Here is a 287,608-nt window from a genome sequence, read left to right on the forward strand (position 1 = left end):
GATTCTACTGTGTGTATTTACAAGAGATGTACATTACATAAACAATGCAGGTAAGTTAGAAGCAAAATGATAGAAAGATATATCGTGCACATACAAATTATAAGGTAGTGGAATAAAATATAAGAGGTGCACTTGGGTATTTAGCTAAGTCATGGAGCATTGGTCTAGCAAACACAAGGCACCAGAAGACAAAAGTAAGACAATACAAAAGATAATCCAAGAGGTACAACAGTATTCATCACGATAGAAAGTAGAACTAAAGAAAGAGTCAAAGAAATGCTATGAAAATTTTCCTAGATTTGAAGGACATATACCTGCAGATTTAAAAAGCCCATCAGTGCCCAATAAAATCCCCTTCAGAATACCAGTGATAGAGCATACCAAAAATGCTGAGAGATTAAAAATCTATAGGCACAAATTCTATGGTATGCATGACATCAGGCTTTTCAATCAAATCTTTAAAAAGCAACATTTTTTTCCAAAGCCAAAGAAAAAATGAGTATTAATCTAGTAGTTTACTCAGTTCAGCTACCATCCAAGTGTGACACAATCTAGATATCTAGCTATGCAACACCTTGAAAAATTCGCTTTCCTATTCCAAAAGCTATTGATGGATATGCATCACCTGGCAAGAGAGGAAAGCAGAGTTGTTAGAGAAGCGGGGGCTGTGACTCTGCCGAGGGGAAGGAAAGTCTTAGGCTGGTGGAAATAGACGTGTCCTGAGGCTCTGGCAGAGCATCAAGCCTACAGCATATTCAATGTAGGAGGTGACAGAGCAAACCGGGATGTCTCCAGGGGAGAAAATCGGATACATTTACATAGGAAAAACATTGGGTGAGGAGGCTCTCCCAGCTCCCTTTGCAGTTAAGAATGAGCCAGTAATACAGTGCTGGCCAATGAGACGTAAGCTGCATTCTACTGAGTAGAAATGGTAGAAAGATGATTGTTTACCAATGAAAAACAATGTCAAAGACTGGCTGACAGTCACATTATGGTCCTGCCTCCTTCCTCCTGCCTAGAATGAGAATGTGGAACCTGAAGGACATGGAGGAGACATACTGAGCCCATCAGAGAAAAGGCCACACACTAAGGATTGTGCAACCCCACCTTCCATCTACCCCCATACTCCAAGCTAGGATCAGTATGCAGCACCTGCATATCAACTAGTTCCCTATGTTCACCTGATTTCATTACATCTAAGCCATGTCCAACCTCTGGGCCCAACCCAATGCACACATCTTCTCTCCTGCCCCAACCTGCTCTGTCCATCTCCGACACAGAACAAAAGAAGTTCACATGCCCAGATCTCCTTGCAAAAATACAGACAACATGAAGAATTAAGGCAATATCTCCCCCCCTAAAAAATCCACTAGTCTTATAGAAATGTCTGGCAATAAGAATTACCTAGATGAACCCCAAGACACAGAATTTAAAAGAGTAATCATAAACTTAGTCCAAAAATTCAAGGAGTTTAAAGAAGACAGAAAGAAACAACTCAATGGACTTAAAGAGAATAAACACCTGATGATGCCCAGGAAAACACAAACCTAAGGCTGATGGAAACAATCCAGGATTCGAAAACGGAGTTCAATAAAGACGTAGAAATATTGAAGAAAGCTCAAGCTTCAAAAAAGATGGAATTGAAAAACCCAACTACCTAGCTAGAACACCCTAAGGAAAGCCTTATGGGTAGAATGAACAAGCAGAAGATAGAACATTAGGACTTAGAGATAAAGTAGAGGATTGAGATGAAATAAGCAAAGAATTTGAAAAAGATTTAACACAAGAAAGGAACACACAGGAAATGTGGGACACCATGAAAGGATCAAACTTTTAAATTATAGGCATAAATGAGGAAGGATTCCTAATCAATGACATAGATATTCAACAAAATCATAGAAGAAAACTTTCCCAAACCAAGGAAAGACATTCACATGCTGATAAAAGGAACACATAGAACCCCAACTAGACCAGGCCAAGAAAGAAACGGCCCATAGCATATCATAATTAAAACACTAAGTATACAGAACAAAGAGATGTGTCTCCTAGGTGATGCCAAATCTACTCAAACTGACAATTAAGATTAATTATCACAGATGATAAAACTGTCCTCTGCTTCATTATAGCTAGAACTAAACATCTGATTGACTGAATTTTGCACATCTGAAATATATTTTTAGTTCATATATGTCTTATTTAGGGTTTCTATTGCTGTGAAGAGACCATGACCATGGCAACTCTTATACAGGAAAAATATATAATTGGAGTAGCTTACATTTTGAGATGTTTAGTCCATTATCATCAGGCAGACATGGTGCTGGAGCTGGAGTTGAGGGTCCCACATCTTGACTTGCAAGTAACAGGAAGTGGTCTGTGTCATTGGGTGTAGCTTGAACATAGGAGACCTCAAAGACCACCCTCACAGTAACATACTTCCTCCAACAAAGCCACACCCACTCCAACAAGGCCACATCTACTCCAACAAGGCCACACCTACACCAACAAGGCCACACCTTCTAATAGTACCACTCCCTATGGAGGCCATTCTTTTTTTCAAACAACTACAATATATAACAGGATTTATTTCAATACTCCAAAGAGGACAATTCTTATACCATTATTGATTCTACACCTATGCCTGCCCATAGTTTGTGATGATACGAGGGAGAAGTGAGGGGTTTTTAAACAGAGTAGATATGTAAACATGGCATAATTGCTAGTAAGGTTGAATTTTCACTCTAAAATGAAGCTAAAAGTGTTTTATCCGTAGATTAATCCAGAACAGATTGCCATTCCCACCTTGAATGGGTGCCCAGAGACATCAAACATTAGCTCAAAAAAAAAAAAAATGGTTTCCAACTGAGGAAGAGAGAGAAGACAGTCAGAATAGACACACATTATGGTAAGTGTTTTCTGCAGTAATCCCAACACTTAGCCGAGTGAAACAATTCATTAAGCCCCAAAAGCTTCGATAGATAATTAAAAACAATGTTGAAGAGAAAAAATAATTGATGCAGACTCTAATAAGTGCAATGGATGGAAACCGCAACTGGGTGCTCTGGGGAAATGGCTGCCAGGAAAGCGCCTGCTGCACAGGTGCGAGGACCCGAGCTCCGTCTGCAGCACCCGTGTTAAAAGCAGGCACTGCAGGACACACCTGCAACTCCAGGGCTGGAGATGTGCTGGCCCCCAGTCCAGCTGACCTGGTGAGCTCCGGTTTCAGGGAGAGACTGTCTCAAAGAATAAGGTGAAGAACAGTTGAGGGAGACACCCAGTGTCATCCTGCAGCCTTCACATGCGTCTGAACACTGGGACACACACCTGCTTGCACGTGAGCATGCACACACATGCACATACACCTGTGCTTGCATGTGAACATATACACACACCTACTTGCATGTGAGCATGCACACACATGATCATATACCTGCTTGCATGTGAGCATGCACACACGCGCATATGTCTGCTTGCATGTGAGCATGCACACACACAAAGAAAAGAAACAGAAACAGCAGCTGGGCCCCATTTCTGCAGTTGCAGAGTCTGATGCGGCTCCTCTCTGACCTGGAATGTTATCAATCCTCTCCTTGTCTCACACAGATTTTGCTTTTGTTTTCTCAGGTATTGATCATCTCTCAGCATAGGAAAAGCTGAGTCAAACTAAGTTGCATGTGATCTTTGGCAGAGTCCCCTCTGAATACAAGGGGACTGGAAGTATGCCCTACCAGACAACTGCTTCTGCCCTGCCAAGCTGCTGGCACAAAAAAAAAAAAAAAAAACCAGACGGGGTGTCTGAGAAGAAGAGAGGTGGAGTTTAGATGTGGACTGTCCCCCAAAAGCTCTATGCTGAAGGCTTGGCTGCTGTTGGGGGGTGTGGAACCTGCAGGAGACACAGACTAGTGAGAGGAAGCTGGGTCACTGGAGGCGTGCCCTCGAAGGGATTGAGTCCCCCTGCTCTTCGAAGCCATGAAGGAGCAAACTGCCCACCACACGCACCCTGTGATGATGTTCAGCCTGACCACGTGTCCAGAAACGATGGCTCCGAAAGACCCACAGATTGAGATCTCAGAAACCCTGAGCCAAGGAAATCCCTCCTTCTTCCTTCCGTTGTTTATCTCCCGGGTTTTGTCACAGTGATGGAAGCGGATTAACACAGAGGATGTGTGAAGGGTGGGCTCCTCGGAAGAGGGAGCTCGTCCCTCACACATGCCTGCTGCCTGACGTCCTAGAGAGCATCCTCAATGAGCATCGGCTCCTCTAGGCCTCAGGCAGAAGCTCTTTTCTGTGACAGGAATCTCTTCCTTCCAACACCCGCGCCTAGCTCGTTCCTCCTGGCTGTCCCCTGCTCTTCCTTCAGACTTCACCCTAAGCATCTTTCTGAAGAGACTTCCTTCCACCAATGTGAGGCTCAACCTCCACTGTCACAGAACGGCCCAGCAGTTAGAGCACTTGCTGCTCTTGCAGAGGGCACAGGTTTGGGGTGGCTCACAACCACCTGTAACTCCAGCTCCAGGGCATCTGACACTCTCTTCTGGCCTTCATGGGCACCAAACACACACATGGTGTGCATACATACATGGAAGCAAATATACATAATGTTTTTTACGTTTAAAAGGAACCTGAGCTTCCTGAATACAATAAACATCCTAAGCAAACCCCACATGCTTTGAATGTATAATATTCTGGGTTATAAACTCCATGGTTCCAGAAGCCATGCCAGATAGCTAAAGGACATAACCTTGAAACACAGATGATGCACAATGATCCAGAGTTGAGCTGTTAACCATAGAGGTGACATGCACGTACAGGTCTATGTGGACTGTGCTGCATATTCAAAGTAAGGAAAAGTGGGGAGACTGTGAGCATGAGGTCTTCAGAGAGGGATTTTTGCAATGTAACGTTTTATATTGACCCCCCCTACACACACACACACACACACACACACACACACACACACACACACACATGCACGAAGCTCCTTATGTAACTGATGAAGAGGACACAGGACAGAGAGGACAGCAGTGCAGAGCAAACTGTGCTCATCTGCAGCTGGCACAGAGCTGAAAACTGAAAAAAAGTCTTTGAATCCTGGCTGTTGTCCAGTTTGGCCTGGCCCCCAGAGGGCTCATCTTCTCTGCTTACTACTTCCTGTTCCTCTTAGTGAGAATGAAGAGACAGTGGAGCGTAGGGCGGCCAAAGCTCTCCTTTGTTTACGTAGAGAGGGCAAAAGTAGATGGTTTTTCTTCAAGTGTGAGGACTAGACACAAGAGCAACCCTGCTGCTTCGAGAGAAGATACTTTCAGCATAGGTAAGAGGAAGGAGGCTGGGAGGAAGTTATACATTAGGTTTGATAGTTTGAAGAAAACTTGAAGGGGCAGGGGAGGGATAACAGAAAGAAAGGAGAGAAAGAAAGGAGAGAGAGAAAGACAGACAAAACTTTTCTCTTCAATGTATGTGTAATATTACCTGAGGACACATTTTATATAAATATAAAACTTTATATAATGTGTGCACATATAAAATATATGTAATGCTTATGTGTGTGATATGCATTATCCAGAGAGATATAAGTATGTGTGTGTGCAGTAGACAACATTAAAGCAGATACATAAACATGTTACTAATTTATGAGCCTCCAAGAAGAGTACGGATGAGTACATCTTTAAGTAGTCCTGGAATTTTGGGTCAGAAACATCATCATGAAAAACAAAGGCAAAATTTGCACTTCTAAGATTCCATACTTGTCTATCACTTCCTTTCCTTACTACAGTTCACAGGAATTCATGCTGGAAGGATGGACCCCCTTCTCCCTGGCTACCTTCCATATATGGTTCAGCTGAGGCTTCAGAGGTAGTACAAACACACACACACACACACACACACACACACACACACACACACACACACACTCACACACACACACACGCATCAAGGGAGTCAGAGGGCAGAGCAGAGACTGGCATGACTAAAGGCCATGGCTCTGGAGCTGCTTAACCAAAGCAGGATTTTGAGAATCGTTCTGAAGACCTTCATCTGCACCTAAGTTTCAGAAATGATCTACACAAGTGGCCGAAGTTTGGACCACGTAAAGCCCCACCCCCACCCCAGTCCTTTGAATTGTCAATTAGTCTGAGTCCTGCGGCATGAGGTGTAGAAGGTCCATGGGTTGATTTTCAGATGCTCTTTCTCCTCACATTTTTGAAGCTAGCACATCACTTGGTGTTTTTGCTCTCTTTGTTTTCTTTTCTGAATCCAGAAAGAGCTGTGTTCCGGTGTCTGCCAGGCAAAGTTGCTAAAGGCAGCATTCCCGGAAGCTCACTGTTCCAGATGATCCCAGACCTCACATGACCCGACCACCACATGTCTGGAAATGTTTTGTCTTTACAGGATGTGATCCCTCCTAACAGAAAACTCACTGCCAGCCCCCTGCCTCAGAAACTGCTGTTGTGAGCAACCAGCCTGAGTAAAATCAGGTAAGGCAGCTTTGTCCAGGTCACGTGCCAAAATGAGGTGGACAGCAGGTGTACCCAAGGGAGGTGTGAGCCCCACCAAACACAGGAACTTCAAGCACATGCCACACTCAGCTTAGCTGAAACATTGAGAACAGGAATGGAAGGACAGTGACTCTTTTCCGATAAGACATTGGTTGCAGGTGGTGCATTTTGTTTCATTAGCTAGTTCAGCTTATCTGGATTGGATTATGGGACAACTCTTGGGGACCATGGTGCGTGTGGGTTAGATGAAGGAAACTGATTCTCAGTATGTGCTTCAGACATGTGTAGGAATAGGATAATATGCTTTTAGACAGATATTAAGTGATGACAGGTCTATGGTAAAGACATTTGTAATGTAAAGTAGGGTTTGGTGGCACATGCCTGTAATCTCAGCTGTCAGGAAGCTGAGGTAGGAGAATCAGGAGTTTGAGGCTACATAACTTGACCATGTCTTTAAAAAAGTGTTTTTAATCCATAATGACTTAAAAATAATTACAGAGACAAAATCTATACCTACAAGGACAATCAAAACAATAATAACCATTTATTGGGCTTGGCACATATGACAGATATGTCCAGAAACCCAATAGTATGGTGGAATAGGTGTGATGGTTTCTCAACTGTCAACTTGATAAGATGTAGAATCACCTGGGATATGAGCCTATCTAGGCATGCCTGCGAAGAATTATCTTGATTAGATTGAGATAGGAAGCCCTACCCACTGTGGGTGGAACCGTCCCTGGGCTGGGATCCCAGATCATATGAGGAGAGGTGTCTTAGTCGGGGTTTCTGTTGCTGTGAAAAGACACCATGACCATGGCAACTCTTATAAAGGAAAACATTTAATGGAGGTGACTTACAGTTTGGAGGTTCAGTCCATTGTCATCATGGCAGGAAGCAAGGCAGCATGCAGGCAGACGTGGTGCTGGAGAAGAAGCTGAGAGTTCTTACACCTTGCACAGGCAATAGGAAGTGGTCTGAGACACTGGGTGTGGCTTGAGCATAGAAGACCTCAAAGCCCGCCTCCACAGTGACACACTTCCTCCAACAAGGCCACACCTACTCCAACAAAGTCACACTTCCTTCTTGGGGGCCATTTTCTTTCAACCCACCAGAAGGGGAAAGTGAACCAATCACAAGCATTCGTCTCATTCTTCCTGGCTTAGACTGTCATGTGACCAGCTGCTCCATGCTCCTGTGGCCTTAACCTCCCTGCCATGATGGACGGTGCCCAGGAACTGAGAGCTGAAGTAAAGTCTTCCTTCCTAGATTGCTTCTGTAAGGGTGTCTTATCAGAGCAACAGGAAGGTAACTGAAACCACTGGGTAGACCTCACCTGAGAATGCTCTTACTGTTGGGGAAGAGCTTGGGTTGAGAACAGGTCTTATGTAGCCCTGCTGGCCTTGAACTCAGTATGTACCTGAGGATGACCTTGAACTCCTGATCCTCCTGCCTCTACCTGCTGAGCGCTGGCCTTACAGCTGTGTACCACCATGCTCAGTTTTTACGTGGTGCTAGGCCTCGAACCCCGAGCTTTATCCGTGCTACCAACTGAGCTACATTCCCAAGCATTCCTTAAATTACCCTTAACTTTGTGTCCTAAATGGGTCTCATCAGTGTCTAACTGGTCACCCTCCACCCAGTTAGGCTGAGCCTCACTGTATTGCCTTGCCTCCCAGAGCAAACCAGTTTAGCTCACTGCTTCTTGGAGAGGAGCTTAGGCCTGGCAAGCATGACAAGATTCTCACGTGTATCTTCCCTCCCCCCTCTCCTCCCCTCCCTTCCCACCTCCACTTGTACTTTAACTCCATCTTTTCAAACTAGATGGGGCATCCAGGAAGTAGCTGCTTCCCTTTTTATTCCACAGTCGACAGGTCTCCTAGCAACCCTGGCTATTCACAGTCTGGGAGGTGGATGTGTCGAGGGAGTCTGGGAGGCAGAGGTGAGAATGTGAGGAAAGCTCTTTCCTCCCAGACCCCGAAGTACAGAATTGCTACTTCACAGTAATTAATATTACAGAAGAAGGCATTGGCTCTCCCTGCCATATCGTGTGCTCAACCCTCAGGGTAGGTAATAAATGATTTGCTAAGGAGGGCAGGGCTGTACTTCCCTGGCAGAAGCAGAGATTTCTATTTGGAAGATACTGAATGATACTGCATCTGGCTTGCCTTAGGCGCTCATGAAAAGAACAGTGAAGTTAAACGTGATTTGGGGGTGGACTTCACAAGATCAGCTAAATCAACACGCAGTTCTCAAAATATGTATTGAATTGTCCTTTGTTGATAATATAATTTTAAGGCCAGAACATATCTTAGGATCAGGTTGTTCAGGTACTATGGTTTTAAGCTGGTCAGTAGAGGCCTGGAGCTGTAAGATGGCTTACTTTGTTGCTTTCTAATAAGAGAAACTCAGAGTGAGGACTTGAATGCTGTTCCCTAAATTCAGGGCAACACTTCAAACTACCCAGTACTGCCCATATAGATGAGCCATACTGGCACACCACTCAAGGGATGAACTGCAAACAGCTTGGAGTTTTAGAGTAAAACCTGTGTTACAGACAAGTGCAGAAGCAACTGAATCATGTGTCCGTGCCCTGGGCCTCACTGGTACCACGTCTTTCCTGGCTGAGTGAAGACTCACTGCCAGTTTCAAAGGTTCAGTCCCTTATCATTACGGCAGGGAGCACGGCGGTGTGCAGGCAGACATGGTGCTGGAGGAGTAGCTGAGAATTCTACATCTTGCAGGCAACAGGAAGCTGACTTGAGACACTGGGCGGTGTCCTGAGCATAGGAAACCTCAAAGCCCAGCCCCACAGTGGCACGCTTCCTCCAACAAGTCCATATCTCCTAATAGTGCCACTCCCTATGGGATTATGGCGGCCAATTACATCCAAACTACCACAACATGAAGGTGGAAGAGAGGCTGAGGAGAGAAAGGGGACCAGCTGGTTGGGAACAAGAGACACAGCACATCCACTCAATTTCAGAGCTATTTCTGGAAAGTTCTAACAATCTGTAGAATTACAGTAAAATTCTTCATCATGAATGACAAACATCCAAGTCAAATTATCTTTGAAGAAAAAAAAAAAGGAACGGAAAAGCCTGTTTTTAGGTGGCATAACAGGGCAACACCAAGAGTGTGAGAGGTGCTGCAGGCGCCAGGGCGGAAGGGCTGGAACTGGGGCTCTGTCCCCTGCCTGGATCGTCTCTCTGGGTCTCTGCAGAGCTCTCTTAACTACCCTTTAAACAAGACTCCTCTGCTGGGCATGCTGGCACACACCTGTAATCCCAGTCCTTGGGAGATGGAGGCAGGAGGATTAGGAGTTTCAAGACTCTGGGGAGGCCTCTCATAGACCCACCTGAAATTCATACCCTCCCCTGAATCATCCCTCTGTCAGGGAGGAATGGGGGAGCTATGGCTAGCCTACACTGCCCCCGGCCCATGCCTCTGCAAGTGGCGGGGAGGGGGATGGTTACTGGCAGAGGGGTGACAGGAAGCCAGCACTGGTGAAAAGGGCAATAGCCATCACTGTCTGCTACATCTCATTTTCTAAAAGAACTGAGGTCCAGCACAACCTCCATCACCACATGCTTCTCCTCCCTCCAGCTCACATGCTCACATATGGACCATTAATAAATAAACTTAGATTAAAAACAAAAAAACGTTAGCAGCCCAGGGAATTCTGGATGAGTTAATCGGCCTGATCACACATGAGCCATATCCAGATAACCTGTAGGACCCCCGTCCCCCCAGGCCTGGAAACAGGATAAGTGTGCTACATGTAGAATCCCGAGGAGGGGGGAAGCCACTGACTAAGTCCACAGCCTTAGGAAAAGCTTTTCCCGTTTCCACTCTGTTCCTTGGTTTATCAGATGGGAGAAGTCTGCCCTAGGTCCGTAAAACCCATCTGACCCTACAATCCTACATCGAGGTGCCACAGAGAATGTCACTGCCCCCTCTAGTGGTTCAACTAAATTAGGAAAAGAACCCAGAGAGTCTGAGTTCTGCCTGGAGAGAAAACTCTCTAAAGACTCCCGCCGTTCTGGGCAGGGGAAGGCAGGTGGAAGACACCACTGCTTTATCAGCCAAAGTCCCGGAGAAGCGGGGGTGGGGGGATTCTGCTGCATGCACAAGCAGCCAGCACCCTGACCTCTATGCACCAAGACACTGTGTCCATACAGTAGGTGATAGAAATACACAGTGATAGCAACCTTTCAAAAGAGTTGTACTCAGGAGCAAAAATGTACCAGCCGCTTGCCACGATGTGAACAACTGTAGCCAGTAGAGGGTGAAAGGAAAGGAAAGATCAGTCTCACAAATGCTATTAATCAAACTTCTTTCGTTCCTGAAATGTTTATTGAGCACATACCATGGCGGACTGGAGAGCAGCACCAAAGGGGGATTATCTGTAGTTCTAGATCTCTTGGGCCTCATTGGCTACTACAGATGGTATAAATTAGGGAACGGACATTGCCATGAAGTAGAGACCTGAGGTGTTCTCTGAACTACCATAGAAACAGTGAAAGCACACCTTGACAATGTCAAGGAAACAATCCTTGAGGAAGTGATCCTTTCACTGATGTTGTGTGGGACTTTCCTGGGGAGACACAGCACAGACGTCTCTTCCCCCTGGTTAGGGAACCATTGACAGGTCAAAAGAGCGATTCTAGCAAAAGCAAAGTTGATGCGCCATGACTTCACCCGGGATTATTCTTGGGAGTTTTGGTGAATGGTTACTTAATGGCTGCATTCCTAAAAAGACTACCCAGCTGGTGACAATGCATGACAGCTGTATTCTGGAGCTCTCTGCCAACCTGCCAATGGCTGGACAGCTTGGTGCACCTCCTGCAGGCAACTCTGCCTCCTCCTCAGCAATTATTGATTGCTATCATCTCGGGGAGGGGCCCTGGAAACCTCGTAATCTTCACTCTCCAGGATTTGTGAGGTGAGCTTGCTTCCTGAGTCTCGTGGCTCCCTCCTCCCTCCAGCAGGAAATGTTTCAATATGGAGGAACTTGACAGCCGAATTACCTGAATACTGGGAGGAACCAGTTCAGTCATGGACTAGGTCAGAAACAGAGCAAAGGATATGCAAGTTATGATACTTATTTTAGGTTTTTAAAAGACGTTATATAAGACCTGGGGATGCACAGAGGAATAAGACGATATTGCCTCACAGTGATCTGTGGAGGACAAAGGAGAGGGCTTGGGGCCTATCATAGCTGTAGTCCGAGAAGGATGTGGTTGCAAATCAAGTGTAGTTATGATGTTGACGGATGTATGCAGAATATAACAGACAAAGTATGCCTTACTAGCCACCACACCTTAGGGAGTTAACCCTTTCTGGATATAGGATTGACAGCGTGTGCTCTTGTGGATAAGGCAGCCTGTGTCTAGACCAGAGCTTATTAAACTTTTAGTTCTCGCCGCAACCCCCCTTTGTCTAAAAAAAAAATGTATGCATGATCCTAGTCTGCAGATGCATAAAACGGGCATACTAACCAAACATCTACTGATAATAACTCATAAAGAGGTTCATTTGGAACTACTAAAAAGTTATCCAACTGGTCAAAATGCAGAGAATAAGTGTGGGGTGCTCAGCACCCCCAACACCTAAGGCTCAAGGAAGATTGTGGAAGAGGAGATAAAAAGACTGTAAAGACAGAGGGCCAACATGTCTGCTGTGAAATGGTGTCTTCTAGACACAGCAGGGATGCCGTCCCCATGAATCTTGATAGTACAATCACTTAAACAAGACCTGCCCTTAAACAACAGCAGTCAACATGCCATGAAGATTGAGAAAGTCCCACAAGGCCCTATGCCTAGATGAACAGCTCCAGGTAGTCAAGTCAATAGGTGTGGAAAGATGGGAAATCAGTTTTCTTTATGTCTGAACCTCCTGAGGTTTTCCAATCCTAAGTGGTCAGCCCTGAACACATATGCATAATAGCAATACTTAGTGGGCTCAGTAGGTTGTATGCATGTGCATGTGTGTGTAACATGAATAATTATAAAAAAACAAGTCATAAACATGAGAGAGAGTTGAGGTGGAGGCAGGAGGAGGTAGAGAGGCAGGGCAGAAATAATATACATACAGTACTCAGGTAATAAATTCTCAAAAACAATAAAAATAACTTCGAAACAACTCTTTGATGGACATGTAATTTTACCATTTATTAAAGATGAAGGCAAATTTGCATACTAATGAGATGAATGTAGGTTTGTTTATTTTCACCGGAAGTAGAACAAGGCTATGGACTCTCAAAGCCCTCCCCCAGGTGGACTCCTCCAGCAAGACTACATTTCCCCATAACCTTCCCAAACAGCACCACTAACTGCCAGGTGTTCAAATGCCTTCTCATTAAACCACCACATAGGGTTTCTCACTAGCCTACAACTCTTCAGGCAGGCTAGGCTGGCTGGCCAAGGGGCCTAGGGATCTGCCTATCTCTGCCTAAAAAGTTTGGTATGGTAACATGTATTATTATTATTATTATTATTGGTTTTTAGAGATAGGGTTTCTCTGCTTAGCTCTGGCTGTCCTGAAACTTTCTCTGTAGACCAGGCTGGCCTTGAACTCGAAGATCTGCCTGCCTCTGCCTCCTAAGTGCTGGGGTTAAAGGCATGCACTGTGATACCTTGCCCAAAGAGCATTTTGAAGGTATGGCTAATGAATGAATGATCTGTGACTGATGCTTCAACAAAATTGAAATAAATGAATGAATAGGTAAGACAATCAGTAAATTAATGAATGAATTGTCGATTCTTGGGACTTTCCTACTTTAGGTCTTTTAAGATCAAGAGCCTTCTAGAAAACATTACTATAGAGCTGGTGGCCCTTAGAAGGTGACCTTCTGCTCTGGAGGGACATTTAGTAATGTTTAGAGATGCATTTGGTCTTCACAACTGGCCTGAGTGCCATTAACATTTACAGAGTAACGTACCGGAAAGAAGAGCATTATTGGTGTGTGTGTGCGCGCATACACACACACACACACACACACACACACACACACACACACACACACAGAATCCCAAAAGTCATGGCTAATAATGAAATAAAATTACAATGAGTTAAAAGCATTCATTTGAAGACATTTCAGGATATATAGTGAGAGACTACAACTTCATTGAAATAGCCGTGATTCTCTTAATGAGTGTCTGAATGCATCTTAATAAATTTCAGGGGAGAAGAGTCCTAATTAGTAAAATGAACTCACATTTAGGGTGTGATTGGTAGCTATCTTTGCCTTTAAATGTCTTACACTGTGAATACGTTCATTTATTAAAACTTCTCAAAGTTCCCTTTTCCTATTTATTAGTGACTTTTGCTAAATCTCTTATCTATGGATCCATGGTCAATACTAAATACATTAAACTGAAATTTAGAAAACATTCAAAGAATTTCACTTACTAAGATATTAATGTGCATTCACCAGGACTCCATTTAGTACTGAAATATTTATTAATACATTAATGAATTATTAATTCCTTTATTTTATTCATTACTTAACATCTCAGCACTTTTGAATTTTAATTTCTTTGAAAAAAAATCCAAATAGATTTTGCCAGTTTATGGAGCTTACTATGATAACCTACAAAAAATATTGTTAATCTACAAAAAAAAATTGTTCTCCAAAGGGAAAGTACATTTCAGAGAATTTGGCTTAGCTAGGCCGCCTAAGCTCTACTAAGCCTACATATGCCAGGTAAACAGAAAGTGTATAATTAGTGCGCAAAGATGAAGTGGGACAGAAGGCACAGAACAGACAAATTAAACAGTATGCTAAAGGGTGGCAGCAACTGCTATGGTGTGGTTCAGTTAGTTACCAGCAGGAAACATTAAGATTGTTCTGATTTCAAAAAGTGAAGTGTGGATGGTTCCTCTCTGCACATAAAAGCCATATTCATTTTGTGTTATCATCATGATAGTAACTTTAAACATTAACCGTTGTTATGCTTAGAATACCTGGGCACTGATTCTTTGAGTGCCACAGCTCAGTTTTTCCCTTTCAATGTAGCAGGTACATTCATGGCTATTGTGTGCTAAGAACAAGGCTCAGTGAGAGGACCAGGAATTAAATTCTGTTCAGAACAGGATCAGTTTCACATTAAAATGAATGTCAGGGACAGGTAAAAACTATTGAAGACACAGATGAAAGCTATGTATTAAGAAAATACATAAAGCCAGGAGTGCTGGTATACACCTCATGGCTCCTGGGAAGGGGCTGAAGACAACACATATTTGAGGTCATGCTTCAAAGACCCACTTCCTCCAACTAGGCCACACCTCCCATTATTTCCACCACCACCCCCAACAGACCATTAAGTTATTAATCCATCAGTGGATTAAGCTGTGTATGGTGTCACAGAGCCCTCAGGACCCAATCACCTCCCAAAGGCCAACCTCTGGAAACTGCTGTGTTGGCGACATTTAAGATACAAATCATAGCAACTACTGAAAACACAGTGTTGTGATTTAAGCTTAAACTCCTGAGCCAGTAATAGATTACATCTGGGATGCCCTACCGCTCCCATGTTGAAAGCCTGGCCCCCAGTTGAAAGTAGCACCTGAAGGTAGTGGAAACTGTAAGAAATGGGACCTGAATATAGGGAGTAGGACGTGACATGGGGTGGGACTTGGAAGGCTGTGATTTGTCCCTTGGCATTGTACCCCAACCTCCCCCCCCCCCCCCCCCCCCGCCCCCGTCACTCCTCTCGCTGCTCCCACCATGTGGGTGCCGGGGATTCAGTTCAGGTCGTCAGTTGGAAGCATCTCTACTCACCAAGTCATCTCACCAGCACCTGGATTTTTTTTTTCAATTAACTCTTGCCTGAAATGTTTAAGGTGTTGGTTGCTTTTATGAAGAAAACTGTATTCCACATTGACCTCAAACTCAATATGTAGCCGAGGATGGCCTTGAACTTCTCTGATCCTCTTGGCTCCAACTCCAGAGTGCTGAGATGATAGGCATGTTCTGTTTTGTTTTGGTTTTTCGAGACAGGGTTTCTCTGTGTAGCTCTGGCTGTCATAAAACTTGATTTGTAGACTAGGCTGGCCTGGAACTCAGAGATTCACCTGCCTCTGCCTCCCAGGGTGCTGGGATTAAAGGGATGTGCCACCACCTCCTGGAGACAGGTATGTTCTAACCATGCCGGCTTTATGCGATTCCAAGGGTTGAGCTCAGGGTTTCATACATTCTAGGAAAGCACTGAACCAACTAGACTACAGCCTCAGGCCTGAAAAACAGCTAAGATTAAGAGTATTCTCTGCAGAGAAACCCTGTCTTGAAATACCTCCCCCCCCCAAAAAAAAAGAGTATTCTCTGTCTCACTGTCCCCCACCCCCAGTGTGTGTGTGTGTGTGTGTGTGTGTGTGTGTGTGTGTGTGTGTGTGTGTGTGTGTGTGTGTGCTGGGAATGAATCATGTGGTTAGTCATAAGGTCCTGATGCCTAGTGGCTTGGTTTGGTTTTTTTTTTTTTTGTTGTTTTTTTTTTTTGGTTTTTCGAGACAGGGTTTCTCTGTGTAGTTTTGCGCCTTTCCTGGGACTCACTTGGTAGTCCAGGCTGGCCTCGAACTCACAGAGATCCGCCTGGCTCTGCCTCCCGAGTGCTGGGATTAAAGGCGTGCGCCACCACCGCCCGGCTTTGGTTTGGTTTTAATGGGTAAAATGAATGAACTTCACAGAAGCAAACAGGTCATCACCCCTGCCCTTGAGAACATCACCATCTAGTGGAGAGACAGAAATACAGACAAACCTAAAAGAGAAGTTGTTACATTTTGAAAGACTCATAGATTTTAAAGCTATAAAGAGCCAAACTGACTCATTTTGCCTGGGGAATCAGGCTTTTCAAAAGGTGATAATATTTGAGCCCACTTTTGAAAGATTTATAGATATTTTGAGTGGAAAAAAAAAAACAAAGACCTAACAGATGGTCAGAAATTACTTCAGAAAGTTCCCGCTCCTGTGCTGGTCTGCAAATTTGATGGTTTAAATCTGCCAGGGGCATGTTCGGTTTGGGCACAAGAAAGATGGGAGAATGAGGCCGGGAATGTAGTAGTTCGGTAGTCGGTAGTCAAAGGTTTTAAATGCAAAGTCGCTTTGCGCTGGTGTCTCCTGGCAGGACAGTTGTCATTGACTCCGTCCATCGGAAAGAGACTGAGTCAAGAAAGACAAAATCACCTGCTTGCTGGGTGTCCGCCAGTGTAAGGAGAAATTAGGAGGCCGCGGTGGGGACTCCTGGAAGAACACATTGAGGGCAACATCCTCAGCTTTAGGATCAACTGAACTGTGAAAGTCTTAGCAAGGAGGAATAGAAGTAAAATTCCACACCAATGTTGATCACGTGCAGATCGGAGAGCCCAAGGCAGAGTACAGTACCACCCGCCCCCGACCTGCAAAATCTGGTCCCGTCCTGCAGTCAAGATGTGAAAAGTGGCTTTAATGAAGAAAGTGGGAAAAAATATAAAAGGAGACACTTCTCACAAGCTGAACAATCTTAATTAGTCCTGGATTTCTGGAGGAAATGAGGCCACCATTCTGGGCTCGCCCCGCCCACAGCATCACACTTGACATTCTAGAAATAGCTGCTTCTCCGTTCACCAACACAAGTTGCTGCTGTCCCTCTGGCTTTAGGTCATGATGTGCCCTCTGTCCCCTTCTGTCTCATAAGCCACCTAAGATCAGCTTAAAAGACTAAGCTCATTTTTTTTAAGCTGACAAAAATTTCCTGCCCTGCTAGGTGACCTTGTTTTTTATTATTTTATTTTATTTTTGTTAGTTTATTTTGTTTTGCTTTGACAGGATTTTGCTGTAATTTAGCCCTGGATAGCTTGGAACTCGCTCTGTAGACCAGGCTAGCCCAGAACTCACAGAGGTCCGCTTGACTCTGCCCAATGAATGCAGGGGTTAAGGGTGTGCACCACCATGCCCAGCTTTTTTAAAACAATGTTTCTAAATATTTATTTTATTTTAATTATGTGTGTTTGTGTGGGGGTATGTCCATGTGAGTTTGGGTGCCCAGAAAATACCCTAAATAGCCAAAGCAATTTTGAGCAAAAAGAATAATACTGAAGAGATTGCTATTCCTGACTGTTGCAGGAATCCTAATTGGTCTTATAAAAACCCGGAGCCAGATATCAGGGTGACAGTGGAAAGATCAGAGAAGCAGAGCAAGCCACAGCCATCACCTCTTACCTCACCAACTCCTCAGCCTGAAAGAACCTGAGTTCCTGTCTCCTCCTGCCTTATATTCCTTTCATTGCCCAGCCATATCACTTCCTGTCTTAACCTTCCTCGTGGTGGGATCAAAGGTGTGTGATCCCAAGTGCTGGAATAAAAGGTGTGTGCCTCCACTGCCTGGCTCTGTTTCTCTTTTAGACTGGAGTAATCTCATGTAGCCCAGTGTGGCCTTGAACTCACAGAAATCCAGACGGATCTCTGCCTCTGCCTCCTGAGTGCTAGGATTAAAGGTGTGTGCCACCACTGCCTGACCTCTAATCTAATCTAGTGGTTTCTTCTGTCCTCTCATCCTCAGGGAAATTTTATTTGTTCAAAATATCATCACACCTGACTTCAAGATTATTAGAGAGCTAAAGTAATCAAATTAGCGTGGAACTGGCACAGATGTGTAGACCAATAGAATTAAATAGAAGACCAAAGCATGAGTATCCATAATTATAGCTGTCCGATCGATATTTGACAGAGTCAAAAAACATGCTGAACAAAAGACAGCATCTTCAACAAATGGTGCTTGGGAAATGGATGCCCACCCTCAGAAGAATGAAATTAGACCCGTATCTATCACCCTGAACAAAAATTAGATCCAAGTGGATCGGATCAAAGGCCTCAATCTGAAACCTGAAACCCTAAAACTACTAGAAGAAAACATGGGCAGTACCTACAGGACATATGTGTAGGGAGGACTTCCTGAACGGGATTCCACTTGCCAAGGAATTAAGGCCAACAATTGATAACTGGGATCTCATAAAACTAAAAAGTTTCTTTACAGCCAAGGAAACAACCAAGTGAGGAAGAACCCCACAGAATGGGAGAGAGTACTTGCCAGATACACATCTGACAGAGGATTGATATCTAGAATATACACAGAATTTAAAAAAAAAAAAAAAAGGTCTAGGAAGCAAATAACCCAATTGAAAAATGGCTTAAGAAGATCTAAATAGAGTTCTCCATAGAAGAAATAAAAAGCGAAGAAATACCTCAGAAAGTGTTCATCATCCCTAGCAGGTAGGGAGGTGTAAATTAAAACAACTGTGATATTTTCTCTCACCCCAGTCAGAATGGCTAAGATCTATAAAACAACAGGCTACAAATGCCGGTGAATCTGTGAAGAAAGAAGAACTTTCATTTGATGTTTCAGGAATGCAAGTTGGTGCAGCCTCTGTGGAAATCAGTATGGAGCATCCTCACAAAACTAAACGCTGAATCTATCACATGACCCAGCTATACCATTCCTTAGCATATGCCCAAATGACTGGGCATCCTAGTCCACAGATACTCGCTCAGCAACGTTCACTGCTGCCCTGTTCACAATAGCCAGGGAATGGCAACAACCTAAATGTTCTTCCACAGATAATGAGAATGTGGCACAAATACATGTGTCATGCTCAGCTGAGCCTTCACCCACAAACCACAATGCAATTTTTTTTTGTTGGGTTTTTGTTTTGTTTTGGTTTGGTTTTTTTGGGACTTGAAGTAGTCCCCATGTTCAAGTACAACCCCTTCCTGAATTTTCTCCTTCTTCTATCTTGCTCTTTATTTCTCATTGTGAAAATTGTTAGTTAGAACAATTCATCCAGCTACCAAACACTGAGAAAATTCTTTTAATTCACAGAATCTTTTATAGATCTAGTTTGGTCCAGCCAAAAATAAGGAAACAAGAAATACTTGGCTACCTGGTACTTGTTTTCATGTTCCAATGAAACCAAATTACTTAAAACATTGAAAACGTCCAAGTAATTCACCCCACCTTTTCTGAATTATACTAGAGAACCAGAGAATATTCATGTAATAAAATTCTTTTGTTTAGCTGAGATTTATGGAAAAAAATTCTCTTTATTTAGGTCCTATCATGTCAAGATTAGATTCAGTCACGGCAACAGGAAATTCCAAATAATAGAGGCTGAAACATGTGGAGATCTATTTTGTCACCTGTAAGAAATCCAGATGTGGTCATCCAAGCATGGGACGACAGCTCTGCCATACAGGAGAGATTCAATTTCTTGTATTAATGATTCACCCTGGTTCAAGCTGCTTCACGTTGTTTAAATTATCTTTCATCCATGCTCCTGTGAGCAGCTCACTGGGACACACACACACACACACACACACACACACACACACTGGAAGAGGGACTACTTGGGAAAAGGAAGGTGATCAGCTGAGGTGGGAAGGAAATAAGAGAGGGTAATGGGGATCCGTATGATCAAAATACATTATACACACACGTGTTAAAACTCTTCCTTAGTGTAATACATTATTATATATAATTAATATATTCTAACAGACACATGAAAGGAGGCTGAAGTTGTAGCTGGTGTCAGATTCTAGGTCGGAAGCAGGAAAGGTAAAGGAGAGACCAGCTTTCCTGAGCTGTTTCTTCTGGAGACCCCTGCCAGCTTCCTGGAGGAGACCCCTGCCAGCTTCCTGGAGACCCCTGCCAGCTTCCTGGAGACCCCTGCCAGCTTCCTGGAGACCTCTACCAGCAGCCTAACAGCTCTGGGCTCCATCTCATTGGCCAGAACTTAGTCACATGGCTGCACACAATCAACGGAAGTTGGGAAATGGGTTTGTTTTCAAATGTAGGACCATACTTACCTCGGTAATATAAAGTTTATCTTGATTAAAAGTAAAGTTAAAAATAAGGAGCTGGGGTGAATGGGTGGGTACTAATCATCCATCCCACAAATGTCAGCTCTTGTTGCTTGGGAAGTCCCAAATGCACTGGTGTAAAAAAAGGATAGGACCTAATACACCTAAAAAAAATTAAGTTTTTTTTTAATTTTATTTTATGTGTATGGATGTTTTGCCTACATGCGTATCACCTTATGTACAATATCCACAGAGACCAGAAGAGGGCATCAGAACTTCTAGAACTGGAGGTACAGATTGTTGTGAGTCACCAAGTGGGTGCTGGGAATAGAACTGAGGTCCTTTGCAAGAGCAACTAGTGCTCTTATCTGCTGAACTATCTTTCCAGCAATTTTTGTTTTATTTTTACGCGTGTGTGTGTGTGTGTGTGTGTGTGTGTGTGTGTATGTTAATTGTGCGTGTGCATATAACAGTGCCTGAGGAGACCAGAAGAGGACCTCAGATCCCCTGGAACTGCATTATATGGAGAGGTGAGCTGCCCCAGCACACAGAAGAGAAACAGATTATATATAATTTGTATTTTAAGGTTCTGGATAGGTGGGAATCAAATTGATATTACCACCCCACCACCACCTCTTTTCCACTATTCTATAAAACAAGCCTAGCAAGCTCTTCATCCAAGACACCCAAGTATTCTAGTTTGCTTTCTGCTACTGTGACAAACTTGGGGACAACTTGTGACAACTTGGGGAGGAAAGGGCTTATTTCATTTTACAGATTGTCGTCTGGTGTTTTATATCTGTGGCACAGCAGCTGCACCTGATCCTATCGCTGCCTCACATGCTGCTGCTGCCTCCTCCTTGCTGCGGAGACTGCAGCCGGTGGGGGGGGGGGGGGGGGGGGGGGGGGGGGGGGGGGGGCGGCTTCATGTCTGCCACCTCCATATAGGGAGGCAAATGTTGTTTTAACTAAGCATCTTTCTATTTTACCAATAAAGACTCAGGAGCCATCCCTCAGACGCTGGGGTGAAAACCTACTAGCTCAGAGAGGTAGAGAAAGCAGCCGGATGAACTTCCTCCACTGCCATCATCTTAGAAAAAGACTTTTCTGATCCGGTCTGAAACAAACAAACAAACAAACAAACAAACAAAACCTCCAACCGGATGTCCCTCCCTTCTGCTTCCTGTGCCTCTCTTTCTCTGACCTCCCAGCTTCCCCTCACTCTCTTTGGTTACTTCCAGGAAACTGGTTGCTTCCTCCATCTCTTGACCTATGGTTGGTTTTATTTAAATAATGCAATTTTGGGGTTCACAGTATAATCAAATACCCCGCAACAACAATCCATCATTGAGAGGAAGCCAAGTTAAGAACTTGGAATTGAGGCAAAAACTGAAGGAGAAACCAGGGGAAAATGATGCTTCCTGGTCTGCTTCCTCTGGCTTGCCCAGCTAAGTTACCTTCGAAGCCCAGTTCCACCTGCCAAGGGATGTGGTACCACCCACAGTGGTCTGGACCCTTGGACATCAATTAGCAACCAAGAAAATGCTCCACAGACATGCCCACAGGCCAATCTGTCAGGGGCCATTCGTCAGTTGAGAGTCCCTCTCTCTAGAGATGACAAGTTGACAACCAAGCTTGGCCACCACAGGAAGGCACCCACCACACTCTGCTTCTCATCAGAGTTATTGGTGTCCATCTGTTTTCAGAAAGGGAGTGGCAGAGCTTGTTTTTCTTCCCTGGGATCACAGCTGCACTTACAGGGTAATATGCCATCCACGGATGTTAGCAGAATCAAAAGAAGTTGTTGAGAATCCTTGCTTCTGTTCACAGTCTTCAAAAATGTCCCTCAGCAAAGACAGGAGGTAAGGCTTCTGTCGCTTTCTTTTACCTCGGGATGCCCAGAGTCCCCGTGTCCATCATGCTTCTTGCTGAGCCACCTTTGGTGGTTGGAATTAAAATGTCCCAATAGCTGGGCGGTGGTGGTGCATGCCTTTAATCCCAGCACTTGGGAGGCAGAGCCAGGCGGGTCTCTGTGAGTTCGAGGCCAGCCTGGTCTACAGAGCGAGATCCAGGACAGGCACCAAAACTACACGGAGAAACCCTGACTTGAAAAACAAAACAAAACAAAAAAAAAATGTCCCCGATAGTCTGTGGTATTCGAACACTTACTCTCCAGCTGGTGGTGCTGTTTGGGGAGGTGATGGAACATTTAGGAGGCAAAGCCTAGCTGGAAGAAGTTTGTCACTGAGAGTGAGCTTTGAGGATTTACAGCCTCACCCCACTTCTTCACTTTCTACTTCACATTTATGGTTGAAGATGCGGTCTCTTGACTTCCTACTCTGTCTGCCTGTTGCCATGCCTCCCCCCCATCATTGTGGACTCTCCCTTAAATTGCTCCTGGTCATGGTGTTTTATCACGGCAACAGAAGAGTGAGGAATACGGCCAACTGTCCTCTTGCTGGGGTAGCTGTGGGGCAGCTTTGACTCCCTGGTCTCTTCTCTAAACCTACACATTTCTGGGATTGACCCAAGATCTCAGCCCCTTGATTTTACAGATCAAGAAAATAAGTCCCCTGGTGCTGGAGAGATGGAACAGTGATTAAGAGTACTTCCTGCTCTTGTGGACAAGGGTTCAGTTCCAGCTCCCATAAGGTGGCTAACAACCACCTGTAACTTCTGTTCCAGGAGATCTGATGCCTTCTTCTGGCCTCCCTGAGCATCACATGCATATATAGAGCACTTACATGCATGTAGGCAAAACCCTCATACACATAGAACTAAACAGAGAAAGGAAGAAAAGAGGGCCCAGAAAGGTGTTGAGTATTGCCTTGTTCATAAAACCAACTAAGCACAGAAGACAGACAGACCCCGGGTCTCCTCGCTCCAAGTCCATTGCTCTTCTAACTCGCTTTGCTTCAAATCCTGCAGCTTGAGCCCTTTGTCCTCAGGCTGCCACCAAGGATTGGTAAAGACCTGCTGTTAACCAGCTTCATTAGCCCTCTCTGTCCTAACTACAGCCATTGGTGCTGTGACTCCTGGTGACAGACATTGGAGAAGGGTTACAGCAGTCCCTGCCACCAGCCTGTTGTGAAGTCAGTCACAGAACTGTTTGTTGTTGTTTGTTTTTCTGCCTCTCAGTCTCAGACCCGGTCTGTGTAAGACCTGCCCATTTCCCACAGTGCACTTTCTTGACACTGTGTGGTTAGTGGCATTCTTTGACAACAGTCCAGTCCATGTCCCGTCTCCCCACCCCACCTCCCGGCACTCCACAGAAAGCATGGCAGCAGAATGGCAAGCAGGAAAGCGCTCAGCGCCCGAGCCTGTTGTAATTCCTGTGAAGGGTTTCTGAAGTTCCTCAAAACGGTCATGAATGGAGCTTTTCAACAGCACTTGGAAAGGAGTCAGAGAACTTCACTCTGAGACGGAGCCAACGAGGTAATGAAATTCAGTGAGTGCCACAGAGGAGCTATATGAATGCCTCTGGACAGGACAGAAGCCAGCCAGCTGGAGCAGCCAAGCGCAGCTACTTCCACAAAATGCATTTGCCCGAAGAACCTGAATGCTTTTCAAACCATGGCATTGTACTTTTCCATGAAGTGTCATATGTTCTGCATTCTTAGTAAAGCTACAGATCCAAATTTAAATTATATTTTAGTTTGGCATAGCTTATTTTTTGTTTTTTGGTTTTTTTTTGGGGGGGGGAACCTTATCAGAACTGGATTATTATCAGAACGTCTAATGAGTGGGGTTCTGAGGAAGCAAGGCAGGCTTTCAAAAAGAACGATTTATTTTTATTCTGTGTGTATGAGTGTTTTATCCAAATGTATGCATGCATACCACATACATGTGTGGTCCCCAAAGAGCTCAGCGGAGGGTGTGGGGGGCCCCCTAGAACTGGAGTTACAGAGGGTTGTAAGCCACCACAGGGGTGCTGGCAATCCAACCCAAGTCCTCTGCAAGAGCATCAAGTACTCTTAACTGCTCAGCCACCTCTTTGGCACAACATTCTTTCAAAAGATGATCCCTGATAGGACGACTGTGGCAGACAACGGCCTTTCCTACCGTTTGTGATTATAGAATTGTAGGTCCCTGATGCTGGAAATGACCTTATAGTGCACCTACTTAACATGTATCTTAGAAGGGAAAAACTAATGTCTGTAGCCTGATAATATAGAAATTGTCTTATTTTGTAAAAGCGGTTCCAGTTCAGGAGCAGGAGTCAAGAGTAAGAACCAGGACACTCGGTTACAACCGCATCATGTTGGGACTGAGTGTGTAGAGTAGGACTGACGGACACCAACGCTCCATGCCCTCTCCGTGTCTTAAAATGATTCCTGTAATACTGTCTGCCTCATAAGAAGTGGATCGCACCTAGGTTTCCTTTGGGAAATGAGTGGCTACAGGCCTTAGTGCTAACACGCAAATAATAACCTCTCTTCTTTTATACACCTTAGAAAATAACTTAAGTGGGTTTCCAGATCCTTCTCAGAGCAATTTCTTTACTTCAAAAACTAGGATAAGACATACTTTCTAAAACAGGCATGGTATAGTGCACACATGTAATCGCAGAGATTGGACATTGAGGAAAACTGAAGGTTTGAGGCTAACCTGGACTACATAGCTAGAACATATCTCAGACAAAAAAACAACAACAACAACAACAACAACAAAAAAACAAGACTCTTTGAAGATGCACTTGTGGCCATCCAGTTAGGTAACACATGGAAAAGTACTTTTAAATCCACGTGAAAGAATCGGGTTGGTCTATTTAATTTATATGTACACATTTCAGCAAGTGTGCATTAAGGAATCAACTCTGGTGGATCCCATGCTAGAGACCTGGTATATAAGGGGTTAAACGGATCCCAGTCCTCCAGGAATCTATAAGGATGGCGCTTTTCTAGTCCAAAACTCAAAGGAAAAGTAACCAGGCCAGCCTCACCCTGTTATGTTCTGTCGTGGCGTTTTCTACTTCTTTCCCGCCTAGCACTGTCTCAATTTTAGTTAGCTGAGCAATTGTTTCACTTGGTCTGGGTCAGTCACTAGCTTCTTAGTTCCGTGGGAACATGTCCTTTTTTTCCCCCTGAAGCTCAGCGCCTAGAGTGTGTAGCTGACACAGAAAACACTAACAAATATTTGTTGAGCATTTGAATGAACTAATAAAAAATCATCTAATACAGTGCAGCTCATATTAATACATTAGGCTTTCGCAGTACCGTGGCAATCTATAGCAGTATTTAATACGAGCCCTTATGGAGCTGCTTTCCAGAGCCTTGTTATTGAGACATAGTCTTACACTGCCCCCGAGTTAGTGGCTTGAACCCCCCGGAAATCCACCTGCCTCAGCCTGCTGAGCACACGAAGGAGGATTACAGGCATGAGCGAGGAAGACTTTTTTTTTGGTACAAGTGTATACTGCATGCTGAGGATAGCCTTCCATATTAAAAGAAAATCACGAAATTCTCCAGACACCTATACACGGGTAACCTGCCAAAACTCAGCTTAAACTCCTTATCTGTGAACTATCTAGGTCGTGTCCGCAAAAGCACAACAAGATTGCTTGGGTGACTCAAAGGCCCACGCAGAGTCCAATTAGATCACCTCTGGAGGAAGGCCAGATTGACAGGCTGGCGCAAGGCGGGGACCTAACCAGTCGCCACGTCGGACTCTCAGCGGCACGACAGACAGCGAGTCACACGTCCCAAACCGTACCTTCCCTCCGTGCCGGGGACTCGTCCCGCGCCTGCGCGGCTCCGGAGCGGCTTGCGCCTGCGCAGCACCCAGGCCCGCCTCTCGGCGCGCGCTGACAGCTTCCGGCCTGGCGTCCCCGCCCCCCGGGTGGCTGAAGCTTTCGGGGCTCCGTGCTGTCAGCCGCGGGGTAGAGTGGGCCGGGCGTGGCTAGGGAACGAGGTCCCCGCGAGCGGGGTCCCTACAGCCATGGCCTGCTCCATCGTCCAGTTCTGCTCCTTCCAGGACCTGCAGTCCGCGCGCGACTTCCTGTTCCCTCAGCTGCGGGAGGAGACCCCCGGCGCCCTGAGGAGGGACCCGAGTAAGTGTCCGGCGGGCGACCGGGACACGGCTGAGAGCCTCCCCTCGGCGTCTCCTCAGCCGTCTGCGTCTAGCGCCCTGTCGCCTGTCCGTCACCCCCTCCCCACCCCCTCCTTCCCAGTTCCAGCTTCATGCCTTCTTCTTCCTCTGCGCACCACCTGCTCCGGGAGCGCATCCTCCGCCCCAGTCCCTGCCAGATCCCAGCCCTCCACCCTGTGCTTGTCCCCAACTTCCACCCTTCTCCATCCCTGGGACTGTGGTCTTTGCTCCACCCCTTCCCAAAGTGTTTAGCAAACCCACCCTCTCGGTTCTCCCATCTCCTGTCTGTCATTCATATTTACGGAATAAATGGCTGATTGGCAAGTGAGGGGCTTTTAAGGTGGTGGGTCAACTCCCAAATAAGAAAAGTAGCCACTTAGGAAGTGAAGGAGAGTCCACGGTAGGAACTAAAATTACAGCGACATGGCCAAGAAAAGTTAATTGGCGTTTATTGAGGACAGAAGCCTTCTGCCTATTATTACCATCAAACACTTCAGCGCAATAAACCCCAGGGCTGGGTTATTAGAGGCTGTGTATTTCTTTAGGATTTGTTATATGTTCCTTCGTTTCTCCTTTTGAAAGAGTATGTCTTGTGCTCCTTTCTTGTTTTTTGATATGAAACACATTTTGCTTTGTAGCATAGTGTTGTTACTCTGTGCTATAGCAGAATGGTAATATAAAACCCAGTAATAACAACAGTAAAAAACAAACCAAAACTCTCCCTTTCAGAAATTAGAAGCTATCACAGGACACTAGGAAGGTTCAGCCTCATGTTCAAGGCCAGCTTGGGTCTGTCTGAAGAATAATGTTTGAAATATATCAAATTAGGAATGAATAGTCTGTACCAATCATTGGTGCTACATGCCACTTAAGGTTGGTAGTTTCTGTCCTGTAGGACCTATGACTCACTGGTAACATCTGCCTGTATGTCTGCACCTGAGTGAGGGTGTCAGACCCCCTGGAGCTGGGATTACATGTGCGTGTAAGCCACCTGAAGTGGGTGCTGGGAACCAAACTCAGATTCTCTGGGAGAGCAGAAAGTGCCTTTAACCCCTGGGCCATCTCTCCAGCCCCTATGAGGCACTTCTTTAAAGTAATGATGTGTAGGTCTCCCTGTGAAGTAGAAGATAGAAGAGTGAGAGAAAGCATGGGAAGAGGAAGCAGGTCTATCTGAACAGCTCTGGTGTTTAAAGAACCCCCAAAAGCTGAATGACTGGAGAGGAGGGTGTGAGAGATGAGGCTATAATACCAGCAAAGGCGCTCCATCAGAGGAGTGAAGTTGTCAAATTTGCATTTGATCCCATTTACAGAACTTGTTGAAGACCTGTAGTGTACTGTGGAGGAGAGTCAGGAAGCAGGGAATTGATTGAGAAGCAGAGAGAGGAACATAAGGTGATGGAAATCTTTCAGAAGCGGAGAAGAGGATTTGATGAAGGTAAAGGGTGGCCGACAGAGGCCAGGTAGGACTAAGAAAGTGCCCAGTGGCTTGGGGAAGATGGATATGGCTGGAACCTTTGCATTGTTTCAGTGGCATAGTGGCCAGAAGTATGTCTGTAAGGTGTTGGAGGAATTGGAAAATGGATAGTGAAGTTAGTCATTTTAGGGAGCTTAGCTGTAAAGGACAATAGATTTGGAGTGAGAAACAGGGAATGTAGAGCAGAGAAGCACATCTCTGTCCCACTGCCACTGTCCTGGTCCAGACCACCGTCTCAGCCTGGGCCATGGCACTGGTCTGCTAACAGACTTCCTTCCTGCTTCCACTCTTGGCTTCTTCTAATTAGTTTCAACAATAGTCCTAGTAAGCTTCAAAGATCTAATTTAAATAACATTTTCCTTCTTATAATCCACAATGTTTTTTTTTTTTTTTTAATCGTACTTTAACTTAAAATCAGTCATTCTGGGCCGGTGAGAAGGCTCAGCAGGTAAAGGTGCTGTCATCACAGTCGTAATAGTTTACTGGTGTCTAGGGATACATATTTATAAATGACAGCATTTCAGTACATGTATGAGTGTGTCACCATCAGCCTGGGATGACTGGCATACCCATCACCTCGGGTGTTTATCATTTCTTCCTGTTGGGAACAGTTAAAATCCTCTCTACTAGTAACATACAACTAGTAATGTCACCTGTGCTGTGCGTTAGAACATTAATCATTCCTGTCTGTTCACACCTCCTCTGTATCATTAACTGTCCTTTCTCCATAACCCGTAACCATTGTCACATCCTCATCAGCCTCTCTCCAAGCCCTCTGCCACCGTTCTCACATCTTTACCAGCCTCTGCCAACCACTCTTCTAGCCTGTCTGTCTTTATGAAATAAATGGTGTTGTTGTTTGTTTTAGCACAGGGTCTAGCTGGCTTGGAGCTCTCCCAGGCTGGCTTTAAACTCACGATCTGCCTCAGCCCCCCCCCCCCCCATGCTGAGACTGTAGACACGAACCACTATGACTGCTTAAACTTTTTAACTTCCACATTATGAGCAAAAAAATATGGTATTTGTATTTGTGTGTCAGACTTAATTCGTTTAACATTATTTCCTTGCTGTTTCATCTGTATTTTTGTAAATGAGGGAAGTTCATTTTTAATGGCCAAATAACATTCCTTTATGTATATTACATTTTCTTCACTAATCTGTCAGTAGATCTCCAGGCTTAATTCCGTATCTTGGCTATTTAGACCAGTGCTACAATCAACACAGGAGTGTATTTCTTCAACATGCCGATTTCCTCTGTCCTATATCCTGTAATGGAAATATAGGCTTATATCAACTCTGTTTCTAGAGTTGTAAGGAATTCTGTGCTGTCTTCTCTGATAGCTAGACTAATTTGTACTAATTTAATTTATATTCTCACCAAGAATGTTTCTCCACATCCTTGCTGGTCTCTTGTTCTTGCTGTTGCTGTTTCATAATAACTCTTCTAGTTGTGGTTGTGACTTTTTGACAGTTAATGCTGTGAGCAGTTTTTCTTACATCTCCTGGACATTTTGTCTGTTCGTGTCCTTGTTTCATTGGATGATTGTCACCATCATGTTGCTGTTGAGTTGCTTGCGTTTTGTGCAGTCTGTGGGTTGCCATCGTTCTGGTATTTCTTGCATTTTGTGCAGTCTGTGGGTTGCCATCGTTTGTTCTGGTATTTCTTGCATTTTGTGCAGTCTGTGGGTTGCCATCGTTCTGGTATTTCTTGCGTTTTGTGCAGTCTGTGGGTTGCCATCGTTCGTTCTGGTATTTCTTAGCTGTTACCCTTGGATTGGTTTTTGCTTTTGTTGCCAGCACTTTTGAGCCTACCCTCAGATATCTTTACTCACAACAGTGTTCTGAAGTGTTTCTATGTTTTCTTCTAGCAGCTTCATAGTTTTAACTCTTATACTCATGTCTGATCTATTTTCTATTGGATTTTTGTATATGGCTGTTATATAGGGCTGTTTTATAAAAGCTCATCATATATTATCCTTATATTTTGTACATATTTATACTCATTTGTCTTTAACTTTATTAATGGGAAAGGATTTAGGTTTTAAGATTTTTTTATTTTATTTATCTGTTCTTTGAGAACATCATACACATATAAATATATTTTTATCTCATCCACCTCCCAACCAACTTCTCCCAGATCTCCCCATGTCCCTCTCCCAACTTCAAGTCCTTTTTTTTTCTTTCTTTATAACCCATTGAGTCCAATTAGAACTGCCCATATGCACATAAGTGTAGGACCATCCACTGGATCATGGGTAACTCAGGAAGTGCACCCCAAAGGAACTGATTTTTCCTCCACCAGCAGCTAACTGCCAGTAGCTCTCGCTGGCGGTGAAATCCTGTGAGCCTCTTCCTCATCCAGGCTGCAATGTTGCTGACTTGATCTTATACAGGTCTTGTGGAGGCAGCCACACTTGCTACTTGCTTTTGTTTTGGACTCCTTTCTGTTCCAGTTCCATTGATGTATTTATTGATTGTTGTCTGTTTTAATGCATCGTAGATCGTCTCTGCCAAGTTACTCATCTCTGAAGAATGTCATAGGGATAGTCTTACACATTTCTCTCCCAGTTGAGCTTTAGAATTTATTAAGTTTTAAAGGCCAAATTCACTTTGGGATTTTTGATTAGCGTATATTGCTTATGTTCACTTGGGGAGGGTTGGCATTTCCCCAACTAGGAATTCTTCTTTGAGGCTAAATTAAATGAGTATAATTGGCAGAAATTCTGTATATTAAAGACATACAGTATGAAATTTGATACATGATTTACATGTAAAAATGATTATTACAATCAACTCAGCACACCTGCCACCTCACGTACTAGTTTTGGAGGGTATGGAGGGCAGAGCGCTTTCTATTTATTTTTAGCAACTTTCAAGAGTACAGTGCAATATATACCTAAGCTGGATGTTGTCCTTATTTCAGAAATGCTAACTATGAAGCAAAGAACAATGACAAACAGGCTTGTATATATTTTCCTTTACTATGCATCTAAACTGTTACAGGTTCTCAGTGATATTGTTAAAATGTTCAGCCTTTCTTTATGTGCACTTGAAGCAATAACCCCACAACTATGATGCAAGATTTGGCTAGTGTTCAGAGGACTTATTTTAAATATAAAGAATGAGTTGCACAAGGAAAGTAGTTGAACATTAGAAAAGTTGAGGGAAGATGAAGAACTGGAGTCTGTAGAATATGTGGAGAATAGTTTCATTAATTTTTATGCCTTTGTCACATTTCATACTGGCACATGCTCCTCAGCCTTGTTAGTTTGGGTTCCTTCTTCTGTGCCTTGTGTGTGGAGCTGCAGATAAGAATCTTCGAAGACTCTACCAGAAAACTCTTAGAGCTGATAGACACTGAGCAAAGGTCTCAAGATACAAAATTAATATTTAAAAAAAAATAGCTTTCCTTTATAACATACTGAGAAGGAAACAGCTCTATTCACACTAGCCTCAAAACAACAACAAACCTAACCAGTGAACAGAGTGACCTCTGTGGGGAAACCTGAAAACACGAAAGAAAGAAATTGAGGAAGACACTGGTAAGTGGGAAGACCTCCATGCTCATGGATTGTGAAAATGGCCATCTTAACAAAAGAACCTGCAGATTCATTGCAGCCCTGATCACAGTTCCAGCACCATTCTTTGCAGAAATAAGAAACAAAAATTGTAATTCATATGGAAGCACACAGCATCCTGGCTAGCTGAAGCATCCCTGAATAAAAGAATGATGGAAGTGTTACCATTCTTGATTTAAAATTATTACAGGATCATAGTAATAAAAGAAGCATTGTACTGACACATAAATAAACACATAGATCAGTATAGAATGGGATTTAAAATTATTACAGGATCATAGTAGTAAAAGCAGCATGTACTGTCACAGAAATAAACACCTAGATTAATAGAATGGGATAGGTATGAGTAACTTTCAGTTACCTGATTTTTGACAAAGATGCCAAAAAGTGTACACTGGAGAAAACACATATCCATCATGTGATATTGGGGAAACTGGATGCCTACGTGTAGAAGAATGAAACTCAATCCTTAATTACCACCCTAACTCAAAATGGATCAGCAGCCTCAACATAAGACCCAAAACTCTGAAACTTTTAGGAGAAAAGGTAGAGTGCCCTACAAAGTATGTGCAGAGACAAGCACTTTCTAAATAGGATTCTATTTGCTCAGGAAATAAGGCCAATAATTGGCAAATTGGACCTCACAAAATTAAAATTTTCTATTCAACAAAAGTAACTGAAATTGTCAATAAAGAAGCAGCCTACAGAACAGGAAAAAAGTCTTCGCTAGCTGTACATCTCACAGAATATTAATATCTAGGCTATACAGAGAACTCAGGAAAATAAATACCATGAAACATAGAAAGGATCTGAGCAGAGTCCTCAAAAGAAGTAATGGCTAATAAACAGCTAAAAAGTGTTCATTATCATTAGCCCTCAGGGAAATTAAAATGCAAACTACTTTGAGAGATCCTCTCATTATAGTCAGAATGGCTATTATCAAGACAACAAATGTTTGTGAGGGTGTGGAGAAAGAGGGGCCTCTGTTCACTGTTGGTGACAGTAGGTGTAATTGGTGCAGCCACTATGGAAATCAGTGTGAAGGGTTCTCAAAAAACTAACACTGGAACTATCATATGACCCAGCAATACAACTCCTCGGCATTTATTTGAAAGGACTGTATAACCATGGCGTGTGTGCACATCTGTTTTCCTGGATGCTCTGTTCACAATAGGTAAAACATAGAATCAGCCTTGATGCCCACCACCTGGTAAGTGGGTAATGGAAATGTGGAATTTTCATTCAGCACAAAGAAAAATGAAATTAAGAATGGAAAATACACTGAGTAAAATAAGACATGCCCAGAAAGACAAATGCCTCCCTCTCATATGTGGATCCTAGCTTTGAAGTTTTAGCTTTCTGTATTTAAGATGGAGTGATAACTGTAGAGGCCAGGAAACAAGAAAGAAATGGAGAGGTGCAGGGCCCTTTTTGAGGGAGATAATAAAACACATATGAAAGTGAAGGGAGGAAACTAGGGATGAAAGGTTTAGATAGAATTAACTGTAAGTTCTTTTAATATATGAGATATATTATTTGCCTTTAGTGCTGACCCATTTGAAAACTAAAGTAAATAGAAAGCACAATGGTTCTTATATATGACTACCTCTTTCATGATAACCTTTTAGTAAGGGGCTCCCATAGCCAACTGCCTGACCGCTGGGGAATCTATTTGAATCTGCTCCTCTTCCTTGATCTATGTGTTGGTATTCACCATTCCTGTTCCTCCGGGCTTCTCATAAAGCCACGGGAGATTGGTGTTGGATGATAGCCCATATGCACCTTGTAGATTTTATTTAGATTATGGTTTTGCCCAAATGGGTGTGCTTTAATAAAAACCAAAATATTTCATGATTAATGTGGGAACAGGCACCTCATTGAGCAAACTGAAAGATGTAGTCACTACCATTAATGGGGGAACTGCTAAAACCTAGATGAGGATTAGGGAGTAGCCCAATGAAAACTGATAAATCGAATAAGAAGGAAGATTAATACTATTTCATTTAGAGATTTAATTTTAAGGAAAATATGGCTCAGTAAATGAAGTTAATGTTTCTTCTGCGTCCCAGAATCTAACCTTGCTTATAAATTCACATTTCAGCTACTATTTGATTTCTATTTTGCTAGTTTGGGAAGCATAATTTTCTATTAAAAAAAAAATATGTTCTGGCTTACATATCAAACTCAATGGGCTTTTAAGTTACAACCCCCCCCCCCCCCTTTAAGTGATTTCTGTGCAAGAGTATATAAAAAAATTTTGCCGGGTGGTGGTGGCGCACACCTTTAATCCCAGCACTCGGGAGGCAGAGCATCTTCAACCATAAATGTGAAGCAGAAAGTGAAGAAGTGGGGTGAGGCTGTAAATCCTCAAAGCTCACTCTCAGTGACAAACTTCTTTCAGCTAGGCTTTACCTCCTAAATGTTCCATCACCTCCCCAAACAGCACCACCAGCTGGAGAGTAAGTGTTCGAATACCACAGACTATCGGGGACATTTTTGTTTGTTTGTTTGTTTTGTTTGTTTGTTTGTTTTTCGAGTCAGGGTTTCTCCGTGTAGTTTTGGTGCCTGTCCTGGATCTTGCTCTGTAGACCAGGCTGGCCTCGAACTCACAGAGATCCGCCTGGCTCTGCCTCCCGAGTGCTGGGATTAAAGGCATGCGCCACTGCCTCCTGGACCATAAAATGTTTTTAATAATAAAATTAATGTATAAAATACTGCTGTATAGCGTCATAAATATATTAATTCATAGAAACAAAAGGAGACTGGAGCATATGAAGTTTCCTTATGCCTGTAGATCATCTGTTCATCTTAATAGAAATAAGCCTAAAGATTTCATAGGGTTTTGGGAAAAAGGAGCATGCTTTTTTTTTTTTTTTGTGAACTTTAGATGATTCTTATCTGAGCCCAGGAAATGTGCTATGCTTTATTTCTGCTATATGATAGTTTTAATTCTGTCATTTCTAATTCGTTATCTGAATGTGTGTTCTTTATGATATGGGGGAGGTAATTTGTTTGAGAATGGGAGGCAGCGTTAGAATTCTATAATGAATAAGGACCTTAGAGATATACTCTGTTTTAATAATGTTGGTTTGAAAGAAATTAATTCAGCTGTTGAACACAGGATGCCATCCTTATTTTAGATTACTGAAATGTTTATCTCCCATTTTGCACGTCCTTAGAAATGGAAAAAGTCTAAGAGTTCTGAGGCACAGAACATTAAAAGCTTCTTTATTCTTTGTAATTGACTTTGTCCTGCCTGATGGTGCCTGCCTTCTCTGAGCTGAAAGGACCCACTGAAGGCTTTTGAACCCTGTGAATAAGTTGCAAATCATAGGTTCTAGAAGTTTTTTCTTATAAAAGTAATACATAAAGATGAAAATGAATTTGCTTTTGTATTAAGATCTTAGACTATAAAAATTAAATTTCCCCTCTTCTAACATTTATTTTTTCAGTTTCTCATTCAATTTTTGTTCTTGGCACACTCATACAAATAACTGTCAAATTAATTGTCCACTTACGGAATTCAATTTCCTTTCTAGCTTCAGGTCCTTGTTAAATGGAAAAAAATGTGCTCTCCATTTAGAGGTACAGACTATTGAAAAGTAAGTTAGGATAATGTATTTGGGGAATGAAAGAAAGCAGAAGGCCTTTGTTAGCAGACTGATTCATTCATTGGCAATAACCCTAAATAAGGCATTTGTGTTGGGGGAGGATGTTTTCTCTGTGGTTTGAAGTTTCCTTTATCAAGTCAGAGAACAGTATTTTAGAGTGGTGTAACATGCTCAGGGGAGAACATTCTTTCTAGGAGAGAATTGTTGTATCTGAGAGTCATTGGTTTTATTCTTTGAGGCAAAATGTTTAACCAGGTAAGGGTGAGAACAGGAATAATGGTCCTGGAGCCCGGTGTGGTGGTGCTTGCCTGCCTTCCTGGTACTTTTTCTGATTCTAGACCATTCAGAGTAGTGAATAGTGATTGCTGTTAAAATAGTAGGCTCAAAGGTCAGGTTAGCAGTCCGTCAGGTTAGCATCAGTCAGTCAGGTTAGTAGTCAGCCTGTCAGGTTAGCAATCAGTCAGTTAGGTTAGCAATCAGTCAGGTTAGCATCAGTCAATCAGGTTAGCAGTTAGTCAGGTTAGCAGTCAGTCAGTCAGGTTAGCGGTTAGTCAGGTTAACAGTCAGTCAGGTTAACATTCAGTCAGGTTAGCAGTCAGTCAGGTTAGCTGTCAGGCAGGTTAGCAGTCAGGTTAGCAGTCAGTCAGGCTAGCAGTCAGTCAGGCTAGCAGTCAGTCAGGTTAGCAGTCAGGTTAGCAGTCAGGTTAGCAGTCAGTCAGGTTAGCAGTCAGGTTAGCAGTCAGTCAGGTTAGCAGTCAGGTTAGCAGTCAGTCAGGTTAGCAGTCAGGTTAGCAGTCAGGTTAGCAGTCAGGCAGGTTAGCTGTCAGGCAGGTTAGCAGTCAGTCAGGTTAGCAGTCAGGTTAGCAGTCAGTCAGGTTAGCAGTCAGGTTAGCAGTCAGGTTAGCAGTCAGGCAGGTTAGCAGTCAGGTTAGCAGTCAGTCAGGTTAGCAGTCAGTCAGGCTAGCAGGTTAGCAGTCAGTCAGGTTAGCAGTCAGTCAGGTTAGCAGTCAGTCAGGTTAGCAGTCAGGTTAGCAGTCAGGTTAGCAGTCAGGCAGGTTAGCAGTCAGGTTAGCAGTCAGTCAGGCTAGCAGTCAGGCAGGTTAGCAGTCAGGTTAGCAGTCAGTCAGGTTAGCAGTCAGTCAGGTTAGCAGTCAGGTTAGCAGTCAGGTTAGCAGTCAGGTTAGCAGTCAGTCAGGCTAGCAGTCAGGTTAGCAGTCAGTCAGGTTAGCAGTCAGGTTAGCAGTCAGTCAGGTTAGCAGTCAGGTTAGCAGTCAGGTTAGCAGTCAGGTTAGCAGTCAGTGCAGATGTCACTTTCATCTCTCTTACTTAGAACCTCTTGCTCTTCTTTATTTCTCTCTATGCCATGGAAGTTGGTAGGAGATCAGCTTCTTTTATTTAAAGAAAAGTTATGATTTAAGATGCAGTGTGAAACAAATGAAGGGTAATTTTAATAACTTAAATACACAAAATATTTTAAGCTCAAATTCACCCCTTAATGAAAAACCTCGATAACCTGTGAATTTTAAGGAAATTTTTATTTAGACTATGAGAGAATAAAATTTAAAGGAAATTCATGCCTCAGAACAGATGTGGGAGGCTGGGTGTGGAGGCTCATGCCTTTCATCATAGTACTTGGGAGACAGAAGCAGGAAGGTTGTGAGTTCGAGGCCAGCATTGGCTACATAATGAATTCAAGGCTTCCTAGACTGCATGAGACCCTGTCTCAACACACACACATTCTCTCTCTCTCTCTCTCTCTCTCTCTCTCTCTCTCTCTCTCTCTCCCTCCCTCCCTCCCTCCCTCCCTCCCTCCCTCCCTCCCTCCTTTCACACATGGGGAAGTGGAGGGGGACAGACAGACAAAGACAAGGGTAGGGATTGAGGAATAGAAACAAAGATTAAAGAGTCCAAACAAAGTGCACATATCTTGTATATCCTAGAATGCTATACAAAGTGCACATATCTTGTATATCCTAGAATGCTATATTGTCATTAGGTTAAGCAAGGCAGGTGGGAAAAAGTCCACTGATGCGTGCACCTTTGGGATATTTCCTTATAGAAATGTCCTGATATAATGACTTCTTTAGGGGCAGTGTCTGGGTATGAATCATGATATGGCAGTAACAAGGTTTCAGAAGTGTTCCATTGTAATATTTAGATGTTTCCAGTAGTGCTTGCTATTATTAATCTGCCTTTATATATTTATTCACTGTTGATAAAATATTTGAGCAATAACAGGTTCTTTTCTTCTTCAGAGTGGGATGCTGTTGGGAACTCAGTGACCTTTATGATTCTTTTTTCCTAGCACTCTCAAGAAGACTGTTACAGTGAGTGAGTGAGCAAACTGACTTTGTATTGGCTCCTCAGGGTCTTTTGTTAGTAGCGAGGCATGTCCTGTTTTTAATTGTTGAAGTAGATGTTGTCTGTGCAGGTAGATGTGAAATGTAAAGGTTCTTCAGTCCATAGCCAGCATGTGCTTTCAACTTGATTGCTAAGGATGTTTCTGCTCCTAAGGAAATCTGCCACTTACACTTGAATTCAACCAGGAATACCACATTTTCCTGTTATTCCTCAATAAAACTAAAGCTAGGAATCAGTACTTTTAAGTTGCTTTGCCTCACTAAATGAAACAGATTTTATTAATGTTACAGTGTTTCATGGAAAATTTGTTGTTTTGATCCTAGATATAAAATCTGCAAGCAGACTTCCCAAAGGATTAATATGAACCCTAAAGAACTCACCTCTGGCAAGATAACAATATAGTTAGCATATGGTTAACATGATAGGGTAGCAAAGGCAGAGTGTGGATGAGAATGCTGTGTTTGCAGGTTGGTTATTGTTCAGTGACTAGTCGCAGTCCTCAGTGCCTTACACAACTATCACAGTTCTCTGAGGCAGATGCAATTATTAGCTCCACCTTGCTAAAGAGGAAGGTGAGGCAGCAAGGGATTAATTAAACTGCCCAAGCTCCTGTAACTCTCCAAGGCAAAATCTCGAATCCACCACAGGCAGCCTGATAATACATCGTTCCTTACTCCAGACTTGCCCTGTCTTGCGCCGTAGTCATTGGCCACATGTACTAGTGCGCATTGGAATGTGGTTTTTCTCTATAGTAATTGGTAATACAGTAAACAGATTAATCCTATTTCCTCATGAGTACATGCACTTTATAAGACCTCAGGTTTTACAGAAATGTTCCATCTTAACATAAAATTATATAGTTTAATGTTAAACACATTGCTTTGCTTACCTATAACCCTGATCAATGATCAATCTGTAAAGAAACACTACTAACGGTATAGATGGCAGTTTTTAAAAATGTGGGTCTTGGGGATTGCTCAGGTTCTCATACTTGTCAATGAACACTACCCACCAAGCTGTCTCCTCAATCCCCTTTAATCTATCTGTAGTCTAATGACTTTGAGAAAATATTCCCATGATAGCAGGAGCTACCCAACTAATTCTTCTTTTCCTTCAGTTGAAAACAGTTTTCTAGGCAGACATTGAAAAGTGAGTAAACCTTTATTGAATCAAATAATGTATTTCTCAGAGCCTTTCTCTTGGGGCATGTTTTGAATTGAGGCATGAAGAGATACTGGGTCTCTGTAGGAGCAGGAAATCCAAATAACTACTGTCTTCCGCCTGATTGTATGAGTCATTTGTGAATTGAGTCAGGCTCTTTTTATACTAATATAAAGGAAAACTAAAATCCTTTTTATAGTGTTGTGGGTTCAACAGAGATTATGTGCTTGAACTAAGGCCTTTGGAAACTTTCTTCTGTATCTAGTGTCAAGCATGGAAAAGATGCTACTTACTTACTTACTTACTTACTTACTGAATGAATGAATGAATGAATGAATGAATGAATGAATGAATGGCTTCCTAAAGGGCTTTTATTCTGCAAGGTTGTTTTGATGTTCTGGTAATTTGATATTTACATAATTTTATAGTAGTTTTAAATGTGAACCGTGGACTTAAATTTCTTGCTTAAGAGACAATGCATATTCTAAGATTGTTTGTTTTGTATTTTTCAGTTTTTTTGAGATAGAATTTCTCTGTGTAACCCTGACTGTCCTGGAACTCACTCTCTAGACCAGGCTGGCCTTGAACTCAGAGATCTGCCTACCTTTTCCTCCCCAGTGCTAGGATTAAAGGCATGTGCCATCACCGCCTGGCTTCTAAAAGGATTAATAGGTTGGCTAAGTTGCCTCAATCAACCCACAGTGAGATAGTTTGTTTTGGTGATATAGTAAAATGAAGAGAGTGTTTAATGAATTATATTGCCAAAAAAGCAAAGTTTAATTGTCCAAAGGAGTTTTAAGACATTGTCTCATTGTGTAGCCCTGGCTGGCCAGGAACTCACTATGTAGATCAAACTGTCTTCAAACTCACAGAGATCTACTCGCCTTGCCTTTAGAGTGCTGGTATTTAAAGGTTTGTATCACCACTCCTTGTAGCTTTTTTTTTTTTTTTTTTTTAATTCTTTTGGCTCTTTGTGGGGCCTGCCACCCAGCTCCCAAATAAATACACAGAGACTTACTCTTTCTTATGAATGCCTGGCCTTAGCTTGGCTTGTTTCTAGCCAGCTTTTCTTAACTTAAATTATCCATCCCATCTACCTTTTGCCTCTGAGCTTTTTTTGTTTGTTTGTTTGGTTGGTTGGTTGTTGGTTGGTTTGTTGGTTGGTTTGTTTTTCGAGACAGGGTTTCTCTGTGTAGCTTTGGCGCCTTTCCTGGAACTCACTCTGTAGCCCAGGCTGACCTTGAACTCAGAGATCCGCCTGCCTGTCTCCTGTGTGCTGGGATTAAAAGTGAGTACCACCACCACCCTGCACCTCTGGACTTTTATCTTTCCCTATTCTTCGTGCTTTTCTTTCCTTCTTACTCGCTGGCTTGCTGTGTAGTCGGGTGGCTGGCTCTGCTGTCTTCCTCCCCTTCTCCTTTAACAATGTCTCTCTTGTCTTTGTCCCTGAGCCACATGGAAGGAAGTTAGCCTGAGTCTCAAGGACTTGAGTTGTGCAATGATGGCAGAATTGAACTAGGTTGCCGCTCACTTCTGTGACCTAGGCTGAGCTATTTAAACTGTTGATGAATCTGTTTTCTCATGTAACATTACATTGTAAAGGAACCTTGTGATGTTTCAGTGAGTTGCTGTGCATGCAGCACTCAGGCATATAGAGTCATCACCAGTGTTCTGTGCCTTGAGGCTTTTGCCTTATGTTCATGTTTTTCCAGTTAATTTGAAAAGTTTCTAGCTACCTTGTAAAGACACTCTTTTGACCATGTATGGTGTCATGTATCTGTAATCCTAGTCCCTTGGGAGGCCGAGGCAGGAGGACCATCAGTTTAAGGTCAGCCAGGACTCTGTAGCAAGACCTTGTCTCAAAAATAAATAGGGGCTAAAGAGATGGCTCAGCTGTTAAGAGCACTTGCTGGTCTTCAGAGGATCCATATTCAGTTTCTAGTACCCATGTTCGGTGGCTTAAAAAAACACCTGTAACTCTAGCTCCAACCTTCTTCTGGTCCCCATGGTTACTCACACACATATGCATATTCATTCACACAGATACTTACATGCACATGTACTCACACCAATAAAAATAAATAAAAATAAAACCAAAATCTTGATAAATAATGATGGTGACTATTTGCAGAGCATGTGTATATATGCATTTGTATACCTATGAAATATCTCTTTCTCTTGTCCAAGGTACTGTAGTAATTACAGCACTCATGTGTGCTGTAGTTAAGTGTCCGTCCACATCCTGCATAAGATCCTAGATTCTTTTAGGTGTTACACTTTTCTTAGTTCCTACTACAAGGTTTGGTACATGGTGTTTAACAGAGCAATTGTTAATTGACTTAATTGACTTGTATCTGGAAATCTGTAGATCATGTGATTTTAATCAAAGCGTGGTGCTATTTTAGGACTTAATATATGCCTAGCAGTGTATTTGGAATTTTAGGAAGTAATTATTTGGCATTTAAGTGCTGAAGATTAGACTGTTGTTATTACACGCTAATTGAGCAGTGATTCCAAGTGCCAGACTGTAACCCCTTAAATAATCTGTCTTTGTTTCAGCAACCTTTAAAGCTGAGCGTGTAAGTGAATGTTCTCATTGCTTCTTTCCCTCATTAGTCATCAAGGTCCTGTTCATCTTTCGTGCTGACTTCCGCTCAGGGTTTAAAAGCTGATTGCTTAAATATATTTAACTTCTACCATGGTTATATTTGATGGCTAAATCATGATGGCTGGCAGTGAGAACTTACATATCACATGCAGAGACCCTGAGTGTGCTGTCTGGTTCAGTTCTTACACAGCCCCACAATTCAGAGAACTCTTCGAGAAAACTAAAGCGTACAGGGGAGGTAATTTCCTTCCTCAGAGGCAGGAAGTGCTGCATCCGGGATTTGAACAAGCATTAGGTATTTCATAAATAAAAAACTGATAGAATTAAAGTGAAACATCTGCAGCCTGAGTCTTACTGAAACTTCATTGGTGGTCTAACTTCATTTGGGGTGATGGAGCATCTCATTCTTGTCTCTGGTTGCTGAGAGATGATAATTTTATTGCTTTAAGTAAATTCTAAGCAAATTACATAAAATCAACATGAGTGATGCAAGGGATGGTGCTTTCTAAACTTACCTGAGGTTTTTAATTCCTTGTTGTTTATTTTAGTGAATATATTTTAATCTAAGAAGATTGTCTCAATGTAAGAAACAAGAGTAAAAAAAAAAGGGAGGAATAGGAGGCTTCTCGTTTCAGAATTCAGGTTGTTTCCATGGATACCTTATCTTATCAAGAAACAACAATTCACTTTGAAAACATCTGTGTGAAATTTTAGGTGTGTTTGTTGCTGTATCTTTATCTTCTTTAAGTAACAAATATTTGTTAAAGTTTGTGTGCGTGTAGTTTTTGAGACAGGGTCTAGGGTGGCCTAGACTGTCCTCAAACTTGGCTGTGTAGTCAAGGCTGGCCTTGAATTTTTGAACTTGATGCCTCTACTTCCCAAGAGCTGTAATTACAGGCATGTGTCAACCATGCCCAGGTTTTGTTTTGTTTTTTAACTTTATTTTATGTGCATTGGTGTGAAGGTGTTGGATCCCCTAGAACTGGAATTACAGACAATTGTGAGCTGCCATGTGGGTGCTGGGAATTGAACCCCGGTCCTCTGGAAGAACAGCCAGTGTTCTTAACCGCTGAGCCATCTCTCCAGCCCCACTCAGATTAATCTTTAAACTCACCTTTACATTTAATTCAAATGTGGATCTCCTCAATGTCCAATATTTTAAGATTTGAATAACTTGTACAGTTTTATTAGACATAGATTCGGAAGTTAAGTAGGTTATGTTTCTTGGTTCTTATCATCTATGACCAAATCCTGAGGTAGCACAGCTTACAATCACATTCTTCTTTACCATTAACATCATATAGTGATTGCTTCTGCTTGGGTGTGATGACACACATCTATGATCAGTGCTCAGGAGGCAGAGGCAGGGATTATCTCTGTGAGTTCACAGCCAGCCTGGTCTACATAACAAGTTCCAGGATAGCCAGAGCTACATAGTGAGACCCTGTCTCAAAATCAACAACAAAAACCAACCAAACGAAAAAACAAATTGTTTCTGTTATGTTTAGAGAAAAATGTTTTAAAATATGTTAATAAGCCTTTTAATTTTATGTGTTCTCTCTCTCTTCCTCCCTCTAGGCAAATTATCAAACTGGGAAGATGATAGTTGGGGAGCATGGGAAGAAACAGAAGCCCAAGAACCTGTAAGTCTTTATAATTGCATGGTCTCGTTTTGATTTTGTGTGTGGAAGGGGTCTGTGTGGTGGTCAGAGGACAACTGTGGAGCCGCTTCTCTCCTTTCCCCTTTAATGGGTTCCAGGAATTGAACTCAGATCCCCAGGCTTACATAATAAGTGCCTTTACCCACTGAGCTGGTGCCTGACATGGTTTTTGATAATGACATCTTTTGTAATAATAATGGCATATTTCAGTATTAGGTTGACATTTTGAAAAAAATCTTTGTCATAAACGGTTGTATGTTTAGTTTGTAGTAACTAACTAGATACCTGCTTTTAAGGAACTTAATTTCTACAATAAATGGCATTGTAGTCTATGCTACAAGGACCTGAGACTTTGTAATTCATGATGAAGTATCATTGGCTGTGGTCCTGGGGGGCCAGTTCAAATCCAAGATGAAGGGCTTAGCATCTGACAGTGCCCTTTTTGCTGCCTCATAGCATGGCAAAAGATGAAGGAGAGACAAAAGAAAAGGGTGTGTGTGTGTGTGTGTGTGTGTGTGTAGAATCCAAACTTCCCCGCCCCCTCAGAACAGACCCACTCCTGTTATAACAAACCCATCCCATGATGGCAGCATTAATTTGCTCACTCTGCCTTTCTGACTTCACTTCTTATTGGTTCTCAACTCCTCCTTTTACATGGGGTTAAGTGTCTGACATGGCGCAGGGGACTCGGTAGAACCATAGCGGTGGGCTAGATAGAGAACGTTCATTGCTTTGGGAGTGTTTCCTCTTCTAAGTTATTCTAGATGCTTTCTAAATATTCTAGAATATTTGTTGTGCCTGTCATATTCTAGCTGCTGACACTATATCAATGACCAAAGTAGACAAGTTCCTGTGCATCTTACCATGTTTCACCCGTGAGTTGTGGATGATCTAACTTAAACTGGTTTAAACCGAGGGAGCCTTCATCACTTCACATGGAAGGCCATCCAGAGTTAGGGTGGCTCCTGGGTCATTTGACCCAGTCACTGAGCTCTGTATGTCATCAGTCTCTTCACGTCTGGCTGGCTGGCTTGTTTCTGTCACAGGCAATGGGTGGTGTTATTTGTGACCAGAGGGAGGAAGAGACTTGGACTGTCACCTGCTGTTCTGGGGAAACAGCTTTTCTTAAAAGCTACTTACAGCTTTGCCACATCATTTCTTAGCCAGAACCAGGCCGTATGACACCTAGAAATAGCTTGTTTCTGTAATCACTGACTTTTATGTGTGTGGAGAGACTTCTCTTCCAGTCTGTGATTTGGGTAATTTCTCATTTTATACCATGATTTTGGTATTTTTATTTTTCTCTCCTTTTCCCTTGGTTATTCTACCTAAATTTTTTTTTAGCTTTTGTTCTAGTAGTTAGTTTCCAAACTTGAGTTTCAGTAACCAGTGTTTTTTTTCTGTTTTATTGTCTTTAGTTATATCTTTAATTCTCTTTACTTGGAGTTTGTTTTCTAGCTTCTTAAAATGTCACTATAGATTACTTATTTTAAATCTATTTTCTCTTGTAATATAAATCTACATATTTACCTGTGCACTAAGGTTTTTATGTGTGTTTTCAACTTCATTTAGTTTAAAATGTTTTCTAATTTCTTTTGGTTTCCTTTTTGATTTGTTAGAAGTGTGTTACTTAATTGCAAATGTAATAGTCTCCCCTTGAGGAGGGAGACTTTTCCTAAGACCTCCTATGGGCCTGAAACATTGAGGACAGCTGTGAACCCTACCTGTACTATTTATCCAACATGTCCATACTTTAAAAAAAGTTTAATTCATAAGTTAGATGCAGTAAGATATTAACAATAATAACCAATAATTAAAGTGGGAACATTTTAACAATATGCTGTAATAAAATTGCAAGCATCATTACCTTTACATTTGGGGGCCAGTATTAATTAATTAAAATAAGAGTTACATGAACATATGCTCTATGATGTTCAGACTGTTGCTTTAACAACCAAAATGACTACAAGAGACTAATGGGTGAGTAGCAATGTGCTGGACAAAGGCAGAGTTCACAGCTTCAGTACTCCAGGGCCTGGTGGAGTGGGACATTGTGTGGTTTCATTACATAAGTCAGAACAGCACACAATTTACAACCTGCAATGGTTCATTCCTGGAGTTTTCCACTTAGCCCTTGGACCATGACTTGCTTTGGATAACTCAAATCACAGAAGTAGAACTGCAGATAAGGAAGGCTGTTACTGGGAATTTACCAGATTTCTTTGTTGATTATTTCTGATTTCACCTTGATGTTATCAGAGAGCTTCTGTTACGTGCTTCCAAACAGTGTAAATCTATGGGGCCTACTTTATGGCTTCATACACGGTGTGTTCTGTTAGATGTTCATCTCTGTTGACAGGGAAGGGTTCTCTGCATTCAGTTAGGTTGGTCTGTTCCTGTCTCTCTGTTCTTCTGGATTTCTCTTCTTTCTGCTAGTGAGAGAAGGGAGTGGAAACGTCTGTGTGTTCTGGTGGACTTGCTCAGAAGGGAGTGGAAACGTCCGTGTGTTCTGGTGGACTTGCCTCTTCCCGTGAGCACTGTCAGTGTTGCTTCAGGCACTGAGCGGTCCTCCTGTGGACTGTGTCTCCATTTATGCCTGTCTGCCTCCTGGGCTGCTCCTGCTCTGAAGTGTGTCAGTGTCCCCGGTGATGTGTACTAATGTCTGCCCTCTCTACTTCTTACACAGGCATTGCTTTCCCATGGCCTGTCTCTTTCCCTCCTTTTCCATTTTAACCGACTTCTGGTTTTGAAGCTAAATTGTGTTTTTAATAGGTAGCTGGATATTGCTTTTTTAATCAACCTGATACTTTCGACATTCATTAAATAATTTCTTCACATTTTAAGTGATTATTGGTGTAGCTAAATTCTCATCTGCCATTTGGCTATGTGTTTTGTGTACCTAGTCACTTTTTAGTTCCTTTATTAGTCAGTGTACCCTAAGGGAACAGAATCAAAAGAATGACTGCTATTAGAAGGGGACATATTAGACTGGTCTGAGTACTCCGACAATCACTGTCTTAGGTTGGCACATAACATGGTCTGGATACTCCGACAATCACTGTCTTAGGTTGGCACATAACATGGTCTGGATACTCCAACAATCACTGTCTTAGGTTGGCACATGGCATGGTCTAGTACTCCAACAAACACTGTCTTAGGTTGGCACATAACATGGTCTAGTACTCTGACAATCACTGTCTTAGGTTGGCACATGGCATGATCTAGTACTCCGACAGTCACTGTCTTACGTTGGTACATGGCATGGTCTAGTACTCCGACAAACACTGTCTTAGGTTGGCACATGGCATGGTCTAGGACTCTGACAATCACTGTCTTAGGTTGGCACATGGCATGGTCTAGGACTCCGACAGTCACTGTCTTAGGTTGGCACATGGCATGGTCTAGGACTCCTACAGTCACTGTCTTAGGTTGGCACATGGCATGGTCTAGGACTCCGACAGTCACTGTCTGTATCCTGGAGGCCAAGAGTCTATAGCTGCTTAGTTCATGCAGCTGGCTGCCTCAGTGTGGTGCTGAAGGCCTGGAGAGTTCCTGGAGAGCCACTGTCTCTAGTCCATGTTGGAAGCCTGAAGAAGCATGGTTCTGGTGTCAGTGAAGGCTTTCAGTAGCAGATAAGCTTGCCAGCAGGAGCAGAGGCAAGGAGCAAAATCACAACATTTTCTTAGACCTCTTTGTATGGGTTGCCATTGGAAGATGCTGCCCACATTAAAGATGGCCCTTCCTACTTCAGGTGACGAAATGGAAACAAATCTTCCACTCAGTGCTGGGTGGCCAACTGTGAGGTGCTTCCCAGTTCTAGTCAGTGATAACCAGGATCGGCCATCACAGTGTCTTCTAACTCTTTACTCCATTCTTTTGTGTTAAACAAATGTTTAGTGTACCATTTTAATCATTCAGATTTTTATCAGTATTGTGATGTTAATTGTATATGATATTGATATGACTCACATACCATGTAATTTACCCTTGTAGTATATAACTCAGTTTTCTTAATATTCTCAAAGTTCTGTAACTATTATCATGATCTAAGTTCATAATATTTTAATTCCCTAGTGGAAACCCCACAATGCATTACCTATCTTACAGTAATAACTGATTTACTTTCTGTGTATGGATTTACCTGTTCTAAGCATTTCATGTGCAATTAAAACAAGACTGACTGGCTTCTACTTACTTATAATTCAAACCACTTCATGGTTTTTACCTACATTGTTTGTGGTCTGGAAGTCTTTCTCCTTTTTATTGTTTCACACTCACAGCTATACCAGGATTGCCAAAAATGTCACTCGGTGGAGGTAAGACTGTTACTTGCACTACTCTCAGTGATTATAAACAACTCTAAGGTTTATATCCAGAGGCACAACAAGCAGCAGAGCGAAAGGCTCGGCAGATGTGTGAGATACAGGAGTCCAAGACCTGATCAAGGCAACAGACACCATCACCCACAGGAAGTGAGTGGACAGGAAGCTCTGAATGCTCCTGCTAGGAACAGACCTCCAACTTCCCCAAGAACATAACTGGGTTTTGCCCACATTAAAGATGGCGCCAACAATGGGAGTAGGGTGTCTTGCTGTTCACTTACTGTTAAGTTGTGTGGAGGCACTGTACTATAAACACTGACGGTATTCTCAGTCAGCTGCCTTTGGGCGGAGGCTGTGGTGAGTGGTGGAGGAGAGTGAGCTTTGGCTGTGGCTGGCCCATCATTGGAGAGCTGGTCCCTGGTGCGGCAGCGGCATGAAGAGCATTGAGAGAGCGAGCTTTCAAAGAGTGAGTGAAGCAGCCACCAGAGCTGAGTGCTGCTGCCCCGGAGGCCAGCCACATCTCTTGAGCTCAGCAGGAAGCAATATGGACTCCAGGCTGCCTTTTATTTCGGGATGCCTCTCGTCGCTTTGAAAGTTGTTTCATTTTCATGACTTGAAAGAGGAAAAGGCTTTTATATTTGAGAGACTTCATCCTGGGAGTCTGGAAAAGCCTTTTTTAAGAAAGGAGAAGCCTGTTTTGCTCATGTGATTCTGAGCTGTCAGCTGTAACAAGGGCTGGACCCAGCAGAGTGGAAGTCACCCTGTGAGGAAGTGACAGCAGCAGGAAAACAAACCGTAAGTTAAATGCCCTGAACAATGGTGACAGGAGGAGCGTGGTCAAAGTGGAGAGCACGGCACGTGGAGAGGATGGTGAGGAGGGGCGTGGTCCAAGTGGAGAGCACGGCACGTGGAGAGGATGGTGAGGAGGAAAAAGTGCAGTGAGGGAGAGTGGAGTACCACCAAGAAGATGTTTGTGTCCGGGTCTAGGAGAGGATTCCGTGTACTTCCTGCTGCTCCATGATGACCCCAGCTGTCCCACCAGCTCATAAAGCTGTGAATGGAATCTCAAAGAGGTTGGTACTGTCACCTTTGTGCTGCAGCTCTGGAGAGGACGTTGTATCCCAGGAGCCTTTGGTCACAGTGACTTCTCTTTTCAAAGAAGACATTAGAGCCACTTTGAAGGATGATTCATATACAATGGTGGCAAGAGGATCTTTCACTCCAGAAGGGTTTGGCTTCCTCCTGGGAGAACCTCATCTTAGTGATGCTGAGAAACCAGTTCATGGTCGGGGAGCTCTGGGTCTGTGGTCATTGTATGCTTTCAAGAGTCCATTGGTCGGTGTGAACTAAAACCTCCAGGGACCAAGCCACAGTAGCCTGAGTCTTCTTCACATGTGCTTGACCTACCTCTTCACTCCGTGTGGAGTGCAGACTCATCGGCAGCCCCAAGTGCATCGCGAGGGCTCCAGGGACATGTCCCCCGAGCCTGCCTCAACGGGCTCCACTCTAGGCCGCTGGCTTGTAGAGAAGATAAAGTAGGCGCTCCTCTTGGCTTCTGTCCACTTTGGGTTGTTGTCAGTGAGTCCCCTTCCTGCCCATGCTGGGAATTGCTTGGAAGTACAGAGCAGGAGCCTAGTTGTGCTTCCTGGGCTTCTTTCTGCAGGCTGTCTTGTCTTTCTCACACTAACCAATAGCTAAAAATGAAAGCAAAGTACTTTTTCTTGAGTTTAAAAAAATTGTGTGTATGTACACACACACACACACACACACACACACACACACACCTGGAGCTGGAGTTATAGGTGGTTGTGAGCTGCCCAACATGGGTCCTAGGAATTGAACTTACATTCCCTAGAAAAGTGATAAGCACTCTTAACCACTGAGCCATCTCTCCAGACACATTTTCTGGATGTTTTTAATGATAATGATGTTTTTAATGATAATGTCACTGAACAATAAAGTCCTCCTTCTGCAAACAAAACAATAAAATTATATTCCAATATCTGCATCAGCAAGAGCCATATCCAAGAAGGTCTGTGTCTGTGACTATGACATTAGTGACCTTTGAGATTTTGGTATATCTTTCTCCTGTAGCAGGAATCTTAGAAGGTCTTATTAATAAAATCAAACCTAGAGTCAGTTATTGGGGTGAATGCTGGAAGATCAGAGAAGCAGAACAAGCCACAGCCACCTCACCTTGTCGATTCCTCAGCTGATCCTGTTTCCTCAGACTGGATGCCTCTGAGTCCTCATCCAGAATGAATTTCAGCTGAACGGCTGCTAAAAGCCTACAAGCTTAACCTGCCTAGTTCCTGGTCCTCATGCCTTATATACCTTTTTGCTTTCTGCCATCACTTCCTGGGATTAAAGGCTCGCTTTCTGGGATTAAAGGCGTGAGTCACCATGCCTGGCTGTTTCCAGTGTGGCTTTAAACTCACAGAGAGCCGAATGGCTCTCTGCCTCCCAAGTGATAGGATTAAAGGTGTGTGCCACCATTTTCTGGCCTCTATGTCTATCTACTGGCTGTTCTGTTCTCTGACCCCAAATAAGTTTTTTTAGGGTGCACAATATTTTGGGGAACACAATACCACCACATTCTCCTGTAGATATTTCACCCTATAATTGTCTGCTCAGACTGCCATAACACACTACCACAGGCTGGGTCACTTAAAGAACAAATATTTATCTTGTCACAGCTGAATATCAAGGTGCCAGGTATTGCCCCTCCTCTGACTACTGCAGACAGCTGTGCTCCTGTGTCCTTCCTTGTTGGCTTCTCTGTGAACAAGTGGGACTGTGGAGTTGTTCTGGTGTCTCATCTCTTCTTAGGATATGAGTCCTATAGGATAAGGCACAGCCCTCAGCACCTCAATTAACATAAACTTTTTTCTTACAATCCCTATGCTCAGTACAGTCACATGGAGCTACTTCTTCAATATCTAAGTTAGGGTGGCAGTGGGACTACAATTCAATATATACAGTGTCCAAAATAATGTTTCCATGTCTAAGTGGTCACAGCTCTAATTGGGCAAATGAAAAGAACACAACTGATGAATTCCTTTTTCCCTACAAGGAAGTGCAATAAGAGAATGAGGAAACAAGCAGAAACAAGTATTCGGGGTGAATTGGGATGTAAGGAAAAGGATAACAGTCTTCCTCGAGAATGACAGGTTGATAGCACCGTGATAAAGCAGTGGATGACTGGGGAACCTGGAAAAGAAGATAAACAAACACACTGTCCAGTAGATCAGGACAGTCTGTGAGTAACAGTAAATCACTTTGCAAGGATTTGTGTTGTATTTGCTAGCGTTACAAGGGCTTGTAGTTGGGACTGTGATTGCTTTGCTGTGGGAACTAAGTGACGAACGTGGAATGTTTATTCAACCAGTGTCAGGCATAAGGGAACTGAGACAGTTTTGGAAGAAGCTTACAGAGGCTTGCATTAACCTAAATTGGTAAGGTATTCTTTCATTGGTACATTAGAGCAAGTGGAAGGAAGGATAGAATTGGCAGGCTCCATCATAACCAGATAGTAGACCGGAGAGGAGTAGACCTAGGGAAGTTCTACCCGAGGTCCTCAGCTCCAGTGGGCAGCGGGGAGAATTTCTACTCAGAGTACTTTGAAGTATGTTTCATCTGTTTTACAGAAGGGTGCATAGTATGATTTTTCAAGGGCAATCATGATTCATCAGATTAATAGGGAATGAAAGTATGCTGATTGGAAAGAGGCCCTGGAGAAATGTTTATTTATAGGCCAACAATTGGAATATAACTCAAGCTGATTACATGTTCTTAGAGTATCTATCATTTAAGACGATTCTGGGGGATCTCCAGCCTTATTGCATCACCTCCATTAGATGTTGGTGCCATCTGCCACACTGGAGACACAGCCATCCTGGAAGGTGACCACAGAGGGTCTCATTCCCAAGGCTAGTTCTCACTAGGAGCTTGGACCTTTGACTGTAAGAAATGCTTATTTTGTCAATGGTCCTTCTTTTAGCACTAATGAGAGCCAAGTGTAACCTAGTCAGTCTCAATGGGGAGTTGTTTGTTTTGTTCCCTCTAATCAAGGACAGTGATTTGGCATCATGTGGACAGTCTTGGTTTTCAGTTTGGGGCAGAGGTATGTCCAAAGGGCAGGGTCTGAAGGTCCTACCAGGCATTTTCTACCACAGAGGATAGTCACTCAGAGCAAAGCATGATCCCGCTCAAACTGTCAGGAGTGCTGAGGTTCAGAACCCTGGCTTGCTGCAGAACTTTTCCTGTGATTCTCCATTCTCTGCCTTTCTGTGTTTGTTTGTTTGTTTTTTATTTTTATTTTTTCCTCTCTTATTTCTTGGCCTTTTGGAGTGGTGAGCTTCAAAGCATTGCTCTGTCAGACATTGGCTTAGTTTCAGTAAATTCTGGTGGAGTGGTTTGCTAGTGTGAAGGGTACAGTTAAAATGATTGCTGGCCAGCAAAGGTAGCTTTGGGTTGTTTCTAGATTCTTGTCCTCAGAGTAACAAGCTGCGCAGGTCCAGTGTGGATGGCATGTGGTCGCTGACATGCTGAAGAGGCTTACTTTACTCTCTCCCTTATCAGCTGCAACTTTTCCTTTCTCATCTGTGATTGTTGGTTTTAGTTCACCTCCGCACTCCTCAGGAAGTCCCCCAGGGAACCTTCTGTCCTGTGCATTTGGGCTTGACGGGGAGGTCTCTGTTCTGCCTCCTGTCCAGGTGGATGGGGTGGGAAAGGGATCTAGGCCTGAGTGGTCAAACATGATTCCAAGCAAGCCTCCTCCTCCAACCTCATTCACTTCCAGAGGAGCCTGTTGGCGGTTTCCCATCAACCAGGGAAACTGCTCCTGAGCCTCCCTGTCCCATTAGTTAGCACTTAATTTCCCAAGCTCCATCCTCAGGACTACAGCAGAGATGAAGAAAAAGCCTTTCAGCTGGGGTGAATGAAGATCAGGGTAGAATGGGTAGAACACAGGTTTAGCATGCACAGGGCCTTAGGTTTCATCTCTAGTGCCTTCCCTAGCCCCCAGATAAGCTGTTTTTAATGGGGTTTTGTACCAGGGAGAATAAAAGTAAAATTCACACCGTTAATTCATGCTTTTTACCTAATGTGTATGTGTACATGTGGCATGCCTGAGTGTGTAAATGTATATTCTGTGTTTGGGCGTGTGTGTGTGTGTGTGTGTGTGTGTGTGTGTGTGTGTGTGTGTGTGTGTGTGTACATGAGTGCTCCTGGAGGCCTGGGGTTGGCATCAGGTGTCTTTCTCAGTTGCACTCCCTCCTGTTCATCGAGGCAGTGTCTAAGATACAACCAGAGCTCACTGTTAGGGCTCATCTGGCTAGCCTGCTAGTCAGCTAACCTCAGGGGTCCTGTCTCCCATCAAAGTGCTGCCTGCGATCGATTCCAGGCAGGCTTTACACCCACTGACCGACAGATTCTAGACCCACACTCTGGTCCTCATGCTTGCTTAGCCAGCACATCATCCACTGCGCCAGCTCCCTCTACTGCTGCTAGTGTCTGATTTGTAGTCACTTAAACAGAGGACTAAGAAGTGAGTGCATGCCTGTTGTTGACTTTTTAAAGTGGGTTCTACCCTTCGTAAGTATATTCTAAATGGTTGGGCCCCTAGTATATTAGCAAACTTTAATCTTAGGATAGTGTGAAATGCTCATTAATGTTTTAATCTTTGATTTCACTTGTGGGTGACATTGGTCATCTTCTTATGTTTTCCATATATAAATCTTTTTGGTGAGTACTTACTACTATTTATTTTTTCTAAAATCTAATAGCAGCTTAAAGCCCTTAGCATTTAATTTAGCAATACGGTCTATTCTGACTTCAACTGGATACTCATTGCTCTTTATTTATTGGTCATGTTGGTCTAAGAACTAATAGTAGAGTCTCTGGGTAGATATTATTTGGTACTTTCTAGTACCACACAGCACCTGGTGGAGTAAAGAGATTTACTGTCTAGTATCAAATATTGATTCAGGAAATAGAGACACGTGGTTGTTAAGTTTGGAATTCCATTGTAGTTAATTGTGAAATGAAGCTTTTAATAAAAAAGGAAGTTGTTTTTGCCATGCTTATTGCAGAAAGTTCAGGTATTACATAAAAATGTAAGCATTTCACTCTCTAACACTAATAATATTTATCATTACCAATACCAGGGCTTTTCCGTGTTGACTTTTTCCATATAGATCAAAGGTTGAATAGGCAAGTGAGTGTACACTTGCAAAACCTTCTAAGACAATATCGCACTCTACAGTTTAGACATAAATAACAATGGAATCGGGGTGTGCTCGCCTGTTGAGACCAAGGCTCTGGGCTCAGTCCTTAGCACTGAAACCAGGAAAGTAACAACAAATAATCCTGAGCTAACTGTGAGATACACTGTAAAATTACTGACTTCCTCTAATTTTAAAAATTGACATTCAGAGTGTACATTTTTGTCACTAATTTTACTTGAAAGAGAGCTTTTTTTATTATAACAAATTAGAGAGAGTTCATGCTTTGCCCCATTTTGATTTTGAGAAGACCATAAGATGTTTAATTTGAGTGGTTCAGGCTCTGATCTTTCTACGCTGTGTGAGGTTTGGCGGAGGGGCCGAAAAGCTTTGCCATCTCTGCTCTGTTTGGTCTTTTGAACTGTTCTGTAGAATTTTGTTTGGGGATAAGAAGTCCCATTATACCTTACCCCAAGAAAAGAAGGAAAAGAAAGTTTGAAAAGCACTGGGCATAACATAGATTAGAAGCAGACTACTACCAGGAAATGCAGCATGGAGACCTTGCTTTTGTGGTACCTCTCTTGCTTTCAGAAAGTGTAAGTGAGTTTTTCTGAGTTTGGTGGCACCTACTAGAACTACTGTGAGTATGAGAACAGACCCTGAGAACACTGGATTTTACTGGCAACCCTGTGATACATAAACAACTTTGAAAGTTAGCCCAATGAAAAGAAAATCCAGGGTCAAAATTGCAAACTGAGAAACTGCCCCTGGCTGCTTTGGTGGCTGTTTCCATACAGCAATGGAGACACCAATAGACATCAGGCAAATGATGATTCATTGCATGGTAGCAGCTGTCTGCAAGCAAAGGCTGGTTATGGTGCTGTAGGATTATCATCTGACACATCCTGAAAGAATGAATCATCTGACAAATTTGTAGTCTGAAAGGAATGCTAAGGCTGTGATGAAGCCCTGAGTGAGAGCAAGTGCCTTCTCCAGGGCCTCTGTGGCTGCTTCCTGCACCACCAATCAGATGAAGACAGTGTTAGCTTCAGGGTCTGGTTTTTGTGGGAAACTCGGAAACTTGCTGGTTTAAGTGTGATGTACTTTGTTTTCTTTCTTTTTAATTTCTTCCTCACTTGGGAAATTAAGCGTCTTTTCAGTTGGTGGTGTTAACTTTAGGATCATTGGCTTCAAGAGAGCAGTGTTAGTGACTGTGGACCATTACTGTGGGCAGGTTTTTCCACACACCTAATTGGTATGCAGAGATCCTTGTATTACAAAGTGAACAGTGAGCCTGCATCTTACCAGCTACCAAATGTGCACCGATGCCTTGTGCACCGATGCCTTAGCCTGCTGCTAAGCTGGAAATGCAGCTTTGTGGTGAAGCTAGTTCATTGTGATCCAGCCTGAGGTAGGGGCTTCTTTATTTTCCCTATCCTGGTATTTTTGTCAGATTATTTCTGCTTTGACTTGAAGTGTCTTTGAAAGGTCTGACACAGGAACTCCTTCAGACACATCTCTGTCCTTCATGCATAGCTTCTATTTCTGCTGCCACTGCCCCGTGCATTGAGCTGGATTCCTAAGAACCCTTGTTCTTCTCTATCAACTGGCCACATTTTCAAGAACGGGAAAGTCAGAGCAGGGTGCAGTTACCAAAGGAACTGGAACTCTACATAGAGGGTGTCTTAGTTAGGGTTTTATTGCTATGAAGAGACACCATGACCACAGCAACACCCACCCCCCATCCCCAAAGCAAGGTTTCTCTGTGTGGCCCTGGCTGTTCTGGAACTCACTTGGTAGACCAGGCTGGCCTTGAACTAGAGATCCACCTGCCTCTGCCTCCTGAATGCTAGAATTAAAGGCGTGCGCCACCACATCCAGCAGCAAGTCTTATAAAGGAAAACATTTCATTTGGGCTGGCTTACTGTACAGAGGTTTAGTCCATTTTCATCATGGTGGGAAGCATTGTGGCATGCCAGCACACAAGGTGTTGGAAAGGTAGCTGAGAGTTCTACATGTGGATCCACACACAGCATGAAGAGAGCCTCACAAGAGACCTGGCTTGAACTTCTGAAGCCCCAAAGCCTACCCCAATATGACACACTTCCTTCAACAAGGTCATACCTACTCAACAAGGCCACACCTCCAATAATGCCACTCCCTATGATTCTGTGGGGGCCATTTTCATTCAGACCAACACAGAGGGGGAAAGGGAAGATGTTTTTAAAGGTATGGTTAAAGAAATACCTTAAGAACACACTGTCTTTGCTGAGTGTGGTGGTGTATGCCCATAGTCCCTGGACTATCACTATTTTTTTAAATCAAATATTTACTATTCCTCTGTGGTTTGCTCTCTTTCCAGGCTGTTGCCCGAAAGTGGGATCTCCCTTACACGAAAGGACCCAAGACTCAGACTTAGTATCTTGGGTCTCAGTCATTAGTGCGGAGGCCATAGGGTGTGATAGCGCCCCACTCTGAGGAGCCTGGGATGCTGTGTGGAGTAAACAGACTATGTTCTAGTAGAAATCATAGATCCAGGGAGAAATATAATTACAGCTGACTTTTATCCATAGAGATAATTTTCTCTCTAGTTTTTCTGTAGAAAATATGTCTTTAAGACAATAAGGTAGATACAGAATTCCCTTTAAAAAGAGCTTGACTAAAATATGAATTTTTACAGTAATAATGCCTTTCTGTTTTCAAGAGTGTGCAGCCTTCTTAGCTCTGGCTCCAAATCCATTCTTATTCCTAACATGAAGGGAAGCACATGTAACTACACCAGAGGCTGCAGGCTCTGTATCCCAATTTTTAAGTGTTCTTCTGACAGAAGCCCTCAAAAAGAAGAAGAAACTTCTTGTGGAATGAAGAAAGCAACATGTTAAAGTATGCATGCATTATATGTGCATTCCCACAAGGGAAAAGGGAGAGAAGCACAGTGAATGTATTTGTTTGTATGTGCAAAGGAGCATACAGTAATACATTTCACTGGTTTCTCTAGTTGGCCAGAGCCTGCTGAAAGATGTTTATTTATTTGTGTGTGTTTGTGTGTTATGTGTATGGGTGTGCACACACCCATACACATGTTCCACTTCAAGGGCATGCCACAGCACATGTGTTGGGGGTCAGAGGACAACCTGGGGGTGTCTCTTTTCTCATTCTAACATGTGAGTTCTGGAAATTGAACTCGGGTCTTAAGACTTGGGGGCAGGCGCCTTTGTTTGCCCAGCCAACTTGCTGACCTTGAGAGAGATTTTCTAAAGACCGCTTTACTGCCTGATGAAATTCCTAATACTGAGTTAATTCTGAGTGTTTCTTGTGTTGCATTCTGCTAATGCCGTGCTGTTTATGTATGGAGGTTTTGTGTCAGTTTCACAACAGATGTGTTTATGGTAGTATTTTGTTGGGTGGCTGTCATTGACCTATTTTGGTGTGGAAGAATTAAGAGTATTTCTTTTCTCCCCCTTTCACTCAGGACAGGCAGGCACAGTTGCAGTATTCTTTAAATGGTTTGCATTTATAGTAATTGCATTTTTATACATAGGAAGAAGAAGGAAATACTTCTAAAACACAAAGAACTTCCTGGCTTCAGGAGTGTGTTTTATCCTTATCTCCAACCAGTGATCTTATGGTGATAGCCCGGGAGCAAAAGGCCGCGTTTTTAGTGCGTAAGTACCGTTGTCTCTGCTGCCTCCATTTTAGTGCAGAGATTGGAACAGAATGTGAACTTGGAAATGTGTTATTTCTCTTCTGTATTATGTGGTGGTTCTATAATTTATTACACTACATTATATATATAAATAGAATATTTCCCTTTGGGGGTATGTGTATGTGTGTGTGTGCACATGTATATGCAGGTGCCTCTGCACATGTGTGGAGACCACAGGCTAATGTCAGGTGTCCTTCTCTATGGCTCTTCACCCTAGTTTTTGAGTCAGGGTCTCTGAACCTAGAACTCAAACTGGCATCTTATCTCTGCCTCTTGGGCACTGAGTTCACAGGCCTAAACTGCCCCTGGCTCACTCTTTTCGTGTGTGTGTGTGTGTGTGTGTGTGTGTGTGTGTGTGTGTGTGTGTGTGTGTGCATGCATGCGCATGTGCAACTAGGGATGGAGCTCAGGTCCTCACACTTGCATGGTAAGCCGTTTATGGACTGAGCCATTTCCTTAGACCCAGAGTGCTTCCTTTTTAGTCTGGGTTGCCTCTGCTTTTTTGTGGTTTTGGGTTTTTGTTGTTGTTTTTAAGCTGTCCTTCTGTGACACTTCTGAGGCAGTACTGGCCATTACCTAATTCTTGCAAGGAATACTCAGTGCTGAAAGAGCTGTAACTGGCTCCTTACAGCAATGTAAAAGAGACTTAGCTGCAGCTTGAAAACTCAGTACTGTAAATTTTCACTTGGTGCATAAGTTTTCAGCTCATAAGTTTTTGTTGAAGATGTAAATATTAAGATTTGGAGCTAGATAGACTATAAAAAAAAAACCTCATAGAACAAAATAAGATTATGTATAAGATGTCTGTGGGTAGTCCTACAGAGAAAATCCATTCCCATGGCATAACTCTAATATAAAACTTGCCCTTGCCATTTGAAAATAAAAGTAGTCTTCTGAATAAAGTTAGTGCGGTGGCATATGAGCATTCATCACTTTATTCTGCAAAAACTCTGAGTACAGTAATAAGTTGTGGTTTAAAGTGGAAGAAGGAGAGACCAAAGGCTAGGGGACCAGCTGGTCTTACAAAAAAGCTTTTACAAACTAAAAACATTATTTATTGACCTATAATAAATATCCAAGTCAGTTTCTGAAGGGGAAAGATCAAAATTTATAAGTAAGTTACTGGTTTTATTTTATCTTTTTTCCCCCCCAGCAAAGTGGAAGCATGGTGATAAAGGGAAGGAAGAAATGCAGTTTGCTGTTGGTTGGAGTGGTTCCTTGAGCGTGGACGAAGGGTAGGTGCGAGTTCTCTTGTTTGTCTGCATGTGAGATGTAGGAAATGGGTCTGTTTGTAAGTGCATCTGTTTCATGAGTACAGGTTTTGTGAGTGTGTGTGTGTGTGTGTGTGTGTGTGTGTGTGTGTGTGTGTGTCCGTGTCCTTCCCAACCTTACTGGTTGTACAGAACTATTTGGTTAGCAGATTTCCTTTTGTTGCTCTTAGGATTTTTTATAAACCCTAATCTGAATAAAACTGTTTTTCACAGACTTATTCTTTAATTTTATGTGTATGAATGTTTTGCCTGCCTGTGTGTGTGTGCACCGATGTGCCTGGTGCCCTCTGAGGTCAAATGAGGATGTCAGAGCTGAACCCAGGCTCTGCAAGAGCAACAAGAACTCTTAGCTGCTGGACCATATCTCCACCCTGGGAGGAATGTGAGGAAGTTTCAGAAAGCGTCTGATAAAATTCGTTTGCACAGTGACTGAGCTCATGGTTTTCCTTTGGTTTCTGCCTGTAGGGAGTATGTGACCAGTGCTCTCTGCATCCCACTGGCAAGCCAAAAGAGGTAAGGATGACGGTGGGCTCTGTGTCTCTTCTGCTTTGATGGCTGAGACATTACAATCGTCAATTTTATTCGTGACAGGAGTTCCACTGGGCGTCCTGACTGGACCTGCATTGTGGTGGGGTTCACGTCTGGTTACGTGCGGTTCTACACTGAGGTGAGTTGGGTCTCCAGCAGCAGAGAGAGCCAGCTGACTGTGTTGTGTATCATGTTGTGCCACCTCATGACTACTTTTTCAAGAACACATGTGGGAATCAAGAGGATAGTCTTACTAAGAATGCTGGGAAATGTGTACGTGATGATTTAGCAGTCGTTCTCAACCTTCCTAATGCTGCGACCCTTTAATACAGTTCCTCATGGTGTGGTGACCTCCACCCATAAGATGATCTTGTTGCTATTTCCTAACTGTAATTTTTCTACTGTTAGGAAATGTGCTGTAAATATGTTTTCCAATGGTCTTTGCGGGTTGCGACCCACAGGTTGAGAACTGTTGCTTTATGGGGTGGAAGAAGACCAGATGAGCAACCATCTGTAGAGGAAACAGAAGAGACGCCGTACGCTTGTGAAAAAGGAGGACTCGGTGTCTTTGGGAGACTATTGGGAAATGGTCTGTTTGCCTTGTCCCTGTTCAGTCACACTGGAGAAACCAGCAGGGCCTTTTCTGTGCTTGCTTCTAGAGTGGTGTGCTTCTGCTTGCACAACTTTTGAACGAGGACAGAGTGCTTCAGCTTAAGTGCAGGACCTATGAAATCCCCCGACACCCTGGAGTGACTGAGCAGGTAATGTAAAGATTATGTTCGGAGTAACAGTGGCAGGGCTGGAGAGAGGGCTCAGCAGTTAAGAGCACTGGATGCTCTTGCAGGGGACCCAGATTCAATTCCCAGAATACACATGGTGACTCAAAACCCTCTGTAGCTTCCAGGGGATCTAACACCCTCTTCTGTCCCCCACGGGCACTAGGCACAGGTGATACACAGACATAAATGCAGACAAAACATCTATACCTGTAAAATCAATTAGAAAAAAAGTAACAGTGACATTGTTTTGAAGCAGTTTTGTTTTGCTTTTTCTGCCTGGAAATTGAGAGATTTGTCTTGTGGCACAGTTAGCTGAGCTGGCATATTCTAGAAATGTAATTTGTAGCTAAGTGGAATACCAGCCTTTGTATTTTATAAATGAAATACTGTGTTGAGATGACTATCTTAGTGTTTTATTGCTATGAAAAGACACCATGACCACTGCAACTCTTATAAAGGAAACATTTAATTGGGGCTGTTTTACAGTTTCAGAGGTTTAGTCTGTTATTGTCATGGTGGAAAGCATGGTGGCATGTAGGCAGACATGGTGCTGGAGGAGCTGAGAGTTCTACATCTGCAGGCAGCAGAAAGAGTGAGAGATACTAGGCCTGCCTTGAGTGTTTGAAACCCCAAAGCCCACTCCCATGTGACACTTCCTCCAACAAGGCCACACCTCTTAATAGTACCAGTCCTTAGTGACCAAGCATTCAAATCTGTGAACCTATGGGGGCCAAACCACCACAGCGACTTCAGGTGAAAATACATTAATGAAACTTTGTACCTTTTCAATTTTAATTCAAGTGTCAAAATTACCTATAGTTAAAAAAAAAAGTGTCTGTCTCACAGTAAAACAGTTACCATAGCACTACTGAACCAGCATGCTTTTATTCCATTTACAGTGTAGGGTTAAAAACTTTATAATTAATCTTTCTTTTTGCACTATTTAGTTCCAGAAAACCCCATGTCAAACAGACATATACTGAATGCATACATGGACTTAAATTGCACAATAAATTACAGGAGTTATAGAAAAAGCAATCCAGTACGAGAAACTAGATTTTGTATGTCAGCATCTAAGAATGAATTAATCAATAAAATAAACAGTCAGTCAGTCACACAGTCAAAAGAAACTGCAGGGGAAAGACTGAGCTATGGCTGTCCTGAGAGGAGGAGATTCCATGGGGTGAGGTTGGCTGTGGGCCTTGGATAAGGAGCATGCAATTTGATTGGTTAGTGGGAGAAGAAAGGGTTATATTTCCAGGAGTCAGAAGAAAAGTGAGGAAAGGCTCAAATGTAGAATTTTGTGCATGGTAACTAACAAAGAAACCCATTAGAAAGCAGAATCTGATTGGTAAGCAGAGTGATCCAAGTTTGTTTGAACTCAGAATTGATGCAGAGGATTAGAAAAGCTCCCAGAGAAGGCAGAGGTGTAGTCACAGGCCGCTGGAGCACTTGTTCTTAGGCCACAGTGTGAGAGACTGGAGTCAGGGGGGTACCTGTGGGGGTGTTCGTTGTTTGGGGGTTTGGTGTTTCTTTGTATAGCTCATGTTGTCCTGGAACCCATAATCCCACCTCTGCCTCCCTAGTGCTGTGATTATAGGTGTATCTCATCATGCCTTACTTGAAACAGGATTTTTTAAAAATTACCAAGGCAGAAGATTGTGACAAAAAACAAAATTAAATCATATCTGTGTGCTTAATAAAATGGGAAAATTAGGATTGGGATGAAGCATAATTGACAAAATGCCTGCCTAGTATATAAGGCTTGAGTTAAGTCCTCAGCACTATAACTATAAGTGAATAAATAACTGTAGTATTGATGATTAGAGGCATCACACTGAGTGCCGTGCTGTAGGCCAAATGTGTATATAAAATGTGTATGATAAACTTGTGCAAATGTGTGAATTTATTTGAGAATGTGTATTGGGACAGGCCTCTGATTTCAAGTGAGCGTCTGAGGGGTATTGAGGTGTTTTGTTTGTTTATTTTTTGTTTGTTTGCTTGTTTTTACACTGGATTTCTCTATGTAGTCTTGGCTATCCTAAAACTCACTCTGTAGACCAGGCTGGTCTTGAACTCAGAGATCTGCCTATCTCTGCCTCACCTGGAATCAAAGGCATGTGCCACCACACCCTGTGAGCTTCTGTTTTTAGCACATGACTTACATCTCTATATGATTATTTCTCGTGAGCTGGAACAAAATTTTTACTCTCATCATTATCCAGAAACCATTTCCTACTACAGGCGAAGCTCATATTTGAGAGGAAGTTGAAGTCTTTGGCCAGAAGGTGTCCTGAAATTAGTTCCTGCTGCCTTCTGCTGCTTTCTCTGGCTGCTGGTATTTGCAGATGGCTGTTTTAGTAGTTAACTGAATGTGATTCTTATGTGTTTTTAAAAGGGAAGGTGTGTATTTGTTGTGTCTGTTTAAGAAAGGGTGTGTTTTCTTCGTTCCACACAGAATGAAGAGCTGAGCATCTTATACCCCGCGGCCATTGTGACCATTGATGGCTTCAGTCTTTTTCAGTCTCTCCGTGCTTGTCGAAACCAGGTGGCCAAAGGTAATGTTTTGGCAAGAAGGGTCTAACTTCTGGTGATGATAATTTTATTCAGTGTGGCCTCCTCACACAAGTGAGGTGTCTCCTGCAAGGGGATGTTGTTTAGAAGCAGGGGCTGGCGCCTCCGTGCTGTTCAGATGTTGGCAGTGGGATGTGGGAGCTTGTGAGCAGCATGCTTCACTTAACTCAGAGATATAGCTGGGTTGGGAGAAATTTGGTCACTGGGTGAGGATTTTGGTGCAGTTAGCACACCTTTCCCTGGATGAGAAGCTATAGGACACATGTACTAAAGTCCTCTGACGGTGTCCTGTGTGCTGGCCCATTTCCTCACAGGGAAGAGGGCCCAGCGGGTCAGCGCAGCCTCTTTATTTGAAACACTTGTCAATGGAAAGATCCTGGAGGTCTGAACCTCGTGTGTGAGGGCTTCATTGTTAGAGGTTGAAAGCTGCACAGATAATCAAGGAGCCTCATTGTGCTGATGATGGAGTGTGTGTGGAAGCTAGGGTCAACAGCAAGGGTGTCCGCTCAGCACTCTCCACTTTATTTGTTCCTTCCTTCCTTCATTCATTCGAGACAAGGTCGGTCACTGAACCCGGAGCTCACTGGTTCAGCAAGACTAGCTGGCCAGTGAGTCCAGGGACCTGCCTGTCTTCACCCCTCCAGCAGTGTCGTCACAGGTTTGTCACAGGTGCCACACTGTGGTTCTTACATGGCTGCTGGGGTGACAGGTCCTCATGCTTGTGTGCAATATTGAAGGAGCTATCTTGCCAGCCCGCTGAGAACAGTTTCTTAGGATATATATGTGTGTGTGTGTGTGTGTGTGTGTGTGTGTGTGTGTGTGTGTGTGTGTGTTTCTAAGCTAACTTTACATAAGATACAAAACAAGCGGTTTTTCTGGAGGGAATATAAGCCTGTGTACACCTTTAATATACCTTCAGTGGACAGATTGTCTCAGCAGGCTGTGATTGGTAAAATTCTCAAGTCTTGGTTCTGTGGTTCTTTTCAGTAAGTACATGTTTTTTCCTCACGTCAGAATACTTTGAATTTTTATACCTATTTTCATTATCTTTTAAATTGTTTATATTTAGCCCATTGTAACTTCATTATTTTGAGATTGGTGAAACAGTCACCATTACTGGGAGGCTAAAGCGAGAGGATCTCAAGTTCAGGATAGACTGTGGTATGTGAGTCTGTGCTTAGGAAATAGTCACCATGAATGTATTTACCAAAAGAGAACAACAGTTGTTTGTAGGTAAGAATTCTATTAAAAAACTAGCAAGAGACAATTGTGTTAATGATATTGATGGCTTTTTTTTAACCATAATCCCTATTTATTTGTTGTGTATAAGACCAAAATAAAGTCTGCCCTTTTAGCCAGGCAGTGTAGTCAGATGGTCAGCAGGTGCCTCAAACCTCTCGAAGCACACAGGCTTACAGACCGAGCTAAAAGCCAGGGCTCTCAGGCAGTGCCAGAGCTCACTGTTGGCAGGGCTTGCTGTTCTCGGTACTGAACTCGTTCTCCTGTTGGGCAGCGGAAGGCTTGCAGGCTCCGGCAGGGTTGTCTGCCACAGGCGAAGGCTGCTGCTCACCCAGGACCAGGGTCAGCAGGGCACTTAGTTGCGTCTGTGTGTGTTGCCATGCATGAGTAAATCTCATTTTAGGAGTTTTTTAAATTACTGTGCTTCCTTATAGTTGACATTTTAGAATAGTAAATTTTATATTAGATGTCTTTTTGATAAACGTCATTCTATCCATCTTAATTGTCTGATTTTTTATTTTTGACAGCTGCGGCATCAGGCAATGAGAACATACAACCACCACCGTTAGCTTATAAGAAGTGGGGTCTGCAAGATATTGACACTATTATTGATCATGCTAGTATTGGTAAGTATTGCTAGTTCTATTTTTATTCTTTCACTTTTTTATTGACGCATCTAACTTATTAGAAATTGACATTTTATTCTTACATGAAAAAAAAAAATCCACTGCCTTCAGTGAGACACTGGGAAGTTAGTTCTGAATTTTTTCACTAGGTTTGTATCTTTAAGATGGAGTAGCAGTTTTAGTAAAGATTTAATTATGCCCTCGGCATTAATACTGTAGTTCTCAGTAGTCACTCACTCTTTTGATGTCATTTGTCTGCTGACATTCTGATTCTTGTAATGACCTTACTTTGGACCAATAGGACATATATGAAGCAGATTTCTTCCCATGGCAGTATCTGAAGGCCTGTCGTGTTTTCAAGAGTAGAGAATCAAAGACTGGTATGGTGGTACATACCTGTCATCTCAGGGCTTGGGAGACAAGGCAGAAGGGTTGGGAGTTGGAGGCCAGACTACATTATATAAGACTCATATACCAAAGGAAGGGGGCAGGGAGCCAAAGCAGAAATAAAGAGCTAAAAAGTCATGACTCTGTCCAGAAGCACGAGGCTGACTGAAAGATACATGTAAGATTAGACAGCTGTAGTAGGAATCAAGGAGAAAGAGAAAGCTCCAGCATGGAGCAACATGACGTAATCTGACAGTAAGAGAATGAGCCCTCTAGCAGCCAGGCTGTCAATCACTGCTAAGCCTGAAGAGTTAAGGGTGGACGGGAGTCCTCCTCAAACTTAGAGATAGTGACCGGGATCGGCACCTGGGGAGCAGGATGACTTTCCTTGGGCTCACGGCCAGTTTTCAGGGAAGGAGCCAGGGAAAAAGACATCCCATCTTCATTCTCTGTTCTCTCTTTGGTCTCCTGACGGATTCCCATTGTCTGAATTCAGGCGGAAGTCAGCAGGAACTGTTGAAAGTCTGATCTAGGAAAGGCAGGAGTGGTGTGGAGGGCTGACAGAAGGCTTCGTCCTCACAGCCCTGTATGTCATTCTTGTGTAGACTACTCTAATGAATGCCTTCTTGGTAAACAGTTTGGTGTGTCTTCAGTTTTTTGCTAAGAGAAATGCTAACATAAAATTTCCAAAGTGTTGAGTTCAGCCCAGGGTCTCCTCCCTGCTCTGTTAATTAAACTTTGGAACAGTGAAGCTGGCTGGGGAAAATGATTGGATAGAAAACATTGTTCTATTCATTTACTCCCCAGCCTACAAATGAGAAAACAAAAGGTGCAATAAACTTTATTTTATGTACATCTTTATGTAAAGTCTTAACTCATTCAGTAAATAAATAAATACCTGTTATTCCTTAGGTAATGCTGGTGCTGGAAACATGACAATCCAGACCCTGCCCTGGGAAAGCTTGTGTTCTGTGATAGAGATAAACATAACTAAATGAGTAACTGTGGTGCTCTCAAAACACTAGTGGGCATTGTGGAGGAACTCAGCAGAGTTATGTTCTAGAGGACTGGTTCTCAACCTGTGGGTCACAACCCATTCACAGGGTCGCATAGCAGATAGCCTGCATATTTACAGATATTTACATTGTGATCCATAGCAGTATGGAAATTACAGTTAGGAAGTAGCAATGAAATAATTTTATGGTTGGGGTCAGCACACCATGAGGAACTGTATTAAAGGGTCACAGCATTAGGGAGGTTGAGAACCGCTGCTCTAGAGTAAAGGAAGTGCTAAGAAGAGACCTCTCCAGAGGACACACCTGGACTGAGACGGAAAGGGTGAGAAGGAGCCAGCTGCAGGAAGATTTGTAGCCAGAGCATTCTCAGCAGAGGACACAAAATGAACATTGGCCTGGGGACCCCAAAGACCTCAGAGGATCTGAGAAACAAGGGAGGTCAGCATGGCTTGATAGTCAGAGTGAGTGTGAAAAAGGGGAGTCAGGTTGGAGATGTACAGAGGGTCAGAGCTGAAAAGAAGGAAGTTGAATTTTATTCTGAATTCATGGTTTCTAAGACAGCCAGGACTATGTAGAAAAGCCCTGTCTCAAATAAACAAAAACAAAAGTACCCCTCGGGTGCTCTTTAGAGACAGGTGTGGAAGAGAAAGCAAAGCAATAGGAGTATTTTGGTGATTCAGGCGTGTGAGAATGATAGACTTAGGGCAGAAGCAGTAATGTGGAGTACATTGTACAGTCGCTTGGGTATCAGTTTGAGAAATGAGAGAAAAGGACTCAAGGACCCACCCCCACCCTCCTAAGTGATGGGATCGCAGGTGATGTCTTCGTTGTTAAGTGTGAGCAGCTGAGTGGATAAGCAGGTTGTTCACTGGAAGGAGAATGAGGAGGATATTTACGGAGGGCAAGACAAGAGTGGGGTTTTTGCATGTTGACTTGTGGCAAAAGCACATTCTGGTAGAGCCTGGAGCAGGCAGACAGACGTGTGATCTGAATGAGGTTCAGAGGCAGTTGGGGCTGCAGGTAGAAGTGGTTTGGGTGGGTCCTGTGAGACAGCAGCTTTCAAGACAAAGGGTGGGTCACTGGATTTGGCAGCTTGGATCTCTGTATTGACTTGATGAGCAGTTGGAGGGGAGAGGGGAGCCCAGAAGCCAGACTGGAGTGGGTTTGTTTCATAATAAATGTGTCCACTTGCTATTTTCAAAGTAACAAATAAGTACAAGAAATAAAATTACAGCATCTCCACTCCTCATCTCCAGTGCTGGCCAGTTTTTTGAACACTTTCACAGATGTCCAAACTTGACCTCCAATACTAAATTCTTGATTTCTTTCCCCCACACTTGCTGCTCTTTTCTCACTCTTCTTCTACCCGCCTCCTCCCTTGATCCCTCCCAGTTGCACTCAGGGCCTATTGCTTGCTCAGGTGCTGGTCGGCCTTGTCTCCAAGCCTGTCTCTCACTGCACTGGATGTGCTGATTTGGCTCCACAGAACACCCAGGGGCCTCCTGCAAAACATTGTAATTGCTGCTCCCCTGCCTGGAACATTGCCCACCTAGCCATGTGCTTTTTCCCTCACTCAGTGCAAGCCCCTGTTCACATGTCACTGTCAAGGAAGCCCTCATAGGTATGAGGCAGAAGTGAAAGTGGTCCAGTGAACTTGACTTTATGGAGATTTATGTGCAGAGGAAATTCAGTGTGTTTCACAGTATGGCAAGGGCTTGTGTTCAGGGAAAACTTCCAATGACAAGATTATAACCCCAGTGGGAAAATCTCAACTAAGGAAATAGAAGTATAGTTGAAAGCTTTCTCAGCCACGAGTAAGATTTATATCATTCTTAATGAAAACAGTGAATGTGAATTTATTTTTTAAAGTGGCTCTACAGCTTTTGAAGGGATGGGAGAAGAGGGTCCTCAGTGAGCTATTTCACCCTATATGCATGAAGCACAGTCCCAGCACTTGTGACAAAAACATCGTTCGTCTAGATCCAGCTGCCAACGTGCAGCAGTGTGTAGGCTAGAAGACCAAGTTAGTATTGCTGCAGAGAGCAGGCTAGCCAGGTCTGTACCAGCCATTAGTGCCAGACAGTCTGCTTTGTTCAGCATATGGATCGCAAAGGATTGGGAGTTGGGAAAGTGTTAGGACAGCGGGGCTGGGGTTGGGTCTTGTGTCAACAACTGTTTCTCTCAGGAGCAGAAACTTCTTAAGTTTTACTTAAGATTTACTCTGGAGAGCATGTGGAGCAAGATTAGTGCAAGGGCTTCTGGGAAGGGCTATAATGGAAGATAGATCTAAGCTGGATGATAAGGGAAAGGGAACCCAAGAGTTGCTTGATAACTAGAGGGGGAAATAGCAGGATTAGAAGGTTGAAACAGTTGGTAAAATAGTAATATCATTGCAAAGGGTCATTAAAGTAATGGAGATAAAAAACAGCTATGCTTGAAATTCAGGTTAATGCTTTTAATATTTATCAGCATTTTAAAAAGCAAAGCATTTTATAGTTTTGAAATAAAACTAACTCAGTAGCATCTTAGAACAGATGTCAAAAATAATCACTTAAATGAAGTCATTTTAATGTATTCAAACTGTGGTTCTTGTCTCTTTTTTCTTTAAATTATAAGGTATTATGACTCTGTCACCTTTTGATCAAATGAAGACTGCTTCCAATATTGGTGGATTTAATGCAGCCATTAAAAACAGTCCACCTGCTATGTCTCAGTATATCACTGTGGGGTCCAGTCCGTTCACTGGCTTCTTCTATGCTCTAGAGGTATGAGTTTCACCATGAGGAGAGCCACTCTTGATTTTTAACTTGCCTAAAAGTTAGATATAGTAACATAGCCTTAGAAAGATTAAGTTTAAAATTCTAAGTTTTACCTGAAGCTAAAATTAATCACAAGTGTCTTCTAAAATTTTTTATAATTAAAGAAGTTGTTGTGTATAGATAGTTGTGTCTGTGTGATGTGTGTGTGTGAGAGTCAGAGGACAACTCTTGGACATTTGCTTTTCCTTCTACCTTGTAGCTGGCTGAGATGAACTTCCAGTTCCCCCGCCCACCTCCCTGGGAGAGCCGGGCTTACAGATGCACACTACTGCATCTGGCATTTCCGTGTGGGTTCTGGTGATTGAACTCAGGCCATCAGGCTTATGCTGCATGTACTTTTACCCACTGTGCCATGTGAGCAGTCCAAGTTTCTTATAAGTTATTTAGATTACCTGAAAAGCTTTTAAAATCACAGCAAAGCTTTGGGGGAGTTGGTACACCACTTGCTTAGCATGCCTGAAGCCCAAGTTGGATCTCCAGCAACGTATAAGACCTATAATTCTAGCATTGGGAGAGATGGAGGCAGAAAGATCAGAAATTCAAGGTCATCTGTACTACATAGCAAGTTTGAAGCTAGTCTGATCTACATGAGATCTCGTTCCCAGCTCCCCACAATGTGCTGTGTGTGTGTGTGTGTGTGTGTGTGTAACAGAAACCCAAGGTAAAACCAATAATTTTTGGTCTCTGAAGCCCTAAGTTTTTTGACAGCTACATTTTGTTTAAATATTGGTGCAGCTGCGGGTTAATTATGTCCACCCACCAGGGATTAGAATAAATGAACTGTGAGACAGAGCAAGCCCCCATTATTGTTGATAGAAGCTTTGAAAATTGTTTCCTAAATAGAGAAAAGTTAACCATTACATTTGGCAACACTTCTCACTTAAGAAGTAGCCTTCTCTGGATGTGCTGAACTATCTTTTTGCTGTTACACAAATATATATTTACTAAAAAAGAAAGGGGCAGGGGAGAGCTAGTTGTGTACCACTGGGAAATCCACAGCACAGCCTCCTTGATTTTCATTAAGCTACAGTTTAAAGAGAGAAACCCCAAAGGTTGGTTCTAGGCCCACATCAGCTCGGCACAACAGGAAGTCCTTGCTTCAGGCAGTGTATTAGTTTGCATTGCTAAGGCCAAAATACTTGGGGAGCACCTTGGGCTGCTCGTGGGTTTTACCTCTAAATCCTAGGCTTACTCAGTCTTCTTGCTGCTACTGAGGCTGATGCCTCCATAAAGAGCCGCTGGTGCAGACTTTGCAACCTGCATTTATGTAAGTCTCCTGTAGAAGACAAGCTCCATCTCAGTTTTGTGTGCATGCCTGTTTTGCAGGGAAGCACTCAGCCACTGCTGTCTCATGTCGCACTCGCAGTTGCAAGTAAACTGACTTCCGCTCTCTTTAGCGCTGCCAGGTAATGAAGCTGCGTTTTTAAATGGTCTGATTTGGGCTGGCTTGATTGTGCTTAGACTTTGGTAGTCAGTACTCTAAGACCCTTGAAATCGTTCCCCTAGTTTATTTTACTTACGTGTGTCCTCTCCCTTCAGCGGTTGGCTTGGTTGGAAAAGCAAGCACGAAGAAGAAACTGGCCAGAAACAGAAGCCCAAGATGGAACCAGCCACTCCCCTAGCTGTGAGGCAAGTCTGTGAGCGCGTCTCTGTTTCTCCCTGGGTGCTTTGAGCAGCGCTGTTATATTTACACTTACTTGGGCCATAGTTGATTTTCTTATTCCGTGACTCTGCGGGCTCCTGAGAATTACTCCTCATGTGGAATTCTTTTTCAACCAGATCATGAGTTCCGTGATGAGGGTAGCCCTTCAGAACTAGGTTTCCTTCTTGTTTTACTCTAGAACATCGAAGTGTATCAGTTTTGTTGTTACTTTAATTTTGGGGAAGAGAGGGCTTGATTTTTGCTTGACTTTCTTTGTAATTGTCGCTTGTTACCTAATACAAAATACCACTATAAAAGTAATACTGCAGCTCCCTTTTTTAAAGATGTTCTTCACCTGGAGAAAGCCGACTAATTAACTGTTAGTAAAATCAGTTTTTTGAGGTTTGTAGATTTTCATTCATTACTTTCTAAGCAAAGGAAGTTGCTTTTCTTCTGGACAGTCCTGGGACTTCCTTCATGCAAGGCAAGCACCACACTGACCTGTTTCCCAGTCTCCCTTACCATATGTTACAACACACCTGATCGCTGATGTGACCAAGTTTGTCAAGGGCTTTTTCTATGTGAGCTCCCTTCCTTTTCATTCCGTTTGCTTCTGGCGCACTGAGAATTCTCATAAGTTGGTTACAGTCCAATAGCACTTTAGCAGAAACTCTGTAGAAAGTTCTTGCTTCAGACAGAGGGTTAGTTACTTTTGTGTTATTAAGGTCAAAATATCTGACAAAAACAGCTTAAAGCAGGAAAAATTTATTTTGGTTCACATTTCCAAAAGGGTTCACTCCACGGTCAGTTGATCCAATGTTCTTGAGGAGAAAATCACTGCAGTGGAAATGTGGCCAAGGAGAGCCATTAACTTCTTAATTGAGTGTAGAAGGATGGGATCCAGGAAAAGGCCAGAGCAAGATACAGCTTCCAAGGACACATGCCCCCCCTCACCACCCCCCAACCCAGTGACCTACAGCTTTCAGTTAGGTGTCCCCTTCTGATTTTCACCACCTCTCAGTGATGCCATTGTATCCTAAATCTGTCAAGGGATTACTCTGTCCAAGGTCAGAGCCCACATTCCCTAGTCATCTGTGGAAACACACTGCAGACACCCCAGAAGTGCCCTTTATTATGTCCTGGGCATTTCTCAGTCCAGCCCAAGTTCTTACCATTTCAGATGTCAAGATTAACCATCACAGATAGCTGTATTGGTGTCTAGACAAAGAGAACACATTGGGGGACTGAAACAGAAGATGCCTGTGTTGGAGCAGAGCATCCTGCAGCAGAGTTGATTGTGCTGTCTTCTGTGACAAGACTCTTACTCAAAGAAAGACGGGAAGGACAAAATAGTACTGTGGGAGCATGGTTCTTTTAGGTATTTTGTGTTGCAAATGCCGACTATGATGAGTTATCGATCCAGGCAAGGTTTATTTCTTCATTTAGAAATAGACATGTCTATTTTATTTGTGAATTATATTATTCTACATTTCTAGCTTTGGATGTGATTTTTGTTTTTATTTGTTTTGTTTTTTTTAATGATAGATTTGGACTTCCGGATTCTAGACGCCATGGAGAAAGCATATGCCTGTCTCCTTGTAACACCCTGGCAGCAGTCACAGATGATTTTGGCAGAGTTATTTTGTTGGACGTCGCTCGAGGGATTGCAATACGGATGTGGAAAGGTACTTCCCTATAAAAATGGAGGAAAAGTTGCCTCACTTTTTACTCCAGTAGTTGAGCAACTTTATCATCCACCACTCTTGGTTAATAACAGTATTCAGAATTCTATGACTTTTCCTTTTAATATCAACTCAGGTCAACAACACTTGGCTGGTAGTTAATTGATACATCATCAACTAAAGCAGTGGCTTTTTGTTGGTTAGTTTGGCTTTTATGTGGTTTGTGGTGCTAGGCTTTGCACCCTGGGCCTTGTGCATGCTCCCACCGCACTATACCTCCAACTCATCATAGACACTTCTAACTGTAGTTGATTCTTTTTTCCCACTCTTTGGGGGCCTACCACCCAGTCCCAAATAAATACACAGAGACTTATTCTTACTAATGAATGTCTAGCCTTAGCTTGGCTTGTTTCTAGCCAGCTTTCTTTATCTTAAAATATACCATTTCTCTTTGACTATGCTTTGCCTCTGGGCTTTTTACCTTTCTTTATTCTATATATCTTTCTTTCCTTCTTACTCTGTGGCTGGCTGGGTGGCTGGCCCCTGATGTTCTCCTCTCCTTCTCCTTTTCTCGCTCCTTGCTCTTCCCTAGATTTCTCCTCCTCTTTATTCTCTCTGCCCAACAGCCCCACCTATTTCTCTCTCCCGCCTTGGCCATTTAGCTCTTTATTAGATCAACCAGGTGTTTTAGACAGGCAAAGTAACACAGCTTCACAGAGTTAAACCAATGCAGCATAAAAGAATGCCACCCATCTTTGCATCATTAAACAAATGTCCCACAGCGTGAACAAAGGTAACACATCTCAACGTAATGCTCCTGACCTTTCTGCTGCACTCCTTAGGTCTGTCATGCCCCTGCAATGCTCCTCCCCTTGTAAGGCTGACAGTGCTGCCTGAGGATGGCAGCTGCTTCAGTCACAGCCCTTCCTGTGTGTGTTAGTTCTCAGAGGGTCACCCTAGACAAGACAGCGTCAGCTCTTAGCATCCCGAGTCTACTCTGCCTTCTGCCTCCATCTTCTGTCCACCAGGGAGCTTGGGTAGCGGGAGGACGACTTTGTCTTTGCTTATTTTTAGCTAGCCAAACTAATACTCTGCCCACGTCCTTTTTTGTTTTGTTTTGTTTTGTTTTGTTTTGTAAGGGAAGGAATCTTTGAAAGAGAAGAAAGGAAGGGAATGGGAGCCAGCAGGGATGGACTCAGGAAGCTTTGGTGATGTCTGCAGTATTTTCTTTTTAAAGAAAAGAGTGATCTGAAGCAGATATACATGGTGAAATATTAAAATTTGATGTTAGGGTGACAGGTCATTACTTTTTTTATTTTTTCTGTTTAAGAGCTCTAATAATAAAAAGATAATGTACTTCTCTGGCTTGTCCTGATGCCCTCCTTCCCCCTAAGTAATCAGAAGTGCATGAGGAGCTACTGTTAAGCCCAGAAGAATAAACTGACTAGCTGCCTCTTTCTGTCTGCAAGGGTACCGAGATGCACAGATCGGATGGATTCAAATTGTAGAGGACCTTCATGAAAGAGTACCGGAAAAGGGGGATTTTTCCCCCTTTGGAAATAATCAAGGTCCTAGTCGAGTAGCTCAGTTCCTCGTGATCTATGCGCCACGGAGGGGAATTTTGGAAGTGTGGAACACACAGCAAGGACCAAGGGTGGGAGCTTTCAACGTGGGTAAGCACTGCAGGTAAGCTGCCAGCCCTGCCAGTCACTGGTCACAGACACACAGGGGAGCTCTCCTTAAAGCCTTCATTAAAGCCGTGTAGCAGATTGCAGGGCGCTGGAGAATGGCAGAATGCTCTGTCGTGTTTTCCTGGGAGTGCCTGGTGTATAATTGAGGATTATGTGTTATATAGCAGAGAGATATTACTGAGAATGCCATGGTCTGCTACTGGTTTAGTGAGCTTGCTCTAGCCGTTTGTCTTTTGCTTATGTTGTGAAGACCTCAAAGGAAAAATCCACCAGTTTCCTGGTGATGATGCTAAGCAAGGCACATGCTTTATTTGCTGTTGGGCTTCAGATTTGATTGTCTTCATACAGTTTCCTAGAACCTTTGAGGAGAGTAGACTCCTCCTTCTGAGTTAGTTCTGCCTCAGTTAGCTTTCTGGCATCAGTGTCTATTTGCCCAGTGGATAGATAGCCCTGAGTTGATGAAGATGTAGCTGCGGTCAGAGCACCTTGTGGGATTTTGACTCCTGCTGCTGCTAATCACCCACTGGTATGTGATTGCCTTAGGCTGCTGTATCCTGGCTACAAAATAATGGGCTTAAACAATGTGACAAGTCAGAGTTGGCAGCCTCAGACTTACCAGATCTGTCTTGTTGACCCGGTGTCTGCAAGTGTGAAAACAGTGAACGTGCCTTTCCATTTAGCACTGAGGTAAGAGGTGCTTTGTGTCTGCTACGAGTTTCCTGCGCACATTTGCTTAGTTCTTTACCTTGGGTTGTTTTGTTTTGTTTTGTTTTGTTTGTTTTATAGTTAGTACTTTGTGGTTTGTTTTATCACTAGATGATCTCTTAAAGTTAAATAGGAAGCATATAAACAAAAAAGGAGTAGAAAGAACACAAATCCATATTGTATAGTAAGTTGTGTTTGTTATTTTAGTGACAAGAAGAGTGAAAGAGCCAAGGACCTGCACCTGGTGAAGAAACTGGCGGCCCTGCTGAAAACCAAGTCTCCCGGGCTCGGTAGGTGCCTCTGATCACATCAAGTAATAACAATGCCATGGCATTGTGAGTGCAGCAAAGTACCTGACTGTTCTGAGCTGTCTCAACCCTCTTCCAGGATGAGATGAGGGACATGGCATCTTCTGTCAGTGCTCTGAGAGGATGATGTGCGTCCAGGACAGTGGTTCTCAGCCTTCCTGATGCTGCGACCCTTAATACAATTAATTCCTCATGTGATGATCCCCAACCATAAAATTATTTTCATTACTACTTCATAACTGTAATTTCGCTCCTGTTATGAATCGTAATGTAAATATCTGATATGCAACCCCTGTGAAAGGGTCATTCCACCCTCCAGAGGGGTCATGACCTGCAGGTTGAGAACTGCTGATCTTGGGGTTATTAAAACTCTCAGTAAAATGATAATGCAAGGGCCCCTATGCATCCTTTAGAGTGGCAGAGTACAGAGAGCTCATTTTCTTTCAGAGAAACTTCTTTCTTCAGTAAACTGAAAATTCCAATTGGATTTTCTCGTTGTAGATTCACTTGAAATGGAAATAAAGGAGTTGATCCTTGATATTAAGTACCCCGCAACCAAGAGACAAGTAAGTGTGTATATTAAGTGAACTTTCCTGCTGAGAAACTGATATATCACTTGATCCTGAGAAAAATTTATTTTCATATCCCCATGTAGGAGTGTCTATTGTTTCTCTTTTTTTAAAAAAAAAAAACTTATTATATTACTATATATGTGAGTGCATGTGCTTTATACATGCACAGCCATACATAAATCTGGAATAATGGAAACATAATATCGTAAATACAGGTGTGTGACTATCACCTGAGGAAATAGTCTCTGAAGACTCCAGCTGTCCCTCCTCAGTCCCAACCCATCTCCCATCCCTGAGGAGCTTTGTATTTTTCTTACTGATGCCTCATTTCTGTGCAGCTCCTCTGACAAGTCTTGATGTGTTTTCAGCCTTTTATTGTTGGAGACACGTTGTCTGTTGTGTTCTGTGACTTATTTTTAGTGTGTTGCTGTGGGTGACCCACGGCACTGCAGTTGCAACCTGCTAACGTGCATGTTGCAGCTCACGTTCACTCTCCTGCCGGTGAACCGTTCAGGCTGCTTCTGGTTTCTCAGTGAAACCATGCCGTGTGTGTTCCTGTACACATGCTGCAGGTTTGTCCTGAACTTACACAGAGTGGGACTGCCAGGCTGTTTCCTCAGCTCTGTCAGCAGACGGCCGATTGCTTCTCCTGACTGCACTTTACTGCTGAGTCCTGTGCACCAGTCTCAGCGTGTCACGTGTTCCAGCTCATTGTTGAAGATCAGTTTTGACTTTACCGACCTGGAGGGCTCAGGCCCATAAAACTTTCCCCCCTTTTAAATGCCAGTAACAACTAGTAGGTTGTTGTGCTTCCGCCCAACTACGAATTCTGTATGACCTGTCCTTTGCTCTTGTTTGGCTACCAGAACTCAGGGAAATTCTTGTGTTTGTATGTTGAAGCAGATACTATAAAGAATACTGACCACTAGCTAGTGTATAGGGCAGTGCTTGTGGAGAAGGGGGTGTGGCCTCCCTGTCCCCTGCAGGAGCCTCTGCATGTTATAAAGCCTTAGCACGATTTAAGTTCCAAAACCTCTATCCTTGCAAGAGTTTATGGAGGTTTCATTACTTAGGCATGATTGATTGAATCATTGACTATTATTGGTCAACTTATCCTTAAGTGCTTCTCCTCCCCAGAGGTTAGGAGTGGGTCTAAAAATTATAATTCTCTACTCTCCTGGATGGTTGCCATGGTAACTAGCCCCATCTTGAGACTGTGCTGGAGACTACCTCACTGAAACAGAAGGTATTTGTGTTCTCTCCCATGGAGCTACACAGGTCTCAGGAGTTCTGTGTCAGGAATCTGGGGGCAAACACTAAATGTTACAGCAAAACATGCTCCCAGCTTCTCTCTCTGCAGGGTTTTAGCACACCTTCCTAGGAGCAGGGCCAAGACTAGTCATTAGAACAGATTCTTCTAACACCTGCCACTCAGGAAATTACTGTTAGAAATTAGAGGTGCGGGGTCTGGAGAGATGGCTCAGAGGTTAAGAACACTGGCTGTTCTTCCAGAGGTCCTGAGTTCAATTCCCAGCACCCACATGGTGGCTCACAACCATCTGTAATGAGATCTGGCTCCCTCTTCTGGCCTGCAGGGATACTTGCAAACAGAACACTGTATACATAATAAATAAATAAATCTTAAAAAAGAAAAAGAAGCTGGGCGGTGGTGGCGCACGCCTAAAAAAAAAAAAAAAAGAAATTAGAGGTTCTATATCCCAGGGACCATGGGCAGAGACAGGGACATGTGTGCATATTATCACTTCACTACATATGTGGGAGAAATTGGTGAGGAGTGATTTGTGTTGGAGTCATTAAAAAATACTTTATTGTTTTATTATAGAGCAAGAAAGTCTCTGTGATTTTTATTCCACTTTTCTGTTCCACTGACTGCTAATTGGCTTTCATTTTCCTCAGAACAAATATCTCAGTTATTGAACATGACATTGTGATGACAAAGTAGCCATCTGAGAGAGTTTAGTGAATAAAGTAGAGAAAGACATAACCTAGAAGTTCTCTCTCTGATGCCGTCATTGCCCTTACCGTCCGTCACAGAGCAGCGGAGCTGGGATGGCAGGGCACAAGTTGTCTTACGAAGGATTCTCTTTCTCTCTTGCCAAATCATACACGAAAGCATGGATTTTATTTAAAATGCTCGAAAAGTCAAAATGTCTGTTGCCTTTTAACACTAGAGGAAAGGCAGAGTTCAGTAAAGACTGTAGAAGACTGAGTCCAGTGATGAGAAGAAAGTGTGCTCGCCCACCAGCTTGCCTTGTTGGCGGGCCAAAGAGGATTACATTTATCCTGGGTTCTGGTCTCTTTGGTCACTTTCTTTCTATACTGTGGATAGTCGCCTCATAATTGACTGATAGTTTTGTGAGTCACCTTCTGTGCCCGTTTCACCCCCTCAAACATAGAAATCATTGTGTTATGAGACTGATATTTATCTTTAGTCTATTTTATTTATTTTTGGACCAGTCTCACTTTGTAGCTCTGGCTTACATAGAACTGACAGAGACCAGCCTGCCTCTGCCTTTCCGAGTGCTGGAAGTCCTATGCCCTACCACAGCCAGCATAGGGTTAGGGGTTTTAAACTGTGTGTCTCAGCAGCTAAAGTCCAATTTAATATGCTAATACAAAAAGGTAAATATGAACTTTAATTGTCCTGACTCATTGGTGTCTCCCCGGCCACTACCTCAGGTATGATGAGGTATTTTAAAACCTGTAAATTGAAGATGTTTAAACATCTGGATGGAGTGAGAGTGGGGAGGGTAGAGTGGATACTGTGTCTAGCTAGCCATGTGAAAATGCCAGCCTGCCATGTGCATATGCAGCAAGTGGGAATGAAGTTATAACTGGCATGCCAGTAACCTCTGCTTCTCATTCATTCCTGGTAGAGGCCAATTCAGACTTTCTGTTGGAGAACAGCTGTGCTCTCCATGCTGCGTGGCATTCTGTGACCCAGAAATTGCCCTCTAATTGTTTCATTCTCTGTCTGGACATAGGATTGGTTACATACTGCTTTTGATATAACTTGAATTCTCAGGTGTGTGTATTGAAATTGTGGATTGCAAAGATATAGGTATATGTATAAAATAAAAGCAAATTTGTTGCCATATAATCACTAGAATTACTCTATTTCTTCTAGGCTCTGGAAAGCATTTTGGCCAGTGAACGTTTATCATTTTCCTGCCTTAGAAATGTTACTCAGACTTTAATGGACACTTTAAAAAATCAAGGTAATAGATACTGTTATGGTTTCACTTCAGATTATGTTTTTGTTTTTGTTTTTTGAGACAGGGTTTCTCTGTGTAGCTTTGTGCCTTTCCTGGATCTTGCTCTGTAGACCAGGCTGGCCTCAAACTCACAAAGATCCGCCTGCCTCTGCCTCCCGAGTACTGGGATTAAAGGCGTGTGCCACCACCGCCCGGCTCAGATTATGTATTTCTTTGTGGGACCTATGATGCCACCACATGTTAATGTAGAGATGACTGATAGATGATAGATAGACAGGTAGGGGGATGGACTGGTAGACATAAAATAGGGTACTTACTCCATACACTTACTACTTGGGGGCTTTAACAGATTTCATATCTAACATTCACATTTAATTTTCATCTGAACTGTCTTAGTATATTAACTGTTATTAGGAAGTTTTTTGTCCACATTTCACTATCGTGAGGAAATACATCAGTGGAGAATGATGAGAAACAGCCACAAAGAGGATGCCTATGTTGTATCCCCTCCCTCCAAGGCTTAGGGAACATTTTGGAAAAGGGACAGAAAGTTCATAAGAACCAAAGGTTGGTGGGGGAGTGAAAGGGGGACTGGAGGAAAGTCTTGGACATGACAGAACCACTGCACTCATGAAGTCACAGCAGCTGTTGCTGCACACAACCTGTCAGCATCCAGCCAGTACACGCCCCTGCATTGAGGGCAGTGGGGATCACAAACCCGACCCCTACCTGAGCAGCTATCGACAGTGGGTGGCTTCTGGAGGTGGGAGTCAATTTTCATTAGGGGTTTGGGCTCCTATTAGGTCAAACACACTCCTTGAGTATATGGGAAGCAGAAATTGGACTCAATGAGTTATTTAGGGGGAAAAAAGGCATACCATACTTATAAAGCTCCCATCCCTCAAAAGTGTTCATAAAATATCAAAGTTAATGTGAAGAGCCACAGCTTCCATTCCAAATGCCTCCTATAGACTTTGTGTCCAGTTAAGTTTGATGTGTGATATTTTTATTGTAAATCTTTTGATAATAAAATTTCTAAAATTAAAAAGTGGACATGAAGTTGGGAAGGGATGGAGGTAAATATGCTTAAAATGTATTCTATGATATATAAAATTCTTAAATAATTAACAAAAGTATTATTTTAAATATTAAAAAATAAAACTGTGAACTAAGAAATTAATTAACAATATAAAAAATTTTAAAGAATGATGAGAAGTTATTATTTTGACAGAGTTGCAGAACATTGTGAAAGCCATTGGGATGAGGGTGATGAGCTGATGATATGCAAAACCTAAGTAGGGCTGGGGATCATGGTGCATGTCTTTAATCTCAGCTCCTAAGAAGCACAGGTAGATGGGTCTCTGAGTTCAAAGGCCAGTCTGGTTACAAAGGAGACCCAGTCTTATAAACAAACAACAACAAAGCCCAAACAGGTTCTCTTGCTGTCTTTGGCTTTTGCTTTGCCTTCTAGGAAAAGAGAGATTTCTACTGAAGTAATAATTTCTGATTGGGGTAATGATCAATTTATCCTTTGAAGTGGTGTTCTGTTAGTGAGCATCTGTACAGGCTCACTCTTTTCTCTTATGGACAGAGGAGGGAGTTCCAGAATTCAGAGCCTGTGACTGGATTAATGAGACTGAACTTTGGGGCTGACTTTTGTTTGTTTAAACATATCTGAAAAGAATCATGTGTATTGTAACTCCATATTCTACTCAGCTGAACTTGCAAAATAAATGGCTTCAAATTCCCAGTATCAGTTAAGTTATGGTGTGCAGTAGATTGAATCCATCTGCTTGTGACTTTTTCCTGACAGTAATATATAAAGTTAGATTTATATTTAATTACATTTATGCTACAATGGCTTTAAAAAACAACAACTTCATATTAAGTTCCTTTAGGACATAAAGCATCTTAATTTGAGGTTGCTTTCATTCTTGACATTTGCAGTGGATATAGAGAGCTGGCTCTTAGTAAACAGTAGCCTTCTTAGAACTCACACCTTAGGGGAAACAGCTCATTTAAAGGTATACCATGCTCATAAAATCCCACATCCCTTGAAAGTGTTAATAAGAGATTTGACATTATGTAGAAAATAAGCCAGATAACAAAACCAAAATTAAAAGTCAAATCAGTTTCAAGTTGTATTGATAAATGGGAATCCTAAATATTCTTAAGAGTTTTGTATGCTGTTTTATTATAGCTGTGAGAACATAATAGTGTTTCTTGTTACTCTGTCTTAAGAGTTCTTCAAGTTTTCCACTTCTACATTTTTAGAGACTATGTATTTGTTTTATATTAGCGAGGAATATTTAAATTATTATGCAGATGTGTGCCTCAGCATTAATCTTGAACAAAATAAACCTAATTGTTGGAGGATATTAGTAGAATTCTACTTTAGGTCTTTTTGCCAGGCTTTCTTTAAGATACATTCATCATAATCCTGACCAAACGTCATTGTCTTTGACGCTCTTGATAATAAGCAGAGCCAGGCAGCCTTACATCTGTACATCTTCGGGTGAGCACAGCAAATGCATTACACTGGGATGAAGCTGAGTATTTCCAGAGACTTCTTTAAATAGAAGTGCCACAGGCTGGGTGGTGGCAGAGGTGGTGCACTTTAATCCCAGCACTTGGGAAGCAGAGGCAGGCGGATCTCTGAGTTCGAGGTCAGCCTGGTCTACAGGGAGTTATAGGACAGCCAGGACTTCACAGAGAAACCCTGTCTCAAAAAACCACACACACACAAAGTACCACTCAAAAAACTCTTGCTCTATACCTCTTATTAGGAAATATTATTTCACTAAAAAGACATTTTACTCTAATGGGAAAAATATTTTTGCTTTCCAAATCTATGCTGGGTTAAGCATATCAGTATTTAACCCATTAAGGAATTACATATTTAAGAGATTATGAACATCTTTTTTTTTTTTTTTGGTTTTTCGAGACAGGGTTTCTCTGTGTAGCTTTGCACCTTTCCTGGATCTCGCTCTGTAGACCAGGCTGGCCTCGAACTCACAAAGATCCACCTGCCTCTGCCTCCCGAGTGCTGGGATTAAAGGCGTGCGCCACCACCGCCCGGCATGAACATCTTTTTATGAGTCTGCTAAACATGTCTAATATGTTTTCCCTCCGCCTTTTAGAGCTTGAGTCTGTTGATGAAGGACTGCTACAGTTTTGTGCCAGTAAATTGAAGTTACTACAGCTTTATGAATCTGTCAATCAATTAAATTCTCTTGATTTTCACTCAGATACACCGTTCTCTGATAATGTGAGTAACCACAAATATTAGTATTATGCACAATAATCCCTTTGAGTGTTTTTAGTTCTTAAAGTTTTTGAGTAAACAGTAGAAAAGTAAAGGTTTGGGATGGTGGGTTTTTTAATTGTTTTTAAGAACGATATTTTCTTTATCAGGCCTCCTTTCTATCCCTTGTTGCTTTGTATTACTAAATCTATATTTTGTAAAAATACAAAGATATTAAATCTCATTGTTAATTCATCTTTACTGTTCTAGACTCCTTAGATTTTTCTTGACACATTTTTTAAGGTCACTTAAATTTTCTTAGTCACTGTCCGATTGCTGTGAAGAGACACCATGACCAAAACAGCTCTTATAAAAGAAAGTATTTAATTAGGGGCTTGTTTACAGTTTCAGAGGGTTAGTCCATCTTTACCATGACGGACAGCATACAGGCAGGCTGGCATGAGGCTGAGAGCTTACATCCTGATCCACAGACAGAGAGGGAGACTAGGCCAGGCAAAGCCCACCTCTAGTGACACACCTGCTTCAACAAGGCTACACCTCCTAATCCTCCCCAACAGTCCACCAATTGAAAACTAAGAATTCAAATATATGAGCCTATGGTGGCCATTCTCATTCAAACCACCACAGGTGACTTTTTAAAATATATTTTGAAAACCTTTACAATAAAAACACTTTCAGTTTTCTGATGTGACAAAACTATCATTTCTTTTCTTTACCTTTCATGTTATTATTACTGTTTGTATGCCTATGAGTGTGGTGTAGCCCTGCCTTAGCGTATGCGGTGGTCAGAGGACAGCCGTCTGGAGTTGTTTCTCCACCCGCCACGTTCCAGAGACTGAACGCAGACCATCAGACTTACGTAGCAAGCACTTTCACTTGCTGGGCTGTCTCACTGGCCAAGTTCAAAAGAAACTATAAAAAGGATCTGCCAAGCTGGACAGTGCATACCTTTAATCCCAGCACTTGGGAGGCAGAGACAGGTAGATCTTTGAGTTCCAGGACAACCAAGGCTACACAGAGAAACCCTGTCTCAAAACCAAAAAAAAAAAAAAAATAGAAAGATTCTACCAAACAAGAGGTCGGTTTTTCTGCATTGTTAGTAAATTAATGCTGCTTGCTCCTTTGTGAATTATACACTGAAATACAATTCTAAAATCGTCTCTCTCAAATCCAAGTGTTACAGACAACTGTACTAAATGTTGTCTCACTTGTGTAAAACATCAGGTAGTTACAACAGTCCTTTTCAGTCTGTTGTGTAGTGCAGCAGCTGCTCTAAGAAATGCATTCAGAGTTTCCCTGAGTGGAAACTAGAGGTAGAATGTCTTCCTTCCTTTCAGATAACTGCTCCCTAGAGTGGGTTGCCCAGCCCGGAAGCCCCATGTCTTCTGCTTATTCAAAGCAGGTTTATTAAAATGATTTTAGTGATTTGTCAAGTTACCAGTAATACTTGTTTAAAAATTAGCCTGTCTTATTCAAAGTTAAGGTTACATATACAACCATATAAATAATTTTAAACTGAAAAATGAAAGAATACATTCTCATATCTTCTGGTCTTTGGGATTTTAGACTTTAACATTTTAGTGGTACATTCATGGTGGTATTCTCTCATTACCAATAAACATGAAATGAGTTCTTTAGGATCAGGCTATCTACTTCAGTAATTGTAAACATCAGGAACGTGTGAGTTGATGGAGGTTTACAGGAAGAACTGCCTGTGTAGTTTTAGGTTCTTCTCATCAAGAGCAAATGCTCTTACATGTACCTGGTGAAAATGAATAGCCAGGCATGGTGTTACTCTCCTGGAGCCTCAGCTACTTGGAAGGCTGAGAGAGGATTGCAAGTCCAGAAATAAAGGCAGCATAATTATACACCACCTCAAAAAGACAAAAACGAAACAAAATTGAATGTGTACGATTGTGGTTTTAATTGTGTAGCACTGAGCAAAAGGCTTTTCTTGCTATGACAGATTTACAGGGTTTTCAAAAAAAAAAAAAGGTAACATCAGGCAGTGTGTCTTCATATATTCTATGTGAAATGGCTTGAAAGACTGGCAGTTTCTAGCTGAGGCTTGACATCTTTGTATCCCTGGTCGCACAGAGGACCTACGAGCAGAAGCAGTGCGGGCTGTGGTTATAGTGTACTATTCATGTTGCACAGAGGACCTACGAGCAGATGCAGTGCGGGCTGTGGTTATGGTGTACTATTCATGTTGCACAGAAGAATGCAGCCACATGTCATTTAGTTTTCTTGGAATCAAAGTTACACTTACATACTGTATGATTACTTTCTATTATGTAATACATATTTATTAGGGTCCTAACTTTTAGAAGAGTATATAGTACTCTAAAGAAACTTCCTAAAATGGCACTGTTAGTAGTAAATAGTTTTTCAAGGTTAGTTTACTTATATAACATCATATTCATGAAATATCATTCAAAACTAATATTTTAAATAGTACAATACCTCTGTTATATTTCATACTAATTTTTAAAGCTACCGTTGCTCAACAGCCTTGAATCTCAGCTCCAATAAGGGGCTAGAGTTTGTGACAATTCATAGAGACAAGGCCTACTCTTACTCTTGAAGGACTTGGCTGTGTTGCTAAGGCTGGATGATAAGGAACTCGTGAAGCTCCGGGCCTTGTTAGAGAAGTACAAGCAAGAAAACACCAAGACCACTGTCCGGTTTTCTGAGGATACAGATGGAGTGCTGCCTGTCAAGATCTTCCTTGAATATCTAGAGTATGAGAAGGATGCGCTCAGCATAAAGAAGATAAGTGAAGAGGAGTATGTGGCTCTCGGTAGGTAACATCCTGGAATCTGCTCCATACTCCCTCCCTCTTCTATAGAAGTCCTCTTGCAAGTATACAGCAACTCAGGATCTGCTTTTGTTTGAAATTCAACAACCAAAGAATTCAGCATACATATTTTTTGGTCAGTGATGTATTCTGGGTGTCCACACACTGTGTCACACACGTTTAATAAGCCTTAACACTGTGGAAGGGTTGGGGCTGAAGGGATGACTCATTCAGTGAAGTGATTGCCACGCAGACATGTGGACCATAGTTTGAAGTCACAGCACCTGTGCAAAAGGCCAGGCATGGTGCATCTGCCTGTAATCTAGCACTGGGGAGACATAGATAAGAGGATCCCCAGGGCTCTCTGGTCACCTAGTGTTGCCTAACTGATGAACTCCAGGTTCAGTGAGTGATCTGTTTCAAAACATAAAGTGGGAACATTTGAGGAAGACCTCCGACATTGACCTCTGGCCTCCACCCATGCACATACACATACAACACACACACAAGGGTCAGTTTTAAGACATGATGATTTCCCTTCTGTTCTCCTAAATCAAATTCAGACATTAAGTTCTTTTCTTTCGGGTGTGGAGACCTTTAATCTCAGCCCTCGAGAGGCAGAGTTAGATGGGTCTCTGTGAGTTTGAGGCTGGCCTGGTCTACATAGTGAGTTCCAGGACAGCTAGAGCTACATAGAGAAACCCTCACAAACAAATCAGCAACAGCAACAACAAATTATTTTCTTTCATACTGTCCTCCTCCTCTGGGATTCCACTTTGCAGTTAAGCAAGATTGTTAATCTGAGCATTCCTCCTCAGTAACATGTTTGTTTGTTTGTTTCGCTAGGCAGTTTCTTTTTTTGGAAGTGTTTGCATGGAGAAAGCTCTACTGAGGATATGTGTCATACTCTGGAGTCTGCGGGATTTAGCCCTCAGCAGTTACTGGTAAGGTTTTGTTATTGAATCCTTTGCAAAAGTTACATAGAAGTGTTAACTTTCAAATCATTATCCTTAGCATATCAAGAACACACATAAAAAAACCTGAAATGATCAAAGAAAATTGTAATTACCATATTAAGATTGTGTTATTTTATCTTATAAATTTTTGGCCTCAAATAAATATAAACTCTAACAGGTGAATGCCTTTACAGTAGATTTTGATCATCAGTTGTTACATTAGAAAGAAAAAGTTCTTAAAAACAAACTTCTCTAAAATGTGAATAAAATTGATGTCAACATTTTCAAGTTTCAAATATTCGAGGGTGCAGTTTTTACACACATGTGAAACAGAAGAATCATCCAATGAGAAAACTGAAATACAAAGAGCAAGGAAGTTACCCATCACCCTCAGCTCCCTCCTTACTGCCTCCTGCTCATGCGCAGGTGCACACAGCACACATCTCAGGTTTTGGCCAGCATTTGGACAGCCTACCTCCGTCAGCTTACTGACTATGTTCGTGTGTGCTTCCATTGAACATTCATCTAAAGGTCCTTTAAAGATGGGTTCTTTCTACTAGTCTGTGAAAGTGTGTACCTCAGGAGGTAGGACAGTTAAACTTATGCATGAATATCAGTAAGCAAATGGGTTTTAGTTAGTGAAGTATTGAGCAAACTTCACATATCTTTATTGTATATTTGCAAAAAAAAAAAAAAAAAAAAAAAGGACCGAGGAACCATAGAGAAACACATTGTAACTTTCCCTTAAGGAAAATATACAAAGTGGGAAAAAGCCAATTTTAAAAAGATCCAAATTGGGGTATCTGTGTAACCTTTGTGAAAAAGCACAATGTTCTTGTTCTGAAAATTTGTTCTCTTACTGTAGTGATGACCAAGATTTGAGAGACTTTAAACCTCTTACATATATTTAAAAACCTGGTGGCATTTTGTTTACTTCTTTGTGGGGGCAGGATGGAGTGAGAGAGTCTTGCAGTGGAGTATAGACGGGTCTGAAACTCAGGACTGCCTGCTTCTTCCTCACATGTAGGTGACAGCCAGGCACTACTGTTCAGTTGTAGACAGAATGTACTTGTAGTTGAACCGCTCACACGCCTTATAACGTAACCAGTAGGTAAGTCTATAGCAGCGGAGCGTGAGCCGAAGGTAGAAAGTTCTTCCTTCGCTGCCGCACAGCACGTGCACACAGGCTGAGGCAATGCTGAAGGTGGGTGTTTCGTTACCACTGAGAACCACCTGTTGGTTATGAACAGCAGGTCGTGTGAAGCTGGGGGTCGTCTAAAGCAGAGGGGAGACCCTTGATGATCAGTGTAAGACAGTCAGTTTTCTGGACTCAGCAGCGTGCTGGGTCACCAATGTTAGAAATAACATGCTAGAATATGATCTTACTTCTGTCAGTCAGTGGCTGTCTGTCCTCCCATCTTATAAGCCAGTATCAGAAGAACATATGGTTTATGTAACCATTCGTATTTGTCACTATTTTATGGACATGAGGAAATTAAGGGCAGAGTTGTTTTTTTAAAGTTCTTGTATAGGCTAAACTAGAATGGGGCTGGCATGGAAGAAACATGAAAGGAAAGGGGGGAGAAATAAGATTTCACATTAAAGAGAGAAAGCATGTGAGTGATTTCATATATGTAAAAGTTATATACACGTTCAGATTTATGTGCGTATTTATGTATATATGTACTCAAACCTTTTTAAAGAAAGAGAATATCTGAGTTAGTTTTAGACTAAAGTTCTAACTCCTTATGTGCATGGTGCTGGAAGTTAGGGACTCTGTTCACTGTTTCTGAAATGTGGGTGGCTGTCCCTGCCACAGGGGTTATTGTTAAAATCAATGAGGAAATATAACGCCAGCCACTTTATGTGGTTCCTAGTCCGGAGTCACCTGTGTAGACTCACCCCCTTCATACACCACCTTCCGCTCCTTACCCTCCCTGTTTGAAAGTAATGTGAGTTAACACATTTCAGCCAACAGCTGTTAGAGCTCTTCCCACGTAGAGCTACTGCAGCTCTATAAGCAACCAAAGTGCTGCATAGAAACCAGCACTTAGCCGGGCGGTGGTGGCACACACCTTTGATCCCAGCACTCGGGAGGCAGAGGCAGGCAGATCTCTGTGAGTTCGAGGCCAGCCTGGGCTACAGAGTGAGTTCCAGAAAAGGCACCAAAACTACACAGAGAAACCCTGTCTCGAAAAACAAAACAAAACAAACAAAAAAAAGAAAGAAAGAAAGAAACCCACACTTACAGATGTGACACTGTGCTCTTCAAATTTTCATCATCTCAGAATGATGAAAATTTTAACAAGCTTCACAAATCTGAAAGCTGTTGTAGACTTAACTCTTAAAAGGCTTTCATTCATGTTTGCCAAAATTGTTTTGTTTTCTGCGTGTGTTCCCTAACTTGTTAGGGATTCTGGAATGGGAACATGGTGGTGTGTGCTTTCTCCACCACCATGTCCCCATACCTTTGGCCAAAGCGAGAGCCGCACAGCCCCTCCTCCCTGCGTCTCCTTTCAGGAGAGCAACGGGCACTGTATTCCACAGGCGAAGGTCCCAGGGGTGTTTTTCCTGGCAGTGTCTCCTTAACTGTGGCTTAGATCGGAAGACAGTGTGTGTGACCTAAGAGGGGGTAGAAGAGGTGGGGGTCAGATACCCAGCAGGTGTTGAGAATCTCTTAGGGAGGCAGTGATCCCCACATTACATGATCCAGCGAGCACCCAGCTAGACAGCTGCATCATCGTGTACACATGCACACTGTAGGAAACTGTGAAATCGCCTCTTTGTTAAATATTATTTAGGCTGAAAAATATTTTAATTTTATTTTAGTCTCTGCTCCTAAGTGTTTGGCTTTCGAAAGAAAAAGATATTTTGGACAAACCACAGTCTGTCTGCTGTCTTCATACCATGCTGTCTCTGTTGAGCAAAATGAAAGGTAGGAGATGGAACATCTTGTGGGCCAGTGCTTAGGGTTTCCACTTCGTTGCTCTGAAATAAAATGTAGTGTTTCAAATACCGCACAAAGACAGGAGGAGTTTCTTTCAACAAAAGGAGACCACAGTGTAGAAAACGTTTCAGTGGGGCATGAAGCTAGGAGGAACCTTTGTACACATCAGGCCCTGGTTTGCGTCCTTGGCTCTGTGACCCTGTTGCTGGAGAAGTCTTCATGCACTGGTCGAAAGCTTCCTGTGCATTAGTGATACGCTTTAATATAGGACTGTGAAATTCTGCCGTTAGAAGATGTAATGTTATTGGAAAATGGTCTTTGGTAGAAATAATACTTTGCCTTTTTTGGTAGAAGTGTCTCGGTGTTTAAGAGCACTTGTTGCTCTTCTAGAGGAGCCAGGTTCCATTCCCAGCACCCACACAGTGACTCACAACTGCCTGTAACTCCAGTTCCAGGGGATACATTACCTTCTTGTGGCCTCTGTGGGCACCAGACATACATGTGATATACAGATATGCATGCAGATGAAAAACCCATACATATAAAGTAAATAATAAAATTTTTTTAAAAGTATATATCTCCCCATTATTCCTTTTTAGTAATGATGAAAATATTTCAAATAAGAGTTTGGGGCCTGGCAGTGGTGGCGCACCGTTAATCCCGGCACCCAGGAGGCAGAGGCAGGCAGATCTGGCCAGCCTGGTCTATAGTGAGTTCCAGGACAGCCAAAGCTGTTACATAAAGAAACCCCATCTCAAAACAACAGCAACAACAACCTCCTCCCCCGCAAGGGAAAAAAAAAATAAAGAGTTTGGTATTGATTCAAGAAACATCTTGACTAACAATATAAAGAAATGGAAGATAAATGTTGTGAAAGAAATCAGTTGCAATGGCTTAGGGTTTTTGTTGCTGTGGTAAAGACCATGACCAAAAGCAACTGAGGAGGAAAGGGTTTATTTCTTCTTCTACTTCCAGGTAACGGTCTGTCACTGAGGAGGTCAGTGAACCTCAGTTCCTGGAGGCAGAAACTGGAGCAGAGACTGGAGGAGTGGAGCTTACCGGCTTGCTCTCTGTGCTCAGCCTGCTTTCTTACACACCCCAGGACCACCTACCTAGGGGTGGCACCACCCACAGTGTGCTGGGCCCTCTCACATCAGCCACCAATCAAGAAAATGCTACACAGACTTGCCTACAGGCTGAGCTTATGGAGGCATTTTCTTATTTGAGGTTCCTTTCTCTCAGATGACTCTAGCTTGTGTCAAGTTGATAAAAACCTAGCTGACACACAATATTAATTTTCTAGTGCATTTAGAAATACGCGGGTACATCTTTGAGGGATTTAGTTTAAACATAAAGAGTGAGACCCATATACAAAACACCCAAATTGGCAGGTAAGATTTTACCTTTTGCTTTTCTTCTTGTCTCTGCAGTGGCCATTGATGAGACGTGGGATTCTCAGTCTGTGTCCCCTTGGTGGCAGCAGATGCGTATGGCCTGTATTCAGTCAGAGAACAATGGCGCTGCCCTGCTGTCTGCACATGTTGGGCATTCTGTTGCTGCACAGATGTCCAACAGTGCTACAGATAAGAAAGTGAGTGGGTAGCTGTGCAGCTGCCCTCTGTGCCGAGCTAGTTGGCCGGTGGGTGATTTCCATTCTTGGGTAGATAGCTTGCAGTGCTCTGGATCGTCTAGACTGGGGGATGTGTGAAGAACTTAAGTAGCTGGTAATGGATAGTGATGCTTTCCTCACTAAGGGGTCAGGGCCACACTGGACCACTTCTTGGGTTTATTCGGGTTCTGCAGGCCCATGATTGTCTCCATCCTCTTCCTCTTACACACCCGGCACTGAGTCACCAAGCATTTGCTGTGAGGGTTTCCCCTCTCCTGAGGGTTCATTTACATTAAGAAGAGAAGATTTGCATCTCTTACATTTCATGGCAGGTCAAGTGGTTTTTCCTAGTGGAATGTTAGATTAAAACCTGAGTGGGTCTATAGCGGTTTACTCCAAATGTTGTCAGCCCTGGAAGTTAAGGGCTAACTGTGACGTTACCAGATTGAGGTGTTTACAGTGATAGAGTTGGCTGGTATATTCTGTCAGTGTCCTGAGCAGAGCAGCCCTTGCCCAAGGCCAGAAGACTCTAAGATGCACACTGGCTGAGCCCGACTTATTACCCCAGGACCTCTTCTAAATGTCCCGAGTCTCCAGTCTCATCCAGTCAAGTAGTAAATCTGTAAAATGACGTCTCTGTTGCTTTCATTTAAGTTGATGTTATTTAGAGTCTTTGCCAGACGACTGGGGTGTGGCTCAGTGTTAGAGCGGTTGCCCAGCGTGTGTAAGGCCGTGGAGTCAATCCCCAGCACATCAAAAACAAACATATTGCCCAGAGTACGAGCAAGATATTTTCTCTTAGTTTTCCCAGACGGTTTTGGGTGCTGATGCAGAAGCCCTCACAGACTCCTGGGAAGCCCTTTCTCTTGACACCGAGTACTGGAAGCTCCTGCTCAAACAGCTGGAGGACTGCCTCATACTCCAGACTCTGCTTCACAGCAAGGCCAGTCCTCCAAGTGCCAAAGTGTCATCTCCACAGACAGAGCCACTTCCAAGACTTTCTGTTAAAAAACTGTTAGAAGGAGGAAAAGGTGAGCTGATGCACATGCGTCATTTTGAGTATGTATTTACTTGTTTTGTTTTCTTCAGACAGGCTATGACAATGCAGCCAGGGCTTGCTTTGAACTCACAGTCCTCCTTCCCTAGCCAAGTGCCATGAATATAGGTGTGAGTGTTTTCAAATTAATTTTAGACTAGTTTTCATTGAATGAGATGTTTACGAGACTCCCATCCTGGATCTGAGTCCATTCTTCTCCCTGGTCCCACCTCACCCACTCACAGACTCTTAAGTCTTGCTCGTGTTCAAAAGTCCATCCAAGTATCCCTCCAAGAGGCCATTCCCAGCCAGCTTTCTCTCCTCCTGATCTCCTTAGAACTAATAACTTCATCCCTTCCTCTCTTTCGTCCCCTTTCTGTGTTTCTCAATTTTCCGTAAGTATATATTTTATGTTTCATTGCTGCACAGTAGTCATATGTATTTATGAGACATAGTGTGACATTTTAATACATTTATGCGTCAGATCCTTTATGTGGCTGTTTGTCATTGTTTTGTGTCAGAGCACTCCAAGTCCTCTCCGATGTCTGTTTTGAATATTGAATTAGTTGTCAACTTTAGAGTCCCTGCTGTGCTGTAGACCAGCAGTGTATTCCCCCTCTCCAGACGCACCCTAGTACCTAGTACCTAGTACCTCCTACTGCCCTCATTCCTCCTCCTCACTGCCCTGCACTCTCCCCAGCCTCTGCTCATAGTCTTCCATCCTTTACTCCTGTGAGAGCAACTGGAGTTTCCACTTGTAAGTGAGAGCATTCAGCAGTGTCCTCTTCCGATGCATGACATTTATAACCCACCAATTAACCAGAAACCACCCCTAGCTCCCAATTCTTGGGAATATGGGTATAGTTTTCTCCATACTTCTTCCTACTGTCTGTGGATGAAGTATCTTCAGGGTCCTAGAGAGAAAATTTTGAGATAATGGCCAAGCCCTGGGAAGACCAGCAGTGACTTTTGCTGATAGATATCACCTGTCAATTCTCAGGAGGTCTCGCCTGATCAAACCTGATCCATATTAACCCTGAAGGAATCCACAGCCTCTCATCTCCTGTGGGAACTCCAAAGCATTTTTTATTTCTATTTGACAAATACATTTTTTGACTTTTCAAAAGTTAAGGCATTCCTGAGGTATAAAGGCTGATTTATTTCAACAGTCCTTTTAATCCTATGTCTCTTAGCAGCTGTTGTTTGCTTATGACCATTTAAAAAATTTAAAATCAACCCAACATACAGAATCCAAAATCTCTGTGTATTTCCCATTTCTACGTGGCTTATTTTTTATTACTGTACTTCTTTCTTCAAAGACTTTATTATTTTTAAACTGTTTCTCTTTTACTGTCCATGCCCTTTTCCTTTCTTTTTTTTTTTTTTTTTGTTTGTTTGTTTGGTTTTTCGAGACAGTTTCTGTGTAGTTTTGGTGCCTGTCCTGGATCTCACGCTGTAGACCAGGCTGGCCTCGAACCGCCTGGCTCTGCCTCCTTAGTGCTGGGATTAAAGGCGTGTGCCACCACCACCCAGGTTTTTCTTTCTTTCTTAAGCCTATATATACATTATAAAACACACTGGAACCTGTTTAGACGTTTTTCTGTCTAGATCTCTTTTACTGTGTATCTTTTAGCCTTTTTTGACTGTATGAGCAAACTTTTAAGCTTATAAGGTATACCTGGATTCTCCGCATGAGCAGCTCTTGGTCCGGGAAATTTAAGCATGAAACTCTTGGCCTGTTTGGAGGTTTGACTGACCAGGAAATGCATTCACCCTTCCTAGAGCTCTAGAGTGCTGATGCTTGCACTGTGGCAGGCGTTTTTACTTAGTTTTTTGTTCCTTTTTAACATACTAGCTGCTCAAGGGCTCACTGACTGGTAGAAACGGTCCGGCCCAAACTCTTAAAGGAGCCGTATCCCTTTTTTGTTGTTATTCAACTTTCTCAGGCTCTAGATGGATATATGAGCCCCAAGTTGGTACGCCAATTTGTTGTTGTTTGTTTCTTGCTCTTTTTGGGGGGCCCACCACCAGCTCCCAAATAAATCACACATGGAGGCTTATTACTTATGAATGCCCGGCCTTAGCTTGGCTTAGTTTCTAGCCAGCTTTTCTTAACTTTAAATTATGCCATCTACCTTTTGCCTCTGGGCTTTTCCTGTTCTCTTATTTCCATAAGTCTTACTCTTACTCCTTGGCTTGCTGTGTAGCTGAGTGGCTAGCCCCTGATGTTTTCCCCTTCTCTGGCTTCTTCTCCATCTCCCTTTCCAGAGTTCTCCCTCTGTATCTTCTCTCCTGCAGCCCCACCTATCTCTCTTTTCTGCCTTGCTATTGGCTGTTCAGCTCTTTATTAGCCCATCAGGTATTTTAGACAGGCACAGTAACACAGCTTCACAGAGCTAAAACAAATGCAACATAAACAAAAGTAACACACCTTAAAATAATATTCTACTACAGTACCCTCTTGATGAGTAAAACATGTAAATTATGACTAAATTTTGCCCATAGATATTTCACATAGCAAAGTTAGTTGTATATTAGATGTAATATGGGGTGGGTAGGTAGTGTCACTGGGTAGAGTCACTGGGGCAGTGACTCCATGCGGAAGAGTGCCTCTGCCAACCATGAATCTTTGAGTTCGAGTCTTCAGAACTCATGTAAACAGCCAAGTGTAGCTGTGTACACTTTAACCACAGTGCTATGGGAGAGGGAGACAAACTGGAGTTTGCTGCCATCCTGGATCCAGGTTCAGTGAGAGACCCTGTCTCAAGTCAACAAGGCAGAGTAACAGAGCAGGACACCGCCGTCCCCTTCTGATGTCACATGTACATATGTGTGTGTCCACACCTATACAAACACATATGCATTTGTTTTAAATTTTAAAAAGTAACGTGAGGAGTAGGCATTAGTTTCATTGATAGAGTGATTGTCTGGCATGCATAGTCCTGGGCTTAATCCCCAGCACATCATAAACTAGGGATGGTTGCACATACTTGTTCCATCACTTTAGAGGTGGAGGGAGTAGCATCAGAAGGTCAAGGTCATCCATCCTCAGCTATGTAGTTGGTTTGAAGCCAGCCTGACATAAGACTCTCAAACCAAAAAAAAAAAATCCTTTAAGAAAGTAATTTCTCTCCATCTGTGTCTGTGTAGTGTATTTTGAATTTATGGACCTGCAAGTGTATGACATACAGTATTGACACATGTCCATTTATGTTTATTTGAGATTTTTCTCAATGTAGAAGTGTGCCCCCAGATAGCAGCTGTCTTGCTTGCCCTCCCAAGGTGAATGGTAGGTGTTAACACTGCTGTAAATCCCATGCCTTTTTGGCATCACCTTCCATTCAGATTCAGAAGTGAATGTGGTGTGCATATCTGTTCCTGAGGGAACATCCAGCATACCCTGTTTTTGGTTAGTACATTGCTACTCAAATTTTACCAGATTTTACTTTCTTTCTTGTCTCAAACCTGTAGGTGGTGTTGCAGACAGTGTAGCCAAGTGGATATTTAAACAGGACCTCAGCCCTGAATTGTTGAAATGTGCCAACCAAGAAAGAGATGCAGAAAACCCAGATGAACCCAAAGAAGGTATTGCCCGAAGTTTCCTTGAGATGCCAGAGGTGCAGATAGACCTAGGAGCCATACCAGGTGACACCCAAATAATGAGCATTGAGTGATCTGAGGCGGAGTGATGTAGCTGCGTTCTTGTTACTGAAAGGATGCTGTTTCCCTCTCGTGTCTTTCAGACTTGCTGTGTTTAGCCTATGAACAGTTCCCTTGTAGCCTTGAGCTGGACGTGCTGCATGCACACTGCTGCTGGGAGTATGTTGTTCAGTGGAATAAAGACCCGGAGGTACGTCCATCTCCATCTGATGATTGTGTCTGCACACATGTACCCAGGCCAGGCTGGTCCTGGAGCTCTCAAAACATTTGCTTTGACCTAGTACTGTACTAGTAACTGTGCTAGGTGCTTTTCATACATTGCCTTGTATGCCTGTGTAGCAATACTGAGTATTGAACCTATAGCCTCATATCTGCCAGGGAAGCACTCCAACACTGAACTATATCCTAGCGCTTTTAAACTTATTTCCTGGAGACAGGGTCTTGTTAAGTTGCCCTTACTGGCCTTGAACTTGTGGCTTTCCTGAGTAATAAGCAGTGTGTACGGAAGTGGTCAACTGTGTTCTTAAGTGTCTCTTTTTTAGACCTCAATCAGTAATTCGTTAAGATTTTAGGAGTTATAGCCTCATTCTAGTTCTAGCATTCCTTTTTTCATTGACTAGAAGCATGGGGTTAAGTCAAGACTAACTGTAGTTCCTATTCCACTGTGGGGACTCAGCGAGATGGGATGGAGGAACATGAACAGGATCCCCATCCTGGCACCAGGGTTTGGTTAAAGTTTAGCAAAGACAGTGTATTATTTAAATCACTCTGTTAGTGTAGTCTTTTAATATGTAACACCATTGCATATTAAAAAGACTTTATGGGGGGGGGATGTCTTATTGTATCAATGTGAGTTAATTCACCTTTGAGGTTTTTATACAAGAATGCAGCCCGAGATAAAGACCCCAGAGAAAGAATTTGGATACAAGAGGAATCATTTACAAGAATACTTATGAGGGAGGCTTGAGTGAAGGAGATGGTGTTTCATCTTGATGTCAAGCCTGAAGGATTGAGCCTTCCTTAAATGGATGGAGTGGTAGGATAATAGATTTGGTGACCAGTTGAGGGTCAGCCATTTAATTGGGATCCAAAGCCAAACTTGGGGCCATTCCCTAGGGTACTTCCAGACCAAAGTGCCCACAGAAAATTTGTAACCCTGAAAGTATGGCCTTTATCAGAGTTAAGCCTGCAAGGCTAACCTTGGACAGGAGTTGGCCATGTATACGGTAGGGCTGTTTCTGGTCAAATATAAGAAAAGTGGTAAACATAGACATACTAGAGCCATGAGACGCTAGGCTGCCATTAGGACCTACTCTGACTTTACCAAGATTTACACATATGTTAGGTTGGTGCCATTTCACACAGAAATGCAGGAGGAAATAAAAACTATACTTGTTCCAGTTCACTGAGGACAGGGCAAAGCACACATTTTCAAGTAAGGGGAGAACTGTGCTCCAGACTGGGCTGTACCAGTACAGTCCTGTGTTAAAGGAAGGAGGAATGAGCAGCACAGCTTTCGGTTCTGGCTCACAGAGGGGCCCGACTGTCTTCGTGCCCGGTGGCCATTCCTTCCAGCTAATCCTGGTTGCAGCACACAGTGGCCTGACCTTTGGAAACACCGCTGAGTCCACTGTCTTCATTTCTTCCTAAACAAGAATGTTCTACAGTCGTAGTCATCTTGAAGCGTAGAGAAGATGGCATGCATAGTACCCAGTGTTCCCGTTAGTGCAATCGTTGGCCTCCATTAGGATGATTTGAAGAATGGCTGGCTGGCTTGTTTATGTGGTTTCCATGTTATCTATTCATCCACTTAACACATCACCCCCCATCCTAACTTCACCACTATACACACATCTACCTTTAATTTTAAATTGAATTCTCTTTGGAGAATTTTCTATATCAACATGTATGGGACAGTAGTGATGGGGGCTTTGAAAGGTTTTAGCAAACGTCTGGATGATTTTATGTTACATAGTATTATGTAAATTTGAGTATGTCAACCTTTGTGATTACACAGATAGCTTTTAAGCCTTCCCTCTGGTGTTTCCTGTTCCCTTACTCTAATTCTTTTCTCCTTTCCATTTATTTCTGACAGACTGATATGCTCGCTTTCATATTTATTGTCTAGCTCCTTCACTAGACTTTTCCCTCAGTGAAGACGAAGATCTGGGTCCATTTTGTTCAGTGTAGTGTTCCTGGGGCCTAAGTAGGTTTTGTGCATAGTAGCTGTTCCAAATTTGTTGCATAATGATTGTTTGCAGAAGGAAACTAAGTTTTCATGCCTGTGAAATTCAAGTATTGCCTGTAGAGAACAATTGTGTGGTATATAGACTGCAGAGAGTTTGAACCTCCCTGTCAGCATGATCTGGGGTGTGTCTAGACATTAATCATTAATTAGATAATGGGATGATTGAAGTTATCTTATCAAAAGTTAGGTACCTAATTCACAGAGTTTCTTTGGTTTACTTTTCTTCTCCCCTCCTTTTGTTTGTTTGTTTGAGTCAGGGTTTAGCTATCGCTTAGCCTGGAATTCCCTTTCTAGTCCACGAGGTCAGGAATTCGTGGTCCTTCTGCTTCTGTCAATTTCTTTTTGTTTGCTTGCTTGTTTGTTTTTGAGACAGGATCTTACTGTGTAGCCCTGGCTATCCTGGAACTCACTATGTAGACCAGGCTGGCGTCAAACTCACAGAGATCCGCCTGTCTCTGCCTCCAGAGTTCTAGGTTTAAAGGTGTGTGCCGCCATACCCAGTGGCTGCTTCTTCTTCCTCTTCCTCTTCCTCCTTCTCTTCCTCCTCCTCCATGTGTATGTGACTGTTTTGCTTGCATGTATGTATGTGCACTACCTGTATGCCCAGTGCTCTTGGACATTAGAAGAAGGTGTTGGATCCCCTGTGACTTGGGTTGTGGATAATTGTAAGCCATCATGTGGGTCCTCTGCAAGAGCAACAAGTACTCTTTACCACTGAACCATCTTTCCAGCCCCTTTGCCAAATTCTTAAATAGATTTATGCCAGAATTTAGTAAGAAGTCTCCAGTGGGAGCTGGAGATGGGGCTCTGTGGTTAAGGTTGCTTCTTCAGAGGACCTGAGTTCAGTTCTCAGCACCCTAGTCTGGATGTTCACACGTGCCTGTAACTCTGGCTTCAGGGTATCTGATGCCCTCCCCTAGCCTCCGGAGGTATCCTCTCACACACAGTGTTCACTCGCCACAGACACATACACAGAAATAAAAGTAAAGCTTAAAGAAAAGGTTTTCATTGATGTGAAGTAACCTTTATCTTCTCTCTCTCTCCTGTCTAAGGAAGCACGCTTTTTGGTTAGGTCCATAGAACACTTGAAGCGCATTCTTAATGCACATGTTCAAAACGGTGAGTAGCAGATGTTAAGGCCTCATGGTCTCATGGGAGCCCCTGCTGTAACAGGACATGAATTGTTCAGCTTACATCCTCCACCAACATCTTACTCTTTGCTAAGTTCCCCTTGTAACTGCTTCCTCCTGGGAACTACTACGTGTTGCCAGCTGCTTTGCTATGTAAATAAAAGCACAGGTTTTGTTCTTGTTTGCTTAGCTGAGTTTTTTCTTTAATTATTTTTAATGGTTTTTTTTTTTTTCGTTTTTCGAGACAGGGTTTCTCTGTGTAGCTTTGCGCCTTTCCTGGGACTCGCTTGGTAGTCCAGGCTGGCCTCGAACTCACAGAGATCCACCTGGCTCTGCCTCCCGAGTGCTGGGATTAAAGGCGTGCGCCACCACCGCCCGGCTATTTTTTAATGTTTTAAAGTACTTTTTTATCTTTGGGGATAGGTGCTTGTTTGTTTCCTCTTGCAGTAAGGTCTCATGTTGTCCAGGCCACCCTTGAACTCCTGATCCTCTTGCCTCTTCCTCCCAAAGGTTGGCATTACAGGCATGAGCCACCACATCTGGCTATCTTGACATACTTTCAATATTTTAATACTTTTACATAAGAATTAAGCTGTTCTCAACAATTTGTGCATGCCTTTTATGATGAATTTCAGAGATGTGCTGGGAGACCAGTAGGTATCATGTTAACAGACATTTCCCAAGAGGTTTTCCCAAATCACTGTCTCAGCCAGTGTGTGTTCCATTTATTTCATACTTTCACCAAAGCTTGAGAGCCAGGACTGCTAGTCAGTAATAGAGCCTTGCTGAGCATGTGCAGGGCCCTGTGTCCCACCCCCAGCACAGCCCCAGCACAGCCAAGCAAGCAAACAAACATTCTAAGCCTTTCTGGAGGCTCTGTGATGTTATGATGATGGTGGTGATGATATTTTTCTTGCTGCTTGTGATAGGAATTTTATAATTACTGTTTATGACTGTACTCTTTTGTTCACTTATTCTTTCATTAAAAATGAAAATTCTGTGTAAGATGTAAGAAATAATATGTAAATAGAGAGTCCACGTGGTTTCATAAGCTTGGGGAAGAGAGTTACAAGTCTGCTGAAGTTGCATCTGTAACCCTCTGTTCATCTTTCATTTGCTGTATAGGTATTGCATTGATGATGTGGAATACATTCTTGGTTAAAAGGTTTTCTGCTGCTACCTACTTGATGGATAAGGTGGGGTGATTTAAATTGTCACATACTGACTTCTTTATTTAGTTCCCTTAATTCATTTCTTTCTTTCTCTCTTTCTTTTTTTTTGGAGACAGGGTTTCTCTGTGTAGTTTTGGTACCTGTCCTGGATCTTGCTCTGTAGACCAGGCTGGCCTCAAACTCACAGAGATACTCCTGCCTCTGCCTCCCGAGTGCTGAGATTAAAGGCGTGCGTCACTACCCAGCCATTCCCTTAGTTTCTTGATATTAGAAAGATTGTTTACACTGGGGTGTGTGGACAGCTGGTAGACAGTGTTTCTGGTATTGATAGTGTGGTTTATTCCTTCTGGCTTAAATGTACTTCCCAGGTCTAGCGTTTTGTGTGTGTGTGTGTGTGTGTGTGTGTGTGTGTGTGTGTGTGTACTCGAACGTGTGCGTGCTCGCGCGTGCTCTTTCCTGGGGAAGCTATTTCTCCCACCCTCAGCATTCCTTACTTGCCTGTAGTTCTTCGTCTGTGGTTGAGGCCTCCTGACCTTTCCCTCTTCCACATTAGTATGTCTGTTGGTGCTGGGAATTGAACCCAGGTGCTCTGTGAGAGCAACAAGTGCTCTTAACTGCTGAGCCATCTCTCCAGCCCAAGAATATGATTTTGAAAAGAATTATTCATGAGCTCTGTGTGATATTTTTTGTGATATGTTTTTTTTAGTTCTACCACAGAAAAATGTTGGTCTTATTGTTGGTAGCCTGCCAATAGTTAATGACTGGCATGGATTTATAGCTGTAATTCTGGTTGCTTTTATTTTCTGTACCATTCGAATGCCTTTTAGTTTAAATTTTAACATTTTCTGTCTGTTTCAGGTTGGAAAATCTCCAAAGGATAGGTTATGCCGAAGGGTGAGTGAGTCTCAGTGTTAAACCTGCACTCTATATAATATCTTTCTGTGTGAGTGAACTTTGGTTTTCACTGTTGAGATGACAGTAAAAACAGAGTAGTACTGCATTAAGGAAATGGTTGTGGTCTGTGGTCACTCAGTTTCCCCGTCTAGATGGCGGTTAGCGTGTGTAAGTCTTAAGGTCGTTGGGCTTTGGACTCTGGACTGGAGTAGGATTGCTATCTCTGCCTGGGTCTGCTCTGCACTAGCCTCTCACAGTAGAGATAGCTGACCTCACCTACAGGCAGACTACCCTGACTGAATAACCGCTGACCTCAGTTGGCATTCTGATCCACTGACACCGAGGCTGCTGATCGATTTCCCTCCAAACTTTGACATGTTCTTAAATATCCCAAGAAGTGTTGAGACACATAAATCTATTAGACCTTATTACCCCCAATCACCATAACTGAAGATTTCTGTTGTGTTCTACAGAGTGATTGTGTGACTATAGTTAAGTATGTATGTGTGCAAGTATGCACGCACACACTCTGAATTTTGTACTTTGAAGGTGTGAAGAATTGATTGTTGGCTTTAAAAAGATTATACAGAAATGTAGTAGCTCCTTGTACAGGCCTGTAGAAGGGGCCATTGGGAACTATTTATTGCCTAAAGTGTGAATCTGGTATTTGGTCATCAAATGGGGAATTCTAGTTTTGTTCAGATAATTCAGTTCAGTGCCTTCAAGATGCCATGAACCAGCACCCATGTTGTTTCCTTAGAACTTTCCTTGTTGAACCTCGTGTGTGTATCTTACCGTATTCCATGGTTAGTTGGCTAGCAAATGCTTTAGCAAGTTGAAGGATCTGCCTTCACTGTGCACAGAGAATACTACATTTGATGTCTCTCCTCTGCCCTTTGGTGCTGGAGATAAAATCCAGAGACTCTCTGGATCCTCACTCCAGAATATTCAGATTGATCACTAGGCTCACACACTAAAGGCTAATATCAAATTGATGGATGCTACCAAACCCACTGGCAGAAACTTAAATATGTATACAATTATCAGATTGTATTCATTGTAGAAAGTCAGGCAAGTGGTGGTCTCTTGTTTCTCTGGTAGTAAGAAGTTTTGATGCAGGCTCATCATGTTCCTTTTTGAGAACAGGATGTGGGGATGAGTGACACAGCAATGACGTCCTTCCTGGGGTCCTGCCTGGAGCTTCTTCAGACTTCCCTGGAGGTAAAAGGCGCATGCTCTGGGCGCAGTGGGGCATGCCTGGAATCCCCTCTTGGGAGGCTGGGATAGAAGGACTGAGACTGAAGGCCAGCCAGGGCCATGAAGTGAGACTACACACACACACACAGCACCTTCTCTCCCCACACCCTCATTTGAGTGTCTTTGTGGATAGTAAATATTCTGAAAATCATTGAGCTTAAGAAATGACATGATTATGATGGGCTTAGCTAACATATTCATTTGTAGGTTTTGGCTTTAGCCTAAAAAGTGATATATATCTCCCCACCCCCCAAATGATAGTTTTGTGATTTTTCGGTTTGGGATGTTGAAGTTTTCAGTCTTTATTCTCCAGCTCTTGACACAGCCTTCCTTCCATTCTCAACTTCCACAGGCTGACATCAGCAGGGATGAAATGCAGGTGCCGGTCCTGGACACTGAGGATGCCTGGCTGTCCGTGGAAGGCCCCATATCTATAGTGGAACTGGCGCTCGAGCAGAAGCCTATCCACTACCCGCTGGTGGAGCATCACTCCATCCTGTGCTCCATCCTGTATGCAGCCATGCGCTTCTCTCTGAAGAGTGTGAAGCCACTCGCCCTTTTTGATAGCAAGGTGAGTCCCCAAAGGGCTTCAGAGCGGCTGTGGAGTTGTTGGCTGACAGCCACATGAGGTTCTTACTGAATGGTAAGTGTGCAGGTTCTTTAGTGGTTTATGGGGGATGATCCACTGGGGAGTTCCAGGTCCTTTCCCCTACCTAGCTCCATTCTTCTAGTTTATTCACGATGTTCTTTGATGTCCTATGGGGTTTTGCCCTCTGCTCTTGGTCCTTCTCATTCTGCATATTCTCTCTAGATACATCCAGACCTACTCATACAGTCTGATGTGTGTGCTTCAGTTGAATGTCCTAAGGAGTTTGAGATACTTTGTATCTGGAGACCCTCACCCCATCCTGCCCTGACTTCAGTTTGCTTTCCCTTGAGTTCCCTGGCTTGAGTTATTAACAGTAATGCCACCCTTTGTATACTAGCACACACTAGAACCTGGAGGTGAAACCTTTGTGTACTGGCACACACTAGAACCTGGAGGTGAAACCTTTTTGTACTGGCACACACTAGAACCTGGAGGTGAAACCTTTGTGTACTGGCACACACTAGAAACCTGGAGGTAAAACCTTTGTGTACTAGCACACACTAGAAACCTGGAGGTGAGACCTTTGTGTACTGGCACACACTAGAACCTGGAGGTAAAACCTTTGTGTACTAGCACACACTAGAACCTGGAGGTAAAACCTTTGTGTACTAGCACACACTAGAAACCTGGAGGTGAGACCTTTGTGTACTGGCACACACTAGAAACCTGGAGGTGAGACCTTTGTGTACTGGCACACACTAGAACCTGGAGGTGAAACCTTTGTGTACTGGCACACACTAGAAACCTGGAGGTGAGACCTTTGTGTACTAGCACACACTAGAACCTGGAGGTGAAACCTTTGTGTACTAGCACACACTAGAAACCTGGAGGTGAGACCTTTGTGTACTGGCACACACTAGAAACCTGGAGGTGAGACCTTTGTGTACTGGCACACACTAGAACCTGGAGGTGAAACCTTTGTGTACTGGCACACACTAGAAACCTGGAGGTGAGACCTTTGTGTACTAGCACACACTAGAACCTGGAGATGAAACCTTTGTGTACTAGCACACACTAGAAACCTGGAGGTGAAACCTTTGTGTACTGGCACACACTAGAACCTGGAGGTGAGACCTTTGTGTACTGGCACACACTAGAAACCTGGAGGTGAGACCTTTGTGTACTGGCACACACTAGAAACCTGGAGGTGAGACCTTTGTGTACCAGCACACACTAGAAACCTGGAGGTGAGACCTTTGTGTACTAGCACACACTAGAACCTGGAGGTAAAACCTTTGTGTACTAGTACACACTAGAAACCTGGAGGTGAAACCTTTGTGTACTGGCACACACTAGAACCTGGAGGTGAAACCTTTGTGTACTGGCACACACTAGAAACCTGGAGGTGAGACCTTTGTGTACTGGCACACACTTGAAACCTGGAGGTGAGCCCTGCCTCAGCCCAGTCTACTCACTTGTTCTTACTGAAAGCCGAAGTTAGGCGTGGTGGCCGTGCCTGTAATCCAGCACTCAGGAAGCGGAAGTTGGAAGTTTGTGTGTTCATGACCAGCATGGGCGACATAGTCAATTCTAGGCCATCCTGAGCTAACGAGACCATTTCAAGAACCAAGGCAACCTACTGGACACTGCTGTCCAGTGCTGCTTTCCTAGCTCGTGCCTCGTCCCCACCCTCCTGACTAGTAAGCAGTCCTTCCTAACTGTCCTGCCTCCGTTGCTCTCGAGGCCCAACATTGGGGGAGGTGGCTTCCTGAGCAGTTGGTTCCTGCCTCACATTTTGTAGCTCCTCACAAAACCAACGTAGTGGTCTTCGGAAAGACTGCATCGTTAGGCTGGTTAGTAAGTCCCGAGATAGAGGATTCCAACAGGAAATAAGAACTTCAGCTTTACCGCTCAGATTTGACTGCGTTGGAGAATGTGGCTTCAGTGCGTGAGAAAAGTAGAGAGAGTCACTTCTCAGCCTTTTGGCTAAAGTGTAACATCAGCTTTTTCTCAAGACAGGCTTCCCTCAGGTACCTGTCCCTGTAGGAGCAGAGAAGGTGTCTCCCTGGAGAAACACCACCTCTCTCAAGAGGACATACAGGGCATGGAGTATTCGTGGAGGATTCAGCTCCTTCGCTCACACTCACAGCCCTCAGGGTCATGATCTGTTCTTATTACTCTAGGGAAGTTGTGCCACAGAACTGTGGAGCCAGGAGGGACTTCCCACAGCCATTCCTGCATCAGCCATCCCTCGGTCACATGTCCATCACTCTCTTCACAGGCAACTAGTTTGTGTGGCCGGTGTCTAGTTATTTTTTAGGTTTTAAGATAATTACTTAAGCACCCTCTTCAAAGAGCTTGTCTGTGTCCCCTAATTTGTCCCATGTCTGTGTACCTTGCCTGTCTCAAAGCAAGAGCTCAACTGGATGCATTTATAATCAAGATGTTCAAGGAAAGGCACATGTCCACAGTGTGCAGATCCGTTGTGTGAGAAGGGTCCGGTCAGGGACCAGGGCGGGTGTGGACTAGGAAATAGTCAGTTCTGAGTGCTCACAAGAATCCCCCCATAGGACTGACTGCAGAGCTGAATGAAGCAGGCTGAAGGACTGACAGCAAACCTGTTCTCAAGCTTGGGACTCTCGTGGAAAGCTTATCCGGAATGTCTTAGCCATGTGAAGTTTGACACTCTGTATAAGCATATTTTAAGAGAGAGATTTGGGACTGGGCTTCAGCTTAGTGGTAGAGCTCTTGCCTGGTGCCCTGGGTTCTATCCCACCTAAGCAGAGTGAAATAGAGACATTTCTAATCAACAACATTGAATATTTAGATTACAGTTGTTTAGGGCAGGGTCCAGCACAGTGCTAGAGACTGAATCTAGCCTGCAGAGGACACAAAGGAAAAACAAAGACTGCTACTACCCCAGCAGTTAACTTCTGACAGAAAAAAAATGTTAGGGGGAATCTGACGGCAAATTGTTCTCAATGAAACAACATTATATGTAATAAATATTGGTTTTGAATTAGTGTATCTTTTACTTGAAATTGTAAAAGATACTTAAGAAGTACTAGGTTTGGCATGGTGGTGCATGCCTTTACTCCCAGCACTCTGAAGGTAGACACTGCCTGAGGATCTTTGCTAGCCAGGACTACCTGGGCAAACACTGACCTATGTCTGAAGTGAGTATGTAAATAGTTTTAACCTCTTGGCACTCTGTGTAACTTAGAATCATAGACATTCACTATGCAGACACTTCTTAGAGACTTTCTGGGATGGCTTGTTCACAGGTGGACTGGTTGGTGAGTGGCTGACCTGGTGCTCTCAGCTCTGCACTCCATTTCCTGCGGAGGGAAATCTGACCCTATTGTCTGATTGGTTTTTGTGTTGGGGTTGGAGGCCAGAGGAGGATGTGTAGCTTTTCACCTTACTGCCTGAAACAGGGAGTCTCACAGCCAAAAGCTCCATGTTTACTCTAGGGCTGGCTGGCCAGTAAGCTCACTGATCATGGTACCACCCACCTCCGCTCTCCTGTGTGGGGTTGCCGCACACTCAGCCATTCGGCTTTTTAATGTAAGTGCTGAGGGCTTAAATTCAAGTATTCATGCTTGGTCAGCAAGTGTTCTTTTCCGCTGAGCCATCTACCTAGCCTGCCGTGTGTGACTCCTTAACCACGTCTGTTCTCTTAAACAAGTGATAAGTGTCTTTAAGGATTCAGATACATGCTGATTGTTCAGTTACCTGCTGCTTAACCACAGTTATCCCAGAGACTGGGTGGTTGCCAGCAACCAACACTTGATACTCTAGAGCTTAGCCTGGCACATGCTAGCAGTTGCTCTGTCACTGAACTAGAACCACAGACCTTGGTAGTTCGCAGTGTCAGTTACGTACCCTTGAACTCAACCCCCTAGCTCCCCTGGGATTACAGGCATGTGCCACCACACCTGGTTTATTTCCTCAGACCTTATGGGTCAGGAATCTGACTTCCTTACCTAGCTGCCTTTGGCATAAAGGTTCTTGTGGGACTGTGGTGGGGTTGCTTCGTGGAGGCCTCAGCTACATTGGGGAGTATGATCTACTCCATGTAGCTGTGTCTATAGGGTGGCTCACTTGGCCACGGGGCCCTCTCAGGGGGAGTGAACAAGAGCACCCAAGGCAGAAGCCACAGTTCTTTGGAGCCCAGTCTGGAGCATGACTTGCTGTCACTTGTCTAATGCATCATATTTGCTGCCCGTCAGCAGCCCACAGTCCAGGGGAGGAGGCATTGCTTGGGCTTGATACTAGCAATGGTTACCAAGTTAGATAATGAACAGAATGCTAAGATCTTTCCGTTTAAGGGGAAAATAAAAACCAACCATGAATTACTCATAGTAAAGTGATTGGTTTTAAAAATCTTTCCCTTATGCTCCCTTAATAATCCATATTCATCAGGATTTTTTGTTCTTGTTTTTCTTTCTCTTTAGGGAAAGAATGCATTTTTCAAAGACTTAACTTCAATTCAATTATTACCGAGTGGGGAAATGGATCCAAATTTTATTTCTATAAGACAACAGGTAAGCTAGCAACTGGATTTTGTTCTTGTTTCTTAGGAGGAAATAACAAAGCAGAAATAGAGCTGTCTTTTTAAAAGCTGACTACTTCAAGTTATTCAAGTATATATTCCTTTATTGGTATCAAAACAACTTTAAAGCAGCGGGATGGTCCAGCAGGTAAAAGCCCTTAGTGACCTTAGCTGGACCTCCAGGACCCTCATGGCAGAGAGAACTGACTCCTCCACATTGATGTTGTGGCATGTGCACACACATGTGCATGCGTATGCAGGCACATATACAAATTTTAAAAATTAAAAGGCCAGGTGGTGGTTGTGGTGGCGGCACATGCCTTTAATCCCAGCACTTGGGAGGGAGGCAGGCTGAATTCAAGGTCAACCTGGTCTACAGAGTGAGTTCCAGGACAGTCAAGGGCACACAGAAAAACTCAGTCTCAAAAACCAAATAAATAAATAAAAATTAAAAATAATTGTAATGGAGTCTCTCTGGTTGACACAAAGTTGACTTGAGGCACTTTAATTATTTTATTGTCGTGTGTATGGGGGTGGCCTTGTGTATTTCATAGCACTATGGGGAGAACACCTTTGTGTAGTCCATTCTCCCACTTTCCCATGAACTCTTGGGACTGAACTCGGGCTACCAGCTTCTACAGCAAGCACTGGGTTATTCTTCAATGAAAAGTACTGACAAGGCAGTGCTGTGCCTTCCTGTCTTCAAGTTCTTACTGAAAGTTGTCAGTGCAGCTGTCCAGGCTCAGCATTCTGTCACCAAGGACAAAGATCCCTCTGAAGAGGCAGTGACCACTCATTGGAAAGACAACTGGCCAGTTCTGGCTGTGGATTTAGCTCATCACCTTCAAGTGAGCGAAGATGTCATTCGAAGGCATTATGTAGGAGAGCTGTACAACTATGGAGCTGACCTCTTAGGAGAGGAGGTAAGAATGACCCGTGATGTCATTCTTGGGGCTCTAGCTATAAAACAGACAGCTGGAGGAAGCAGTAAACGAATATTAAGGGTCGGATATAGTGGTGCATGCATTTGGGATGTGGATGAGGGAGGATAAGAATTTTAAGGTCATCCTCATCTACATAGGCCACCTTGGGCTGCATGAGACCCAGTCTCAGAAAAAACAAGAGTAGAAAGCTGGAGCCAAAGTTGAGCCTGGCACCAGGTTCATACAGGGGTAGAACAGTAAAACGTAGAGGGCCCCTTGTGGAACTGGAGGAGCAGGAAAGCATGGACAGTTCTGTACCAAGAGACGAAAGTGAGTAGAGCCATAGGATAAATAGGAGCTTCAGTGGGTGGAAGAAAATGATAGCTAAACTGACCTCTCAAGGAGAGGGAACAGTACCTCAGACGGAAGAACCAAGAGTACAGAGGTCCTTAGATGGGGACCAGCTTGGCAAGGTGCAAGGCTCCTCAGCCATGAGTAAGGGGTGGGTAGGCATCCACTCACCAGCAAGGAGTAATTGAGAGGAAGCTGGCTGCCCTCTAAGCCTGAAGTTACTGTAGTATACTCAGTAGTCACTGGAGGATGAAAAGAACTACAACCATCCCTTTTCCTTGAAAATGAGGTATACTGTCATACTGAATTGTAAACTTAGGTAACCAAGCTAGCTGATGAGCAAAGATTTGGGTTTAAATTCTAGGTTGGATTTCAGTCTTCCTTTGTGCATACCGTGGTCATGTTGAGAGCAGAAGTAGACTCTCCTCACTGGCAGCCTTCAGGGAACAGGCTGAGTAACTCTTGCTGTATTATTTCTCCATGTGCATCCTCAGGCCATTCTGCAAGTTCATGACAAAGAAGTGCTGGCATCTCAGCTGCTCGTGTTGACAGGGCAAAGGCTGGCTCATGCACTTTTCCACACCCAGACAAAAGAAGGCATGGAGCTGCTGGCCAGCCTCCCACCCACACTCTGCACCTGGCTGAAGGCGATGGTGAGTGCAGGGCGACATAAGCAGGTCCATGGGTGACCTTTCCTCGTGAGTTCACAGCAAGAAATTTGTTTCATTCCAAAGAAATGTTTTGATTGGGAGAACTTCCATAATAATGCTGAAGGCAGTAACAGTCACTGTTTGAGTGCGTGAAACTAAAGGGCTTTTTGTGTCCCATTCACAGAACCCCCAGGATCTTCAAAACACTGATGTGCCGATTGCAACAACAGCTAAACTGGTGCATAAAGTGATAGAGCTCCTGCCAGAGAAGCACGGCCAGTACAGCCTGGCTCTGCACCTCATCGAAGCTGTGGAAGCCATGGCTACGCTATGACAGTGTCTAAGACCCTGCGACCACATGAATCACTGCATGGCATTCTACAAGCAAGATCTGGAACTTTCTAGAGGGTTTTTTTTCTTTTTTGTATAATAAATAAATATATTACTTTTAAAAAGTGCAATCCTGGCTAAATTCCACTTCTTCAGTTGAGACTGAAGATAAAATACATTAACTGTGCTATAATTAATACAGATGCTTTACTGTTATTTTTTCATTCAAATAAGCAGCTTTATTGTTAAACTTTGGTATTGTAACTGGTTATAATTTGCAGATTTCATTCTTACTGTAGTATTCTAGTTCCTATCCAAATGTCTCCAGTGGGGATTAAGTGTTTGTTCATGTAGCTTCCATCAGCACGCTAGAGATACAGCCCACATCCCTTTAGAACATGCAGAGATGTCCTTAGGCTTGGCCCTACACCAGGATGCCACCTGGCAGGGAGCTCTGGGTGCTGCTGCTGCCATCAGAGGAGACATGGCTTTGAGATCACCACAAGGGACCTGGAGAAGGACCCCGAGCCTGCTGTACTTGCCAGAATTGGGAATCAGAGATGTGAACAATGCAGCAAAATCAATGATAATGTAAACTAAGATTTATTCTTTATTTTGTCAAGTTCCAAAATTGTATCCACATCAGGTAATTGTAAAAAATGTATTATCTTGTAAGACTTATGTAAAAAAAGAACAAAGCAAAGATTCTAAAATATTTAAAGTCCAACTTTATTTTTCTTCCAAGTGTTCCAAAATGTCTGTTTCTGTGACTTGGACATGTTCTCTGTCCTAGGAGTAGGACAGAGAACACACTTTGTGCTGTGACAGCCTTAGCAAACCTACCTCACAGCTGGGTGGAGAGGATAAACTGCGACCAGTTCTGTAGCCTGGAGTGCCTCGAGCAGACCAAGTGCTAACCAAAGTGGGAGGCAAACCCACCTACCCCGTCTGGCAACAGCGCTTTGGCTCTGCAGATGGGCAAGTACTAACTGCGGTTTAACTATCTCTGGAATGTAGCCATACAGTGCAATTATTGGTGTCTGCCACGACCACAGTTCACAGTGATCATTCTAATAGTGGGAAGAAGCCAACTCCACCATTGTGAAGGTTGAGAACGTTCTTCAGGGACACCCAGTAGAAGTCTGAACCTGAGCACACACAAATGTGAATTCTTTTCCCTTAAAAAGTTACATCTAAGTAAGATTGTGCCTGGCTAAAACTAATGCTGTTAACTGTCAGATTTCACACCTTCAAAGAGAAATGCTTCAGGTGTCACTCGGGTGGCTGAGGAGCAGCTGGCCACGGGCTGCAGTCTCTTTAAGCACAGCTTGAGTGACAGAAACCCCACCCTTTACGTGGTCCTAGGAGGTCCGTTCTCCCGTGCCCTGCAGTGCTCTGGAAGAGGAGCGGGCACCACTAACAATGACGGCCTTTTTACTCTAATTCCATTACTTGTTTTGGGAGGGGGATGGCTTATATTTTTTGAGAATAAAACTGGCTAAATTTACTCTCTTAAGTCACTTAAGAGAACCAGAACACAAATTGTTAAGGCTCTAAGTTAGATTTGTCATCCAAATAGTAATATACATAGAATTTAAAAACAAAATCCTGAGTTTGTTTAACAAAAGCAGTAAGATATTCTACTACTTTACTAAGGGCTTTTAAAACAAATCTGATAAAAGAAAAATTAACATTTATGTATCCATTCTCTAACAACAAAGTGCCACAAATAAAGGAATTCGGTTCTACTATGGGGCTGGTATCCCTGCACCAAGGGCATGACACATGCCCTTAGCCAGTAGTGTTTCCCTAGACGCCCCCATCTCTTCTTACAATTCCATATTTTTATCTTGTTAATGAAAGTGTCAGATAACCCTAACTTCTCTATCCAGGTTGTGGTAGATGTAGAAGAGGAAGGCCGGGATAAACGTAGACACAGCAGTACACAGCACCAGGCTTCCCACTTTGGCAGAGAGACAGAAAAGAGCTGTACCTTGTTAGAAAAGTCCATCTAAGGTCAGTGTGAAGCCTGCTGCATTTACATAGCTTTTTAAAATATGATTACTTGTGATTTAAAATCATGGAGAACTAAGACTTAGTAACAGTAAGCTTACATTGATTACAGCATTCACTTAGAAGTTGCTGTGGTCCATTTCATGAAGAAACAAGGATTCTTACAGTACACTATAGCAACAGTGAAAGCTCTCTCACCTCGCAGGGATGGGTTTGCTAGGCAGCTAGATTCTGCTTAGTAGATTAGCCATCCTTGAAAGATCAATCCAGTTTTGGATTCCTTACAAGATGCTCTATTATTTATCTACTGTCAATGTATTGTAAGTAGTGAATTCTGTATATACCGTTATTTTCCGTGTCTGTTCATTATTGTGAACTTATGTATATTAGTGAAATAAATTTTCAGCTTTCATGTTATTTCCTTGACATTCATACATGGAAGACAAACAGATTTCTTCCTCTTGAATAATAGTTTGGTGATGTTCTTTGCAGTACGTTCCAAAATCCTGCTGCCTTAGAAACTTGATGTTTGCCATTCTCCCTTCACCTTGTGTGGGCACGCGACTCTAACACTCCCCTGCAAAGTTACACACTCTTCATCATCCACAACTTCTACACCATGATCAGTTGGAAGTTTCCCAGAATGCCTTTATTTTCAGACATCATATAACTTAAATACTGAGTCAAAAAGTTTCAATAAAATATGAAACATTCTGTTTGGCCACATTGAAAGTAACCATATTCGGTGCCTGACTCTGAAGAAGTCCATCATGAGTGTATGTGCAGACATGTGTGTCTGCATATGTGTATTTCTGTGTGTGTGTGTGTGATACATATACATATACATGTGTATATGTATGTATATATATAAATCTTTCTGTAGTTACAGGAAATACTTTCAATATTCTGATTTTTACTCCTATCTTTCTCTTTTACCATTACTCTTCCCATCCTTACCTAAATCTTAGATTTCTTTCTAGGGTTCTAATAATTCACCCCCAGACAGCATTGATGAGGGTTTCTTGCTCAGAGAGCTGTTAACATCAGAATGCTATTTTGCACCTACAACCTCTGCACACCGAGGACAAAGAGTATCGGCAGTCTCGGTAGTGTGCTTCCAACATCGAGGGCACTTTTCTCTGGCAGTTGGTACGACAATGACTTTATAGGAAGACTCCTCACGAATGTCGCCACCTTGAAAAGAATACACAGAGCACCTCGTCATTAAGCTTGCACTGCCGCCCCTCTGTCCAGCGGGCACTCCTTCCCCAGGCTTTCCTCCCCCTCACCTTTCCAACATGGCCCACGTTTGCCCTGTAACACACTGTCAATGAAACAGGATCAAACAACTTGACTACTGAAGAGCAGATGACTCAGACCAACTGCTTCTCATCCAGCTCGGAGCTCTGCAATGCTCAGTTAGAGCTGGCCCTGTCATTCTTGATCCAGGTACACAGCTGACTTGGAATTTCTTTTTTTTTTTCTATTAGGACAGTCTCTCTATGTAGCCTTGCCCTCACCGAGTGAGGCCTCCTCAGTGCTGAGACTAAAGGTGTGTGCTACCACACACAGCTCTTAACCCAGGATTTTAAAATGCCAAGGTAAAGAGACAGCGGCAATGCCACTAACAACTTGAGTGACACAAAAGGAGCCACACTCTCCACCACTGCAGCTAATGAGGATGAACCAAGGGGACAAAGCTCTGTGGACAGTGCACAAAGTCCTGTGATAGAAACCCCAGGAAATCTTACCGAACCCCTGTAAGAATGGCTAGATAGAATTTTAATTTTGGATAGTCATCAAAGGAAATTTTAGAATCTGCCTAGGGAAGGTGGGTGGGTCTGGGTAGTATTAGGCACTACATATGAGGACAGAACACAAGAAGGAAAAAGACTCACGGTGACAGTTACTCAGTGGGTGAGAAGAAACTCTCCCTGCCTCAGCTTCAGTTCCTAGAGCCCTGAGAGCTGGATCAGCCAGCTCGCTGCTGTGTATAGGTCACAGGCTGTCCTTACAGTAACCCAGTCCCATGGCAAGCTGGGGTTGCCCTCAGCTCTTCAGTCCACACTCACTGCTCACCCTCTAGATTGATGAGGAATGTCCCTGTGAGCTCAATGCTATCTGCAGTCCTCTCCCGTGGCTCCTGAGGCAGCAGTGTTGTCCGGGAGGCCATCATTAGCTCATTCAGCTGAGACGTGCTAGAGGTCTCCTCAGCCTGGAGCATCTGGAAGGCATGGGAAAGTTACTCTTCAGTTAAAACTGGACCATCAATTTTCATTTTTTACTTTGAAAACTATGGTTCCCCTCAAACCCCGACCTATATGGTATTTATTTCACTTATTTTGCAATGAGTAAGAGGTTAAGTTACCCTTATCTGTCAAGCCAAAACTCTGCCAACTTTTTAAGCGCCTCCTTCCCCATAACGCTCCCTCTATTAGCAGAGGGGTTAAGATACTGTAAATAAGACCTGCTTTCATACAGCGCACTGGCAGCAACCTGATACTCCACCCTTCCATGGTGTACAGTGACTAGGCTATCTGATAAGCACTTTTGAGATTTTTCCTTTGTATTGATCTTCAAGAGGAGTTTGTGAATTGATATAAATATTCTTTTAAAAATGAAAGACCACGAGACTCGGATTAACTTGCTGTCCATGAGCATACATGTGTGCAGGGGTGGGGGGTGGAGTGGAGGGGGTGTGGCTGTCAGGCTGACGGCAAACCAGACCTAGGCCGCGCAGCATACAGTGGCCAGCGGCTTTTCTTACCATTGCCAGCAATGTCAATACTCCAGTGACTCCACGTCTCAAATCCTTAATGTTTACATTGAGTTTACCAACCAAAATAAGATGGTTCCTTTTTAAAGACTTAAGGTATGTTTTGTGCAGGAGTGTTTGCTGTGTGAATGTATATGTACTACATGCAGAAGAGGGGGTTGGTCCCCCTGAATCTGTAGTGACAGGTAGTTGTGGGCCACTAGATGGGTGCTGGGAACTGAACCCAGGTCCCCCACGGAATTAGCAAGTGCTCTTGACTGCTGAGCTACCTCCTCAGCCCCAAACTGACAGTAATAGAACTTTTAAAAAAAGCATTTAAACTAGACACAAGGCTCAACACTTAACATCCTGCTACTTGGCCAATCAGTTCCTAAGAGGCCCACGAAAAAACTCTGATGGGACTTGTGGAATTTAAAACATGAGGAAAGTTTGGAGAAATATGTTGATTTGCTGTCTCTGGTTCTTATGAAATTAAAGAGAACTTATTTTTGGTTGTTTTTGGTGTGTTTGTTTGTTTGTTTGTTTGTTTGTTTTTTAAGACAGGATTTCTCTGTGTAGCCCTGGCTATCCTGGAACTAGCTCTATAGCCCAGGCTGGCCTCAAACTTACAGAGATCTACCTACCTCCTCCCAAGTGCTGGGATTAAAGGCGAGCACCACCTTTAATTGAGAACTCACTTTTGGAATATGATCTAGATGGACAAAATTTTTAAAAACCCAGGCCTTCAGTGTAAAACTCCTGGTTTTTACTGCCGAGGATATCTGGCACTGACCTAAATAGCCCCCTGCACGTGTCACGAGTTCACAGCAGAGGACAGTGACAGGTTCAGTGTTGCAAGACCGAAATCCTAGTTTCTACATTGATACAAGGTCTTAAACATTTGGGAATAGAAAGCGATTCCAGATTCAACGCCCCCACCATTACGCATACCTCCATGATCTCGAAGAGGAGCCCCGGCTCAATCACAATGGTAACCTCGTACTCGGCAGCATTTTTGCCAGGGATGCTGCCAAGAAAGGAATCTCGCATGGCACACGCACTCTCCACTGCCTCCTCCAGTCCTGGTTTCTTCCAGATAGAGCTTGTATCAATCCAGCCAGTTCGAAAAACACTCTTGGGTTCTTTAAAAAAAGAAAGTGAACCAAGTTATACATGGTCTAGACAGCATATAAGCTTTAACCAATGGCGACTCACCACTCACGAGAGACAAGGGTTGTTACACAGGACGTGAAGTTCAGTGAACAAGTGTGCTGTTCACAGAGTCCACGAGTGAAAGGTGGGTCCCATATAAACACATCAGCATAAGAGTCTCAAAAATGAAGCCGAAGTATGAACAGTTGTTCCTCCTGCTATGAGGTTGGGAGTGACCCACCCAACACCCCCAAAGTTCTAGTTTTCTATGGAAATAAAATCAGGAGAGAAAAAACTAACAGGAAAGTATTCACTAAAAAGCATTGTATTTTGCTTGAATACAGCTTAAAATACAGCCCGGCAAGGGCAGCTCACACCTTTAATCCCTGCACTTGGGAGTCAGAGGCAGGTGGATCTCTGAGTTTGAGGCCAGCCTGGTCTACAAAGTGAGTTCCAGGACAACCAGAGCTACACAGAGAAACCCTATCTTGAAAAACAAACAAAAAACAAAACAAAGAGCTTTAAATACATTTTGGAACATTACAAACACATTTAAGCAAAAGTGTTTTCTCAATATTGTCAAGTACTTAATCTATCTGGGAAGGCACAGAGCCAGCCCTGAGTCCTGTGAGAAGGTACAGAGCAGACTGAATGACCAAAAGGCATCTGTCCCAGTGACACTCTAAGTGCACTGTGTGACCCTTTTAAAGCCCAGTCCAACCCTGGCCACGGTCCCTCTCGTGTAGAGCACGGCTGTCCTTACCTTTGACATAGGGGATGTGCTGGAATACCTCTTCTGCCAAGTGAGGAAGAATTGGGGCAAAAGAACGGACCAACACGTCCAGAATTTCTGCCAATGCGGTCTGACAGGAGCGCCGTTTGGGGTCGTTCTCGCTTTCACAGTAGAGCCTGGAAGAACAGTCTGCTCAAGCAGCTGGCACACTGCCCCGGCCTGGGCACACCCACCGCTGACACCGCATCTACTTCACACCGGTTCTGGACAACTTCTCTCCTATCCCATTTTACTCTCAAGATGTACCTGTTTCCTCTGACTTTAAGGCGGACAGTCTAGATCACCGTATACAGCCAATAGAGTAACTGACAACATTTAAATGACTCCCATCTCCAATGGTGCCATAGGGTTTTCAGGAAAAGAGCGTGAGTTATAAAGCCTATGCCAAAGCCACTGAGGTGCTGTGTGACAGGCTGGGGCAGACAGCTCATGTCAGACTAGTCACCAAGTCCACTCGGCCTGGCGTGGAACTCTCTTTGTAGACTAGGCTGGTCTTGAACTCAGAGATCCTCCTGCCTCTGCCTCCGAGTACTGGGACTAGAAGGATGGGTATTACCCTCCTCGTTTTTCAGACACACTGAGATCGCACTCTAAGTTGCCCCAAACATGAATCTGGTAAGTGGCAGGGCACATGTGAGACTTGACCCAGATCCCGGATGTAACTACTGCCCAGCTGCCCACCGTGGCCACTGCATCCTTGATGCTGCTGAGGACTGCATGCTTAGTCACACTCACCTGTCCTTGACTATGCTGAAGTAGAAGCTGGAGAGTTCTCTGGTATAGAATGCTTTTAACAGCCTGATAACTTTCCCAAAATCGTACTGTTTGTAGGAATCAGTAATCTAGAGAACAAAGACAGGAGAAACGTGGGGTCTGGGATGAGCAATGAAAACAGGCATCGTCATGGGGGAAGCAAGCTCCCTGCACGAGCATCTCAGGAGACAGATGGCTCGGCCACCGCGCCTGCTACACAGGCAGGAGAAGCGACTATGGATGCCCAGAACTCACGTCAGTGCTGGGTGGCCATGGCCCACCCTCCGGCAATGCCTGTGACTCCAGCCTCAAGGTGGAGCCAGGATCCCTGAAGCACACTGGCTGCAAAACCAGCACGGGGTGAGTTCTGGGCTTCCTTTCCCTTTTATAAAACTCGCCCTTGAAATTTTAAATAAACTGTTCATTGGTTCACTTTTCTTGTTATTTTTACACATCTGCTATGACATTTATTTGTGTATGAGCCACAGATCACATGTGGAGGTCAGAGGACAATCTGCAGTTGGTTCTCTCCCACTGTGTGAGTCCCAGGGATTGAGCTCAGGTCACCTGGCTTGGCAGCAAGCACCCTTTCCTGCTGAGCCATCTTACCTGCCCATTTGACTTGATTTGGTTTTACTGTGAGAACCTGCCTCAAAGAATGAGGCACAAGAACAGTATTGCCTTGTGCTTACACACACACACACACACACACACACACACACACACACGCACACACACACATGCCAGTGCGTGCACATACACACTTACAAGCATATACACATGCATGCATACCACGCATACATACACATGAAAAAAGAAAAAAAAATGTTTCCAAAACAGAGGCAAGAATACAAGAATACCAGAGAATGTCATTCTAGAGACACAACCACTCAAAATAATCACTGCTCTACTCTGGAAATGGCAGCAGAATATATACCAAGGAAAGGAGAGTTTACGTTTAAATGCTTGTTTTGTGTAAGCATGCATGTTCATGTATGTGTAGGTGCATGTGTGTGTGGATGCCAGAGGTCAAGCTCGAGCCAGGAGCCACGCACCTTGCTTTCTAAACAGGTCTCTTCCCTGGTCTGGACCTCAACATGCTCCTCTGGCTGGCTGGTAAACCACAAGATCCACCTGTCTTCAAGGTCCCAACACTCAAAACACGAGCTTGTGCCACGCCTGACTTTTTAAATGTCATCTGGGCTCCAGAAATCAAACTCGGGCCCTCGGGCCTGTACAGCAACCTCTTTACCAACCAGACTGTCGTCCCAGCCCAGTTTGGTGTTTCAATCTACCATGCTGACGAGATCGCAGGACCTTTGTGTATGCTGGGAAAGCTCTCCACCACCAAGCCACTCCTCCGCCTGTGAGTTTGAAGGAATGGAATCACACCACTTTTAAGTTTTTTGTTTTTTGTTTTTTAGATCAGATGTGGTGGCCCACACCTTTAATCCCAGCACTCAGGGAGGCAGAGGCAGGTGGGTCTGAGTTCAAAGCCAGTCTTGTTACATAGCAAGTTACCGGCCAGCCAGGGCTATACAGCATGACTGTCTCAAGGGGGGTGAGAGGGGTGAAATTTTTTTTAATTTACTTTTATTTGTGTGTATGGAGTGTGTGTGTGTGTGTGTGTGTGTGTGTGTGTGTGTGTGTGTGTGCGCGCGCACGCACATGTGTGTGCAACCAGGCATGACTATGGAGATCAGAGGGCAACTTTTGGGAGTTGGTTCTCTCCACCATGAGTTCTGAGGATCAAATTTAAGCCATCAGGCTTTGGGGTAAATGCCTTTATCAGCCAAGTCATCTCACTGGCTCAAATCAAATCGTTTTTTAAAACAGCAAAGAACAGAAGGTGCCGGCCAGGGACTTCTTAATTACTTATGCTCTCATCCATTTTTTAGTGAAAATCTGCATGTATGCTTCTGCCATAGGATACACTGAAGCAAGACATGTCTGATTTTGGGAACGCAGACCATCTCATAAGTGTGGTGGTTCACGTGACTGTCAACTGGGCAGGATTTAGAATCACCAAGCAGATAAATGTCTGGACGTGTCCATGATAGTGTTTCCAGAGACATTTAACCCGCCCTGAACATGAGTGGCAAGATCTCGGGCAGGGGCCCCAGGCTGAATAAAAAGGAGGAAAGGAGAAGTGGAGCGCCAGCACAATCTCTTCTTCCTGACTGCAGACACAATGGCACCGTGTCTTCCCAGCCGTGACAGACTCTCTCTTCCCGCCCCACCAGTGAGGTGGCTCAGCAGGCAAAGGCACCAGCCACCAGGCTAGACAACCTGAATCCGACCCTTGAGGCTCACATGAAGGACAGAGAATGGACCTGTAGATGTAACCGTCTTATTAAAGAAGAAACACAGAGCCAATGCAAAGATGAAAGCCCAAGAGGTCAGAGCGGTAGCTAAGAGCTAAAAACCTTACCCTTCACTATCGCTTCTGTCCTTCTCAGCAAGAGAGCTACTTCCTGTCTGTTTGTCTTTTTTATAGACTTTCTATTCTGCCTTCTCATTGGCTGTAAACCCAACCACATGACCTCCTTGTCACTGCCTGTCTGTACAGACCTCCAGGTCTTCTACAGTTGGTATTGAGATTAAAGGCGTGTGTCTCCATGCTGGCTGTATCCTTGAACACACAGAGATCCACCTAGCTCTGCCTCCCAAGAGCTGGGATTAAAGGCATGCACCACCACCGCCTAGTTTCTGCTATGGCTTGCTATTAGCTCTGACCCCCAGGCAACTTTTTTTATTAACACGGACCTCCACAAACATTCCTGGACAGCCATGTGTGCACTATGAAGGGCACATATGCGCGGGTGCACACATACACACACACCACCATGCCAAATAAACAAATGCAAAATAAACTCTTCCTTAAGTTGCTTTTGTCTGGTAGTTGTCAGAAAAGTAACTAATATAGAAAATGCCGGGGGGGGGGGGGGGCAGTTGTCGTGATAAATCTGTTCCTTTGGAAGGGTTTGTAGGGAAATGTGGAAGAGTTGTGAGCTTGGGAAGCTAGAATGCTTAATGGGTCGCTGTGGTGGGACTCTGGAAGGCAGAATGGCAAGAAAAAAGAGGACAATGGAGACCCAGTTCATGAGGCTTCAGAGGGGACTCTGCTGGAAACTGCCTAGAGGTCATTCGTGTTACATTTGGGCAAAGAATCTAGCCGTACTTTGCCTTGGTAAGTTTCTAGAATTTATTTTATTTTATACTCTGGTGTTTTGCCTGCATGTATATGTATGCACCACCTGTGTGCCCGGTGCCTGCAGATCTAGAAGAGGGAGTGGGGTCCCCTGAACTGGAGTTTCAAATGGTTGTGAGCTACCGCATGGGTACTGGGAATCAAATCCAGGTTCTCTGAAAAAGCAGCCAGCGCGCTTAACTGCGGAGCCATCTCTCCAGCCCCTGTCCTGGTAACTCAGGTGAGACTAAACTCCAAAGAAATAAGTTGTCTGGGAGCGGAAACTTCAAGACAGCATAGCATCCACGATGAGTGCTTCAGTTTGCTGTTGTTAGTCACCTCAACGACAGACAGCACGAAACTATGAGAGATGTGCAGTTGGTGAGGTAAGGCACCTGAGCGAGATTCCATGCAGAGAAAGCAGCAGCTGTAACTGTTAAAAGTTAGCACCATTAAAAGGAACACTCGTGTTCTTCACTGGGACAGTAAGAAAGGTGCCCTGAGACCACAACCCCAGCCACTGAAAGCTCCAATTTAGAGATGCCCGATTTCATTTGAGAGAGCCTGAACTGAGAATTCCACCAAAGGGGTTCCTTGCGCAAAATCAACCATACAGGGAAGTGTTTTCTTAAGTCCTGCCAACAAAACACACAAGCAGCTATAGCTGTGGTAAAAGACATCTCGAGTTGACAGCAGAACTTGACAGTGTGGCCATTGTTCATGGTGCTGGTTTTTCAGGGAAATGGAGGCTTGCACTAAGGCTCCAGACAGCCACTGAAGCCAGGAGATGTATGACGGGGCAGAGTCCCCGCAAGGAAGCCCTGAGAGGCACGAGGTTGTGAGACCTCACCAACACACAAAGTACTAGAGGAGCGAGGACTCCGGAGACAGAGGAGCCACTCTGCCCTGAGGGACACAGCTGCCCAAACAGTGCGGCTCTACTCCTTGTTGGAAAGTCTGCTGTGACCGAAAGCGCGGGCCTGTGGTTTTCACCAGGGACTCCTGCAGTCTTAGGAGGCCGGGGAAGGGGCGATGAGGGCTCAGCAGGTAACGCTGACTGCCAGCAAGGCTGACAGCCTAAGCTGGATCCCTGGGACTCGCAGGGTGGAAGGAGAGACCCAACTCCCATAAGTTGTCCTCTGACCTCCATACATGTATTCTGGTGCACACACACACTAATTAAATGTAAAAATGTGATAATTCAGCAAAGATGTGAAAACGCTTCATCCCAGTCACTTTGAACTGTGTGGAGCATGGTTTTCTGTGTGCTTTCTGGGGTGCACTAGGTTTACAAGGTCTGTCCACTAAAAGTTACAGAGAAGGTGCTGATGTTGCTGTTTGCCCAAGCCCGCTGCTGTATACTGACCTTTGTCGAAAAATCCTGAATTAAGTGCAGCATATACTGGTCTATGACATACATGTTTTCGGCAGAAACAGAATCGGTCTCCGGGTTAAAACCAGCCACATTTCCCAAGAGAAAGCGGAGTGTGTTTCTAAGCTATTCACAATGAAAGAAAGTACACAGTTAAAGACAAGTCATGGGACTTCCAAGTCACCAAAGTTACTTTATAACTGTTCATTTCCCCCCAAGTTCTGTTATTTTCTTTTACTTTTTTTTCCCCTTCTTTTAAGACCATGTTTCTCTGTGTTCCAAGACACTGGCTGACCTCGAACTCACAGAGATCCCCCTGCCTCTGCCTCCTAAGTGCTGAGATTAAAGGCGTGTGTCACCACTGCCTGGCTCAAGTTCTATTATTTTCTTAGTAAGATTTTTAAACCCTGTTATTTCTAAATAAGACTGCAGAGGCACAAATGACCTCTCATGCTAACACCCAATTTGATGAAGAAACAAGTGGATGAGTGTTTCATTCACCTTCTTCAGGATAAACCACCCTTCCCTAGCCTGGTTTGCTCATGAGTTTATTCACAGATGGTTATGTTATTTCACATGATTCACAAGTAAAAAGAAAGGTAAGTGGATTTAACTTGCAAAGTATATAAAGTATAACTTTACATCAGCGTATGATGTAGTCTATACATTATTCAGACTTAAAGACACGGACATTCTTAGTGTTACTATTTTAAACAAATTAACACAGAGTATTTCAAAGTGGTCACACATAGTTTGTTTTCACACATGTCTCATAAACTTTCAAGGAGAAGGTCTGACCTTGCTGATGTCATCTCTAGCAGCCCTGAGTGCAGAGGGGCCAATGGTTACTTCAGTGAAGACATTGGATTCAGCTATCCACCAGCGCAGGGCGTCAGCTCCAAAGGGAGGCTCTTTGCTCTGATCCTTTTCATTGAAAAACAACATGTAAGAGCTTCCTCCTCCATCACGCTTCCTCCATTAGCAGAGGGTTAAGATACTGTAAATAAGACCTGCTTTCAGTGCCTTTCCATGGTGTACAGTGACTAGGCTATCTGATGAGCACTTTTGAGATTTTTCCTTTGTAATTTTGATCTTCAAGGAGTTTGTGAATATAAATATTTAATTAGAAAAACAAGGCTTTAGCTAAAGTTCCCCTTCAAACGCAGGCAAAGCCACCACAAAGCAGGCTGTATCTGAAAAGGCGAGAGAGACAGTCCGGTCCAAGACACAGACAGGAGGACCCAGGTTTGTCCCAGTGCCCAGGACATCAGGTTCAGACACACAGCGGCTTCCGGACGGCCCGGAGGTGGGGCGTGCAGAGCTGTTTTCCCTTCCCTTCCCTTCCAGCAACCCCGTGACTACAAGACGTGAGGGGCAACACACCATGGGGTTCTCTCATGACAGCAACTCTAACCTGCCCCCAAATTATCGGCCACCCAGATCCGACGGCCATTCTTAAAGTGTACACATCCTAAGAATATAATAATGTGCACTCAGAATTTGCAATCTCATTTTTCTCCCAAACTTCCATTTAATTATAAAACTGTAGTTTCACGTAATAAAGCCCGACACTTTGAGGCCTCTAAACACACACAACACCATGTGCTGTTCTTGGCCCAGATTTGCCCTGAATTCCTGAACTCAAGGAACGCTCCTGTCTCGGCCTCCTGAGTAGCTAGGCCACCACCCCTGGCATATCCTGGGCCTGTCAGAGACAGTTCTAGTCTTGGATTGCTAATGTAAGGGCCTGGCCACCCAACGGAAACGAGTTTCAGTCGGACACCTACTTCTCCTCCATCGATGAAAGTGTCAGGATTAATGACATTCCCGAGGGACTTGGACATCTTTTCTCCTTTTTCTCCGAGTGTAAATCCATGAACCATCACTGTCCTAAGAAAGATAAGTGACTTCAGCATGAAGGATCATTTTAATCATTAGATATGTCTTGACAGACTGTGGGTAAAGGCCATTTCTCAGCATTCATGTATCAAGCTGTTAAGCAGGGAATCTTCTACTTAAACACAGCAAAATAGGTGTTCTATTTTCTGTACAACAGAGCATTTCCAGGCCTCTAATGTACAAAAAGCAGGGCAGACCACCTCCTTAAAACTGACTTTAAAAAGACAACTTTAGAAAACCAGTGCTGCCGGGCGGTGGTGGCGCACGCCTTTACTCCCAGCACTCGGGAGGCAGAGCCAGGCGGATCTCTGTGAGTTTGAGGCTAGCCTGGTCTACAGAGCAAGACCCAGGATAGGCACCAAAACTATATGAAGAAACTGTCTCGAAAAACCAAAAGAAAGAAAAGCAGTGCTTACAGGAGGCTGGTTTGTAAGAGTGACAGAAACGGTCGGTGGCTAACTGCCGGGGTAGGTTAGAAGTGCAGCAGAGCAAACCCTCAGGCTACTGTCTAAAGGTCTCTCTGAGTGAACTCTGCTCCGTGTGGCGCAGGGATGAGCAACTGTCTGCACTCCACCCCAGCGGGGCTTCAGTCCCTAGTCACTGTGGGTCCCACAGCAGGAGTCGAGCTCAGGCTACCCTCCCCAGCCCACACTGTCCTTCTCTGCACTCTGGATGATCTCCACATCACTGAAGACGCTGCTCTACAGTTTACCCAGCTACTCCACTCCACGCCATCTTATCTTCCAGGAGGGGCAACCCGCTCCAGAGTGACAGACGCCTCACGCTGCGGCATCTCCCCCTTTTCTTTTCTTCTTGTGTTGACTGTTTGCTTTTTGTTGTTCTTTTCAGGACAGGGTCTGCACATAGCCCAGGCTAACCTTGAGGTCCTCCCATCTCTGCCTCCAGGGTGCTTGGATTACAGCATGTGCCACTCCGACTACACAAGAGGAACCTGTGGAACTTTCTTACAAACTGCACCTAACACAGCAGATGAACCCAGCATCGTTCAGCCTTACCGCACCTCTTCTGGACAACGCTGACTCAGTGACCGCCCTATCCCAGAGCCAGGAAGAGCAGCGCTCCAGCTAGCCAGTGGCTGGCCTGTGCATCCGTGGCTCCAGCCTGTGTGGCACACCAGGCAGGCACTCGGAGGATCGTCAAAGCAGGCTCACTTTGCACAGAGGGGAGACTTACTTGAAAGGTGCTTTTGTCCTTGTGGCCACGCTTGTCAGTAAGGAGGACTGGAACCAGCCCCCGAGTTGGTCCTTCCCCTCCAGGTACAAGTCTGCCCTCTGCTCGGTGCCTGAAATGTATTAACACAACAAAATAAAGTTACAATTAGAGCAAGAAATAAAAGCAAGCGTGTGTCAGAGGGTTAAGGGAACCACAGCGACCGCGCTCTACTGCAACCATGCTCTGCCGAAGTCCAGCCCACGTGATCACAGACATCCGCACAGTGGAGGCTGGTGGTAGCTGTGGTAGAGAGCTTGCCTAGCATGCATGGAAGTCATGGGACAGGCAGGTGTGAACAACAGTTCGTGCAGTTCAATCCAGCCAAGGCCCAGCATGACTCTCGCCTTTACTGTGCCTGGTCGGTCACCAACACCACATCCGGCATTAAGAGCAACGATGTGAGTCAACAGCTCAGCGGTCGGCCGGGGCCGGCAGGGAATGAGTGCCGTCCTGCACCACAGGCCCCGCTCTCTACATGGCACACTGGGTCCTGAGAACGAGGCGGCCGACCCAAATACGCCAGCAGAAGTGCTTCCTCCTGCTCTGACCTACCACACGTAGTGCTGCTCGTCTGCAAGGTCTACAAAGGCACGAGAACACAGAACCCTGCAATACTGCCTCGAGGATGTCAGGGAAACACAATTAGGAAAATTACCAAAACTTAACGTACAAAAATTTATTTAAATTAACATCTAGTTAGCCAGCATACATCTTAGTGGACAAGCAAGAATTTATAGACATTTGACAATCAAACTGCATAAGCTGAGAGGTCCAAATGAAGAATTCACATTTATCTGCTAGGACCCTACACCACACTCCCCACAGTGAGGCTTTGGATCACACACTTATTCCACGTGAAACCTGAAGGTAACTCTTTCCAGTTCCTTAATGGCCAGCTGCATAGAGGAGCTACTGCCCCTGTCCCTTGCTCTAGAAAGCAAAAAGCCCCTGTGGTCACAGCCAGCACCTGGTGGGGTGGGAGGGACTGAGCCCTCCCTGACTCTAGGCTCCCTGTGCTGACAATTTTTCCTTCATTCTATGTCTAACTCCTTGCGATCCTCCAGGACTTTTCTTCTAACACATCTGCACACAGCGGCCTTCTTTGGCTCCCTTCTGATTCTTGACCACGCTCTCCCCTTTCTCTTCAGTCAGTGAGTCAAAAACTTACCTAACCGGAAGTATGAAATGTCTGTAGAGCTGGGATAGTTAGGAAGGGACACACAGGGCAGAAGAACGGAACTGCAGAGGGCCACATGTGCACTCCGACACTATTAGCTATGTGACCTCTGTGTCCTGGCTCTAATTTGATCCCTTTGTGAGAAATAATGGAGTCATGTTATGTCAGTGGTTTCCAAACTGGGTGCCTTGAGGTTGCCAAGTAGGCCAGAGAAGAAACTGCTGGTGAAGAGGGGGATTAAAAAAAAAAAAAAAAAAATCTTTTTTTTTTTGTGGATTTTTAGAGATAGGGTATCCTATGTAGCTCAGGCTGTCCTCAAATTCATGATCCCCCTGACTCAACCTCCCAAGTGCTGGGATTATAGGCCCAGACCACTAAGCTGTCTAAAAGTTCCCATTCTAATCTTAAATAGTATAGTTCTAAACAAAATTTCACCTTGAAAAAAAAAGAGCATGTTGGGAAATCATTGGACTAAAGATGTTACTTTAGTCCAAAGCTGAACTGCAGCAGACTGTGGTGTTTGGATGAGGACTGCCCCCAGAGGCTCATCTATTTGAAAGCTTAGTCACCAGGGAGTGGAACTCTTTGAAAGGATTGGAAGGATTAAGCGGTGTGGCCTTGTTGGAAGAAATGTGTCACTGGGGGTGGGATTGCCGGGCCCAGGTTCTCTCACAGCCTATAGATCAGGACGTAGCTCTTAGCTGCTGCTCTAGCATCTGCCTGCACGCCACCACACTTCCTGCCATGATAACGGACTAACCTCTGAAACTGTAAGCCAGCCCTAATTAAATGTTTTCTTTCCTAAGAGTTGCCTCGGTCATAATGTTTCTTCACAGCAAGAGAACAGTGATTAAGACCCAGACTCTCCCAAAGAAAGACAAAACAAATAGTAATCCATACAACACTTGTGGTCGGAGATCCTGGTAATATTTCTGTATTTTCAAAACTTTATTACTGCAGTTGTGCAGGTGTCTCACTGTGCATGCTCAGTGTCGTGTGACCTCAGAGGACAGCTCTTTAGAGACAGCGCTCTCTCTCCTCTACCTTTGCATGGGCTCCAGGAGTCAAGTTAGGGTAACCGGGCTTGTGTGGCAGGTACCTCTACCTGCTGAGCCATCTGGCCAGCCTTCAAATCTTAACTGGCAGCTGGGCGGTGGGGGTGCACGCTTTTAATCCCAGCACTCAGGAGGTAGAGGCAGTCGGATCTCTGTGAGTTCAAGGCCAGTGTGGTCTACAGAGTGAGTTCCAGGACAGGCTCCAAAGGCTACACAAAGAAACCCTGTCAGGGCTGGAGAGATGGCTCAGAGGTTAAGAGCACTGACTGCTCTTCCAGAGGTCCTGAGTTCAATTCCCAGCACCCACATGGTGGCTCACAACCATCTGTAATGAGATCTGGCACCCTCTTCTGTATACATAATAAATAAATCTTGAAAACCAAAAAAAAAAAGAAAAGGAAAAGAAAAAGAAAAACCTCAATTGGCTTTTACTCTAACTTTAGAAATTACCTGAGAGGAGCTAGCTGGACGACTCAGTGGGTGGAGCTCTCGCTGCTGTTCCAGAGGATCAGAGTTCGGTTCCCAGCACCCACATTGGGTGGCTAAGAACTGCCTCCAACTCCAGCTCCAGGGGATTCGGGGCCCTTTCACCCCCATGGGCACTTTCACTCACATCCCTACCAACATAGAGTCACACACAAACACACATAAGGAAAACTAATAAAAAAAGAAATTACCTGGAAGAACACAAGCCCACGAAGTTCCACTGTCAAACCAGATGTCCAAAATATCCTGCCCTGGCACGTACTCCAAAGCATCGGGACCACCCGCCTACGGAGACAGCAGAAGAGACTTGACCTTCACAGGCCACATCAGGACAGGAAATGTGAAATACAACGATTGCATTCACATTTTAAAACTAAACATTAAAATGACTTCGCAGTTGAATACAACGCCCCGCTGCAGCATGGAAAGTGGATGGCCACACGAGGACACAGTTACGGTGTAGCACCAATCACTTTGGCTTCAGCTCCAGTTAACTCCCAGGATGCTCTCTGACAGAGGACACCTTCAGGGGCGCTATGTCAGAGCTCACACAGCCCTGCTGCACCAACAGGAGAGACTTCTCTCGTGGTACCATCGGCTTAGTCACCCAGCCCAGACAACCGGGGCCCCGTGAGGTCACAAATACCCCACATCTTCTGCTGCTATGCTACAAGCTATGCTTCGACTACAAGTAAAACTGTTTACTTCTAAACTGCATCTGCTGCCGCTGCCTCTAACTCTGGAAAGCAAACTCGAAAGTTTTCCAATACAATCCTTTAAAATTCCTTTTACCTCCAAGAGTCACTCACATTTTCACCAAGGGCAATTTACCTGAGCTACAACATCCTCCGGAAGAAGCTGCGCAGGGGGGAGGGTCCACCAGACGTCACTGCCATGCTGCTCTACTAGCTTAGTAATGTGCTTGATGGTTTGGCTGTGGAGGAGAGAGGCGGGATCAGCAATGTATTATCATGTGAGTGACAGACGTTTGTCACTTACAGTCCCTCTTTCAGTAGGATCTTAAACCGCTGCTCAGTACAAATAAAATCACCCCTAAACAGGAAGACAAACGTCTCCTCACCTCCCTATTTCAGTCCATCTATTTCCCACCCAGGAACTACTGTCCTCATTTCCGGTAAATCAAGCTGGCACGTCAAGTCAGCTGGACGTGGCTCTTAGTGTGGCCTCACCGCCTCAGCACTGGTTATGCGATGCCAGACTGCCCACGCTCAGAGAGAAGCACGTCTCTAACTGCTCTACACAAATCCCTGCTCAGAAACTTCCAAGGGCCGCTTTGCCATGACTTGGTCCATCCCTCAGGCATAAGAGGAAGCCCATACTCCACTCGGACACCAAAAGCACACAGGGAGGTTCACAGTCCGACTCCCTCACTCAGATGGCCAAGACTTGAGAGACAAGCCAACCCGTTTGCTCAACCACAACGGAGCAGTTCCAGTGCCGTAACATCCCAGGCACTAGAGACGTCACAGCAGGTGAGAAACCAGACAGGCTTCTCCCCTAGTGGGACGAGATACTTTATTACTCTGCGGTGCTAGGGATCAAACTCAGGGCCCACACACGCTCCAGCCTCATTTGGGACTGCCCAGCTATGTAGCTGAGGCAAGCCTGGAGCTCACAGGCCTCCTGGCCTGGCCCCCAGTGCTGTCCTTCATTGTCATCCTTCCCTCCTGCTGACACCAGGGCCCCTTGAAGTGGCTGTGTTTAGACACACAACAACAGGCAGCAGCACGGACCCACAGCTCTGGGTGCACTGAGTGCTGGCTTCCTTACTACCTCACCATGTGACACTGGGAAGACTCTGACGTCAGGGTTCTCATTGCAAAACACAAATAACAGTACATCACTAAGAGACTTAATAGTGACCCAATAAATGAAATGCCTACAGCAACACTTGTCATTTTAACATATATTTAGTTTATATGTAAGAATTTAGACCAATGGTGGCACACTCCTTTAATCCCAGCACTTGGGAGACAGAGGCAGGCGGATCTCTGTGAGTTTGAGGCCAGCCTGGTCTACAGAACGAGTTCCAGGACAGCCAGGGCTACACAGAGAAACCCTGTCTGGAAAACACAAAAACATAAACAAAAACAAAAACTATAAAAATAAAAAAAAAGAGAGTTCAGATTGACTCTCTGAGATAAATTTGAATAGTTAATTTTATGTTAATTATCAAATCACGTACCTATATTAGGATCTAAGGTTTATTTTTATTTATATATTCGTGCGTTTGTGTATGTTTGTCTACTACATTTACATAGATGCTCTTGGATGCCAGCAGGCACTGGAGCCCCATGAGCTGGGTTCCCAGGCTGGCAGAGTTGATTCTCAGTGCCCACATTAGGCAGCTTCTGACAGAAGAGCAATGAGGGCTTTGGAAGAGCAGCAAGGGCTCTCAGCCCCTGAGCTATCTCTTCAGCGTCCATATCAGTGTTTAAAGACTAACATACACAGAGTGAACGCTGCCGTCGAAACAGCCCCTCCCTACCGCACTCCATTAGTTTAACTGACTGCAGGTCCACCACGGTTCCCGGGAATGGACAGAACAGTGGACAGCAAAAATCACTGAGTTCCGAATCTACACCGGCATATTATTAACTGTGCAGAGCAAAATGCCCAGAGTCTCCATCTCTGCTAAGTTACAGATTAATGAAGCTGCTGGTCAAAACTGTTCAGGAAGCAAAATCAGGGAGGTAATATAAGTTAACATGCTCTTGAACCTGAAATTTGAGATACCTCACAAAAGATTAAGGCAGGACTGAAGAGATGAGTCAGTGGTTAAGAGCACTTACTGCTCTTGCAGAGGACCCAGGTTCAGTTCCTAACCACAAGGCACTTCAGAACCAACTGTACTTCCATTTTAAGGGGATTCAACGCCCTCCTCTGGCCTCTGTGGGCACTAGGTACACATAAACACATGCAGGCAAAAGACCCAGACACATGAAACAAAATAATCTTAAAAAGGGAAAGAGAAGCCAGGCATGTGGCACACAGCTGTAATTCCAGCACTGAGAGGTAGACCTCTGTGAGTTCAAGGCCAGCCTGGTCTACAGAGTGAGACTATCTCAAAAAACAAAAGATAACTAAGGTGATACTTTGTGAAAGACTGAAAGTATAATGCTACCGAAGTCTAAGAATTTCCATACAACATGAACATAAAAACCTAACATTGGCACAGATCTGGATTGCCAGGCCATTCACCTAGATGGACTTTAACAGTGAAGATAAGCTTTCTGGATGACACCATAAAACTTTATGCAATAAATAACTAGTTATAAGACAGTAATACTTAGTTACATATTAGTCTTTTATATAGTTTGCACAGAACACTTTATCAGTTAAGAAAATATAAACACGTGGTAATAGAAAAATCTGAATAAATCCAATGTCCCAAAGAACAAAACAGAGACACAAGCAAAGTATATTCAAATATACACATAATTATAGTGGACATGCTGTTCATGCCAATTACATATTTTTCCCTTAAAAGAGTCAAGACTCTGGACAGCAGTGGCACATGCCTTGAATCTCAGCTCTCAGGAGACAGCCAGACAGATCTCTGTGAGTTCGAGGCCAGCCTGGTCTACAGAGCGAGATCCAGGACAGGCACCAAAAACTACACAGAGAAACCCTGTCTCAAATACCAAAAAAAAAAAAAAAAAAAAGAGTCAAGAGATGAGTGTCATCTGCCTTTTTATGTTACCATTAGATTGCCAAGTTTAGGCAAGCAATGAAAATTTTTAAATGTTTGGAATAAACAGATAAAAAGTAATATAAAAGTGAAAGTGAACTGTTCACATTTCATACTAACTTAACAAATCAGGCAAGGCTAATCTCATCAAATGAACACCATGGATTCTATTCTGTAAATAAGAACTCTTGACAGCTGACTGCCCCGTCCTGAGAGTTCATAAACCTTGAGCCTAATAAGTGACACAGTTGGAACTAGGCCGCTCAGGGCTGTCACCACTCCTTTGTCCTACCTCTGTCACACAAGCTCCTGGCTGAACTCACACCCTGTCCTCTGGAGCTGCTAGGCAATGGCAAAGAGCTCTGGCTGCCCAGGCAGGGGGGCCGGGAACTGAGGTTGAAGGCAGGGAAGGAGGGCGTCTCAGGAGATTAGTGTGTTGACAGAGCAAGCAGAGTCCAAAGCCCACACTCTATCTGGCTTGTTGGCGAACACCAAGAGTAAAATATGGTGTTTTTCTGAGCTTCAGTTTCTATGAAAAGCTGTAAAAAGATTAGGAACTTTTTTACTTTAAAAAAAAAAAAATCCCTTACTGAATAAAAATGAGTAGTCTTACATGCTGTATTTCACACCTATTTCATAACAACAAATTCAACTTAAATGAACTGTTTTTCTTAACTTTAACTATCAGATAACTCAATAATACTTTAAAATTATAGTTTAAGTGTTTACTTGACTACATTAAAGTACTTTGCTGAGTCTATAAATCAAAGGAAGAAATCAAGTTTGCTATCTGTATCTTATTAAGTCAACTATAAAACCCTAAGTTTAAACACATTAGACACCTGAATAAAGTTCCCTTGAACTGCAACATTCTCTTATAAACTAGTAAAAATTCACTTACATTAATAATACTAATAAGGAGACAGTACCCGTGTTTAACAGACGAGGAAACACAGCTGCTTTATTTAACTCTCTCCACTGCGCTGCCATCTCCTTCCTTTTTTGAGGTGTCACCATACAGATCAGGCTGGTCTCACAATCCTCCTGCCTCAGTCACCCAAACGCTAAGCGCTCTTGCATTTTACACGGTTCATCTGAAGGTCATGGAAGCCTTATTTTAGATTTCCAAGGTCTGGGGTCCCACGCCTGCTTGGTTTCATTTTCCTTTTACTTCAGTCATAGTTTTACAAATGGCACAACTACAAATGTAATCTCCATCAGTGAAAAACAATGTGCAATAATTTAAAAAACCCAGCTTCAAGCAGGGCATGGTGTGTGCGTCTGTCACCTCAGCTCCTCAGGAGGATGTGGCAGGGGGACTGAGTTCAAGGTCAGCGTGAGCTCCAAGGACTGACCAGGCAGCAGGCAAACAAAATACAGTCAAGGTAGGTGTGTAGATCAGTGGGAGAGCACTGGCCTAGCATGAGCATGGTCTAGGACCACAAATATACACATACATACATACACACAGACACTTCTTTCCCCCAAAATTGCCAAGTTAAACTCTATAATACCAAGAAAACAGCCTAGTTTTGCTCTTCATCCCAGGTTCTTAGGAACCTGAAAGCAAAGAAAACTGTTTCCAGTGCCCCCAGGGCGCTGTGGCGGCTGAGAAGGCAGGCCTCCCTGGAGGAGTGTGCTTCCCATCTCACTCAGTGCTCAGGAGCACTCACTGTGCCTCGCTAAGCCCCCTGCTCTGTATTCAGGTCTGTTCTGAGATTCTGGACAAACAAATGACTTACATTTAAAAAAAAAAATCATTTAAAAAAAAAATCAACTCTAGAATTAGAGAATAAAGGAAACCAAACAAGTACATATTAATATAAAATACCTATGTTTTTGGAGAGGCCATGTTGTATATACCAAATATATACAATTTTGTCAGTTAAAAAAGTTACTTAATTGAACTTTAAACTGAGATGTAATTTTTAAAAGTACACTAACAGAAGTCTTCCGTCTGAGCACATCGGAGTTCAAGAGCACAGCACTGCTGTCCCAGGAGAAGTTCCCCTTGCCATCCGCACCTTGCACAGACCAGCAAACTGGAGATCCCCACGCGTGTGCAGAGCTGAGCTACCCAGTCCATGTCTCAGGAAAACCCGGGTGGGAATGTGGCTCAGTAGTAGAGATTTACTTCCTACCAAACAAACAAAACCCACCCAGAAACAGCCACATACTGGACAGGTCTGGTCCCTGGGTTTTCCTTAAGTAGGACTTAGGCAAAGCTACCACCTCAAATGTCTTCGTGATCACCCCTCCACAGGGTGATTAAACTTCATCTGTGTGCATGTGTGTGTGATGCTGGGATTTGAGTGCTTGGCAAGGGCTTTAGTACTGAGCTATCCCCCAGCCCTATCTTTTTTCTAGATCATTACGCTCCTTGACAAACAGCTAAGCTGGACATCTTACATGGGTATCTTTGTACAGAATTCATTAGTCTTACTTAGAAGTAGAATTTTTTATAATGAATAATGAGAACATGAGACCATGATGATTTATAATGAGCTCATGCTTTCAAATATTTTAAAAGAATTTCTTAAGAATTCCCCTGTGATATTATTATGTTCTTTGGGGTGGGAATCTAAATTTGTCCTTGCAAATTCAAGCATTCTCTTTATTTTATTAACAGCATCCTATACTTGAACACACAGTTGACTTATGACCTAAAGATCAGTATAAATTACCGTTGATAAAAGTGGGTGAAACCACTTATCGCTATGTAATCTGTTTCCATTTTAAAGCTGTATTTCACGGAGCAATAAGTCAGACCGTAATAAACCTTTGTACTTGACTCAAAGGCCTTATCTGACACATTACGACGTGTCCCTGCTTTGGTTTCCATCAGGGAAAATTCAGACAGTGAGAGCAGTTCTGACAGCAGCCAATCACCGAGCTCTGCTCTCCCCTGCACGGGGCATATTTAGCTGGAGCGCCCGCACCGAGGGCTCCCAGGTAAGAGGAGCCCGCTGGCATCTCACTCTTTTCTGTTTTCTCTGTAAGCAGCAGGGACAGGACAAGAGCCGCACTGGAAGCTACCGGAAGAGTGAGGTAAGAGGTTAAGAGTTCCTATCTGTGTACTACATGTGACTAAGAACACGATGGAGCGTCAGAAAGAAGAGCCTGTTCTCCATTCGGTCCTACACTCAGCTGAAAAGGCAGCAGAAAATGATTTCAGATGCTTTCTTTACTTAACAAACATAAAGTCTGCAGGTCTCTAAAAGTCGGCTCCACGCTGCCTAAATCAACAGTGTTGGCGACAACACACGCCTGAAATAAGGAAAGAAACTTTATCAACAGTTCCTGTCTTCTCTAGGGGGCCAATGTTTCTGAATTTTATCCATTTTAGGTTAAAAAATATTTGTTTTTACTAACCAAAGAATAGAGTTCCACCTAAATTATACAGGAATTACATTACAGATTCAGAAAATGACCAATGTTATTAACATCAAAAGTAGAACTATTCTTGAGAAAAAGAAGCAAGTCGAAACTATAAATGAAATTAACATGTCAGAGTTCAAGTCCAGAGTTTGAAGTCTGCCAGTCTTTAAACTTACTTAGAACATGAATAAACCAAGGTTTTCTTCTGCAAAACAAGTATGCTTAGAGGTAATGTGAAGACTTTCGTCCAAGAAGCAGGAGAGGAAGACATGGTGCTGCAGCTCGCCCTGGGTCCCAGCTCTCAGGAAGCTGAGGCAGGACAGCAAGGTACAGGCTAGACCTTTGTCCCCAAACTGCCACCACACCCACCACCTACACACACGTCAGGAGGAGGCAGAGGGCTGGGCGTAGCTCCACAGTCTCCTGTAGAGTGCTTGCCCAGCATGCACCAAACTCCGGGTTCAGTCCTTAGAATCATACACATTAACTACGGTTTTAAAACAAAAGAAATCCTCCGACAAACGGAATGGAGTCATCACATGTAACAGCAACTCCATGTGGACTGTGGACTGATTTCCAGTGGAGATGCTGTTACTTTTGATGGCCACCAACTGGCTACAAACGTGGGAAAGGAAGAACAGAAATTTCTGGGTACTTGATCTCATTTGATTAAAAAAGAAAAATGATAACCTTCACTCTATTTTCTAACTAACAAATAATTAAGAATATAAACGTTTTAAAATTCAAGTGCTGTCAGCCTCGGTGCAGTGAGAAGGGGCTTGGACTTGCCTAGGCTCAGTGTGCTGGGCTTTGCTAACTCCCCATGGGAGACCTCGATTTGGGGGATGTGGGGATGCAGGGTGGCTTGGGAAAGAGGGCTGGGGGGTGGGAGGAGGGGGAGGGGGAATCTATGGATAGTATGTGGAGTAAGTAGAAAATTTCTTAATAAAGAAAAATGAAAAAAAAAAATTCAAGTGCTGTGTCACCAGAAAGACCCAACCACAGAAGACAATGCAAGTTCTCATCGTGAACTGGTGTACAGGAAAATGACCTATGAATTGACAGACAGTATGGCTGAGTATGTCTGTCATTCTGTAGGCCAATATTCTGTATGTCTCTGCTACTTAAAAACCACCAATTGACTGACACCTTCAAGCAGTTCTGCGGCAGATCACGGGAGAGTCTGTACACAGTAGGAAAACACTGCTCACGAAATAAACTGCAGACGATGCCAGTGTGGACCGTCTCTGTATGTCTGAAAAAGCTCACATCTATTTCTTTTAACTGATCTATTATTTTAAAAGTAAAAATGTAGCTAAATTGAACAGTCAGTTCCACCAGTTTGCTGAAGTCTGGGGTGCAGCTCAGTGGTAGAGTGTGTGCTGTTGAAGTTTGGGGGTGCAGCTCAGTGGTAGAGTGTATGGTATTGAATCTGGGGTGCAGCTCAGTGGTAGAGTATACGTTGTTGAAGTCTGGGGTGCAGCTCAGTGGTAGAGTGTATGGTGTTGAATCTGGGGTGCAGCTCAGTGGTAGAGTGTGTGCTGTTGAATCTGGGGTGCAGCTCAGTGGTAGAGTGTATGGTGTTGAAGTCTGGGGTGCAGCTCAGTGGTAGAGTGTGTGCTGTTGAATCTGGGGTGCAGCTCAGTGGTAGAGTGTATGTTGCTGAAGTCTGGGGGTGCAGCTCAGTGGTAGAGTATATGTTGTTGAAGTCTGGGAGTGCAGCTCAGTGGTAGAGTATATGTTGTTGAAGTCTGGGGTGCAGCTCAGTGGTAGAGTGTGTGCTGTTGAATCTGGGGTGCAGCTCAGTGGTAGAGTATATGTTGTTGAAGTCTGGGAGTGCAGCTCAGTGGTAGAGTATATGTTGTTGAAGTCTGGGAGTGCAGCTCAGTGGTAGAGTATATGTTGTTGAAGTCTGGGGGTGCAGCTCAGTGGTAGAGTGTGTGCTGTTGAATCTGGGGTGCAGCTCAGTGGTAGAGTATATGTTGTTGAAGTCTGGGGTGCAGCTCAGTGGTAGAGTATATGTTGTTGAAGTCTGGGAGTGCAGCTCAGTGGTAGAGTATATGTTGTTGAAGTCTGGGGTGCAGCTCAGTGGTAGAGTATATGTTGTTGAAGTCTGGGGTGCAGCTCAGTGGTAGAGCGTATGTTTAACATCTGAGAGAGCCTAGGTTCAATCATTCTCCTTCACCCAAAACAAAGAACAAATCTGCTCTGCTTTTTAATCTTAATAACATACATTCACCCCACCTCAATCACCCTAAGTTAACGCCTTAAAAGTCTTGTATTCTAGTAACAGGGCTGAGAAACAACAGTGACTTTCAAGTTACTTGTGGGAATTTGTCTCAACTACAATCACTTTCATTCTCCACAGAAGTATTAAGATAGTAGTGAAACGTAACTAACCAACTCTGTAAGAACCACACAGCAACAATACTCGGGCAAAGTCAAGCTAACGCTAACCTAAACAAGAATCAAACAGTCGGACAAAAATACTTCTGCCCACTCAGGAGTTTAAAATCCTTAATCTGTTATTCAAGATTCCTTACGGTCTGTCCCAGCCAGTCCTTAGTGAGTGGCTGCCTTTCTAACCCTCTCACAACCCCTGGAGCCAGTGTGGCTCCTATGCGCGTGTCCTGTGTACTGCTCACCCCGACTCCTGCAGAGCACTCTTCCCCACGCTCAGCTGAAATGCTACGTCCTCTGTGAATGAAGCGAGTGAGCAAACAGTCCTACATCTGTCCAAGGTAGAAGCTCTTGTTCTCTTCGAACAAGTGCCACAGGGCATGAGATCAAAATGAACAAGAACACGCACACAAAGGATATCAAAAGCTACACTATCATAAAAAGGAAAAAGCAAACTGTTAGGGCATAGAGTGGAGCTCAGCTGTAGGGCGCATGCAGGGCCTTGACACATTTCCCAGCACAAAATTATTAAAAACAGCAACAAGCCTATCCCTTATATGATCATAGGTGACTTTTTAAAAAGCAACTTAAATCAACATTTTTTAAAACTCCTAAAATATATGTACCAGGCTTTTTTTCTTTTGGGCCACCAACCAGCTCCCAAATCATGGAGACATGATTAGTTTTGAATGCTCGGCCTTAGCTTAGCTCTTTTCTGGCTAGCTCTTTTAAATTAACCTGTTTCTCTTTATCTTTTTTTAATCAGGGCTTTTTACTTTCTTTCTGTATATCTTACTTTCACTGCTTCTCATGTCTGCTGGCTGGCATCTGCCTGACTTCGCTCCCTCCCCCCACGTCTCCCTCATTTCCCCCTTCTCTTCCTCCTCTTCCTCCTCCCCTCCTCCTCCTCTTCTTCCTCTTTCTCTTGTTCCTCCTTCCCCTGGAGCCTATATTTCTCCTCCTATTTACTCTCTCTTCCTGCCAGCCCCGCCTATCCTTTTCCTGCCTAGCTATTGGATGTTTAGCTCTTTATTAGACCAATCAGGTGCCTTAGGCAGGCAAGGTGAAACAGATGCAACACATCTTTACATAATTAAACATGAATCCTTACATTATTAAACAAATGCAGCATAAACAAAAGTAACACACCTTTACAGTTAAAGTTATATTCTGCAGCATAAACAAATCTAACACATCTTTGCCTACTTAAATATTCCACAACAAATATGTGCATTCAGTAAGGTACTATTAAGAACATACAATCACAGTAACTATGAAAAGCAGACCATCTACAACATCACCAAGGAATCCCAAGAAGGGCTGCCCAGCGTGTGCCTACAGTCTCCCAAACACCCCATCACTTGTTGCCTCTGTCCCTCAAACTCCTCAGTAGATCCTCAACTAACAAACACTTAGCCAATGTCATTGATGCTATAGCATAATTTAGTAAAATCTCATTAATGAAACTAAAATTAAGTCAAAGCATTCTAAGAAAATGAAAACCTAGAATAAATTCCTAATAAAAATGATCAGCATTTCCCTTTCTACCTCTGTTAAAACAGCCATAAGCAGATGGGTGTGGAGGCAGGCGCACGCACGCACACACACACGCACACACACCCCGGGGATGGGAGAGAACAACAACAAAACAGCAACAATCTACAATTGCTGAGAGCTAGAACAGCACAGAAAGTACATCACCAGGTCATTAAAACGGGGAGCACATCACCTGCTGACTGCCTCGTTCTCGCTCTTCTCTCTCTCTACAGACTTTCTACTCTTGGCTTTAATTTATAATCCTATCCCGGTCCCCAGTCTTCCTGACTACTGGATCACTCAGCCTAGCAACGATATGACCTTCCCAGGAGAGCTGGAACATGCCTACAACCCCGGCTCTGGGGAGGGTAAGGCAGGACGACTACACCAGACTGACCAGAGCTCCATGGTGAGACAGAGGAAGGCAGAGGATGGTGGCACACACCTGTCACTCCAGCTGCTCAGAAGGCTGAGGAAGCACAATTACTTGGTCCTGGGCATCTGAGAGCAGCCTGGACTTCCTAGTCAAAGGCCATCTCAGAACCAGTGATTAAATGATTCAGTAACAAGCAATTCTTAATAGTACATACTATTTGTCCAAGAAAACGTAACTCTCTTTAAACAATCAACAACAGAAAAGAATTACCTGTTGATCAAATATTCGTCTTTTGTCTTATGATGAAAGACAGGGATTGGAACACCCCACGCTCTTTGCCTTGATATACACCAGTATGGCCGCCTGTCCAGCATGTCAACCATGCTATTCAGCGCTGCTCCGGGAATAAACTTCACTTTTTTTAACAACTCCTGAAATTCATTCATCATCAGGTTAAGTGGGAGAAACAGAACCAATTTTAAAAACTGCCCTGACTTCTCCTAATACCGCTCTTCCCTGAGTGTGTGTAGCCGTTCAGATCCCTCCACTCCCACCACAGGCAAATAACAGAAAAGCAAGACTTCAAAGTGAGGCAACAGAAACAATTTCACCACGGTCAAGAGCAGACACATGGACATATGGACTAACATACGGCTAGAATCCCAGCACTCAGGAGGCTAAGACAGGAGGACTGCCACAATTTTGAGGCTAGCCTGGCCTACATAGTGACAGCAAGAGGTACACAATGAAGTCTCAAAAAAATCATGTAAATAAGCAAACAACAAAATAGACTTACCCTTTATAGAAATGAAAAATAAAACAAAAAGTACTACATGTCACTTGCCCACTTTATACAAGTGTAAAAAATACAAACTTCTGCACATAGCTCTAACAAGGACCCTAATTATCAAGCCAATACACGAACTGGCTGCAAGCTGCCAAGAAGAACATCTGTGTATTCAACCTAGTTAAAATATATACATTTGAGCCTGTCATTCAGTAGAATCAAGCTGGTTTTGGAATATACATCAGTGCATGTAAAAGTATATACACCGCCAAGTGTATTAAATGGAAGAGCTTGAAATCTGCTAAATATTTGCAACACTAATTATAAAATTAGTTAATTTATAACAACATTTTAAAACAATTATGAGTGTGTGTGTTTGTGCATGTGCATACAATGCCTGCAGAGGCCAGAAGAGGGCATCAGAAGTCCTGGAGCTAGGGTTATAGGCAGTTGTGAGAAGCCTGAAGTGGGGGGCTGGGACCACACTCAGGTGCTCTGGAAGAGCAGCAAGTGCTCTAAATCGCTAGGCCATTTCTCTAGCCCCACGACAAATTTTTAAATGGACCAAAATTTTGTTTTGCTTCCTTCTTTTTAGCAGGCTTAATTTCAAGGCAATAGAGGACACAAAAACTTCACTAAATATATATTAGGTGGGATTGTGGCAGACAGGCCTGCCTTGAACTGGATGAAGAGTTACAGAACTCGGGTGCTAGGAGGTCACACAGCTGCTAACTGAGTTCTGCCCTCAGCCTATGCTGCTTTTAAGACACAGGACACAAAAGTGACCAGATGACTCACTCAACCCCTTTAAACCTTATTTTTACACATGTATAATGAAAGAATCAAGTATGGGATCTTTTCCTGCCTAAAAGTATTCAATTTTAGGAAAATAAACCATAAATCATAATAAATAATCATAAATCTTCTCTCGTGAAACCCCCATCCCAACCCCTCAACACACACACACACACACACACACACACACACACACCTTTTTACTGTGGGAATAACCAGCCCAACCCTCAGAGCAGGCCTTTCCTACCTTAGCCGTAGCCTTGATATCCGTGATGTTTACAAACCACTGCTTGCTGGCCCGAATCACCACAGGTTTCTTCGTTCTCCAGTCGCAGGGATAGCTGTGAACCACTTCTTCTTCTTTCAACAAATTCTTTGCCGTCTGAAGCATCTTTATAACTTAAAACAATTTCCCATTAGACATAACTTAAAAGCCTGAGGAGGAACTGGACCTGGGCAGAGGTGCCAATGAAAGTGGCCTGTCCCAGGTGTGGAAGGGACAGACACCAGCACCATAAACCTGAATCAGATTCCAAACTGCTCCACTCCTAAAGCCATGAAGACAGAAGGACAATTCGACACTGAAGGCCCTCCCCCCGGATCAGCTATCTGCAAAGCTTGCTGAAAGAGCAGGGGCTGTCTGATTCACAGGCATCATCTACCCCAAGCTTGATTTCTATCCCTTCACAAAGGCAGCGTGCTGACGATCTCTGGAGCACCTCCCCACCAAACGACCATCGCTGCCGCTGACTGTCTATATTTGCATAAACAACTGGATCAGATCTGAAACAAAAGACACTAGGTCCTAAGCTTCATTTTGAACCATATGGCTAACCAAATGAGGTTCACTGTGACTGGAAGTGTGGGGTCTGACTGAAGAGGTGAGGGGTCTTGCGACTGGTCCCTTCCAGAAACATACTGGGCTATCAACAGATGACACCTACCCACATCTGTTCCCTCTTCAAGTACAGCCTTGTTCTCAAGCTCAGGACCTGCAGCATCAGTGAAGACTCCATCTTCATTCACTAAACAGTCCTACAATGGACCATTTTGAACAGTTAAAGCATTGAGACACTTTACCTTATGGCAATCTATGGTAAAACAACATATTTAAAGCATCTCATTACAAAGTCTGCCTTATCTCTACTTTAGAAATCTGGGTATCTCTTCCTCAGTCAATAGATTCCTGAATTTTATATATTTAAACTACCAAAGACAAAATGTGTCACTAAAGTACATTCCTAAAGTTTAATAGTGAAAAGCACAAGTATTCTAAAACATTTTAAACTGGTCTCTCTCAGATCACTGGCCAAGTATACCATTCTTCGCCTGCGCCCTTCTTAACCAAATGGTAAAAGTTGCTAAGTAAAGTGTGTAAAACAAGCTTAGGAATTTGGAAAGGCAAAGCTTAACCACTGCCTCCAACTGCTTACTGCAATCTACTTGCCATTGTTCGGGGAGTGAGAGCACTGTGTCTATGTGACACAACACTCAGCATGGGTATCCTGGTTTGCTGAGACCACTGTGGAAAAAATGTGAACGGCAGGAAAGCAACAGGCAAGCAGAGCCAACTGCACCAACTACTCAGCTTCCTAGTGCAAATAAGAATCAGGCCTAGGCTACACTATCGGCTACTAAGTGTGCACAAGCAGTGTGTTTTGAAAAAAATGTACCTACCTCAATTACAAAATACTTTTTTGCTAAAAACTGTTAAGGATGATCTGAGCTGTTGAAAAAATGGTGCTGGCCCATCTGGTGGCTCACAACCATCTATAACTCCAGTCCAGGGAATCCAATGCCCTCTTCTGGCATCCAACGGTACTAGGTACACACATGGCACACAGACATACATACATGCAGGCAAAAAAAAATCCACACATGTGAAATAAATAATAATTAAAAAATTTGTCCTGGACTTGCTCAACACAGGGTTGCCCCAAACTTTCAATTAGTAAAAAACGCACATCTCAAAGCGCAGTCAAGTGACACAGAATTAAACATGGCCTGTGGATATTTTAAAAGTGCCCTCATGTAATAATGTGTATTCTTCAGGTCTAATTCTGTTCTGATTTTGTGCTAATTCTAGGAACTTTCTTAATTAGTATGGATTAATAATGTTTTAGGATACTGTATAAATGTAATCATTTCACAATTTAACTATGATGACAAAAATTGTTATTACCAAGAAGCAAAGATGTTAGTTAGGAGTACTCATTTTCAATCTGCAAGGTGAATAATTAAAAGGAAAAAAGAGGAATAGTACCATAGGGAGCTCGTGCTGAGATGCTACGCTGTAATCTTCCATACCGTGAGCTGGGGCTGTGTGAACCAATCCTGTTCCTTTGGCCAGAGTCACATGAGTGGCAGGTAAAAGAGGAGACCCTCTATCGGGAATTAAAGGGTGACTGCAAGTACCACCTTCCAGATCCACACCTGCAGGTTGAGAAAACCATTAAGAGGCCAGGTGGTGCATGCCTTCAATCCCAGCACTCGGGATCTCTGTGAGTTCGAGGCCAGCCTGGTCTACAGAGAGAGATCCAGGACAGGCACCAAAACTACACAGAGAAACCCTGTCTCAGAAAAAAAAAAAAAAAGAAAGAAAGAAAGAAAGAAAGAAAGGAAGGAAGGAAGGAAGGAAGGAAGGAAGGAAGGAAGGAAGGAAGAAAACCATTAAGAAGTGTTTTACACGAAGGGCTAGGCTATGGCTGAGTGGTAGAGCATTCTTTCTGTGTATGATATCCTGGCATCAACCCCCATCAAATCTTTTTTTTTTTTTTTCTGTGAGACAGGATCTCATAGAGCTCAGGCTCATCTCAGATTCACCATGCAGCTAGGGATGGCCTTAAAGGGAACACACTGGGTCCTCTAACTTACCTATTGCGCCATCGAGAACCAATGATCTTAGAAACTCCAGTTCCCTTCCTGCCCTTACGTCCCCCGTTTTATTGATAGGATTGTGTGTTTACCCTTCTAATCATCTTACACCTAAACTGATGAACATAAGGTTTTCTTCTGTAGCTAAGTGATCATTCAATTTTTAAAATTGTATTTACTGTAAGATTGCTTTTCAGCAAGAAACTCAAAAGACATAATCATCTCTAAGGATCGAAATTATTTTTAAATATTCTCAGACTTCCACAGTTATATAAAACCAGTCACTGCATTGAAGTTCCAATTATTACTCATAAAAGATTCCTCTGATAGAAGTATTGTCTTTGACAACAGGCATGATGGCCCATACCATTAATCCCAGCACTTGAGAGAAAGAGGCAGGCAGATCTCTGTGAGCTAGTTTGAGGCCAACCTGGTCTACATAGTAAGACTCTGAAATAAACAAGCAAACTACATATATTTCTTTATTTTTTTCCTCTAGAACCACAGATGTCATATCTGCTATAATTCACAATGGGGAATATCCAAGAAACTACTAAATGCCAATCAACCCAATATTTTAATGACTGATAGTTGGACAATGTCTATAAATCCTCACCTGAAAATGTTGAAATAACTTCAAATGTTGTTTCCAAGGTAGAAGCAACAGGTGATACTTTATCTTCAGCCAGTATGTAGACATCCCCAGAAGAGGAACATTTCACAACAGCATACCTGAAGATGAAATTCAGAATAAAGCCCCACCCACGATGAAGAAAGACATCCACAGTTAAACAGATGAACTTCAGAGTAAAGCTCCACCCACAACGAAGAAAGACATCCACAGGTAAACAGATGAACTTCAGAGTAAAGCCCCACCCACGACGAAGAAAAGACATCCACTGTTAAACAGATGAACTTCAGAGTAAAGCCCCACCCACAACGAAGAAAGACATCCACAGGTAAATGGCATCACTTTGGAAAAATCGACTCCCAGGTCAGAGAGTAGGTTTACGAAGCACTCCAGACTTCACATCTGTTTTACTTTCCCAGAACAGCTAAAAGGTCTTCACATAGATCATCATCTAGTCTAGAGTGCAGGGACAGCCACATAAACTTAACTAAGGGATAATTCACTAGATGTTAAAAGGGTCATGAGAGTGAAATAAATTTAACACAAATCTTATTTGTGGGTAAAATCAAAAGACATAACCAACCACCTACTTTGCTTCTGGCATATAGCAAACAGCCTGATTGGCAGGAATTGTCCAAGGCTGGGTGGTCCAGATTAAAAAGCTAACAGGGGATGAGCCATCTGAGGGAGGAAAGTTGTAAATATGTTAGCAACCGTAATAATTCCAGACCATTAACAAACTCAAGCTTTGGCTAAACCCACCTGTAAGAGATGCCAACTTGGGAGGAGGTTTCAACAGAGGGAATTTCACATAGACCGACCGGCTAACATGCTCAGGATCGTACTCAAGTTCTGCTTCGGCCAGCGCGGTCCTGAGATTTTAAAGTATCAATACATAAACATGTGGAAGCTTCACAAATGTTCCCCACCTTTTAATTACCAAAGAATACATACCTTGATGAGGGAGACCAATATACCGGTTTGTAAGATCGATAAACCAGGCCCTAGAAAAGACAAAGATAGGATACCTGTGCTGGTTATACTTTGTCAACTTGACATAAATCTGCAAAGAGGGAATATTAACTGAGAAAATGCCTCCTTCAGATTGGCCTCCAGGCAAGTCTATAAGGTATTTTCTTGATTGATGTAGAAGGGCCCAGTTCACTGTGGGTGGCACCACTCAAGGGCAGGTAGTCCAGGGTGTGTAAGAAAAAAGCTGAGCAAGCCCCAGGGATCTAGCCAGTAAGCAGCACCCCTCCATGGCCTCCGCTTCAGTTCCTGCCACCAGGTTCCTGCCTTGCTTGAATCCCTGCCTTGGCTTCCCTCACTGGACTGTGATGGGGACACAGAAGACAATCAACCTTTTCCCCCCGAGCTGCCTCTGGTCACGGTGTTTCATCTCAGCAACAGAGAACTAACTAGGACAACATCGAGGCTGAACTTCTGTGACACCCACTTTCTGCACTGGGAGGAGGAAGAAGGTCGCTGCGTTACCTTCTCATACATTTGGTAAAACACTCTCAGCTGCCTGGCTTCATACTTCCCATCAAATGTGTAGTAGCAGTTATTCCAATCGGCCATCACTCCCCAACGAGCAAACGCCGATTTCTGCTTTTCAATGGCTGCTTTAGCAAATGATCGAGCTAGAAAAGACAAGGGAGGAAAAAGAAAGAGCCTTTGAGAAACCCAGCCTGCCCTAAACTCACTATATGGCCAAGAGTGACCTCAAACTCACAGCAGTCCTCCTGCCGCTGATTACCAAGTGATAGGATTCTAAGCCACTGGGCTGACTTTATATTCTTTTTTTCAGAGCTGAGGACCGAACCCAGGGCCTTGCGCTTGCTAGGCAAGCGCTCCACCACTGAGCTAAATCCCCAACCCTGACTTTATATTCTCAAACATGACTTGTTACATGCTTCTCTAAGTGAAGGTGCTATGCACTGTTAGACAGAAGAACTCTTGTTTACCCAGGCTGGCCTGACTCACTCTGTAGCTGTTTCTGATCCCCTAAAGCCAGGATCACAGGAATATACTGTCACTCCCAGTACCTGCAGTGCTGGGCACTGATCACAGGGCCTCATCATGCCAGGTAAGCCCTCTTCCGACTGAGCTATATGCCCAGTCGTATGAAAAGTTCTTGGCAGAGAGACTATTTGAAAGTATCCAAAATATAGAACATTTTTTTTTTTTTTTAACTAACTGGAATTTTGCTGAGTGGTGGTGGTGCACGCCTTTAATCCCAGCACTCTGGAGGCAGAGGCAGGTGGATCTCAGTGAGTTCGAGGCCAGCCTGGGCTACAGAGTGAGTTCCAGAACAGCCAGAGCTGTCACACAGAGAAACCTTATCTCAAAAAATAAATAAATAAATAAAACTGGAAAATATTCCACATTATTTCTTATAATACTAATAGAAGTATTATTGTACTCTGTGTGTGTGTGTGTGTGTGTGTGTGTGTGTGTGTGTGTGTGTGTGTGTGTGTCTGCATGTGTGCACACGCACTAATAGGTCAAAGAACAACTTTCTGGTTGGGTTCTTACAAAAGTCAATTTAAAAAAGAAAATCTGGGATCCATGGAGGCTCACGCCAACGATGCTGGGATTCGGAAGGCCAAGGCAGGAGGATGCAGTTAAGAACGTGAGGTCAGCCAGAGGTAAACGTGGAGGTCCTTGTCTCAAAAAGAAAAAAATCGGAATTGTCGCTGATGTGAAGTAGTAAATCTCCAATAGGTCTCACTGTAACCAAAACAAAGCAAAGTCCCTTTGGCAGATGCTGTGGGATAATCTTTTTGTACACTGTGAAGATGTGTCTTTGCCAAGGAGCCTTCTGATTGGTTAATAAAGAGCTGAATGGCCAATAGCTAGGCAGGAAGAGAATAGGTGGGACTTCCGGGGAGAGAGAGGTACTCAGGGTTAGAATCTAGGTGCAGAGGAGATGCCAGCGAGACACAGAGGAAGTTGGACATACAGAATGGAGGAGAGGTAAAGAGTCATGTGGAAGAACGTAGATTAATAGAAACAGGTTAATTTAAGCTGTAAGAGCTAGTTGGGAAAAAGCCTAAGCTAAACGCCAAGCTTTCATAATTAATAAGAAGTCTCCCTGTCATTATTTGGGGACCGACAGTCCAAAGAAAGTCCGACAAGAAAGACCTCCTACAGGCAGAGCCCTGGTTTTAGAAGGAGGTCGAGCAGTCACAGATTCACTTTAAATGAAAATGGAGCTCACCTTTCTCTCTGATCTCCATGGCTGAAAGAGTCTGAGCATTTACACCAAGCTCTGATAACACTTTTGTCTCAATGGGCAACCCATGACAATCCCAGCCAGGCACGAAATGCACTTTGGAGCCTCTCATCATATGGTATCGATTGGCAATGTCCTTCAAAATCTGCAGGGATGAAAGCACAATCACCACCCAGAAAACACACAGCTCATAATCTGACTCTTTTTAAAGCATCAAGTCTAATTTTATAGTATTTCTATAAAATAACCAATTAAATCTACTAATTAATGTGCTATATTTACACAGAAATAACAAATATTTGAATTTCACAATATAAATGTTATCAAGGGGGAAAAAAATCAAACAAGAAACATGAAAACCATTATGCCCAAATTTCACCATTTGTCAATTGGGGGAAGAGTGTCAGCCCATTGCACCTTTTAAAGAAATTCTTTTGACCTTCCAAACCCCAGAATGTAAATAAGTCGGTTAGAAACTTTGATTATACTTATGGAAACATTAACATAGACAACACAGTACATGATGCTCACACTTGCTGAGAAGCACAGGCTCCTGCAGAACTGACGCTGCACCCAGGAGATGGAATCTCACGCTGCTCAACTGTTTGGTACTAACAGGGCCCTCCTTCAACAGCAGGCCTCATCAGCAGGCGCGTCAGCAGCTGAGTTCCCCTTCTCAGATCAGGCCAGGGGCACAGGTCTGTAATCACAGCTTCTATGGAGGCCACCGGCTAAGGTAGGAGGATCCCAAGTTCAAGGCCTGTCTGAGCTACAGTGACAGCAAGGCTAGCCTACACAACTGCGTGAAACCTTGTTTCAAAATCGAAAAATAAAGAGGACTCGGCAAGTAGCTCAGCAGTAGAGCACTTCTCCAGCATGCACACAGCCCCAGGGTTCAATCCCAGTATGGGTGAGAATATATATATATATTCTGTATGTGTGTGTGTGTGTGTGTGTGTATGCATATTACCTACACTCCCCATGACTCATGGTCATGGACTCACTCTCTGAAACTGTAAGCCTCAAATGAACTCTTTCTTTTATAATTGCTTTGGTCATGGTGTTGTGTCACAGCAACAGAAAAGAAACTGAGACAGCGTCTTTCATTTTCCTATTTCAGTATTCTTACTCTGAGCCAAAAAGTGTTCCAGGTCCCGAGGAGACAGCAGTAAACAGGAAAACGAGCCTCGTTTTCCAGTGGAAACTAAATTATAATATTATGTACACTCTCTAGGATGCAAAAAGCATGTTAAAGGGCTAGAAAATAATTTTGGGGGCTGAGGTGGTATGACTTTAGAGGGAAGTCAGGAAACCTGGTTGAGATTTCACAATGGACAATGTGAGTCATTTTTGTCACCTGGGAAATGCTCACCAGGCAGGAGAAAGGAGGCAAGACCACACTGGCTGAGGAGGAACAAGACCAAATCCCCACTGACTCCCAGGCCTTTGACAGGGTTCCAGGCAGGCATGGAGGGGGTAGTTTTCCATTTTTAGAATCAGTCCTGTACTCCTGATCCACATGGCACTGACTCCTGTCTTTCTAGCTCCATGGTGGGAGGGGAGAACTAAGTCCCTCAAGCTGTTTGATCTCTGACTTCCACGTACACACTGTGGTACGGGTGCCCTCCCTCCCATATGCAAATAAGTCAATGTATTTTTTTTTTTTTTTTTTTTTTTTGGTTTTTTTTTCGAGACAGGGTTTCTCTGTGTAGCTTTGCGCCTTTTCCTGGAACTCACTTGGTAGCCCAGGCTGGCCTCGAACTCACAGAGATCCGCCTGGCTCTGCCTCCCGAGTGCTGGGATTAAAGGCGTGCGCCACCACCGCCCGGCAAGTCAATGTATTTTAAAATGCAGGGAGGTATAATTTTAAATACAATGAGCGTATCAAATCTGTGGACATCCTGGGTATAGTGGTGCACGTGTATAATGGCAGTATTCTGAGGCGAAGGGTCATGAGTCTGAAGCCAGATCAAGCTACTCAAGAGAGTCTGTCTCAAAAAAAGGTGGAACGTAGTTAAAACAGTGCCATGTGGAAAAAATACAGCATTAATATAGTACATCTGTCAGAAAGGAGAATCTGATCAATAATAGAAAATCTTTGGAGTGTAGCTTAGAGATCTAATGCTTCATAGAAGCAGCACCCAGCCTGACCTCCAGTACCAAAAACAAACATTAAATAAAGTAATATGGAACTCTCTTTGGTTTTTAATCGTATGTTAGAAATTAAGGCACACACATACAAATAAACGTAATTTTCTAAAAACTAAAGGAAGATGAATTGATTATCAGGCTGCAGCAAGTCAGTTTTCCCTGGGAAGCAGTCACATCATGTACTCACGGTGACAGCTGCAGTTCCTCCCTCACAGTGGGAAGCACAGGTGGCCAGATGAGCTCTCTCAGAGCCTACTCAACAGCCATCCACCTGCCTCAGAAACAGACCAGACACCAGCTCCAGACCCTGCGCTGGTGGCTTTGCTTCTGACTACTCGGCATCTTCCTCCCCTGCCCAAGTCTGAACTCCTCCCCTCCAAACACCCACCCTCCCACCATCTTCCCCACCAAGTTAGAGAAACACTGGCCTACGTGCTCCAGGTCAAAGCTCTCTGAAGCGGCCTTGAGTCTTAACACAGGATGTTCTGTTCATCAGCTCCACATCAGACTGCACTCCAAAGCTGGACTCTTTTTGCTTTTGTGGCTTCAGCTGTCAAGGACACTGTCGCTGTCCTCTGACTCCTGAATGGTCTCTCTGCTTGCAGATGCCTTAACCTCAACACTCTATCACCAACAAAACAGCCTAAAATGATCCTATTAGTCAGACCACATAAATGTTTGAAACCATAGTAAATTATCTAATAAATCAGATCTTGAGTGCATCTACTCAACCACCTGACCCTGAAGGCCAAAGGCTCGCTAATATTCACAGAATGAAGCCCAAAGTCCTTTAAACGGACTGTTCAATCTGCACTCTGCCACATCTGTAGCCATACCTAACACTCTCCCCTCATGTACTGCCTATGTTGCCTTCCTTACTATTCCTCAGAGGAGCCAAAACCCCCCATCTCAAGTCTTGCACTGGCTAGTCTTACCTACTTGGGGGTTTTTGTTTTGTTTTGTTTGTCTGTTTTTGAGACAGGTTTTAACTCTAGTCCATACTGTTCAAACCCACTAGGGGACCTAGATGGGCCTCAAACACTCAATGATTCTACTACCTCAACTACTAAATGTAGGAATGCAGGAGAACATCAGCACACTGGGCTTTCACTTGCTCTCTTAAGTATTTCCCTTAAGTAATTTCACCTTTCCTGTTGAAGAGCCATTCCAAATCCGTTTATTAAAATTACAGCTCCAGGGCTGGAGAGATGGCTCAGCAGTTACGAGCACTGGCTGCTCTTCCAGAGAAGCCAGGCACCCACATGGTAGCTCACAACCATCTTTAACTCCAGTCCAGGGCATCTGCGAGCTTTCTTCTGTCCTCTGAAGGCATTAGGCGTGCAAGCGGTGCACAGACAGACATACAGATGGGCAAAGCACCCATACACATAAAATAAAGTAGAATTAAAAAGAATTAGCGTCAGCAATGACTCTATTATCTCTCCTTTCCACTTCTGTTTCCTCCACAGCTATTATAACAGTCCAGCATGTTACATATCTTAATAATTTATCTTCCCAAATAGAGTATAAAGAATGGATATGACTTTATTTTTTTCACTGTCTGGAGTACAGAATAATGCCCAACACATAAACAAGAAGTAATGAATGAGGTGGAATTTAAGTGTAAAGTAACAAAAAGCTGAAAGGAAACACCTGCAATGTTAATGTTCACGTAGTATTAAAACTGTGTATTGCTACTAATGTATCCAGTGTGGGCTGCAGATGTAGAGATGAGAAGCAGTAACAGGAGCATGTCTCCCATGTGTTACATCCTTGGTTCCATCCACAGACCCCCACAACATACACAAAATACATTGGGATGCAGCTCCCTGGTAGACTACTTACCTAGCATGAACAAGGCCCTGAGTTTTATGTCCAGCACCACAATAAATAAATAAACTTATTCACAATTCATTGATTTGCATATGCCAATGTAACTTTACAGAATTATCACAGCGTAGAATATGCTCTTTTGCAGAGTATTTACTTCCAAGTTTTATAACCTAAACTATAAGTACCTTGTTTAAGGCATGCCCAACATGAGGGTCACCATTTGCATAAGGAGGTCCATCATGAAGACAAAATTCCGTCTTTACTTTTCTTTCTCTTTGCCAGGAATAAAGCTCTGTAAACCCACATTTCTGTTAAAAAAAAAAAAAAAGCCAATGTTTACATATCACATAAATACATGCTGTGGAATCTTATTAATCCTCAGTTATTACTTATCCCATTCCAACTCTTTCAACTCAGAAATATAACTGGAAACATTCCTGAAAGGAACCAGTATTAAACAGTCAGCAGTCTTCCCTGCCCTCAACAATACTTCAGATTAAAATCTAAACTTTTACGTGGCAGAAGGGCTAAATTCTTGGCAAGCCTATCAATATCCACTGCCTCAATCCTGCCCTGCTGAAAGACCTGTCCATCCCCAGTCCTCTCTACCACCCAAAACACACTGGTAATTTATTCTTGTTATTCTTTGGCCTCAATACTTCCCTAAATCCAAAGAATATCCAAGCTAACTTTATTCACTTAAGCAGTATTCCTAGTGACCAGGAATATTTTAAAGACTCTAATGTTATACTAACTAACACGTGAGTCTCGGCCAAACTGAGTATGCTATAGAAGACAAATACACAGTCTACAAGGGAACTCAAGGACTGCTACTTTGTCCTGCAAAGGAGTCATAATTCCAGCGAAAGGCCTAGACATGTAACTAAGGTGGGCTTCAACTTCCGTTCTTTGCGAAAACTTGAATTATTTTTTAAAGACTTAGTTTTTATTTTTAATTATTTGTGAGCGGTGCATCTGAGCAGGTGCCGGCGGAGGTCAGAGGCATTGGCTCTCCTGGAGCTGGAGTTACAGGTGGTGTGAACCTGCCACACTAGTGTGCGTGGAAACGAACTCAGATCCTCAGCAAGAGCAGCAAGCGCCGCCATCTATCCAGCCCACACTTGAACTTTTATTTACATGCTGGTTACTTTCTGACAACTAAGACAGGAAGAGTGTGCAAAGCCGACTCGCTTGGTGCTGAAATTGGAAGGTGCACTGCTTGGCATTGGGCTTCGCTTTGGAACCCGCCCCCCTAGGGCCCGTCTGGGAACCCCAGCGGCCCGGAGCGTTCCGCAGAGCTGGCCCACCCCACCCTGCCCGGGTGGCCGCGCCCGGTACCTGCTGGATCTCCAGCTCCATGTCGGGCTGCTGGCGGCCCAGCAGCTTCATCGGGAAGCTGGTCTGCGGCAGCAGCACCGTGTCCCGGTATCTGCCGCTGTTCGGGCTGCTCTGGGGGCTATCCGCCCCTGCCACTGACCGCACCACCAGCCTCCTCGGCATTCCCAGACACCCGAGGCGGCCGGGAAAGCGGGCTGGCCTCCATAAGCTCCCGGCAGCGGCCAGCGCCGCCGCCCCAGGCCTGTGAGGGCGCAGCCCCCAACGCATGGTGGGCGCCACAAGCGGCCGCCTCCGCACGCAGCCCGCGGCAGCGGCCCGGGACCTAAACGCCGGGACCCTCGAAGAACCCAGTTGCGTGGAAGTGCGCACGCGCTCGGGAGCGGAAGGGGCGGGGCACAGGCAAAAGGAGGCGGGGTTAGGGCGGGGCTTCCGGGTTGGAGGTCTGCGCCACACCGGGTCTTCCCCGAGGTCACGCAAGGGTAGAGAGACGGGGGACCGAGATTGTTTGGTTCTCCCTAATCAAACACTTTAGTTAAGCAACTTGTCCAGGGTCGTAAACATACGAAGCAGCGGGACTAACGCCGTGCGGTGGTGGCGCAGGCATTTAATCCCAGCATTTGGGAAGCAGAGGTCGGCAGATTTACGAGTTCCAGGACAGCATGATCTAGAGCGTGAGTTCCAGGACAGCCAGGGCTACACATGTTCACAGCTGTTATTTTGCCATTCCTGTTCTACACTTTAAAAAAAAAATGTATAAAAAGTTGCTGCAAATCAAGATAAAGTAGAAAAAAGGTAAACAAGCAAACAGCCAATGACTATAAAAAGATGCTCAAGTTGGGAGCCAGGAGGACAGACAGTCATCTCAAAGTACAAACATGAAGAAGTTTGGTAACAAGAATTGGGAGAATTTGAAAGTAGACTGCTGGATGTACTGTTCCGGTGTGTAATGCCTTTTCTTCTATTTCCATGTGTATGTGTGGTATGCACGTGTGCATGTGTGCATGTGGAGGTCCTAGACTGATGTTGGGACTCATCTTCCATAGTTCTTGCACCTTATTCATGGAATCGGGGTCTTTCAATCAAACCCAGAGCTCACTCACCCATGTGGTGTCTCACTAACCAGCCGGCTCTAGGGATGCAAGGCTTCTCCAGCTGGAATTACACCAGCATTTAAGTGTTTTGAGAGTCCTCGTGTTTGCACCGCCATCAAATGAATACACGTCATCTCTGAAGTGCATTTTCCCATCCGGGAGCCTGACAGCCGCGCGAAGATTCATACACTCGGCCCCCACCCCGCCACACACACACACACACACACACACACACACACACACCCTCTACAGAACAACTTGCCGCAAGGCAGAGCGCCTGTGGACTCTGCATTCCACTATATGCATGATAGGTTTTATTTGTGCTTATTTATGGCAGTTGTTATAAAATTACCATGTATTTACAAAAGCCAATACGTGAGTTTGTATTTTTTCTAGATTTATTTATTTTATGTGTATGACACTTTGCATGTATTTATGTGCACCGTGTGTGCCTGGTGCTCACAGTGTGGGGTACCCTGGAACTAGAGTTTTAGATGGTTGTGAGCCTCTCTGTGGGTGCTAGGAACCAAACCTGAGTCCTCAGGGAGACCAAGTGCTCTTAACTGCCAAATATATGAAAACTTGAGGTAGGAGGATTGCCATAAGTTGGAGGCCAGCCTAAGTGAGACCTTGATCACACACACACACACACACACACACACACACACACACACACACACACACACACACGGTTTACTTCTTATAAGTGAAGTTTGAGAGTTGCAGAAAACACGTAGAAACAAAATGTGTTCGTTCTATCCTCACAAAATAACGACATGAGATTTTTAAGTGGGGGGGGGGGGGAGTGCTGCTCTTATGAAAACAATCCCATAAAGGCAACTCATCAAAAAGTCAAGCCGGGCATAGTGGCACCTGCGCAGTCGCAGCTAAGTTAGGAAGATGTGTGGCTCTAGGCTAGCCTGGGCTACCTAAACCCTGCGTCAAGAAACAAAACGAGTAAAAACTGTTGTTGAGGTGAGGCCAAGACGCCAGGAACCAGCACTCGGGAACGTCCCGGGGACTCGGACTTTGACAACAGGTGGCGTGAACCTGCGCCAAAAGCGCAGAACAGGCTTTTCCCCAACCGCCCCGAGCCCACGGGAGGCTGTTGTGCGCCTGCGCCGAGTTCCCGCAAGCGCAGCTGCGGAAGCCGCCTCTCTGCATGTTGGACTCTTGCACTTGCAGGAAGTGGGGACCCGGGCGGAGAGCGACCCGGCAGGACAGCAGTTTGGGGACGCGGGGCGGCTGAGTGTAAGTGTCTCCCGCGGTGGGGCAGGGCCTCCGGGAGGCCCTAGTTTCTTGGTCCGGTAACTACCCACCCCTAGCACCGAGTGGAGGAGAGCCAGGGGTTGTGATGCCCAGCGCCCTGGGGGTACACTGCCTATAGTTCAGCCGCATCTAGAAGCTCCAGTGGTTACATGGGGTTGTTTATCTGGGCCTGGCTTTCTGGAGGACACTGGTTAATAATGAGGAAACATCAAGGTTAAATTTGACTTTCGCTTCTTATTGCATCCAAATTTGCAAACTTCATAATAGCCAACATTCTTTCGGTTGTCGTTTCTGCACGCTGGTAGGCCGTTATGATTTGTTTGCCCAGGAATATAATAGCTGCATCGAACAACGTACACATTTTGTTTTAAAGGGCTCCAGCAGGAACATGTTCTCTCAGTCCTTGAAGACGGGGCAGACGCTCACATGTGTGAATCTTAATCACTTCTCATTCTCTAACTTTGCATTTCTTTTATATTCGGTAGTATTACATTTGTGCATTTGGTGGCCAGCGCTTTTCTTTTTCTGGGAACTTTTTGCCAACTGTTCTTGCCTCGTTTTTCACTGGAGTATTGCCTTTTACATACTGAGGCATAAGAGCCCCAAATGAAACTTCAGTTATTACTATATGGTACAGGACTTAACCTCTCCTTTTATCAGTTATGACTTTGGTTTGCTTATGGCATTTTGGCCATGTAGAAGTTTTAATTTCTGTGTAAATTTGCTAATACTCTGTTTATGAATTCTTAATTTTATGTTTCAAAGGCCTTTACAAGTTACAAGTTTTTATGGTTTCACTCTTTTAATTAAAACTTACCAGAGAAACAGACTGAGAAAGACCGAACTTATGCTGGCTTCAAACCCAAGGTTCTCTTACCTCAGCCTCCTGAGTTTTGGGATTATAGGAGTATGTTTCCTGGAACCTTTAAAAAAAAAATGCAGAGTGTGTGTGTGTGTGTGTGTGTAATATATGCACTTATATGTATGTATGTGTGTATGTATGTATATATACATATACTTTCTCCAAATATTCATTTTGTTTTGTTTAGAGTTTGTATGTGCATGCATGGATGTTTGGAGAAAGTACTCCACTAGGTAGCCAGGGCTAGCCTGGAACCTACTATGTAACTAATGATGGTGGTGGTGTTCCCAGTCCTCCTGACTCAGCTTCCTAAGTGCAAAGACCTGGAGCAGGGTCACCACACCCGGCTGATTATTATATTTTGATGACTGGTAACAAGGGGATCTCTATTAATTGTTCAGAATTTGCTCCATCGTGCTCATTTTTATCTTTCCAGATGCCTTGAACTTCAGCACTGTTTAACCAGGTTCCAAAGATAAATGATTTTAATGCTTTTATTGGGAACATATCAGACATTTTAAAATCCTAATCTGCATGTTCACCATCCTTGAAGGATTAAAGATAAAGGACAAAAAGGACACAGGTGTTTGTTGTTGTTGCTTCGCCCTTAACCCTTACGGCTGTGAGAAGGAACTGGTCTTGCTGTTTTTCTTTCTGTTGCTGTTTTTTGTTTTCCTTTGCTTTGTTTTTGAGATGGTCTTACTGTGTAGACCTGGCTGGTCTGGCACTTGGTCTCTGGTCCAGGCTGTCCCGAACTTTGAGCAGTTCTCTTAGTGACAGGAACCCCAGCCTTCTGAGTGGTGAGATTACAGCACCCACCATTGCCTGGCTGGTGCGTTCCATCCGTCTAGAGTAGCTGGCAGGCGTTGTAAAGATTTCTTACGTGCGTGGGAATTAGATTGGTTGCCTTTTGACTCACTGTTTTTCATATTTACTCTAAGGCCCAAGCCTAAAGCATGGTGCAGACGAACCTCTGTCCCATCAGGTACCACGCTGCTCCCTACGCCAGAATATCACTTGTCATAGTTGTTTTCCTCACCAGTGAGTCAGAAGCAGCTAAGGGAGAAGCCGTTTATTCTGCCTGATGGTTTCAGGGGCACACAGTTCGTCACGGTGGGAAAGACATGTGGCTGGCCCCCATTCTCGGCGGTGGAAGTTTGCATGTGGCTTCTTACATGTTGGTGGATCTGGGAGCAGAGAGCCTGACCAGAGAGCAGACAAGTGGAGCAGGTGTCAGTACCCGCCCACCTTGCAGGGAGCCACTTCCTCTCACTAGGCCCAGCCTCCTAAAAGTTCTCCCTACAGTGTCTGAAAACAGCACCAGCACTTGGTGAGAAAGTATCCATTCGCAGGTGTGAGCCCATGGAGATGTTTCGATTTTACTTTAGATTATACGTTTGTGCCTGTGTGTCCTAATGTGGGTATGTACTCATGAGTGCAGGGGCCCGTGGAGGCCAGCAGAGGAGTGTCTGTAAGCTGCTCCACCTGGGTTCTGGGGTCTGACCTCTGGTGTGCCCTTGACCGTTAGCCATCTCTCCAGCCCCTCACCTTTTGTTTTTAGCACTCCCTGTATCCCTGTTGTAGCCAGAACAAAGGAAATGACATAAACGTCTCTAGCCAGTGTTGTTTGGTGTTTGTCTGTACGCTCGGTGCCTTCCGATATAATAATAATAATAATAATAATAATAATAATAATAATAATAATAATAATAATAATATAATAATAATAATCACAGCAACCCTCTACTAATCGGTGCGGTTTTCCCATTTAGAAGTTAAGGATGGAGAGTCAGGTGGCTTTCCGGAAGCTAACATACCCAGGATGTGGACACAGGCAGCTGACTCCAAAGTCTGTGTCGTTAGCCATCACGCTGTTTTTTTAGCTAAGCCTTTGAAAGGTCACGTTCCCAGAAGAAGTGCTCAGGGAAGACTCAGAGAAAGGTGGACGAGTTTTCTGAGCTGCTATAAGGAAGTTAACTTATGGTTAGCCTTAGCCGCCTTCTTCAGTCACCTGTCACTTCAAAAGGTACTTCCCACTGGGTTGCTGGGGGAGACGTGAGAAGGCTAGTAAAGATCTCCTGTACACATTGTGTGTTTTGATAATTTTTTTCTTTTTCTTTATACCAAGAATCAAAACTATATATTTCTTTAAAAACTATGGTGAGAAAAGTATTAGGGCCTGGAGGGGTAGTCATATTGCTATTCTTATGTCTTACAAACTGATGCTCTCTTCAAATTGTGGTTCATAAACATAGGGTGCATTTATTGAGTAAGGTAGCGAGCAGGCAGCCGGGAAAATTTCCGTTGGAAGAGGAAAAGTCTGCGTATATGTGGCGAGCTTGAGAGGACGTGGATTAGTCGTGCCCGAAGCCCAACGAGGCTCAAATGATTACAGAACTAGATTAAGCGTAAATGATATCTAGGAAAAGTTCCAGTGAGAGAAAAGTACTTCCCTGTCGCCACTCCCACAAGTTAAACTCTCATCAGCATTTAGGCATGTGGCAGGGGAGCTCAGTGAGAAAGAACTTGCCTGGTGAGGCCTCAGATGTGATTTCCCAGCACCTCTTCCCCAGAAAAGGTGCTGGGTAAGGTTAGTAACCTGGATCTACCCTTCCAGTTCAAAGTACATTGTATAGATGGCTGTTCAGTGAAATGTTTCCCTAAACTGTTGCTTCTGGGTTTTATTTGTGGTGTTCCTGAATTGGTAATGATCGTAATTTACTTTATTCCACCTACAAAACCTAGTATGTCAAGAAATCAACATAGCTTGATTACAATATAAGATATATCACATGGATAGCCATTTCTTTTTCCATTTTATTTTCATTTTAACTCTGGACAGCTATTGGCCACAAAAATAGTTTTCAGTGCTGCACATCAGTTTCAATTACATCTTTTCTCTCCCCACCCTCTTTTTTTTCATTTTTCGAGACAGGGTTTCTGTGTGTAGCCTTGGCTGCTCTGGAACTCACTCTGTAGACCAGGTTGGCCTCAAACTTTTAGAGATCCACCTGCCTCTTCCTCCTGAGTGCTGGGATTAAAAGCGTGCACTACAACCATCTGGCATCTCCCTCTTTTCTTTTTAAGATTTGTTTTATTATCTTATGAGTGTTTTCCCTGCATGTAAGCCTGTGAATCACATGCATGCCTGGTGCCTTCAGATGCCAAAAGAGGAACTGGCCTGGAACTGGAGTTACAGATACTTGTGAACAGCCTTGTGGGAGCTGGGAGCTGAACCCAGGTCCTCTGCTAGAGCAACCAGTGCTCGTATTCACTTAGCCATCTCTCCAGCCCCTCAACTGCATCTTTTAAAAGCTTTCCCATATTCGTTTATTGTCCATTTATGTTCTTAACTCTTGTGATTAGATCAGAGGCAACAGAAAAGGATGCAGGTGGATTTAAAGGTATGTGGAGTCAGCTATTCCATCGGAAATTGGCAATGGAAATGGGTTTGCCCCTGTGGATAAGGAATAATCATGCACTGCTTGACCTAAGTAAAGGCATGTCAACCTGATTTGATTTTGAGTTGGAAAAGCTTTTGTTTAAGTTTTAAAGGTTTTTGCTGTTGTATTTGTTGTTGTTGAAATAATGTATCTTTATTTAGCCAGGTTGACCTAGAACTTACTATATAGCCTATGCTGGTCTGCATCTGAGGATCCTCCTGCCTCAGCTTTCTGAGTGCTAGGATTTCATACTGGTCCAGGCCACCAACTCTGCCTTGTTTTTGTGTTTTGCTGTAGTGATAATTGAACCCAAGGCTTTGCATTTTGTATGTGTTCGAACACTGGGTAGCCTGAGAGTTTTTTGGAGACAGAAATATAGTACAGCAGGCTTTCTAGGGAGTGTTGTTGAAATCACTTGTAGAAGGAAAGGGAAAGAAATGGGAGGGAAGATACCAGGCTGGAATATAGTATAACTAACACCTCAGTTGGCCCCACAAGGATGGCCCTTCAGAGTGTCCTTTTTACATCTTTCTGTTGAAGCGAGGCATGATGGCATATACTTGTCATCCCAGTGCTCAGAAGGCTGAGGCAGGAGGATTAGTACTTTGCAGCCAGCCTGGGCCATATAGTGAGACTGTCAGATAAACAGAATGAGTAGGGAGGCCCAGCACTCAGGAGACAGAGGCAGGTGGCTCTCCTGTGAGTTTAAAGCCACCTGGTCTCCACAGGGAGTTCTAGACCTGTCGGGGCTATGCAGTTGCAATTGCTTGCAGTTTTTGTTTGTTTGTTTTTAAACAGTGCTAGAGTTTGTATGCAGGGCCCTGGTAGGCTGAACTGAACTCCAAAGCAAGTGTTCTACCACTGAGCCACAGCCCAGGTCCTTTTTTTGCAGTTTGCCCTATGTGGACACCCAAGCCCCTTACACTGCTCAACCCTCTCTTGCACTTATCAATCAGCTCTAGTGTTCAAAATATCAGCTGATTAAGGGCAGATGTTACATAATATATTTTTAGCTCCTAAGACTTCTACTTTGCACGTTACACACCTTATACTCAAAATTTTTCACCTGCTGAGTTCGTTTCTCCAGGCTTTGAAATGCTTTGTTTGCTAAGAGAGAGTGTTACAGGGTGTATTGAAAGCGTTAACACCAAAGCTGTGTCTCTTCCAAGTCTCTTTTAGTGTATATTTATTAAAGAACCTATGTAGTAGCAGGGCAGTGGTGGTGTATGCCTTTAATCCCAGTACCTGGGAGGCAGAGGCAGGCAGATCTCTGAGTTTGAGGCCAGCCTGGCCTACCGAGTGAGTTCCAGGACAGCCAGGGCTACACAGAGAAACACTTTAAAAAAAAAAAAAAAAAAAAAAAAAGAGCCTATGTAGTTAAATGAAGCAGCCCCAGACATTCAGTAAATATGTATTGTCTTGAATTCAATTAATTGAAACTAGTAGCTGGTCTCTAGTAACAAAACATTTTTCTCCTTTCTATCAAGGCTCATCATGGCTTCCAGCCACACTGTGTTGATGCGACTGGTGGCCTCAGCGTATTCTATCGCTCAGAAGGCAGGAACCATAGTCAGATGTGTCATTGCTGAAGGAGACCTGGGCATCGTGCAGAAGGTACGCCATCTTGTCTGTTTCTAAACTCAGTGTCTGTTCTTCACAGTAGTAAAGAATGTCATAGTCTAGACCAAGTAACGGTAAAATGATGGACTCCACCAGAGCCTTCCTTTCAACATCTGCTTTGAAAAGAACTCCAAACCGTATGTGGTGGCGCACACCTTTAATCCCAGCACTTGACAGAGGATCTCTGTGAGTTTGAGGCCAGCCTGGTCTACAAAGCGAGTTCCAGGACAGCCAGGACTGTTCCACAGAGAAACCCTGTCTCAAAAAACCAAAAAAAAAAAAAAAAAAAAAAAAAAAGAAAAGAAAAAAAGAAAGTAACTCCATACTTCATTCAAGGTCTTTGTATATATGATGAAGTTCACCTCCAGAACAGATCCTAATCTATTCCCTACAAAGCCATGCAACCTTAGAACATACGACATGTTTGAGAAAATCTGATTTTTAAATAAGCATTTCTTATTCAAAGCTATAAAAGCCACATGTGGTGCTAGACAGCCATTGTCCCAGCACTTTGGAGATAAAGGCAAGAGGTTCAGAAGTTCAAGCCCAGCCTCAGCTATAGAGTGAGTTCAAGGCCAACCTGAGCTATATGAGACCCTGCCTCAACCCCATCTCCGTCTTCACCACCACCCCCCAAAAAAAACCCAGAAATTCTTTCTGATGCATTAATGAATCATCTTCAGGAACTCTTGCATTACAAGAATAAGTGGGGGAAGTTACAGAGGACACTCTTCATACACAGATGATAGAGTATTCAGCTTCACTTTGGAACAGTGTAAATTTATTTCTTTTGTTTGTTTGTTTGGTTTGGTTTTGAGATAATAAGGTCTTGTTGTGCTGTCCAGGCTGTCCTGGAACTCCCTGTACAGACTAGGCTTACATAGATCTTATGGTAGCTGGCTTGGAACTCACTGTGTAGACCAGGCTAGACTAGGACCTCTGGTGAACCTACTGCTTCTGCAAGTATGAGATTCTAAAAAGTATGTAGCACCACATGGTAGTTTCCTGCCTCTTAGCCTATGAAGAAGGTTAGTAACTAGAATCTTATAATAGAATTTCTCAATAGAGAAGAAAACATTCCAAATAATTTAATAGCACCTTTGCAAACTTGAACCCTTATGGAGCTGATAATGTAACTCAGTGGTAGAGTGCTTGCTCAGCGTGCACAAGGTGTGGGTTTGATCTCCATCAACACATATACGAACACCCTGTTGTTGCTAGAGTTTTCCTGCCTGGCCCACAGTCAGGACAAATCTCTCTCACCTGCCAGTCCCACAGCCACTCAGACCCGACCAAGTAAACACAGAGACTTATATTGGTTACAAACTGTATGGCCGTGGCAGGCTTCTTGCTAACTGTTCTTACAGCTTAAATTAATCCATTTCTATTAATCTATACCTTGCCACGTGACTCGTGGCTTACCGGCATCTTCACATGCTGTTTGTCATCGTGGCAGCTGGCAGTGTCTCTCTGACTCAGCCTTCCACTTCCCAGCTTTATTCTCCTCCTTGTCCCACCTACACTTCCTGCCTAGCCAATGGCCAATCAGTGTTTTATTTATTGACTAATCAGCAACACATTTGCCATACAGAACATCCCACAGCACTTCCCCCTTTTTTTTTCCAAAAGGAAGGTTTTAACCTTAACAAAGTAAAATTACATATAATTTGGGAATTTGGGCGTAGCTTCTCTTACTACTTCCTGCTGGAGGGGGGCGCTGTATCTTATGGGGAAACAAAGAAAATTTTAGGATTATGGAATAGTCTATGAGGCTGTATTGTCTGAGCCAGATGCCTTCAAACCATCCTGGATGTTGGATCATCTGGGCCATGGTGTCATTAGAGACCTTTCAGGGGGTCTTGGCTGGTCAAACCTGATGTATCTTAATCTTGAACAAATCCATAGCCTTTGGCTTTCTGTGGGAACAAAAGAGACTCTTTTCCAAAGCACCATATCCTTATATCCAAATTTTGAAGTCAAGGTATCTTTAAAATATACATTTTGGCATAACTCAACAGCTTTTACAATCAAATGTTTTTCTGCAGTTAAAAATCCCGAAGACAACACAATGCAGATTCTCTGTGTAATATCCATTTTTACGTGGCTTATTTTTTATATTAACTTTACTGTCTCTTTAAAGACTTTATTTTTTAAAACTATGTATTTGTTTCTATAACTCTATATATCATCTTTCAAGCCTATGTATCTTTTACACACATTGTAAACTATTACATCTGAATCTGTCTTATTGTGAATCTATTGCCTTAAACTGCAGCAGCTGTGGCTGCTGGCTCCACCCACCTCAGCTTCCCAACGTGGTGGTGTTACCTTTTCCACCAGCTCTGAGAGCTATCGTGGGTCTATGCTTTTAACCAAGCAGCGTGTAGTCCAGAAACCTCTTTTTTTGTTTTGTACTAGCAAAGGCTAAATCCACCACACAGCTTAATGTGCCACTTGTAGAGGCCTCATTCCTGCCAAACTGCAGGTCGAGCACGCACACCAGAAACCCACAAGTAGCTCAAATTGGCAGCTGCCGCTCATTTGAGAGAGACAATTAGGAAGCTGTTTTTAGCTCCATTTAGAATCTTTTTTCTCAGTTTTTAGGTGGAAACTCTTGCCACCACGTTGGACGCCACCCTGTGTTTCTAAATTACGTTTATTTATCGATATATTTGTAACGCAAGTTGATCTCAAAATCTTGGCAATCCTCCTGCCTCAGCCTTCCAAGTGCTGAGATTACAGTCATGCAATACCACCTAGCTTCACTTCCCATTCTTAACTGCTGTTAATTCTCTGAGAAGCAGCAGGGCATATGACTAGTTGATTCATTTGGGGCTAAGCTCTGTGAATCTGAAATCTGAAAATGTAGTGTAAATTATGTGGGCACTGTGCACTTGGGAGTGGGAAGACCATTTATCCCTGATGGTATTTCTGTTGAGATTTGCATTCTTTGTTACAGACCTCAGCCACAGACCTGCAGACCAAAGCAGACCGCTTGGTACAGATGAGCATATGCTCTTCCCTGGCACGGAAGTTCCCTAGGCTGACAATTATAGGGGAGGAGGTAAGAGTCACCATAGCACATCGATTCATAACCGGCGTGCCGTTGAATCACATGGCATGGTTACAGTCTTAGTATCGGAGCTAGTGTTCGAACACAGAAGTGATCATTTTCCTTAGAGGAAGTAATCTGACTTTATATTTCAGTCCACTTCTAGGCTAAGTCTCTGCTCTTAGTGATGGGAGACACGGTCGCCATTGTAGTGACTGTGCAGCGTTAGAACCGTAAGTTAGGCTCGTGGTAGAACACTGCCTGCTGGAAGTGAGGCTCTGAGGTGAGAGGACCTCTCAGGAATAAGACCGTGGGGCTCACACGTGTGAGGCCCTGGGTTTGAGCCCCAGCATCAAAAGTTAAATTTTAAGAGTTGGCAAAGTTCTGAAACTTTGAGATAGAATGGGTTTTGTTTTTGTTGGTTTACTGGTCTTTCACTTCAGAAGTCAGACTTGCATACTTAAAACTGAGAGAACAGAATATGTTTTGTTTTTGTTTTTTATTAAGTTCTTTGACAAGTTAGTACATGTATATAATACGTTCTGGTTACTCCCCACACTGGAATTCCCCTCCCCCGCCCCTTCCAGCCCCCTCACTCCCAACTTGTCCCTTTCCCAATTCATGGCGTTGGTTTGGTTCGGTCTCCCATTTAGTTTAACCAGCGCCGTCTGTGTGACTGTTTAATTGGGACCGTCCATTGGAGCCTGGTCATGAGTGGTCCACCACAGAAGGCAGTGCCTTCCCCTTCCCCCGACTCTGTCTGTAGGACGTAGTTCAGCTGTGAAGGAGCGGCCCGCATCCCTCTTCCGTCTGCTCAGCTGTTGATGGGCCTGTCCGTTCTCACGGCCAGTGCAGTCATCTGTAGTTGTTGAGAGTTTCAGGGTGGCGCGCGCTGGCTGTGTATTACCCCAGTGATGGCGTTCTGCAGCCCTCTTCCATATTTCCGACCCTCACAGTCTTTCTGCCCTGTCTTCTGTGAAGCTTCGTGAACCTCGGGGGAAGGTATGAATGTCTTTCTTAGAGCTGAGCAGTCAGCTGTCACTTAGTCTTATTATGCAGCCATATATCTCGCCCTTCATCAGTGTTCACTAGAAAGAGGAGCTTCTGATTAAGGCTAAGAATGAGAATTAGCTATGGGAATGAGCATGCATGTTTATAAGGTGGTTTGACACTGTGAATTTAGTAAAGCCGTAGAGTTTAATTCCCCAACAGGGCTTATGACCTCCTTTTTTATACATTGAGTGGGTTTCCAGACACTAAGTAGGTTTAGAGGACTAAGCGTGGACTCCCCCGAGTGGAGCAGACCTCAGATTCAGTCAAGGGCAGGAGTTACCTCCCGTAGCAGTCATGCCACTGTTACACAAGTAGGCACAGCTTGCCTGACAGGTTAGCACTGTCGTTTGTAGTTCCCAGCTGGGGAATCTTTTCTTCCCCACCAGCTCCTAGCACCTTCTAGCACTATGAAAGCTGGTCCGTAGGGAAACGTTTCCAGAGCATTTCTAGCTTGATTTCTCTGTACCATGCAACCAAAGTGTGTGGTGTCCTCAGCAGGAAGGTCTTGTCATCTGACTCTAGTGGACAGCCAAGACAAATGACAAGTGCCTGTATTGTTTTAGGGGCCACCAGGACCTCCCTGACCAACTTACAAGGAGTTACCCCACCATAGCACTGGTGTTTTTCATAAACTATAGTTTCACGGGGGAGCAGTTCCTAGCCAGGTCGTCCACCTCCCTTCCAACTTTAAAAAATGCATCCTAGCCGTTGTGAATAGAGCAGCAGTAAACAGACGAGTCAGTTCTCAGTAGTGGGATGTCCAGCCTTTGGGCACGTCCTAGATGGAATAGCTGGGTCGTATGGTAGGTCTAGTCCTAGATTTTTGAGGAGTCTCCACACTGATTTCCCTACTGGCTGCACTAGGTTACACTCCCAGCAACAGTGCATAATCGCCTCTCTCTCCTACACTAGGTTACACACCCACCAACAGTGCATAATTGCCTCTCTCCTGCACTAGGTTACACTCCCACCAACAGTGAAGAAGTGCCTCTCTCTCCTGCACTAGGTTACACACCCACCAACAGTGAAGAAGTGCCTCTCTCTCCTGCACTAGGTTACACACCCACCAACAGTGAAGAAGTGCCTCTCTCTCCACATCCTCACCAGCATCTGTTGTCTTTTAATTTCTCGATGATAGCCCTTCTGCCTGGGACGAGATGGAATCTCAAAGTAGCTCTAATTTGTAGTTCTTTTTATGCTGTGGTTTGAACACTTTTAAAAATGTTTATTATTCATTTGTAATACTTTTGAGAATTCTCTGTTCAGTTCTACAGCCCATTTTTGTTGTTGTTTGTTTGTTTGTTGACACAGGGTTTCTCTGTGTAGCCCTGGCTGTCCTGGACTCGCTCTGTAGACAAGGCTAGCCTCGAATTCAGAGATCTACCTGTCTTTGCTTCTGAGTGCTGAGATTAAAGGCATGCACCACCACTGCCCAGCTGGCATGCAGAATTTTTTTTAAAAGTGTTTTTGTTTGTCTGGGGTATGTGTGTGTGTGCACACACATGCACATATGTGTCTTGCTTGCCTGGATGTTGCTACTCCACATGTGAGCCTTTTACCTGTGGAGGCCAGGAGAAGGCATCAGATCCCCTGGAACTGGAATTATAGATGGTTGTGAGCTGCCACGTAGGTGCTGGAGATCAAGCCTGGATCCTCTGGAAGAGCAGATAGCCAGCTCTCCAGCCCCCGGAGTTGATTTTTGTTCAAGGCAGGAGGGAAGGGTCAAGTTTCATTCTTCTATGTGTAGACATCCAGTTTTCTCAGCACAACTTTTCAAAGATGCACTTCTTCCCATGTGTGTTTTTAGTGTCTCTATCAAAAATAAGGTGGCTGTGATTGTATCAGGTTATTCTGGGGTTTCTGTTCCATTCCACTGATCTACACGTCTGTTTCTGTGCCAGTACCATGCCCTTTTTGTTACCGTGGTTCTATGGTATCATTTGAGGTCAGGTATGGTGATGCCTCTGGCACTGTACTTTTGTTCTGGATTGCTTTGGCTCTCTGGGTTCCTTTGTGTTTCCATTTGAGTTTTAAGGTTTTGTTTTTCTATTTCTGTGAAGAAAACCATGGTGATTTTGATTGCAATTGCATTGAATATTGAATATTGAATATTGCTTTTGCTAGGATGATCATTTTTACATCATTAATTCTACCAATCTATGAACATGAGAGGCCTTTCATCTGCCAATCTCTGCCTTGATTTCTTTCTTCAGAGATTTAGTCTTTTGAGAAGAATCTCACTATGTAACCTTGGTTGGCCAGGAACTCAATATGTAGACCTTGAACTCATAGAGGTCCACCTTCTTCTATCTCCCGGGTGCTGGAGTGACAGGCTTATTCCAACCAGGCCTGGAATTTTCTTTGGTTTTAAAGTTTTCATGGTAGAGTTCCTTTACCTCCTTCCTCAGGTTTCCTCTGGGGTATTTTGCTTATTTATCAAGACTCCTATGACTGGGATTGTTTCCCTGATTTCTACCTTTGTTTATTTGCTATTGGTATAAAAAAGCACGTTGTTTGTATCCTGCCAGTTTGTAGAAAGCGTTGGTCGATTCTAGTTTTCTGGTTGTTAGGGGCTGCATGTAAAGCATCATATTCTCTGCAAACAAGAAGCGCCGACTTCTCACTTCCTGGTTGTTCCTCTCTTGTTCTTGTCCTGTTGCTCTGAGACTCAAACACCATATTGACGACCCTGCCTTGTTTCTAATTTTAGTGTTGGCGTTTGTTTGACAGGGTCTCTTATGGAGCCCAGGCTGGCCTTGAGTTCTTCCTGCTTTGGCCAGTCGAGTGCCGGGGTTACAGGTGTACCAGGCTCCATAAGGAGATTTTGTTGTTCTTTTTCGTCCTCACTCACATTGCCCCTTTTGGGGTGCTCGGGTTTATACCCAGTCTCGTGCATGCTGGGCAACTGATGAACCACTGAGCTGTATCCCAAGTCCTAGGGTGACTAGACACCCAGGTTCATAACCCACTACCTTAGTATCCCAGCATTCCCAAAGAAATTGGGAAACACATGTGTAAAGGAAAATGGATTTATTCATGAGAAAAAAAGGGTTTGGGGTTCCTTCTAGACGTTCCTGAATCATGGTTTAAATGAGGCTAGGATGCAGCTGTGAGGTTAAGTCATCAGAACTGTGAGACTTTCTGTGGGAGAGGCCCCTTCTTGGTGCCCACATTTCAAGCTCAGGGTAGAAGCTTCCGGGGAAATCCCAGTTCTCACTCGTCTCCTCAGCTCCTGCTAGTGTCACACTAGGTTTGCCGTGAACATCTGGGCATAAGGGGGAACAGCAGTGGCTAGGACCCAGCTGCTGCATTTGTGTCGGGGATGCGATGCATTGTGGGAACAAACCGCTGTGTCATCCCGTCTGCTGCAGGACCTGCCTCCCGGGGAAGTGGATCAAGAGCTGATTGAAGACGGGCAGTGGGAGGAAATCCTGAAGCAGCCGTGCCCATCGCAGTACAGCGCTATTAAGGAGGAAGACGTAAGGCCATCTTTTTGGGTTTTTTTTTTTTTTTTTGGTTTTTTGGGGTTTTTTAATTTATTTTTATTATTTTAATTATGTGTATGTGTTGGGGGGTATGTGCACATGACACATGAGTGCAAATACCCACAGATGTCTGAGGTGTCAGATACCCTGGAGCCAGGGTTACAGGCAGCTGTGAGCCACCTGATGTGGGTGCTGGGAATCGAACTCAGAGCCCCAGGAAAAGCAGTACATGCTCTTAACCACTGAGCCATCTCTCCAGCCCCCATAAGGCCTGTCTTTATGGCTGGTACTCCCTGTTAGTCTGGTCTGCGGCCATTGTGAAGGAAATGCAGTTTGTCTGTAAGAGGGAAAATGTGTGGTTTCGAAGGTGGCAGTCAGGCACGGAGTCCTTCAGAGCCAGCAGAAAGAGCAGGACCAAGGGACACGTGGCGGACCCAGCTCCCCGTCCTCTCCTGTACGTCTCCTCTGCTCTCTGAAACCATTATTAAAAGCATTTTTAGTAAGAAAGTCTCCTTTGCTGGTCCGTGGATTTGGTAACAAAGCATTGTGTGGGCAGTGGGGCTGGTCATTCTAGAAAACCATAAAAGTCTTCGCACTTGGGCTGGAGAGAGGAGTTGGCAGTTAAGAGCCCTGGCTGCTCTTGGTGAGGAGCCAGGTTCAGTTCCCAGCAACCACGTTGTAACTCCAGCTCCAGGGGATCCTAGTTTTGAATTATTTAACATTGTACTTACAGAATAATTACTATGAGGAAGAAATTCTATTCTGTGAGAAAAAGGATAAAAAATAATGAGACATGATATCAGGAGTTCTCAGAAATTCATACCCAGTTTACTGGGTATGGGAGGATATTCTCAATTATGTTGAAAGTCCTAAGCAAGAGAGATTTCTTTTTTGTCTAGTGCCCATTATATGAGCCATTCCATTCTCTTAGGTTATTGTGACATGTCCTTAAGATAACCAAACCTTTCTCTCTCTCTCTCTCTCTCTCTCTCTTTTTTTTTTTTTTTTTTTTTTTTTTTTTTTTTTTTTTTTTTTTTGGTTTTTTTGAGACAGGGTTATTATGTTTTAAATGAGCATGTACAGGCCTGGCATAGTGACACATGCCTTGAATTCCAGCATTTGAGAGGCAAAGGCCAGGTGGATTTGTGAGTTTGAGGCCATCCTGGTCTACATAATGAATTCCAGGATAGCTTAAGCTACATGGAGAGACCCTGTCTCAAAACACTAAAAGAAAAAAAGTCTGCACACACACATAAAATGAGTAACACACTTAGATTGCGCAAAGTATTCTCAGCGCTTTGTGGCAGTTTTTTCCCTGTAGCGCCATCTAGAGCTGTGTGAGTCGGTGACATTGCGCTTAGTGTTCAAGTGCCAGCCAGCATTTATCAGCTGTGCTGTAAAACATGTGAAACCAGCCTTTTGTTTGCTTTAAATGTGTGTGCTTACTCCATGATTATGCAACTTTGGGTGTTTTGTTTTGTTTTGTTTTGTTTTGTTTTTGCTGATCACAAAGCTGAGGATGTTGACTTGAGTCATCCATAATAATGTGTTCAAACATATTAAAAGGGGGTGTTTAATCTATTCATTCTCTGAATTTTACATACTTGATATGGATATGTCCTCTCTTTTCCATTTTTATTTGGCAGCTTGTGGTTTGGGTTGACCCCTTAGATGGCACCAAGGAATATACTGAAGGTCAGTATCTCTCCGCCACTTGTACAGCACTGAGGCCAGGCAGTGACACATGAATGTGTCAGATGAAGAGCTGCTGTGTTCTGTCTGCTGTCATACCTGAGTGTTATCCGGAAGAGTTCATCTTCAGAGACCACCCTACACACTCTACCAGTTCCAGTTCTGGGGTCCCCACGTGGGAGACTCCATCATTGTAAACCTTCTTACCCCAGGGACTGTGCTGAAACCATGTTTTCTTGGGCTAGAAAAATGCTGAGCACAGCTGTGCTGCCCCAGCTCCACCACACCTGGTCCCACAGCATCCCCCTCCCTCTCCCTCATCTCCTTCCCACAGCATCCCCCTCAGTCTCCCTCATCTCCTTCCCACAGCATCCCCCTCACCTTCATCTCAGTCCCACAGCATCCCCCTCACCTTCATCTCAGTCCCACAGCATCCCCCTCCCTCTCCCCCATCTCAGTCCCACAGCATCCCCCTCCCTCTCCCCCATCTCAGTCCCACAGCATCCCCCTCCCTCTCCCCCATCTCAGTCCCACAGCATCCCCCTCACTCTCCCCCATCTCAGTCCCACAGCATCCCCCTCCCTCTCCCCCATCTCAGTCCCACAGCATCCCCCTCCCTCTCCCTCATCTGAGGTTACCAGAGGTGAGAAAAACCAGAAAGCATTGAATTTAAACCAGAGGCATAAAAGTCAGGAGGAGCTGTGTGATAGCTCACGCCTGTAATCTCAGCACACTGAGGCGGGAGGACTGCTTTGCGTCTGAGGCCAGCTCGAGTGAGGTACACAGTGAGTTCTGGGTCAGGCTGAGCAGTGTGAGACTGTCAACATCAGTAACTCCCCAGAGAGATCGCCATATATAGGTTTTCTTCTGTTGCTTCCCAGCTTCCTGGAGATTTCTTATAACTGCCGGATAAAATGTTCTTGGCCCTTGGATGAGATAGAATGGTAGTGACTGAATGTATTCAGTGTGTCAGTGTGCATGTGTGGAGTGTGCATGTGTGGAATGTGCATATGTACCGTATGAGGGTGTGTGTGTGTGTGTCAGTGTGTGTGACATGCATATATATACTGTGTTAGTGTGTGTAGAACACACATATGTACTGTGTGAGGGTGTGTGAGACTATATGTGACTGCTACGTGAGTGTGTGTAGCATGCATATATACTATGTGAGTGTGTGTGTAGAACACGCATTTGTACTGTGTGAGAGTATGTGTGTGTCAGGGTGTGAGTGTGTGGGTAGCATGCATAGGTACTGTGTGAGGGTGTGTGTGACTGTGTGTCAGTATGTGAATGTGTGTGTGATACATATGTGCTGTGATTATGTCTGTGAGTGTGTGTGAGAGCGTGTGCATGTGTGTGCACATGAATGTGTATATGGCACATATGTATTTTGTGTGTGAATGTGTCTGTGAGTATGGTGCATGCATATGTATTCTAGGGAGGGTGCGTGTGTGTGTGTGTGTGTGTGTGTGTGTGTGTGTGTGTGTGTGTGCACTGAAAACCTCTGAAGCCCATTGAGAAACAGGGAAGTCATCCTGGAGCGTTGATTAACCACTGGCTCAGGGAAGGGGAGTCCTGCAAGTTATAATCCACTAGGTGATCCAGTGCCATGTGATATTCCTGGACTTCGATGCCTGCCAGAGGCTTGAAAGTGAGTCTGGGCGGGGATTCAGGAACAGCAGTCGGATCCAGCAGGCTGAGGAGAGCACAGTGGATGGGGCTCCTTGGAGTGAGGAATCTGTAAACAGCTTTGCCACCGTGGCATTAACAGGTTTACAGACTGCACTAAGGAGAGTGTGGTCATGGCTGTCCATCCAGTTTAGCAGCTGTAATTCCCATTTCTGTCTCTGTCCAGCTCTTAGAGCTTTGCATTTGCCTCAAGTAGGGTTGTCCGTGGGAGAATCATTGCAGATCCCCTACCTTTACTGCAAAAATAACTAGCAGTCAGGGGTAGTGGCGCACGCCTTTGATCCTAACACTCAGGAGGCAGGAGTTCGAGGCCAGCCTGGTCTAGAGAATGAGTTCCAGGATAGCCAGGGCTACACAGAGAAACCCTGTCTGGAGAAAACAAAAAATAAAATAATAATAATAATGAGACTAGCAGCTGCTTGTTGGATTTACTGGTGGTAAACCATAACGTGCTTAATTCCTTCCTTCATAGGTCTTCTTGACAACGTAACGGTTCTTATTGGGATTGCTTATGAAGGAAAGGCCATCGCAGGCATCATCAACCAGCCATATTACAACTACCAGGTACTGCTACCAAGGGCACAAATATTAGGTACATAATTACAGTGTCCAATGAGTCCAGACGCCGTCTGGTCCACTTGTTATCTCACTCATCCACTCATTTGCACAGCAGCCACTCGAGGATGGGGCTTCTCAAGGTACAGCTTCCCAGGCTGCTGTTCACCTAGTGAACTAGAACTTTCTGAGGGGCTATTGGGGCCAGGAATGTAGATGTGGGCAAATAGACTGTGTGCATTATACTTTTTACATATTTGTGATTCAGTTGCAATAGTTTGGAAATTACCCATTTGGTTCTTGATTAGCGTGGTCATCAAGACACCTGGTTTACAGGTAGTTCTTGAAGCACACTGAAGAAATGAACCTTGTCAACAAAGAACAGATGCTAGCCATGTTGCTTCCCAGGTAATGCTGCGCAGTACCTGAGCCACTGCCAGTCCAGCTCGCCAGCCAGTGATGCTTGTAGCTCCTTCCTCTGACTTTGTTTCTTCCAACCTGCTTTGACTTCCTGCTGCACTTCAGAGAAACTGTCTTCCTTTAGAAACGAGAGACCAGTGTAATTTCAGGGCAAGAATCTATCATTAAATTTTATTGAAGTACAATATTTAAAGTTTCATATTAATGTGAACTTGATGAACTTTGGAAAACAGACTAACCAGAGTGGGGGCTATCTCTTCTGCATGTCTGATGTGAGAACAGACTTCATATTTAGGTGTAATGTAAGTGTGTTTATTCCTGCTGCTTACGGGATTCGAAGTTTGATTATTTCTTGGGGTTTCCCAGAGTGGCTCTATCTTGTTAGCTGAGTCAGAATGAAACACCCGGGTGTTAATCCTGACGGTGTGGCTTTGCTATCTGTACTGGAGTATACTTGGGCACAGGTTTATGAGTTTAGCCCTATTCCTTAAAAGAAGGATATTTAATTCATAGAAAAAAAGTATGCATGGCCCCTTTTATCAAAAATAGAGGTGTAAGTACTTAGGAATTGTTAATGATTTCCTCCCTTATTTCTGAGACTAGAAAACTTGTATTCATCTTCCACAGAGCAATGAAAAGGAGAAGTTGAGGGAACAGAGGGATAAAGCGAAGGTGGGAAACAGCTAGGTTCTGGTTCCCGTGCTAGGGAGGAAAGAGGCAGGCACGTGGCACCCGGTCCCTCCCGTGAACCGGTTCGTTTCCTCCTGTTCTGCGCCTCTCCTTTGTCTCCCTGTGCTGTGTCCTCTTCGCCCTCCTTGCCCTCTGAGCACGCCTTGAAATGTGTTGCAACAGGTAGAGGCCGGAAGGTTGGCTGCTGCTGGTGTTCAGGGCTGAAGATGCATGGTCACCATCAAAGCTGAGGTTCATCAGGCACTCATTGTGCTGCCATGTTCAAGGGGTTCACATGCACTGTCTCTCGTAATACTCACCACACAGCTTAAGGAAATGGTTATGTCCATGTTAAAGAAAAGGATACTAGCTGGCCTGGGGGTGCAGGCCCGTAACCCCAGATACTCAAGAAGCTGGGGCCAGAGTGTTGCAAGTTCTGGGGAGGCCTGGGCTACAGAGTGAACGGAAGACCTGCCAGCAACAAAGTGAGACTATCACAAAATACAAAGTAAAAGGGGGCTGGGGATGTGGGTCAGTGGTAGAGTTCCCGCCTAGAAAGAGCAAGGCACTGGGTTCAGTCACACACACACACACACACACACACACACACACACACACACACACACACACACGGAAAAGGAGGAAACTGAAGCCTTGAACTTGCCACTGTCACCCATTGCGTAAGCAGCAGAGCTGGGATTCAGAGTGAGTTCTAAACCCTGTTTTTAATCTCTGTTGCTCTCTTGAGCAAGGTAAAAAACTGAACAACTGAAAGTTTATTTTTGATTCTAGTAAATACTGACGTGTGAAAACACCATGAAATTCCATCTGTCTTTATGTTGGAGCTAGCTTCTTACCCGGAGTTAACAGTAACCCCTCATCTGGAAGGACAAGCGCTGGCCTCCCCATGGAACCCTTGCAGGAAAGAATAGGACATCTCAGATCAGGAGCCCAGGGGAGAGCAGGACAACAGGTCCTCAGGCCGGTCCTCTTGTCTTCTTGATTCACAAAGGGAGTATGAACTCCTTTCATTTTGTTTGTTTGTTTTTTGAGACAGGGTTTCTCTGTGTAATAGTCCTGGCTGTCCTGGAACTCACTCTGTAGACCAGGCTGACCTCGAATTCACAGAGATCTGCCTGCTTCGAGTGCTGGGACTAAAGGCATGTGCCACCACTGCCCAGCTGACTCTTTCTCTTTGAAATAGACTCTCGTTGTGTTTCCCATGCTGGCGTGGAACTCACCATGTAGCTCAGGTTTGCCTTGAACAAACAATTTTTCTGCTTCTACTTTCTAAGGGTTGAATTACAGGCAAAAGCGTCTAGAGCTGCCATCGAGAGTTATCAGTGTAGTCAGGAGGAAAGAGAGGATGCACACTGACATTCCAAGCAGCTGGTACTTAGTTTGGGTTCCTCTGGTGCTCCATGGCAGGAGGCACAGCTAACAGTCAGCCTCCTCAGGGAATGCCTCCCCTGTGAAGAGCCTTCCCACCCCAGGTCACAACCCTTCCCAAAGCAGTCTGTTTCCCATGACCAGAAAGTGCAGGTGTGGATTTGGGGCCACTCTGAAGAGCTGCCTGAACTCTGGTGTCCCCCACAGTCCCAGGCAGAGCTGCCACCTGGCCACATTGCAGCCCATTTCCCTCTGTCGGCAGTGTTTCCTTCTACAGCTGCTGATCCCACACACACTCCTTGATACCCACCCCCTGCCCTTGACTCTGCTTCCCAGGGCACACAGCCTGCAGCATAAGCCTATTTCACCCCGAAAGCGCAGTGTACTTCTCTAGGACAAAGAAGTGATGACGTTGAAAACATCTGAGCACGTCAGCTCAGGTTGCCCAGTGCCTGCCTTGATGGACACAGTAGGATTGGCCTGCAGTTCCACCTACTTGGAAGGCTGGGGCAGCAGCGTCCTTCCAAGGCCATCTAGGGCAATGCAGTGAGACCCCATCTCAAAAACAACAATGCAAAGCAAAATCAGAAGCTTCTCAGACTTGGCAGTTGGGAGTACTTGCTGCTCTTGCAGAGGACCCAGGTTGGGTTATCAGCACCCACATGGCTGCTCATGGTCATCTGGAACTCTAGTGTGGGGCACACATAGTGCACATACATACATGTCGGCAAACACTCAAACACATAAATTAAAAACAAGTCTTTTTGCCAGACAGTGGTGGCATTCGCCTTTAATCCCAGCACTCAGGAGGCAGAGGCAGGTGGATTTCCATGAGTTTGAGGCCAGCCTTATTTAGAGAGTGAGTTTCAGGATAGCCAAGGCTATACAGAGAAACACTATCTCAAAAAAAAACAAAACAAAACAAAACAAAAAAAAAAAAAACAAATAAAAATAAGTAAGTCTTTCCAGGAAAGGCGCAAAGCTACACAGAGAAACCCTGTCTCAAAAAAACAAAAAAGAAAAAAAAAGTCTTTTCGAGGCCAGCCTGGCCTATTACAGTTCCTGGTTAGCCATGGCTGCATAGCGAGACCATATCTCCAAAAATAAAATGAAACAAAAAGAGCTCTGAACCTAGATGAGCTGGATTTTGAGAGGAACTTCCTAGGCTCCTGGGTCAGTTTATTAACTGATTCTAAATCTCATTGTTAAGGATAACAACATCTACTTTCTGGGGTTGCCTCGAGTATCGGATGGGCTAATGCATGCATAAGGAACTTAGTGTGATACTGACACATCCTTGTCGGGTGAATCATACGCCTTTTCTCACGGTACACCTCCCAGGCTGATGTGACACTGTGCTGAGTTTGGACTTCGTGTGCTAGCGTCAGTTTCACTTTTTCTGAAATATGTGTATTTAGCAGCGTGGTTGGAAAAGTCTCTGAGCTCCACAAAGGAAAACACAGATTCTAAGATTGTGCTGTCATTTAGTTCTATTGGGGCATTTATCATTAAAATCGTAGTCCCATCTCCTCTGGCCACAGCTTTCTTAGCATCAGCCTTAGCATCCGCTTGGTTGCTCTGTGTCTGTGGCAGCATAATGCATCCTCACTTAGGAAACGCAGTTCCTGTTGTTCCTTGAATAATGAAAGTATATGTGATCGTTACTTTAGTACTCTAATATTGATCAGTACACAGTTGCACTTCCTGGAACTTCAATATGTTTGAAAATTGCTATTTTCGGTTTAACAGGCAGATCAGTGGATGATTCCAAAAGAAACAGTAATCAGAGTAGGAAGGTCACTCTCCTGAGGACAAAAGTGTTCCCTTTCTTTGAAACGGTTGACCAAAGCAGCCATGAGGATAATCAAATTATCATCAGGATAAATTCTTTGTCTATTCACTGCCCTTATATTTTTAACATTGTGTGTTTTTACTTTTGTAACTCAAAAATATATATTACAGACTTGGTAACTTCAGCCAAGTGAGGCTGACTGTTTCCTTTGTGGCTGACATCTTTCTCTGGTGACGGTGAGCTTTGTTGTCATTCACACAGGCAGGCCCGGACGCTGTGCTGGGCAGGACCATCTGGGGAGTTCTGGGTTTGGGTGCTTTTGGGTTTCAGCTGAAAGAAGTGCCCGATGGGAAGCACATCATCACGACCACCAGGTCCCACAGCAACAAGCTGGTCACTGACTGCATTGCGGCCATGAATCCTGACAATGTGCTACGAGTCGGGGGAGCAGGAAACAAGGTACAGAGGACATGTCCCGTTGGCCCTGCCGTCTTCTGTCACTGAATGAAGTGCCTCCTCCAGAATGTTCTCTCTACTCAGTCTAGTATTCACAGATTGAGGCCGTTAAATGCAAACCACAGCCAGGTGTGGCGCTGCATACCCGCAGTCTCGGCACTGGGGAGATGGAGCAGGAGGAACAGGAATTCTAGGTTATCTGTGGTTATAAATCAAGTTTGAGGCCAGCCTGGGCTGCGGGAGCCTCTGTCTCAGAGAAACCAAGTAATACCAGTCAATAATGATGGTTCATAATGGAGTCGTGGGAGAAGCAAGGGGTGAGGGTTCTGCAGTCTCTGAAAGTACTTGTTAAGCTAGCCAGAGCAGCTTACCTGCTGGACTTGTCCGCTGTGGTGCTGGGAATAGTTCTCTGTTACTTAGCAATGGCCAGTTTTTTAGAAATTTAAAAACATTACTTGTCCAATAGTGAATATGTATTTCCATTGTAGTAAAAAAGAAAAACCATGGGAATAAGAAAACTTAATCTAACTTGGACTATAGATTGTGGCTTATTTGGTCATATTTTTCCCCTTTAGATTACCATGTATTATTATTCACCTGTTTAATTTTTTATAATGCTGGTATCTTTTAATCTGCTTAGGGCTTTAATCTAAGTCTGACAGGAATTGATGAAATGTCTTCAGTGGGCATCGGCAGTTTTTCCTATTGGCAGCTTGGAGGTAATTATACTTTTCACCTTACAGATCATCCAGCTGATTGAAGGCAAAGCCTCTGCTTATGTATTTGCAAGTCCTGGCTGTAAGAAGTGGGATACTTGTGCCCCAGAAGTTATCTTACATGCTGTGGGAGGTGAGTCCAGCTATCTTGAAGAATTCTGGTTTTTATATTGTACTCAGGTATTATATTTCAGTATTTTTTTTTGTAATTTTATGTGTATGGGTGTTTTGTTCTGCATATATGTATGTTATTTAGCAATGGCCAGTTTTTTAGAAATATGTCTATGTACCACATGCATGTCTGGTACCCTTGGAGGCTAGAAGAGGGTGTTGGATTACCTAGAACTAGAGTTACAGATGGCCGTAAGCTTTCCTTGTGGTTGCTGGGAATCAACCCACATCCTCTGGCAGAGTAACCATGAACCATTTTAGCTGCTGAGCCATCTCTCCAGCCCTCAGTTAACATTCTTCACCGAGATTCCTAGGATGTAGATGCTGGACAGAAGCCTAGAGATGATCCGCCCAAACCCATCATCTTTGTGTCAGCAAGGATATTTCAACAAACTTAATTTTCTTTAGTTTATAGTCTTTAGTAAGAATGGAATTTCATCTTCATAGAGTTAATCAAACTTTTATTTTGTTGTTGTTGCTGTTTGTTGGTTTCATTAAGAGAAGGTCTCACTGTGTCCCTTGCTGGCCTGGGACTCATTATGTCACCCTGGCTTAGAAACTCAGAGCACTTATTCCTTGGCCAGAGGACATGAATTCAGTTCCCAGCACCCACATCTGGTGGTTCACAACCACCTGTAACTCCAGCTTCAACATGCCCCCTCTGACTTTTGCACACACACACACACACACACACAGAATGAATGAATTTTTTTTTAATACAAGACCCCATCTTTAAAAATTAGAAAATAGATGATGGAGGTAGATTATAACTCCATGGTAGAGCACCAGGCTGGCATGTATGAGGTCCTCCATGGTAGAGCACCAGGCTGATAAGTATGAGGCCCTAGTTTTATGTCATCTAGACACAAGCTAAAGTCATCTGAAGGAGGGAGTCTTGATTGAGAAAATGTCTCCATAAGATCAGGCTATAGGAAAGCCTGTAAGGCATCTTCTTAATTGGTGATTGATGGGGAGGGCCCATGGTGGATGGTGTCATCCTAGAGCTGGTGGTTCTGGGTGCTATAAGAAAACAGGCTGAGCAAACCATGGGAAGAAAACCAGTAAGGAATACCTTTCCATGGCCTCTGCATCAACTCCTGCCTCCAGAGGTTCTTACCTGGTTTGAGTTCCTACCTCAACTTCCCTCAGTGAACTGTGATTCAGGTAAGTAAGCCAAATAAACCTTTTCTTCCTCATGTTGCTTTTGGTCATGGTGTTTCATCATAGCAGAAGTAACCCTGACTAAGATAGACAGACAAACAGAAAACATTTTGGGAAGTACACTGTATAGTAAGAGAGATTGATCCCAAGAAATTCAGTTGCATGGCTAAAGAGATGGTTCAGTGGTCAAGAGCACTGGCTGTTCTTGTGGAGGACTCAGGTTCAGATCCCAGCGTCCACACAATGGCTCACAACCACCTGTAATTCCAATTCCAGTGGATATGGTGCCCTCATCTGACCTTCAAGGGCACTAGGCTCGTATGGTGTCTGTGGTGATATTTTGTTTGTGCTCTAACAAATAAAGCTTACCTGGAAATCAGAGTGCAGAGCTAGCCACTAGGAGCCAGGCAGGGATAGCACTCACCTTTAATCCCAGCACTTGGGAGGAGGAAACAGCAAGTGATATGACTGAGCACAGAGAGGAAGTGATAAGGCAGGGTGGAAACAGGAGCTGGGCCCTTTCAGTCTGAGGATTCAGCAGAGGTAAGAAATCTCTCTAGTGACTGGCTGCTCTGCTTCTCTGATCTTTCAGCATTTACCCCAATATCTGACTCTGGGTTTTTATTATTAAGACCAATTAGGATTCATGCTACAGTGTACAATACACACATGCAGGCAAAACACTATGCATATAAAATATTTATTATTTTTCCTAACCCTAACTCTAATAAATAAATATTTAAAAATAAATAAAGAAGAAGAAAGAAATAAAACCTATGAGCATATGGCCGTAGTTCAGTGGTAAAGCTCACATTTGGCATACAGGAGGCACTTGGTCCAATCTCTAGTTCTGAAGACAGGAGGGAGGCAAGAGGATATCGGGATGCAACAGACCTGTAATCCTAGAACTCCTGAGGTACAGCCAAGATCACTGTAAGTTCAGGGCTAGCCTGGACTACCTACTAAGTTCCAAGCCAGCCAGGGCTTTATGGTGAGATCTTGTTTAAAAAAGGGAGGGGGGACCAGGTGGGGAGAAGGGAGAGGAAACTGTGATCCGGATGTAATATATGAAAGAAGAATAAATTAAAAAAAAAAAAGGCCAAGCCTGGACAATGTAGCTAGAGTTTTCCTGCCTGGCCCACAGTCAGGACAAATCTCACCCGCCAGTCCCAAGCCGCTCAAACCCGATCAAGTAAACACAGAGACTTATATTGGTTACAAACTGTATGGCCGTAGCAGGCTTCTTGCTAACTGTTCTTACAGCTTAAATTAATCCATTTTCATTAATCTATACCTTGCCACATGGCTCGTGGCTTACCGGCATCTTTACATGCGGCTTGTCATCATGGCGGCTGGCAGTGTCTCTCTCACCCAGCTTCCTGTTCTCTCAATTCTCCTCTCTGTTAGTCCCGCCTATACTTCCTGCCTGGCCACTGACCAATCAGTGATTTATTCATTGACCAATCAGCAACACATTTGACATACAGACCATCCCACAGCAGGACAACTCAGACTTGTTCTCAAAAATAAAAAGGGCTGGGGATGTAGCTCAGTGGTACAGTGCTTGTCTAGTGTGCATGAAACCATAGGTTCAATCCCCAGGACAAACATTCTACAAAGTCATTAAAGAATAACTAGAGTGGGTTAGGACATAGCTCAGTGATAAAACATGTGCTTAGTGTGAGCCCTGGGGTTCAGCACTGCCCCATCCTGTCCTCCAGAGAACCCTTGAAGCATCCTGACCCAACTACCCAGTAACTGTATGCTGCTCTCCTGCAGGGAAGTTGACAGACATTCACGGGAACGCCCTCCAGTACAACAAGGAGGTGAAGCACATGAACTCGGCAGGAGTCCTGGCCACACTGAGGAATTATGAGTACTACGCAAGCCGAGTTCCAGAGTCTGTCAAAAGCGCACTCACTCCCTGAAAGGGTGCTTCACTCTCTTACCCCGGAGGACTTGGTTCTCACAACAACACATCTTAGAGTTGATGAACAATTAGAGTCAGCTGCATTCATCATTGATTGGTGATTTAGATCAGTAGTTAGGGGTGGAACATGAGATTGAAGAATTTACTTTCCGTAGTCTAATACTCTCATAACTTAGGCATATAATACATTTTAATTTTCGTTTCTCCTCCCTAAAGATAGTTGGCCAGGTCCCCAGGTGTGGTGGCACATGTGGTAGTCATAGCTATTCCAGTGGTTTGAGCTAGGAAGATTGCTTGAGCCCATGGCCTCAAGACCAGCCTCCATTACATAGCAAGACACTACCTAAAAACGGAGAAGAGAAACAAAAAAGGAATTTAGTTTTACTAATTAGCTAACCAGACCAACCACTTGTTTTGAAGTCTGGATAATTTTTAGTTTCAGTGTCTTAAGTGGTCTTAATTTTTTGTTTGTTTTTGTTTTTTGTTTTTGTTATTATTTGCTTATTTTGTTTTTGTTGTTTGTTTTTTAGTTATTGTTTGCTTGGTTTTGTTTTTGTTTTTGAGACAGGGTTTCTCTATGTAGTCCTTGCTGTCCTGGAACTTGTTCTGTAGACTAAACTGGCCTTGAAATCAGAGATCACTCCACCTCTGTTTCCCGAGTGCTAGGATTAAAGGCATGTGCCCACCACTCCTGGCTCAAGTGTTACTGTTTTTAAGTGGAGAAATGAAAAAGGCCTAGTTCCAAATTACTGTCCAGGTCATTTGTACAATCAGCATTCCTGCTTATAAACTGGATTTCTTCAGGGCATAGAACCTTTTTTTTTTTTTTTCTTTTGTCTAGTTTTTGAGGCAGGGTTTTTCTGTGTAGCCTTGGCTGTCCTGGAACTCCCTCTGTAGACCAGACTGGCCTCAAACTCACAGAGATTCTCTGCCTCTGCATGCTGGGATTAAGGGTGTGCGTTACCACTGCCCACCCAGGGTCCAGAATCTTAAATTGTGCCAGAATTTCAGTTTTGTTTTTCAAAATTTTTAAAATTTCTGACCTGAGAATGCATATAATGATATTATTTATGTTGATATGGGGAAAGTTTCTTTAAAATAAATTATTTACTTCTAGATCTTTATATTATGTATCATTTTTCTTTTCAAAAGTATTTGAAACTTATAAATACTATGGTGTGGGAGGCCAGCTCCCGCCTTTTAAAATGGTTCCTATGAGAAGGAGAGAGGGATAAGAAACTTAGAAAGATGAAGAGAAGAAAGACAGAAACACAGGATGACTTCAGGAGGACCTGGATCAAAACCCACCGGCCCCTTCTGCCTCTTCTAAAGGGCTTTTTATAACAATGCCAAGGGGCGGGCAAAAGACCTCCCCCTCGCTAGATCAAAGCACACTGCACGGCCAAATGCAGACCCTTCCAAACACCTGGTAACCACCATGCCCGTGGTCAAGTCATCTCCTTATGCAGCCCTGCTGGGGAAAGCAAGCTCAGATTCTCAGACCCTGAGTAAGTTCTCACTAGGAAACCTCTGTGGGTCTCTACACTATGGGGATTAATTTATTCTCTTGTTATCATTAAAAGGCATAATTGCAAAGTTGGGTAATAGCGTTTATTCCTGCCACCGAGAGTGTAACGTGCGTTAGCTTGATTGTCGCCTTAACTAGAAAGTATGAACTAGGCTGGAAGAGCAGCTGTGAGAGAGAGAGAGAGAGAGAGAGAGAGAGAGAGAGAGAGAGAGAGAGAGAGAGAGAGAGAGAGAGAGAGAGAGAAGAGCAGCTGTGAGAGAGAGAGAGAGAGAGAGAGAGAGAGAGAGAGAGAGAGAGAGAGAGAGAGAGAGAGAGAGAGAGAGAGAGAGAGAGAGAGAGAGAGAGAGGAGAGAGAGAGAGAGAGAGAGAGAGAGAGAGAGAGAGAGAGAGAGAGAGAGAGTGTGTGTGTGTGTGTGTGTGTGTGTGTGTGTGTGTGTGTGTGTGTGTGTGTGTGTGTGTGTGTGTGTGTGTGTGTGTGTGTGTCTCTCTCGGAGGCGTGGGGGTGCTGGATGGGATGTGAGGGGAAGGAGAAAGCCGATGGCACAGGTTCTGTTTCTGCCGCCTGGCCACCCTGAGGTGAGCTGCTCTGTCTGTCCGGTCCTGGCCGCCTCCACCCCCACACCCTTGAAATCTTTCCCTCAGGCACTTGTTACAGCAACACAGAAGTCATCTTTAAATGTAATGTTTGTATTAACGTTTAGAGGTTTCATTCAGGCACAGGTTGTATTTTGACCGTAATCACCGCTCCCTCCCACGCTCTTTCCTAGCTCCTCCCAGATCTGCCCCCCACCTCTCACCACTTCCCAGCCTCTTGTCCTTTTTTTTAATCTACCAAGTCCAGCTTGTGTACCCCGTGTAGTCTCTGGTCTGCGGCCACCCACTGGAGCGTGGTCAGCCTGCCACCCGTAAAGAAAACTAACTCTTCCTCAGAAGCCGTCAGCGTCAGGAGCTCCTCAGTGATGGGTGCTCGCGAGCCCCTACCCCCGCCATGCTGGAATGTTAACTGGCTTGATCTCCTGCCGGTCTCAGCGAGGCAACCACAGCTGCTGTGAGTTCAGGAGTACGCTGATCCTGTTCGGTCCTGATTCTCCCTGACCTCTGGCTCTTACAGTCCCTTACAGGAAAGTCTGAACACACAGTCCTACTCTGGCATTATACATAGAGTTTCACTTTTTTTGCCCAGTTCTGGAGCTTGAACCCAGGGTCTTGTACCTAGCAGGCCAATGCTCTACAAACTAAGCTGTATCCCCACTCCTAGCTTTTTACTGTTTGGGTCTCTGCCCAGCCCTTCAGTTCAATTTCTGGTTTTGAATGAAGCAAGTAGAACGCACACTCGGTTTGGAAATCACTGTTGCCCTCTACTTTCTTGCTTTAATTCATTTTCTTGCTTGCTGAACTGGAATTCTCTGAACAGTGGAATAAACTTAACTTTTAAAAATCTGGGGGCTGCAGAGATAGCTCAGTGATGAAGGGTACTCACTGTTCTCACAGACAACTGGAGTTTAGTTTCCAGCATACATCAAGTGAGTCTCAACCACCTACAACTCCAGCTCCAGGAGATCAGACGCCCTCTTATGCCATCCACCGTTACCTGTATGTGATGTGTGTGCATACACAGGCACAGAAATAAAAATAAATTTAGCTGCTCTTCCAGAGGACCAGGATGTGATTCCCAACTGTGCATGGCAGGGCATATGCACCTAGAGCCTGTGGAGACCAGAAGAGGGAGTGGGATCCCCCATATGCTGGCTAGTTTTATGTCAACTTTACAGAAGCTAAAGTCATTTTGGAAGAGCGACCCTCAATTGAGAAAATGCCCCCACCAGATTCTATGGGGAAAACAGACTCACTGATACAGGATAAGGTAAATCCAGTTGCAGAGTCCTTGGAAAGCTCGGGACCCATCACACGTTGTTTGATGCTGATCCTGTCTTCACCGCCCAAGAGCAGATTACCCTTTCTCCTCCCTTAAAAGAGAGGTCTTAAAAGAAGTCACGGAGGCAGATAAGAAGCACTGCCTCTATCAGGAGGGATAGCCCAAGGTCATGGGCGAATCAAATTCCCACTGCACTTCCCCCTTTTGTCTAAAGAAGGTTCTCAACCTAATACAAAACTATGTACAATAAGAACGATTATCAAGTATTGTCCAGTAGAAAGAAAGAGTAATAACATAAACAAAAATGGAACTACAACCAACAAGAACATCAAGCAAGAAACATAATAAATGTCCAGACTATAGGTAAATGGCAAATTACAGAGATTACTCCAATAGATGTTCCATCCTGAAGAATCTAAATCTAGTACTTGATATGATCTTAGCTAAGATATGAGAGGATTCTATTGTAGGAGACCAGCCCCCATCTTTTCCAGGATTCCTATGAGGAGAAGAGAGGAATAAGGAACTTATAGACAGAATGATAGGCCTAGCCGAAAGGAAAAAGAAAGAAACACAGGATAGCTTCAGAAGAACCTGGGTCAATACCCAACGGCCCAGAACTTTATTCAAAAGGGTTTTTTATAACAATGCCAAGGGGTGAGGCAAAAGACCTCCCCCTGCTAGATACAGCCAATGTATACCCTTCCAAACACCTGGTACCCAGGCCTGTGGTCCAATCATCCTCTTATGCAGTCCTGCTGGGTAAAACAAGCTCAGATCTCACTAGGAAACCTCTGTGGGCTCCCACATCTTCAACCCCATCAAAGACCTGAGAAGAAAAATATTACTTGAGTAAACAGGAAGTGCAAGCAAGCAACTTCTGAAAAAAAAAAATGTAAGAAAAGACAGAGACAGCTGGCTGCCTGGACAGTCACTCAATATTTCTCTTCAATGCTGGGACATCCACTTTTGGCTATAGGCTTAGAATATCTGGCAGACCATTTTCAGAAGCAAGATATTTTGAAAGACTGTCTTACCCTGTCTTAACAAGGTTCAGGAGTCGCTTTTCCTTGTGTCCTGCTCATCCAGAATGGACAGCATGCTTACTATCAGCAGCTGAGGCAAGGGCAATTCTTTGCCCAACAGGCCATTTTTTTGCCAAGAAGAAGACAAACTCCATATGGAGTGTCTTCAATGCCCAACATCCTCTCAGGAGTAGATCGGTGCTGCCAGGAGCAATCACGTCTCATGTCAACAGAATTCTAAGTTATTCATTTAAATGCCATATTCTCTAGGTCTATGAAGTCCATCCGACTGATAAGTTTTTTTGCACCCTGATAGGTCTCTGCCCAAACAGCAATCCAAATCAGACCTAATCAGGAAAAGCCCAGGTTTAATGGGTAAAGTGTTCCCTGGTGATTCCCCAGCCCCTCACAGAGGAGACCGGGATGAGAGACAGGAAGAACCATGTGTCTGTTTTCTGGGATGCAGCTTATATACCCTGTGGGAGTGGTCTTGCATCCCTCTGGGGGAAGAGCTGTGTTTGGCAGGCTTTGAAGGGGCAGGTTTAGGGAAAGAGATGGGGAAAGGGAGTTGAGGTGGATCTTCCACCAGAACATTCCAGACTCTTTGGGTATAGGGATACCAGGGTGCCAGGGGTTGAGATGGAGCTCCCACGCAAACACCGACATGTATTTCTGTATATCTAGAAAATCTAACTAACATGACTATAAATATGACAAGCATGAGTGACCTGTAATTCTTATCAACCTAAATAACTTAAAGACTAAGTCTTCACATTATAAAAATAAACTATCTGTAAACATGTATAGTATAGGGACAATGACCTTGAAGTTGTGACAATATACAAATATATCTTTGTATATTTTTATACAGAGGTAGAAATGTATAGTGCAATATGACAACAATATCCTTAATATGTATCAATATACAAAATATCCTAAACAGAGGTAGAATACTTATACAGTATGACAAATATAATTTTACATTTGTATCATACAGAATATCTCAGACTGGAGTAGGAACATATGTACCATATGACAAATATAGTTTTATATTTGTATCAATATACAAATTATCTTAAACAGAAATAGAAAAATAATTTTACATTTGTATCAATATACAAGAATCTATATCAATGCAAATTATCTTAAGCTGAGAGTTACTGATTAAGTTTATAAGTAGATACAGTAATCTACCTTATTATCCTGTCCTATCTATTCCCTTTTTTTCTTTTCCAAAAGAGAATCCTGAATCTAAATGTTATTGTTCCACCCCCAACCCTATTACAACTTATAACCAACCCTTAACAGATGACAATTATCCATAACCCTGAGAAAACAAAACCTTTTTTGGGTGGGGGCAGCATTTTCTTAAAAGTGATTCCTGCTGTCTAGGGGGTGACAGTTTCTCTGTAAGAAAACTAAAACAATGGTTAAGTCTCATAAGGACTAGCCAGTATCAGAGTAATGGGTAAAGCTTATCTGAAGTTCTGGCTAGAGATGTAAGCTGATGGATTATCTTAGTTAGCCACCTTGGAACTGTCCTGAACAGTTTGTAGTCAGAGCTGATCTTTGAGTGATGTTTATAGGTTCAATGGCATCATTATGAACCAGGTAGAATTTGTTGTTGTGGGGCCCCATCTTACTTCTGGAAACTTCAGAGATCACTGTTAGGAAAATTAATTGTTCACTGTGGAAAACGTAAACATTATTAATATCAAAACAGAAAGTTTAAATTTTAGGGTAGCACTATATCTAAAGAAAGGTTCCAAAGAGTCAAGAATAAGAATGGGGAGAAATAGAATTTGGACAACAATAGTCCTTAGATTTTTTGGTTTTCTTCTGTCTCACACCAGGTGGCTCTTCTGATATGAGACAGAAACTCTTTAATATTTTCTTTTAACAACATGCTTGGATTCAGAGAAGGAGAGAGCCATGCCCCAACTCCAAAGCCAGCTTTGATTTTTAATTGACTACAACTTTTCTGAGAAATAAAGAGATATAGATGTAGGTAGCAAGGTTTTACCCTGCAGAGAATATTGGTACCAATAGGTCCAACTTTTCTTTGCTTATACATTTTTCTGAATAGCCTTCCCTTCTGCTTTAGACAGCTAGCTGTCCAAGGTCTTTGGACTTCTTGAAGATGGGTATTTCTATTTTCCTGTAAAAACAAAAAACAGAACCCTGCCCTGACCCTTGCTTGGTGAGTTGGAATTGTCACATCAGTGGATGAGCTATCATTTCTCCTTATCAAGAGGTTTCTCCTGTTTGAATCAATTTTTTATTAAATTTGATGGTATCCATAGCTTTTCTTCTGTGGAAACAAAAGCGAAACCCCTTCTCCAATGTGGCACATATCCTGCGATCCATTCTGAGGTCAACACAGTTTTTTTTTTTTTTTATTTTTCGAGACAGGGTTTCTTTGTGTAGCTTTGCGCCTTTCCTGGAACTCACTTTTGAGACCAGGCTGGCCTCAAACTCATGGAGATCTGCCTGCCTCTGCCTCCTGAGTGCTGGGATTAAAGGCGTGCGCCACCACCGCCTGGCAACACATCTTTAAAATATACAAGCTGATTTAACTCAGTAGTGTTTTCTATTATTCAATGTCTCTCCACAGCTGTTGTTCCTTTCTCATCAGCATTAAGAAAATTCAACCTGCCGCCATATGGCGGGAATGAGGCCTCTGCAAGTGGCACATTAAGCTGCATGGTGGATTTAGACTTTGCTAGTACAAAACAAAAAAAAAGAGGTTTCTGGGCTACACGCTGCTTGGCTAAAAGCATAGACCCACGATAGTTCCCAGAGCTGGCGGTAAACTACCACCGCCATGTTGGGAAGCCGAGGTGGGCAGAGCCAGCAGCCACAGCTGCTGCAGTTTAAAGCAATAGATTCACAATAAGACAGATTCAGATGTAATAGTTTACAATGTGTGTAAAATATACGTAGGCTTGAAAGAGACAAAAAAGGTGATATATACAGTTATAGAAACAAATACATAGTTTTAAAAAATAAAGTCTTTAAAGAGACAGTAAAGTTAATATAAAAAATAAGCCACGTAAAGATGAATATTACACAGAGAATCTGGATTGTGTTGTCTTTGGGATTTTTAACTACAGAAAAACATTTGATTGTAAAAACTGTTGAGTTATGCCAAAATGTATATTTTAAAGGTACCTTGACTTCAAAATTTGGATATAAGGATATGTTGCTTTGGAAAGGAGACTCTGCTTTTGTTCCCACAGAAAGGCAAAGGCTATGGATTTGTTCCAGATTAAGATACATCAGGTTTGGCCAGCCAAGACCCCCTGAAAGGTCTCCGATGACACCAAGGCCCAGATGACCCAACATCCAGAATGGTTTGAAGGCAACTAGCTCAGACAATACAGCCTCACGGACTATTCCATATTCCTAAAATTTTCTTTGTGTCCCCATAAGACACAGCGCCCCCCTCCAGCAGGAAGTAGTAAGAGAAGCTACGCCCAAATTCCCAAATTATATGTAATTTTACTTTGTTAAAGTTAAAACCTTCCTTTTTGAAAAAAAAAAGGGGGGGAGTGCTGTGGGATGGTCTGTATGGCAAATGTGTTGCTGATTGGTCAATAAATAAATCACTGATTGGCCAGTGGCTAGGCAGGAAGTATAGGCGGGACAAGGAGGAGAATAAAGCTGAATCAGAGAGACACTGCCAGCCGCCACGATGAGAAACAGCATGTGAAGATGCCGGTAAGCCACGAGCTATGTGGCAAGGTATAGATTAATGGAAATGGATTAATTTAAGCTGTAAGAACAGTTAGCAAGAAGCCTGCCACAGCCATACAGTTTGTAACCAATATAAGTCTCTGTGTTTACTTGGTTGGGTTTGAGCGGCTGTGGGACTGGCAGGTGAGAGAGATTTGTCCTGACTGTGGGCCAGGCAGGAAAACTCTAGATACAGTATGGTATACTTGTAATATGCTTTATATCATAATATGCAAAAAACTGTTTCATTTTACTGCAGACATATGCTGGAGCATTGTCAGTCTTAATTTGTACAGGTATACCCATTATGGCCATGACTTCTGATAGGTGTGTAGTTACAGAATCAGCCTTTTCAGAACTCAAAGCAGTTACTCATTGAAATCCTAAAAATATGACTGAGCAGTGGTGGTGCATGCCTTTAATCCAAGCACTTGGGAGGCAGAGCCAGGCAGATCTCTGTGAGTTCAAGGCCAGCCTGGTCTACAGAGTGAGATCCAGGACAGGCACCAAAACTACAAAGGGAAATCCTGTCTTGAAAAAAAAAAATCCTGAAAACATATCTATTGTATGGTGTACATATTTTAATATTCCAAATTCTGAAAAAAATGAAACACATTCATTTGCCAAATTTCATTTCTATGTATACCTTTAGGATTACTTCCTGCCAGTGATGGAGTTTGGTTATAGAAGGAACAAGTAGGACTTTTTTTTTTTTACAATTTCCTTGGCTTGTTGCCAAATAATGGAGAAATCCTTTTTTGAACCTTTGCTATTGACATGGTGTTTTTAATGAAATTCTGAGGCCTCCAACACATTTCATATTAATAACCGATCAATTTCTTCATTACCTTGTGCTAGAGGACATGGAAGGCCCATATGGGATCTAATGTGTGATACACACACACACACACACACACACACACACACACACACACAGAGGATGATCCCTATTTCTGATTATTTCCTGTAATTGTGTAAATACCAAAGTTAATTTTGTTTCAGGAATAAATTCAGCAGTTTCAGTATGTAAAACAACTCTTTCTGTTATTGAGTCAGTAACTATAATGAGAGTTTCTGTAAAGTCCATTAGTACCATAAGAATGGCATACAATTCTGACTTTTATACAGAATCGTAAGGGCTTTGAACCACTTTACTTAAGTTTCTGATTTATATCCTGCCTTTCCTAATTTATTTGCATCAGAAAACCAAAAAAAAAAAAAAAAAAAGAAAAAAAAAAAAAAAGAATATAGGGACTCCAGAGATTGGTATTCTCTGTACAATGTGAGGAAGGACCCAACTAGATTTTTTTTTTATGAATTTGATGCTCTCGCTTTGGGGATAACTGTTGTTAATCTCGCCGAAGAAATTATTGCAAGCTCTTTGCCAATATTCATTTTCTGCCCCAAAAGAGGAAATTTCCTCTTTAATTAAAGGTACTACAATTTCTGCTGGGTCCTTTCCTGTCAATTGACAAAGTCTTAATTTTCCTTTGAAAATCAAATCAGAAATTTTTTCTCCATATTTTTTTTTTTGTTGTTTTTTTTCGAGACAGGGTTTCTCTGTGTAGCTTTGGGCCTTTCCTGGAACTCGCTTTGGAGACCAGGCTGACCTCAAACTCACAGAGTCTACATATGTTTTTAATTTCTTACTCTGTTTACGTGGTAGAAATATCCATTCCAATATAATATCTTCCCTCTGCATTAAAATCCCTGTAGGGGAATGTGTAGAGGATAATATGACCAGAATGCAGTTAAGCTCTGGATCCACACTATCCACATGTACCTCTTGTAATTTCTTTTCCACAAAAGCCAATTCTCTCTCAGCTTCAGCTGATAATTCTTTTGGACTATTATGTCCTTGTCACAATCCAAGGTTTTGAACAAATTACTCAGTTCATGATTTTTTATCCCAGTAGTGGGCTGTAAATTGGAAATGTCTCCTAGCAATTTTTCAAAGTCATTAAGAGTCTGCAATCAATCTCTCCTGATTTGTACCTTTTGGGGTCTAATTTTTTGTAGATCTATTTTATATCCTAAATAATTAATAGGATCTCCTCTTTGTATTTTTTCTGGAGCAATTTGTAATCCCCAGTGAGGCAAAACTTTCTTTACTTCTTCAAACATTTTTTCCAAAGTATCTACTTTTGAATCAGCTAATAAGTTATCATCCATATAATGTTAAATTAGAGATTGTGGAAACTGTACATGAATTATTTCCGGGGGGTTTTGCACAAAGTATTGGCACAGAGTGGAGAGATTTAACATTCCCTGTGGGAGAACCTTCCATTGATATCTCCTAACTGGCTGAGGATTATTATAACTAAGTACCGCAAAGGCAAATTTTTCCCTATCCTTTTCTTGTAGAGGTATAGTGAAGAAACAGTATTTTAAGTCAATAACTAAAATAGGCCATTCTTTAGGTAACAGAGAAGGCAAAGGCATTCCAGGCTGTAAAAAGCCCATCAGCTGAATGACTTCTTTTATGCTTCTCAGATCTGTCAGCATTCTCCATTTTCCAGATTTTTTAAAATAACAAATAGAGGAGAATTCCAAGGGCTGGTTGATTCTTCAATATGTTGAGCATATAGCTGCTCCTGAACCAGCTGTTCTAAGGCCTGTAGTTTCTCTGATATCATAGGCCACTGCCTAACCCAGACAGGTTTGTCAGTTAACCATTTTAAGAGTAGGGCATTGGTGCCTGTGAGAGTTCAACAGCAGCTGTGCTCTGTTTTTGTACAGCCTGAATGGTCAGTGACTATTTTTTTATAGTGTCTTACAATATTCTTCCCAAAAACATGAGTTGGTTTATGGTCCATTTCTGAGATTGGACAAATGTTAATCTGGGTATTCCATTGCTGTAACAGAAAATGACCCCATAGAGTCACTGCTACATTAGCCACATATGGCCTCAATTTTCCTCTTGTCCTTCTGGCCCTATGCATTCAACCCATCTTGTGCCTTCTTTTACCCGAGATAGGGTTCCAATCCCTAAGAACTGAACATCAACCTCTTGAAGAGGCCAATTTGGACACCATGATTCTCGTGTAATTATAGTTACATCCACTCCTGTGTCCAGCAAGTCTTCAATTATAATGTTATTTATTCATACCCTTAGCTTTGGTCTTTGTTCATTTATAGAAGTGTGCCAAAATATTTGTTTTACAGTTTCCCCTGGAATTTTTTATTCATCTTTCAAAGCTGTTCCATCATCCAGAGCAGTATTTTTTTTTACATTGGGCACTGAATCTTCTAATTGTTCTGGGGAGGAGTTTCCTCCACAGTGACTGGGAATGACTGCACCATGTTGGACTTGGGGTCCTGCGAGAGGCCCCCCAATGCATTTCCCAGTGGTAAAGGATCGCCTTGTTTGTCTCTTATTGATCTGCATTCATTGGTCTAATGTCAGCCTTTGCTGCATCATCTGAATAATCCAGAAGGTTGGGGCCTTCTGTTTGGGTCATTCCTAGAAGAAACATTGTTTCTAGGAGTGCCCTGTGTACAATTTCATCTTATATGGCTTGGTTTACCACAATTAAAACATTTGACACTTTGATGTCTCTTTATGCCTTTAGAAATTGCCTCTCTTATCCAAGCCTCATCATTATAGTTAAGAGACTCAATATTGATTGTGTGTTGGATCAATTCTTGCATGGGTGGTGTTCTGACCTTTAAAGGTGCAATTATCTTTTTGCATTCTAAGTTAGCATATGCAAAAGCCAAAGATTGAATTAGTACTCATCTAACTTCTTGATCGGATATCACTCTGTTTACAGCTCTAATCAGTCTTTGCAAAAAGTCAGTAAAGATTTCTTTAAAGCCTTGTATGATCTTGGTATATGGCTAAGTTGTTTTTCCTGGTTCTAGAAGCTTATCCCAAACATTTAGGGCTGCCATATGCCATATGGACAAGGTGTGCTCATCAAAGGTAGCTTGTTTATTTACATCAGCAAAATAGCCCTCACTAAGAATCTGATCTTTTGAAATCTCAAAACCTCTAATCTTACCTTGCTGTTCAAGGGCCTTAGCTTCTTCTCTCCACCAGTTTTTCCATTGTAACTGATGACTGTATTCTAATACTGCTGAGATTAATTGATTCCAGTCATTTGGAATTATTCTATTCCTTGAGGAACACGTATTTAGCATCTGTCTCACATATGGTGAAAGCATACCACAGGTAGCTATTACTTCCTTAATGTCTTTTAAATCTCTCATATGTATAGGCTCCCATTTACAATTGGCTTATCTTTTGGGATAATTAACATTTGCTGGCTTTTCACAAACACTAATGAGAGATCCAAACCTGAGCAGAATTGCAGCCACAGTAAAAAGGCCTGAGCAGGATGCCCACCTGTCCACACTCTAGACTGCCCCTGACCTTTTGCCTAGCTACAGAGAGATACATGAATGCCTCATCCCACAGGGAAGGGCCAATCAGAACAGGACAAACAATTCCAGGTGTCCCTCTGCAAGTTGCAATTCCCTAGACCGAAGAGAGCCAATCAGCTCAGTCCAGGTACTCCTAACAAGGCCTTGAGCCAATCCCAGGTCTGTAACTAGGCAGTTTTTCAATCCCCTAACTCCTGCCTTGTCCAGCCACTATAAAAACCCTCACCCCGTGTCTCTCCTGCTCTGTTGCTGAGTCAGTTGGACGGAGAGGCCAGAGTTAACTTGTATTAAAGTCTCATTATTTTTGCATCAGATTCGGTCTCTTGGTGATTTTTTCGGGATCTGGACTTTGGGCACAACAGTAGTAACAGGATAAATCATAGCAGGTGAAGTCCACAACCTTAGACAAGTCATCTCTCACTCTGTGAGGTACTGGAGAGGCTAATTCCCCTCTAACCTCTTTTGTCTGCGCCTTAAGGCTCTTTTTATCAGTTTTAACAACTTCTTCTAAGACCTGAAATCGATTTGACACCACCTTTTGAAGAGTCTGAACCTCTTGAACAGTGAATGATATCCAGTGACTTCATTAGATCAATCCATTTCATGTTTCCCTCATTCACTTACAATTTTAAGGATTTCGTTTTATCCATTAGTGATATCTTTTCATCCTTGGAGATTATCTGTATGGCATGCAGATTGCTTTCCAAAAGTAATGTTCTATCTGCCAATTTTTCATAACCATTTTCCATGGAATGAAGTTTTCCTGACAACTTATCATTATCACATTCTAAGGAATGGATTTTTCCAGCCAGTTTCTCATTACCACTTTGCTAAGTCTGTATAATTTCAATAAGTTTCTCATTCTTGGCACCGTTATCAAATCATTTTTTGTTTGTTTGTTTTTTGGTTTTTGAGACAGGTTTCTCTGTGTAGCTTTGTGCCTTTCCTGGATCTCACTCTGTAGACCAGGCTGGCCTCAAACTCACAAAGATCCGCCTGCCTCTGCCTCCCGAGTGCTAGGATTCAAGGCGTGCGCCGCCACCACCCGGCTCCATTTTTTTTAAAGGATATGATATGCATTGCCAGGCTAATAGCTAAGAATATATGTCCCAGCTAGGTCATCTATCTTCCCTAAGATTCCATCCATAGCAGAAACAAAAAGGTTTCTAAATTCCTGAATGGTGATATTATCCGCCATTGGCGTGGAAGACGTTTACAAATTTAAAAAATTTGTAATCATTCAGTTTAAAGTATGAAGTTATCAAGTAATTTACCTCAGATAAAATCCTCAGGCGATGTCCTAAACTGTCCTAGGCTCTTAATTAACCAGGCAGGTATGGCTGGCTGGCTTGTGTGCGTGGTGATTTTAGGAGATATTGACGATGTTTGGCCAGCAGGTGTCGCAGTGTAGCACCAAAACAGGTCCTGGAACACGGCTCTAACTTGGTGAGGTTGGCTGACCTATGAGTTCTGAGCAAAACTTAAATGATATACCGAACAGATTTGGTTAGGGAGAGAGAGAAACTGAGAGGGGAAGAGAGAGCTAAAAGCTGGACAGGCGGGTCGCCCGGAAGAGCGTTGCCACACGCAGGAGCTGGGGGCTCCAGCCAGGCTGATGGGAGGCTGGAGGCCGGGGGCTGCCTTTCTCAGAACTCAGTGCTCAACCCGCCGACTGCGCACGTTTCTGGCAGAGGCTGCAGGCATAGGGAAATACGCCAGAACAGTTGTCGGGGAGTGAACTGCTCAGCAGGCGGCCAGACGTGGCCTTTAAAACCCTGGGTTGGGGGCACACTAGTGGAAAACTCCCGCTAAAAGCGACCCGCAGGAACGCGTGGGCTGGCTGCGGAGCACAGGCACACGAGGGATTGGACTCGGAGCAGAGTGGAATTGGTGAAGTGTTGGCACAAGCAGGGCTGGCTGTGCACAAAATGGCAGTGGTAGTGGCCGGGGCCGGGCGGAGCAGAGCCGCTTGGACCCGGGCGGGATCCCCTGGGAGCTAGGCTGAACCCGCAGCTCAAAGCACTCAATGCTCCAGCCTCAAGCGCGAGTCTCAGCGAGCCTGCGGCGGCTGATGGCTTCCTGTAACCCACCTATCACATCACCTCCAGACGCTTTTTAAAAAATCAAATCTAGCCAGGCGGTGGTGGCGCACGCCTTGAATCCCAGCACTTGGGAGGCAGAGCCAGGCGGATCTCTGTGAGTTCGAGGCCAGCCTGGGCTACCAAGTGAGTTCCAGGAAAGGCGCAAAGCTACACAGGGAAACCCTGTCTCGAAAAACCAAAAAAAAAAAAAAATTAAAATCTAGGTGCTGGAGTGATGGCTCACTGGTGAAGAGCACTGGCTGCTCTTCCAGAGGACCAAGGTGTGCTTCCCAGTTCTGCATGGCAGTTCACAACTGTCTAACTCCAGTACCCTTTTCTGGCCTCAGCATGCACCAGGCACATATGTGGTGCACAGACTGGTGCACACACTCATACACATAAATTTAAAAAAAAAAATCAAGCCTCCCGTATTCAAAGTCTGCTTGGCGTTGCCTTTGCCTTCAGGATAAACTTGAGGTTCCATATGAAGGTATGGGAAGCTCTTAATGTCCTGGCATCTTCCTTGTCCAGCATCAACTCTGACTGTATACCACATCCATGCTCAACCACTGGGTGCTGCCCCAGAAGACTATGTGTACTCAAACAAATATTAGTGCGGCATCATACAGATCCTGTCCATTCACCAGTGGGCATGACACTGACCAGAAGTCTGCTTCTTTGTAAGTAACTTCATATTATGTTAAGTTCTGTAGAAATTGATTTGGAAGGTGCTAGAAAGCAAGTGAGGTGGGAAGGCTAGAAGGGAGTTTCCTCTAGAATCTAGATGGAGGAAGTATATCTTCTCCGGTTAAGAGCAAGAGGGAATTCAGCCATGCTACACGCTAAGGTTTCATGTGGAACTAGCAGGCACTTCTCTAAGAGGAAGAAAACAGAAAGCAAGCCACTATGGCTATAGTAAAATGAAGATGAGAAAATATTATAAAATGTGGTTGGGGTGAGCCAAGTACTTCTTTGTGGTTCTAAAAAATGATAAAATGATACTGAGCATGATCTGTAGTCACAGCACTCAGAGGCTGAGTCAGCAGCATCACAGGTTCCAGGTGAGTCTGGACCACATGAAGAAAGCCTCCAAATGAGAGCTGTGTATGTTACACATGCCTGTGATCTCAGCACTTTGGACTGTGAGAACATCAATAGTAGAAAAATAAGTGGTGACTTTGAAAGGACCAAGCAGATGCCATAACAGGCTGCTCAGTCTTCTCTCAGAGATCAGGCCTCAATTTCAGTTTCCTGAGACTGAGCAAGCAGTCTCTGGGAGGGCCGTGAACAGAAGACATAGTCCTTGCAGTAGCTCCCTTTCTGCATGTACTCTGACTGCTCAAAGTTCAGCCAGATGTTTACTGTCTGGGACCCCTCACCAACTTAGAGTTATGTGCATGAGTCAAGAACAGAGCCTAGACCACTGAGTCAGCCCCCACAGTCAGTACGTGCTAGGCCAGCCAGCCCCCATGGCAGCTCAAGGACAAAGCCTGGGACTTGTCCCGGAGAGCCCCCAAAATAATTGTAACCCCCAACCAGTAAATTCAAAGGTTACAAACCCTCACCCAATTAAAAGAGAACAGAGATAAAAATAAACCAATCCGAGTTGCACCAGTGCAAAACCCCCCAACCCCCCCCTCTTCCAACCCCCCTGAAGGGCTTGTGGTTTTTGTCTTTAAAAAGCTAGCCTCGCCGGGCGGTGGTGGCGCACGCCTTTAATCCCAGCACTCGGGAGGCAGAGGCAGGCGGATCTCCGTGAGTTCGAGGCCAGCCTGGGCTACAGAGTGAGCTCCAGGAAAGGCGCAAAGCTTACACAGAGAAACCTTGTCTCGAAAAACCAAAAAAAAAAAAAAAAGAAAAAAAAAAAAAAAAGCTAGCCTCACAAAGAAAGAGCAACTCCTCCCTGCCTCACTGTATTGGGTATAGGAATGAGTTCCCTGTCTAGACTTGTATCTACAGAATAAACCTTGCTGTTGCATTCTGGACATCCAAGGTCTTATTCGGTGGTCTCTTTGGGGTCATAATCTGGGCATAACAACTTAACATCAGGTTATTTCAAGTGTCTTTTTGTAAGTATTCAATCAAGAGAACTTCAGGACCAGACTAATCCAAACTGGCCTGTTAGGGAAGTTTGGCAGATAGCTAATTTTGATCTCTTAGGTCAGATAAACTGCTTCCTTTAGCATTTGACAGGGAACTTCAACAGAAATGACCCCTTTTGACTTTGAACCAGATCTATTGGGGTCTAGTGCCAGAACTTAGTCCAAAATAGTAGAATCCTGTAATTTTATTTAGTAAATCCCTGTCTTTGGTCAAAATTTCTCAAGTCTTTAAGGGGCTAAGAGGAACATCGAGAGTTTATAGATCAGACAAACGAAAGGAGGGGATGAGTGTGCATAGCTGATAGTAGAGCGGGCAATCTTAATCAAACCAGTGCTCAGAGTGATCATGATCTCAAGCCTGGTTCTGTAAGAATTCCTAAAGTCATTGCTGTCATTAGAGGAGAGCAATCTTGTTGATATGTGATGATTGCTTTTGCTCCAGGCTGTCCTCTCAACAGGAATGGGTGGGGTGAATTGAGGCTCCTCTGTGTTTGGGAGTGGTTTTGGTCCCAGTGGTCTTAACATCCCTGGAATTCAAGGTAATTATAGAAGAGTATGACTTGGGGGAGGGGAGGGGGGAGAGTCAAAGGCAGAAATAAAGCCAGAAGGGAACCAAATGGTATTCAGTGCACTGGCTGATGCCTGCCTTCATTCCATGCCAACTCTGCGGAATGGCTGTATATAAATGTAGCCATCTTTGGTACTGGTTCAGAGGCAGGGACCCAAAGAAATAACTACCCTATAGTTGCATGAAAAGCTTAAGTCTCCCCAATGAAAACATGGACGTGCTGCTGAGGTAACTGGAAAGTATAGGTAGATAGGTACTGGTTTCTGAAATCAGTCCTGCTCCTTGGACTTGAACTTCAATCCTTGGAAAATGCCCAGGGCAAACACACGCCATCACAGAGAATTTGGATTAGAAAATTCTCTGAAAGATGCTTACTTAATACACTCCAAAACAGGACAAATTAGGGCAGCCGTGGGGGTTTGGTTTTGCATCTGAGCAATCTAGTCAGGGCTCTATCCTTGAGATACGAGATTTTTGTTGGTTTGTTCATCGGAGGCAGAATTTCTATCTATTAAAAGGGTTGATCTGACGTCCTATGTAGGACAGACTGGCTTGGAACCTGAGATTGATCTCCTGTCTTAGTCAACACATTTGGCTTAACCATTATTTTTAAATATGCAAAGAACTCTTTAGTTAAAAAAAACCCAACATTTGTTTTTTAGATACTGTTTATAGAGCAGCTCAAATGACCTTGAACTGAACTCAAACTTCTGGCAATCATCTTGCCTCAGACACCTAGGATTACAGGCTACTATTCCTGGTTTATAGATAACTCTTCAGGGTTCGTTTGTCCATTTGCTAGTTTTCCTGTTGCTAAGTGTTCTACCGTTGGAATACATTCCTAGCACCAAATAATTTTTTTTTTTTTTAGTTGAGATAGGGCCTTGAACTCTGCATATGGACCTTGCCTCAATCCTGTCATCACCAGGTGAATTATCCTTTAACTGCTGTTGGTAGTCTTAAGACCTTCACAGAGGGAGCCTTCACTTGCTCCTAAAAAGAATTTATGGAGTTTTATGGAGTTTATGATGAGATTTAAAAAAATATATATATATATACATTTAAGCATAGGGGTTAAGAGAGGGGTGCTCTAAGAGAAGCGCCCACAGCAGTCACACTTCACGGTCTTTACAATAACAGTGACGTTATTGTCTTTCAAGGGTTATTAAGGAATTTGGTCACGGGGTGTTCCTGAATTGTACTTTTATTTTCACCGTAAAAACAAGTTAACAGTATTTTGAGATTCGCAGAACACCATACCTAAGCTCATATACGCTCAGTCCTCGAGTCTGAATTGTTACTTTAACATTCTTATTTGAAAATACTTCTATATAAAAGAAATACTGTCGACGTTGGCAGCCTTCACCACAGATGTTAACTGGGGAATTCTTGATGTCCATGGGAGAGAAGCCCACCGAGAGGATCCTTTTTCTCCCCTTGTCCTCATAATTTTCTGTCTTTCTATCCCGCCTCCTAGGTACTGGAATTAGGCATTTACCACACACCCTGTTTCCAAATTATTCCAGAAACTATTTTCTTATGAAGAAACGGAGGCTCCCCTATCCTGTAATCGGTCGACTTTGTGCGTGTTTTTCTTCTGTTTGCGTACCCAAGTGTCCACCAGTAGCACAGCCTGGGACATGTGACACTGTCCCAGGACAAACTAGTCTCATGCCCCTGCTTCCCTCGCTTGACAACGTGTCGTAAAGTCCGTCGTTTCCAACAGCGGCGTGGCACCCCACGTGGGATTCTGACCGGCTGCCAAAGGGCGACGGGAAGACCCCAGGCGCCGGCGGTTGAAGGTGGAGCCGGCGCACTGTGATGACGAACAGTACCGCGCGCCCAGACGGCAGTGTTCCCGGGCCGGGGGCTAAACGAAGGCTTCCACGGAGTGGGCGCGCAGTGATGACGCACACAGTAGCGTGCCTTTGACCCCCGCAGTCGTGGCGGAGGAGTGGGGGCGGAGCAAAAACTGGCTTTGCGGACGCATATTTATGACGTACTGCGGCGTGCGCACGGACACTAGCGGTGGCGGCCTGGGGGCGGAGCGAAGGCTGCGGCGGCTTCGGGCGCGGGCCCACGTTGCATCTCCTCGCTCCCAGTCGAGCCCCGAGTTTCGTGCGCCGGGAAGACACCCTGACCGGTAGCCCCGCAGCCCCTGGGAGATGGCGGCCCTGTGCCTCACGGTGAACGCTGGAGACCCTCCGCTGGGTAAGGGCCGCGCCGCCGTGCGCGGGTTGCATCAGCCGTCGGGTGCGGGGCAGGTGCAGCGGCGGTCACGCTGGGGGGAGACTCTCGCCCCGGGACGGGCCTGGCCCCGCGTGGCCCCGGCCTCTGTCCACGCAGGGCGTCGTCTCCCGAGTCCCGCCGTCCCGGGGGGAGGGCGTGGAGGGACAGGACGAGAGCCCTGGCGGGGAGGGTCCCAAGCGGCTTTGGAGGTGGAACTGGAAACTGCCCGTCCTGTTAACGTCCTTTTTAGCATCCTCTCCTCGTTCTCATCTGGAACCTCTCACCCCTTCCCCACCTCCCAGAGAAGATCTGAATTCACTTGCCCCACTTTCCCATACGTTGTCGAGTTGAAGGGGACAGGGTAGACTTTCGTGTCAGCACTTGGGGTTTTAACCGAGGCAGCGTTTGCTTCTCGTTGAAGGCAGTAATTACGGAAAGCCGTCGGAACGCCGCGGACTGATGCTATCGGGTGGCTTACTACTCACCCCGTGGACGTAGTAAAGGCTCGAGTAAATGTCATCTTAGGTTCCATTCGGAATTGATTTTTCAAAGTGGCCAACGCTACTGCTTTATAGTTTAGGATTTCTACCTTTTCATTACTTAGGGGAATTATACAAACTCATTTAACCATGATGTGTGCAGTGTAGACGCGGAAGTACTTTTTAATGTTGAAGAAGCCCAGCCCTTTAAATACAGTTGGCCATATGGGGGCTGATGAAATTTCTTACATGCTCAACTTTGACAAGCGGTCTGAGCCTGTTGGAATGAAAGGACATTTATTTATGGATTAATGTACTGGGATAGTGCTCAGGGCGCTTTGTATTTTAGGCAAGCACTCTGCCGCTGAGCTACGTTCCTCAGCCCTAAAAATAGAATGTAGTAACCATTTGAAATGTTTTAAAATGATAGTATTTTAGCATATTAGTTCTGGTCCCTTTACAGTAACCCAACAGAAATCCATGTAGGCAAGCACTCTGCCGCTGAGCTACGTTCCCCAGACCTAAAAATGGAATGTAGTAACCATTTGAAATGTTTTTAAATGATAATATTTTAGCATATTAGTTCCGGTCCCTTTACACTAACCTAACAGAAATCCATGCGCTCTAAAAGAAGTATATTTGATTCTTGGTTTGTGGCACTAGACAGTGTTGGCCTCATCGTTAATCCTGGATCCCTGAGTTCAATCCTGACTGCTGGTTATGGTGAAACTTGACAGGTTCCTTGTTCTGTTTTATCCTGCAAGGAAGGAGGAAACCTATCCAGTGCTGGTTGCCAGAATTAAGTGAGACTACGGGAAAGTTCTTTCACGTTTTAGATGTTCAGTACATAGCTAAGCCACAGTGTTTTGTTTTGTTTGTAAACTAACACTGCCTGGAAAATCACTGTGGGGGAACACTAGGTCTGTGTCCTTAGAACTCAGAACCACATTCTGCTGGTATTCTGGAAGAGAGTCTTAAATTTTGTTTTCATTTTGAACTCTAGGCCCATTAGATAATGTGCATTATTTTCTGCTTGCACCTCCCCTTTATTTTAAATTCTTATGACTCTTTCAAATCAGATAAATCTTATCTTTTTTTTTTTTGGTTTTTCGAGACAGGGTTTCTCTGTGTAGCTTTGGAGCCTGTCCTGGAGCTCGCTCTGTAGCCTAGGTTGGCCTTGAACTCACAGAGATCCACCTGCCTCTGCCTCCCGAGTGCTGGGATTAAAGGCATGCGCCACCACTGCCCGGCTTGATAAATCTTATCTTTAAGCAATAAAATTAGATTAAATATCTAGGAAAAAACATTGCATTGTAAGGACTTTTAAACAGAGTTTATTTTTATGTGCATTGATGTTTTGCCTGCAAGTATATCAGTGTGAGAGTAGTGGGTCCCTTGGAACTGGAGTTACAGACAGTTGTGAGCTGCCATGTGGGTGCTGGGACTTGAACCTGCTCTGGAAGAGGAGCCAGTGTTCTTAACCACTAAGCCATCTCTCCAGCCCCAAATTGTGAGGATTTTATGTCTTTGACATGACATTTTTGCGTGTATTAAAGTACTTTCAAACTTCAAGATGCACTCATAGAACAGAATGTTCCCCGAATTCTACTTAAGAGCATACAACATATTCGATGCTTCTACACCCAGAATACTTCATAATGCATCTTCTATAATAAGTACTTGATCTCTCTACCTAACTTAATACAGGAACGGTACATTGATAGAATTCTTCTCCCTAATGCACAGACTCCTTACTGTTCTGAAGCTAATTGCTCCAATAGGACCCAACAACTTGGAATGACCATACTTTGCCTCTCAATGCCCTGTTTGCCCAGTTTCTTTCAATGTGGAATGATTTATTAGCCTTCCCTTGGTTTTAATAGCTTTGACTTCTGAAGATGACAAACCTCTTATGTTTCCTTTAATTGGGTTGTCAGATGTTTCCTTGTGGGTGGATTCAGGCTTTCCATCCTGGGCAGGGCTGGTGTAACATTCCTTCCTGCTCTACATTGCAGCCCATCAGTTGGTATATGAATTTAATTTTCCCGTTCTAGTCTTGATCACCTAACATGCTGTTTGCCAGTTTTCCCTGATGTAGAGCTTTCCCTTTCAACCAAAGGCATTTTAATGGAGAGAACTCAGTGCCATGCAGACATTTCTCTTTTCCTGAACACCTCATTGGTTTCAACTTCTGCTGGTGCATCCTGCCTAACTTGGTTATTAAGATGTGCCTCAAATGGTGACCTTCCAACTAGACATTTTCTTTTGTATGTATTATCATTTTTCTCGTGTTAAATTCATAACAATATATGTGAAATATTTAATTTTCTTTTTAAAATTAATTTGAAAATTGGCTTTGGAATGCACATATATTAAAGTTCACTAATATTAATTGTATGTTTTAATATACAGTGGCATATATGTATAGACATATGTGGAATTTAAATCCCCATAACAATAATGCCAAATATTTCCATTATAGGAAATTCTCTTTCTCTGGCATTTAGTGCCAGTGACCTGATTTTTGTTACTTTGTTTTTGCTTTTAGGATTTTGTATATATTGACCCATACTATCTATCTATCTATCTATCTATCTATCTATCTATCTATCTATATATTTATACACAGGATAGTGCTTTTGTGATTCATGGTGTCACCTGTAACAGTAGTTCATTCTTTTTATATGCTAGACAGGATTCCATTATAGATAGGTTAAAAATGTATCTCATTTACTTGGATTACACTGAAAGTATATGTTACCTTTTGAGAAATCTCTTGCTGTCTTAGTCTGCTTTGTGCAACTATAAGACAGTACCACAGACAGGGTAATTTGTAATGGACAGGATTTGCTGGCTCACAACTCTGGATGATGGCAAGTCCAAGACCAATGGGCCAGTTGTAGTGGTGATCTTGCTGTCATAGATCCTTGAAGAAAGGGGAGAATGCTTGAGACGACACAAACCTTCACTGTATTAGTCCTTTCCTAGAAGGCTCAGCTCCCCTTCCAACTCTTTCCTGATTATTGAACCTAGGGCCTCAGGCATGCTCAACAAGCCTTGTACTACTGAGCTGTATCTCCAATTTTGTTCTTTAGGTTTCAGAAATGATCTTGTATATCCCAGGGTGGTCTTGAACTCCTGATGTTCCTGCCTCAGCTTCCAGAGTGTTTGGAATGCAGGCATCATGCTTGACTCTATAGGACCCATTTCTTAATACTGTGACCAGGACAACTACATTTTAACAGAGGTCAGACATACAAACCAGTCAGACTTACAGGGTGAGGCACACAAACCCATGCACTTGCTTTCTCTTATAATAAGCCTTGCAAGATTATTGTGCTTTCCTTGATAGGGCCCTGCTCCCAGTGGAACATAGTATTTACATAGAAATGAGTGTCTGTGCTAGCTGTCCATCTTAATAACCAATTACAGGACAGAGGTCTGGTGAGTTTACTTACTGTGTTAGGTGCTGAAGGACAGCATTACCAGGGGTTTTAGAATTTGAGTGCTGAGCCGTTTGACCGGCATCCAAATGCTGACTGCTGTGTTTAGCCAAGGGCACTGGGCTGGCTGTTTAACCTCTGCCAGCCTCAGCTTCCTCCCTGTAAATGAGTATCTACTTCTTGAGGTTGCTAAAGAGATTAAGTGTGACAGTCAAGCATTCAGCGTAATGCATAACATACAGTATTCCAATACAGAGCCACTGTTCTACTCTCTTCCCTCCTCTAGGGGAGGAGAGGAGTGACTTTGGTGTTGCTGGCTGGAAGCTGAGCAGTGACAAGTGATTGGACGGAACTAGCAGCAGATTCTGACTAAACAGCTACTTTTCTAAGCACCAAACTTCGACTTTACTGCAGAGGTGGGGTGGGTGTCACACCTTATAGAACTTAATATTGGATTGTTGATTTATCCTTATTGCTCTGTGACTCAGGTTATAAATACTACCTTGTCTTTGAAGAGAAATAAATCTTTCATGCTGTCATTTTTAGAAGCTCTGCTGGCAGTGGAACATGTGAAAGGTGATGTCAGCATTTCTGTGGAAGAAGGGAAAGAGAATCTTCTTCGTGTTTCTGAGTAAGTGCTTATTTATATATCTGTTCAGTTCTGAAGAGCATTTAAAATGTGCAGCTCTGAATTTTCTGGGCTTATTTTGCTTGCTAATTAGGTGGATTGTTCCTAGAAAGATGTTTCATGGGGTGTGTGTGTGTGTGTGTGTGTGTGTGTGTGTTTGTGCATGCATATGCATGCTCCTGTAAGTGCATGCTTGTGGAGGCTAAAGGTCTTCCTACCCCAGAATCCTGAGTGCTGGAATTACAGGTCTGCACTACCATTCCAGGCTGATCACTGTCCTGAAAGTAAAAGGGGGAATTGGGATATAGCTAAGTGGTAAGAGTGTGTCATATTTTGCTTGAGGCCCTCCCCAGCACCACAAATCAATCAGTCAGTCAATCAATCAATCAATCAATCAATCAATCAAACAAACGAATGAATGAATGAATAAATAAGTAAAGACTTTTATCGAATATCAGGTTAGACCTGGAGGCCCTCAGAAGTGCTTGCAGTTCTGAGCAGGAGACTAAAGATCTCAGGTTAGTCCTGTCAGCCGAGCTGTAGCAGTGGTGCTCGTCATTTAGTGAACGTGAAGTCAGAGTCCACAGTTCTTTCTTCCTTGGGTTGATGAGATTGTCCAAAGACTTCATGGTTTATTTATTAGAGAAGAGGTTTCCATTTATTTGGGGATGAGGTCAGGTGGGCAGGGGTGAGACAGGATCTCTCTAAGTAACCCAGGCTGACCTTGAACTCTCAGCAGTCCTGCTACCACAGCCTGCCAAGTGCTGAGGTGAGCATGAGCCTCCACATAGTGTTTTACTAGACTAGGGCAGTGGGGCTGGCCTGGCAGGAAAGGCTGCATGGGTAGCTGTGTTTCTGAAGCTTGCTTTCAGCCAGTCCTCCTCCAGCCAAGCTTTCTCTCATGTTCAAAAATTTAAATCTGCTTACTGTTCACTTTTTATCCACCGAAGATTCTGTTTCTCCAGGTCTTATAAATTTTTTGGATTTGCACTTTCTGAAATTTTCTTGCTATTACTTTCTTTTTTCTTTTTCTTTATATTTTGTGTCTTATAAAGAATTATTTTTTTCCTTTTTTTTTTTTTTTGGTTTTTCAAGACAGACTTTCTTTGTGTAACAAGCCCTGGGTGTCTGTAGACCAGGCTGGCCTCGAACTCACAGAACCTCCCTGCCTTTGCCTCCCTAGTGCTGGGATTAAAGGCATGTGCCTGTAAAGAATTTATTTTTGTCAAACAGTTGTGATAGGGCTTTCTCACTCACTCACTTACTTACTCACTCACTCACTCTGTTGTTTTCTGCTAGTGATTTCCTTTTTTTTTCAAACATGTTGGTTTTGGCTGTGTTGCCCAGGCTGGCCTTGAACTGAATCCAAGCAGTACTCCTGCCTGAGTTTTCTGAGTAGCTAGTCTGTAGGGGCACACCACCATACCACTGTCTGGCTTTGATGGCATTTTGGTGGGGTTAGATATGCTTTCTTCTCTTGAAAGTTGATAAAAGCAGGTTTCTTATAGTGGTATATATCCTTGGTTTCTTTGCATTCATTTATTTTAAATTACTTTATACTTCTAAATCTCAGTTACATTTTCATCACCACTGATAAGATGTAGACACTGCTAAATTCTGATTAGAAATTGACAAGATGTAAGTGAGGAGGGCGGGTATAGTGGTGCAGGTTTATAGGCTCAGTGCTCTCTAGACTGAGGGAGAAGGATCTTGAGTTCAAGGCTAGCCCAGGATATGTGAGATCCTATCTCAAAAAACAAAGCAGCCTGTGAGTTGGCTAAAAAGTCTGTTGCCAAGCCTGATGTACTAAGTTCAAGTCTCAGGACCTATGTGTTAGAAGGAGAGAAACAATAACTGCAGTTTGTCCTCTGACTTCCATATGCAAGCCATGGCATGCTTGTACTCAAAATGAATGTGTATAATTAAAAATAAACTTGTACTCAAGTGTATAAAATATAAAATAAATTAAAAATAGAAAAATAATAAAATAATAAACAAAAACTTAAAGGATGAAGTGTCATATACAAAATCTGCTCCAAAGTAAATTAAATTCAGGTGGATATTTTAGAACAGATTAAAATTTGAAAGAAACAATAAGAACAAATTAGTACTTTATATTTTTTACTATGGTAGATTGTCTTAGTTAAGCTTTCTATTGCTGTGAAGAGACACCATGACCACAGCAACTCTTATAAAGGACAACATTCGATTGTGGTGGCTTTTATACTTCCGAGGTTCAGTCTAGTATCATCATGGTGGGACATGGTGGCGTGTAGGCAGATGTGGTGCTGGAGAAGTAGTTGAGTGGGCGTCCTACATCTTGCAGGCAACAAGAAGTAGTCTCCATTGTCACACTGAGGGAAGCTTGAGCAAAGGAGACCTTAGAGCCTGCCCACATGGTGACACACTTCCTCCATCAAGCTGCACCTCCTAATAGTGCCACCCCCTATGAGATTATGGGGGCCAGTTACATTCAAACCAGCACAGTAGAAAAAAGAACATGGTAAATATGTTAGGGTTTCCATTTTCACATTCCTTTCTGACTCTCAAGACTTTTGCGAAGCAACTATAATAATCATTTAATGCTTTAATTCTAGGAACGTGGTGTTCACTGACATAAACTCAATACTGCGCTACTTGGCTAGAGTTGCAACTACATCTGGGCTGTATGGTACTAATCTGATGGAACACACTGAGGTAAGCAAGGGGTATGTATTTTCTCGGGCATGTTTGGTCTTGTGCATTCTGATGTTTGGGAACAGTATTGTCCAACCGTGTATTGACATGTGACGTTAGTCCATAATTATAAGTGTTTGAACAGGTCCAAGTTTTTTTTGTTTGTTTGTTTTTTGTTTGTTTTTCGAGACAGGGTTTCTCTGTGTAGCTTTGTGCCTTTCCTGGAATTCACTCTGTAGCCCAGGCTGGCCTGGAATTCACAGAGATCCACCTGGCTCTGCCTCCCGAGTGCTGTGCTGGGATCAAAGGCGTGCGCCACCACCGCCCGGCCAGGTCCAAGGTTTAATCATAGGTCCAAGGTAAGGAATGTTTCTGATTGGTTTGCTTTTTAAAACAGAGACCCAGTCTTTCAATGGAGTCCAGGCTAGCTTGTCAACTTGCTGTGTCCTGTGCTGGCCTAGAACTGTGACTCACCTGCCCCAGACTCCTGAATGTATTACAGCTGTGTCCCCTCACACTTAGTTTCCTTGCACGTTTATTTCCAGACAAATAAGCTGAAGTGTAGTTTGGGTAGACTTCTTAGTTGGCATGCATGGGGAACAAACTTTCAGCTCTTCAGGTTCACCGTCTCCCTCCAAACTGAGTGTATTTTTGGGTCACGTCATGCTCTCTTCACCTTCCTGGTCTAGGATTTCATAGTTGGATTTTACTGTCTAACTCATGCCACTCACCTTTCACATTACACGTAAAACAGCAGGCCAGAAAGATTGTCATTGCCCAGGCTCACACATGTTTGGGAGCAATAATAGACCAGCTTTCAGTGCCTCTGTGTAGATGTGGTTTTTCTCTGGTGTGTGTTCACACAGTTCAAAAATAAATAATGCTTCTTCTTTTTAGACTTTTCGGATAAGGTCTCACTGTATAGCCCAGGCTGGTGTCATGTGCCAACACGTCATGTGCCAACACGCTGGGCAGAGACTGGATTTAATGATTGGCTTTTAAATTTCCTCAGTTGTATTAATTTGTCTGTGTAGGTAGCTTCAGATTAGTTAGTCCCTCTGTCAATTATCAAGTATTTCTCTTGTTCTTTCCTGGTGTGACCCTCCATGTACCTGGAAAAAAAAAGGAAGAACAAAAAGAAATCATAGGAAAGTAACTGCAGAGATGGCATTTATCTAAGTGGCATTGTTAGAGCCCAGATAACCAGAATTGAACCATGTAATGATAAATTGTACAATTTCAGGTAAGAAAAGTTCTGTTCTAGCTGAAGAAGCCAAGAATATTTTGTTGCTCCATTAACTAGCATTCTTTGTGTGGCCATTTTGTTTTGAAGCCTGAACTCTGGACTACATTCTTTTGTGTTCACAGATTGATCATTGGTTAGAGTTTAGTGCTACAAAGCTGTCTTCGTGTGATGCGCTGACTTCTGCAGTTAACGAGCTTAATCATTGCCTATCTTTGAGAACATACCTAGTTGGAAACTCCTTGACCTTAGCAGACTTATGTGTGTGGGCCACCCTCAAAGGTATGGATAACTCTTCTTAAGATACTGGGGCTTTTGGGGGTTTATTTTGTTTTGTTTTCAAGACAGGGTTCCACTGTGTAACCCTAGCTGTCTTGGAACTCACTCTATAGACCTGGTTGACCTTGAACTCACAGAGATCTACCTGCTCCTGCCTCTACTGTGCTGGGAATTAAAGGCATGTGCCACCACCACCTGTAAGATAAATTCTAATAGGTGTTTTAATAAAATACCCAGAGCCAGATATTGGGGTAAATGCTGAAAGATCAGAGAGACAAAAGAATAAGCCATTGCCACGTCTCACCTCATCAGTTCCATGAATCCTCTGACTGAAATCCTCTGAGTCCTCACCTGAAAGGTCTCCAGCCTAAACCCTTAAGCCAAAAAGCTTTAGTTCCTGTCTCCTCACGCCTTATGTATCTTTCTATGCCCAGCCATGTCACTTCCTTCTTAGTGCTGGGTTTAAAGGTGTATGCCATCACTGCCTGTTTTTCTCCTAGACTGAGTCAATCTCATGTAGTCCAAGGTGGCTTTGAACTCACAGAGATCCAGACAGATCTCTGCCTCCCTAGTGCTAGGATTAAAGGTATGTGCTACCACTGCCTGACCTCTATGTTTAATCTAGTGGCTTGTTGTGGGAGCCCGTTCTTGGGTTCCTCATGGCTTTACCCAGCAGGTCCTCATAGAGGATGATTAGGACCACGGGCCTCAGTGCAGGTGTCTGAGATGGTCTGCACTTGGCTGTGCTGGGGGAGGAGGTCTTTTGCTCCACCCCTTGGCGTCTCTATAAAAACCCTGGGGCAGAGACAGTCGGGGCCGTTGGAATAGGTTCCAGGCCCTCTCGAGGCTATCCTTTATTTTCTCTCTGTTTATCTCCGCGATATTCTCCGCAATAAATCCTTCTATCTAATATTTCCTGCTGCTCGCACTCAAGAAAACTCTGGGGAACTGTGGGGGTGGTTGGGTAAACGCCCCACAGCTTGTTCTGTTCTCTGATCTTCAGGTAAATTTTATTAGGGTACATAATATATCACCACAACCACCTGGCTTTTTTTTTTTTTTTTTTTCAATATTGTTTTTGATGTTCAGGGTCAGGGTTTGATATTTGAGACGGCGTTGGTCTTTAACTCTTAGGCTCAAGCAACTTCCTGCCTCAGTCTGCCAAATGACTGAGACTACAGGGATGATCACGGTGCCTAAGTAGCATTCTTTTTTTGGTCACTTAATACTTTGCTAGATGAAAAGTGAACGCATTTCTGCCTTTATGTAAGTGTATAGGCAGTAACTGAGGACTTCCTTCCAGAGGGGTGGTTAATGTGGCTTTCTTGGTCCTGGTCACAGAGCTTCAGTGTCCTCTGTTGGCCCTGGAAGTCATCTTTCTCTCTCCCTGATTTCTCTTGCCTCTCTTATTGTCTTTCCTGTTAAAGAGACCCTCATCCTAGTTAGCACTCCTACCTCGGGCTGCCTCGTCCCCAGTCTTGTCTCGCTTGGTGGGAATGTGAGGGCAGGTTAGTGTGGTATTTGGAGTGTTATTCTTTTGGTGGGTCTCTTTTTTCCTCTCATATAATTAACTTACAGCAGATGTGATGATGTCCTTACCAACCTGGGAAATAGTTAACTTGAAAATCAAAACAAGAAAAACTTCATGAGGTAGAATTGATATATGAAGTCTATACTTTATAGAGTGAAATGTTTTGACATAGTTTATAGCTGTAGTATTTTTACCCCAGTCAGGAGTGACTATACACGCACACTCAGAGTGTGCAGAAATCACAAACTCCAGTGTTTTACAATGCTGCTGAGGCAGAGTGGGGAAAGGTGCACTGAGAGTAGCAGGGGGAGCTTGAGCCTCACTCAGTCGTGCACTTGAGAGTTCATGGAGGCAGGTACAGAAGTAGTTTTGGAGTAAAGTTGCATAGGTTTCATGACATGAGATCACTGAAGTCACAAGGCCAAAAGAGAGAGTCAGCCTTTAAAAATGTAATTTTGACTGGGCAGTGAGGGCGTACGCCTTTAATCTCAGCACTCAGGAGGCAGAGGCAGACGGATGTCTGTAAGTTTGAGGCCAGCTTGGTCTACATCGTGAGTTCCAGGACAGCTAGGGCTATATAGAGGAACCCTGTCTTAACCACCCCCCCCCCCAAAAAAAAGCAGTTTTGATTGGTAGCTTCTGTCTGACTATGATTGTATAGAGAGCTATAATTTTTACACGTTTACAATATGAAAAAACATGGATCACTGAAGATTACTTAAGATGATGTAGGTAGAAGGCCTTTTTTTTTTTTGGTTTTTCAAGACAGGGTTTCTCTGTGTAGCTTTGGAGCCTTTTCTGGAACTCACTCTGTAGCCCAGGCTGGCCTCGAACTTACAGAGATCCACCTGCCTTTGCCTCCCAGTGCTGGGATTAAAGGCGTGCGCCACCACCACCCGGCTAGATCGCCTGTTTTAATGGAAGCTTTGGACCTATTCCAAACTTAAGGTGTATGAATTGGCTGACAGAATTGGGAATTTATGGCTTACTCTGAACAGCATCGTGGGTGTGTAGTTGAAATGGGGCTGCCCAGTGGCTCTGTATCCTATCAGACGTTACAGAGTCGGGAGGAAGTGGGCTTGATGACCCGCTTGTGCACTGACGCTGCAGTAGTTAACTGCTCCTCGGGTAGCTCGCTCGGATTGTTTGCCCAGCTGACCCACTGTGGATTGAAGCACTGGCCTTACACTGGGTGTGGGGTGGGAGGAGGCCAGGAGCCAGTCTTAGAGACGCTGAGTGAACTGAGCTGTGAAGTGTTTTAGCGTTGGTTCTCTTCTGAAGTAGAACTAGGTAGCTCGAGCTCTTGGCTGTGACCCACCCTTCTGTCTCAGCCTCCTGAGTGCTGGGATGGTAGGAGCGCACCACCACACCTAGCCTTGATCTAAAAAGTATGTACTTCGTGACTCTACAAGATACACTAAACTTAGGGTTCCATTGTAGAAGCACAGCTGTAAGCTAATCTCATTCTCGTAGTTTAACTGTGGTGGGAACTTTGCTTTAGAATTTGCCAATTTAGTAAAGATTTAAAAAATTGTGTTTACCAATAGGAAATGCTGCATGGCAGGAACAGTTGGAGCAGAACAAGACTCTGGTCCATGTTAAACGCTGGTTCGGCTTTCTTGATGCCCAGCAGGCCTTCCGCTCAGTCGGTACCAAGTGGAATGTTTCAGAACACAAAGCTAGAGTGGTAAGTCTTTGCATTTTGTTTGTATTCATTTTATTTATTTGTGTTTGTAGGTGCACGTGAGCTATGGTGTACTTTTTGAGGTCGGGTCCCCTCCCACCTGTGGGTCCCAGGGACTCACCTCCTAACTTCAAGCTGGTGTCAGGTGCTTTTACCTGCTGAGACATCTCATGGTCTCTAAAAAAATTTTTATGCTGATGTTTCAGTCTAACTGAGACTATATCTGAAAAGATTATTATTCTCACAGAAAGCTTATTTTCTGGGGATTGGAGTATAGCTCAGTGGCAGGGTTTTTGCCTGGCATAGTCAGGGCCTGGTGTTGGATCCATGGCACTGCTTAAAAAAAAATCAGGGCTGGAGAGATGGCTCAGAGGTTAAGAGCACTGACTGCTCTTCCAGAGGTCCTGAGTTCAATTCCCAGCACCCACATGGTGGCTCACAACCATCTATAATGAGATCTGGCACCCTCTTCTGTATACATAATAAATAAATCTTTAAAAAAAAATCAAAAAAGGTTATTTCTATTAAAAAAAAAAAGATCTTAGATTCTGTTTTTGTTAAGTGTTTGTATACCTTTAACTGTTCAACTCCATAAAGCCCTAAACTTTATGTCTATGAGATTATGTCCCGATGCATGTTCTTCCATATAATGAAAATCATATTTTATCATTTTGTGGTGCTGGGGATTTGGCTAGCTATTAAGAGATGCCACAATCACCTGTTTTACAGCTGTACTTCCTCCTTTATCTTCAATCTTCACTGATTTTGAGACACTGAGTTGAATCCAGGTTTTGAAGAGCCTCTCTGTGAATCTGCAGAGGATGTCTTCTCACCTTTTCAATGTCTCTGCTAACCAGTGTTTGGTTATTCATGTTCTGCACTAGAATTAGAGTCTTTACAGTGGACGGATGGTCCAGTCATCATTGTGCTTATGACCAGGGTTTGTAAATGAATGTATCCCTAAACATTTAGCCATGTAAATGTCTGCTGTTTTGATTTTTAGGCACCAGACAGAAAACAAGATGTTGGCAAATTCGTTGAGCTTCCAGGTGCAGAGATGGGGAAGGTGACGGTCAGATTCCCTCCAGAGGCCAGCGGGTAAGGAGCCGCCTCCTGCTCGCATGCAGAGATGCTTAGTGGAGAAGCTCTGCCCTCCAAGGACTTATGTTGCTGTGCTCATCCAGAGGATATGGTTTGGGGGGAGTAAATCCAAAAAGCCTCAGTTTAATTATTTACAACTTGTGTTAATTTGTAGTTTAATTATTTACAGCTTTGTTAATTTGTAGTTTTAGTTCATTGTGGCAGTAGGAGAGACAACATCTAAATTTTATTTTAGAACTTTAAAAACTCATAAATAGAAAATTTTAACTATAAAAAAGTGTCCATATGCTTAGGTTTTGCTTGTATTTGAGACTTTTGCAGCCTTTTTTCAGTAAGGATTTATATTTATACTTACTCAGTCCTTTCTATTTATAGTATATGCTACAGTAACATTTTTCTAAAATAAGGGTAGGGAAATTTTGGAAAACCTACTTAGTTCTTTCCATAAATTTACATACAGATTTCCTAAACCTATTAACTCTTGACACACACAGAAAATAGTATTTGACTCACTCGTAAGCGCCCACAGGTCCCACCCTACATTCCGTCAGGCTGAGTAGAGTCTTCTCTCTCATTCTGTTCTCTCTGAAGCTCCCTAGTCAGGCTGGTGATGATAGAATCCTCCCAAAGGTACTAATAGAGAGGTGAATCTCCCCATAGCAGCCACCCTCAGGAGTTTAGCCTTAGCACAGCATCGCACATCATTTTGTAAGTAAGATATTTGTGCTTCCTGAATTTAATTCATTTAATTCAGACCTTGCGTTTTGTAGTTGAATCTTGCCTTACTGGCAGATCACATGTCTTCTTTCTGTTTTCTGTTTAATAGTTCTTTACTTGTCATTAATAGCAGTTTGAAAGTCTACATTTTGGGATGGTGGGATGATAGTGAGACCAAGTCTGATGTAGCCAAAGTTCACCTTGAACTCATTATGTAGCAAAGCTGGCTTTGAACTCCTAATCTTACTTCTGAGTGCTGGGATTACAGGTATATTCACCCCAGGCAGAATTCCACATTTTATTTTGACTTTTCTAAGTTTGTCAATTCAGATTTTGAACTGAGTGCTAGGTAGAAGAAAAAGAAAGGGCCTACAGAGATGGCTCTGTGGTTAAGAGCATGGACGGCTTTGCTAGAGGACTCCGTTTCACTTCCCAGCACCTGCGTGGCAGCTCACAACTGACTGGAACTCCAGTTCCAGGAGAGCTCTAATGTCCTCATCTGGCTCTACAGGTACCAGGCACATAGACATATACATACTTGTACACATACACATCTGTATGTTCACCTTGTGCACGCAGGTGCCCAAGGCATTGAGGGTGCCAGAAATTGAACTTGGGTCCTCTGCAAGAGCAGCAAGTATCTTAACCACTGAGCCATCTCCAGCTCCTAAAATTATCTTTTTTAAAAAATGAAAGAAATCAAAGAGAAATATTAATTAAAAAATGTACATACTTGATCAATGAATGATTGATTGATACTTGACAAAGTGAAATTTGTTATAAATAACACCTTTCATGGTTTTTCCGTGTACATTTTGATCCCTGATATTTTGTTACTGTGCACTGTGAAAAGTCACAGTTGTCCTTTTGAATACCGACCTTAATGGCTTGGTAAAAGGTACTTTTAAAATAATATTTGTAGCTATGCCATTTATCCTTTTTTTCCCCACCACTGTCATTTATTAAAATGGTGAGTTTCTCTTATTTGAGTGTTTATAATGATATAACTTCAGAGGCCATGCTCTAATGCAGTGCAGGAATTGGAGTATAACCCAGCAGCCAGTCTTGCTTAGCATTCTTTTGATCGCATCCCCACATGCTGTGCAAACTGTTTGATTTCTTTTTGTGTGTGCATGAAAACCAGAAGGCTTGCTTGACTTTGCCTCCTTGCCTTTTGTTTGTTTTCTGATGTTTTACTTTATTTTTGAGACAGAATCTCATGTACCCCAGGCCACCCTCAGATTGCTTTTGAACTTAACTATGTTGCTGAGGGTGACCTCAAATTCCTGATTCTCTAGCGTGATGGGTTTATGTGCATGTGCCACTATACTCATTTTGAGCAGTGCTGGAATTGAACTCAGGGCTTCATGCACGCTAGCTAGGCAGGCACTCTACCAACTGAGCTACACTCCTAGCCCTTTTCTAGTGTCTTGAGAGAGGGTTTTACTAGGTGTGCTCTGGCTGAGTTGGCATTTACTATGTAGAAAAGGCTAGTGTTGAACTCAGCATTTCTCCTGCTTCAGCCTCCAAGTGTTGGCATTTCAGGTGTGTGTCATCACACTTATGTGTACCTATTACATGCAGACACTACCAGATGTTTCACATACAGTAGCCCCATAAATCTGCAACTCTTTGAGCAAAGGCACTGTTACTCTTTTATACGTGATTTCAGAAACTGACTCACACTGTGTGTTAGTAATGTGCCAGACTTAAATCTCTGCCATCTGTTTCTAGAGTTCTAGTAACTAAAAATTATACCCCCCCACCGCGCACGCGCGCGTGTGTGTGTGTGTGTGTGTGTGTGTGTGTGTGTGTGTGTGTGTGTGTGTGTGTGTGAGAGAGAGAGAGAGAGAGAGAGAGAGGGAGGGAGGGAGGGAGGTATGGCAAAATATAATGTGGATCACTGCCAAGTATGTATTGTAAATCTATTTTTAGAGCTGACTTGATGTCAGTTTTCTCTTGAGAAGGTTAACCTTAGGACTATTTTAAGAGTCCTGGTTGTTTCTTGAGATTTGTATTCTTAGGACTGCATACATGTTTTCCGAGTCAGACATGTCTTTAAAGCATAAGAGTTTTTTCCTGTCTATCCTCAAGTGTTGTGAATAAAACTAAGCACATTAACTAATAATAATAGATAATCAGTGATTGTTGGTGAAAAAAATTAAAAGCATTACATTTATTTGCATATTTGTCATATGTGTATGTATATATAGGCACACATATGCCACATGTGGAGGTCAGTTGACAGCTTAGGAGTCCATTGTCTTCCACCATTGGAGGCCCAGAAATTGGACTGCGGTTGTCAGGCTTGGCAGCAGGTGCCTTTCCTTACCAATGATCCGTCTCTCCAGCCCAATATTTCTCTTCTTGACAATGGCTATAGCAGTGTTCCTGAATGCAGCATACTCATGACATTTTCACAGTGTCTCAGTCTCTCTGTGCAGCCTTGGCTGCCTTGGAACTCACTTGTAGACCAGTCTGGCCTCGAACTCAGATCCGCCTGTCGCTGCCTGCCAAACACTGGGATTAAAGGTGTGCACCACTATGCCCAGCTTATTTTATTTTTTAGATTATTTATTTTATGTGTATGGGTGCTTTTCTTGCATGTATATCTGTGCACCACGTGTATTCCCCTGGTTCCTGTGGATGCTAGAAGAGAGTGTCAGATCCCTTGGAACTGGAGTTACAGACAGTTGTAAGCCACCTTGTGGGTGCTGGGAACAAACTTGGATCCTCTGGAAGATTAGCCAAGTGCTCTTAACCACTGAGCCATCTCTCTAGCCCAGACAAAAATAGCCCTCTATTTTAAACAAGTTTGTTTGTTTGTTTGTTTTGATTTTTTTTTGAGACGGGGTTTCTCTGTGTAGTTTTGGTGCCTGTCCTGAATCTAGCTCTGTAGACCAGGCTGACCTCGAACTCACAGAGATCTGCCAGGCACAAGTTTATTTTTATAGTAATTTTAGATTTATAGAAAGTTGCAAAATTAGGATAGAAAGTTATATATGTTGCATTCAGTTTTTCTTAATGTTACTCACTTAACTATATATTTGGGGGTTCCCTTTGTTTTTTGCTGATACATAAATTTTTTATTTTCTGTGATATCGCCCAAGATACCCAAACAGTTCTTTGGTTTATGTAGAAAGTTGAATCACCAATCTAAGTGCTGTGTGAGTGAATGTCTAAAGAAAACTGCTTGACTTAGATCTGGGGATACAGTTGAGTGAGAATGCCTCTTTGACATTGACAAAGCACTGACTGGATTCAATATCTAGCACCACAGAAAGGTTTTGTTTGTTTGTTTGCTTGTTTTCAATTTAAAAAATAGTGCAGTGTCATAAATAAGGGTTTGTGTTTTCTCCTCCCGTTATTGGTATATTAGTTGAGATCAAAGATGTGCTTTCAAACTAGGTAACTATCATAAAACATTACTTATTGTAGCTACCACAGAAACTAATAAACATCTGTGAGAGCTATTTAAACTTGCTTTGTAAGTGTTTAGCCTTGCCTTATGCCTTGTTTTCTTCCTAGTTGACAATCTCTTTAGCAGTAAGAGCTCAGATCCTTAGGTCAGGGTTATGTAGTCCAGGCTGTCCTGGAACATGTGATCCTCCTGTCTGCCGCCAGTGCCTCACCGCTGCATTGGTGGAGGAGGCCATTGCTATGCAGTACTGTCAGTGGTGATTTTTTTTTTTTTTCTCATTGTCAGACGCCCATAGGAACAAACAGTATTTTCCTAGATTCTGGTTTGTAGAGTTTGGTGCTAGATTGGACCTTTGAGATCATTAGGTTAAAATATTTTCATTGACATCTGAGAAAACCAAAACAAACGACAGTAATCAAAACTCACTGCTTTTTCTCTGTCGCAGTAATTTTTATGTTCTCCGACTTAGCCATCACCGTGACTGACTGACTGTCTTGGGTGCTTCTCTCTGAGTGTGAGTGTTTGTTCCCAGCAGCCGCAAAGCAGAGAGGTGGGCTACTGGGCTGTGCTGATAATGGTTTCAGAACCTTTCCTGTAAATGACCATGCCTCTTAGAGGAAAGAAAAGATTGTTCTTAGGGTTGTTATAGTTGTATACCTCCCCTCTAAGAGTTTACTACGTAAGGAGTTGTACCTTTTGGTTACACTGTCCACATTCAAGTCTGTTTGTCAGTCACATTTTCTGTTACAGCACCTGTTGGTGGAAAGTAATATGACTGGGGACTATTGTATCGGACCTTTTGTTTAGTTCTTACCTCCTCGAAGAGGTTAAGGGTAAGAATCTAGTTGAAGCATGTTAATGAGTTTCTCTGTGAAATGTTTTTGTTTTAGTTACTTACACATTGGGCATGCAAAAGCTGCTCTTCTGAACCAGCACTACCAGGTTAACTTTAAAGGGAAACTGATCATGAGATTTGATGACACAAATCCTGAAAAGGAAAAGGAAGATTTTGAGAAGGTAATTTAAAGTGTAGTGATGACCTTTTTCTCAGAAAAGTTGATGGAAATTAGAGTGTGATCTGATACCTTCATGGTATGTGAATAAACTTGGTCTCATAGCTGCCTTTTCCCTCCTCATCTGTCTGTTTCATGCCTGAGACCTAAGCCAAAAACATCTGAGCTCCCATACCAAAAAACTGGAGTTAATTTTCTCTTTCTCTGGTTATCGTAGAGTTTACTTGAATACTGCATTTTCCTTTGAATACCAATTTAACTGGAAGCAGGTTTCCTCTTTTGTCACAGTCTTAAGTTTATGAATGAAATTAAAACTGCACAGGTATTGTAAGGTGTGGTTTTCTAGCCTCGTGGCATCTTTGTTCTGAAGGACTTGTGATGTGTGCACTGAGGGACCAGTGGTGCAGAGTCACACAGTTCCAGCTCTCAGTAACAGAACTCCACCTTGAGATTCGCTTTCGCAGCTGGAAATCTGGAAGCCAGTGCACTGATTAGCTTTCTTCTTTTTTGACCTGACATCGGGCATCATCCACAATCATTTTCAGGCTATTTAAGACTGATAATGTTTTATTATATTTGCCCAAAATAAAAATCATGGGTTGAAAATGTGTGAGAAAATGACAGATACACTGATGGTTACTTTGATTCCTACTGCAGGTTATCTTGGAAGATGTCGCGATGCTGCATATTCAACCAGATCAGTTTACCTATACTTCAGATCATTTTGAAACTATAATGAAATATGCAGAGAAATTAATTCAAGAAGGGAAGGCTTATGTGGATGACACTCCTGCAGAACAGATGAAAGTGGAACGTGAGCAGAGGGCAGAGTCCAAACACAGGCAAAACTGTAAGGCTCAGTTGGTGTCAGATTTTAATTGATATATTTTATTTCTTTTTTAAATGATATATGTTCCTTAAGCCCATTTAAGGCTATTTTTTTCTCTAATTCTTCTGCCCTTCTATGTTTGTCTGAGCAGTCTTTCCGTGTGTGTGTGTGTGTGTGTGTGTGTGTGTGTGTGTGTGTGTGTGTGTGTGTGTGTGTGTAGCCTAGGTTGGGTTCAAATGTGAGATCCTCGTGCCTTGGCCTCCTAGTGTTGGGATTATCCGATGTGTCGTTGTGCCCTGCTTGCATTCCTCCTCCTTTTTTGGCCTGGGGAGTCTAATCTAGGGCCTGTACTTGCTAGGCCACTGAGCTTACTCCCAGTTCCTGGCCTAGCTTCCTACAACCTTATCTGCATTAGAACTGTGTGCAGAGTCCTCACTCTAACACCTCATTTCTGTATGCAGTCTTTTGCATTTATTTCAGTTGGAGGATTTTTTTTTCTGTAACATTATAGTTACTTTAATTTAAATGCCCATTAGTCCTAAAATGTTTGGTAATGCTTCGAGCACTACAGCATGTAGGTATGTGTGTGGTCCATATGATGTAAGTTCATTATCATCTGTATTGGTGCAGAATCACGTGACTGGAGTCTGTGCTTCTTCTAATTATTTTCACACTACTGTGATCATATCTGACAGAAGCAGCTTAGGGCCATGAGGTTAGGCAGCCAGAAGCTTAAGAGGGTACAGTCAGCAGCTAGAGAGCAGCACTGTCATGGTTGCCAGGAGCTTACAGTACGGCTTATTTATGTGCTGGTGACTTCGGAAACATCGAGTGGGATCAGAGTTGATGCTGAACTATTACACTCAAAGATATAACCCTAATCTTGTACCAAAAGTTCCATAACCTCCCCAAACTGTGCCAGAAGCTGGGGATCAGGTGTTCACACAAGGAGCCCATGGGAGACATTTCACATTCCAACAGTCACAACCAAATAGAAAGGCCACCATATAGCCCAGTCTGATGTTGAACTTGCTGTCCTGCCTCAGCTTTCCTATGCTGGAATGACAGGTTATATAGAGTATGTAGATCACTATCTTCGGTCTAAGAGACTACCTTACCTTTCTTATTTGTGACTTGTCCTTGAGCTTACAAATCAAACTTTTGTTTTGGTTTTTGGTTTTTTTTGTGTGTTTGTTTTTTCAAGACAGGGTTTCTCTGTGTAGCTCTGACTGTCCTGGAACTTGCTCTGTAGACTAGGCTGGCCTCAAACTCAGAAATTGCCTGCCTCTGCTCCTGATTGGTGGGATTAAAGTGGTGTGCACCACCACCGCCACCTGGCACAAATCAAGGTAATTTTATTCACTGCAATATGTTGCTGGAACTTCCACACTGTATTTAAATCTCAACATCTCATTTGGGAAGCATAGTAAATTTTAGTTGTTATAGCAAACTTTTTTTTTAACTGCAATTTCAAAGGGAGTTAACTGGATTTTGAGAATTACATGTATTTATTTTGATTGTAAGTGAACCGTGTTATAGCTTCAGAAGTTTCCACAGGAAGGTACTCTTTAGCAATTCTTTCTTATCCTGATGGAACAAGCTTTTGATATTCTGATGCAGGTAGAGCTGGAGCCACTTAGTGTATAGAGTCCCTTTGGCAGCTAAATCCCTTTATGTCTTGTACCACTATCTGTTTCCTGTGATCGTTCATTTTCATGGAGCCAAGCATTTCCTGTGCCACACTGGGGAGCCTAAAGGGACTTTGAAGGAGCCCAGAGGCCGGGCCATCTGTCCCCTTGCTATGATGCAGCAAAGGAAAAGAGTGTTTCTACTTTAAAGACACAGTGTCAGACTTGGAAGTTGGAGAAGGGCTGCCCCGTTAGTTGTGCCTCGATGGGAAGTGGGGCATAGCGGGTGAGAAGGAAGGCCTCCTCTTGTGCTGTGTTAGTGAAATGTATTGCCTTTATCTTTTCTGCCACATTCGTAGAGGCTATTTCCTGAAGGTGTTGAAGTTTGGGGTTGGTCTGTTTGTTTCTGAAATAGAGTTTCACTGAGTAGCCCTACCTGGTCTTCATGTTCCTTCCTCCCACCCCAGCCTCCTGAGTGCTGGGGATACCACCACCATGTTCTACCGCACCCAGCTGTTAATGTTACAGTGTTTCTAAACCAGTGGAATGTGTGTGCAATAAAAACAAAAACAAAACCCTTGTAACAGTCAGGTCAATAAGAATACACCTGTTATATTACAGCTGTCGAGAAGAATCTACAAATGTGGGAAGAAATGAAAAAAGGAAGCCCGTTTGGTCAGTCCTGTTGCCTAAGAGCAAAAATTGACATGAGTAGTAACAATGGGTGTATGAGGGACCCAACCCTTTACCGATGCAAAATCCAGCCCCACCCAAGAACCGGGAGTAAATACAAGTAAGTTCAACGCTTTGCCCTCTCGGGTGGCCTGGCTTGGCTTTGCTCCTGTTGGACATGGAGAGGAGTGGTGCAGAGCAGTCGGGGCCAGCACTTTGCTCTGCGTAGGTGAGTGGCTGAGTGACCTTTTCTGGAGGCGTGCAGTGCAGCCTTGCAGGGATGGCCTTCTCAGCTCTCTAAGAACATTTTGGTCTAGGAAAATCCTCGACACTTTGTGATGTTTGCGATTTTCCTGTCTGTCTTGATTAAGTGTAGGTATATCTTCAGAGAATGATGTGTCTCTTCTGAATATAAATTGACACAGTAATGATAGTATAAAAATTTCCAGGAATATAAACAAACCAAGAAAAGAGCATGTGTGTTTTAAAGTTTCAATCATTTTTCCTTGGGGGATTTACAGATGATCACATTTTGTTTTCTTTTGTTTTAAAGTTCCTGGTTCTAAGGCCTCATGCTGGTCAGGCAAGTGTCCTGTCACTAACATCTCCAATTTTACAGTCTTTTTCTTTACGTAGGATACCCTTTAAAAGTCTATCTTTGTTCTGTAAAATATATGCTCTTTCTTTTCCTTTTAATAAACTTTATTATAAAAAAAACTTGCACCACACCCAAATTCTGTACAACTTAATGCACCTCTATAGTTAGAATAGGCATTCTGAAGTTGTAAAGCTTCACACTGAACTTTATACTTTCACTATTAAATATATTTTTATGTACCTGTCCACCACCAAAAATGAAAGATCTATGATAGGGTTAGAACTAGGAAAACAATTAGCTTTATATCCTTTTTATAACTTGTGTCTGTTAGCTGCATTCAGTCCTTCCTCATTCCCTATTAGAAACTCATTCTTGTTCTCTTTTCCACATGTACCCATGTGTACATTTGTTTACACATATACATGTATTACTACTAGTATTCAAGTTCTTCATATGAGAGGGAATATGTAATACATTCTAAGTCAGTCCCTTATCCTGCAATTTTTTTATTATATCTTTTCTTTAGAGCTGAATAGTATTTCATTTTTTGTTTATACACTAAATTCATTCTATGCATTCATCTGTTAATGGAGTTGATGGACAACTAGGTTAATTCCAATTATTTGATAGAGTGAGTAAAGTAGCAGTAAGCATGGGGGTATACATACATGTGTAAATGAGTATGTGCCCAGGAGTGGAATAGCCGGGTCATATGGTAGTCCTATTTTTAATTTTTTGAGAAATCTCCAAACTGATTTCCATAATGGCTGTATAAATTTGCACTCCACCAGCAGTGAGTAAGGCTTCCTTCCTCTCTAAGTCCTCTCCAACATTGGTTGTCAGATTTCATGATGCTAGTCATTTTGTTTGGGATAAGGTGGTATCCCAAAGTAGTCTTAATTTGCATTTCCCCTGTGGTAGGAATATTGAACACTTTTTTTTTTTTTTTTTTAAAGATTTATTTATTATGTATACAGAAGAGGGTGCCAGATCTCGTTACAGATGGTTGTGAGCCACCATGTGGGTACTGGGAATTGAACTCAGGACCTCTGGAAGAGCAGTCGGTACTCTTAACCTCTGAGCCATCTCACCAGCCCCCGGAATATTGAACACTTTTAAAAGTAGTTATTGACTTGTTTTATAAAACTATTCAGTTCATTTACTTATTTCTTTTTTTTTTTTTTTTTTTTTTTTTTTTTTTTTGGTTTTTCGAGATAGGGTTTCTCTGTGTAGCTTTGCGCCTTTCCTGGGACTCACTTGGTAGTCCAGGCTGGCCTCGAACTCACAGAGATCCGCCTGGCTCTGCCTCCCGAGTGCTGGGATTAAAGGCGTGCGCCACCACCGCCCGGCCATTTACTTATTTCTTGATTGGCGAGTTTATTTCCTTCGTATTTAATTTCTGCAGTTCTTTGTAAACTCTGGGTGTTAGCCTCTTGTCTGCAGTGCACTGAAGTGTAGCCAATGAAGATTTTCTCTTTGTGCATTGGGTTTTTTTGTTTGTTTGTTTTGTTTTGTTTTTTTTTTTTTGAGAAAGGGTCTTATTTTTGTAATGTAAGCTGGCCTTGAACTCACAGTGATTCTCCTGCCTCAGCCCTGAGTGTTGGGATTATAATTGTGAGCCATCTTTGTTTTGTTTTTTTTTACGCTCTGAAGAAAGCCACTGCATATGAAACCATTGTACTTTCTGCAGATTGGCAGATGTGACTGACAGCTGGTTAGTTTTTGTTTTGTTTTTTGTTTTTTGTTCTTTTTGCAGGGGAGTTGAGACAAGGACTCATTATATAGCTTAGTCTGACCTTGAACTCATGATCCTCCTGCCTCATCTCAGGTATTGGGAGTATAGATTTGCATTACCCTGCCTGGTATAATTTACATCTTGAGCTGAATCTTAAAAATTAGAAGGCATAATGTAATCATATATTTTAATAATTCAAGTGCTCCCTCCCCTTCTCTTTGATGGTACTGCCATAAACCTAGGACCTTACATCTACTAGGCAAGGGCCCTACCAGCTGATGCAGGGAATGCTGTCCTGCTGGAATAGAGCTGGGCAGAAGTTCAGTGGTGCAGTCCTTACGTCATGTTCAGAAGATCCTGGGTTCAGTCCCCAGCACTGGTTAAAACATAAGTTCCATCTTAAATGAAATGTTCTGTTGCCTGCCTGTCTGCCCTCATCCCTTCCTTCTACCAGAGTTCATTCCTTTTTCCTTGAAGCAGTGTCTGTCACACTTTGTAGTCCAGACTGGCCCTGAACAGTATATATTTGCTGTTACAGAAGTACTGTAGAATTTGCCAAACTAATACTGAACTATGTATTAAATTGCAAATTTGCTGACTTAATTCCAGTGCTTGGGAGGTAGAGGACTGCCATTAGCCCAAGGCTAGCCTGGACTGTATAGTGATTTCTAGGTCAAGCAGGGCTGTATAGCGAGACTGTGTCTCAAAAAATAAAACGAGTGGGGCAGGAGAGATGGCTCAGAGGTTAAGAGCACTGAAAGTTCTTCTAGAGGACTTGGATTCCCAGCAGCCCATGACAGCTCACTCCATTTCCAGGGGATCTGCCTCTCCCTTTTGGCCTTAGCAGGCACCTCACTTACACAGTGCACAGACATATACATGCAGGTAAAATCCTGAAAACACATAACATAAAACTAATGTTAAAAAATATTTATTTTCTATCTCATAATACTCAAAGTATATCAAAACATTGTTAGCTTTTTTGTTTTTCTTGGTTTTTTTTTTTTTTGTGTGTGTGTGTGTGTGTGTGTGTGTGTGTGTGTGTGTGTGTGTGTGTGTGTTTAAATGGTGCATTTTATGCAGCCCAGGTTGGCCTGGAGTCTATAATGATCTTTCTGCTTCCATCTCCCAAAGGTTGGTATTACAAGTGTGAACCACCATGTCCAGGAAAAACAAAACAAAACAAACCACTCTTAGTATATAAGGAATTATATTTTAAATGAGTATGACTGCTAATGTTTGCGATGGGGAAGATACAATCGTCTATGTTTATTCAAAAAAACATTCTCTTTTTTCCCCTTTAGTGTTTATCCAACATATGACTTTGCCTGCCCTATAGTGGACAGCATTGAAGGGGTTACTCATGCCTTGAGGACAACAGAATACCACGACAGAGATGAGCAGTTTTATTGGATTATTGAAGCTTTAGGCATAAGGAAACCATACATCTGGGAATACAGTCGCTTAAACCTCAACAACACAGTGCTATCTAAAAGAAAACTCACGTGGTTTGTCAATGAAGGACTAGTAGATGGATGGTATGTCTGATATCACCTAGAGTTGACAGAGCAGTAAGGCTTTGGTGTAGCAGAGATTTTCGTATTTTAACTACTTGTAGGTGTCAGGTTTGACTAGGAAGTAGTGTAGTGGGTGGACCTGTAGGCCTATAAGATTCCTAATTCATCTCTGTTTCCGACAGTGCCTTAGGGTCTCTTTCTCCCTTGGTTTAGATGTTGTAAACATGGGTTGCCTGCAGTAGGCCATGTGAGAAAATGAGACGTGCACCGGACCACATAGAGTGGTTGTGACTCTGTCCTCACCCCACAGCCTCCACTCAGAAGTGACTTGAGGCAAGGGTGAAGTGGTCCCAGCCTCAGGGCTTAGCGCTCACCTTATTTGCAGAACATGAGGTTCCTGAGAGTCAGAAAATTTCTGTAGATAGGAGTAACTTCCATGGGATTTTTGTAAGAAAAGTGAGTGGAAAAATGGAAATCACCTTGTTGTCATGTACTTATATAAATGGTGCCCATATATCTGGATTTTCTGGTTATAAATCTGAAAACACTATTTTGCCTGAATTAAGAAGAATTTGTGTGTTAGTTTATACTATCGGCATAATGGTGGCCAGGAACAAACATCTATAATTCTGTCACTCAAGAAACGGAGGCAGGAGAATCCTGAGTTCAGTCAAAGCTAGCCTCTTTTAAAAAGTAAAAAACAAAAATGATGACTAAGATTATGTATTATGTACTATGTATTATGTATAGATATATTCTGGAAAAATTCAATTATACAGCCAAATTTGATAAAAAGGCAGGCTCATCTTGGGCATTATCTTTGTTTAAAAGTATAATTGTATTGAAATTTTCAAATCCTTGCCAAATATCAAAACTTCCATATATATTCTTGTGTATATATTCATAAACAGTTGACATGATTCTATATCTTGCCTGGTTTTATTTGAGACAGAGTATCACTATATAGCACTGGTTGGCCTAAATCTTGCTGTATAGACCTGGCTAGCTGTGAACTCACAGAGATCGCCGGCCTCTGCTTCCCAAGTGCTGCAGTTAGGGCGTGCACCATCACACTCTGTCAAGCATTAACAAGGGACTATCAGTTATTTGATTTGAAATAGCGTTTCTATAGCTAAGGCTGCCCTTGAACTCACTATGTACCTCAGGCTAACCTTAAATGTGTGATTCCTCCTGCCTCAACCTTGCAGGTGCTGCTATTACAGGCCTGTGCTACCACACTTCGTTCTGAATCTAATTTGTTATGCGTTAGGAATCTTCTCTCTGTAGTCAAGTGATATAACGTGTGTTAACAATGTGCGTATTTCACAGGGATGATCCTCGGTTTCCTACAGTACGAGGGGTTCTGAGAAGAGGGATGACAGTTGAGGGGCTGAAGCAGTTCATCGCTGCTCAGGCAAGTTAAGGGTTCTTTCCAGCTCCTCCAGATTTCCAAGCATTCCTATTAATACCCCTTTTGTTGTTATCCCTGTTGTTCTGTTGCGTGTGTGTGTGTGTGTGTGTGTGTGTGTGTGTGTGTGTGTGTGTATTGTGGTTCACTGTGAGATTTTTCTTTTTGAGATAAGGTTTCACTCTGTAGCTCATGGTGACCTTGAACTTCTGGTGACCTTCCTGCCTTAGTTTCCTGAGTGTTGGGACTACAGATATATAATCCCATGCCATCAAGGATGGTCGCCCTCTCCCCGCTGGTGGCTTGGTAATTGCTCTGTAATCGGGTTGGCCTTAAGTCTGTAGAGGTCTTCTTGCCTCTGTCCCCCAAGTGCTAGGCTTAGGGGCACATGCCACTGTGTCTACCTAAGAGTAAACCTTTTCTGAAGGGGGTAAGTTAACATTTTATGTTAACATTTTATAATAATAAAAAATTGGGACAAAAGTATTTCCATGCTGTGGGAGGGCAATTGTCAACTCTGGCCAGCCTACACAATGGCTTCCAACAAGAAACTGCTGTTAAGGCTACACACCAAGGCTGAAATTTCAGTGGAAGTAAATGTGCAAGTATTTATTGTTCTGTTTGTTATTCTAAGCATGCTTGACTTGAAGCAAAGTCTTCTCCTTAGTATTTGTTTATTTTTTTAGTTTATATTTAGCATATGTATGTGTGCATGCACATGAAGGTCAGAGGACACCTTTTAGGACATTGTTTTCTCCTTCTACCATGTCAGCCCCAGGGGCTAAACTTAGGTCATCAGGCTTGGTGGCACACACCTTTACCCACTGAGCCATCTTGCCAGCCTACTACTTGGTATTTCTTATTCTTAAACTATCCTTATTGCTTTTCTAGGGCTCGTCAAGGTCTGTGGTGAACATGGAATGGGACAAAATCTGGGCATTTAACAAAAAGGTATGTGATCCTCACCTCTGCCTCACTCTGAGTAGTAGACAATAGAACTCACTGGTGTGCCTGTAACAGAGATCAGGCCTCTGAACAATGTTATCATTTAACAAAACGGTACATGATCCTCTGCCTCACTCTTGAGTAGTAGGCAGTAGAACTCACTTGTGTGCCTGTAACAGAGATCAGGCCTCTGAACAATGTTATCACTGCAGTCTTCAGGAAAATGGAATGTTTTCCTTCTTTAAATGGATAAGGGCACTAAGCCTATTAATCACCCCAGCAAGGAACAATTATTGAAGCAACAAACTTGGATTTATGGGAAATGGTAATAGTTTTTCCTTAAATTTCTTATGAACACTCTGCATTTCATTTTTCTGCTTTCAAGCTGCGAGCTCTCTGTAAGAAGGTATCACTTCATACTTGTATTGCCTCAAACATAGCTTTTAGCATAGTACATGTTACAATCTGAGGAGTTATATAGCTTCGAAGCACAATCACATTTCTGTAACTACTTATTCAATCAACCTGTTGACAGTGCATCATCCCTAGTTTGCCAAATATGTCCTCTGTTCTTTGTGGCAAAGCAAAGGGAGACTTCTCTAACTCCATTCTGCTGTTCCCTTGTGTGCTGAGAGGACATAAGAGTTTAAAAATTGTATTGAGTTGTAATGAAGGTTGGCTAACTACAATTGCTATGCTTTCAGCTTGAAAAAAAAAAAAAAAACCCAAAGCTTTCTTAATTGGAAAATCAAACCAGGAATCATGCATATTGATATTGTTAATCCCTAATTGGAAGCAGATGCTTGGACACTATAATAAGGCGAATCATTAGAATGCACGTTCTGCACTGCGGTTTCTGTGATTGTGTTCTGTAAATTCTTGACATTGCTGCTTGGTTGTGCTGATGTCTTGCCTCAAGTAGTTGCTTGTCTCGCATGTGTCTTGAATTTATTTAGTTTTTTACTTTTAGTGAGTTTTTTATATTAAGGAATCATTAATTGGTTCTTTCTGTTGCTGCAGTTACTAATAACAAACATGAGTAGAATTTACAAACAGTTAATATTTGTGTACCTTTTTAAACTCAGCCTTTATAATTCTAAGTTTTAATCAAGCTATATGTATGTATTTATTTCACATATATGAAATGTATTTCTCTGGATCACACGATCCCAGGGACTCTTCCCCTCCACTTTCCTCCTTGTAGAGAAGCTGCCGAGTTTTCAGATGACTCGTGCGGTGTTTGTTGTCCATGCTCTAGGAACATGGGAGACTAGTTGGGTCTCCTTCAGTCATCTTCCTATGATTAGAAATGAGGTTTTGGTCTTTTGCTTGTAACAATTTGGTTTCCTTCTGTCACTTGTTTTGTTTTGCCTGCTCCCCTTCCCGAATTGTTTGACTCCTGGTTCTAGGAGTCTGTGAGGTCACCAAGTTCCTTCCAGGTGTTCAGGTACTCTGTTATGTTCTTTAGCTTACTCTTGGAGACATCTTTACCAGAACCTTTTGCGCTGCTCTGGTGGTGTGCGTTGGTGCTCCAGTGCTTTGGGGGCAGAGCTGTACACCCAGATCTCTTCACATCACCCTGAGATTCCCTTTTCTCTCTTTCTGTGATGGATCACCTATTTCCTGGATGGTTTTGATTTGCTTGTACTGGGTCTCTGTGATGCCCAGCTGGTCTCAAGTGTCTGGACTTAAGTGGTGTTCCTAGCTCAGTCCTTAGGAGCTGGGACCACAGGCGTGCATGCACTACCATGCTAGCTGTTCCTTCCTTCTAACCATCCTTTCTTTTGTTCTGCACTCTATATGGGATAAGGAGACCTACTGAGACCATTTCTATGACATGTGACATATTGTATGATATGTGCTGCCTGGACCAGTCTTGAACTTGTAGACGCAAAGTAACCATCCCACTTCAGCCTCCTTAGGAACAAACAGGGTCTATGGGTGCTTACCTCTGTGCCAGGCTTATAACCTGGTATGTGTGATGGCTTTATTTCTGGACAAGGGCTTACTCTGCACCCCAGGATCTTCCTGCCTCAGTCTGTGGGCTACCATGCCTGGCTGACCTGTTCTTTTACCTGAAAATTTTAGTATACCTTGGTGTATGGGTCTGTTTTCATCATATCCATTGAGTTCTAGCCTAAAATCTCACTCATTCCTTCAGTTCTGAGGTTTCCTAACACACACTCCCCTTTGTTTTTTGAGACAGTCCTAATGTGTAGTCCTGCCTGGCCTCAAACTTAGAGTGATTCTCCTGCCTCTCTCTGCCTCTCAAGTGTTGCAATTGCAGGCAACTGTAAATCCTTTTCCTTTTTTTGCTTCCCTCTCTCTCCTGTACTCCCTTCCCTCTCTCCCATGACTACGTACAGTGCACATATTCTTCGACCCAGCCTTTCTTCTCTCCGGACATGTGCAGACATTGGGCCTCCAGATTTATTTTCTCTCTTGATTTTTGGCTCTACTTTTTGATAGATCTATTTAACTTCCTTTCCTGTTGAATTTCTCATTTTTACTGTCATGTTTCAAAGACCTTCAAATAGCTTTCAGTGCATGTTCCATGGTTTTGGCGATAGTAGTATCATGTCATCTGGGTTATCTGTTTAATATGGGGGTGCACAGGAATGACGAGAAATTTTTCCTGTAGGATGAGCTGGCTGGGCTGGTGAGAAGAACTCCATGTAGTCACTTTAAAAAAATTATTGAAAGGTTTTCATTTTTTCATTTTTATTTTGTTTTATGGGTATGGATATTTGGTTCACATGTATGTCTGTGCACTGGATCCTCTGGGACTGAATTTGCAGCCAATTGTGAGCTGCCCTGAGGGTGCTGGAGATAGAACTCAGGTTTTCCAGAAGAGTAGATAGTGCTCTTAAGCCTTGAGCCATCTCTCCCCCATGTAGCCAGCAGTTTTCCCAGAGGAGTTCCTTTTGTCACCCCTTGAATGTGAAGGCCCTGGCTCTCAGGGCTCTAGAGCTAACATGGGAATTCTGGGAAGGACTACACCACCATCATCCATCCACTTTCCTTCCTCTGTTCCTGCTGTGTGTGTTTGTGTGACATCCTCCACAGGCTCATGTGTTTGGACACCCAGTTCCTAGGTGGTGATCCTCTTGGGAGGTTGTGGCTATAACCTCTAAGGGCCGGTGTCGTGGAGCCAGGCCCCTCTCAAGTCTTCTACAGCCATCCCAGCAGTGCCACTGAGCAAGTGCTGAAGCATAAACCTGGGGACGTTTCCGATTCACCTTGTAATACCCTTCTGGGGCTTTTTCGGGCCTCTTTTGGAAATCCGTAGATTCTTTGGAGTCTTTTGAAAACCACTGGTCCAGAGTCTTAAGAATTATATAATTTTAGAGCCAAAGAGGACTTAAATTTCCTTCTTTCCTTCCTTCCTTCCTTTCTTCCTTCCTTCCTTCCTTCCTTCCTTCCTTCCTTCCTTCCTTCCTTCCTTCCTTCCTTCCTCAAGATGAAGCCTCTTTAGGTTGCCCAGGCTGGTCTCAGCTCCTGGGTTGAAGTGATATTCCTGCCTCAGTTTCTAAAATAGTTAAAATGAACAGTTATGTTTTACCATTTCTGGCTGTGAACTCCAATTTTTTAAATAATTCATGGTTCTCCACACTTTCTTGATAAATTTTGTAGAATGATTTTAAAAAACACATTTCCAGACTTCGCCTAGACCATTTGAATCATACTTCTCTAGGGCAGCCTAAGAGTCTGTGCAGACAGTGCTCTAGGTTATTAGCCAGCTATGGAACCTACCCCCCTTCTTTTCTTTTCCTTTTTTTTTTTTTTTTTTCTTTCTATTTTGGTTTTTTGAGACAGTCCCTACATAGCCCTGGCTGTCCTGGAACTCACTGTGTTGACCAGGCTGGCCTTGAACTCATAGAGATCTTCTTGCCTCCTGAATGCTGGAATTAAAAGCATATGCCACCATGCCCACTTTTGACAGTTTTGCAGGTGAGGAAGTTAGCTGCAGTGAATGGAATTAAGCTTCTCAGAGTTGTGCTGCTTGTTTAAAGATATTTTGGAAGCTTGAATTTATCTGACTACATTGTCATCCATCCATCCATCCATCCATCCATCCATCCATCCATCCATCCATCCATGCATTTCTTTATTAGAGGAAGGGTCTTCCCATTAACTGAGCCAGCCTCCCCGTACAAGGACCTCCAGTATGAGACACAAGCCCAGGCCTGCATCTGCCTTGTGCTCATTTTCTCCCAGGTATTTAGTATCTAACCACTTCTATTGTGCTGACTAGTGGATACTTTTCACCGGCTCCAGAAGAGGAGGCTACTACTATTTTGGAGCTAGAATAGGTTGTTTATTCAGCTAATCTGCAGATACCTACTGGATGCCTGTTCATGCCAAGTATGTGTTAGATTTGAGAATGTAGTGGTTTCTCTGTGTATATACACATTGAGTGTCCCTTTTCCAAAACACTTGAGACCAGATGTGTTTCAGATTTCTTACTCCAGTGTAGAGACCCACCTTGTGTGTGGCTTGTAGCTCAAAAGGACCACCTTGTTTGTTCTTGTAAACTACAGGGTTGCCTTATTATAGTGACCTAATGCTATTCTGCTATGGATGGTGCTATCGTGCTTAGCTGATTATAGAAGTGATACTTGAAACTCTTAATGTCTCTATCCCTTCAAATGGATGTCTCTCCAGCAATACAAGACTGAATATCAAATTACCTTTAGATCTTAATTTATAAACCCTCACAGGATTCTCCTCATTTCTAATAATGCTAGATTTAAAGATTATTTTCAAATTATTTCTGACTTGTTTTTTTTTAGTTTCTTTTTACCTGCCAGTAGTTATTTTGGGGAAGAAAATCTGTGTCTATTAGTTTGTAATTAGTTTTTTTATTTTTCTTTTTAAACTTTTCTTGAGTGACAGTTAAATAGTAAAGAAGTAGCAAATAAACTAAATATGAAAGAATTAACAGATAAAAAATTAGTAAATGCAGTAACAAATAAACCAGTTAGTATTCCCATGCTGTTACTCTTTTTATTTATGGTGTGTTGGTATGTATTTCAGTATGTACATGAGGATGTTTGTTGCAGGTTATTGACCCGGTGGCTCCCCGGTATGTTGCATTGCTGAAGAAGGAAGTGATCCCAGTGAATGTCCCAGACGCGCAGGAGGAGATGAAGGAAGTAGCCAGACACCCCAAGGTCTCCCTGCATTGTGACCACGGTGTTTTCTTCTGGTTTGGGGATATTTTCTGTTTCATGTCATTTGTCAAGATTTGATACCAGTTGGAACAGATCTTTGTGTGGGTTTCTTGCTGAGGTAGTTTATTTTACTGGTAATGCCCAGCACATGACAGAACTGTTACATTCAGTCAGCACTTACTTTCTGTTATGTAGAGACAGCTTATTAATGTGTGAGGAGGCCTTTCCGCTTCCTTCTTAGAGTCATTCTGAAGGTGAGATGTTTCAGTTCACATTCTTACCTGTGTGTGTGGAAGCTATGGTACCTCTTCTGTCAACATTACACCTTTGTCTTTCACTCATTAGACCCCTAACATGCGCACACACATGCATGGTTGTCAATCAGTAAGTAAGTGTAATAATGAAGTAAATACATACTACTTTTAAAGTCCTGAAACTTAATGAAGAAGACATTTTTTTTCTTCATCATCATGAACTAAAGTAAACTTTATTATTATAAATTGTTACTTTTCAAACTCTGAATGAAAATGAGATTAGGACAAGACTAAATTAAAACAAACATGCATCATGCTCCTTTTTTTCCTCTCCAAGAGGGATTAGGGACTACTTATATTTGCATTTTTTTTATTATTTTATTTTTTGAGATTACATCATTTTCCCCTCCCTTTCCTCCCTTCAAACCCTCCCATAAACCCCTCCTTGCTGTTTCAAATTCATGGCCTCTTTTTCATTAATTGTTGCTCTGTGTGTGTGTGTGTGTGTGTGTGTGTGTGTGTGTGTGTGTGTGTGTGTGTCTGTCTGTCTGTCTGTGTCTGTGTGTGTGTGTGTGTGTGTGTGTGTGTGTCTGTGTCTGTGTCTGTGTCTGTCTGTGTCTGTGTCTGTGTCTGTGCTCTTTCCTGGGGAAGCTTTTCTTCCCACGCTCAGCATTCCTTAGTTGCCTGTAGTTCTTTGTCTGTGGTTATGGCCTCCTGGCTTTTCCTTCTTCCACATTAGCATGTCTGTTGGTGACATTCTTGTTCAGCTCATGTTTAGACAGTAGTATTGATGAGACTGCAAGGCTGTGGCTTTTCTTAGTGTTTCCTTGAATGAGTGAGAACTAACTTACCCTTGGGTACAAGGATAAACATTTAGAATGTACTTAGGGATTAGGCTGGGTTAGTAAAGTATCAGTTGTAGGTTCTTCTCCAAGATGTATGACTTCACTCTGACCATGTAGTTGGCTAGGGTTCCAGGACCAGAATGATTTGTTAGGTGAACCTTACATCCTATTAGAGAGCTGTTGGTTACTGCCAAGGTACGTGTGCCACTAGTACACCCTCCGGGCTATGGTGCCATACTGGTTGTTATTGTGGTTCATAGGCATCATAGCTGGGTAGGCCTGTTGATTGCTTCCCTTCTTTGGAAGCTTGCATTCTAACTGGGCCCCATGTCTGAAGTGTATGGTAAATACAGCAATGGGAATTTACCTCTGGGGGCTCAGCAGTCAAAGGCAATAGTCAATAACCAATAATGCCGGAGACTCCTGGACAACTCTGACCAACAACTCAAAAGAAGGCTTCTAGTGCCTGCTGTTAGGTTTTTTTGTTAGGTAGATAGTTATATAGTATGATTCCTTAGGACCTTTTCAGACTTCCTTACTCCCTCTTTCTGTCCCTTCTCACAATTAGAGCCCTCCCCCCAGTTTTCCCATTTCCACTTTCAGGTAACTTGTACTCTGCTCTTACCCTCCCTTATTCCCGTCCCCCTGAAATGCCCCGTTTTGCTTTTCCTGGTTTCTGCAGTTGCTGCAGGTTATGCACTCATGTCTGAAAATTTGGAGCTAGGAACCTCAAATGAGAGAGGCATTTCTTTTAAAGTCTTCATCTCTCTCTTCGTGTGATCCACAGTGTAAAGCAGGACGTTTTCCCTGCCTACACAGACATGGTACTTTCTCACAGTTTGTCTTCTAAAACACAAAGCTTTACACTTTTCTGCTAAGTTGGCATCTGCTGTCTGATAGTGTTCTGTGAGAATGACTATTTTCTCCTTTGATCCAAAAGTAGTGAGACTGAGGATTGCAAGATGGTTCTAGTTGTGGGGTAACTACTGTGCGTTTAGCCCTGAAATCAGGGTTCCTTTAGACTAGAAGCATTTCGGATGGGCTACCTGGTGTAACTCTATTACAGGGACTGGTCCTATGTCAGAGATAGGCTTCAGAGTGTGGATTTTCTGCTTTGAGGGCACTGTGTGTGCCTGTGTAATGAGTGTGCACTGTTTCAATTCCAAGAACAGAACTGGGAACTCGGGTAACACTTGCCCTTCCTGTTTAACAAAACAAGCTTTTAACTGTATCATGAAGAAACTCTGTTTGGTAAAGAATACAGTGGGGAATGGAAGGATTTGCATTCTGCACTCAGTAGTTTGTGGCTGAACTCATATCCTGCTTTTCTTATGATCATTCAGAATCCTGATGTTGGTTTGAAGCCTGTGTGGTATAGTCCCAAGGTTTTCATAGAAGGAGCTGATGCAGAGACTTTCTCAGAGGGTGAGATGGTCACATTTATAAACTGGGGCAACATCAACATTACTAAAATACACAGGTAAGAGTTTTTTGTTTATTTTTCAACTATGTGGGGAAAAAGTCTTTCATTTTTTCTTTATGTATTAAACATTATCTAATTCAGACCCTGACTAGTGTCCTTGACATAGGTACGGCTGACTAGTAAATTTGCCCAGATGGAGGCATTTGTTTTTAGATTTATGCATTTTTATTTTTTGTGTATGAGTATTTTGTTTGCGTGAATGTATGTGTACTGTGTGGTGCTTCGTGCCATCAGAAGTCAGGAGAGGGCATCAGATGATCCCTAACTAGAGTTATATGATTCCTAGCTGCTGTGTGTGCTAGGAACCAGTGTAGATATAAAAAAAAAATAGTTTCTTTCAAAGCCTTTTTTTTTTTTGGCTTTTTGAGACAGGGTTTCTCTGTGTAATAGTCCTGGCTGTCCTGGAACTCGCTCTGTAGACCAGGCTGGCCTCAAACTCATAGAGATCCACCTGCCTCTGCTTCCCAAGTGCTGGGATTAAAGGTGTGTGCCACCAACACCCAGCTGTTTCAGAGCCTTTTGATGGCATCTCATTCAGTAATTGATAAAGGATCCTTTGGATAGGATTTATATATGTAATCTTTATAGTTTATCTTTAGCTAAACATTTAAAGTAGATTGGCTGATGTTAATGGTGAATTTTACTTTCTGGTAAATATTATGTGCTGTTTAAGAGTTACATAAGTTCTGAAATCTTAATTATGTGGTCATTGTCCTATGTGTGCCTGTAATTGTTAACTTAGCATTGCAGGTTTATAGTGCTTAGTAGTCCAGGTGACTTTAAATTCCTAAGTGTGTTTGTGTTTTTCAGCAGATGTGTACAGACCTTGCTCCAGCAAATTAGTAGTAACTGACAGCAGTTTGCTTCATTCATATAACTAATGTCTGTCAGACATACTAAAAAATGATGATAGATGTTTGATTTGAATTTTTCCAAGAGAATTCTTCTTTCTCCTTACTACAGAATAATGCATTTCTAGCAGTCTACTTTCATTCTTTTGAATACTTTTTGATCTTTTTATCTAGAAATGCAGACGGAAAAATTGTATCTCTGGATGCAAAATTGAATTTAGAAAACAAAGACTACAAGAAAACAACCAAGATCACTTGGCTTGCTGAGACCTCCCACGCTCTCCCGATTCCAGCAGTCTGTGTCACTTATGAGCACTTGATCACAAAGCCAGTGCTGGGGAAGGACGAGGACTTCAAGCAGTACGTCAACAAGGACAGCAAGGTACCTGAAGAAACCAAATCTCATCCTTTCTTACACCAACTCAGCGTTTGGAAAGCGATTTTAAATGTTTTAGTTGCTTAGCTAAAATAGAAAGGGCTTATAGAAATTTTATTTCAATATAAATATGTACTTGGGCCTGATGGCTCATGCCAGTAATCCCAGCATTTGGAAATTGAGGCAGGAAGATCATGAGTTTGTGGCAAGCCTGGGCTACAGAATCATATTGTCCCAAAAAGCAAATATGTAGCTCAGTGACAGAGCTTTAGCTTAGCATGTACATGGCCCTGGTTTCAGCTTCCGCACTGAAACAAAATCAGTGGAAACAAACAAACAGAAAAGATTATAAAGAGTAATGTTCTATTTTGTAAATGACGGTGAAATACAGTGAAGCTAAGTAACTTGCTCGAAGATGCAGTAAAGAGGAGAGGTGGATTAAAACCTGTGGATCCTGCTTATAGAGCCTTTGAGCGTTGCTGTACCTTCCAACTGCATTTCATAGGTATGGTGGGAGCTTATTTTCACAGGACTGCCAGTCAAATTATGAACAAAGTTTCTTAGAGCTATTCGGTTCATCAATGTTACGTTTTAAAAATGTGAAGAAAGTTCTTGCCTGTGATCCTAGCATTCCTGGGGCCGAAGAAGGAAGATTGCTAGCTCCAGGTTAGATTTGGCTTCATGGTGAGAGGTCACAAAACAAAGCCAACCAATCAAAATACTCAGCACTGGAATTAAGTGTGCTTTCTCACACTAGCATTTTCATACGTGTCATGGGGATCCTACTCAAAGCAAAGGCTTTACCGAATGAACCAGTTCTGTTTTAAGCAAGCATAGTCCAGCTGTTGGAACACTCCTTACAGTTTACAGTTATCTTAGTGCTCTGCTTTGAATACGTACATTCGGTTCTGTATCATTTTCATAGCATGAAGAACTAATGCTAGGGGACCCCTGCCTTAAGGATTTGAAAAAAGGAGATATCATACAACTGCAGCGAAGAGGATTCTTCATATGTGACCAGCCGTATGAACCAGTTAGGTAAATATTGTGGCCTTTTTTGTAGTTTGGTGGTGATAAGGATTGAGCCCACAGTCTCACAAGCAAGCGTTCTACCCCAGCTGTCTTTTAGGTAAATAAATGTAACTTCTAAATAGAATCTTTGAAGTTCTCACAGTGAATAATTTAAAAGTTGAACTTGATTTAAACACTGTGTCTGATCAGTTCCTGCTCAGTTTAATTTGATCTTCTATACTTAATATTTCAGACTTGAGTAATTAGTAAGCAACGCACACTGGACATTAATAAGTTATTCAATTCTAAAGTGAAACATCTTGCAGTTCCCATGAGATGCGAGCAGGTAAAGATCTTGTGCTGGAAGCAGCGAGATGTTGAAAACAGTGTCCTTCTCTCCCCACAAAAATACTGGAAGAAGATTGTTCAGGACACTTAGGTTAGATTCTCAGCTCAGGCTACTCTCTTTAGACTAGACTTCTTTTACATTAGTACAGGAGAGACCAAAAAAATCAGGCCCACTCTTAGGTAAGTGGCATTGCCACAAGAATGCACTATAATTTGAAAAGCATTAACTATGTATCATTGATTTTATCTAGTAATTCAGTTCTAATTGCTGTTTAGATAATTTTGTTCAAATAAACTTTTGGCTGTTTTCTTTTTAGCCCATATAGTTGCAAAGAAGCCCCATGTATCTTGATATATATACCTGATGGTCACACAAAGGAAATGCCAACATCAGGATCAAAGGAAAAGACCAAAGTAGAAACCTCAAGAAAGGAGGTAAATGCTGACTCCTACAGAGGGCTCTGAAACCTGTAAATTTTATATGCCAAGGCTTAGAAATGTCTTTTTAAGAGGTGGTGGTTTTTCTTGCCTTTGAGATTCTGGGATTGAAGAGGACACCAAGTGCTGCTCTGTGCTTTGCTGTTTGTTTCTGTTATCTTTTCTGGAAAGATTTTTGTTTTGTTTTGTTTTTGTTTTTTGAGACAGGGTTTCTTTGTGTAACCCTGACTGTCCTGGAACTCTCTCTGTAAATCAGTGTGGCCTCACACTCACAGAGATCCATCTGCCTCTGCCTCCCAAGTGGTGGGAGTAAAAGTGTGCGCCACTGTGGTGGTATTGTATTCCCCGAAATATTGTGCACCCTAATAAACTTATCTGGGGTCAGACAGAACAGCTACAATATTAAACATAGAGGATAGGCAGTGGTAGCACACGACTTTAATCCCAGCACTTGGGAGGCAGAGCTAGGCAGAAATCCCTGTGTTCAGGGATACAGCCAGGCATGGTGACACATGCCTTTAATCCCAGAAAGTGAGTCTTTAAACCCAGGGAGTGATGGTAGAAGGCAGAAAGATATATAAGGCGTGAGGACCAGGAACTAGAAGCATTTGGCCTGGTTAAGCATTTGGCTGGTTAAGCTTTCAGGCTTCTAGCAGCAGTTCAGCTGATACCCATTCTGGATGAGGACTCAGAGGCCTCCAGTCTGAGGAAACAAGACCAGCTGAGGATCCGGCAAGGTGAGGTAGCTGTGGCTTGTTCTAGTTCTCTGATCTTCCAGTTCACTCTATACCTGGCTCAGGTTTGATTTTATTAATAAGAACTTTTAAGATTCACGCTACACGCCACCACCACCCAGCGAGAACACAATTTTTTAAAAATGTCATTGTACTATACTAAAAAACTAAGACAGCCTAGACTGACAGAACATTTCTGGGGGACTCCCTCACCCCCTGCAGTAGATCTTTTTTCCCACCCTCTCTTTCTTTTATTCTTTTTTTTTTTTTTTTGGTTTTTCGAGACAGGGTTTCTCTGTGTAGCTTTGCACCTTTCCTGGAACTCACTCTGTAGACCAGGCTGGCCTCGAACTCACAAAGATCCGCCTGCCTCTGCCTCCCGAGTGCTGGGATTAAAGACGTGCGCCACCACCGCCCGGCTCTATTTTATTTTTTTAACAGGAGTCTTGTTATTTGTACTTTTCCATCACTCACTACCCTGTAGAGAGAGCTCCCTCCTGCCATTAAGGTTCTGAAAAGAGAAAAGGAAAAGGAAGTTTCTGTGGTGTGGATGGGAGGAAAAGCTTTGCCTTTTAGATGGTGAATGTGAATATTTTCTGCTTTATAATCTCTGGGAGTGAGGAAACCCACCTAGCTGCCTAGTTTAAGATTGAGATGCATGTCTTGTTCTCTTCATGCAGAGTGGATTTGGAGATGGTGACAGATAGAGAGCAGTAGGGTGGGGGTCTTTTATAGGCCAGGCTTGTCAGATGTCCCTTTTCATGGTTCTTTAATCTCTCAGGATTTTGAGTGTCACCCTCAGCCATATGAGTTCTCAAAAGTCTCTGCATACTTAAGTTCAAAAAGCCAGTAAAATATTTATGTCTTAATTAGTGCTGTTTGAAAAAATTAAACACATAAATTGAAGAAAAGATTTTAAATATTGATTATTTATTCTTAAAATGGTATACTAAGTGAAAAAACAATAGTACTTTTCTTTTTTCTTAAACCTTTGATTCTGATTACACACACTGTGCTTACTTCCTGTCCATGTTGATTTTTGTGATATTTGCTTTTTAAACACAGCAGCTGTGCAAAGGGAGCGTTTTCTGAGATGTTTCATCAAAAGGAATGTAGCACACTTGTGTTAAAACTGAACTGCTGTGAGCTAGTAGCACAGTGTTTTGTCAGGCATATTGTTCAGTTTCTCTTAGATACTTAAAATATCCCATAGAGCTGCTGGGAACTTGCTGACACCTTTGGATAATCCTATACAGGTGGGATCCATGGATCTTAGCAAATGGGTGGGGATCCATTGAAGACAATAGTGTGATGGTATAAGGTCATTGGTGGTGTGTGATCAGGCTTTATCCAGCAAGAGCTCGGGAAGGATGGGGGGTGGGTAAGAAGTAGGAGGTGGATTCAGGGTGTGGAATTAGGAAAAACCAGGGACTTCTAGATTTATTTTGGTTGACTGGGTAAATAAATAACCTGAGACAGGAAAGACAGAAGAAATAGTTCATTAGGAGAGGAAAGCCTGGCACTATTTACAGTGAGCATGTCTGTCTTACACTTTATGCTAATTTGAACAGACTAAAACCTCTGAGTTTACCCAGAAGGCAAAAGAGAGAGACAACAGTTTAAGTGGCAGCACCCTTATAACTGTTGTGTGCACTGATTATATACCAGCAATTTCAAACTTTGGGCTTCCTCCTGTCCTGCCCCTTCCACTCTCTCTGTAGCCTCATCATGCTAGGTAAGTGATCAGCCACTGAGCTATGTGTAGAAGAAGTAACCGTCTTATTAAAGAAGAAACACAGAGCCAATGCAAAAATGAAAGCCCAAGAGGTCAGAGCAGTAGCTAAGAGCTAAAAACCTTACCCTTCACTGCCGCTGCTGTCTTCCTCAGCAAAAGAACTACTTCCTGTGTGTCTGTCTTCTTATTGACTTTCTGTTCTGCCATCTCATTGGTTGTAAACCCAACCACATGATCTCCTCGTCACTGCCTCTCTATACAGACCTCCAGATCTTCTATGTTGGTATTGAGATTAAAGGCGTGTGTCTCCATGCTAGCTGTATCCTTGAACACACAGAGATCTGCCTAGCTCTGCCTCCCAAGAGCTGGGATTAAGGGCATGCACCACCACTGCCCAGCTTCAGCTATGGCTTGCTATTAGCTCTGACCCCCAGGCAACTTTATTTATTAACATACAAGTAAAATCACATTTCAGTACAAATAAAATATCACCATAGCTATGTATCCCAAGCCCAGGGATACTTAAAATGATTTGTTTATGTAGCTTATTTTTTTTTTTAATTTAAGTTTTTTTGTATGATTGTTTTGCCTATATGTATGTCCAAATCACCTGTGTGTCTGGTACTCACAGATACCAGAAAAGGGTATCATTCCCTGGAACTTACAGATGGTTGTTAGCGGCCATGTTGGTGCTGGGAACTGAACCCAAGTCCTCTGTAGGAGCAATCGGTGGTTTTGACCGCTGAGTCATCTCTCCAGCCCCCATAGTTTTGTATTTGTCAGTATTACCAAACTAAAATTTAAAAGTATTTGTTTATTTAAGTTTCTTTGAGACAGGATCTGGCCATGTTGCCCAGGTTGGTTTAAACTAGCCATCCTCTACCTCTTCTTCCTAATGCAGTGTTTATAAGAGTAAGTGACCATGCCAGATTGATGAACTGGGAAGGTTTTAAAAACTGCTAATTCACTTAAAATAACAAAACCCAGTTGCATATTAACATAAATAACTTTTGGTTTTTGGGGGGATGTGAGGGGACCAGAATCTCCCAGTATATTCCAGGCTGGCCTTGAACTTGCTAGCTAAGTAGCTCATGCTTGTCTTGACTTTGTAATCCTACCTCAGCTTCCTGAGTGCTGGGATTACAGGGATATATGTCATTATGCCAGGTTTCAAAAATACCATTTATGAAAAGTAATTGTATTCCAGGACAAAGCTTGCTGTTCAAAGAAAGGTGTCCTACTGAAGTTTGTAAATCCTTGTTGTTGTTGTTTGGAGGAATGCAGTTGTTGGTTTTATTTTGAGATAGGTTCTCACCATGCAGTCTGGTTGGCCTAGAACTTGCTTTGTAAATCAGGCTGGCCTTGACCTCAGTGTGAGTCACCTGCTGGAATTAAAGGCCTGTGCCACCATACCCAGCGTGCAAATCTCTTTAATGTCTTACTTCAGCACCTCTGAAAACTTGAACTGAACACTCATCAAGACAATGAGATCCCAAAAGGCCGATTACACCTTAGTATACTATTACAATGAAATAGCTGTGTCCTTCTAGGCCCTCTTTGAAGGGGCTGCAGAAACTCTGAGAGCTCACTGGTCCCGTGTGCCACCCATCCTCTTACTTATTCTCTCTGAAAGATACCAATGTTATAGTAAGAGCTTTTGAGTGTCTGTCATAGTGGAAGTAATGGGACTGATATTAAAGAGTATAGGCTTAATACAAACCACTGAATATCTTGCTTGATGTCATTTAGATCATAGCTGTGACCATCAAAGGCTAAACTAAGTTGAACATCCAGAGTAATACCTTCACCTGGGTACCACATGATGGTGGCTCTGTGGTGGATATGGCCTCCTGCATGGTAGTGTCATGGTAGGGAGGCTACTTAGGGTAACAGCTCAGACCTCCAGAAGTGAGGGTCTGTAAGAAAAGAAGCAAAACAACAAATATCAGAACTGTGTGTTCAGTAGGGAAAGGAGAAGCGGCATTGCCTTTATGGTTGTAGCCTGGAAGGTCTCACAGAGTCAAGTCTGCTGTGTACTATTGGGAAGATAGTTCTAAGCCTGCCCAGATTCAGGGCAGCAGATACGCACTTCTAGGTGGGAGGAATTTCAAAGAATGTATGGATATGCTTTGAAACCACAAACCCTAAAAAAAAGTTGAAGTGCAGTTGACCATTCAAATGCAGTTGACTGATATTTATTTGTACTCAGTATTGTAGTAAGAGATTTCTGTAGTCTTAATGGTTTCCTTTTGATGATCCTTGAAGGTATTTGCCTCCAGTAAGAGACTGTTACTGTCAAAATTGAAGTCTGATCTAGGACTTACTGATGCAGGGTGTGTGTGTGTGTGTGTGTGTGTGTGTGTGTGTGTGTGTGTGTGTGTTTCTTGCTTCAGCTCCCAAGTTCTAGGATTACATTAAGTGTATGCTGCCACATCTGATTCTCTCAAAGTATCTCAATGAATTCTTTGCTAATAAATAAATGATACATCTCAACTTTTAAAAAATGTTAATGATAATGCTGAATGACTTTTTACAGATTAATTTCTATTTTCTCATCTATTTCACATCATCTAAATGTGTTGAAAATACTTAACCTTTATATCAACATACATAGTTATTTTATGTTACATTTCTGGTATGTATGGTAATGGTGATTTATTTTTATTTATTTGTTTTGTTTATTTGAGACAGGGTTTCTTTGTGTGGCTCTGGCTGTTTTGGAACTAGCTCTGTAAACCAGGCTGGCCTTGAACTCACAGAAATCCACCTGACTCTGCCTCCTGAGTGCTGACATTAAAGGTGTGCACCACCACTGCCTGACCTGAATAAATATTTAACACTAGACAGTAAATCTGTTTACTCCACCAGGTGCTGTGTGGTACAAGAAAGTACCAAATAATACCTACCCAGAGACTCTAACATTTAGTTCTTAGACCAGCACGACTAATAAATAAATAGCAATTATTATCCAGTTTAAATCAGAATAGATCTTCTAACCCAGTGGTGATTTATTCTTGACCTGAATGAATGCATTGTACTTTTGGTCTTCTAAAGAGAAAGAGGCAGGTTCCTGTGGAGTCCTCTTACTTCCCTCGGGCTTTCCTATGATGAGAATGCTGCAGTGACTGTCTGTTTACCTCTCCTTTGTCTGCTGCTGCCATTTCTGTGGGGATAAGGTTTTTAGATGTGAGCTGATTCACCTGAGCTTTTGAAAGAATTGAAATAAAAGTTTTTGCAAAATATGATGAAATAGTAATTTTGATATAAGCTTGTGAGACTGTTTGACATGGATTAATACTTTACTCTTGGTTTTCTGCATCCATAGACAAGCTCTGCTTCTAAAGAAAGACCAGTGCCTGCTGTGAGTAATACTTGTGCTGCATCTGAGGATTCCTCCATCCTTTACAACAGAGTGGCGGTTCAGGGAGAGGTGGTTCGTGAGTTGAAAACCAAGAAAGCAGCAAAGGAAGATATAGATGCAGCTGTGAAACAGCTTTTGGCTTTAAAAGCTGAATATAAACAGAAAACTGGGCAGGAGTATAAACCTGGGAACCCCTCCACTGCAGCAGCACAGAGTGCTTCTGCTACGCCGCCATCTAGCACTGTGGAAAATGCATCTCTCTACGATAAAGTTGCTGCCCAAGGGGAAGTGGTGCGCAAGCTGAAAGCTGAAAAGGCTCCCAAGGTCGGTATGTTGGAGTCAAGAGTACATTGTAAGCAAGCCTGTGAGTTCTATTTGAACACAGCCTCCCTGTAAATGAACAGTTATTGCCTGCTGTGTGCCACGACAGAAAATAAACTCACAGTTGAGACTGGAGAGGTGACTCAGTGGTTAAGGTTGCACACTGCTTTTACAGATGATCCAAATCTGGCTTCCGGTGCCCACGTCAGGCTGTTCACAACTTCCTCTCTGCTCTCAGTGTGCACCTGCTCTCATGTGCACATACATACCTCTACACAGTTACATACATACACATAATTAAGAGGAAAATCTTTAAAAGGAAAAAGAAATTTAAATGTTAAAGAAAAAAAATCCCTCAGTTCATGGAGGTGAGGGACGTTGGAAACAAGACAGACTCACTGTAACTTTGTGACATGAGTGTATTTGTAGTTAAGAGTGATGAGGAAGGAGAAGACAATTCATAAAAGATATTTAAAATATTCCTTGTAGGCTTTTTTTTTTTTTTTTTTTTTTTTTTTAACAAGGTCTCTATGTAGCCCTGGCTGTCCTAGAACTTATTATATAGGTCAGGCTGGTCTTGAACTCACAGACTGCCTGCCTCTGCTTCCAGGGTGCTGGGATTAAAGCCACCACACCTAGAGGTATCACTCAGTTGAGAGTCTGTGTTTAGTAGATGTGAAGCTTGGATTGATCCCCAGCATAGCACACACATACATTCCTGAGGTAATAGAACAGATGGCAGAGTTCACAAAGGGGCATTTTGACTGTGGAACTCCGGTTCTTAGCCCTACATGCATTAGAAGCTTTAGAAGTCTTGTTGAAACACAAGGACCATGTGGCCTCTCTTCCTTTAAGCTTCAGGAAGTCCAGGGTGTGCAGAGATACCCTCTGTCTTTTGTATTATTAGTTACATTTCTCATCTCTTACCAAATAATCCAACAGGCAATATAAGGGGGAAGGTTTATATTGTCACTCACAGTTCAGGTACTGTAGTTCATCATGGGTAAGGCATGGAGGCAAGAGTGTCTCACAGAAGTGGGGACAGGAATTTATTCACGCCTTGGTGGACTAGGACACAGAGAAAGGAGAATGCAGGCACTGATCTGGCTTGCCCTCTTCTCAATTTATTCTGGGCCCCTAACGGTGAATGGTGCTTCCCATCTCAGGGGACTTCCTTCAGTTAATCCTCTGCAAACACCGTATAGACACATCCAAAGGTGTGTCTCCTAGGTGATTCTAAGTCCAGTTAGTTGGCAATGAAGAGTAACCCTCATAATGCATGTCCAAATAGTTGTTCAGGTGGTGTTGGTGCTGCTGGACCAGGTATTGAAAAAAAGCCACCATGCCTGGCTTTGGTTTTTTTTTTTTTTTTTTTTTTTTTTGTTTATATGGCAAGTATTCCTGATTTCTTCTGGTCAGAAGTCCTATGAGACATGCCATCAGCAGCCTTAGCCAATCACAGAGTAGAATCACGTTGACTCACCCATCTTTCGAATAGCCCTGAAAATAGTATAGGTTTTTAAACTGGCCATTAAAATTGGCTGTGAGACCTTATCAGCCTGAGTGGATGTGTGATCCTTGGCACCAGTGATGTGGTTGCAAGAAGAGCCGAGGGACGAAGACATAGTTTGGGGAACAGAGAGGGGAAGGATGGATGGAAAGGAAATGTGGGATAGGTGGGATATGGGGTCCAGTGGATGGATGAACATGAACTGAAGGGCAGTTTCAGAGGCAGGTACAAGTCCACACACTCCATCATTCTGTATGTTGAGGCTATGCCTGATCCTTCCAGGTCCAGTATGAGCACAGATGGCTCTTTTTAAAATTGAGAAAAATTACACTTACTCCTTATGTATTTAGTGTCTGAATGATTTTTTTTAATACAGCAGCCATAACATGGCAAAGGCTTTATGAAGCACTAAACTTTAGATTCTACAGCCCAGTTTAGCAAACTATGAAGTGTTGGAACACCGCCTGCCATACTGGGTCGTCTGTGTTGTCTGTGTCTGTTCTATGCTGTAGATGTGGAGTTGGGTAGTTGAAATTTAGACTCACAGAGCCTGTTCCCTACCCTAGAGCAGAGGGTATTGAAGACTTACATTGCTGATAGCTTTTACAAACTAATTCTGGGCTCTCTGCACTGCTGTTCCAGCTGGTACCAGCTGGTGAAGTCATGACTGCTCTGGAGCTATTTCTTACAGGCTTTGGTAGTTCAACTAAGCACAGATTTCTAATTAGAAGATACTGTTTTTTAAAATCCTGTGATCTTTTGTTAGTCTCAATATCTTCTAAACATGGACCACAAGCTTCAGCATTCCCTTCAGCTGGAAACATCACTGGTTCTGATTCCCATTTCCTCCTACCCTCCAAGTGCAAACTGCTCTGGGGAGTTGTTTATTACTGTTGTGTATAAATATTGCATATGCTAAGGAGAAAAGGTGAATTTTTTTAGAGAGAAAATTTGACGTGTCCTAGCTATTTTAAAAAGTTCTCTTAGCATTTAAATAGCTAAGGGAACTAGATTTTTCTTTTTGATGTTCCCTCCATTCTCCATGTTGAAATGCTCCCATCTAGTGGCTGCTGCAGAAATAGCTTTTCATGTATTTGCATTCTAAATGAGACCAGATGAGCACTTCTATTTTTCTCCATTCTCTTCACCTCCCAGTCTTAAATTACAATTTTAGGTTTAGTTTTGCATTCCTCAGATTCAGTCTGAAAACTAAGAAATTTTGTGTGGATTGTTTACATCATTATTAGTCCATATTGATAACTATGTAAAATTTTATGTGTGTAATCCATATTTCATAAGCTCAAAACAGCCTTTGTCCATTAAGAATTTAGCATCTGTTAGCTCTGGGTGTTGTATATTGTTCCAAGAAGTAAGTCCATCATACGGTTTCACTTAGCAAACTCTTTTTAACCCCAAAGCAATTCAAAAGTTTACTTTTCTCACCCTTTAGTTGTACCTTATGTACTGCCAGAGACACACTCAAGTGATAGGAAGTATGTGTGTTCATGTATGGTGTGCATGTGTGTGAAGGTGTGTGCTTGCCAGATGTTGACTTGAGGCCTCTTCTGTCTGTGTCGACCTCATTATTTGAGATAGGGTCCCACTGAAGCTGGAGCTCACTATTTTGGCTGGACTGTCTGGCTAGCGAGCCCCTCACATACACTCAGGTCATTGTTCCGTGCACTTGTGATGCTATGGAGACTAGTCAAGATCACAGGATATGGTTTCTCTCTACCTCTTCCCATGTCACTGTGGGTCAAGCACTTAGTTTCTGATATGTGTTGCAAGACAGTCCTTATGAAACACTTAGTATGGCATCTGGCATAGAGTAAATATGCATTGAAATGATATATTTCTTTGTTAATAATTCTAATGTCCCTCAAGAACCTTAGGTACTTTCTAAGTCATCAGGGAAATTTGTGTAGTGATTGGTAGAGTTTTGCTCTTATTTTAGAAGTATGTATTATACATGTAATCTTGGTAGAATAGAGTATTCAGTAATGTAATAGATTGTTTAGCTTAATTTTCTATAATATTTCTTCAAATTTATGTTGTCAAACAAGGAATTTTTCCTTATGTAACTATCATTTGACTTCAAACTCAAGTGAATGTTTAAATGTGTGTGTGTGTGTGTGTGTGTGTGTGTGTGTGTGTGTGTGTGTGTGTATGTGTGTGTGTGTGAATGTAGGGCATATGTGTAAGTCAGGAACAACTGTAGGAGTCAGTTCTCTCCTGGGTCTAAGTCAGGTCATTGGAACTTATTTCAAAAAGTATTTTGTAGACATATTTCCAAGGGTATCCCTTGCTTTCTCCACATTTTCATTCTTTTAGCTGATTCTGCCCTCTCCTCTGATTTCTTCTGTCCCTCTCCCTGAATTCTTGTTCCCTTTCTCTTTCACTTTTCATTTAACTGTGACCTTTTTATTAAGAAGAAAGTCTATTGGGAAAAAGCTCTTAATTCTAAAGTAATAGCAACAAGAGTCAGGTTGGGAATATAGACAGCCTTCTCTAATTTCTTTGTTCACTCCCCAACCCTCTTTTTCCTGAATCAAGGTTACACTGTGTAGCCCAGGCTGGCCTTGAACTCAGGATCTTGTGCCTCAGTTTCCCTAGTCTGGAATTATGAACATCTACCAACACACCTAGATTATCCTTTTGCATTTACTCCCTCCTTGTTGTTCTTGGGATGAGAGACTGCAAAGTCTACAGGCAGAAAAACAAAAACTCAAGAAGATGTGAATTGTTATCTCCTGGATGCAGGTTCCTTGAGGTTGCTCTAGTGCTGCTCCTGCATGGCTGTGAGCTAGTCTAGTGCTGCTCCTGCATGGCTGTGAGCTTGTCTTGGGTGTACTCCCTCACTCCTGTTGCATTGACTCTGTTACCCTATGCAGTGATGTGATGTATCCGTGAGGCACTCTCTCTTCACTAAGTTTCTCAATCAGTTGTTGATTCGTGGTGCATTTTGAGGTCAGGCATCCAGCTTGAGTCCTTTCCCTGTACTGCTATCTTCTGTGGTAGAGTATCAGGTGTCTCCTTGCTGAGGGTGTCATCCTTTCTGTTTATGTTGAATTATCAAATATTAAAATATGCAGGTATGCATGTAACTTAAGACTTCAACATACTTTGTCACTTCTTTTTATTCTTTGAAGTGGTCAGTGGAGACAGGTTTCAGAACTCGATCAGATAACAAAATGAAAGGGTGCACAATCCCTTATATAAAGTAGTGTGGTACTTCCATATTGTCTGTTCATTTCCTTCTGTGTATTTGTGTGCTTAGAATCCTCTTGGGATTACTTACAGTACCGAATATGACGTAAATAGTTGTCCTGTTTAGGAAATAATGAAACATTGGTATATTTTCAGAATAGAGCAGTGTTTTGCCACATGCATCTTTTAATATAGAAAGTATATTTTATTCAACTGAGTCTTTGAAACGCTTTTAGAAAGAAATTATTAGTCCAGTTTCTTCTTTCCTTGCCCAATTTTTTATGATACATTTTTTTTGTTTTGAAATATTTTTGGTCTTTGAATACTTGGATTTCTGGATGTAAATGGCTAAGTATACTTTGATAATGACTAAAGACTTTGAAATGACATTGAAATATTTGTAGATGTGAAATACTTCTCTTCCTCTTTATTTTCAGGCTAAAGTAAATGAAGCTGTAGAATGCTTATTGTCCCTGAAAGCTGAGTATAAAGAAAAAACTGGGAAGGAGTATGTCCCTGGTCAGCCCCCAGCATCTCAGAAGTCACATTCAAGTTCTGTCAGCAGTTCTGAGCCTGCTGGTCTGGAGACACCAGAAGCTAAAGTGCTCTTTGACAGAGTGGCTTGTCAAGGAGACGTAGTCCGGAAACTCAAAGCGGAAAAAGCCTCTAAGGTCAGTGTGGGTTGGCTTTGTGTGGTCCTACTTTCTATTAATTTACATAGCCATGTGTAGCTAGGGACAAGACAGTGCTCTGCGTAGATCACCTATTTCTAGTACTGTAGGCTAGTTTTGTCCCTTTTATATTCTTTATATTCTTAGTATATTTTAGCATTTTGTGTCTATATCTATTGCCCTTAATTAATTGTTGTAAGCCTCGTAAATCTGGGTGTGTATTTGTTAACATATGCCAGGACAGTAATTTTCACTGCATGTTGTCTTCTCTGTCCTCCTTTGTTACACTGAAGGATCAAATAGATTCAGCTGTACAAGAACTCCTTCAACTGAAAGCACAGTACAAGTCACTGACAGGAATTGAGTATAAGCCTGTGTCTGCTACTGGGTCTGAAGACAAAGATAAGAAGAAGAAAGAAAAAGAAAATAAATCTGAAAAGCAGAATAAGCCTCAGAAACAAAATGATGGCCAAGGGAAAGAGTCTTCCAAAAGCCAGGGCAGTGGGCTGTCATCGAGTGGAGCGGGAGAAGGGCAGGGACCGAAGAAACAGACCAGGTACTAACCATTTCTGCATGAATTCAGTTCCCAAGAGTCTGTCTTTAAAATAAGCAGGTCTTGGTTTATTATCATCAAGGCAGGGTGCTCATACTCTGGTGTCAGTAGATAACATCTGTTAAGTTAATACAGGTAGCACATCATCTGTTCGCTTTCAGAAGTCCCTGTACTTTCCCGCGTGTTGTGTTTCCTCCACCACGGAGATGAGTTGTCACCACTGTCACAGGTCAAGTATCTATCTCATTGTTCTGTTGCTGTGACGAGACACCACAACCAAGGCAGCTTACAGAAGGAAGGAGAGTCTGTGACCACCTTGGCAGGGAGCATGGTAGCAGGCAGGCAGGCATGGCATTGAGCAGGAGCTGAGAGCTCACATCTGATCTGTAGGCAGAATGAGACTGGGCCTGCATGGGCTTTTGAAATCCCAAAGCCCAACTCCAGGGACACACCCCCTCCAACAAAGCCACACCTCCTGATCCTTCCCAAACAGTTCACCAACTGAGAATCGAACATTCACAATTTGAGCCTATGGGGTGGGTGCTCAGCCTTTGGAGTCTAGACAGACAGTGCTGCGTGCAGAAAGCTCTGAAGTAGGAAGCAGTTGTGACCCGAGATGTACTCCGTGAGGGCACTAAACTTAAATACACATTGCTTTGTGGGTTGTCCTCTTTCAAATGAAAGTTTGTCATAAGGAGTAAGTAAGAATTTTGTTCCCAATAGGGTTTTGAAGGTGGTAGTTTAAATATAAAGCAGCTGGTTTAAGGACCAGACAGTAGAAAGTATGTCCTCTTCAGTCTGTCCCTGTCTGTGTGAACAGTGCAACTCACCTTCCAGAAGTACAGGCTAAAAAGACTGTGACGGGCTTCCTGTCATGGCGTCCTAGAAGGAAATGCTATTACTGAGGTAGTTTGATTTTTAGATTTCTTCAGCTGAATATGAAGTTTAACTGCCCCTCATGTTCATGTACTATCTCCTTAGAGAATACAGCAGAAGCTCCTCCTGGTTTTATGTATGGACTTAGCATTTGGTAAATGTATAGAACAGTAGACAAGAGGTTAGAGCCTCTCTATTCCCTTCACCTTCTGACCACCCATGTGTAGCCCTCAGTTTCACATAGAGAAAAGAGAGAAACTGTAAATGCATTATAAATCTAAGACCATAAAGCCTTGCTTGCAAACGGGAAAACGCATGCTTCTTACAGAACACAGTTAATAGGCAGAGAGATCTTTCTGTCATTTTGTTTCTTGGTGGGAGACCGAGTCTTCCTGTGTAGCTCAGGCCTGCCTTGAACTCGGTCTTTCTGCCTCAGCCTTCCTTTTGAGGTTATAGGTGTGCACACCCCATGGCCAATGGTGAGACTTCGAGGAAAGAAGTGTTGCAGAGTAGAGGTTGAGCAGGGGAGGGGGAATCGAGGACTGAACAAAAGGGGCTTCACTTCCAGCAAGTGTCCTACCAAATTCCCAGTTCCAGCGTTGGATTAGATTAGTTGGGTTTTGTTGCGTTTGTTTGTTTAATTTAAATGTTGTTTATACAAACTTCCATCTCTACATCTTCTATTTAGTATGAAATATAGGTGTATATACACTTATGTGAATATTCATTTATCTGTATGGTCGGTAGCTGCTGTTTTTATTACTTTTTATGTTTTGCCTTTGGTGAGACACTGATCTTTTTTTGTGTGTGTTTCTCCCCCCCCCCCCCCCCCCCCCCTTGAGATAGGGTTTACTCTGTGAAACAGTCCTGGCTGTCCTGGAACTCACTGTGTAGACCAGGCTAGCCTCGAACTCACAAAGATCTGCCTGCCTCTGCCTCCACTGTTTGGCAACACTGATCTTTTTAGTTGTTAATATCACCTGTGTTGAGATTGACAAAAGCTTTTTTAGTAGAGAATATATGTGAATAGACTTTGTTTTTGCCGAATATATTTTAATTGAAAAAGAATTTTATAATAAATAAATGTCTACTTTAAAAATCATAGTTCTAAACAGATTTGACCTTGGCAGTTTTCATGGACAACATCTGACCAACTTTTGCGAAGCTGTTTTGATGCTGGGCAGGTGTGATGATGCCCATGATCTCAGTACATCAGAGGCAGAGGCAAGAAAACTGTCCAAGCATGGGCCAGTTTGATCTATATATCAAGTTATAGCTAAGCAGGGGCTAAATAGAGAAAACCTCCCTGTGTTAAAAAACAAAGACTGGGGGTTGGGGATTCAGCTCAGTGGGAGAGCGCTTGCCTAGCAAGCGCAAGGCCCTGGGTTTGGTACTCAGCTCTGACGAAAAAAAAAAGACTGAATTGCTTTCTAGATTAAAAGCATTATTGTGGAAATGAATAGAAAAAGAAGTAAAGGGCTGGAGAGATGGCTCAGAGGTTAAGAGCACTGACTGCTCTTCCAGAGGTCCTGAGTTCAACTCCCAGCAACCACATGGTGGCTCATAACCATCTGTAATGAGATCTGGTGCCCTCTTCTGGTCATACATGCTGTATACAAAATAAATAAATAAATCTTTAAAAAAAAGAAAAAGAAGTAAATATACAAATGACTGAAAGTGAAGAACTCCCCTGTTGAGCTTACGTTCTTACTTTCAGTTCAGCCTGCTGCGGTTTGAATGTATTCCATGGTATGTATGCTGGGAACTTAGTGCCCAGTTGGTAGAGAATAGGATGTAAAGGTGGAGCCTTTGCAGCAGTAATTAAGATAAGCCGAGGTTGAGGAAATGGGGTCCAGTGATGGTGTTAATTAAAACAAAGGAAGAGTCCACAAACTAGCAGCTTCCTAGTACCTTGCTGTGTCACACCCAGCACAAGTTATGCCCTTAGAGGGCCCTCTCCACCCACAAGACCGAGGCCTGCACCAGGAGCCAAGTAAGCTTCTGTTCTCTAGATGGCTTGTTCTCCAGTATAGAAAGCAGACTAAGACACAAACTAATGCAGGTGCCAAATGAAGGATTCATTTTTCCTTTTGCATGTCTGCAGATTGGGTCTTGAAGCAAAAAAAGAAGAAAATCTTGCCGAATGGTACTCGCAAGTGAGTATGCTTTCAGTGGGCTTTTATGTTAATATTCTCAAGGTTGGCTTTATGTTCAGATTCTAAAGTCTAGGGAGAAAGGTAGGCCTAACAATGTGATTTCTCCCCCTTCCTCACGTGCACGTGCACGTGCGTGTATGTGTGTTCGTTCAAGCGTGTGCATTTGTATGTGTATGTGCACATGTGCATAAAAGCATATGGGTGTTACCCTTAGAAAAGTCTTTCTCCTCCTTTGAGACAAGATCTCTCTTTGACCTGGCCTCACCAATTAGGCTAGGCTGGCCGGCCAGTGCACCCTAAAAGCCCTCTTGTCTCCGCTCCCCCTCCTTCCCTAGCATTGAAATTACAGGTGCACATCTCACACAGTTACACTTGACAGCTTAGGGGTCTGGGGATCAGTGCAGGGTAGACAGTGTACCTGTGCCTGTGCCATCTCCCATGATGCCCATTATAATAGCTATCATGTCAGGTGTGGTGGCACATTCATGTAACCCCAACACTTGGAAGAGGAAAGCAAGAGAACTTGAGTTCCAGGCTAGCTGGCCTACATAGTGAAACTGTCTCAAAATAAAATAAAAACTAAAAGGAAAAGAAGGCTAAGGGTGTAGCTCAGTGGGAAGTCTGCAGACTTTAGAGTCCTGTTGTGTGTTGCTGCTGCATGTAGGAAAGTATGTTTTTCCTGCACATTAAGGAGGGTGTTTCCTAGCTAGGCAAGATGGCATATTCCTGTAATTCCAGCATTTGGGAGGCAGAGACAGGCGGGACTCTGAGTTCAAGGTCAGCCTGGTCTACAGAGTTCTAGGACAGCCAGGGCTACACAGACACCCCATTTTGACAAACCAAGATAAACAAATAAATAAATGACAGTGTTTGCCGTTTCTACGGATAGGAACTTTAATTTCCACATGCTCTTGCCTTTGCACTAGAATACTGGTTCAGTTTACAGGTCTTTCTCTTTAAAAGGTCATCACAAAGTCAGAGATGATTGAATACTACGATGTGAGTGGCTGCTATATCCTCCGTCCCTGGTCGTACTCCATTTGGGAATCCATTAAGGACTTCTTTGATGCTGAGATCAAGAAACTGGGAGTTGAGAACTGCTACTTCCCCATCTTTGTGTCTCAGGCTGCCTTAGAGAAGGAGAAGAGTCACATCGATGACTTTGCCCCTGAGGTACACTGGAAAAGATGGGGTTTTCTTTTTGTGGTTTCTCTTATAAACTAGAATTATATCTTCAGTAGGGTTAACAACCAACAAGAGACATTTGGGGCTATTCCTCCTCTTTATAATGTCCTGTTTCTTCTACTCTATGGCAAGTTTAGTTCGTCATATTCCCTCTTGATGACAGCAGCGAGAGTTTGGACTCTTTAGTTGACACTGAGAAAACCTGAAAGTTGACATATACTTATGCTCTTCAAAACCGCCACTAACACCATGTCCACCATCCTTTCTATCTTACCAGGTTGCTTGGGTGACAAGATCTGGTAAGACAGAGTTGGCAGAGCCAATTGCCATTCGACCCACCAGTGAGACAGGTGAGAGCAGCCTGGAGCACTGGAGAAGCTCGCTGAGCTGTTAGGGCGGGGTTGAGTCTCGCTGTTTCTCATGCTTACACTCCTTCCTGAAAACAGAACTTACTGAAAGATGAAGGCAGAGTAAAAGTCTAAGTTATGTAGATTTTATGTTAAGCCATTTAGTTACAGAGTTCTTTAGCAGTAGGATGGAAGTCTCTGTGTCCATCTTTCTTCTTTTTAAAGAAAAACACTTTGTTTTAGGTCCTTTATTTATTTTTTATACACTAAGCCATAAATTCATAGAGAATAGTCTCTGGCTTCATATGTATGTGGATAAAGGGACAGTGCCATGTTTCCTAAAAAGCCTGGAGAATCATTTTGGCAAGTTACTGGAAGATAGCTGCTGTGGCTGAAAGGTGTTTTTCTTTTTTGAACAGCATCTATTTTTGTTCAGATTTACTACTTTATAGAGGGAATTGTTTTGGATTGTTCTTGGGATTGATTATAAAATTGCAAATGATATTCATTTAGATTCATATTCCTGTAGAGTTTTTTGTTTGTTTTTTGAGACAGGGTTTCACTCACATCCAACTCTAGCTGACCTGGGACCTGGTATTTAGGTCAGGCTAACCTGAACTCACAGAGATCTGATTCCCAGGTGCTGGGATAAAGGTGTGCACCACCACGCTCACCTTCCCTAGGGTTTTCAGAGAGGTTTCATGTGGCTGTGTTGTGTAGTTTTCCTGCCATGGGAAGGCAGAGACAGCCATCAGTTGATGAAATAATTTTCCTGGAATTATACTTAGTGATCGGGTGTGCTGCCAGGGTCCGAGAGTGTGGCGTGGTTGTGTCCTACAGTGATTACCTGGCTTCACAGTTAGCGTGCTTATTCTCTGATACTTCTAGTGGGTTTTTGTGTTTGCGCTTTTGAAATTAGAACTCTAGTTGTTTTTTGGTTTTGTTGTTTTTTTTCTCATACCAAATTAGTTTTGTTTTAATGATTGTACATTGTAGACAAGTCATACTTCCTGGCAAGTGTGTTCTTCATTGGATGGGTAATCTGTGAATCTAACAAATTCGGATTCTGATACATAGCTGAATTCAGGAGTAACATTGACATTTTTAAATTTGGTAATGATATATGTAAGCCAAAGGAGAGAATTAAACGTTTGAGATGAAGAATGAAAATGATTTTACATAGAACACAGAGTATACTAGTCTTCGCCCAAATAGAACATGGAAACACTCAATACTTACATGAAAATAAGTGAAGCATACAAAGTATGATCCTGTTAGATAGATTTGTCTATCTTCAGGGTTGTGATTGATAGACTAGGTAATGATGTCATTCAGTGAGCCATCACAGATACTGGAGCAAACACACTTTAATTCTTTAATTCATATTAATTACATTGAAAATTTAACTCTAGTCGGCCTTAAGGAGGAAGTCCAATCCTAAGTGTCTGTTTTCTTGACTTTCAGTGATGTATCCTGCATATGCGAAATGGGTGCAGTCCCACAGAGACCTGCCCATCAGGCTCAACCAGTGGTGCAATGTGGTGGTAGGTGCATGTGCGCTGTTTGCTACTCAGCCACCATTGCATGTGTCCATTGCTCTCGAGAGCATGCTTGCTGTTTTTGAGTGTGAAAGTAGTTTTCAAAGTGTTTTGGATCACAATATTTATTTTTGATTATTGGTCATGTAAAGGTGCTAATAAAAACGGCGATTTTCCTCTACTGACTAGCTTTGTCCTTGCATCCTACAGCGCTGGGAGTTCAAGCACCCACAGCCTTTCCTCCGCACTCGTGAGTTCCTGTGGCAGGAGGGGCACAGCGCCTTTGCCACCTTTGAGGAGGCAGCTGAGGAGGTAGGAGCAGTCCTCTACTGTGCCCGTGTCTCTCTAGGCCTGTTTGTTATTGTTTGGCTTATGCTGTGTAATACCTGTTTGAAAATAGAAAGTTAATCCAAGAGTAAACAGATTGTAAAAACTGCTTATTAAAATTTTACTAGTAAATTTACTATTTAAAATTTTTGTATGATAAAGTTAGATTTTAACTTATAGAAAATTAGTCATGATTGAAATTAATCATTTTTTAATCACTCTGATTACTTTATATCTCTCAAGCACTCTTCTCCGACATTCTAAATTTATTTGTACTTAAATGTTAGCCTCACAGTGCTTTTTTGTTGAACATCTTCCTTAAGTCTCACATTGACTTCTTTAACCTTTCCATAATTTTATTGTTGTTTGAAGTCCTTTTCACAAACAGTTTGAGATAGTGTAGACTGACAAGCCTATACTGAGTAAACATGCCGTAAATGTTGTCATAGGTCTTGCAGATCCTTGAGCTATATGCTCGAGTGTATGAAGAGCTCTTGGCAATCCCCGTTGTGAGAGGAAGAAAGACTGAAAAGGAGAAGTTTGCAGGAGGAGACTATACGACCACAATCGAAGCCTTCATATCTGCCAGCGGACGGGCCATCCAGGTATGGAAGTGCTGTGCTACGTGGCAGCTGGACGCACAGCCCACGGCGTGGCTGCAGTGTGTGCTGCTCTGTTAGTACCTGACAGCCAGCACAGAGAGCAGCATTGAGGTTCTGAACAATAAATCACTAGTGTGCACTCTAGTGTGCCTTTCCTCGAGGTGGATCCAGATGGAGACAGTGAGCGACCGAAGGGACATCTGCTCTCTGTTCATTGCAGCATTACAGTCAAGTGGTGGCGACATCACCTGGTAAAAAACAATGCACATACCACAGTGGAATATAGCCATGGAAGGAGTCTGTCATTTGTAGTACCATAGATAAAATTGGAGAAGTTTGTGTTAAGTGAAATAATAAACAAGGCATTGATTGCATGATCTTAATGGTATGTGAACTCCAAGGAAGTGATTATATATAACGTGAGAACAGAATGGTGGTCCCTTAGAAGTTAGGGAGAAATGAGTTGGTTAGTAGGCAGTAAACTTTAGTTCTATAGGAACAGAATGTTACACTGTGGCCTACGATGGTGGGAGAAACCTATGATCACAGCGCTCCAAGGATCTTGAGTATGTGGCTAGTGTGAGCTACAGAATAAGACACTGTCTTTAAGGGAAAGAACAATCTGGCCTTTTATTGTGCAGGAGGGTAACTATCAGTAGTAATGCACTGTGTATTTTTAAAATACTCAAAAGATTTTGAAAGTTTTTATCAGAAAGAAATGATGGATTCTTGAGATAAGTTTAACATGATTTAAACATTACAAAAAGTGTGTGTGTTGCCTCATGTTGATTTAATTACTGGGGAAGTACAGTGCTTGTCTAGCACGCATAGAGCCATTGATCACCAATTTTTATTGATATATGGATGATCAATACTCCATTAAACTGGATTGAGTCATGGTACACGCCTATAATGCCCTGGAAGTAGAGGCAAGAGGATCAGGTATTCCGGGCTACTGTCAACTCCATAGTGAGTTCTAGGGCCACATGGGCTGTATGCGACCCTTCCCAAAAGAAAGGGGAAGAGGGAGAAGACGAGAACAGTGGTGGAGGGCACCATGTGCTTTCTAGGCCTGGTCTGCGTCTCCACAGCAGTGAAGGTGGGTTTCGTCCTGAATCCCCAGGCACGAGCTCAGGTAAAGCCTTACATACGGAGTTATTCCTGTGGAAGGGGCTGCCCAGAGCAAAACTGGTACTTTTTTTTAACCATCCTTCTCTCTTGTCATGTCAATCATATTGGTATCTTAAGCATTAATGCCAGAAAAGGAGATAAAACAGTAGATGTGGTGGTTTTCTAAAGTATGTGATCTTGTCGTCATTATTTTCAAAGGAATAATAGTTTAAAATTAAAGCTTGTGTTTCTCTCCTTCCTTTAGGGAGCAACGTCACACCATTTAGGTCAGAATTTTTCCAAAATGTGTGAAATAGTTTTTGAGGATCCAAAGGCACCAGGAGAGAAGCAGTTTGCGTTCCAGTGCTCCTGGGGCCTGACAACCCGGACTATCGGTGTGATGGTCATGGTTCATGGGGACAATATGGGCTTAGTGTTGCCACCCCGGGTAGCCTCTGTTCAGGTAAGGAGAATTTCTCTTTATCATTCCTTTTGTGAGAGTATAGACCATGTTTACAAAGGATCTTTGAAAGGGTACAGAAACAATAGCAAATACAGCCTAGACCATTATATTGTGTAAAGATATGTATGTTTGTATTATTTATTATCTCAAGAATTTTAAAAATTCCTTGGTTGAAATCTTATTTTAATTTTTTTCTTAAGTTTGCTAATTTTATTTTGAGTTTATGTTTTGTCTGCCTGTATGTCTGTGGACCATGTGCATGCTTGGTTCCAAACAAGGTCAGAAGAGGGCATTGAATCCCACGGAATTGGAATTAGAGATGATTGTGAACCACTACGTGGATGTTCTTAACTGTGGAGCCATCTTTCTAGCCCTAAAATTTCTTTAGAAATAAGTTTTTGAAATTATTTAGAATTGTTTAAATAAAATATAGTAGGTTAAATGAAATGCATTTAGTGTTGGTAAGTGATAATTAACTAATTAGTACATGTTGGAGACAGATTAGAAATTACACCGATTGATTTGTGGTAAGATTTAGTTACTGGAAAACAGACTGAGGATTGTGTTAGTGATAAACTGTAGCCCTGAAAAGGTTAAATCAAACCTCCAAGCAAGACTGGGAAGCAGCTCACACTAGCTGTCTGTGGTCATGGCTAAAAGAGCTGGGGCTGGAGAGATGTCTTGGCGGGTAAAATAGCATACCACTGCTCTTACAGAGGACTGAGGTGCAGTTCTCAGTGACCATGTGTGGCAGTTTACAACCTCCTCTAATGCCAGCTCCAGGGAGCGTCTGTGGTGGTCTGAAAGAAAATGGCTAATAAAGGGAGTGGCACTATTAAGAGGTATGGCCTTAGTGAAGGAAGTGTGTCACCTTGGAGGTGGGCTTTGAGGTCTCATATATGTTCAAGCCACACCCACTGTCTTAGTTCACTTCCTGCTGCCTTTGAATCACCATGAAAGGCCTCTCAGCTCCAGCACCATGTCGGCCTGAGTGCTGTCTTGCTTCCCACCATGGTGATAATGTATTAAGCCTTTGAACTGTAAGTGAGCCACCCCAATTAAATGCTTTCCTTTATAAGAGTTGCTGTGGTCATGGTGTCTCTTCATAGCAATAAAAACCCTGAGTAAGACAGAGTCCAGTGCCTTTAGCCACACTGGATACACACACACACACACACACACACACACACACACACACACACACACACAATTAAACCAAATGCTGGATGTCGTGGTACACATCCTTAATTCTAGTACATTGGAGGTAGGGGCGACCAATCTCTGAGTTCCAGGCCAACATTGTCTATATACAGAGTTTAGAGAAAGAATAGGCCTGTCAGGGCTACATAGTGAGATTCTGTCTCAGAGACAGAGAGACCCAGCAAGTTACAGGACAACACATCCTTGCTTGTTCTCTTCATGCAGACTTAAACACCTAAACTTTTTTGGGGGGAGGGCGGGGTTCGAGACAGGGTTTCTCTGTGTAGCCCTGGCAATCCTGGAACTTGCTCTGTAGATCTAGCTAGCCTCGAACTCAGAGATCTGCCAGCGTCTGCTTCCCGAGTGCTGAGGTTAAAGACATGTACCACCACCACCTGGCTCCTAAGACTCTTAGGTCAGTTTTGCTGACTTTTCCCAAGTTATATTTGGAGAGATGGGAGACCATGTCTTCAGAGGAAAGTGGAAGTTTGGAGATGTAGTGGACAGAGAGATGAAGAACTATGGTCTTCCCAAAGGTGATAGAAAGGAAAGGGAGGAGATTCCAGTGCTCAGATGCCACTAGAGATGTAGAAACAGCCAGGTGATGTGACCTCAGCAGTCAGTCACAGACAGACATAAAGAACAAAAAGCGGCTACCCTGAAGGAGAGACACACTGGGAAACAAAGAGGGGGCCTGGTAGACCACAGGCTCAGAATAAGGGTGATAGAAGAGGATGGGAGTGAGGGGTAAATGGCTGTCTTATACTGTGTGCGCTCCTGCAGTTGAGTTGCAAATGTGAAATTCACATGCAGCTCAAGATCACATCGCTACAACACTGCAGGTTTTTGTGTAGCCCCTGAGATTCTTTGTAGAAAAAGGGCTTTTAAAGCAATGCAAAATGTAGTATTTCAAGACATTATTATGTACAGTTGGAATTTTTAAGGCCCTTTGATGTTGGATCATCCTAAATATTTAATGGTTTTTGTTAGTAGTACTTTGTTTTTAATATAGTGGCCCAACAGCAAATTTTAAGAATTTTTGTCAGTAGTAAGATTTGAAATTTTTAGGGTGCTTCATGTTGTAGATTATTTTATTTTGTTTTGTTTAAAGGTTCTGTGTGTGTGTGTGTGTATGTCTAAGTGTATGTCTGTGCTTCACATGTGTGTTGGAGCACTCAAAGGTTAGAAAAGGAGTTGGACTTCCTGGAGTTACTTACAGATGATTGTGAGTCACTAGCTGGGTCCTGGGAACCGAACCTGGGTCCTGCAAGAGCAGTAAGTGTTCTCAACCACTGAGCCATCTCTCCAGCACCATGTTTTTAATTGTAGTGATATTATGTATATTTAAGACTGTGTCAGTGGCATGTTTTAACTTCCGTAACGTTCGTTTCTGTAGGATCTAGCTGATTCGTTATTGTAGATGTCATTATGTGTATGTGGTGTGTCTTTGGCTGGACTCTAGGTGGTGGTCATCCCATGTGGAATCACAAACGCCCTCTCTGAAGAAGACAGAGAGGCACTGATGGCAAAATGCAATGAGTATCGAAGGCGGCTACATGGAGCTAACATTCGAGTCCGAGTTGATCTACGAGACAACTACTCTCCAGGCTGGAAGTTCAATCACTGGGAGCTGAAGGTACGCTGGGGTCCTGCACTGGGGAGATCTGGATTTCTGCAACTTAAGCGTTTTTATTACCTCCCCACATTTATAGTTGTGTGTTCTGAACACCAGTATAGGTCATACTGTATAACAGGGTTTCTAGAGTGTGTGCTTGATAAACTAATTTCTGTGGTGTTTCAGGAGTGAGTAGCTTGGTGGGAGAACACTTGGCATGTGCTTGGTCCTGCCTTTGATTTCCGGTACTAGGCCTTGTCTCCCTAAAAGTTTTATGGAAGCCAGTTTTTATTATGTTAGACTAAAAATGATCTTGAAGTGTTTGTTTATATAACATATAAGCCTCATTTGGTGGGTATGTTACAGTGCTTGTATCTGGAGTTCAGTCACTGGCATAGGGAGGTTTGGGTGATGATGGACTCTTCACAGGTTCCCTCCATCTGCAGTCTGGTCCATATGGCTATATATCCCTTTGCTGTTGTTTCTAACTCTGTGCATACAAAGCCTGTCTAAACTCTGGTTTAATGTTTTTGGTGTATTTTCATTTCCTGCACAGCTTCATTATTAGGTAGTGTATGCCCTTTATTCTACTTTTCAAACTTTTACCATTTACCATTTGCTTTAAACTATGATAGAGAATATTAAGTCTAGGGATTAGGAGGAGTAGTAGAACTTAAGAATGGATGCTTGATGTGTTGGGGTTATTCAGAATTAACCATCTCGAATTACAAAGCCACTGACATTTATCATCTCATTTTAAAAATATCTCCTATGGTAAACCTGTGCTAAGGATCAGCCTAGCTGCTGACCCTGTTTTTTTTGTGCTCCCTACCTTCAGGGATGACCTTAAAGACAGTCAGCCTGTCCTCCGTGATTTGTCTTTAGCTGCAGCCTTTCATTCACCTAGGAATAGCTGGGGATACCAGCAGCTGCTTCTCTAAGCCAGTTCATGTGTGAAACTGTTGCTGTTAGCTGAACCAAAATGATTTAAATGCCATCAATTTCTGAATCCTCCACTTCCCTCCCCTCTTTACTTCCTTCCCCCAAAGATAGGGCTCTATCCCTGGGAACCTGTTCAGTGAGGGTCCAGTGGGCCTGCTGGCCTTCACTTGTTTCCCTTTGTCTTTGATGTGAGTACTATGCAGCAGCCATGCTGTATTTAGAAGCACCTGGCTCAAGTGTCAGAGCCCTAAATTGGTTTTAAAGCAGTGGTTCTCAACCTGTGAGCGGTGACCCCTTTGGGGGTAGAGCGAACCTCCTCTCTCAGGGGTTGCATATCATTTATCCTGCATATCAGATATTGGTAGCAAAAATACAGTTATGAAGAGGCAATGAAATAGTTTTGTGGATGAGGGTGACCACAACGTGAGGAACTGTATTAAAGGATCGTAGCATTAGGAAGGTTGAGAATCACTGTTTTAAAGGATCTTTCACTAAAATTTAAGACCTACTATTTTTCAGATAGGGTTCCAGACCCTACAAATGCAAGGTCTCCCTGGACCTTGAAGGCTTTGGTCCCCTCAGAGATGGAAATACACAAGACTTGAATATGCAGGAGTCTTATACTTGCATATAGCCAATTCTTAAGTTCCCTCATGGAAACCTGAGAGCATGGTGGTTCTCAGACTTTGTCTAATGCCAACAGTCTGTGCAGCCTGTAGTAACTCCTTCAAATATGGATTTCAGCCTATCCTCTAACTTCCAGTAACAAGAAACTGGTGAAGCCTGGCAGGAGTGCTTTAACCAGCCCTGCAGGTGATTCTCGTGCATGCTGGAGTTCCATCGAGAGCCAAGGCACCCTAGCCAAAGCACACGTTTATGGTGATATTTTATTTGTATTAAAATATTATTTGTATGTTAATAAATAAAGTTGCCCGGGGGTCAGAGCTATTAGCAAGCCATAGGAAAGCAGGGCAGTGGTAGCGTACGCTTGTAATTCCAGCACTTGGTAGGCAGAGCTGGGTAAGTCTCTGTGTGTTCAGGGATACAGCCATTATTGGATACACATGCCTTTAATCTTAATACCAATCATGGAAAACCTGGAGGCCTATACAGACAGGCTGTGAGGAGGCGGTCATGTGGTTGGGTTTACAACCAATGAGAAGGCAGGACAGGAACTCTATATAAAGACTTTAACACAGGGGTAGCTCTGGTTCGGAGAGGTAGGACCACCGCAGGAGGAAGGGTAAGGTTTTAGCTCTTAGCTCTGACCTCTTGGCTTTCTTCTTTGCATTGGTTCTGTGTTTATTATTTAATAAGAAGGTTGGATACATCTACACACGTTTACCAGGAACGAGTGTGGGGTGTACCAGTGTGCTAACCCCCTCAGTGCCTTGGGGGGTTATCTTTGGTTTCAAGCTGCCTCTGTGTTCCTCCATGTACCACGTGCCGTTTGTGAGGAAATGGGAATGCCCATATTCACATGGTCCTCTATCAAGAGATTGCTTAGTTCTGACAACAGAGGCAGTAGACACTTTCCTTCTATACTGAAATAAGTTTTGTAGTGTGTCAGGAATGTCACCTGCCCTTTTCTTATTTGGTTATGATTGCTTTTTGACTGTTAGATGATTTGCAGTAGGTAAAGCCATGAAATAGTCTATATTCAACTTGAGAGACACATGCACAATTTTAACTGCCTGTTCTGTTTTATAGGGAGTTCCAATCAGACTTGAGGTGGGGCCACGTGATATGAAGAACTGTCAGTTTGTAGCTGTCAGACGAGATACTGGAGAGAAGTTGACAATTGCTGAAAAAGAAGCTGAGGCCAAACTTCAGGAGATTTTGGAAGACATCCAGCTTAACCTTTTCACAAGGTAGCTCTGTGGTTTACCGGTGTCTCCTCACTTCAGTTTTCACCTGACCTGTGAGATAAGGACAAGGGATGGATTGGGGATTATTGCAGCTGCAAGTAGCCTTTCTCCCTGAGCTCCAGGACCACTTAGTTTCTTATTCCATTTGTAGTTTTGACTTGTGGGTTTTCCTACGTATGTGTTCCCTATGAAACTGTGGTCTGCTGTTGAACTCACTGGGGGTAACTTGAGATCCAGGTTCTTGTATTAAGTCATTGGTTCTTAAGTGCTGGGCACAGATTGGTAGAATCCAGGAAGCTTTAGTAAATATCAGCACCTTCCCTGAGAGACTAATTATAGTGGTCTACAGAGCAGCCAGCAACTGTAGTGTCAGAAGCTCCCTAGTGACGGCAGGAAAGATGACTCAGTGGGTACTGCTCCTACAGAGGACCTGAGTTTGGTTCCCAGCAGCCACAACAGGCAACTCAAAACTAGCTGTAATTTCCAGTATTCATGCTCTCTCTGTTTCTGTCTGTCTGTCTGTCTCTCTCTGTCTCTGTCTCTCTCTCTCATACACACACAAGTTAAAAGATAAAATAAACGGGATTAGAGAGATGCCTCAGCCGTTAAGAGCACTTACTTCAGACCTGGGTTCAGTTCCACAACTGGGTTCAGAGCCTCACAACTGCCTGTAACTCTAGTTCCAAGGAATCGGGTTCCCCCTTAGAGCCTCTGCAGGAACTGGGCACAGAGAGAGTACACACACATACATTCAGGTATTCACAAATGCACATAAGATAAAAATAAATAAATCTTAAGAAATGAAAAGCTCCCCAGAGGATTATGGGTAGCCAAGGCTGAGAGCCTCTCGATTGCTTTGGGAATAGGAGACAGTCAAGGCGTTGGGGCTGGTGTAACCTGTAAGAGGATTTTTTTCCCTCTGCCTCTCTGAAGCAGTGAGGAAGGCGACTGTCCCTAGGGATAGAAACTTGGGGTCAGGGAAGGTGGCCCATGATATATTTATTTTTTGCCTTACAATACTCTATGCCTAATATACACTGGGTTTATTTAATTATCTTTTGAGACAGGGTCTCGTTATGTCGACCAGGCTAGCCTCAAATTCATAGAGACCCACGTGTCTCTGCCGCCTGAGTGCTGGGATTAAAGGTGTGCAGCACCATGCCAGCCACACTGGGTCTCAATAACTCTGACTGGGCGAGAATAAACTAATTTCAGTCTCGCCTTTGTTGCTCGATCGGGTGTTTCTAGGCAGCTAGTTTGCAGCTCTCTCTGGACTTGCTTCATAAAAGTGTCTTGAAGGGTTATTTTAGGATTTGCTTGATGTATAGATAACATGATGTGTTTGAAGACTGTCTGTACTGGGAACAGGGAGTGTTTTGGGGTAAGGCATTGGAAAGCTCCTTACCCTTATTGTTCTCTCAGGTACCAAGGTCCTGTTCTTGCTGTTCTCAGTCTCCTGGAATTTGAGGAGCAGAGATTGCTGGACCTCATACCTAGAGATCCTGACTGCTTACTGTTAGATTTCTGGTTGACTGAGGTTTCTTTCCTGTGATTCATTAACATGTCTAAGGTTGGAAAACCAGCATCATTAGTGACAGAAAAGCAGTTTTCTTTTTTTTTCCTTCCTTTCCTCTAATCATCTTGCAAAGGTTGCTTAAACTAATAAGCTTGTTGAGAACAGTGTTTTCTTGTTTATTTTCTGTAGTAATAGACTCTTAGACCGTTATCGGCATGGAAGTATTTAGTAAATACTTGATAGAAAACTTTATTAGTAAAAGGTGACTTGTGTGTGTGTTCACATCAGGTCAGAGTCGACCTCTGGTGTCTTTCTTCACGTACTATCCACCTAGTATTTTTTTTGAGCCAAGGTTCACTGGATCGGAGCTTACCACATAGGTTAGACTGGATGGCCATCAGGTCCCAGGAATCCTGGGATACAGCATGTACCACACATGCAGCTGATTTTGTTGTAGGTTCTGGGGGCTAAACCCAGGCCCTCGAACTTAGAAAGGGGCTACCATGCTGCCGAGCTATCGCCCCAGGCTCCAGATGGGTATTTTTATAAAGCAAGTTGTCGTTTGTTTTTGGAGATGGGGACTCCTGCAGCCTGGATTGGCTTCAGACTGGATGCTGGCCTTGGATTCTGTTCCCCCTGCCTCAGCCTCCCTAATGCCACCACTCCTGGCTTAGCAGAGAGTGTCAGCAGCTCTTCTTTCGCTTAGACTCACATTCTGTTATTTTTCACATAGAAGGTCCATCAAAATAGTTTATGTGTAGGTCATTCTTTGCAATGTTTGTTTTGTTTTGTTTCTATAATTTCTCACTGATGTGCATGCTTATTATAAAAAAGTTGTGACATACGAGAGCAAAACTTCTCATGGAAGCCACATTCAGGGAGAGTTAACTGGAATATTCTGTGTGTTTATTTTTCTGTATGGATGTGGGAATAGGGGTCATTGTGACTGTGTGCATTCAGGTTATAATTTCTCAGTCAGCATGCATTTACTTCACTAAGTTTTGGTTTCATCGTTAAAAAATCTTCTGCAATTTTCAATATGCATATCAATCTTGCTTATAAATATAGGTCCTTTGAATATATAGGATATTATTACTAAGGAAAAGCTGAATTAAGATAACAACTCATTTTAAAAAGAAGATAGCAGTGCATACTTGTACCAAGTACAAAGAAAGTAATGTATTGATTAACTTTACTGAATTGAGGACATAGCAGTGTAGACCCATCACAAACGTGAATTCCTGAGGTTTCCCTCCTTCCACAGGACAGGCTCCTTCTGTGGAGCCTAGACTGTCTGGGGGTGAGTCCTCCTGGTCAGGTTACTGGATTTAATATTAGGGTGGCTGGTGTTTTTTGTTTTTTTTTCTTTCAGTGCTGAGGGAGGTATCTGTGTCCTCATTCATACTAGGCAGGCTCTTTTCCTTGCACTGAGCTACATCCCAGCCTCCTTAATGTCAGCTTAGGTTAAAGAGGTCCTGTGTGAAGTAGACCAAACTGTTATAAACAAGAGAAGACCAGAGTTACAGAGCTATAGAACAGCTTCCCCTTTCTTATGTGAAGCAGTGTGAAGTTGCTCTGCAGGTCCAGTGGGTGTACTTTTTTGGAACCTGGGTCCACTCATTTTATTGGTTCTGCCATCACCCAGAACTTAGTGACTGGACAAACGAGATCACAGTCATGTCAAGGGAATGCTGGTGGGTGAGGGTGCAAGAGCCATGCCTCCTGCCTTCAAATGCAGGGTAGGAAATGTCCCCTGACTTTTCCTAGTTAGTCTATCCTATCTCACTACAAAAAATGTGACAGAGGAGAAAAGAGGGAACAGATTTGACTGACAGCTAGCAATCGCTAAGAATTCACAAAGTCTTAGCCTGGAGATTCAGAGAACAACTGTCTTTTTTCCCTTTATCACCACATGTGTGATTTTGAATGTAGATGAGAATATTACTGTAGCATTATTAGAGCCTGAGGCCCTGACAGAGGAGACTGGGTGGGGCCAGGCATGGTGGTGCACACCTAGTCATACTAGCTGAAGCGAGGGAGTCATGATCCAGGCCAACCTGGGCAACGCAGTGAGACCCGCGGGGACAGAAGTGCTGGGTGGGAGGATTTGATGGTGTGAAAATGTCTTTTAAGTGTGTGTGTGTGTGTGTGTGTGTGTGTGTGTGTGTGTGTGTGTGTGTGTGTTCGTGCTTTGTTGTGATCTATTCATACCTTCATGTTTTATTATTGGGAAGTTCTACATATTTCCTGCTACAGTATTATTCCAATTTTGTAGAAGGGAAAGTAGACCAGAAAGAATTGAAAAATAACAGACTTGCAGGGTGGTGGTGGCGCACACCTTTAATCCCAGCACTCAGGAGGCAGAGGCAGGCGGATCTCTGTGAGTTCAAGGCCAGCCTGCTCTACAAAGCGAGTTCCAGAAAAGGCACAAAGCTACACAGAGAAACCCTGTCTCGAAAAACCAAAAAAAAAGAAAAAGAAAAATAACAGACTCCCACAGGTGGTATAAGTGGGAGTCAGGACCATTCAGCAGCAATAACAGAAGTAGCAGCTGCCTCTTGTGTGCATGGCAAGTTTCTCACATGTAGGCTTGAGGCAATGCTGGAATAAGGTGGCTGGCTTATTCATGGCCACTGCTAGTCAGGGGATTAATACTCACATTGAGTTCTTCTGACTTTCATTTACTAGTTCATTAAGTCTTGTTTGTCTTGGGATTAAAAAAATCCTGTCATGGGGCTGGAGAGATGGCTCAGCGGTTAAGAGCACTGGCTGCTCTGCCAGAGGTCCTGAGTTCAATTCCCAGCAACCACATGGTGGCTCACAACCATCTGTAATGCGATCTGGTGCCCTCTCCTGGCCTGCAGGGATACATGCAGACAGGAAATTGTATACATAAGAAATAAATAAATCTTTTAAAAAAAAAAAAAAATCCTGTCATATTTGTAAGAAAATTATGTATTTTCTGATTTATTTTGGTAGGGCTTCTGAAGACCTTAAAGCTCATATGGTTGTATCTAATACATTGGAAGACTTTCAGAAGGTACTAGATTCTGGAAAGGTAAGAGACTTTCAAACAAATTGTCTTGGTTTTGTTTGTTTTCTGGGGGCTAGGCATTGGCTTTGACTGTGCTCTACCCCTGAACTGCACCTCCACTACTGTTCAGTAAATCATAGTTTAAAACTCCCTCAACTTACCCTCTGTATTAATCTCTTTCTCAGCCAGTCAAATGAAAGGATTGTATATTATTCAGCTCAGTATTATTGGAGTGAATCACTTATGGACTTTAGTATTCTGATATACGTGTTAAATACGCAACCAGTCCTGTGTCTCCAGATTACAAATGAGAAAACCATGGGCCAGAGTCTAAACAAATTAGCCCATAGGATTTGACAGATGCCAGAAGTTAGATCTCTCTACCACAGTTTAATGTTCTTCCTCCTCAGATTTTTAAAACTCCTTGTTAAGAATAAAAGACCAAGTTTTTTTACAATGATAGCCTAATAATGCATGTCTTGTTACTGATGCAGAGGAATACGTCTCTCTGACTCTTTTACTGAGCTGTAAAGTAGGTAATCTCAGAATTCCTAGAGGATCCCTACTTCTTCAGCACTTGGCTTTGGTTTACTGTTATTCTGGCCTTTTACCTTTCTATGTTCTGTGGTGTTCCCTTGACTCATGTTGCATGCTTTTAGTAGAAGAGTAGAGGTGATGTGGCCATCTTCAAGCTTGGGGTTTCCTTTTAGTAGAAGAGTAGAGGTGATGTGGCCATCTTCGAGCATGGGTTTCCTTCCTGTGTGATTTATGCATGCATTGTTTTCTTTTTGCTTCAGTTGGCTTTTTCCTGAGGATTGAGGATTGAATTCAAGGCTTTGGCATGCTGATGCTGGGCGAGCCCTTTACCACTGAGCTGTAGCACCAGCCCACTTCTTTATATTTTGAGTAAAAGTCTCCTTAAATTGCCTAGGTTGACCCTTGAACTCTCTCTATAGCCCAGACAGTCCTTGAGCTTGTAATCTCCCTGCTCCAGTCTTCTGAGGAGCTAGGATGAGAGGCTTGTGCCACAAGATTCACAAGGTGTTAGTGGGTCATATATATGATTCTAATATTAGATAAATTAAGGGTGTGAACTTTTAAAGTGGATCAGGGGTATTTTAGTTTCATGTCTAAAGAACACATAGGAAAATAAGTAGATTGTGTCTATTATATTCAGCAGTCAGTGCCCCTCCCCTCTTGCTTCATGTGGGTTATCTTCAGTGTGCTGACTGACCATCAGACGGCCTTTGAGGCTATTGTAAGTAAAAGTGCATTTACTAGAAAAGGATCTTTGGAACTTAGATTTAGGTAAATCGTTACTTTTTCCCTCTCCACTTTTATTTATTGGTTTACCTATTTTATTTATCTATTAAAGAGTAAGGAGACTAATTTGTTGGCTGATTTTCAAGTTCACCCTTTCTCCTTTTCATTTTAGTTTATTTGCTGTATTTATTGATGGTGCTAGGTGTTGAGTCCCTCAGGCTTCAGGAATGCTAGGCAAGAGCCCTACCACTGGAGCTACTTGTTATTTCGCAGTAAAGAGACAGACTCTCACTAAGTCACCCAGACTAGGCTTGAACTCAGTGCTAAGCTAGTCTTTGAACTTTGGGTCCTCTTGCCTCAGCCCCTAAGTAGCTAAAATTATCTCCCTGTGCCACCAGGCTTTGGCAGAATCACTTGTGAGTCCAAATACAAATTTCTTCATGTGCTACAGCCATTGTTATTTTATATATTACACACTATGTTATAAATGTTCTTTTTTATGCATTTTGTTTGCAAATATTGAGGGTTTGCAGCTCTCATACAGGGAAGTAACTGTTACTTTGGCTTCATTCTTGGGTCTTTTGTCTCCATTTTCCTGGCACAAAGAGTTTCTGTATTAAGACTTCTCTGAATGTGTCCTGTCACTGGTCTCTTCCCCCTTTATTTCCATCCACTCCCTGGCTTGCAGGAAGGACACACCTAGAAATGTATTACTTCTGTTTATCCGAATAGCAGTCGGTAAATTTCAGAAATCAGACTGGCACATTCATCGAGGGAGCATAAGAGTGTTTGCCCTTCCTTGGAGTTAAGGTCCATCTGAAGAAGTTCCTGTTTCTGTAATTTCCTCCTCCCCATTTGCTTTTACTTCTTAGAGGGGAAGCCTTCTGAAACATGCTCACTAGATCCTAAGGGCACAGGAAGGCTGTGCAGAGGAGCTTTCTTGCTTATTTCTGAGACACTGCTATGTAGATCAGGAGTTGAACTCGTGATCCTTGCAGGTGAACTCTAAGAATGTAGAACCCTGCTAATTCATGAGAAGGTGGCGAGCAGCACTGCTGCCCCTCTGCTCTCAGCCACCCTCATCTTTCCCACATCTCCGGTGTGAGTGAGCGCATGCCGCAGCACACAGAGGTCGGAGAGCAGCCCAGCGGGCTTGCTTCCCTCCTTCCACCATGTTGTTCTCTGGGATTGGAGTTGCCTTGTCTGGCTTCACCTGCCAGCCAGGTCGACAGCCCTCGGTTGCTCTTGGGTTTCTGTTACCTAGATTCTAGATAGCCTTCAGCTGCTATTTCTGACACGGTACTGCTGCTCTTCCCAACATTAGTATTCATTAGCACTGATCTCTAGGAATTATGTAGTTGCTATTGCAAACAGTTCCCATTTAGGTATGCTGACCTGTCAGACATTTCATTTTATTGAAAGAAAAGCCAGGCTAGAGGTTTTCTCCCTCCTTCCCTCCTTTCCTTCTCACCCCCCTTTTTGGGGCCCACTGTGGACTGAGCAGTGTCTGTGTGCATACTGGTTAAGCATTCTACCACTGAACTCATGTCCTGCCCTATCGTGTCTAACTTTTATTTGGAGATGGGCACATTTGAACTTGCTTTGTGCAGACCTTGTCAGGCCTTGAACCTGTGATCCTTCTGCCTCAGCCTTCCAAGTAGCTGGGATTACAGGCCAGCATCACTGGTTCCAGCCCTAGATTTTCAAATATGAGGTGAATTTCAAACTTCCAACAAAATATCAAGTCTTGACTTGGCCCATTATTCAAAGAAAAATTGAAAAGTTGGTTATCTGTTTTTGTTTGTTTTGTTTTTTGTTTTTGTTTTTCTAGACAGGGTTTCTCTGTGTAGCCTTGACTGTCCTGAAACAGGCTGGCCTCGAATTCAGAGACCCATCTGCCTCTGCCCCCTGAGTGCTGGGATTAAAGGTGTGCACTACCACGCCTGGCAAAGGTTGACTTTCCTGGTAAAAAAGTGATTTTTGTCTTTTACAAGCATTTGTTCTTTAAAGTTATTCACTTACCCCTCACATGTTAGACATGTGGGATTGAGTGAGGCCTGCCTGCCTGTCGGCTGTTACTCTTGTGTTACCTCGAAATCATTTTACTCTTAATCACCTCCCTCCCATCCTCCTGACAGCCAGGTCTGTAAAACAGGCAGCAGTCAGGACCTGAAGAGGGTCTACAGCAGAGTTCATGGCATTACAGCCGGTTTATACAGGCACCCGGGGTGCTGCAGAGATGATCTGTGTCTAGTTTTCCGAGTGTGGGTTTGGGGTGGTGTGAAACCATTCTTTGTTCACTTCTGAGCAAAGTTCCAGTGTTTGCAAAGGCACCATGGCTCCAAGAGAACCGGACACTTACCCCTTTGGCTTGAAAGAACTGGACACTTACCCCTTTGGCTTGAAAGGTGGAAAGAGACCTGAAGTGCTCCTGTGGGAGTTTTAATGATAGATGCCTTTTCTCTTCTTATTAGATTGCACAGATTCCATTCTGTGGGGAAATTGACTGTGAGGATTGGATCAAAAAGACAACTGCCAGGTAAATATGACTCAACCTCTAGACCTGCACTGAGGAGGCCGCAGTACACAGCAGCAGTGAACGGACTTCTTGTCTCTTTAATTCCAGGGATCAGGATGTGGAACCTGGGGCTCCGTCCATGGGAGCCAAAAGCCTCTGTATTCCTTTCAACCCTCTGTGTGAGCTGCAGCCAGGAGCCATGTGTGTCTGTGGCAAGAACCCTGCCAAGTTCTACACCTTGTTTGGTCGGAGTTACTGATGGACGAAACAGAAGCCACTTGCTCATCCTCATTTTTTTAAAACCAGTGATACTAATATCTTCTCAGATGCAGTTTTTCTTTTTCATTTTTTAAAAGTTCTAAAAAGAAATCACATGAGATAAACAGCTATTCCTATGCCTAAATTAACAGTGGGAAATACTTTTCTGTAAACAGCCTGGGTAATAAACACCATGAACTAATTATATTTTATGTATTCAGTTCATCCTGCAACAGCAGAATCATACACACAGGATGGTCATTGAAAGCCAGGTAGGCAGGGGTACACTCTCCCCGACTGTCTTAAGAAGCCAGCATCTTGGCAGTGTCCCGTCTTCCCCACCACGGTGGGTCTCACTGAGCTCACGAAGGACAAGCCTGCAGGCCTGGTGTGCATGTCTGACTCTTGTCTCAGCACACACACTGGTACTTCTGCTCCTGTTACTTGACTCCTGTTGCCTGCTGTGTGCCCACCCCAACAAACTTCTTCTTAGTTGCTGGCTTTTCTTCCTTCCTGGCCCCCTCTTAGGTATCCGCGTGCCAACCTTCCATACATGGCCTCCTTACGGGTCAGCAGCGTCCCTCTTTTCACAGTGTCGGGCAGCACTAATGGACTAATAACTCATTTTACCAGCAGCTTGGAGCTCTCGGAGCTGTAACCTACATTGAGCTCTCCTGGGATGTGTGTTTCGTCCACATCTCAGGTCAGCATGTTCCCCAGTCCCATTCACCCTCCATCTCTGGCCCTTTCCTCCTGTGTGGAAGAGTCACCCTGACAAAATTCACTCCGTCACTGAACCAGAAGCCGGAGTTGTCCAGGCGGTCTCCCGCTATTGTATGTTAGGCTGGCAAAGGCAGCTGTTGCTCCCTTGTCTTTAGGGCTTAGGCCTTCGTAGGAGTGAGACCACCACGCCAGTCTCCATGTTTCAAGAGTGTTTGTTTTTCCCAGTGTAGTTTATTAAGATAGTTTTTCTTCCCCCTGAAATCATTTTATAGTTCTCATCATTTATAGCCCAAAGTGTGAACACTTTAGCCTAATGTGGCTCATTAACCTGTTCAGTGTCCTTCAGTTCAGCACAGCCCTCTACACGTCTCATGCAGGCTCTATTTCCTATCTACCTGTTGGCCTGGAAGGCCTTTTGTACCTCATTTGGAGCCCTCTTAGTATGTTCTTTACAAAAAACAAACATTCATGCATTTATTTGGTGGGGGGAGTGTGTCCTTGCCAGGGCACATGTATGGAGCTCAGAGGACAGTTTGATGGAATTGGCTGTCTCTGCCGTGTGGATAGTGTGGATTGAGCCCAGGTCACCAGGCTTTGTGGCATGTGCCTCTGCTGAGACTACCTCACCGGTAGCCCAGGCTAGCCTGAAGTTGTGACCCTCCTGTCCCATCCTCTTCTGACAACTGAGTAAATACCTTATTTCCACACTTCATTTCCAGGTCGGTTTCCCAGGGTGAAAACCAAGAAAAGCCTTTAGAAGGTTAGAGTTGTGAGCCATGCTCTGAAGAATGAGTAAGATTTCAGTATTAATAGAGGGAAGGGAATGAGATGCAAAGGCAGATGTGCTACCTGTGAGCAATAGGAAATGCCCCAGGAAGCTGCAGGTTAAATACAGCACACAGCCCGAGAAGGCTCCGTGAGTAACGTGCTTGTAGGACAAGCTTGTAGACCTGAGTTCTAGTCCCAGCTGGGAAGGCAGAGACAGGAGGGTCCTGGAACTTACTGGCTCACCAGTCTAGCCAGTTAGTGAACTCTAGTGTCCTCAAGACCCTGTCTCAGAAAGTAAAACGGTGAGCACCTGATGCTGGACTCTAGTGTCCACAAGACCCTGTCTCAGAAAGTAAAACGGTGAGCACCTGATGCTGGACTCTAGTGTCCACAAGACCCTGTCTCAGAAAGTAAAACGGTGAGCACCTGATGCTGGACTCTAGTGTCCACAAGACCCCGTCTCAGAAAGTAAAACGGTGAGCACCTGATGCTGGACTCTAGTGTCCACAAGACCCTGTCTCAGAAAGTAAAACGGTGAGCACCTGATGCTGGACTCTGGCCTCCACACACTGGAAGTAAACAGAGCATGCCTGTCTGAGTCACATACTTGTGCTCTCAATCAATTTCTTGCTGACTATGGCAGTTCTGAGTGTTTGTCCTGCTCTTCCATCCTTAGATCAATGTAAACTGCTTCTGGGGAGATGGAGAGAAGTCAGGTTCCTCTACCTTGTAGAAGAAGGTCATTAGAACAGCGCCTAGGACATCATCTAGTTGGTACAGATTTCATACCACAGGGTCAGCTGGAAGTTGTTGCTAATATGTGGCTTTAGTCATAATAAAGTTTGTCATCTAAAAAATGTATATGTTGCTTTGGAGAAAAACTAGTAGAAACTAAAAGGGTAAAGTTTTTTGTTTTTCTAATTCATGACAAAAACAAAATATAGATTGCACATTTTATATTGTATACTGTGACACAAGGTCATCTGCGAGGGGGAGAGATCTCGGGAGGTTTTTTTTTTTTTTAAGCTTCTGGTGTGTAAAACTAACACTGAACAGCCTGGGACCCCCCCCCCCCCCCAAGTCATTATTTAAAGGAACTCTAGTTACATTAAGGTAGGAATTGTTCACTGAAATTAAGTCTAATAAATTGGCTTGTTTCTAAAATTGTTTACCTGGAAGTCAGCTAAAATATCAAAACCTTTTAAACTCCATGCTAATCTTCCAGGCTTGACACCCTCCACGATCCTAGCACTTGAGAGACTAAGGCAGGAAGGTCATGAGTTTGCGGTCAGCTTGAACTATGTAGTGAGTGTGAAACTACCAAAATGAAAAGTGCTGGTGCTTTTTAGGAGGGTGTTGGAACCCCAAAAGCCAGACATAGTTATCCCTTGGAAGCTATAGAGGACTTGGTTCTACAATACCACCACTACCAAAGTGCACCAGTTCCCAGGTCCCACATATAGATGGCAAAGTATTTGCATGCAATCTGAACTCCTGGCATACACTTTAAAATTATCTCCAGGTCGTCTATAGCATCCAGTGCTGTGTAAATAGTTGCTACATTGTTTAAGTCTCCATGTTCAGTACAAATGAAGTTTTCAATTGTTTTTAACCTGAAGTTGGTTGAACCTTCAGGTGTGGAACCCATGAATTTAAGAGACAGACTATATAAATTAGAGTCACAAAAGTGGTTACTTGCCCAGTGCTCACAGCAGCAACAGACATCAAAGCATATAGACTACTGGCTCTGCTCCAAGGGTCCACTAGGGCACCTGTGTTACACACCTTTGCAATTTCTAGTCATTCATGAAAGAACTTTAGTTTCATTGTGTCAGTGGATCACATACATGAAGGCCTTATGGGAACTGGACAACAGGAGCAATTGATTGGACTGCTCGTGGCCCAGATCTGAGTCTTGAGTGCAGAAAAATATTTCATACAACAACTGAGAAGGCATTTCGACCAACTGTGGAAAGATCACCCCTATAATAGTTACTAGTCATCTGTCACATAACCATGGTACCCACTGCAGCATCAAGAATGACGTGGGAGACAGACATTGCTGTTCTGTCATTTTTAGACAGTCTGCTCTTAGCTTGTCACTTGTACTGTCTAGAAGACGATTGCCAGAACCACATGATGACAATAGAGAAAGGACCCCTACAAGTACTCCTGACACAGACATGCTAACCCCCACCCAATAAATGTAATTAAAACAGTTTTTTAATTCAAAAAAGCTATATAGTTGGTGGCTATTCCAAACATTGTAGGCCTCTGTTAGTTTAGATACTTGACAACTAATAAGCTTTAAAAGCTCTAAGTGCCTAAGGGATGCAATTTTTTAAAGTGAAAATCCAAACTTGCATCACTTAACTCATTATTTTTGGCTTTCTTCCTGAAACAGATTGTCACTGACTAGCTCCTCCAGATTGAGGGTCTGAACCTCTCCTGACCATTGGGAATGACTTTCTTGTCTTTCTTACAAAGACTGTTGGAAGGGGGTAGCTTACTTTGGTCAGTAGGCAAAGCAGTGGGGATCGCCTTTTACTTGGTATAGCTCTGGAATGACATCCCTCAAATGTTCCATTTCACACAGATTACATTCAAAAACTGCACACCTAAGAGACAAGATGTGGCCATTGATGCCAAGTGGCTTCCTTTGTTAAAGCTATTACTGCATGCTGCCAGAAGCTGGAACGGCTCTGGCTATGGGTAAGCTCTTATAGGAAGGAAAGCCATGAAGCCCTGTAATTAAACACATCCAAACAAACAATTCCCAAGTCTACACCTGAAGCCAGTGTCTTCCGTTTCCACAAACCTGGACTCACGTGACATCTCTTGCTTAATTGCCCTTTAAACTGCTTTATGGCTTTATAGCAGCCTATAAAAGGTGCTTTCCAAATATGACAGGCGCTGAAAGGCTGAAGAGGAGAGTTATCCAGGACTCCTAATCTCTAAGTCTGTGCTAGGAGCTCTTGCCTTCCTGAGAAAGAGGAGCTGCGGCAGCCATGGGGCGATACTCGGGCCGAAGCTTCCGTCTGATCCTCATGTGCGTGGTCAGTGTCCTTCTGTTTGTGCTGGAGCTGGTGGTCTCACACATAGGCAACTCCCTCTCCCTGGCCTCTGATGCCTTCGCGGTCCTCTCTCACTTGTTGTCCATGATCATCGGACTGTTTGGCGTGCGGGCCAGCAACATCAGGCAGCACAGGAAGAGCACGTTTGGCTTTCTCCGGGCAGATGTTGTAGGGGCGTTTGGCAATTCCATTTTTGCTGTGGCCCTGATGTTCAGCATCCTGGTAGAAGCCATCAAAAGGTACATCAGTCCCCAGAAGACGGAGGAGGCCCTGCTGGTTCTCAGTGCCGGAGTCATCGGGCTGTTCTTCAATGTTCTTAACTATGTCATCTTCTTAGATTGCTGTTACTGCTCAAGGACCAAGCCCCAGAGAAACACCGAAGCAGGTAAATATCTCCCTCTAGACAGCAGAGGCAAATTGGTTGAGTCTGGCAGGTGCTTGTCCTGTTTGAGGGGCCTCTGAAGGTGCTATTAGCCTGTTTTTTTATGTGGGTCTCTTGTTCTATGACTCTACAGTGGGATTGCTTTCAGTCTGAAGTTCCTTGTGAGCAGAAGCAGCAAGCACTTAGAAGCAGCATGCTTTAGGAGTCGTTCTTTACTTTTTATCCACAGAGAGTAAAAGTGTGTTCAGACAGGTGGAGTGGAACGACAGAGCAACTGAAAAGTCTCCCTATGTGTCTCACTTTGGTTTATCCAGCTGGGATGTGGCTGGGTTTGAATATAAAGTTAATATATTAATGTTTCCATAAAATGTTTAAAAAATGCTGGGTTAACAAACCGACTCAGAGAGACCAAGGTATCAGACAACTCGCTAGAGTACATCAAGAAGGATGTTACAGAAAGTGAGGGGAGAAAGTGTATGATGTAGGGAGTCTCGTTTATGAACAGAAATATTAACATGTGATTTTGAGCATTTGTTCTTGAGAAGACCAGAAAATACTTACTTTTAAATCTTGAGAAACATCTTTAAGAGTGGGTACCCAGTTAACTGGGTTATCTGTCACAAGGTCAAACTAAATTTTGGAAGAGAACAAGGAGTGCCCTTTACTAAGTGGAACCGTTTTCTTTATTCCCATGAAAGGGGTTTTTAAAGTATAGATGTGTGTGTGTGTGTGTGTGTGTGTGTGTGTGTGTGTGTGTGTGTGTGTGTGTTCTTACATGTGTGGGAGAGAGAGTTTTTTTGAGAGATTTCCAGTGTGTCTTTTAGGAGTTCTATATTGTGAGAAGAACAGATCAGCAGGGTCCAGCCATGGCCGTAGCAATGGTAGGAGTCTTCACTGTATTGTGAAGATCCATCCCCCATCTCCCCCACCCCCAATCATATGACTGGGCAGAAACTTAATAAAGGCTAATTTTTTTTGAAGACTCACAATATGGAATCTAGAATCACTTAATTATTTGATGCTGGCCATCTTTCTTCTCAGAGTCTGGGGCCTCTCCATGTAACTTCACAGCCTTCATCATAGCCCTACTGTTTCTGCTGGAGTCGCTAAGTCCTTAGCCATCTCTGTTGGCAGATTCATGTTCTGAGAACGCTTGTGTTGTACGCCAGCTATAGAGGTGAACAGATAAGTGTCTAGATCTGCATTCAGCTTCATGTTTAAAATTAGTCAGGACCCATCCCCTTTAAAAGACAATCAATCATCAGTTAACTGGAAACCTTATGTCTTGACTGTATCAAACATGGCATAAAAACTTGAGCCGGGCGGTGGTGGCGCACGCCTTTAATCCCAGCACTCGGGAGGCAGAGGCAGGTGGATCTCTGTGAGTTCGAGGCCAGCCTGGTCTACGGCGCGAGATCCAGGAAAGGCGCAAAGCTACACAGAGAAACCCTGTCTCGAAAAACCAAAAAAAAAAAAACAAAAAAAAAAAACTGCTGCTTGGGGGTCTAGGTTAGAAATGCACAGTCTGGTATGTATATGTAATTGTCAGATAGAAAGGTAAGGCACGAAGACCGTCAGATGGTTAGTGTTGGCCGGGGTATGTCATATCTTTTGCTGTTCCTAGCAATTCTAAATTTGCTTTTACTCTGGGATACAACACAGCAGAAGCAGTTAGGAGACTTGGACACACAGTGTCACTGGTACACACAAACGCAGCTCTACTTTACAAAGTGGATTGTTTGTAGTTAACTCTTAGCTCTCAGGTGGGAAATGGTCTATTCCAGTGTTTGTGTCTGATCTAAGACACTCATCAGGGGCTTAACACAGCACTTCACCCTCGGGGGGCTATGGGCTTAGCTCCACGCTGGCTGTTTTCTTTTGACTATATTCTATGCTAAAGGTAAGCATGGTGCTGGGTATAAAGGCCACAGACATTGGGATCGTTCTGGTTCTGTTACCTTTTGGTGTTACTTAATCTGTTAGAAATTTCAGGGTTTCTGCCTTCCTGTTTGCTTAAAGTAGCTACTGGGTTTATTACCATTGATATATCAAAATTTGCATTTATCAATGTTTTGAAGTCACATTTTAATGCCCATATTACCTAAATGAATTTAATGAGTAAGTATTTATATAAGTTAAATTTTATAAATTGATATTAGCCCAGTATCAGTTGGCTCATATTTTAAGAAGAGCTATGATTAAATCATCCATACTAACATAACAAGGGTTATAAACTCCAGGGGGGAAAATGTCTTTTATTTATGTGTGTTTTTTTTTTTTTTTTTTTTTCTCGAGACAGGGTTTCTCTGTGTAGCTTTGCGCCTTTCCTGGAACTCACTTGGTAGTCCAGGCTGGCCTCGAACTCACAGAGATCCGCCTGGCTCTGCCTCCCGAGTGCTGGGATTAAAGGCGTGCGCCACTATTTATGTGTTTTAGACAGAATCTTGCTATATAGCTCAGGTTGGCCTTGAACTTGTGATTCTTATGCTTCAGTTAACCAAGTGCTGGTGTGTACTACCTTGTCAGGTAAGGGGAGAAAAACAATCTCTATGAGCATATAACCCCAGCTTCTGTGCTTTCAAGGTGCTTGTGAACAGAATAATTCTGGCAGAATCCAGGAACCCATCTCCTTTGTGGATTCTGAAACCAGGGAGGGTTTTTACGTAGCAAGCCTTTTGCTTCTGTGGCTGTTTTAGCCAGTTGAGTGTAGAAATTGATGCCAGCTATACCTGATGATTAAGATAATAGAAAAGAAAAAATAAGAGGACCACTGCCTTTAAGTCAAGTGAAGTGCTAACAGATAACCTGTTAACAGGCAGTTAAAACAACACATCCCTGGATTCCAGGAGCAAGGTGTGCTGGAGAATCAGCCATGCACAGCCAGCAAATTTTTTTACCCTCTGGAAAAAAAAAATTAACAGTATCTTGGATGTTAGCTGGGCAGAAGTGGTGCACGCCTTTAATCCCAGCACTTGGGAGGCCGAGGTAGGCAGATATCTGTGAGTTAGAGGCCAGCCTGGTCTACAGAGTTCCAGGATAGCCAAGGCTACACAGAAACCCTGTCTCAAAAAAAACCAAAAAGGGAGAGAGAGAGAGAGAGAGAGAGAGAGAGAGAGAGAGAGAGAGAGAGAGGGAGGGAGAAGGAGGGAGAGAAAAGACAGGAAAGGAGGAAGCTGGGGAGACAACTAGCCAGTCTCCTCAGGCTTAGATCTACATACATTTCTCCCTTTACCCCTTTCCCTGCTCGGTTCCCCTAACCACGATCATGCATAAAACCACCAACATTTGGACTTTAAGCTTATTTTGTCTTCCTCTTAAGTTTCTGTTTTCACTCGGCCTTTCATTTTAGCTAAAAATGCCAGCTCCACCATCTCCTAGCTTCTTCCCATGCTGTTCTGTGTCTGTAGGTCCCACGTCCTCCCTTCCTGATCTAAGGCTTCCCTGTGCCCCAACCCCCTTCCTCCTCCCTCTCCCCCTCCATTCTGTCCCTCCCTCTCACCTCCTCTTGCCTTTCTGAGGGGTCTGGCTCTGCAGTCCGAGCTGGCCTGCACCCCTTGTCTGTTCTGCCTGTACCTCAAGGGCTGGGATTACAGGGGTATACTTCACATTCTGCCTTATAAATTACCTGTGCATCAAATAATTTGTGTATACATTATATATAATTATATATATATATATATAATGTATAATGTGTTTTTCACAAATACCTTTCCTTAATAGTTAATTGATTTTGTTTTGATTCCGAATTGCTCCCTCCCTCCCCTCCCTCCTCTCCCCCCCTCCCTCCCCCCCTCCCCTCCCTCCTCTCCCCCCCTCCCTCCCCCCCCCCCTCCCTTCTCTCCCTCCCCTCCCTTTTCCTCCCCTCTCTGCTCTTCCTTTTCCTTTCCCTGACTCTGTACCCTGTAACAGCACTTTCTATGGTCCACATGCTGCGTAAGCAGTGGCTTCACAGGACCTGTCAAGGGTGGTCTTGTACAGCTTCTAGATAAGCCCCACTGCCCCCCCCCCCCCCCCCCCCCCCCCCCGTCAGTGCTGTGGATAGTGGGGGCAAACGGGATTCCTTTCTTGAGAGGGAAGAGCCAGGCTCTGGGTTAGGGGAGGCAAGGGAGAGCTTGCTGCTTTTCCTTCGGTGGCGAATACTACGGAGTAAGTTAGATGTAAGAACCTCCACAGGCTGCAAGTGGTGGCTCATCCTGTATGCCCAGCACTTTGGAATCCAAGGCAGGAGGATCATGAGTTCAAGGCCACCCTGAGCCACATTGTAAGAACATTGTACAAACAGAAACACAAAAGGAAAAGAAAAAAGTGCATACCAGTAGAACCTGATACTTCAAACTGGAAAGGCGGGAAGGGGGTGGTGGGACTCCTGGGCAGCGGTGCTGGCCGTTCACCAGTCATTTTAAGGACCATGAAGCTTAAGTTCCTAGGAGCAGCCACTCTGTTTTGCCTATTTTTGTTCACAAGTTTGGAGCAGTCTGCTTTCATAGGAAGATTCAGCGGCAAATGTGAGCACACGCTGTATCGCTCTCCTTGCCTCACACCAGATGCTGGTGAAATTCCCAGCCTCTCTTTCTCTATGTTCCTGACTCTTGGCTAAGCTCACTTCTCTCCTTCAGCCCATTAAAGGGTTCTGGAGCAGTTCCGCGAAGTGAATAGGAAAGTCTTAAGGAAGGTTGGGGAACTGGTACCTTTTCAAATGTGAAATCAGGTTCCACAGAGGGGAAGGAAACAGGAGCTCAGCCCCATGTTCTTGGATATTTTATTCTAGTGTGTGGGGTATTCCCTGACTGTTACCTGAATTAAATGTTAATGAAGAGTAAGTGTTTGACACTGCGAGAGTGTACTTACAGCTCAGTCATATGCAATTGGAGAAATGTGTAATTTGCCAAAATAATTAGCTAGGGAGAACATTTCCTATCTCCATTTTTCATAATGAATTCTCCAAAAGAAAGACCCAAACAAGGGAAAATAACTGCAGATGTGAAAAGCTATTTGGCAGTGGTCACAGAGGAGCACCGGGAAAGGACAAATAAGTTTCTTAGACCTCAGTTACTTCATCTGTAAGGTGGGAATCTCCACCTCATGGATGGTGTGAAGACAAAATTGTATTACAAATGCAGTGTTCAACATAACATTTCTAGAGCACTCGGTAACTCAGTAAAGGGTAATGATCGTGGTACCAGATTGCCATGGTCGTTAAAAACAAACAAACAAACAAACAAAACAAAAAAAAAAAAAAACAGGGCCAGGCGGTGGTGGCCCATGCCTTTAATCTCAGCACTCAGGAGGCAGAGCCAGGCAGATCTCTGTGAGTTTGAGGCCAGCCTGGTCTACAGAGCAAGATCCAGGACAGGCTCCAAAACTACACAGAGAAACCCTGTCTCGAAAAACCAAAAATACAAAACAAAACAAAAAACCACCACCACCACCAACAACAACAAAAAACAGGCTATAAAGGAGACATTGGTAAGATCAGAGCCAAACACAACAGTGCACCCAAGAGGCAGAGGCAGGAGGATTATGAGTTTGAGACTACCCTAGGCTAAAAGCAAATAGAATCATCAGAAAAGAGGGAGGAAAGAAAAGAAAACAGTAAAAGCTCACTGTGTGCACAGAGCCCTTGCTCACACAGCTGTGGGATGGCAGCCGACCTCATCTTTTGCCAGTGTTCTTATAATTGTGTATTAGCTGTATTTTGATCAGCGCAGACCCACCGCCTCCCCTAGAAATCACAGAGGATGTGTGTGTGTGTGAAGGCTGATGGGGTGAGGGGTGAGGGACAGTCCTACTAGGGTGAAGCAGAGGAGCACAGCCTCAGAGCTGGAAAACAAATCTCTGGACCTTTTGTGGTTGACAGATTTGGTGTCAAAGAGGATGCTTGACCATTGTGAACCAACTCTGTTCTGGGGATCTGGGTGTTTTTATTTTGAGAAACCTTAATAAGTTTGTGGTACATTATTTTCCAAAGAAATCTTCTGGGTGTTGGGTTTCCTCTCGTTATTTTTACCACCATCATTATTATTAAATTATTTTGAAATGTGTCTTCCCATGTTGCCGTGCTGGCCTTGGTCTGCTAAGTCTTCTAAGTCAATGGGACTACAGGCATGGGCAGGAGGAAGTGCTTTCCTCTTACGGTGGAGAACCAGGCGTTGAACTCAGATCGCCTGGCTTGGCAGCAAGTACCTTACCCACTGAGCCATCCTACTGCACACACACACACACACACACACACACACACACACACACACACACACACACACACACTGGATGTATATGTGTGTATGTATAATCTTTAACAGTTTAAAATACAAATAATTCCCTTTTGCAAAGTGTTCTCGTGTGCTTGGCACAGGAGCACACATGTCCGTCCTCTCAGCTGTCCAGAAGGTTGACATCATTTCAGCCTGGAGTTTGAGAATAGCCCGGCCGCACAGTGTGTCTGTTAAAAGCACTGATACAAATGTGACCCATGGGGATCTCTTGGCAGGTCTCCAGATGGATGTTTGTGTGTCTCCCTTTCTTCTTTTTGATGCCTATTAACTTGCCCATTAGCTTTAGATAGAAAAGACTTTAGGCTCATAGTTCCATATGTTGTGCATAAGGTCAGCATGAGTTGGACTCAGTAGTTTATTTTTTGTTTTTTGGTTTTTTTTTAAGTGGCACGAAGTTGGGAGGGAGATATGCTGTGAGGGCAGGAGAAGTTGTGTATGTGTATGAAATTTTCAAAGAATAAACAAAAACTGTTATTTTTGTCAAGATTAAAAAATTACAAGGACAATACCAAGAGGCTTCGCAGACACTTCGTCTAGTTTGCCCCAGTGAAACCGAAACATTAACAAAATCAAAACCAAGAAACGGACATTTGGAGTTTGTGAACATATCACATGTAGATCTGTAACTACCACCCAGACCAAGAGCTAGGACTGTTAAAGCCCCAGACAGCCCTCCTGCTGCTGTTCACCAGCCACATCCACCACTCTTACCCTCACCTGTGCCCTGGAAACCATTAATCCGCCCACGGCAGTCTTTTTATTTCAAGAATGCTGTGTTGATATGCTGGGCATCCCATGCAACCTTTGAAATGGCTTTTCTCTCTCAGGACAATGCTCTTAAGACCCATCAAAGCTGCTCAGACGTCAGCGGCTGGTGTCCTTTGTATGGACGTCCATTGAGTGCTTTTCAGCCTCTCAGCTCATTTTCATTGGCTATTAAACCACTTATATTTAATGCTGTTGTTGGAGGGCAGGGTTCGTGTCTACTGTTTTCAATTTTTTGTTTGGTCTTTTAAATTTTTTTCTCTTTTTCCTTTTTTGCTTTCCTTGAATGTTTTCAGAGTTCTGTTCTTGAGTTTTCTGCTGTATTTCTGAGGACATCTTGGCATGTGGCCCTGCTAGTTGTTGCTTTCTGTGTTATTATACACCTTTCTAAATTGCTGTGGACTTCCAGTGTGAGTGAACCTAAGGGCATCCTTATTTTACTTTTTCTTCCCCATGCTGTTCTTTGCCCCCTCATCTCCTGCCTTCCTCCCCTCCCTTCCTGTGTCCTCCCTTCTCCCTCCCTCCCCCCTTCCTATTTCTATTTTCTAGTGCTAAGATAAGGTACTTTTGGCCTGGTATGCTGGCACACGCCTTTAATCCTAGCACTTGGGAGGCAGAGGCAGGCAGATCTCTGCGAGTTTGAGACCAGCCTGGTCTACAGAGTGAGTTGCAGGACAGCCAGGGCTAACCCAGAGAAACCATGTCTCAAAATAGAAAGAAAGAAAAAAGATAGGGTACATTCTATTATTTTATCTTCAAATTCAGTGATTCCTCACTCTGAATTCTCATCTCTGCTGCTCAGCCCATCCATTGAGTTCTTATTTGGGTCCTTATATTTTTACTGTTAAAGTTTCTGAATCATTTTTTAAAAAATTTTGTTTATGTTGTGTGTGTACACACATGTTCAGGTGCCCATGTGTGTTGTGTGTGGAGGCCAGAGGTCAGCCTCCCAGTGTGGTTCTTCAGCTCTGTCAACCTAGTGTTTTTGAGGCAGGGTCTCTCACTGGCCTCGAGGTCTCTAAATTGTCTAGACTGACAGAGAGCCCAAGGATCTTCCTGTCTCTGCCTCCCCAGCATTGGGATTCTAAGTGTACCAGCATGTCTGACGTTTTATGTGGGATCTGTGGATGAAACGCCAGTCCTCATGCTGGTTAGGAAAGCCGTTTCCTCAGCCCTCCACTTCTCTTTATACCTTGTATTTTTTGCTGAGAATTTTTTAATTCCTTTCAAGTATGTTCATAACTAACTGCCAAAAACATGGTTATGACTACTTTAAAAATCCTTATTTACCAGATGATTCCGACACGCTTGCCACCTCAAATTTGGTGTCTTGTCCATGCAAGTTGCGTTTTCCCTAGTTTTTAGTAGAAGGAAAGACTTTCTGTTGGGCCTGGACGTTTAGGTATTGTGAGATTCTGGCTCATCCTCCTGACAGGCTGGTGACCCAAAGCCGTGTTGTTTATTGCCAGTTGGTGGCAGAAGTCCAAGGTTTGTCCCTGGGCTTCTGTGAGTTGGCAGGGGCAGGAGTCCTGCCCCCTCATTAGGACCTCAACACTGACCCCTGCAGGGGAGGAGCTTTAATTTTAACTATTTATTCATCTTCTTCATATTTTCCTGTTTTGTTTTGTTTTTTATTTTGGGGATCAAACCAGGGCTTCACAAGACTTTTCCTTTCCAATAAGCATATACATTTTACAGCTGGTTCCCGTGGCCTCCGTCCCTCTGTTGTTTACTGTGTTTGCTGTTTCTCTCTGGGTGTCTTGTTTTATGACTTTCTGTTTTTGAGGCTGGGTTTGCCTGTGTAACCCAGGCTGGCCTTGAACCTTCCACCTTCCTTTCTGTGCTTCCTAAGAATTAGAGCTCTAGGTGTGTGCCACCCCAGATGGTTTGTGCGCTTTGCAATTTTCCATCGTGAACTAATGTTTAATGATTTTTTTCCCTGAGACTTTGTTTTGTTGAAATGTAGGATATAAGCATAGATTTTAAAGATCTTTGCATGTTTCTACTTGATTTTAAAAAACTGTATATAAGAATTTTGCCTGTGTGCGGATGTCTGTACCACCTGCATGGCTGGTGCCCACAGAGGCCAGGAGAGGGCATTGGATTCCCTGGGACTGGAAATACAGACAGCTGTGAGTAGCCACATGGGGCTGGGAATTGAACTAGGGTCCTGTGGAAGAGCAGCCTGTTCTCTTAACTGCTGAGCCATCTCTCCAGCACTACACAGGTACATTCTCAAACACAGATCTGCTGGTGTGGTGGCGTACACATTTAGTCCCAGCACTTGGGGGGCAGAGGCAGCCTGGTCTACATAGGCAGTTCCAGGATGCCTAGGGCTGCCTCGGGAGAGCCTGCCTAAAAAACAAAACAAAACAAAACAAAACAAAACAAAACAAAAAAACAAGGGCTGGAGAGATGGTTCAGCGGTTAAGAGCACTGAATGCTCTTCCAGAGGACCCAGGTTCGATTCCCAGCACCCACATGGCAGCTCACACCTGTCTGTAATTCCAGTTCCAGGGTGCTCAACACCCTCACACAGACATACATACACTAATGCACATAAAATAAAAATAAATAAATTCTAAACAAAACAAAACCCACCGGTGCTTTGGTGCAGAACGAGCTCGGGTACATTTAAACGATTGGCCTGGCATTTCTTCTTGTTATCATTTTATGGACAGTCTGTATTTTGTCCACACTCCCATGTCAGCTTCAGCTTCCATGCAGACACTTTTCTCTCTGCCCACCACCGAGGTTAATATATTCCCCTCTACTTGCTGCGCTCCTCAGAGCAGTGGGATTCTCTGTATTTAACTGTTGTGTTTGAATTGGAATTTTCCGCTGAGGGATCTA

At 43.3% G+C, this 287,608-nt stretch overlaps 4 protein-coding genes, 2 long non-coding RNA genes and 1 other non-coding gene across 17 annotated transcripts in view; 5 read left to right on the forward strand and 2 right to left on the reverse strand.

The window, feature by feature from the left end:
* The first annotated feature begins 5,142 nt into the window (after window positions 1-5,142).
* LOC128110116 (uncharacterized) lies at window positions 5,143-21,154 on the forward strand. Of its 2 annotated transcripts, none has more exons than XR_008218047.1 (3): window positions 5,143-5,308; window positions 6,388-6,473; window positions 17,596-21,154. It is a non-coding gene; the product is annotated as an uncharacterized LOC128110116 (long non-coding RNA). The 2 variants fall into 2 exon arrangements; XR_008218048.1 differs by having other exon boundaries at window positions 18,032-21,154.
* Window positions 21,155-26,132: 4,978 nt separating this feature from the next.
* Rab3gap2 (RAB3 GTPase activating non-catalytic protein subunit 2) lies at window positions 26,133-110,992 on the forward strand. Of its 5 annotated transcripts, none has more exons than XM_052737931.1 (35): window positions 26,133-26,374; window positions 42,784-42,848; window positions 56,954-57,077; window positions 58,272-58,353; window positions 58,855-58,902; window positions 58,981-59,056; window positions 59,577-59,678; window positions 62,155-62,254; window positions 64,037-64,135; window positions 68,155-68,303; window positions 69,684-69,763; window positions 69,897-69,986; window positions 71,545-71,684; window positions 73,151-73,367; window positions 73,916-74,059; window positions 74,285-74,367; window positions 74,887-74,951; window positions 78,106-78,196; window positions 81,334-81,461; window positions 84,045-84,258; window positions 85,102-85,199; window positions 88,041-88,146; window positions 89,589-89,749; window positions 90,570-90,798; window positions 94,275-94,388; window positions 94,547-94,653; window positions 97,764-97,830; window positions 98,967-99,037; window positions 99,872-99,907; window positions 101,054-101,128; window positions 101,517-101,735; window positions 106,211-106,300; window positions 106,941-107,231; window positions 108,077-108,235; window positions 108,417-110,992. In XM_052737931.1, exons 1-35 carry the CDS (start codon window positions 26,263-26,265, stop codon window positions 108,564-108,566), a joined length of 4,182 nt encoding a protein of 1,393 aa, XP_052593891.1. In that variant the 5' UTR covers window positions 26,133-26,262; the 3' UTR covers window positions 108,567-110,992. The 5 variants fall into 5 exon arrangements, with proteins under 5 accessions (XP_052593891.1, XP_052593890.1, XP_052593892.1 ...); XM_052737930.1 differs by having other exon boundaries at window positions 26,134-26,374; window positions 94,275-94,448; XM_052737932.1 differs by having other exon boundaries at window positions 26,134-26,374; window positions 94,275-94,448; window positions 107,016-107,231.
* On the forward strand, window positions 65,207-65,338 carry LOC128110196 (small nucleolar RNA SNORA36 family). Its single transcript, XR_008218152.1, has one exon. It is a non-coding gene; the product is annotated as a small nucleolar RNA SNORA36 family (small nucleolar RNA).
* Window positions 110,993-111,198: 206 nt separating the features above from the next.
* On the reverse strand, window positions 111,199-151,858 carry Iars2 (isoleucyl-tRNA synthetase 2, mitochondrial). Its single transcript, XM_052737935.1, has 23 exons — window positions 151,490-151,858; window positions 150,337-150,459; window positions 146,153-146,312; window positions 144,424-144,572; window positions 143,884-143,933; window positions 143,692-143,801; window positions 143,520-143,610; window positions 142,915-143,030; window positions 141,688-141,857; window positions 140,369-140,459; window positions 139,672-139,823; window positions 138,113-138,273; window positions 127,272-127,374; window positions 126,632-126,725; window positions 123,684-123,792; window positions 122,378-122,480; window positions 121,389-121,514; window positions 120,585-120,716; window positions 116,011-116,117; window positions 115,246-115,391; window positions 114,282-114,472; window positions 112,655-112,799; window positions 111,199-111,769 (listed from the first exon to the last, which is right to left on the reverse strand). Exons 1-23 carry the CDS (start codon window positions 151,754-151,756, stop codon window positions 111,627-111,629), a joined length of 3,039 nt encoding a protein of 1,012 aa, XP_052593895.1. The 5' UTR covers window positions 151,757-151,858; the 3' UTR covers window positions 111,199-111,626.
* A 312-nt stretch (window positions 151,859-152,170) lies between these two features.
* Bpnt1 (3'(2'), 5'-bisphosphate nucleotidase 1) lies at window positions 152,171-181,128 on the forward strand. Of its 2 annotated transcripts, none has more exons than XM_052737937.1 (9): window positions 152,171-152,428; window positions 159,642-159,768; window positions 162,734-162,838; window positions 167,251-167,358; window positions 169,011-169,059; window positions 171,218-171,309; window positions 175,832-176,029; window positions 176,770-176,875; window positions 179,854-181,128. In XM_052737937.1, exons 2-9 carry the CDS (start codon window positions 159,649-159,651, stop codon window positions 180,000-180,002), a joined length of 927 nt encoding a protein of 308 aa, XP_052593897.1. In that variant the 5' UTR covers window positions 152,171-152,428; window positions 159,642-159,648; the 3' UTR covers window positions 180,003-181,128. The 2 variants fall into 2 exon arrangements, with proteins under 2 accessions (XP_052593897.1, XP_052593896.1); XM_052737936.1 differs by lacking the exon at window positions 152,171-152,428 and adding an exon at window positions 153,700-153,831.
* Window positions 181,129-199,323: 18,195 nt separating this feature from the next.
* On the forward strand, window positions 199,324-272,978 carry Eprs1 (glutamyl-prolyl-tRNA synthetase 1). 4 transcript variants are annotated; one of them, XM_052737940.1, is made up of 34 exons: window positions 199,324-199,516; window positions 203,743-203,877; window positions 204,003-204,087; window positions 206,682-206,781; window positions 208,129-208,285; window positions 211,361-211,500; window positions 212,501-212,595; window positions 217,627-217,753; window positions 218,407-218,599; window positions 220,828-220,999; window positions 224,516-224,749; window positions 226,058-226,142; window positions 227,028-227,087; window positions 227,467-227,487; window positions 232,145-232,255; window positions 234,698-234,834; window positions 235,863-236,070; window positions 236,990-237,102; window positions 237,741-237,858; window positions 243,656-244,015; window positions 249,167-249,400; window positions 249,694-249,956; window positions 252,934-252,985; window positions 253,949-254,158; window positions 254,448-254,520; window positions 255,982-256,061; window positions 256,266-256,367; window positions 256,832-256,987; window positions 258,360-258,557; window positions 261,220-261,393; window positions 264,025-264,185; window positions 268,678-268,756; window positions 272,470-272,534; window positions 272,622-272,978. In XM_052737940.1, exons 4-34 carry the CDS (start codon window positions 206,767-206,769, stop codon window positions 272,770-272,772), a joined length of 4,344 nt encoding a protein of 1,447 aa, XP_052593900.1. In that variant the 5' UTR covers window positions 199,324-199,516; window positions 203,743-203,877; window positions 204,003-204,087; window positions 206,682-206,766; the 3' UTR covers window positions 272,773-272,978. The 4 variants fall into 4 exon arrangements, with proteins under 4 accessions (XP_052593900.1, XP_052593898.1, XP_052593899.1 ...); XM_052737938.1 differs by lacking the exon at window positions 203,743-203,877; XM_052737939.1 differs by lacking the exons at window positions 203,743-203,877; window positions 227,467-227,487.
* LOC128110124 (uncharacterized) overlaps window positions 256,994-287,608 on the reverse strand; it is a 41,652-nt gene continuing 11,037 nt past the window's right edge. Inside the window, exon 4 of one of the 2 annotated variants that reach the window (XR_008218050.1) lies at window positions 256,994-257,232. This is a non-coding gene — a long non-coding RNA (uncharacterized LOC128110124). Of the gene's footprint in view, window positions 257,233-284,448 lie in introns of those variants that run through there. The other variant, XR_008218049.1, reaches the window with a different exon arrangement.

Source organism: Peromyscus californicus, unplaced genomic scaffold (assembly GCF_007827085.1).
Source record: "Peromyscus californicus insignis strain IS unplaced genomic scaffold, ASM782708v3 Scaffold_14__1_contigs__length_90479793_seg_2, whole genome shotgun sequence".
In the NCBI taxonomy this organism is placed as follows: Eukaryota; Metazoa; Chordata; class Mammalia; order Rodentia; family Cricetidae; genus Peromyscus; species Peromyscus californicus.

Coding starts and splice junctions, on each gene's coding strand:
- Rab3gap2 (XM_052737930.1), top strand. CDS start 26,263: ATGGCCTGCTCCATCGTCCAGTTCTGCTCCTTCCAGGACCTGCAGTCC. Junction 64,136..68,154: donor TATTGATCATGCTAGTATTG/GTAAGTATTGCT, acceptor TTAAATTATAAG/GTATTATGACTCTGTCACCT. Junction 88,147..89,588: donor TCTGTTGAGCAAAATGAAAG/GTAGGAGATGGA, acceptor TTGTCTCTGCAG/TGGCCATTGATGAGACGTGG.
- Iars2 (XM_052737935.1), bottom strand. CDS start 151,756: ATGCGTTGGGGGCTGCGCCCTCACAGGCCTGGGGCGGCGGCGCTGGCC. Junction 143,802..143,883: donor TATTGGTCTCCCTCATCAAG/GTATGTATTCTT, acceptor TTAAAATCTCAG/GACCGCGCTGGCCGAAGCAG. Junction 138,274..139,671: donor ATATCAAGGCTACGGCTAAG/GTAGGAAAGGCC, acceptor AATGAATTTCAG/GAGTTGTTAAAAAAAGTGAA.
- Bpnt1 (XM_052737937.1), top strand. CDS start 159,649: ATGGCTTCCAGCCACACTGTGTTGATGCGACTGGTGGCCTCAGCGTAT. Junction 162,839..167,250: donor TGACAATTATAGGGGAGGAG/GTAAGAGTCACC, acceptor CGTCTGCTGCAG/GACCTGCCTCCCGGGGAAGT. Junction 169,060..171,217: donor CACCAAGGAATATACTGAAG/GTCAGTATCTCT, acceptor CTTCCTTCATAG/GTCTTCTTGACAACGTAACG.
- Eprs1 (XM_052737938.1), top strand. CDS start 199,471: ATGGCGGCCCTGTGCCTCACGGTGAACGCTGGAGACCCTCCGCTGG. Junction 217,754..218,406: donor AAAAGGAAGATTTTGAGAAG/GTAATTTAAAGT, acceptor TTCCTACTGCAG/GTTATCTTGGAAGATGTCGC. Junction 256,988..258,359: donor CCAGCGGACGGGCCATCCAG/GTATGGAAGTGC, acceptor TCCTTCCTTTAG/GGAGCAACGTCACACCATTT.